This window comes from Sarcophilus harrisii, chromosome 2, assembly GCF_902635505.1.
Source record: "Sarcophilus harrisii chromosome 2, mSarHar1.11, whole genome shotgun sequence".
Lineage (NCBI taxonomy): Eukaryota > Metazoa > Chordata > Mammalia > Dasyuromorphia > Dasyuridae > Sarcophilus > Sarcophilus harrisii.
Window position 1 is genome coordinate 580,884,948 of NC_045427.1, and position 229,621 is coordinate 581,114,568.

General features: G+C 34.1%; 1 protein-coding gene across 1 annotated transcript; it reads left to right on the forward strand.

Annotated features, from left to right (window-relative positions):
• Positions 1 to 41,895: 41,895 nt before the first annotated feature.
• On the forward strand, positions 41,896 to 215,524 carry LOC100929866 (deleted in malignant brain tumors 1 protein-like). The gene is given in 57 exon segments (XM_031949362.1): positions 41,896 to 42,286; positions 46,590 to 46,619; positions 47,807 to 47,836; positions 49,498 to 49,812; positions 52,590 to 52,652; positions 57,149 to 57,214; positions 57,478 to 57,540; positions 58,742 to 58,807; positions 58,896 to 59,210; positions 60,468 to 60,533; positions 64,345 to 64,662; positions 66,884 to 66,994; positions 69,340 to 69,657; positions 71,478 to 71,621; positions 73,400 to 73,717; positions 78,919 to 78,978; positions 80,698 to 81,015; positions 81,293 to 81,364; positions 90,075 to 90,392; positions 90,599 to 90,628; positions 96,130 to 96,159; positions 98,246 to 98,377; positions 99,163 to 99,195; positions 100,835 to 101,152; positions 101,285 to 101,314; positions 107,439 to 107,586; positions 109,216 to 109,406; positions 113,307 to 113,667; positions 116,019 to 116,338; positions 122,039 to 122,192; positions 125,563 to 125,780; positions 127,166 to 127,249; positions 127,252 to 127,476; positions 128,226 to 128,267; positions 129,341 to 129,494; positions 129,951 to 130,168; positions 131,448 to 131,807; positions 136,122 to 136,275; positions 137,137 to 137,354; positions 138,280 to 138,591; positions 140,760 to 140,786; positions 141,956 to 141,969; positions 142,330 to 142,693; positions 146,450 to 146,764; positions 150,175 to 150,489; positions 151,662 to 151,691; positions 159,959 to 159,988; positions 161,638 to 161,667; positions 162,690 to 162,788; positions 164,018 to 164,047; positions 193,677 to 193,706; positions 194,752 to 194,790; positions 203,395 to 203,706; positions 207,183 to 207,215; positions 207,683 to 207,858; positions 213,193 to 213,584; positions 215,196 to 215,524. Coding segments are annotated over 57 exon segments (9,642 nt in total). The 3' UTR covers positions 215,488 to 215,524.
• The last annotated feature ends 14,097 nt before the right edge of the window (positions 215,525 to 229,621 follow it).

The window sequence follows — 229,621 nt, forward strand, 5'->3', positions numbered from 1 at the left end:
AGTATCTAACTCACAATTGGTACACAGTAGTCATTTAATAAATGCTTCACTGAGGATCACAAGTGATAGCATATGGAAATCACTCTGCAAACTTTAAAAGCACAATGTAAATGCTAACTTTTTTTCTTAAAAAGAAAAAAAATCTTAATATCATTTTCATAGGAAGAATATATTATATGGAAAAATGTTTTGAAACTGAAAATAATTTTCATGACAATACAAATGTAAATGACATTCTTTACCAAGAAGATCTCTATAACAATCAAACTATAGGTCTAGTTCCTATCCTTGCCCTTTCAGTGACAATGAAAAATAATTCAGAATAAGAATGGCAGCTTAATTTTTGGTGGAGTTGTGAACGAATCCAACCATTTTGGAGAGTAGTTTGGAACTATGCTCAAAAAGTTATCAAACTGTGCATACCCTTTGATCCAGCAGTGTTACTACTGGGATTATATCCCAAAGAGATTATAAAGAAGGGAAAGGGACCTGTATGTGCACGAATGTTTGTGGCAGCCCTTTTTGTAGTGGCTAGAAACTGGAAACTGAATGGATGTCCATCAGTTGGAGAATGGCTGAATAAATTGTGGTATATGAAAATTATGGAATATTACTGTTCTGTAAGAAATGACCAACAGGATGATTTCAGAAAGGCCTGGAGAGACTTACACGAACTGATGCTGAGTGAAATGAGCAGGACCAGGAGATCATTATATACTTCAACAACAATACTAGATGATGACCAGTTCTGATGGATCAGGCCATCCTCAGCAACGAGATCAACCAAATCATTTCTAATGGAGCAGTAATGAACTGAACTAGCTATACCCAGAAAAAGAACTCTGGGAGATGACTAAAAACCATTACATTGAATTCCCAATCCCTATATTTATGCACACATGCATTTTTGATTTCCTTCACAAGCTAATTGTACAATAATTCAGAGCCTGATTCTTTTTGTACAGCAAAATAATGTTTTGGTCATGTATACTTATTGGGTATCTAAGTTATATTTTAATATATTTAACATCAACTGGTCATCCTGCCATCTAGGGGAGGGGGTGGGGGGGGTAGGAGGTGAAAAATTGGAACAAGAGGTTTGACAATTGTTAATGCTGTAAAGTTACCCATGTATATATCCTGTGAATAAAAGGCTATTAAAAAAAAAAAAAGAATGGCAGCTTATATGGTGCGGTCTAGCCTTCCACAGATACCTTTGGGCATCCATATTGTGAGTGAGGCTGTTAGCTAATAGAGCAGGGAGACCAGGGCACAAATGAGAAATGGCTCTCTTTCCCGTACCATCTTTATAATGAGGCAGGCATTTGCCCCAGTGCTCTTTGTGAGGCAAACTGTTGCTGAGGTTTCTGGCACACCCATGGGGAGAATACTATAAGAAGAAAAACCTGTGGATATAAGATCTTATACCTTAGGGAAACAGAAAATTTAGGGATTTTACAGAAGAGAAAGGCAATGTGTCCTCAGCATTAATTAACCAAGGTCACAAAATAAAAATAATCTCAGAACTCCCTAATAGTCAGATTTTAACCCACAGGAAATGTTGTGGTGTTTCAGAGATCCAATCTTCCTGATTAAGAGATTTAAAACCAAACTACCTGAAGAGGCAGCCTCCTACAGAAAAGTATTCAGTGGCAAAGGTTTAGCATTACCTGCTGTCACCAGCCTTAAAGGAACAGCTTAAATATACCATATGGAACTTTGTCCAAATGAAGGAAGCAGTTGATTTTAATTAAACAATCATTTCTTTATATGTAGCACTCTAAGATTTGCAAAATGTTTGACGTGTTATTCATGTGAGCCTCACAGCAAGCCTGAAAGAGAAGTGCTACTGTTATTCCCATTTTATAGATGAGGAAACCTAGGTTCATTGGTTTGTCTAGGGATATACAGCTAGACATCTGAAAGATTTTAAGCTCACTTTTTCCTTATGCTAAATCTATAACTTTTTAAAAAAAATTAATAGTATTTTATTTTTCCAATTACATGTAAATATAGTTTTCTGCAAGATCTTTGTAAGATTTTGAAAAATTTTTTCCTCTCTCAATTCCCTCCTCTCTTCCCAAAAAAGCAATACAATAATACCTGTATAATCATGTTAAATATATTTCCACATCAGTCACATTCTGAAAGAGGACTCAGAACAAAAGGAAAAAACCAGAAGAAAGAAAAAAAACACCAAAAAGTTAAAATAATATTCTCCAATCTGCATTTAGACTGCATTTATTTCTTTTCCTAGATGTGGTAAGTTTTTTTCATCATAAATTCCTTGAAATTGTGTTGGACAATTGCATTGCTGAGAAGAGTTAAGTCAGTCATAGTTGATGATCACACAATGTTGATATTACTATATACAATGCTCTGCTGGTTGAGTGATGTTCACTCAACATCAATTCATACAAGTCTTTTCAGGTTTTTCTGAAATCTGTCTGCTCTATCATTTCTTCTAGAACAATAGTATTCCATTCTATTCATATACCACAATTTGTTCAGTCATTCCCCAATTGATGGATATTCTGTCAATTTCTAGTTCTTGGCCACCACAAAAATAGTTCCTATCAACACTTTTACATGTGGATTCTTTCCCCTTTTTATGGTCTCTTTGGAATATAGACCTAGTAGTGCTGGATCAAAGAATATTCTATTTTAGCCCTTCTCGCATAGTTCCAAATTATTTTCCAGAATGGTTAGAATAGTTTACACCTCCAACAATGCATCAGTGTCCCAATTTTCCCATATCTTCTGCAACATTTATTATTTTTTCTGTCAAATTAGCCAATCCAATAGTTATGAGGACCTCAGAATTGTTTTAATTTGCATTTCTCTAATCAATAGTGATTTAGAACATTTTTTCATATGATCATAGATATCTTTGATTTCTTTGTCTGAAAACTACCTGTTCATATTGTTTGACCATTTCTCAATAAATTGGATTCAATTTTCCATATATTATAGAAGTGAGGCCTTTACTAGAAACATTTGTCATAAAAGTTGTTTCTCAGATTTCTGTTTCCTTCTAATCTTGGTTGTATTGGTTTTATTTGTGCAAACTTTTTAAAGTTTAATGTAATCAAAATTATCCCTTTTGTATCCTCTATTATTTGTTCTTGTTCCATTATAAATTCTTCCCTTCTCCATAGATTTGACAGTAAACTATTCTTTGCTCTCTTAATTTGCTTATGCTATCATCTTTTATGTCTAAATCATGTACCCAATAAATCCATAAATCTTATTTATGATATCACATAGCTGCCTCTATTGAGTGTCCATTATATTCCAACCCTAATAAATATTTCAGGTCGAGACCAAAGGTTTTAGGATCACACAAATCCAGAAAGGAGCTCAGAGATCATTTGACCTAATTCTTTTATTGTACAGTTAAGGATATTGAGGACCATGGAGGTCAAGAGACCCAAAATCATACAAGGTACTAAAAGTCAGAGGTGAGATTTGAGCCCAGAGCCAGTAGTGTACAATATAACCAGCTCTTCTCATTTCATTCAACATTCTTGATACTCACAAATAATCCTTTTTTAGAGCAGTATCTATGAATGGAGGTATAATCTGGAACAAGTATACAAGAAGAAATTTGTTGGATGTACCAAAATTGATGAGCATTGGGATTGCATTATAGTCTTAGCAGAACTAGATACATAGAATACTTAGGAAATTGAAGGGGTCCTTAGAGATCATCTAATCCAACCAAACCCCTGTTAATCCACCACCACCACCTCTCTTTAAAAAAAATGGAAATTTGAAGTACAAGTAAGCCAGGTCACTTGATCCAAAAACCATCAAGACACTGCAAAGATAGAATGAGAACCTAGATTTCTTCCAGTCCAAATGAACAAAAATGTAGCGAGGTGCTGGAGAAACAGAATGAAAAACAAAAACAAAAATGAAAAATTACAGTGCTGGAGAAATGGTGGTCACATAATGTAAACAGATACATCTATGTATATGTGATGTATGTGATCATTGGAGAAGAATAAGTAGACCAACTACTTTGTTTCCCATAGGCAAATTAATGGAGCATTGAGAGAAACTGGAGATTTCTAGGAGGTGTATGTGAAGATGGAGTGAATTCTAGGCATAAGGAATAAGGGGATGGGATACAACCTGTACAAAGTCAAAGAGGAAGGAGATAGAAAGTGGGTTTTATGAATAGCTATCAGGCTAGTTTCTAGAATATAGAGAGTATGAAGGGGAATAATGTGAGATAAACTTACAAAGGTATAAATTAGAATGAGATTGTAAAGATTCAAATCGCTAAATAGAGAGTGCATATTTATGCTAAAATAAAGAGGAACCCCTGATTTTTTTTGATAAATGATGTTAGATGATCAGATGTGCTTTAGGAGGATGGCTCAGAGAGGAAAAAGACTAGGGCAAATAGCAATAGCAGCAGCAGCAACAAAACGTGTGTCAGAACTCTGATCAACCATAATTTCAGAACATGGATTCCTAATTTGGGATCCATGAATTTGTTCTAAAAAATCTTGATAACTATATTTCAGTATGGTTGTTTTCCTTTGTAATCCTATGCATGTAATTTTAAGCATTTAAAAACATTTTTCTAAGAAGGGGTTCATAGACATTTCACAGGAGCCTCTGCTGATCATGTAAGGAGTTAGTCTGCTCTACTTCCTTAAATGATCACATATATCACATATCACACACATATACACACATATCTATTTACATTTTGTTAACACCACCTCTCCAGCAGACTGCCAAAAGAACCCAAAGCACAATAGGATTAATAACCTTTGTTCCAGAGGTCTGATGAGGAAGAATTTACTGCCTGATAGAGAGATGGTATTCAGTCCTTTCACTATTCTGTTTAGGAAACATTTTAACTGATGTTGTTTGGGGGGGACCAGAGTAAGATTTCATATTTGTAGAGAGATCTCCAATAAAGACACTAACTCTATCAGTGCATATTTGCAAATGTTTTTTGACTTAGTCTTAGAAAATTGCCTGAAAACTCAAGAGATCACATAATCAGTGTGTGTCAGAGGTAAACCTTGAAATCATGTCTTTCTGACTCCAAGATTAGCTCTTTATGCACTACTCTCATGATCCCTTTCTTTTTTGTTAGCATCCTTCCTAATATATGGCATGCAGAGCTGAACAAAATGCTCCAGATGATAAAGGTATAGCAGAATATTCACATCCCTTGTTCTAAGCACTGTGTTCTCAGGACTAATTAGGATCATATTTGCTTTTTGGCTAACCCATCACACCATTCATTCATATTTGGGTTGAAATCTGCTAAAACTTCCAGATTAAAAATAAATAAAATTATAATCTACCCATGCCCCTCATCCTTTATTTGAGCTTGAACCCCAGGGCAAGACTTTGAATTTATTCCCATTAAAGTTTATTTTTATTATATCTGGTTGGTTACTGTCCTTCATTCTTGAAGATGCCCAAAATGATATCACTTTGATGGGATCAAGATATAGTGTGTCCAATTGTGGCTGATGAGATCAATGTGATTTCAATTAGTCCTACCACAGATAGGCACAAATAGTCCATATGAATATTTGGAATGGAGATGTTTCTGAAATTATACATCTCATGTTTCATTTGAGCTATTGCATTTCTACTTTGCTTATAGAGTATAGCACCTTCTTTGATGTGGACATGCCATATTGGATGGTTATTTAGCAGTGTTTCCCATGTTTCACAATTGATTCCCAAAAAAGTTTATCCCGAATACTTCATTGTTTAGATCTTTTGGGCACTGACTCTTAACCAGTGTTTTAGTTAGCCCTTCCAACTTCATAGTATCTTCAAATTTAAGAAGGATGTCATCTATACCCAGAATTTTATTAACACTACTTAAAGTTTAGGGGGAAAGACAGAATTGTTTCTTGCCCTTCCTTAGTTATCCAGTGTTTTCTTAGAGTAGCATTAACAAATCTAGCAGAAAATCTAGGCCCATAATTATAAAAATTTTATCTTACTTTTATTGACGCCTTTTGTTTGTATAGTTCATTCATTTCCAAATACATTTCTTCTCTACTCAATAAATCATCCTTTGTAATATACTGATAGTATATGCAATACTTTGTACCCATAATCCCCGAACATCAGCAGTGAAGGGAAAGAGGTACATCTTTTCAATGTCTCTTTGGGGCTAAATTTGATGATTATAATAAAAGAATATTCAGCTTCATTTTATTGTTATTTCTATCTCCCTTGTTTTAGAAATTGTCTATAATGAGTCCTGGTTCTTTTAATTTAATTTTTACTTAATGTTCATGTAAAGTTTTGCACCTATTCCCATGGATTCATAATTTTTATAATTTCTTCTGGAATAATAGTATTATATTACATCCATGTGCCATAATTTGTTGTTCTATTTCTCAGTCAATTTTCATGCCCATAGCCTTTGCCACAAAAACCCCAGGTTATTTTGCACTAAGTTAACCTAACACACTTCCCCAACTAAAATAAATAGACCTTTGACACCAACAGGGAATAAGAATCTGAGGTTTTCTTTCTAAATTGTTAAATAACAGGAAGTCTTCATTTCTTTAAAATATCAACCTCTTGCAAAATAGCTCCATTTTATCCCATGAAAGGAATCTATTGTTCTCTGCTCGATAATATCTTTACAGTATGTTTTTTGTTCATTCTTATCACTGTCTGGGGAGAGCTACCTCTCATATTTGAGTAAAGAAGTTAGCTTCTTAGGTATCTCAGTTCCAAGTAGAATAAGGCAAGAAGATAAAACAAGGGAGAAAAAAGAAGGGAGTTTTATAGAAGAGGGGGCTGAAGTTTCCACTAAAGAACAAAATGTTTTCACAGGATTTTAGGGTTGAAAGGAACTATGGTGATCAAGCCCCTTAATGAAAGGTTCTTAAGCTTAGATTTTGATAACTTAAACTAGATGATGTAGTGGATAGAATATTGGATTTGAATTCAAGAAGACATCAATTCAAATCTGGCCTTAGACACTTACAAATTCTGTCACTCTGGAGAAGCCACTTAATCTCTATTTCAGTTTTCTTATTTTTAAAATGATAATAATAATAATAGTATCTACTTTTCACTGTTATTGTGGAGATAAAATGAGATATTTATAAAGTGTTTTGCAAACTATAAAATGCCATATAAATGCTATTTGTTATTATTATTAACAATGTTTTTGGTTTCTTCTATTTTATTTTATGCATTTTATTCTGAAAAGTCTATAGGGTTCACCAGACTGCCAAAAGGATCCAAAACATAAAAGGAACCCCCAGAACTGAATGAACATAAAGGTATTAAGAAGCACAACTTTGGAATTCAAATTCATATTTCTATTGTACTGATACAGTACTTTTTTTTTTATTATACAATGATTGCTACCTTCCAATAGTTGACCCAGGTTTTGTTTACTCATACAGATATATTTAGAGAAAAAGTAATTTCACCAACTGATGATTTTGAAGATGACCCCTTGGTTTTAATCAACCAGTTAATACTTGTTAGTTACAGTAACATGTAATCACTCTTTTAACTAAATTCAATGATTGCTAGTTTGCTTAAATGTCTTCCACATTCTCATGTCATTAGACTTCAAGAATGAGGATTTCAGGTCAAGAGCTTGGTATTCAAAGTCCTAATCCCAACATAACTTTCTCGTTTGTTTGTTTTTTCACAGTATTCCCTTCAGTATAACCTGCACTTCTGCCAAGCTAGATTTTTTACTGTCTCCTAAATGTATGGCATGCCTTTCTGTCTTTTGATCCTTGCTAACCTTCCTACACCTGGAAAGTGTTTTTCTACTTCCCATATGTTACAATAATATTTGTCCTTTAAGTGAAATTTTTCTTGATCTTTCCAACTGGAAATTCTCAATTTCCAGAATTCTCATAACAATTTATTCTTACTGCTTAGCTAATTATCACATATCTACATTCTACTATCAAAATCTACATTACTATTATATTAATTTGTACACATCTTCTCCCTTACTTGAGCCTAAAATTTTATATCCAGAGACCACTTCTTATTTTTAATTTGTATTCTTCTCAGTAGCAGGTATAATTTCTTCTACAATAGAAGGGTACAATAAATGTTTGTTTAATTATTTTTAATTTTAGAGGTAAGTGGATTCTGAAATAATCATTTAAAAAAGCTTCATCTCTGGTGTCAGAGAAGCTATAAATTAGATAGACATACACACTGAGTATTCTTGGGAAATAAATGGAAATTTGGTTCAATGGAAGCTCTCATCCATCTGACTGACATCAGAAAAGAAAAACATTATAAAGAGGATGTCCCCAGACTCCAAAGAATTTAATTTCTGCTTTGTCGGTTTTCTTGGTACTTTCTTTCTGGACTCATGAGATCCCATGAATCAATGAAAGAATTCATATAGACAGTGCCCTGCTTTGCTAGAAAATCACTCCAAAGAGATCATTATCATAGTCATTTAATGAAAACCATTTGAAACTTAAGATTCTATAGTCCATAATGACTCTGTGGACTACATGACAAATTCTATCAAAATTTGGGTTTTTTCAAAGTAAGCTTGAAGTTCCTTGGGAAAGTAAATGATGAGTAACAGCAAGAAGGTTATCACCATGACTCTTATATGCTAAGGTCTAGTGTGTCTTTGGAACTTTATCTTTGATTGGTACTGACTCTAATCTGTTCAAATATTGTTAGAATATTGCAGACAATGATTTGGGTTCACTGCCTAAATACTGTCAGTTCATGCTTCCTACTACAACCTTAAAGAAGATAGAGTCCAGTGATGGTATATCCTATGAAAGAAGGTCTACACCTCCCACTTTAAGAATGGATCAAAATAAGCTCCAGTTTGTTTACTTTCCATTATCTGAGAAATGGAAACTCTCATGAAAAACTGACATGCTTCCATTGAGTGACTGAGTTGGCTCATGGTGATTTATAGTCATTAGATATTCTTCCATCTCTTTGATAGACTCTCTCTAGTGCCAGGATAGTGAACCTTCCTATACTATGCTATTCTTCCCTAGAGACTTGAAAATATATAGAAATTTTCCTCACTTCCCCTACCTTGTTTCATCTAACTAATACTAATGTAGGCAGGATTATTAAAAATTATTTAGCATTTCTGAAATAGCTGGAGGATTAAGAGGGATGCCATATACTACCTTGGAGTTGGAAAGTTTTGAAATCCCAGTTATTTTCTTGCTGTAGTCTTTCTTACTACCCCAACTTTTTTTTTTAGAGATCTTGATAAAATTGGTATGAACCATGAAATAATCACAAAAAATATACTTTGTTTTCGCAAAAAGTCCAAAAAAATTCTTGCAATGTTTACTGAGAATTGCATTAATTGATTCAGAAAATGATGGAGGTCCCAATAAGGGTTTCATATTTATATGATATTTGAAACATATTATCTTATTTGACTTTCTCAACAGCCCCATGAGGCATTATAGCGCTCCATTTTGTAGTTATGAAAACTAAAACTCTGGATTAAGTAATTTACCCAAAGTCCTACAGTTAGTAAATTAAGGATCCAGGATTGAAATTTAGGGTTCCTTGACTCCACACCTAGAGTTTTTTCTACCACATCTTATTTGTTTTATTTATTATTGAGTTATTTCAGTCATGTTCAAATCTCCATCACTCCATTTGAGAATTTCTTGGCAACAATACTGGAATGGTTTGCCATTTCCTTCTGTTAACTTATTTTATAAATCAGGAAACATAAACAAACTGGATTAAGCAACTTGCCAAGAGTCACTTAGGCTAATAAATGTCTGAGGTCAGATTTGAATTTAGGAAGGTGAGTCTTCCTTCCTCCAGGTCCAGCACCATGTCCACTACCTAGTTACACTCCTTACTTTTGTAGTTCAAGAGGAAGTTAATCAAACTGACTTTACCAACTAATGTTCCACTCTTGATAAGCACACAATTATGATGACTGACAGACTGATTTCTAAATATGTACAGTTCTACAGGTGTTGCAAGACCTTTCATCACTTAGGAAATCTTTTCAATACTTAAAAATTAAGCTTTGATCTTTGGCCTAGTAACTATTTCATTAGGAAAAAAAATTCCCATGAAATGGGGTAGATTATTATCAATAACACTTGACCCTTGGATCCGTCGATGATAGCTTAGCCCACGAGAGAAAGTGGTTGCTGTCCTTGTTGAGTATACTTATTCTTAAATTAATTTCCCCCCTACTACTTGGGAGCCACATTTCCCAAGTAATATAACACTAAATAGCCACAGATTATCATCAAGCAATGAAAGGAACACTTCCTTCTAAAGGTATATACTGCCGGGAAACCAAAACACACAATGACTGCAATGATGTCAATGAAGAGAATAAAAGACTCCAAAGCTGACACTCATAATTACAATGACCAAAAAACTCTAAAAAAAATGAAGAAAATTTCCTTTCCCCCTCTTTTTTTCTATTTGCTTAGATGTAGGATTATGGGTGTGACATTATATATACTGTGGTTTGGGTAAATTGATTTGGATAAGCTGCCTTTTTTCTCTTTTTCTTTGGTACAAGGAAGGAGAGAGGAGATAGATTCAGAAATATAAGTCATGTTAAGACTAGAGATGTTTGGATAGATACGTAAACCTGTTAATTTGAGAGTTCTTTCCAAGGATGCAGGTCACCTTCCTATCCTGTATGGCTCTTTGTCCACATCATCCCTTAAATTCACTACATTCATTTTATGTTGGAGATCTTACAAACTTCCTACTTTGTGATGGTCTTGGAGCAATCTGGCTATTTATTTACCATCCTACACCCTCACACATCATCTCTTCTTGAAATGTTAATATTTCCTCAATGAAATATTTTACTTTTATTCTTGGTAGCTCCTCATTGCTTTGGTTTTTTTTTTCCAATCAGTGCAAAAGTGCCATATATTGCTCCATTTCCTGTGAATTTTAAATTCTTTGTTATGTTCCTTATCACCCTAGTATGCAGCAACACCAATAGATTATTGGTATTTAAAAGGTGGGTCTTTGCTTCCATGGCAACCTTAAGGTCATTAAAGGAGCACTGCAACTTCCCGAAAGCAATCCAACCTACTTTATCCACCTGTTCAACATGATGCCATGTTATCATCTTGAATTGTTCACCCTAGATATGCATACTGATATGCACTACAGGTTTTCCTTCCAAGGGCATGTCAAAATCTGGACCTGGTTGACTGTTTATAAATCTCTTTCAGAAGGCGCTACACCATGCCAGGGTTAGATATAATAAGCACAATGTCATTTGCAAAAGACATCATCTGGAGGACTTAGTCAGACACAGGGAGATTTTCTCCAATTTGAATTCTGCAGTAGATCGCTAACATTACCACAGAGAACACCATTAGTGAGTGTATATCACTCTGCTTTATGCCTAATCTGATATTTATCATCAGAACCTATTAACACTATTTTTTCTGTTGTTACATCTTTCAAGGAATTTTGAATGATTTCATGTAAGGTCCTTGAAAGCAAGCATTATTTCATCTTTTAAATTTTCCAGTCTTTTTCATCGAAGTCTAATTTTATTTTTGTTTTGTCCGAGATCATCATTGCTACCACTGCTTTTTTCAATTCATCTAAAGTATAAAAGCCTTTCTTTTCAACTATGTATATATCTTTCTGCACCAAGTATGTCTCTTGCCTACAATATATTGTTGGATTCTTATTTCCAATCCATTCTGGTATCCACTTGTATTCTGTATTTACCCATCCCATTTTCATTCAGTTGTGTAGTCGTTAACTGTGTATTTCCTTCCATTTGATTTTCTTTTGTTTATCCTTCCCTCTTTTTTATCCTGTTTCTTGGAAGTTTCTCTCATTTCTAACCAGAGCCTATCTCAATCCAAATATCCCTTTATCATTTATTCTTATATCTCTTTCACTTCCTATCTCTCTATTAGATAAGACAGATTTCTATACATAGGTGAGTGTGCATGTGTGTGTTCTTCCCTCCTTGAACCAATTCCAGTGCTAATGAGGTTTAAGCATTATCTGACAATATCCCCTACCCTCGCCCAATTTCTTCTACTACTATTAATCTTCTACTACTACTATCTTCTTTGCTTGCTTCTTTTATTTTGAAAATTTGCCCCATTATTCCTCTCCCTTCCTCCTTCTCTTACTACATCTTTATTTAATACCACAACATTTTTTTTTGGAAATCATCCTAACAAAATAGATTCATACCTATGTCTTTTGTTTATGCAGACTCCTTCTAGCTATTGTAATAATTCTAAAGTTCCCAAGAGTAACATGTATCCTCTTCCCGTATAGGAACATAAACAGTTTAACTCCATTGAATCCCTTATAATTACTCTTTCATTTACTTCTTTTTTTCCTTTTCTCAAGTCTTCTATTCTTCAGGCACATTTTTTATATTCAGCTCTGGTCTTTTAATCAGAAATACTTGGAATTCTTCTATTTCACTAAATATCCACTTTCCCCCTGAAGAATTATACTCAGTTTTTCTGGGTAGATTATTCTTGCTTGAAATCCTAGGTCCTTTGCCTTTCAGAATATCATATTCTAAGTCCTCTGCTCCCTAAAGTGGAAGCTGCTAAATCTTATTCAATCTTGACTGTCGTTCTATATTATTGAATTGTCTCTTCTGACTGCTTACAGTATCATCTCTTTAATTTGGGAGCTCTGGGATTTAGCTATAATATTCTTGAGAATCTTTACTTTCAGATTTCTTTTAGGAGAGGATCAGTAGATTCTTTCATCACCCATTTTACCCTCTGGATCTAAGATATCAGAGCAGTTTTTCTTGATAATTTCTTGAAATATAATGTCTAGACTTTTTGTCAGGATTTTTAGATCTTAATGTTTCTTACTTATCTCTCCTTGATCTCCTTTTCACATTAGTTATTTTTCCAATGAGATATTTCACATTTTAATCCATTTTTTCATTCTTTTGACTTCATTTATTGTTCCTTAAGTCACATAGAGTCATAAGCTTCCACGTGCCCAGTTCTAATTTTTAAGGAATTATTTTCTTCAATGAACTTTTATATCTTTTCCATTTGGCCAACTACTTATCAAGGAGTTCTTATTCTTCAGTGAATTTTTATGCCTTTCACCATTAGACTTATGCCTAATTTTTTTTAAGGTAACATTTTCTTAAGTCTTTTATGCCTCTTTTATTAAGCTGTTAGTTTTTGCTTAATAATTGTTTTGCATCCTTTCTTTTCTTTTTTCTATTTTTCCTTTACCACTTTTTATCTTGTTAATTCTTCTAGAAATTCTTACTGGCCTTGGGTTTAATTATCATTTTTCTTTGGGGCTTTTTGGTAACTATTTTCATATTGCTGTCTTCTTCTAAATTTGTATCCTGGTCTTCCCTACCACTATAGTAGTTGTTTTTTCCTAATGGAAAAATTCTTTTTGTTGTCATTTGCTCTTTTCCCTAATCATTTCTTGACTTTGAACTTTATGTTAAATTTGGAGTCTGCTTATCCTGGAGGTGAAGAGGCACTGTCCCAAGCTTCAGGCGTTTTTGTGCCATTGTTTTCAGAACTAATTCTGGGCATCTGCAAGTTTTTGATGCTTCCAAGATAGTATTAACTTGGGAGAGATGGAGTCACTGCTCTCCTAGTTTGTGCTCTGCTCTTTACCTAGGAGCAGTGCTCTTTACCCTGCTTCCCGATAGCTATGATTGCTACTGCTTTTCTTGTCCCTGGAACTATGACAAGAGATCCTGTCCTCTTGTGACTGATCACAAGTGCTCCTCTCCTCAAAGTGTGACCCAAAAATATATATGGTCAATAGTGTTGTCAATCAACATCAACTGACCCAGTGGCAGCAAAGGATCCCCTATAATCTCTTTTTGATAAATTGTCTGACCCCTTTAGAATCTCTGGGCTGAGAGTTCTTGACACTGTTGCTGCTGTTCCAACAACCTCCAAGGCCCACTGTGGGTAGAACTGCTGAGCTTCAAACTTGTGCTTACTCTGGTATTACAAACTTTTCCTACTGACCTCCTAAAAAAAGGAAGAAAAAAGAATAATACTGAGGAACAGATATAATATACAACTGATTAAAAAAACACCTTGTTCTGAACTAAAGGATGTATCAAGTCTCAATGCAGTCTTAACCTTTAATAATATAAAATTATATTAATACTTTTGGAACACCTTGCATTTAAACAAATGGTCAGCAATAAAAATTGGAAATATAATACTGACACAAATTAATTTAATTCTACAAAAAGACCAGGACTCAGAAAGTACCTCAGAGAGCAAACAAGACAATTCCAAAGGACAAGTGTTTTTAAAAAATGCTATCCACCTCCAGAGAGAGAATTGATGAACTCTGAGTGCAAATTGAGGTATAATTTTCTTGGTTTCTTAGCTTTAATTTTAATTTTTGTTTTATTTTGTGATATGACTAATATAGAAATATTTTGCATGACTTCATATGTATAACTGATACCATATTGCTTTTGGCTTTTCAGTGAGTAGGGGGTGTAGAGAATCTAGAACTCAAAATTTTAAAACAAAAGAGTGTTAAAAAATGAATAATAAATATATATATAAACAAAAAATGCCCAAATCCAAGTAAATTTTGACATTTGCATTCAAAAAAGAATATGAATATGAGAGTATATATTGATATGATCTAGGAGATCTTACCAAGTTCCTTGTAGAATTTTTCTACCTCTTCATCCTCAACAACCAATGATACATCTTTTGCACATATTTATTATGGTATTTTGATATGAGATAGCAAATAACCCATAAAATGATGTTTCTCATTGTATTTGAACATATAATAAAGCCAACTCATGCTTATTTCCTGAATGAGTACTGGTGAATCATTTTTCAATTAACTGCAACTTCCTTTTTATTGTGTTTTTATTTATTGAAATCATGTTAAGATTAATATAATTCCCTCCCCCAAGCTCTCCCAAACAGGCTCTAGTAAAATCTACATACATATACATATGTACACACACACACACACATATATATATACATACGCACATACATATACTTATATACCTATAATCATATACATAAACCTTCATATACATCTATTTTGTCCTATGCTGTTCTGAAAGTGGATAGTATCATCCTTCTTAGGTCTGAATCTTTCTATATTTTTCTAAATTCACCTTTGTTATGCTATAGTAACATTCCAACCTTGTACTATCTATTTGTTTTAAATATTCTAAAATAATATTAATATGGCTGACACATAGTGTAGATATCTCTTTTGATTGAATTGATTGAATCTCTTTACTTTGACTTTATCTGAAATCAATGATTACTACTTAAGATTAATATGATTAAACTATTTCAACATGTCCTCCAAAGAGGTACTGGACAAGAATCTCACTTTTAAATCATTTATAGTTTATTCATGGTCCAAAAACTGTATAATTCTCATACCTTATACCCCTTTCTCCATCAGTCTGCCATGACCACTTTCAAGATAACATAGGTTAAATAAGGAAGACAGTAATATTTTTTTCTTTGTGGTAGTTACTAAGGTTAAAAGTCCAATTTATCAAGTCAGCAGACTATGGGTGATGAGTTATTTCATACTTACCTGCTATAGTCCTTTAAAGGCTGACTCAGTCCATGTTATTGAGTCATACTAGAAACCTGTCCGTTACAAGAGAGCTTTTAAATCAGGTTAACTATGTTGATATCTTTATTCCCCAATGAGAAAAAAGGTATCAGCTACATCTTACATAGAAGACATGGTTTGATGATACTGTTACATTGGTCATGTGGGTAGGGACAGCATGGCACATAATGGTTTTGGGATCAAGAAAATCTGCATTCAATAAATGGAGTTTTCCTTAAAATAAGTAGCATCTATCTAAAACCATCAGCAAGTATTATATGTAATGGGGATAAGTTGGAAGCATTCCCAATAAGATCAGGAATTTTAAAAGTTGCCCATTTTCACTGCTTATTAAATATTGTACTAGAAATGTTAACTTTAGCAATAAAAAGAAATTGAAGGAATTAGAGGAGATAAAGAAGAAAAAACTATTATTCTTTGCAAATGACAAGATAGTATATTTAGAGAATCCTAGAGAACCAACTAAAAACTTTTAGAAACAATCAATAAGTTTAGCAAAGTTGTAGAATATAAAATAAACCCACATAAATCATCAGCATTTCTTTATATGATCAATAGAGCCCAGTTGTAAATGATAGAAAGAGAAATCCCATTTAAAATAAATGTAGATATTATTAAATATTTGAGAATCTACCCATCAAGACAAAATCAGGTACTATATGAACACAAGTGCAAAACACAAATAAAGTTAGAACTAAACAATTGGAAGAATATAAAGGGCTCATTGATAGGCTGAGTTAATATAATAAAAATACCAATTCTACCTAAATTAATCTACTTATTCAGTGCCATATCAATCAAACTCCCAAGATTTAAAAAAAATTGTCCTTATACTAATACTTGTGCAGTCAAGGCCAAAAGAATGTACTATTTCAGAATAGTTTAATAAATGATAGCATTACTCCCTATGTTTTCTAAAAATCATCATTTATTTTAATGATTTCATGGCAGATTATTATTATTTTCATTTTATAGATGACTCAATTCTAGAGTTAAAAATTTAATTGTCTTTGTCTATACGTTGCAAACAAAACGGATTTTCTTTGATGGCTTTATTGATATTGTTTTATTTTCCACTGGATTTGTTGAATTAACTAGGATTTTTGTCATCATGTGGAAATAAATTGATAAAAGTTTAAAAGCCCAGGACAATAATGTAATTATTATTGTCATCATCAACAATTATACGAGAAATTACAAGTAGGAGTTCCAGAGGAAAAAATGAGGCTTGATGTTTAAAAAAAAAGAAAAGAAAACGGAGATACTCTCTCATTGGAATTCTTCAAACAAAGACTGAAAGACCATTTTATTGGCTACACTAGCGAAACCATTCTTTTCCAGATATGTGTCAGTTTAGTTTCAGAGGTTCTATAATTCTATGAATTTTCATTTAATCAATTCTTAATCATTTAAGAGTATTGACACATGTTCAGAAATGTTCTCTGACAAATTGTCCAATGAAATTGTTTCAGAAGGTTGATAAAGACCTATGTTAGTTGGCCAATTGTATTCTTAATGACATTTGAGCAATAATGCTAAGATTTCCAAGCCATCCCACTGGAATCAGAGAATAAGTATTGGATTTTGAGAGAGGAAGATATTATTTCATATTCTTTTTATAATACTAATTGTACAGTCTTGGACAAGTAATTTAATTTCTCTTAACCTCAATTTCCTAATGTATAAAAAGGAATAATAATATTGGTGATATCTACTTCATAGGATTGTAGTAAGGATCAAATGAGGTAATATTTGTAAAGCATTTTGCAAACTTTAAATCTTTCAAACTATATAAATTTCAGTTATTATTACTACTATATTTAATCCCTCTCCCAAGTAACAAAAAGAGCCACTTCCAAATCTTTCAGTGTCATCTTAGCTACTCATGATCACATCAATTTATATCTTCTTCCTAGAAATCTTTCTTTCTCCTAAGTTACCACTGGTTCCCAAGGCCCAAGTACATAAAAATTGTTTTTGAAGATCATGAGGTTATTATTATTTATCATCATAAAGAATAAATTGAAATATATCACTATACCTGATAAAGGATAAAGAATCTTATATTTGAAGCCTTGAGAAACTAGATTCAAATCCTAATCCTGTCATTTTGTACCTATGTGACCATGAAAGTATCATTTCACCTCTCTTAGGTGTCAGTTCCATCATCTTTGATGTGGGTTGAATTATATGACTTTTCAGGTTTCTTCTAATCCTATGATCCCATTATCCAGGAAGGTAGGAATTTTTTTTTGGGGGGGGGTTGTTTTTTAGAAATACAATGTATGAATGAATGTTGCAAACTTGTGATCAAGGGCATTATCCTTTAAGAATGGCAATATTTCATCATTAGATTACCCTTGAAGGCCATGGTTAGCACTTTGTATTACCATAGTCAATCAATAAACATTTAAGAGTCTATTGTGTATTAGGCACAGTGATAAGGAGAAACAAAGGAAAGCAAAAGATAATGCTTGTTCTTAAGGAGTTTACAATCTTATGATTTCTCTTAAACTTCTAATTGATCTTGTTTAAAAGACCAAATGAATTCTTTTCCTGAATAACCTCTCAATTAATATTTCGGGGAGGGTTTTCTTAGCACTTTGTTGGTTGAAAAATAAATCTGTCTCTACCCTTTCCTATTACTCTGCAATGCAGGAATGATTAAATTAATGTGAAGAGAAATAATGAAGGCAACTTGCAAGGATTGTGTTCTTTCAAGAGGGCCTGTTTTCCTGGAATTTCTACTTTGGGTTGAGAAAGGCAGAATTTCTCTTATTTCAATGGATTAACATTGGGAGACATTTAATCTTAGTTTAATGAATGACACCCATCTTTTCTCATTTCAAACATAGTAATGATTAACAAAGAAAGTCTAAGTTTCTGACAATTGGATAGCTGGAAGATAATGCTATTGTATTTATCCTGTTCCGTGGGGGGGGATGTATATCTCACCCATGAAGGAACAATTCCAAAAATATGACCCCTCTTCTTTGTTCTTTCCAGGAGTAAATCTCCAAAGAGATTATTCATATTTAGAATTAATAACTTCTATTTACAGTTTATAAAATATAGCATATTTTAAAGGAATAACAAGGTGTGCATAACAAATTGAAGTTTCATGTACAATCATCTCTTTTTCTATGCTGCTATCTTATGGAAATACTTGTTTTATTTCTTAAGTTCAGAATAAAACATTTTTTTTAAAAAAGAAGAAAATAAGGGGCAGTCAGTTGGTATAGTGGATAGAGCACCAACCCTGAAGTCAGGAGGACCTGAGTTCAAATCTGTCCTCAAGACACTTAAAATGGTCTAGTTGTGTGACCCTGGGCAAATCACTTAACCCCACCTGCTTCAGCCAAAAAAAAAAAAAAAAAAAAAGAAGAAGAAGAAGAAGAAGAAGAAGAAGAAGAAGAAGAAGCCAAATGTTACTTAATTCCAAGAAATAGCAGATCATCCTTTATTCTCTTCTCTTCTCCTTTTTTTCTATTTTCTTTTCTCCTCACTCGTTCTCTTTTCACTTAGTCAGTTGGAAAGCATTTATTAAGTGCTTATTTTGTCTTAGGCACTGTGCTTTTCTTCTCTTTTTTTTTTTTGTCCTATCCGGTTTTCTTATATCATCTTCTATTTCCACTATATTTGTCAAATGCCTACTTTGCATAAATATAAACTTCTCCCCTTTTCCCCATGATTTATTGAATAAACTATCATTCTGTCAAGGTGAGTGATACAATGGAAAGTCATGAAGAAGCACCAGTATGGTGCTGTTGAAACCAAAGTTCTGGGTTCAGTTTCCACATAGATAATTTAGCTGTGCTCCCTGACAACAGATTGAAGCTATCAGCTCAACCAGTCACTATATGCACTGATTTGGAAAACATTTGAATAGTTGGATACAAATTTATCACTGATTCCAGGAAAGTAACTCAAAACACAAGTCTTCATCTTCTTATTTAACTTGTTTCTATATAGAAGAAACCTCAGAAATTTAACAGCTAAGGTTCAAATCTAAACCAATAGCACTTTTTACCCTATTGTGAACTATAATCTGTGGATGCTGTAAAGTTATTTTCACTAAAAGTGAGGATTTTTGATCTTACTTATCTACATTAAATATCACCATTTACCTCACTAATTAGAACCATTTGTATTAACATCAATATGTGGCAAAAACATTTCAGTTTTATTTCTTTTCTCTGATTATCCACTTCTACCATATAACAAATGTCACTTTTGATAATAGTTCTCTTCTCCCCCAACTTCAGTGTACAGAAATACATTAAATACCAATGAAATAAAGTTGCTTACTATTCTGAGTTACTCTTAATTCCAAAGTTTTGAAAAAGAATCAGATTACATCAGCCCGCCTCTAGGTAACCATATAAAATCTGAGACTATTCTTTGGAGAAGCAGAAAGCCCTCTCAACATGGGCCTTTCACCTGTCATCACTTGGATGTTGCTGTTACATGCCTTCCTTCTCCATGAGACAGGTACTGCGTCTGCATCTAACAAATCTATCATTTGTTACAGAAATTAAAGGGAAAATATTTTTTTTACCTGTAATCTTCCACTGAACTGCTATGGCATAAAAATGAAGCTAAATCCATTGATAGTCAATATGTTTTTTATTATAATTCAATAATAATTGAGATGCTAGATCAGCAAATGTATTTCTTACTTATAGCTTAATTTGATTTAGTCAAATGTTTTCTCTTATTTTTGCCCATTTTCCATGACTAAATGCTCTTCAAAAATTTGAATTTCTTGGGGGATAGTTAGCCCAAAGTTGTTAAATATTGACTCTAGATGAACTTTTGGATTTGAATTATTATTGAGTTACTGCAGCTGAACTGGATGATCTTAGATTCATAAAGTTTGAACTAGAGGGGAACTTACAAGTCATATGATAAAATTCCTTCTTTTTATTGGTTTGGAACCTAACAACTAGGGAGAGACTTTTCCAAGATCACTTATAGACTAAACAAAAGAGGCAGGATTTGACTTTAGTGCTTTCAGACTCAATATCCAGCATGCTCCCACCATATTATATTACTTCCCTTGTTAGCGGAGTCTTATTCACAAATATAATTTATTGGCAGTTCTAAGATTAGCATATTAGAAAAGAATTCAAATAACTTTGACTCATCATAAAATTGACTTTAAGCAAAGGCAAAGCAGTTGTTTATTCATAATGTTGCCAAAATTTTCCTACATGGAATATTGAATGGTGTCTATATCTCTTAAAGAAATTCTAATTTCTAAGATATTTGTTTTAGAGAATAATTTAGTCATTTCAAGAACTAATGTCATTTTGTTTCTCCATGGAGTCGATGTAAATGCATTTGGGAAACTAATTAGATAATACTTATATTTAGAAATAAAAAAGCTGAAAATACTCTTGTCTAACTAATATCAATCTGAACTGGAAATTTGTTTATTAAAATAATGACAAAATGAAAGAGATTCTCATTTATCACAAAAAATCAAGTGAGTAAATTTAAATCTTTCCATGCATCTAAAACTGTGAAAAGAGGTGCATTTGAAATTAAGCATATAGAAGATCCTGTTACAGAGTTATGTTATTCAGGGCCCATCACTATGAAAATCATGTTTTTTATCTTTCAATATAGCAGGCAGTTATCAAATGACAATGGGTACAAAAAACTAGAAAGTCAATATCGTTTATTTACTAAAACTGATATTAGGAAATGATAACTTTAGGATAATCTTACAAATACATTCAATTAAAAGGAAAATTCACAGAGCTGAGTTACTAAGTAACTCTGTAGATGTATTTGAAAATAGAAAATTAACCTATTTTTAGTTTGCTCTACTACTGGTCAACATAAAAGCTACTTTGTGTGATGTTCAAAGTATTGAAATATCCAAAGTTTGAAACATGTTTTGAAATCACTTTTATTATCAAATCTATCATTAATATAACACCATCAGTCTTACAAGCAATGGGCAAATAAAGCAAAATTAATTAGGTCATGATGGCATTTTAAAAGTTTGCCTTTTCTAATAAAAAAAAAGGTGTTCAATATAAAAGAGAGTAGAAAAGATGAGTATGGGGACTATAGAGGCTAGCATTACCTTAAAATGCAATTATTCTCTCAGCTGTCTGAGAAAAAAATTGTCAATAAAATGAAAGGGAATGGAAAATTACAATTTATTGTCAATCCTCTCCTATGGTTCCATTTTTCAGATAGATCAGACTCTTATTCACTCATATGTTTTACCTTTGTGGGAATACCCAGAAAGACAACATGGAGGAAGTGAACAGGGAGATGGCTTTGAAGACAGAAAGAGCTGAATCTAAGGCCTATCTCATTCTAGTTGTATGACACACAGCAAGTCACTCAACCTCTATTCCCCTGAAAACTCTACAAGTCCCATGCCTGCAATAGTAAAGTTCTTTAATGTGGACTCCAATATACTGATGAAATTATAGGTCAGGACCAAAAGAATACCAGGAAGCAGAAGCTTTAGGGAACTGGTGGCTGGTCCTGGGTCAAGAATATCTCTGTTCAAGTCCAGCGTCTGAAATATACTATCTATATGAGAGTTCTAACCCCTCAGGAGTACACTCAGAGGATGTCAATGATCTATTCTCCCAAGAAGTAGCATAAGGTGGTAGTTAGAAAGCTGGCCTTGAACCTAGGAAAACCTGGGCTTGAGTTTCTGGCACATACAACCTAACCTTAGGAAAGTCATATGGTGCTTCAATAACTTATAAAACCTGTTGGAAATACAATTTGCCAAGTTGCGAATCTGAATCAGTGAAGAAAATCTCCAAATCAGAATTCCTTAAACTGATTAAATCAGTGGTATGGAACTCAAAGAAAAAGGCAAACCCTTTGGCCAATATCTTTGCCAAGAAAACCCCCAAATAAGTCATGAAGCATTAGATAATGAATATGAAACAAATATGAAATCTATCCACTGCACTAGATTGATGCCAGATATTTTGAGGAATTAGTATTTTTGTACACTTTAACTTGTGTGAGTGAATCTGAACAGGGTATCTTTCAGTTTTTGAAGAGCTAAAATGTGGAAGAGAATGCAACCTTTTTATTGACCTTAGAAGGTATAACTAGGAATAAAAAGTAGAAGTTGTGGAGAGGCAGAATTAGATTAGATGGCAAACTTCCTAGTAATTATTGCTATCCCCAAATGAAAAAGACCACCTTGGGAAGCAGTGGGGAATCCTTTCTCTAAAGGAATTGGATCAAAGAATCCTCTTCAAGGCATCTCTTGCCCATATTGCCTATAGTAGGTGCTAGGGGACACCTTTAGGGAGCTTGAAGTCCAGTTGGAAAAAAAGGACACAGACATAAAAAGCTAATAACAAAACAAGGCAGTAAAGGTTAAATGTCAAAGAAGTAGGAATGGCTATAAGTCCTAGAGGAATCATTCAGCCTTGCTTTTTTTGGAAGACATATCTTTCTTTATCCTTTTATGTGTTTTCCTAGAAGCAGCTAAGGTGCCATACAGAGAGCATTGCCATTGGTGAGCTGTATGAGTTTGAATAAAATAGCATTTGTTCATTACTCAAAATTGGGAATACAAATAGAAAACTAAGATAATTCCAGCTTTCTAAGCTTGACATCCTCAATTTTAAAATGAGAGAACTTTAGATGATCTCTAAGAGTCCTCCTATAGCTGTTACAGTTATTTTGACATACATCATAAAACTGACTCATAGATGAAAATATTGTAGTAACTAGGTTGAGCTAGTAGAGTTGAGCTAGCCTTAGGTTGATGAATCATCAGTCAATAAACACTTAAGGAGTATTTACTATTGTTCAGACACTTTATGCTAAGTGCTTGGCATACAAAAAATGGCAAAAACATATTCCTTGCCCCTCAAGGACCTCACATTCTTATTCAGGAAACAAGAACACAACTCTGTGTGTGTGTGTGTATGTGTGTGTGTGTGTGTGTGTGTGTGTGTGTTGCTCATTCTTTCTTTCTCTGCCTCTCCTCTCCATCTCTTTCTTTGTCTCTTTGTCTCTATTTCTCTGTCTCTCTCCCTCTGTCTGTCCTCCCTCTTCATCTCCCTCTTCCTCCTTCTGTCCTTCCTTCCCTTCTTCCCTCTCTCTCTCCATCCCCCCTCTCTTGCTTCCCCTTCTCCTTCCCTCCTTCCTTCCCTTCCTTTTTCTCTCTGTGTCTGTGTCTGTGTCTCTGTCTTCCTCCCTCCTTCCCTCCCTCCCTCCCTCCTTCTCTCTCCTTTTCTCCCTCTATCTGTCTCGCTTTGTGTGTCTCTGCCTCTCTCTGTCTCTGTTTGTCTCTGTTTCTGTCTCCGTATATCTGTCTCTCTGTTTCTCTCTGTATATCTATCTCTGTCTCAGAGAGAATCTGGAAAGTCATCTCAGGGAGGAAGCACTAACAGTGGGAATGACATAAGAAAAGACCTTATGAAGAAGCTGAGATTTTAGCTAAGTCTTGAAGGATGCCAAAGAATCCAGGAGGTAGAAAGGAGGAAGGGAGAGCATTCCAGACATATGAAAAAGCCAGTGAAAAGACGGACGGTCGGATCAGTTTGCTAACATTAAGGTATCTGATGACAGTTTCATTTCTCAGAAGGAAGTAATGAAGTGAACTGCTATGCTAGATTTTTTTTTGACCAACAAAGAGAAATTTGTTGAAGAATAAGAAGTGATAACCTTAATAGAAAGTGATCACATTACCTTCATTTCATAAAAGCAAGAAGCAGAAAAATGGAGGAGTGGACAAAGAGCTGGGGACGTAGAGGCAGAAGACATGAGTCCAAATTCTGACTCTGTCACTGTCATCTGTGTGACCATGGGCAAGTAACACAATGCTTCTGGACCTCAGTTTCCTCATATGTTAAATGAGGGAGTTAAATGAGTTAAACTTTAAGTTTCTTTTCACCTGGATGGCCTTTGTGATTTTATGAATTGTAAGATATATGTAAGGAAAACTAAAAACCAAGATGAGCAAAGATTTGTGCAAAGTGCTGAGGACATTTTTAAAAGGTTTGTTAGAAATAAGAAGGAGGAGAAAGGAATAAGCATCACATGAAAGATAAAATACAAAACTAATCTGTTCCAATTTGTTTTAATTTTCTCTATTAAGGGGAATTATCTTCCATTATGGTGTGGACAAAACTCTTGATTCTTGAAAGCTATGTCAGTGGAGGGCAAGCTTTAATATCTCCTCTCCATATATGAAGACCCAATGATGAACTGTATATCTGTAATTTAAGGATCAGCCTGGTTAGGTTGGAGTTTAACCACCCCTGAACTTTCCATCAATGAAAAAGAAATTAAAGCTATATTTAGGAGCTATTTTGTCCAACTGTATGCCAATAAATCTGATAATCCATGTGAAATGGATGAATATTTACAAAAACATAGATTTCCCAGATTAAGGAGGAAATAAATTACTTAAATGGTCCCATTTTAGAAAAAGAAATGGAAATAAACTATTAATCATATCCCTAAGAAAAAATCTTTAGGGCCAGATGGATTTACAAGTGAATTCTATTAAACTTTTAAAGAACAATGCTATGCAAACTATTTGGAAAAATAGGGAAAGAAGATGTCCTACCAAATTCCTTTTATGACATAAATATGGTGCTGATACCTAAATCAGGCAGGGTCAAAATAGAGAAAGAAAATTATAGACTAATTTCCCTAATTAACATTGATGCAAAAATCTTAAATAAAATATTAGCTTGGAGTTTGGCCTATCCCCAGAAGGGTTATCCTCACTTGGTAAATTTCTCAGTGATGAATGAAGATTGTTTATTAAGACAAAATCAAGAATGGAATGGTAGCAAAAGACTAAAGATAGGTAAATGTCCTATTTTTTAAAAAGTGGTCTACAGAAAATAGATTCACCACTCAAATCTTTGGCACAATCTTAAAAGGATAATAAATAGGTGATTCATCATCCTTGAGAGAAGGAAATGAAAACTTCTCAATTCCTCAATTCCATCCACTGATTCTCCTGCTTTCCTTTATGTTTCAATTACAATCTCATCTTTTACAGAAAACCTTTCCCAATCCTTCTTAATTCTACTGTCTTCCTTATGTTAATGATTTTCTATTTATCCTATATATAGCTTGCTTTGCATATATTTATTGGTATTCTGTCTTTTCCATTAGATTTTTTAAATTCCTAAAAGGTAGGGGTGTCTTTCTTTTGTCTCTGCAATGTTTAACCTTGTGCCTGCAACTTACTAGTTTTTTTTTTCTGAGACAATTGGGGTTAAGTGACTTGTCCAGGGTCACACAGCTAGGAAGTTTTAAGTGTCTGAGGCCAGATTTGAACTCAGGTCCTCCTGACTTCAGGGCTGGTGCTCTATCTACTGCACCACCTAGATGCCCCAACTTAATAAGTGTTTAATAAATTTTTATTGATTAATTAACAATCATTAGAAGCCAGCAAAGACCCACTAAGAATAAGTCATGTCAAATTTATCTCATATTCTTTTTGGATAGTTTACTACTACAACAATGCTATTGATGTAGATTCTGATTTAGGCAAGCCATTTGACCAAATTTCTGATTCTGTCCTGTGAATGAAATGGAGAAATATGGGCTGGAGTTAAGTGGGTAGGTAGGTAGATTCATAAGTAGTGGATCAATAATAATCAAAGAGCAGTGACCAATATCATCCTAAAACAAGACTTCTTAACCTGGGATACCATGGATTTCCCTTAAATGGATCTATCAATAAATTTCAGGGAGTTCATAAACTTGGATGAAATAGTAAAAACTTTACTTTTACTCACTTCTAATAGAAACTTAGCATTTCCTTTGATTATTTTAAAGCATTTTTCTGAGTAGGGGATCATAGGTTTTACTTGACTGTTACAAAAGTACATTTGAAAATGCTTAATGCAAAGAAATTTCTTTAGAGGAGTGTCAAATTTAGATAAATGTCTGTCTGACATTTTTAGTATTTTGTATGAAAGCAAATGCTTATTAAATTTGCAGGTGATCCAAAGCTGAACAGAATAGGTAACATCCTGGATGATGACAACAGACATTCAAAAGGGTATCAATACACTGGATTAATGGGTGAACCTAAATGGTGCAAAAAAAATAAATATAGTCTGATCTTAACTTCAGTACAATCAACGGGGCAAGTACAGGATATGAGAGTAATTGCTTTGACTGCTGTATATATAAAAGATGAAAGCTTAAATTGACCAAAATCTCAATACAAGTCAACAGACTCCCCAAGCATTATTCAAATTCCAGAATGAACTTCCAAGGTCCTAAGGGCAAGCAAAAGAAAAGCTTTATTTATCTCCTCAGATTGTTGCACTAAAGTAATAAAATCTAAAGTATTAATTGAAGTGTATAGTCCATAATAAGAGAGATAACAGTTCTACAAGATGGTCATACTATCTATTATATTATATTCAATTATGGACATTTAAAGGACAGTTGACAAGCTAGGATATTAAAGGATTTCAAAACCATCTCCAGTGAGGATCTTTTGAAATACTATAACAATAATCAAAAGAGAGAAGATTGAGAATATTTAGGTATAACAAACTTTCTGTCTTTCAATATTTGAAGGTTCATTATGTGGAAACAGTTTTACAATTTAATCTGTATAGTTCCTTAAGGCAGAAACCAGAGGGTGGAAATACAAGGAGGTAAATTTTGCCTCAATAAATTAATGATGACAATTGACATGTAGCAAAGACTTTATGCTTTACAAGGCACTTTACCTGGATTATTTCATTTATCCTTATAACAGTCTTAGGAAGCAGATAGGGCAAGAATCCTTAACATTTTACAGGTGGCTTGGAAAGGTTAAATAATTTGCCCAAAATCACATAATTGGTAAATTGTAGCTTCAGTAATTATCTAATCCCTTTTTAAAAAATCAGATGCTTTTTCTATTTCATTATGAAGAAGCAAGAATTTCTAACAATTATAAAGGTCCAAAAGAGGATGGTTGCCTCACAGAGTACTGAATTCCCCATTGCTAGAAAGGTTCAGAAAGAGGCTGAACCACTTGTGAGGGATATTGCAGAGGGAATTCCTGCATGAAAGTGGGAGGCTAAAACAATCTCTAGGATTACTTCTCTTAGATTCTACAATTCTGACATTGGAAATTATGAAGGTTAGTGAGACTGCATCACTACATCATGACTCAACTATCCCCTATTGGCCAATCCCTCCAGTATCTTTGCCAAAAAAAAAAAAAAAACAACAAATGTGGTCACAAAAAGTCAGACCTAACTGAAACTACTGAACAACAACAGCAAAATTAGTTTCGAGGAGAAGGGGCTTGTTCAAGTTGTATAGTTAAGAGTAGTAGTGCAATAGGAGTCCACATCTCCTGAGTTCTAGATCATGCTCCTTTCCTTATATTAAATTGCCTCTGCCTATCTATCCATCTGTCTGTGAACAAGCTAGGGCTATGTGTCTCCTGATCTCTTCTTAACATTAAGTATATCTGAGCTGATCAGGATATCTGTTAGGCACCATTTACAATTATTGTCTCTCAATAATACCATTTTATTACAGGTTTTCATTTCATTTATCTCTGCCCCAATTTGAAACCCTTCCACCTAACCCTGAAAATCCCCACCTCCTACAAAGGAAGGCACGTGGACCCAAGTATTTAGGAGTAAGTTCATGAGCTTTGAGGAGAACACAGATTAGTGACATGATACTAGGAGAATGTGATAGCTTTCTTAGGCTTTGCAGATTGCATAATACCATTGTAGACAACAGCACCAATGTGACCTTCTGGGAACAAGTCTCCAGTGATGGATTAAAAGCAGCTCTAAAAACTGACTTTTCAAAAAGTGATTCTGGGGAATTTGTAGACAATCCGATTTCTACTAATATAACCTCTTTGGGAAACAGATGAGACAGAGAGACAGAAGACAAAGGACCATTTGTTGGCTTATGGTGAAAGAAAGGTTATTTTTCCAAATGCTATTGTTCACTGGAACTGAATTTATCTGAACAACATCATCCAAAATAAACAATCAAAATATCTCTAAAACCTTACAAGAATCAGCGTGCAAACCATTCAAGTGGAGGAGATGGAAATGGTTTTAAAGAATAGTAAGAGTGAGGAAAATGTTGCTTACTGTGTTTCTTGTTTCTCTGTCTTCATCTTTTGGAAATATATCAAAAGACATATTCCAAAATTCATATTGACTATTTTAGTGTTTCTAAAGCATCTAGAACCAATCAAATCTCTGGTTCTTAATTTACTAAAAGTTAGATTATGTCATTATTCAAATAAGATTCCAAAGACAATGGCTTCCTGAGATTTCAAACACAGCCATTAGTTTCTTTCCAAGCTCTCTGGAATTATTCTTGAGTATCAACAGGGAAAATAAGAGAAGAGGGAACCAGACTCCTTCCCCTTCAATTTTGCACATTCATATCTATTCTGAATTTTAGTTCTGAATGCCATATTTTAGGAAGGATTTTAACAAAAACCAATCAAAGACAATCAAGAAAGTGATACTATTGTTGCATACTTTGAAAGAAATAAACATTTAAGCTGGATGTAAGAGGAAAAAGGAGAAAACAATGGAATACTGGGGAAAGAATATTAGAGAATTATTAGAAATTAGAATATCAGAAAAAAATTAGAAATCTGGTGTTCAAAACCTAGTTCTTATACTATCAGTTGTAATTAATTCTTTATTCCACTCATCATAGAATCTGTTTCAAATACTTTCTTCTCTCCCCTCGGGACTTCTAGAAGAATCCCTCCTCTTTACTCTTTTAGCTGAGGACTTTTTCCCTTTCTCCTAATTTCATATACCCTTGACATCATTCCCCATCATATTGGTCTCTGAAGAAGTTAGTGTCCTTCTTGCCAAGACCAATCCCTCTCTATGCACTCTTAATTCTATCACCTCTCTATTTCAACAGATTTCCTCTACTATCATTTTCACCTCTCTAATCTTGTCTCCCTTTTCCTACTAGTTTATTGCTTGCTGTCTATAAGTATGTCTAAGTGTCTCTCATCCTTGAAATCACAAAGGGAAAACTCACTGGATTTTACCACCTATTACATGACATTGCTTCTCTCCTTCTTGGTTAATATCCTTAAATAAAATTATTTATATTCAATGTTTTTATTTCTTCCCCTTGCCTTTTTTACTAAACCCTCTACATTCTGAATCCTGACCTCATAATTTACTAAAACTGTTTTCTTCAAAGTTTGAATGATTTCTTGAATGACAGTGTTCATCTCCATCCTTTTTAACATTCTGTATAATTTGGCACTGAAGACCACCTTCTCCTCCTGGATCTTCTCTCCTCTCTCAGTTTTTATAACACTGTTATTTTAGTTCTGCTCTTAACCATTTAACTTATTATCAATCTTTTTTCTTAAACTTTCATTCAGGTCATAGCCTTGTAATTGAGGATTCTGTTTGAATTTGAATCTTTTCTCCACTATCGCTATATTTTCTCACTTTCTGTATTCTCATCTGACTATTGAGTTAATTTATGATCTCCATGAAGATGACTATTAAATAATATATATCCTTCACCTTTGTCCTCAATCCCATATTATACCCACCCTATTGGACCAACAGTGATGAAAGGTAAGCCATAAAGGAAGCCAGGGTTTAGATTATAGATGATCTGTATTGCCAGACTAAGAAATTCCCTTGTAGGTAATTAGAAACCATGGAAGGTTTTGAGTAGAAATGTGACATCATGAAAGCAGTGTTTTAGGAAGGTTAATCTGATAGTAGTCTGCATAAGAATGTAAGCTACATAAGAATGGGAAATATTCATGTCAAAAAGATACCAGTTAGTATAATATTGCAAGAGGTCATGTGAAGGAACCATACTTTTAGAGCAAGAAGGGACATTAGAGATGTTCTAGTTCTCATTTTACAGATGAGGAAACTGAATTTCAGAGAGGCTAAATGATTTTGCCTAAGGTTATAAAAATAGTAAGGGGCACTGCCAGAATATGAACTCAGCTTCCCTGACTCCAAATGCAGTGTTTTTCCCATAATATCATGCTAAAGGATTTGCATTTGGATTCATATGTTGAAGGTGTACAAGAGGGAAAATTACGAGGCAATGTGTATTGAAATGAAAGGAACACTAAATTAATGTTCTAATCTTAGCTCTGCTCTCTTCCCTACATGGCTTTGAGTGATTCTTGGTATTAATTTCTTCAATTTTAGAATAGTATAATAATAATGTCTTTCCCAATTACTTAGCAACCATGATGATGAGTTTAAAAGGTTTTAAAAAGCATAAAGTACTATGCATAGAAAAAAACTAATACGAATTATATTATGAAGGAAGAATGAATAGAACTCAGTTCTAATTAGAAGGAAATGGAGGTCAAGAGAAAGGTTTAAAATGTGACAAGTTTCAAGCCTGCCATTACCTGTATGTTCTAAACTTCTCTAAGAAGTTTTTCCTACTCTAGTCCACAATGATATTGCCTTATGACTGCTCACAGCATTTACTGCCTATATTACATTTTTTTGTATTGCTTCTGTTTTTCTAGCATCACTCTCTATTTGTAGTATTTATGTGAATTTCATCATCCTAGCTAGTTTCCTAAGGGTGGATTTTTGTTGTTTTTGTTTTCCAATCATTTTAGGTGTGTAGTACTCTTTATGGTTCTATCTGAGATTTTCTTGGAAAATTTACTAAAATGGTTTGCCTTTTCTCTCTCTCTCTCTCTCTCTCTCTCTCTCTCTCTCTCTCTCTCTCTCTTATTTCTTCATACATGCTCTTCTACCATCCCCCCTACTGAATCCTCTTTTATAATAAAAAAAACAGAGCAAGCAAAAGTAACTGACAAAATGACCAATTGTGATGGGCATTTTTAACTTTTGCACACAGTATCCCCTTCTTTTCTAAAATGAATAGGAAAACATCCTAGATGATCTGTTCTTTGGGACCAAGATTAACCTTTGAAGTTAATCATAACTCAGTAGCCTTTTAGAGTTGTTTTCATTGATGTGATTATCATTGTAAATTCTAGTTTTCTGCTTCTGCTGACTTAATTCTTTATTAGGTCCTAAAAAATCTTTCCATGTTTTTTGAAATTCATTGTAACACATTAGTACATAGTCCATTCCTTTAGTACTGTTTGATCAGCCACAAAACTTTTCATACCACAAAACTGATGCTATGAACTTTGGTGTATACACAGGACTTTTTTTCCTGTCTTGATCTTGTGACCACTGAATCAAACAGTATGAAGAATTTAGTAACTTTTTTTTTTTTTTACAATTCCAAATAGCTTTTTGGAACTACTAAATCCATTTCCACACTTTTACCATAATATATTCATGTGTCTGTCTCCCCACAACTCCTTTGTCAGTGACTAGTCTTGTTCTTTATCATCTTTATCAATTTGATGAATGAAAAGTGCAACCTTAAAGTTTTTAGCTTTTCACTTATTAATTACCTAAAACATTTTCATGTGATTATTGATAGTTTGCATTTCTTCTTTTGAAAATTGTTGTCTGAAAGCTGATTTTAAATTATATATAATAAATCTATGGATATGCATCAATAGCACTTACCTAATCAATATTTATTAAATATCATATGTTTCAAGTATCGTGCTATCCACCGAGGTTATGCATAAAATGAATGAAACACAGCTCCCTGTTCTCAAGGATCTTGTCATTCTAAATCACAAACCTAATTATATCTATCATTCTCATTTTTGATGTTGTAACATTTAAAAATAATTAAAATAAACATAGACATTAAAGGAAGTATATAGGATCACAAAAGATGAGATCATTATATAAAAATAAATCAAGAAGAAAAATTCCATTTAAAAATGACTGGAGACAATATAAAATACATGGGAGTCTACAAACCCAGAAACTATATGACTACAATTACAAAATACTTCACACAAATAAAGTCAAATATAAACAATTGGAAATTAATTAATTTCTTATGGGTGGCCTAGATAAACAATAAAAATGGTAATTCTTCCTAAGTAAATTTACTTACTCCATGCAATCAAACTGCCAAAATATTATCTTATAGAGTTAAAAATAAAAAAAGGTTTTGACAAAATTTATCTGGAAGAACGAAAAGTCAAGAATATTAAGGGAATTAATGAAAAAGTGTGAAGAAAGATGACCTAGCTATGCCAAATCTCAAATATAATCATCAAAACAATCTGGTACTGACTAACAAATAGAGTGGTGGATCCCTGGAATAAATTAGGTACATAACATACAGTAGGAAACAACCATAGTAATTTTATGTTAGATAAACTCAAGGAACCAGACTTTTAGAATTAGATTAAAATTCACCATTTGACAAATTTTCTGGAAAAAAATTGGAAAGCAGTTTGGCAAAAACTAGATGTAGACCAACACCTCATACTGTATATCAAGACAGGTCAAAATGGGTATATGATTTAGATAAACAAATTAAGGGAGCATGTCAGAGTTCAACTGTCAGATCTATGGATAAGGAAAAATTTTGTTGTCAAGCAAGAGCTAGAGAACATTATGAGATGTAAAATAGATAACTTTAATTATATTAAATGAAAACATTTTTGCACAAATAAAACCAATGCAGTTAAGATTAGAAGGAAAGCAGAAAACCAGGAAGAAAGTATTACAGCAAGTTTCTCTGATAAAGGCCTCATCTCTCAAATATATAAAGAACTGAGTCAAATTTATAGTAATACAAGTCATTTCTCCACTTGATAAATGATCAAAAGACATGAATAGATTTCAGAAAAAGAAATCAAAAGTATCTATAGTCATGTGAAAAATGCTCTGTCACTATTAGAGAAATGCAAATTAAAACAACTCTCAATTATCACCACATACTTATCAGATTTACTAATGTGACAGAAAAAGAAAATTATAAATGTTGGAGGGGATGTGGGGGAAATCAGGATACTAATGCACTAATAGTGGAGCTATAAACTGATTCAATCATTTTAGAGAACAATTTGGAACTATGCCCAAAGAGCCAGAAAACTGTGCATATCCTCTGATTTAGCAACAGTACTTCTAGGTTTATATCCCAAAGAAAAATTTTTAAAGGAACCAATTTTTACAAAATTAAAATATTTATAGCAGATCTTTTTGCATGTCAAAAACCTGAAAATTGAGGGGATGTCCATCAATTGAATAAATGGTGGCATATGTGTATATATATATATATTTTTTTTTATTAAAGCTTTTTATTTTCTTTTTTCCCCTGAGGCAATTGGGGTTAAGTGACTTGCCCAGGGTCACACAGCTAGGAAGTCATATTTGAACTCAGGTCCTCCTGACTTCAGGGCTGGTGCTCTATCCACTACACCAACTAGCTGCCCTAAAGCTTTTTAGTTTCAAAACAAATGCATAGACAATCTTCAACATTCATCCCTGCAAAATCTTGTACTTTAAATCCCCCCCTCCTTTCCCCCAATGGCAAGCAATCCAACATATGCCAAACGTGCAATTCTTCCACACATTTCCACAACCATCGTGCTGCACAAGAAAAATAAGATCAAAAAAGGGGGGGAAATAAGAAAGAAAACAAAAAGCAAATAAACAACAACAAAAAGGTTGTGCGATGTTGTGATCCACACTCAGTCCCTACAGTTCTCTCTCTGGGTGCAGATGGCTCTCTCCATCATAAGACAATAGGAACTGGCCTGAATCATCTTGTTGCTGAAAAGAGCTACATCTATCAAATTGATCATTATATAATCTTGCTGTTACTGTATACAATGTTCTCCTGGTTCTACCTCCTTTACTCAGCATCAGTTCATTTAAATCTCTTCAGGCCTCTCAGAAATCTTCCTGCTGATTGTTTCTTTTAGCACAATAATATTCCATTACATTCATATGTGTCATATAATTATGTTATAAGAAACAATGAGCAGGATCCTTTTAGAAAAACGTGGAAAGACCTATAGACTGATGAAAAGTAAAATGAGTAAAACTAGGAGAACTTTGTACATAGAAAAAGCAATAATGTACAATGATCAACAGTAAATTATTTAGTTATTCCCAGAAATACTAAGATTTAAGACAATTGTGAAGGACCTATGATAACGCTGTCCACCACCAGAGAAAGAACTAATGGAGTCTTAATGCAGGTTGAAGCATAGTATTATTTTCCTTTTTTTTTCTTTTTTTTTCATTTTTTCCCCATGTTTTCTTTTTCAATGTGACTAACATGGAAGTATATTTTTTTATAAATGCACACATATAACCTTTATCAAATTACTTGTCTTCTCAATTATGAGGTGTGGAGAGATATTGGGAGAGGATTTAGAACTGAAGATTGCAAGAAATGAAGGTTAAAATTGTTTTTACATGTAATCCCCAAAAATAAAATATTAAAGCACTAAAAATGAATTAAAGGTATATGATTTAGAGGGATAATGACTGAGTGTGTGCTAGGATAATAGATTAGGGACTAGAGTAGAGCTATTGCATAAAATTATAAAGAATGAGGAAGTAGGAAAACAGGAAACTTGTATAATATTTGGATTGATCAGGAGCCAACATGTCTGTTGTGTTTGCAAAGCTATTGTTTTATTTCAGTGGGTTCTTGATCTCATCTTGGATCTGGCTCCAGTGGTGCAGATGGTTACCCTTCTATCTACCTATTACATTGCACCACTACTAAATAATAAAGCAAGTGCCAAAAAGCTATCTAAGTGATATAGAGCATGACTAAAATGGGTGTGGAAACTGCAACCCAATAAAATTTGAAAGGGATTTTGGGAAAAGTGTTTTCATCAAAATTAATAAGATGTATCTGAGGATTCCATTTTATAGTGATGGTTAAATTAAAAGCTCAAACAAAAATAAAACTGCTCCAAGCAAGACCAGTTAAGGAAAAAAATCCATAAAGATAATGTGCATGTATAGCTTTGAAGTGGTCCAATCATTCTAAAAAACAAAAAAAACCAGATTTATGAGAGAAAGATGACTACACTCATTATATTCTCTGACCTAGTGATCTCCTCCTAGATATGTACTTTAGGAAATCAAAAATCAAAAGTTTCAAACTACAAAAATATTCCAGTACTTTTTTGTGATAGTAAAAAACTGACAATAAAACAGATGACCATCAGGTGGGGAATATCTAAATGAACTGTGGTAGATGAATTTAATGAAATGTTTCTATGCCATGGGCAATGATGAATATCCAAAATTCTGATCAAAAGAAAATATATATATATAAATTTTTGAATTGTGAAGTAAGCAGTATAACTTACAAAAGGACTTTGAGTGTAAATGGGAAGATGACTAAACAGAGCTCCCAAATCCTGAGCCAGTCAATCATTATGACTCTGAAGAACAAAAAATGAAACATAGCTCCTCCATAGTGTAGAAAAATACAATATGATATAATATTATATCATTATTTATATTTCATTTTACATATGATAACCCATTTGATAGAATTCTGTGAGACAAGTGCTATTATTTCCATTTTTCAGATGAAAAAACTGAGGCAAAGATTAAGTGACTTGACTAGAGTCCCACAGCTAGTAAGAATCTGAGACATGATTTGAATTCAGATCTTCATTATGCCAAATTCTGTGCTCTAACCACAGTACCATCAAGCATATATTGTATAATGGAATCATTATATTGGTTTCCTTTGGTCAAGTTTCTTTTTCTTTGTTACAAGATAGATTTTCATTCTGGAAGCAGGAGTAGGGGTGGAGGGCCAGAAATTATATGAGAACAAAATATATCAGTAAGACTTATTTTTAAGTAATAGGTTTTTATTTTTAAAATACATGCAAAGATAGTTTTCAACATTCATTCTTCAAAATTTTGCTTCAAATTTTTTCCCTCCTTCTCCCCTACCCCCTTTCCTAGACAGTAAGTAATCCAGTATATGTTAAACATATGCAATTCTTCTATACATATTTTCACATTTATCATGTTGCACAAGATCAAAAAGAAAAAAAAGCAAGGAAACAACAGCAAAAGGATAAAAATACTATGTTGTGATGCACATTAAGTCTCCAAAGTCCTTTTTCTGGATGCAGATGGCTCCATCACAAAAGACTTGTTTGTTATTTTTTAAGGAATAAGTATATATACATTTGTAGCAATCATAGGGGAAGGGAAAAATATTCAAGAATCATTGAAGTATCTAAAATTATATTATAGAGCAGCAGTTACCAAAACTATTTGGTATTGGCTAAGGAATAGATTAGTTGATCAGTGGAATAGATTAGGTTCAAGGGATAAAACAGTCAACAAATATAGCAACCTAGTCTTTGACAAACCCAAAGATCCCAGCTTTTGGGATAAGAACTTACTGTTTGATAAAAATTGCTGGGAAAATTGGAAACTAATATGGCAGAAACTAGGCATTGATCCATACTTAACGCCGTACACCAAGATAAGGTCAAAATGGGTTCATGACCTAGGCATAAAGAATGAAATTATTAATAAATTAGAGGAACATAGGATAGTTTACCTCTCAGACCTGTGGAAGGGGAAGGTCTTTATGACCAAAGCAGAACTAGAGATCATTACTGATCACAAAATAGAAAATTTCGATTATACCAAACTGAAAAGTTTTTGTACAAACAAAACTAATGCAGACAAGATTAGAGGGAAGCAATAAACTGGGAAAATATTTTTACAGTCAAAGGTTCTGATAAAGGCCTCATTTCCAAAATATATAGAGAATTAACTCTGATTTATAAAAAATCAAGCCATTCTCCAATTGAAAAATGGTCAAAGGATATGAACAGACAATTCTCAGATGAAGAAATTGAAACTATTTCTAGTCATATGAAAAGATGCTCCAAGTCATTATTAATCAGAGAAATGCAAATTAAGACAACTCTAAGATACCACTACACACCTGTCAGATTGGCTAAGATGACAGGAAAAAATAATGATGATTGTTGGAGGGGATGTGGGAAAACTGGGACATTGATTCATTGTTGGTGGAGTTGTGAACGAATCCAACCATTTTGGAGAGTAGTCTGGATCTACGCTCAAAAAGTTATCAAACTGTGCATACCCTTTGATCCAGCAGTGCTACTACTGGGATTATATCCCAAAGAGATTATAAAGAAGGGAAAGGGACCTATATGTGCACGAATGTTTGTGGCAGCCCTTTTGTAGTGGCTAGAAACTGGAAACTGAATGGATGTCCATCAGTTGGAGAATGGCTGAATAAATTGTGGTATATGAAAATTATGGAATATTACTGTTCTGTAAGAAATGACCAACAGGATGATTTCAGAAAGGCCTGGAGAGACTTACACGAACTGATGCTAAGTGAAATGAGCAGGACCAGGAGATCATTATATACTTCTACAACAATACTAGATGATGACCAGTTCTGATGGATCAGGCCATCCTCAGCAACGAGATCAACCAAATCATTTCTAATGGAGCAGTAATGAACTGAACTAGCTATACCCAGAAAAAGAACTCTGGGAGATGACTAAAACCATTACATTGAATTCCCAATCCCTATATTTATGCACACCTGCATTTTGATTTCCTTCACAAGCTAATTGTACAATAATTCAGAGTCTGATTCTTTTTGTACAGCAAAATAATGTTTTGGTCATGTATACTTATTGTGTATCTAAGTTATATTTTAATATATTTAACATCTACTGGTCATCCTGCCATTTAGGGAGGGTGGGGTAAGAGGTGAAAAATTGGAACAAGAGGTTTGGCAATTGTTAATGCTGTAAAGTTACCCATGTATATATATACTGTAAATAAAAGGCTATTAAATTAAAAAAAAAAAGAATCATTGAAGTAAAGACCATCTATTTGGATAAATATTCATCCCCTTGCTGACTAGCTAGGAATTGCTAAAGAATTGGTGTATCTTAGTTTGCAGGTGGGGTAAGAAAAGACCTGGAGAAGGTTCTGGGAAAGGAAATGGCTGGGGAAGAAGAAACCAGGAAAATGTGCCACTGGAGCAGAGAGAAGGTAAAAAAAACTTTCGAACCAATCCTTTTCTCACTCAAACACAAGGCAGGAAGGAAATGCTGTCCTGAGAATTCAAGAGTTCAATATTTCTTTTTATGAATTTAATCAATGATATTGATAGGAAATAATTCCTTTCAGGCTGGATAATGTTAGAATGCTTTGAAGAAAGATGAATGGTGTTTGGGAACAGGGCAAAAGATATAGTATTTGTTTCCCATGGAACTTCCTGTTCCCATATGTTGTTCCCATCTGGCAACAACAATCTAATATTTCCTCTCTATCTTTACTCTTGTTGAATAATATATCTAAAAGTTGACATTTCCTAAGTATTCTACAGTTTATGGAGGTTCAGAATATGTTGTTTCATTTGATACTCACAACAACTCTATAAGTAGCATGAATATTATCCTCTCTAGTTTGCAGATGAAATATATATATATATATATATATATATATATTTGTTTTTGTTTAAACATTTCAGTTGTCTGACTTAATGAACCTATTTGGGGTTTTCTTGGCAAAGTTACTGGAATGATTTACTATTTCCTCTTGCAGATAATTTTATAGTTGAGAAAACTGAGGCAAACAGTGTTAAATGACTTGCTGAGGGTCACACAATTAGTAAGTGTCTAAGGCAAGATTTAGCTTACTAAGATGAGTTTTCTTGACTCCAGGACCACTCTGTCTACTGTTCCACCTAACTGTCTTGAAAAAAAAAAGAATTTCAGTGTTTAATTGACTTGTCAAAGATCACATTAGGTAGTTATTGGCATGGATGATGATTTGATGAATCTCATCAAATCCATTTTTGTTTGTTCTCACAATAATGGTGTCCTGTACCAAAAATTCATACCTAATATAACCATACAGTAAAGCAGGTATATTTAAATTACACTATTAGTCAAGACTGATGAGTGGTAAATGGTGGAAAGTATTGCAAAGAATTGGAAGAAGTCTAGGGCAACTAACTTGTAGCACTGCCAGTTAGTTGAAAGATTTCTGGACAAGTTTTAATGTCTCCAAATCTCAGGATCTACATCTGTAAAAGGGGGATATTAATATTAATTCTCTTAAACCAAGAGAATATTTTTGAGTGTCAAAGGAGATAAGGAACATCAAAGTATTTTGGAAATATTAAGTGACACACATATATAAGACACTATTATTTTATAATAATAACTTCATGGAAAGTACATTAAACAGAAAGGCAGATTATCAAGTCTGGTTGTGACTCTCCTTTTAACTAACTATATAATTTAGAATAATTATAGTAGAAGTAAAAGGCACCTTAATAGTCACTTAGTCTAATGACTTTATTTCATTGATGAGAAAATTGAGATCCAGGAAGATAGAAATCACCAAGACCATGAAGCTAAAAAGTGGCAGAGACTCAAGGTTTTGTCCTGAGCCCGTTTCTCTTCTCTTTCCATACTCCTTCATTTGGTGATTTTAACAGCTGCCATGTCCCATGATTTAATTGCCTTTTCAATAACTATGATTCTCAGATCTTCCTAACCTCAGATACTTCCCTAATCTCTCTGCTGGCCTCCAATCTTACATCCCCAATTATTTTTCAGACATCTCAAACTGGATGTCCAATAGACACTTTAATTTATCAAAACAGAACTCATCTTTCTCCCCAAGCTTTTCTCCACGAAAGGGGGCAATAATATCCTTTCACTCCCTCATGCTCACAATCTAGAAGTCATCACTCCTCATTATCTCTCATCCACCACATCCATGTTATTGTCAAGAATATCCATTTAACCTTTGCAACATTTCTCATATACACCTCTCTCTTCTATGACACTGCTACTACTCTGGTTTATGTTCGCATCATCTCACACCTGGATTGTTGGGCCTGCCTCACTGCTTCAATTCTCTCCCCACTTTAATTCATCCTCCAATTAATCCATTCCCAGCCATAAAGTGATTTTTCTGAAGCTGAGGTCTAATCATGTTCATTCCTATGCTCAATAAATCCCATTGGCTTTCTATTGCTTCCAGGATCAAATACAAAATGCTCTGTTTGTCATTCAAAACCCATTGTAACCTAGGCTCCTCCTACCTTTCCGATCTTCTTAAATCTTACTCCCTGATACAAAGTCTTCAATATAGAAACACTATCCTCCTTGCTGTTCCATGAATAAGACACATTAAGTCTCAACTCTGGACATTTTTCTCTGCTGTCCACCAAGCCTGTAATTAACTCCCTTCTTCGCTTTGGTTACTGAAATCCCTGGTTTCTTTTAAGTCCCAACTAAAATTTCACCTTCTACAGGAAGCTTTCCCCAGCCCCTTTTAATTCCAATTAATTCTCTTAACCATCTCCCATTTATCCTGTATATATAATAGCTTGCTTTGTGTACATTTGCTTTCATGTTGTCTCTTCCATTAGATTGCAAGCTTTTGAGTGTATGGACTATCTTTTGCCTTTTTCTGTATCCCTATCACTGTACTAAGGCACAGTACCTGACACTCAACAAATAATCCATTGATTGATTGAGTGAGTGAGTAAGTAAGTGAGGACTTCAAATCTTATCTTCTGATTCCCATGAAACCATTCTGCTTCTGTAAAACCTTAGATAAGTCATTTAAATTTTCTGGGGTTTAGTTTGTTCATCTATAAAATGAGAGGATTGGATTTGATGATCAAACTTTTATATCCTATGATTACACACACACACACACACACATATACACACACACTCACAATTTGGTTATCACTTTAAGATTTATGAAGCATTTTACATATATATATATATATATATATATATATATATATATATATATATATTTGACTCCCATAATAGCCCAGTGAGGGAGACATATCTTCAATTTTATAAATGAGGAAAATATGTCTTTGAAATATTAAATGACTAGTTCAGACCCGATCAATTGTAATAATCTGTGTGCGTTTTGGACTCATGCCTCTTCTTCAGTTCTTTACCCATTGCACCACATTGAGCCACTCCAAAGAGGCAGAAGGAGATGTTTTCTTTGGTGGCTAGAAAAGCTAAGCAGTACAGTGCACAGAATGCTGGACTTAGAATCAAAAAGGGTGAAGTTAAACCCTGTCTAAGACACTAGGGGTGGGCAAGTTCCTTGATCTCCCTCACTTTCGATTTTCTCATCTGTGAAATCAGGATTTTTCTCATGATAGTATTTCCAGGAGTTATTGTGAGTATCAAACAAGATAAACTGGACAAGGGATCACAAATCATATAAATGTCTAGAGTGGCAAATAGATGTGAGTTATGATGGTATTAGTGATATGGTTGGGTAGTCTCCAGAGATCTTACCAGTGCAAATGATCTTGTGGCAGCAGACAAAAATCAAAGGGCACAGTAAAAAGTGGGTAGGGTGAATGAGTGAGATCCCAGGAAATGGAAAAGACATATGTTATTCACTAGATTTCTGGACTTTTTTCTGGGTCTTCCCCCAAGACTGGCTAACAATCCAACTAGTGGCTGGGTCTGGAAGGTGTTCTGGACGTGTGGAAGTTTACTTTGAAGGAAGTTGGGGAACAGTGTGTGATGACTTCTGGGATCTGAAGGAAGCCCAGGTGGTGTGCAGACAGCTTGCATGTGGACAGGCTGTCTCGGCCCCTGGAAGAGCCTATTTTGGCCAAGGGTCTGGCCAGATTCTTCTGGATGACGTGCACTGTTCTGGAAGTGAAAGCTACCTAGGGCAGTGCTATGCGAGCTGGTTTGTGCACAATTGTGATCACAATGAAGATGCTGGTGTCATTTGTTCAGGTAAATTTCTTCTTTACACTTTGGAAAGATAATTTTTTTTAGATCTTCAAATCTCTGCATTTTTCTTCCATCAATCGTCTGCATTTTGGAAAATTTAAAACCTCTGATTAGAAAGTCATCATTTTTATTCAGAAATACAACTATCTTTCATCAAAAAACAAATTCAGTGCATGGAAATTCTCAATTAAGAAATTAATATGCTAGTTAATCAACCTAAATCAATCATAATCCTAACAAAAATTCATTGAGTACTTCTTGTGTGTCCATTACTTTAAAATATAAATTGATATTCATATATTTCAATGTTTATAATGTATGTTAATGAGATGACAATAGTAATAATTAATATTCACACAATGCTCACTATATTTCAGGCTATGCACTAAGCCCTTCATTATCATTATTTTATTTAATCCTCACAATCCCGAAAAATAAGTGTTATTATTATTCCCATTTTCTGGATGAGGAAACTGAGGCAAATACAGGTTAAATGACTGGTTAGGGTCATATAGCTAATAAATATCAAAGGCTAGATTTGATCTCTGGTCTTGTTAAGACCCCATAGCTCTGTAAAGTAGGTTTTATAGTTATTTCCAATTTTAAAAAGTGGAAATTGAGGTTCAGAAGTCCCAGAGTCCTCTAAGCTAATAAATATTGTAGGGGATACTTGATACCAAAACTTACTGACTCCAAATTTCACAGACAGTCCATTTTACTATGGAATCCCTCAATACATGCTGCTTTAGAACACCATGCAGTAATCTGATATATAGAAAATAACTACTTTCTAATTGGCCAATGAAGTTTGGTGGATGGAACCAAAAAATTAAGGTAAATTGGGACCCATGTGAAAAGAAAAACTAGCTCCAACTGAAGCTCATGAGAATTGGTTGTCAACAGAGGCAAGGAGAAGAATCTCAGCTGAGGGCTTCACATTAATTTTTAAATGGTCCCAAATTTAAATTTCATTGAATCTTCACATTGTAAGGAACCTTAGTCAAACCTCTTGACAACTTTGTCTATGAAGGTGGGAAAGGCCCTAGGGACAATCTACAGAAGAGGATTAGGGCTCCAAGCTTTTGTCAAACCACATTGATCTTTCGAATTTTTCTTTTCTTTTTATCTGTTCTTTCCATCCTTCCCATCACCCTTCTATTGGTAAATCTATTTGTCTATTTATTGATCTTGAAGTTAAAAACAAGTGATAAATAATGAGGAATGAGTTCAAATATCACCCCTCCTTCCTCTGATCTTATGATAAAAAGACTCTCACATCTTTCCCTTCTCCCTTACCTTCAAAAGGTCTGTAGTTGGTAGGTGTGAACAGAAATCAATGCAAGTTCAATGACAGGCTTGGTACAATTGAAGCTATTTCTTTTGAATTTTATGTAATATTGAGTAATTATATTATATTTTGCCACATGTTTCTTGGCACGGGGTTATTTAAAGTTAATCATTTATTAGTAAAAAAATTAGTAAAAATTATTAGCAAATTAGTAGTAGTAAAAAATTATCAGTAAAAAAAGTAAAATTAGTTTAAAAATTAGTAAAAAAGTAAAAATGATTTAAAAAAACCTTACTCTTTCCTGATTTTCTCATTTTTCCATTTTTTTAAAAAATGAGAAGATCATAAACATCATTAAGTTTGGACTGTGGGCAAACACTGGATTTGATCATTCAAAAAGCAACTGACATTTGGTCAAAGGAGGAGGCTTTGTATAGATTCTTTCTTCATAGGACATTTTTACGATGTTATCTTCCTAGTCTAGGTCATTGAAAGCCTTATCCATTAGCCAAAGTCTATTTATCTCAGATAGCCATTAAATGGCACTAACAATTATGCCCAACGACTGGGTTATTGGCTTTCTTCAAAATATGCTCCACTACACCTAATTTCTCCTGCATCTCCTCATCCCTATTGAGCTGAGTAGATATTTTCTAAAAGTCAGAAACCTTGGGAAATGGTCCAAAGCCTTCAAGAGGACTGCCTTCATTCTTTGGCATGGACCTGGGGACAGGGACTCCACTGAAGCTGAAGAGACCTTGTAGTTTCAGGTTCTCTTACTGGTTGAAAACAATTATAAACCTAGATACTCTATATTTGAGGAGGGTGTAAAGAAGGATGTAGAAGAAGGGGCATTTTTACCAACAGCATGTTCTATAGTAGCTTCAACAAGCTGTCACTTCCAAAAGAATGTAGAATAGCACTGTGGCATCTTATAAAGCTGATGGCCATCTTGAACACTAATTGTATAGCTCTTAATTCCCCTTCCCCTTCTCTTTTTTAAAATATTCTTTATATTCTATTTCAAAACTTTAATGAATCTCATAACCAAAAAGTCATGCATGATTCTGCCAATTTTATAATTCCTCTTCTCCTGATAATCTAAACTAATGTGACTATGGCCCCTTTAATAAGGAAAAGTAGGAGATGTAATGATAGAACTTTAGAGATGAGCCTCTGTCACCTACTCCATTTCCTCTTATTTTATTAGTAAGGAAGCCAGACTCAGAATGGAGGGATGACTCACTTAAGTGAGAGGCAAATACTGGACTAGAACCCAGGTTTCCTATTCCTATGTGCTTATCTGATGCTTATCTACAACTGCACTGCCTCCTTATTCTCCAAGTCTGTCCTAACTTTAACATTCTATAGCTCCAGGTTGGAGTTTATTTTCATGAATGGGAGGCCTTTTCATTTGGACCAAGCCAATTAGTGATAGCTTTCATTTCTATAACTTTATGTGCTTTGCAGGCCTTTTTTAAACATATATTTGAATTCAACCTGAACAGTGTCTGGCTTGAAATTTACTTCTGCTTTATCTAAAGGGGACCATTCAGTCAATATGTTATATAGCCAAAAGTTCAAAGAAGTATGTAAACAATTTAAGAAAACAGGCTCTTTTCAAATACCTTAAAAGTTCCCATTCTAATCTGTTCATTAAAGCAGAGTTATCAATGAACTATTAGGCAGCATTTAATTAAAACATTTAATTAACCTACAAATTTCATTATTTGAAAGCAATGAAATTGTATTGCAACCTATAATTAAAGCTTTTAACTTCTGACTGATTTCTTCCATTAGTGAAAATTAGTACAGTTTCACTTATCTTTTTTAATGTATAAATTTTCCATTAAAACCCTTTTCTGGTATTTTACTGGGGAATTGAGGCAAACCTTCCTTCTCAACGACTAGGTAATAGCAAAATGTCAGTCCTGGTAGATCATACCAAAACTCGAAAGGTTTTTGATATGTTTAGGAAGATAAACAATGTCTGCTACTTCAGGATTTTAAATAACCTCAATATCTAGAAGTTGGCCACGATATGGTTTTATTTTTTGGTCACAGAAATTCATAAAGGATGATTTTACAGGCACTACATTCCTCAAACAGAGAATGAGCCCTCTCTGATGAAATCCAAAATCTTTTGAAGACAATTAAAGATTGGCTTCATTCTTCAATGTGATTTTAATTTATCTTGTGGTAAAAATATTTCCAAGAGAAATATGTCACTACATTTATAACAGATGGAAAATATAGGAACATGCTTTATAAGTAATTATTAGGAATTATTGGTGTGTTGAGGAATCCTTTCATAGTGTTCCAGTTGGCTGAGTTTATAATAGTTTGGATTCCCTTCAACTGTTAATATAATTCACTGAACCTAAAGTGCCAAACCCCACAATGAAAAGGCAAGGAATCCAGAACCCTGTAGTTTCCTAAATTTCAAGATAGAAAGGACCCTCACAGCTCATCTAATTTAACCCCCTCATTATACAGATGGGAAACAGTGATTACACAGGAAGTAAAAAGCATAGCCAAAACTCAAAGTTTTGACTCAAAGTGAATTCTTTTCCTCTTACAACATCCTTCTCCTATGCCTTTACTTTTTCCTATCTGGTCTTCTCAAAACATACTTCTTGTATTTTATTCATTTCATGAGGCTCTCATTTCAGTTTTCCATTCTCTATATGAGTCTTAATGGGTTAACAGAAAAAAATTAATTACTTCACTTGCATGAATGAAGTAATAAGCTATGCTCCCCAGTAACAAAGCTTAATCCTCTAGGAGCAACCATAATTGCTAGAAATTTCAGTCCTCTGACTTGCAGGAGTTTTTAAAATCTTGATAAGAGAGTTTTTAAAAGATCAAGGTAGTGTTAGTCACTCTACTACCATAAAAGCAGCTATCTTTTACATTTAATAAAGACTACCTAAGTATAGAGAAGTACAATCACTGCATTTTCCCTCCAAGGAGAGACTCAACATTGATATGCAACTTTTCATTTCTTTTCGTTCATAGATTATGAGTCTGAAATCTCAGGAGCTTCTGGTAAGATTCATACTCTTATATGTCAGAATGTTAATAAGTCTCTATTTTCATTGATATTGGCTTCTTCCTTCAATAAAAAAAATGTAGATTATGACCTATCCATGCTGTGTTCACACACAAAACAAATCATTTTTATATAACTTTAATTGAAGTCAGCAATGTCTCCAAAAACTGGCTTAACACATATACATATATATGTACACATATAAACATAAACATCTGCATATAGTAAAATTGATACTGTGTGAAGCACTTTAAGAAAAATACATTATTTCATTTGAGACTTACACATAGGCTTGTGAAATACAAACAAGTATTATTATTCTCATTTTACTGATGAGAAAATCAACAGTGAAAATGGTTAAGTAATTCACTCCTGATTACACAATAAATATGTACAATAAAAGTTTCGATTCCAGGACTTTATCATTTATGCCATGCTGACTTTTATGTAGATACATTGATATTCATGCATTAAACTTATTCTTTGCATGTGCCAGAAAGTCAAAACTGAATCTTTGGCTATATAGGTATATTTTCAGGTAATTGAAACAATATCCCCTTCACTTTAATTGGATAGTTATAGTGATTAATAGAGAATTGTCTATCGACTTTTCATATCTAGAATGCTCCCTTTGTCTTGATTAGGGAAAATAGTTTTTAAATAACAAGATGGATTCTTTGCAATCAACAAGTCATTATTTAACTTCATTCCTTTTGAATTTTAACATAAGATGATGAATCTAAATCAACCAGATGGGACAAATATAAATCTAAATTGTTCAGATAAATACACAACCATAATATACAATCATATAGCTATTTGATGAGTCTTATCAAAAAAGATAAAAAAATGGGTGACTTGACTTGTCTTTTGCTCATGGCCAGGTAAAATATTAAATGGAATAGCTATGAATTTGATAATTCACATATATAACTAAGACTTAATAATTTGCTTGGTAGAGACATAGGTTCTTAGGCTGGGATGGGATTCAGATATCTTTTAACCTAAGTCTACCTACTGCAAAAAAAAAACAAAAACAAAAACAAATCCTTACAAGTTAGGATTATTTTCTCAAAATTCACATGGAATAAATGTAATCTCTTTTCACAACATGTACATGTATACATGTATGAAAAGAGAAAATCTGTAAATAATAAATCATGTCATTTCTTTGTTCCCATAGGCTTTGAAATCTTAACACAATTTTCAGGTGGTAAGTCATGTTATTTTTTTTAAATTACATTTAATAAGCTCTGGTGAATTCTATATTTTTAAATGACTTTTTGTTCCTAACATTTAAATACTCCCATATTATTTGCTTTAGAAATTTTTCATACTTACATAGCTCACTAAACTGGACTTTTTTTCCCAATGAGATAGTATATTCTCCATACTCATGATAAGGCCACAAATCTGGGAAGCCATCTGTTTTAAACAGTCTATTTACTGTTTCCATGAGGTAAGTAGTAAAAGTGGGAGGGGGTGAAGAGGAATAATTTGCAAGTGATTAAAAGGTTGTATCTATATATAGGATTTCATTTCCTTCCAATTACAAGGTTGAAGGTTTAATTAAATTCAACAAATGTCTGTTTATTTTTAAAGTTTCTTTGGTTTTAGGAAATAGGATCTAAACAGTTTCTCACAGCTTGTTTTTTTTTTGAAGGTTTAAGAGCTGCTGAATGATGTACTCTAAGGCAATAGAAGAGTTTGCTTCTTTAATTTAATTCTTTGCTTACTTAGGCAAAAACTATATAAGTTCTACATAGAATGGGATCTTAACCTTTTTTTTACATGTAAGAAACTCCCTTTTAATGAAGTTTAGGGACTCCTCAAAATAATGTTTTTAAATGCATAAGATAAAATATATAAGATTTAAAGGAAATCAATTATATTGAAATAAATGTGGAATTTTTCACATTTAAGTTCCTTCTGACATCTATATATAAACATGGATCTGAGGTCCTTAAACTTCATAACAACTAGCAACAATAAGGATTGCTTTATTTTTAAGTTTATTTATTTTTAATATACATTGTTGTATGAATTTTCTTGGGAGAGAAATTGGAACAAACAGGAAAAACCATGGGAGAGATTAAAAAACAGAAAAAAAAAAAGAACTGAACATAGCATGTGTTGATTTACATTCATTCTCCTTAGTTCTTTCTCTGGTTGCAGATGGCATTTTCTGCCCAAAGTCTATTGGGATTCCTTTGAATCACTGAACTATTAAGAAGGACCAAGCCTTTCACAGCAATTCAATGAACACTCTTGCTGTTATTGTGTACAATGCATTCTGGGTTCTGCTTGTTTCGCTCAGCATCAGTTCATGTAAATTTTTCCAGGCCTTTCTATAATCAGCTTGTTCATCATTTTTATAGAACCATAATATTCTAGTACCTTCATGTACCACAAATTGTTCAGCCATTCCCCAATTGATGGGCATCTGCCCCTTTTCTAATTCTTTGCTATCACACAAAGAGCTGCTACAAACATTTTTTACACACATGGGTCCTTTTCTCTCCTTTATGATTTCCTTGGGATACAGACCAAGTAATGGCACTGCTGAGTCTAAAGTTTTATAACCCTTTGGACATACTTCCAGATTGCTCTCCAGAATGGTTGGATCATTTCACAATTCCACCAATAATGCATCAGTGTCCCAGTTTTAACACATCCCCTCCAGCATTTATCATTAAAGGTTTGCTTTTTTAAATAAGGAAGCAAAAGAGAGGGAATGAGCAGAGTATAGCTCAGGGAAATAATTAGATTTTTTCCCATAAAATGTTGATGTGGGAAGAAGCAAAGGGAAACGTCTTATGAAAAAGTATAATGTATTTCTTCTCTTAATATTTAACTTGTTTGTGTTTTTGAAAGATTGGCCCCAACTGCAGTTAGTGAACGGGTCAAGTAGATGTTGTGGACGTATCGAAGTTTACTACCATGGCCAGTGGGGCAGGGTGTGCGATGATCACTGGGACATGAATGAAGCGGATGTGGTTTGCAGGCAGCTAGGATGTGGGCGAGCCATTGCTGCCCCCATTGAGGCCCACTTTGGTGAAGGCTCAGGAGAAATTCTTATGGATGATGTGGATTGTACGGGAAGAGAAAGTTATCTGGGGCAATGTCCCCATGCAGGCTGGTTTCTGCATAACTGTGGTCATGGAGAAGATGCCAGTGTTATCTGTTCAGGTAATGTCTCCTACTTCTCCCAAGTACATACATTGCTTTCTAAATGCATTTCCAGTGGTCTAATGAATAATATACAAAAATTCCTGATTTTTTTTATAAATCAAAAATGAGGAACCATTGGAATGTTTTGAGCGCACAAAAAATGAGCCACAAAAGAGAGGTTAAGATAGAACTAAAACTTTTCCTCTTTTATAGAGGAAAGTTATGAATTCCAAGATAGGAATATATTCCCAGGGTTTCTTCAATCTGCTCCTAGAAATCAAGGATGAAGGTAGTCAACAGTATGCAGATAGATCACTATGCAGAGTATGGCACACTATATTGGAATGTGGGGAAATAAAAGCAAAATAAATGGTCCCTCACCTACAAAAGCTTGTAATCTCCTGAAGTTCTTAAGTCAGTTATCTGAGCTCTAAAGTGTCTTCCTTCTGTGTTTGGTATTCTTGACCAACAAATATCACTGCAAGAATTGGCATATTATGGTATGCTATGGGCTTTCATAAATATGACAAATACTAAGACAAAGATTTGTACCACAAAAAAAGAAAAAGATAACTTAGTAGGGAGTTTAGAATATCAAATCCACAGTTAGGGAAATACAAAGTTTTGATTAGGTGCATCTTGTCCATTTGGCAGCTAGGTGGCACAGTGGGTAGAATACTGGACTCGGAGTTGAGCAGAAATGAGTTCAATTTCTACCTTGGATTGTCCAGCTATGTGATCCTGGGCAATTCAGTGAACCTCTGTAAAATAGGACAAATAATAGTACTTACCTCCCAGAGCTGTTGTGAGGCTCAAATGAGATAACATAAATAAAGAAATCTGCAAACTTTTAAGTGCTATATAAATTCTATCTATCCTACGATTATTATCATAATTATTATCATAAAAGATAATGATTATGAAGATCATTGTGATGACTTTGATGATGATGATGATGATGATGATAGTGGAACCGACAATCTACTGGGGGAAATGATGCATGCACAGATAACTGTAGCATAAAAGAATTAAATTCAAAAGGCATTTATTATTTGCCAGACACTGTGTTGAGGACACAGAGACAAAAATGAGACAGTCCCTATGTACAAAGAGCTGACATTTTATCATAAGGAGCCTGAGAGACAGGGAGGGACAGCATATATATAAATAAGTAAATATAACATGTATACAAAACAATTCAGCAAGGGGAGAAGGGATGTGTAATTTCAAGCAATGCATAACATGAAGATTAAAGAGGGAAATCATTACTAACTGAAGGCATCAGGGAAGAGTCAATTTATATTGTGTACACTAAACCATATCTACCTGATAGCAAAATAACCAATTAGTTCAATAAATTCAAACAATCCAACAGCTTGTATAATCTTTTTTGTTGAATTTATATCTCCATAGAAAAAGTCAATTAAGTATTTTTGCTAATTAAGGTCAGAATGTTTCATTTGTAGATGGTTTTCCTATAAAGTAATTGATAAAATAGATTTTATGCAAGAAAACTAGTTAGCTATAAATATCCTCCCAGTAGAATGCAAACTCCTTATGGGCTGGGACTCTCACTTTTGCCTTTGTACCCCAGTGTCTGGCACATAGTAGGTGTTTAATAAATGCTTTCTGATTAATTTATTGATTATAGAGAGACTTCCATGATGTTCTAAGGTATGGAGTAAAGGAGGTTTATTGTCTATTATATTAAATTTTGCTTATAGTGACATGACAAATAAAGTGGTATTAGACATTCTATTTCCTTGATTTCATAATTAAGACTCACTTTTAATTGAAGCATTTCTTTTAAAAAAAAATAAAACCTACCTTTGTCTAACAATAGATGTTTCCTTTTCCTGTGTTGACAGAAGCTGAGTATTTGATGCCTACAGCAGGTAAATTCAGCCTTCAATTTTTTTAAATCTGATACTCTTTCAACATACTTATCAGGTATTCTCAGGAACAGAATGAGGAAAAGTTTGAGGTGATGATTCTAACTTTAAATGCTATTGTCACATCACTTGAAAGTGATGGGTTTGGCAAGGCTGGGATATTTTGACAGAAATCTTTCTGAAATCCCAGTCAACTTCATTAATGCATTTCTCTTTAAAACAACAATAATTCCATTCTTTTGTTATAATAGATAAATATTCAACACTAAAAATGTTGAGCATACACTTAAATATTATGATTTTTTTTCTAGCAAGCATAACCATATCTGTAGTATGAGTCTGAGATCCATTCTCTAGAAACTTCTGGTTCTGAGAATAGTGAACTTACTACATCTTCTATCTGTTGGTCCATCCTTTTAACAGCATTAAGAGCAAAGCATATTGGGGAAAATAAAAGGCTTACAGATTTAACAGAAAAATATGATAGAGATTTTGACAAAAAAGACCTGCTTACCCTCTAAGGTATTCCTCTATAGGAATTCTATTTACCCCATCTCTCTCAAAGGGCAGAGAAAGATCATTCTCCTATGTGTACTCTGGCAGGAAGTCACTCCCCATAAGTTCTACCACTCAGATGAAAATACTATTAGGTCACTTTTTTCTTCAAAATCTTTTTTATTTTATATTTTAATCATTAAAATTTGAGGTTTTATTCTGTAAATAGTTATTTTTCCACAATTAAATACTGAAAGATCAATTTCTATAAAAGACTGGACAAACTCATAAACTATTTCTATAATATTACTTGTTTAGCATTCATCCATCATGATGAGGAAAAAATCTGGAGTTACTTCGCTATTAATAGCTTTATATGTGGTTTGTTTTGTTTTATCATTACAACAGGTATTAAATTCACAACTCCACCAACAGAAGATATTGATGAGTCATCATCTTCTGGGGAAATAAGTAAGACATGTATCTATCCTTCTCACTTAAGGATTTCCTTCTGTTATAAAGCAATCAAATTTTTTATTTGAAATTGTGGCCTGTATGATTTCTGACTTGGACCCTGAGGAAACAGAGCTAATAACATTTACATATGGACTCTCATCATACTTAGAAAATTTACCTCACTTCCAGCTTGCGAATGGTATGGCAGGGAAAATATCAGAATGGATTAAAGTGTACTAGCCAAGGAATCTGGAAGACAGTATATATCAATCTCTGAACTTCTGGATGAAGGAGGCATGGTAAAAACCACAATAGAAGTTTGAATAAGATTTTTTTGCCTTACTAAAAGTCCATCTTTGGTTCAGACTCAGGAAAAATTCTCCAGGATAATGTATAGTGTCTTAAAATGAAAACCATATGGATCAGATTTCCTATGTTGTCAACAGTCAGCATGAGCGTATTAATTACCTTTTCTGGTTAATGTTTCTCTTCTTTTATCAAGTAAAATAAAAGATATATATTGAACAACACAAGATGCTATATTTGACATTTTATTGATTTTATTAGACTAATATATTGAAAACTGTAATGTTTGGGCTAGCTTTCTGGAGGTCCTCCGGAAGGGCCTTGGTCTTTGTAGAATAGACACCATGAGAATGGACAAGAATAGAGTACAAAGTCTTTATCGTCTCTTACACAGTCTGTGTCATAGTCTGACCCAGTCTCATTAAGCAGTCTGCCAGTCTGCCAGTCTCAGCCAGTCTCCCTCTGAGTCTGACTTTGTCCCCAGTTTAAATACCCTATTATGATTACATCACTACTGAATATGAATTCAGTATACTGAATATGTGTGAACTAGAAAACCATTATATCATCATCCTAAGTACTAAGTATATATGTGGACTAGAGAACCATTATCTCATCAATTCCTCTGAGTTAGCACCTTGTTTCAAATATACTTCTCCAGAGTTCCAGCTCTCTACAGAAAGCAAATATTAAACAAAATAGTGATGAGATTTAATATTTTATTTTTAATAGGTGATGAAAATTTGCCAACTATGGTATCAGGTAATATAATATTTTTTCTAACCATCAAAATATATAAGAAAAAAATAGAAGAAAGACTTGCTAAGTCCACTAGCTTCCTTGGTTATAAACAACATGGGTATTACAAATGAAATATAAGTTTAAGTAAAATCAGTTTTCTTTCAGTAGGCTGCCTTGGGGAGAAAGTGCTATTGTTGTGGAAAATGAGGGTAATATTTCCTAATTCTCCTGAAAGTTGAGGATCATCCAATTTACAATTTTCATTTTACAGATGCAAATATCAAGACCCAGAGATTTTTAATTGTCCTATGTTCTACAGGCAGTGAGGATTAAAACCAAGTCTTCCACAACTAAATTTTGAGTGCTTTTTTTTTATAACATTGTGGAGCTCCTTACAGTCTCAGTTGTACTACTTTACTTTGGTGACCAACCCAATATCTTATATATTTCATACTTCAGGGCAACACAACCAGTTTTGCAGGGAAGAAAACACCATTTGATTTACTTCCTAGTTTAGAAGTTTTCTTTTTTTCTTCATTGGAAGGTATGGGATATGTTTACAAAACAGTGCATAACATCTTTGTCAAAGATACAACAAAAATAGTGACTATAGGAAAGAGGAAAATGAGAAAGGCAATAAAGAGAGGGACAGATAAGTGATGTATAGAGCACAAATAGTAAAGAATGAAAAAGGCAATGGCTTGGGAAGCAAAAAGTCCAGATTCTAATCCTAGACCTGCTACTATGTTTTAGTACAAAAGGCTAACAGTATAGCATAGCTATATGGGACGGGACACATTGTAACTGAACTCTAACATAGTGGTGTCATTTTGGTCTTCTTGGAAAATGAAGGATAACAACAACCATGGAATAGGAAAGCAGTAACTGAAGTTAAGAGCTCAGAATGGGTATATCGACCATGTGGCAACTTGAAGCTGGCACACAAAATCAGGGATTTGTTATCTAGTCATTTTCAATTCTTTGCGACCCCATTTGGGGTTTTTTTTTTTTTGGCATAAACCCTGGACTGATTCACCATTTCCTTTTCCAGCTCATTTTATAGATGAGGAAACTGAGGTAAACATAATTAAGTGACTTGACAGCATCACACAGTTAGTAAATATCTGAGGCTGGATTTGAATTCAGGAAGAAGAGTCTTTCTTACTCCAGGTTTGGCACTCTACCCACTGTGTCATCTTGCTGCCCCAAAAAATCATGAATAAGCAATGATTAAATCTCTTCTAACATTTCAGACTGGGTATCCCAGAAATATCTTAAACTCAATACATCAAAAACTGAATTCATTTCCTTTCCTTCTAAACATTCTTCTTTTTCAAACTTTTCTGTTACTGTCAAAGGCATCACTATCTTTCCAGTCTCCTAGGTTTATAACCTAATAATCTTCAACTCTTTACTCTTCCCACATATCCAATCAATTGCCAAATCTTCTCATCTACTCTTTCACAATATCTTGCATATGATAGCTTCTCACCCACACAGCGTCCAGTTCCTCAAGATAAATTGCAGGAACTTCCTAATTTGTCTCCCCACCTCAAGTCTCTCCCCACTGGAATCCATCCTAAACACTACTGCCAACATATTTTTTCCTTAACCATAAATCTGACTGTATAATTCTCCCACTTAATCAACTTATTTTTTCTTAGGGATAAAATACAAATGCTTCTGTTTCATTTTTAAAATCTCATGCATTATGGTCCTCTGGCATTCACTCAACCTTGTCTACTCTTTATTTCTCCCAAATGATATTTCATCTTCCCTCTCTAAACCTTAGTACAAACTAATCCACATCCCTGGGATGCTTTTTCTCTCTCTTTAACCTCCACTTCATAGGGTCTTCTCCCAGTAAGTTCTGTCTTCTAGTACTAGATTCTAGTCCAAGTACTATCTTCTGCATTGAGTGTTTCTTGATTCCTTTCTGGCCACACCCAACTCCCTCCTTCTCAAAAAACCTTGCATTTCCCTGATTTCCTTATGTTTGCATTTATTAATGTTCTACTTATGCACTTTATATCTATATGTGTACTTGCTGCTTTCCCTACTGAAATGTAAGCTCTTTACAAATAAAGATTATTCATTCTTTGTATTTCCAAGGTCTACCAAGATGACTGATATGTAATTAGTACTAAAAATACTTGTGACAGTTAGCTAGAGCACTGGGTCTGAACTCAGGAAGAACTGAGTTCAAATCTAGCCTTGGACACTTGTTAGCTGGGTGACTCTGAGAAAGTTGTTTAATCCCTATTTCTCTCACTTTCCTCATCTGTAAAATGGGTATACAGTAGAAAAGGAAATGGCAAATCATTCCCATATTTTTTGCTAAGAAAACTTCATAGACAAAATTCAGGGGATCATGTAGGGCTGGACCCAACTGAACAACAATAAATAAATATTTGATTGATCAACAATGACCCGTGACATCCTAAACCTACCATCAGGCAGTAAGCCAGTACAAGACAGAAGAGAGAAGGAACAAGACAGATCCATCATGCAAGACAACATGTATATAGTAGCTCATGTATATAGAAGCTATCCTATGGATGTATGAATAGACATGCATGTACATGTATTTGTGGACTCTACTGAAGCATTTTCTACTCTTCCCTACCCCAGGAAAGGTGATCAATGCTGTGGTGCTCTTATGATCAAGGCATATCAAATACAATTATTGAAATCTTTCATACTGACTTATTGTATGACCTTATAGAAATTACTTCCTCTCTCTGGACCTCACTTTTCTAATTTGTAAAATGAAGGAGTTTAACAAAATACTCTCTAAAATATCCTTTGATGCTTTAAAAAAAATTTAATTGAAGGTTAAAAGTGAAATTACTTCTCTGTCCCCAATCTATAATTGCTTCAGCTACCTTTTTTTAGGGGAATTAAGAGTTATTATTGTTAGAGGTAGAGTAAGAATCATTAATGAAATGAGCTCATGAATGACCTCAGCAAGATAGATGGAAAAAGACGCTAGGAAATTCTAGTGGTCAGAACCAACAGACAAACTGCTTGGAAGGAATAACTGACCCATTGTGAGACGTTTCTAAGTGCCAACTTTGGCAAAGCAGACATACTACGTTGCATACACAAATCCGTTGTCATAAGTAGACACAGAATCTAAGAAAGAAGTATAAGCTCTTGGATAAGGGCATAAAGAAGTATTTCAAAACGGGCTCAGAATGCAGGAGAATGAGCAAATTGTAATGTTCTTTGGATTGAGTGATCTAGCACGTATAACCACTTGCCTAGGGGGAGATAGGCAATTTATCATTTTAAATCATACTTTCTATTGTGTCTTTATTCATGGAGTTAAGCTCAAATTTTGCTCAAACTTTAAGTGCTATTCAAGTATGTGATAAATGTCTTCTACTAATAAAATTGAAGATATTATATTTTTCTTCATCAAGATAATCATTAACTATTAATAGGCATTTTCTTTATTATAGTTCTACCTGCTGCCATCTCAACTGCTCCATCACCTGTAGTTGATGATCATTCAGGGAAACTATCAGGTAGGAGCTGGTAATTAGAAAATCATTAACAGATACCTTTTCTAATCTTAAGAATACTAGAACCATATAAACAATTAGGAAATAGAATAGAAGTGGTAGTTCATTTGTGATGGAGCATAAACTCAGCTCTTCTGATTTTAAACTTTTTTCTTTTTTCATCTTTTGCTTACATCATTATTGCCTCAAGTTTATTAAATAACTTTGTTTATCTGTTGAAAGTGAATAGTATTAATTTTTAAATATTCATTCTGTTATTATTATAGCACTTTCTGCCAAAGATCCAGCTTCTCCTTCACCAGGAACTATGGACACAAATATGCTTTCAGGTAGGACACTATGAGTAGTAGCTGTTTATTATGGTTAATATAGTTTTAATAACCACATAACTGGTAATTATGAGCTCTATATTAATCTTGAATCTTAGTAATGTTTGAAGAAACTGATTTAAAATATGAACTATTTAAATATCACTTTCATATCCTTGAGACAATTCTGGCTTGAGTGTGCCCTCTAAATGCCTTAAATATTTTTTCATCTTTAATTTACTTACAACCTAGGAATTCTTAACTTTTTTGTATCATGGATCCCTTTGGTAGTCCAGTGTAGGTTACTGACTCCTAGTCAGAATAGATTTTTTAAATGCACAAAATAAAATATAAAGAATTACAAAACAAATAAATGATATTGAAATAATTACAAAAATATTTTAAAACAAGTTTATAGACCTCCCCCTCCCCAACCTCAATTAAGAATCTTGGGTTACCTAAAGCTTTATTATTATACATTGTGATTCTCTATAGTTCTCAAACCTCATTCTTTCATGTCTATATCCAAAAAGAAAGCTTTTTTTATTTCATATCTGAATCATAGAATCTTAGAGTTGAGAGGGATCTTAAAAATTAACTAATCTAATTTCTCCTCCATGAAGAAATCAATACATGATATTTCTAATGGTCTTACAAATTCTACTTGAACACCTTTATTGGTGAAGAGCTAAATAACTAAGAAATCAGACTTCCATTTTTGGGACAAGTCTAATGCTTAGAAAATTTTCTATATTTAATAAAACTCAACTTGTATGTAAATTCCATTTTGTTCTCTTTTCCCCCATGAATATACAAAATAAATCTAATATTCCTTCTATATAACAATATTTCCAACATTTGAAGACAGTTATAATGAATGCCCTAACTGCTTCACTTCTCTAAAAGTTTGAATATATCTAGCTTTTTCAACATTCTTTACTTTTAAATAACTCTTATTATACCTCTTATTGCCTTAAGAAAAAAAAAAAAAAAGGTCTTTTTCATCTTGAACTAAAATCTGTCTCTAAACTTGGGCCCAGTGATCTTATACCAAACTGAAGTATGCTGCTTACTTGCTGGAACTTTCTCCATCTGAATATACCCATAGATAAAGATAATTGTGTTCTTTATTTTGATTACTGGTTCAGATAAGTACAGTAAACTTCCTCTCATTCAAAGGAAGCAGTATTCACTAGTAATAACCCTTTTAATTTTATTACAGTGTTGCCTGTTGCAGATTCAAATCCTCCATCACCAGGAATTAATGATAAATCAAATTTAAATACAGGTGAGTCACTGTGTATAAGTGAATACAATAATAGATTAAATGATATTTTTCACTCTTTAATCTTCATCATTTTTTATGTATTTAAAAGATAAGCCTCCAGTGAGACTAGTAAATGGGACAGGAAAATGTTCAGGAAGGGTGGAAGCTTTCTATGAAGGAACCTGGGGGACAGTGTGTGATGACCATTGGGAACTGGAGGAAGCAGGTGTGGTGTGCAGTCAGCTTGGCTGTGGACAGGCTCTTTCTGCTTTCTGTGGGGCCCAGTTTGGGCCAGGCTCAGGGAAAATTCTCCTGGATAATGTGCAGTGCAATGGAGGGGAAAGTGACCTAGCTCAGTCCTCCCATGATGACTGGTTCAAACACAACTGTGGTCACGAAGAAGATGCCAGTGTCATCTGTGCAGGTGTTTCTTTTCCTCTCTTTAAAGCTCATTTTAGGTATGAATCAGATCCATAGTCTCATCAATAAATAACCATGATGATTTCAGCTATTTTAATTTCTAGAATTCACCAACTATTTTATCAGATAAGCCAAATGAGTTTATTATTTTTCTTGGTAATTTTTGTATCTAACTACTCAGATATAGCAGATAAAAAGAAATAAATGGAAAGATAGCATATGAAACTGTGCATGTTCTACAGGAAAACACACAATAATCAGGTTTTCTAAAATTACAATGTGGTTTTGAAGTGAATAGATTTTTCTTTGACTAATTCAAAAATCATAAACCTACATAAAGGACTCATCTAATAATGCTCTAAAGAAATGGGTAAAATCTTTTTTTAAACATATGGATCATATTAGGCATTTGGATTCAGAGTCAACTTTTAATGGTTTTGTTAATGGAGTGCTAGGATAAACAATCCAAAAGCAACTAATCCAAAGAATCTCTAGTGTTTAGCTTTGGATAGCATATTTGTTTAAATTTTCCATCAGATTTACATTCCAGATTACATTTTGATGATGTTAATATTGAAGTGTTAATTTGCATCCCCAATAATGAATTATCTGATAGAGTTGAGAAGAATTTGAAATTTAAGGCATTTATTTCTAGAAAATCTATGGGATTAAAATTTAGCCCTAAGTAATTCATAAAATGGATAATAGACTTGAATATAGTTGAACTGATTTTTTTTTCTGATTGGACCAAATTATCATTGATTTCTGATTACATACAGAATAAAAATTTCATTCAATTTGGCCCATCCAATGGTAATGTCAACTGCACCTTGAGCATTTTACATTAACATAATAAACCTTGACTCAATAGTCCTGGAATTGCCCAATATATCCTATAATCTGGGACAGTTCTTTATCCATGGAATTGTGGGACCTATTGATATTCATTGCCAATACTGACTCGCCATTCCTGATATACCTATATTTTGTATGTATTTGTTTGTAGAATTTCCTGTAAGTACTAGGGACTTTAAAGGCTAACTTTGGTATTACAAAGAAGACAAATGCAAGATCATATATTAGATGATGGATAATTTACTTTAAATGTGAATTTATTTATAAAAACAAACATGATTGGTAGAAAATATCAAAAGAAATAGCCCATCACTTTCTTTTATTTAAATCTTTGTTTCCAAGTTTTCTTGCATCTGTTCCAAGCTAATTAAACCTTTACTAAGAAGTCTTTTTTATTTAAATGTAGAATTACTATCTGCCATCTCAGTACCTCCATCACTTGTCCACACTGACCACTCTATTACCCAACCAGGTAGGTGAACTTTACTAACAATGAAATTCCACACACACACCCCCATAATGACCTTTGTTTCTGATCTATTCACACTTTTCCAGTTCAACTTTGATTGCATCAAATGAATTTGACAAAGATCTATTAAGCACCTATAAGACACTTTGCATATCCCTGGTGGCATAAATTAAAAAAAAAGATTATTGCCCTCAGAGAGCTTACATGGAACTGTGGAATATGACACATAAACAGATGAATAAATAAAAGCTAACTTGACCAAAAAAATAATGCTATTAACTACGAGAATCAAAATAATCTGCTAAAATGCAACACAAAGGAATCCTTTCATTTTTCCTTTTCAATCATATCTAATAGTCTAACAGTTACTATATCCTATTAGATTTATTCCCCACAATATCTCAATGATCTTCTCCCTGACCAATACCAAGAATTTAGTCAGGATAACCTGTGTTCAAGTAGTTCCTCTGACATATACTGGTTATGTGACTTTGGCAATTCCCTTAATCTCTCAGAGCTCCAGCATTTCTCTAAGATGCTAGGTTTTATTTGAATAGCCCATTGCATCAGTGGAGGGAGGTCCAAAATCTAAACTTCCCCATATTCATAAAATCACATATTAATACTCATCTGTCCCCAGAAAAAGTGATTTTTATCCCATGATCTTATTTCCACCCACCTGGATTATTGTTTTTATCTTTTTCTAGGTCTTCCCATTTCCAATCTCTCTCTTCCACTCATTCTTTCTCCCTCCTACCTCCAATCCATCATATTCTACCTTCCTGCTTGGCTCTGTTGATGTCTCTCTTGTGCTCAGAAATCTTTGGTGACACTTTAGTGCCCACTACATTCAAACACACAGTAGCACAGTAGATAGAGCTCTGGGCCAGGAGTAAGGAAGAACAGAATTCAAATCCAGCCTCAGACACTTACTATCTATGTCATCCTGGCCAACTCACTTAAGTTCTACTTGCCCCAATTTCTTCAATTGTGAAGTAGGAATGGTAATATTACTACTTCCTAGGGTTCTTGTAAAGATCAAATGAGATAATACTTGTAAAGTGCTAAGCAATACCTGGCAAGCAATAAATATTAAATAAATGCTTATTTTCTCCCTTCTATACCTCAACCAAACTGGATGAATCTCTGTTCCCAGAGCACACATTATTTTTTTGCTTTGTTCAAGCTATTTCCAGTATTTGGAGAATCTTCCCTCCCTTTCTTTACCTATTGAATATCCTACCAATCCCTTAATGCCAATTTCAAATGCCATCTCTTCCAGAAATCCTTAATTGACACCTTCTGGTTAATGAGGGCCTACCTCCTTAGACTTTATATGTTATTTTATTTTGCAATTTTCTTACATACTTAGCTATGTAATACATGATTTTATACTTTTGTATTGGTATCATCCCCCTTTTCCATCATGCCATAAGATACTAAGATACTATGCCTATTAAAACCTTTTTCATATATACCTTCTTCATAAGCTGGTAAATAGGCCCTTAACATATGCTTAGTGTTGTTTTGTTGTTGAAATACCACAGTAGAATATCTCATAACATCCTTGTGAACAGATTCAATAATTGAAAGCTTGTTGGTAGCATAGTTAGGAAAGTTTGGAATTGGCTGACTAGCCAGACCAAAAAATATAACCATTTTCCATGTCAATGTAAATTAGGAACGCCAATGGGGTGTCTCAAAAATGTCTTTGGCCCTATTCTGTTTGATTTTTTTAATTATCAGTGAGCTACTTAAAGGCATATTCTTATCCAATTTTTTATGCCAACAGGGATATATAATACCCTGGACTACAGAATAGGAATCCAAAATCTCACGGTGGAATGAATCAAAAATTTATTTAAAAATAAATGTAATGCTCTACATCTGGGCACCTAGAATCAACTTGGAAACTATAGAATGAGAGAGTCATGATTAGATAAAATTAGCCCAAAAAAGATCTGAGGATTTTATTGTAATACAAGACCAATTTTGGTTGTGACATTGTAGCCCTAAAAAGTTAATATAATCTAACCTAGCGTTAAGAGGCAATCAAATCTGGGACTAGAAAAACAATTGTCCTGTTGCACTTTGCACATTTTAGATCATGTATGTGTAGGGTAAACATCTCAAACATATGGCCCATGAGTCTCATACAACCCATGTCACTTTCAAATACAGCCAGAACCAAATTAAAATGTATTTGGGAAATCCTTTACTAAATAAAAATATATAATAAAATATAAATAATATTAAATTTTAAAATAAATTCAGTATGTGGCTTACAGGGATCCTATCCATGGGTTCAGCGACCCCTATTTCTATCTGAGTTTGACATCCCTCTAGAACATTGGGTTTGGTTCTGCTACATTTTATACTACATTTTATAAAGGGCACTCATAAACTAGAGAATATTAAGAAGGGGGAATCCAGAATGGTGAAGGAATTATAGAATAGATTGAAAGAAATGGAAAAGAGAGAATTTATAAAAGATATAAGAGAGGAAGATGGACTAACATTTCCTCATCGGCTCCAGAACCAAGCAGAAATAAAAGTAAAATGTGGAAAGTTCAGAGTCAATTTTGGCTGTTTGTAAGAAACTTGTCTTAGTATTAGAACTGTCCCAAACTTGGCAGGTAAAGGGCTCACTAGCATTCTTGCAATGGAAGCTTTGTGACCAATTGTGAGATTCTTTTTAAGATATAGGTTGCATAGGTTCCTTCCACTCTAATACTCTATTATTCTATGGAATAAGTGGAGTAATTAGGTGGCATAATGGATGGAGTACCAAACCTGGAGTTGAGAAGACTCATCTTTGCCAGTTCAAATCTAATCTCAGATATTTATCAGTTGTGTGACTCCAGGCATGTCACTTAATTCGACTGGCCCCCATCTGTCAAATGATATGGAGAAGGAAATGAAAAACTACTTCAGTATCTCTGCCAAAGAAAATCCAAATGGGATTATGAAGAGTTGAGTATGACTAAACTATAACAATGAAATAAAATGAAGATAATGATAATTCTCATCATAGAATACTAGAGCTAAATGGGAAAATCAAGCATTATCTAGTCTAATCTGTTCACTTTATGTACAAGAAAAGTGAGGCTCTGGGAAATTAGTCATTTGCTTAATTTTACATAGCTAATAAGTGTAGGGTTGGGTTTAAAATGGGAAAGCCTAATGGTTATAAGGTGAACTATCATTCTCCAAGACATTATGCATGAGATAGAATTTTAGATACTTTATAGCATTTGTTCATGACAGCTTCCTTAAAGTTTTCATAAAAAGCAGAAGTATTATACTACCATGAGGTGGGAGAGGGGCCTATACGTAAATAAGAAAACTAGGTCACAATTTGGACTTCTCCAGTTTACTAGCCTAGGATCCTAGGCATGTCATTTAACAACTATAAGCCTCAGCTGTCTCAACTGTACAACTCAACAAAGGTACAATGGTGATGATACCATTTGTACAACCTATTTCAGAATTAAAAGAAAATACTTTATGGTGATTAAACTCCTATATAAACATAATTATTATTATCATTGCCATTGCTATTATTTTGCTTCAAAAACTGACATAGTCATGTTAATTTCTAAGACATCAACAAATAAGAAAAAATTTATTCTTTCACTTCTTGACTGTGATTCCCTACAATGAGTAATTATATTACTTTCTCTTGGATATGTTCTCATTAACTTGAGATAAATCGATTCTTCTGAATTTCTGAGTCAAATGGGTAGAATTAGTGCAATGGAAAATGAATGTGTTATGCTTCCTGAATTAATCTTCATTATTTTTGTGTACACAGAGGACCAGCCTCCTGTGAGACTGATAAATGGAACTGGAAGATGTTCAGGTCGGGTGGAAATTTACTACCAAGGAACCTGGGGGACAGTGTGTGATGACCACTGGGAGCTAAAGGAAGCAGGTGTGGTGTGCAGGCAGCTCGGCTGTGGAGAGGCTCTTTCTGCCCTCCATGGGGCCCACTTTGGCCCAGGCTCAGGGAAAATTCTCCTGGACAATGTGCAGTGCAGTGGAGATGAAAGTCACCTGGCTCAGTGTTCCCATGATGACTGGTTTATCCACAATTGTGGTCACAGAGAAGATGCCAGTGTCATCTGTTCAGGTGAGTGAATGTTTGCTCATTAAAACCTCAAATCTTCTGCTTCAGAGAAAGACTGCTCAGTTTCCCGCAGTACAATGATTTTTATCAGAGATAATTTATGATAACATGTTTTGAAAGACTAGACTTATGCATTCTTAAAAATTTATGCTTTGGATATTTTCATGCTGTTGTAGTCAAGATAATTGGTTCTTTACTGATTTTCAAATTCTTTTTATCATAAAATCTTCAAGTCCTATTTATCCAAATATCTTGTTATCAATACTCTAAAACAGAGTATGGATAGGAATTGATGTAAATGATTTTATTTACTCTTCCAAAAAAAATCATTTTAAAAAAGTACATATTTCCTACATATTTAATATTTAACAATTCAATAAGCATTTATTACATACTTACTACAGTAAATAATAAAGCAAATTTGAAGTAATATAAAGAATTTAATAAGGCTAGTAAGGAACTTTGTAAAACAAAGGCAGAAAACAGTCCCTGTTCTCAAGGTGATTACATCTTACTGGAGATTTCTTCCTGGTGTACTATTCAAAGCCTAAGTTCTCTATATGCCTTTCATGCAAAGGTACTGGCCTTCAAAAACTACCAAAGGATGGACAACTGCAAATGAGAGCATATTAGGATAATATAATTTCTGATGAGAAGCAATATGAGATAAAGGACAAAGGATTAGCATCAAAGTCATGAAGAACTTCAGAAATGCCTCCCTCTATTACATACTAGATATATGCCTGTGGGCAAGGGCCTTATCCCCTTTGAGATACATTCTTTGAGAATGTAAGTGACAAATTACCAAATTGCATCAGTGAACAGAACTTCTACATTTATATTTTTCTTAGAAAGGAAAGGAAAGAAAAGAAAAAAAGTAACAAAATACTTATTGTCCCTCACTCGTATTCTTCTACCTATATAAAGAACAAAATATTCATCTCTCTTCTTTGGGACGAAGTTCTGCCACTATTATACAAAATTACATTTTTTATTTTGTTGCTTCCATTTATATTAATTTAATCATTGTGTATTTTGCTTTCCTGGATCTGCTTATTTCATTTACAGCATATCAAACTGAATGTCTTCCCATTTACCTCCATTCTATTTGTCTTTTCTTTCTGCATAGAAATACCCCACTACATTTACATTTACAATTTGTTTAACCATTCCTTAATCCATGGACTTCTACTTTCTTTCCAAGTCTTTTCTATTGCAAAAAAAAGTATTTCTGTAAATATTTATGATGAATATGGAGCTTTTGTTGTTCTTATTTAACACTGTGATAGACGCAAATTCTCAGCATCAAACAGTTTGGATATTTTAGTTATTTTCTAAACATAATTCCAGATTGCTTTGCAGAATAGTTGGACAAATTCATAGATCCATCAGAGGAATATCAGTGTATTTTTCTAAATGCCCTTCAACATTGATTATTGCCATTTCTTGTCATTTTTAACCTGTGTTGCTAAATATAAGTGAAATCTCAAAATTATTTTGATTTGTTTTTCTCAGTGATCTAAAGCTCTTTTATATCTTTAATAGTTTGTAAATCTTTTAAGAATTATCTGTTAATATCTTTTAACAATATCTCTATTGGACAATGGTTTTTGGTCTTTTATATTTGTTTTCATTTTATATATATATATATATATATATGTATACACACATATATATTCTCTCTATATATATACATATACATACACGCACACATACATTATATAAAAAATATTAATGCAAAAGGTTTTGTTTCCAAGTTGACCACTTCTCTTTTAAATGGTAATTTTTTTCATGTAAAAGCACTTAAATTTCATGGAATGAAAATTATCTGATTTATCTTTTCTTTCTTGCTTTCTAATCAGATATCAGATGGTCAATTTATAGGCTGAGAAACTGATTCTCCATATAATAACTGAGAGGCAATAAAGTGTGATTACTGAAAAAAACTCACCTAGATAGATTATCAAATTAATACAGATAGTGAGAGAATGCTAAGGGCTTCAGTCATTTCTCTTACTGAGGCAATTGGGATTAAGTGACTTGCCCAGGTCACACTGCTAAGAAGTGTTAAGTGTCTGAGATCAGATTTGAACTCAGGTTCTCCTGACCTTAGAGCTGGTGCTCTATCCACTGCACCACCTAGCTGTCCCTTCAGTCATTTATTTTTACTTCATATTTCATAAAAAACAATAGTGTAACAATGTTTTTCTCTAACAAATAAAAGCAGAATCTTCCTCCTCCTCCTCCTCATCATCATCATCAATGTCACCACTGTCAACATCATCATTACCAGTATCAGCATCATTATCACCTATAAAAATTCCTAATCCATCTGGTAAGTACAAATGTGTCTATGAATTCTAGCCAATACACATTGTTATTTCGATAAAATGTTATTTTTTATGATTTTACATATACTCAGAGGGAAATATTCAAACAAAAACCTAAAATATTCAATCAAATTATACTAACAAACAATAGGATAATTGGCATAGTGGCTTTGTGGGAAGAGAGAAAAGAAGAGATCTCAGAGATATATGGAGACAGAATTAGCATATTCTGACAAATTATTGGATTAGAAGATGATAAAGTATGAAAAATTAAATATGACTCCAAAGTTATGAATTTGGAGTATTGGAAGGATTGATGGACAAAGGGATATTAGGAAGACGTGTGGGTTCCAGGAAAAAGAAAATTCTATTGTAAAGTGTTGAGATTGGGGACATTGAGGTAGAAATGTCCAACAGAAAATTGGTGACACAAGACTTGGATTCATAAAGAAGATATGGATTGGTTGTATAAATTTATGAATCATTTCCATAGAGATGATGAAAGAAAGATGAAATAAATTGGCTTGGAGCCCCCTAGAGTAAATGAAGGCAAATAAAGTGAGAAACATGGATGATGATCCTCCAAAGAAGATAACAAGGTTAGAAAGGAACAATAAGATAGGAAGGAAAAGAACCATGAGAAAGGAATGCCATAAAAACCCTGAGAGGAAGGGAAAATTCAGAAGGAGGATGATTACATCAGGATTAAATACAGCAAGGAGCTGGAGTAGAAAGAGGATATGAAATGGCTCTTAGATTTAGCAAAGATTATTGGTAACCTAGGCTAGACCAACTTCAGCTGAGTGTGCTCAATTCTGTACAACTCTATGACTCCATTTGGGGTTTTCTTGACATTTCACAGAGAGTGTAGTGATAGTTTAAAGATAATTGAGATGAGTTGAGAAGCAATTGTAAACAACCACTTATAGTAGTTGGTCTGTGCTAGAAAGAAATGATACATAGGATAGTTTTAAGGAATAGTTATGACAAAATTGAAGGTTTTTAAAGGATGAGGATGGCCTGGTTATGTTTGGAGGCAGTTAGGAAGAATCAAACAGTCACAAATTAAAAATGAGAGAGAGAAATGATTAAAGAGGCCAGGTGTCAGAAAAAAACAGTAGGGCATGGGATCAGGGTCTTTCTTGATAAGGTAAAAGGATCTCATTTCTTCAACCCTGAGAAGAGAAAATGGGAATTTATGCTGAGGGGATTTGAAGTGTAACTATAGGGGAGAAAAAGGAATTCTCTAAGTAATGCCTCAAGAAGAGGAATTTCAGAATTTTGGATCATGGAACTACAATGATTGTGGTTGATGACAAGATAAATGCTATAGCCACTGCTATTTGTAGTTGAGGTAGAGTGAATGTATTGGGCTTGGGATTTGACCACATTAAGGAATGCAGGATCTTTGGAAATACAACATATATAGTAGAGTGCTCTAAGATGAAGGTGGAAAGGAAGACTTCTGTATTAGAAGGGAAGAGTTCTTTCTATATTAGACACCTTGAAAAAGGCAGGAAAAAGTCCTGGAGATTGGCAGATAATTATCCCTAGGATTTAGATAAGGTGATATAGCTCTATGTCATGGGAAGTGTATTGAGAAATGTGATAGAAAAACAAAAGAAAGCATTAAAATTTATTTTAATTAGGGAAATGAGAGGAATTGGACCTTTTCTCCCAATTAGGATTTTGATTTGATTTTTCTCCCCAGGAATGGTCATCAGGTGACCCAGTGACCAATATATTGAAATATTTGATCTATGTTCTTGCTGATTTTTTAAGGTCTGAAGTATAATCAATTTATTCATCTTCTTTTACAAAGGCATCTCTGTCTGAGGCTCCAATTTGCATATTGATTTGCTCCCTGAGATGGTAGATGATCACCAGAGGATTCTGGTTTTTGGTCAGACACTTTACCAGGTGGTATGGGCCATGTTGGAATCCCCAGGTGATGACTTGTTTGATTATAGTTACTATTAGTGTCATGAACTGATAGTCAATTCCAAGTCTCTTGAGGCCCAGCTCAACGTTCTTTCTACAACAGCAAACCATATTAAACTCAGTGAAAAAACAAGCAGGGGTCACTTCACCTATCAGTATCTCAAGAAAGTTTTTAAGGCAATATGTTTCAGGGAAGATGATGATCTGCATTGGTAAAGAGAGTTCTTCAGAGAGATCTCCTTATCCAAATAAAGTAATAAGTACAATACATTTTTTATCTAAATTTAAAATTTTATCTAATTTATCTAATTTAAAGGAGGTATCTTGAAAATCTAGGAAATGATAAAGACTGAGGGAAAGTAATTATAAATGTTTCATCTTTGGCCATCATACCTTTGCTTTTTTTTAGAAGACATGCCTCTTGTACGACTGGTAAATGGAACAGGAAAATGTTCAGGTCGGGTGGAAATTTACTACCAGGGAATCTGGGGGACAGTGTGTGATGACCACTGGGAGCTAAAGGAAGCAGGTGTGGTGTGCAGGCAACTGGGCTGTGGACAGGCTCTTTCTGCCCTCCGTGGGGCCCACTTTGGCCCAGGCTCAGGAAAAATTCTCTTGGACAATGTGCAGTGCAATGGAGGGGAAAGTCACCTGGCTCAGTGCTCCCATGATGAGTGGTTCAAACACAACTGTGGCCACAAAGAAGATGCCAGTGTCATCTGTACAGGTGAGTGTTCATTGTTTCTCTTAAAATTACAAATCTCATGCTTAATGCACAGAATTCAAACAGTTTTAATGTTATAGATAAGTTTTTAATGACCTGCTCCAGTATTTATTAATATTTTCATCTTTCTGCACTCAACCTGATCCTATATCCCTAAAATATCTTTTACTTGTATATATTTCCAATTGGAATATATTCACATTTTTTTCTATAGAAAAGTCAGTTTATTTATTCAAATGACATTACCATTATTCCAGAAATGGACTTGGGTCAGAATCGATGAGGATTATTTTTGTTGTTATTCCAAGGTAATCATTCTTCCTTTGACTACACTTTTTCTACAAACTTCATATTGAATTCAATTTGAGTATTTGTTAAACACCTATTATGAAAAATGTGGGATACAAAGACAGAAAGAAAACTGTCCCTTCCCTCACAAAAGCTTACATTTGATGGATGGTTCCATTCCAACTATTTCACTTCAAGACATAGAACTTGATATGTTAGATTATTCCATAAATATTGTAGTTTGGGGGGTTTTCCCAAATGCAATAGCAAAAAAGCATTTTTCTTTTATTTCAATTGCCAACTCATTCATTCTAATGCTCTTGACAAGTAAATACAATTGATTTGCAACAATCTATATAATCGTTAGTATTTTCCTAAAGCCCATTCTAGTTTTGCTATGATTCTTTAAGACTAGGGTATATTTATTACTGTAAAGTAGGCTTGTCCCTACTGACATTCTCAAGGAATCACCCCAGTGGTAGGGTAAGAGTATTGACAACCAGCATTAAATAAGTTATGTGCAAGGGACAATGAGAAGCATCAGGGATTTAAATGCAAACAAAAAAAGTCCTTCTCTCTCCACAAGGAGCATACATTCTAATGGGGGGAGTAGAGAGGTAAAAGAAGGTAGGGGAAGAGAGGAGCGTTGGTGGTGAAGTTCAGAGTCAGATGCCTGAAAGGGAGGAAGATGAAGCAAGACAAGCACAGACTCATCCCCAAAAGGGAAACTCCTAAAAGGAACTCACCAGTGAGAAAAGGGAGCCAGCATGGTGGGGGGGAGGTTGAGGGTCTCAAGTGCTATTGGGAAGTCCAGGATAAGAAAGCCATTGAGTGATGGGAGCGACGTTTAGAGAAAGTTAGAAGCTTTATAGTCAGGAAGAGTAATGGGCGTTCAATTCATACCCCTAACAATACTTAGTACCTGTGGGATTCTGATAAAGTCAATCGCTCAGCATCCCCGGCAATTCTCTAAGTAGTTAAATAACAAGGCCGCTAGGTGGCGCCATAGTGCAGCGTGCTGAGTCTGGAGTCGGGAAGATTTGGATTCCCGAGCTCAAAAGTGACCTCAGAGCCTTCCTAGCTGCGTGATCCAGGGCAAGTCACTTAACCCTGCCTGCCTCCGTTTCCACGTCTTTAAAATGGGCTGGAGAAGAAAATGGCAAAACACTCCATTATCTTTGCCAAGAAAACCCCGAATGGGGTTGCAAAGACTCAGAGATTAATGAAAACCAAAGTTAACTAATATGTTTGTTTGGAGGCGGCTTCTCCATCTGAAGGACAATAAATTCTCTTAATTAACCAAAAGTGACAACAATGAAATTATAGGCCTGACTTCTATACCAATGCTATTATATATACACACAAACACACACACATATATACAAGTATATACATATATGTAAATATATATATAAGTATAAGCATATATAATATCAGGGTATTAACAGCTATTGAAAGATTAAAAGCCTCAGTCATTTTCTTTTGCTTTTATTTTATAACAATAAAGTGATGAACAGTTCTTCCTTAACAAACAGAAAGAGAATTCTCTTTGCTTTCATCTTCTGTAGCAGCAGCAGAATTATCACCGTCCTCATCCTCCTTATCTTCGTCATCATCGTCATTATCATCATCATTCCCAGAACCACTTCTATCATCTTCAAAAATACCTAGTCTATCAAGTAAGTTCAACCACGCACCTGAATTCTGGTCAAATTTAAGTTGGGAAATTGAGAGTAAGGAATTTGGATGTATTCAAGTCTAAAGAAACTTGTGATGTCATCAAGTAGTAATGGAAGGAAGGAAGGAAGGAAGGAAGGAAGGAAGGAAGGAAGGAAGGAAGGAAGGAAGGAAGGAAGGAAGGAAGGAAGGAAGGAAGGAAGGAAGGAAGGAAGGAAGGAACGTCATATGTTTTTTGCTTTTATATTGGATTGAGGCCCCATGTTTGGAAAACACTTTCTCCTCTATCTCTCTTATAAAATCCCTAGCTTCCCTCAACACTAAGCGACTACCTTCTACATGAAACTTCTCCTGATCCATCTCTTGCTACTTATCTTCCAGCACCCCAATCTGATTTATATTTTCTGCCTTTATTTATAATTGCTTATATATGTAAATATGTCTCTCCCGAAAGAATAGAAGCTGCTTGGAAAATAAACTCTTATTTTTGTCTTAGCATTCTCAATGCCCAACACACTTCCTAGCACGCAGCAGATGTTTAATTAAATGTTTGTTGATTTTTTTTTTAATTGATTGCTTCAGGTGAGTTTATTGGCGCTGGGCATGAGATCATAGCTTAAGCAATACTTCCATCTATTGGTAGTTTAGGAGACTTACAGGCATGGTGGGAAGTTAAAAATAAAGCAACTTTATATGCTGTTCTTGCAAATCCAAGCCTATTAAGAAACAGCAAACTTTATAATTATCAGTATAATAAAAATAAACCATGTGTAATGAAGGGATGTAAAATATTGAGAGGGAGAATTAAAATTCTTTAAAATAGTCATGTAAATTTTGTTCCAAATATTTATTGTCTTTAAAAATTTTAGGAAATTCTATCTAAACTTTGGATTTTTAATCTAGAGGTCAGCATTTTTCCTCTAGAGGCAGTGGTGGTTAGTGGATAAGGCACTAAAAGACTCAATTCTATGTAACTGCATATACTGTGCCTCAGTCTACTCATCTATAAAGTGAGCACAGTTGTACTCAATGCTTTCCAGTCCCCAAATGTATTATCTTATGATATTAGGAAATAAATCTAAGATGATATTTTTTATATTCAAAAATGAAACTCTTTTTCTTCTGATGATTGCAATAGACTGATAAATCCCACAGTGAAATTCTTAGGCTTTCAATTGAATGATAAAACTTTGTAGCTAAAAGGGCTCTTTGCTCAATGTGCACATGCACGTTCCCACATACACACATACACTTTATGAATAAAAAGTTTAATGCTAGAAGTCTTATTTAATTCAACAAGAGCTTTTAAAGCATCCTCTATGTATCAGGCATGTACCTAGATGATTTTCTCCTCCAGAGTGATAGCCAGGTGGTTGAATGGATAGATGCTAAGAAACTAGTATCTAAAGCCTCCCTAATTTTCGAAGACTAAGGTAAAACTGCTTGATTCATCTTTTCTCATCAGTAGGAGTAATGCTGCCCCAAGTCCCAAAGCGCATTTCTATTAATTACTTTCTGGATTTGGTTGTCAAATTCTGGGCCTTGGCCCGGTAGCCGGTGGTGAGGGATAATTAAGGATAAGTCTACAACAGTGATGATTTGTTTGACTACTGTCTCATAACTCACTGGTGATAGAACCAGTCAATCCCAAGTTTTCTGAGTCTTTGCCCACTTTCCTACTACATTAAACTGCTTTAAACTTAAAAGATAAGACAGAAGTTCCAAGAAGGTGAACATTGCACATTTAATGGACTGACCCTTATTTCTTTACTGTACTTAGACAATCAGCCTTCTGTGAGACTGGCAGATGGGAAAGGAAGATGTTCAGGTCGGGTGGAAGTTTTCTATGAAGGAACCTGGGGGACAGTGTGTGATGACCACTGGGAGCTGAAAGAAGCAGGTGTGGTGTGCAGGCAGCTTGGCTGTGGACGGGCTCTTTCTGCCCTCCATGGGGCCCACTTTGGCCCAGGCAAAGGAAAAATTCTCCTAGACAATGTGCAGTGCAATGGAGGGGAAAGTGACCTGGCTCAGTGCTCCCATGATGAGTGGTTCAAACACAACTGTGGTCACAAAGAAGATGCCAGTGTCATCTGTGCAGGTGAGTGGATATCTTTTCTTTCTCAAGAATAGTCATGTTTCTTCACATGTATTTAGACTCATATTAATGTTAAGTTGAAAAAAGCCTGAAATAGAACCAAACAATGACATCTAGGAGACCTTGATTAAAAAGGATTTGGGAAAGAGAAGGATAAGCTGTGCATTGGAGGTTTTTTTTGCTACAGGCTCCATCTCTGAAGTTGTATAGGAACATGTAAATAGGAGATACCATTTTACTCTCAGTAAACCAATGTTGTTGGGAAACTTTTACCATGTCTTCATTTCTCCACACCAACAGATGATGAAAATTCAGCAAATACTTCACCAGGTAAGACAATAACCTATTGAGTTTATTCCCATTATATAGAATGCCTTTGATTGCCCCTCTATCAAAGAGTCTCATCAACCTGAACCCCAAATTAGGAGACCTTCTTATCTTTCTTTTATGAAGCAGATGAGAAATCCATCTAGGTATCTGTTCTCAGTACCATCTGGGTTCTTTTGCTTTTACTGAAAAGGCAAATAGAAGGAACCTCATTTTAATATTTCAATTAAGAAATGTTAAGAAAGATTTATTGAGAATGCATTGTGTGCATTGGAGGGAAATTCAAAGTGTAAAGAAGACTTGGTTGCCTCCATCCCTTGAGGACAAGGGCCTTTTCACACATAGCATAAAATGAAGAAAATTATATTTTACCACTTGCCATTTCCTTTTTCACTTGCATCAGCTTAGTATATCCTAGGTACAGTATAATCACTTGGCCTTTGATTGCCTCTCTACCAAAGAGTCTCATTAACCTGAACCCCAAATTAGGAGAACTTCTTGTCTTCCTTTTATGAAGCAGATAAGAAATCCATCGAGGGATCTGTTCTCAATATTTCTGACCAAATATCCACAACATGAAAACATTCAAATGCTTTTAGCACAGGATGATGCTTTGTCAGGTTCCATATAATGCAAAGGCAGGTCGTAGGTCACCTAAGAATCTCCAATAATCTTTGATATTTGTCTATGTCAGCCCCATCGTTAGAGTCATCAAGAATTACTATTTTTTCTAGGATATTGATTATAATGTGGTATTAAAAGGACTCACTAAGCGATTGTGGTATATTGAAGAAGACATACAGAAGGGAACACAATATAATTGATGTACTATATCAATGGACTAAAATTATAGGTCATTTCCAGATCCCCTGACAAATCTCTAGCAAGTGAGATAATATTTCTAGAGGACTAGCTATATAAAGCTAGCTATTGTTCATATCACTGAATATCACTTCTCCCATAACTGGGTAACCACCATAATTATAAAATATACAATTATGGTGGTTTCTAGAATTAAATTTTCTTGTTGCTAGCATAATCTATAATGAAAAGAATATTGTTGACTAGCACTACAAACTGCTAAAAAAATTCAAACTTGTTGAATAAAACCCCATAAACATAGTCTATCTTTCAAATTATTTCTAGACTTATGAATCTAAGTCCTTCCCATGGGAATTTTCTGTGATAAACTCTGTATTTCATTGCTTTCCCCCACCCCATAACTCAAAAGTTCTAAAGTTAACTCAGATTTAGATTATCATCATTTAAGTATGTTAACAAAAAATGTTTATTCAGGACCAAAATGAACAGTGAAAGCAACAGGAAGTAGTTCATATTACTAGGAAATATATTGTTATTAACCTTTCCCTCTCAGTGTAGTTTGAATCACTCACAATTCTTCCAGGGAAATCTTGGGGATAGCCTCTCTCCAGATAAATTGAAAAGTATAAAACTTCACTGAAGTAAATTCCCTTGCTTCTATTTGGATTCCAAGCTATCTTGATGTCTTTTTCCCAACAAAAGTATCTCCTCTCTGCTTTGTGGGGCTTATACAAGTTCCAGTATTTCTGTTTTCCTTAAACATTGCCATTGTATCTTGTGTTTTTCTTGCAGTGTGTTAATGGAAGAACCAGTCTGGTGGGTAGAAGGAAGGATTGCTTTAAACTTTAAATGAAAAGTGCTTTCAATATGACCCCTCCTTATTAAAATTAATTCATGCCCTTATTTTTTATATCTTAATTATTTCGGTATATATCTCCCTACATAACCAGCAATCTATCTCTTATAACAAACAAGTTTTTAAGAGAAAAAAAGTTCAATTAAAAGGGGGATAGAGAGTAAGAATAAAGGTATTTCAGCAAATGATACTTTTATTAAGTGTGTACAATATCCCATCCCACTCTGCAAAGAAGAAGAAAGACATATTTTTCTAGCTCTTCTCTGGCACCAAGTATTATTTCTGTTCTATTTGCAAAAGTTGTTGATTGAGGTTAACTTGATTAACTTTTCAAGTAGTTTGATGAAGTACAAAGACCTGGAAGTCTGGACACCTAATTTCAAGCCTCTCTTTTGTCACTAAGTAAATCCAAGACTTTGCGAAAGTCCTTACTCTGCCTCAAAAGAAGAACAGAATCATCTAGAATACTAACTATCTCTTTTAATCATTTATGAATTTATCTATTTAGAGATTGATAGTGTTACTTGTTGATAATAGGTGGTTTTTTTTATTTTACTTTCATTGGCTGTAGCTCATGAGATATCAACTTCTTCATCCATATCCATGGAGCAACCAATAGGTATGAAAATGTGTATTTGTAAACTTATCTTTCCTGTTCTCCATAATTAAATGTATTAAATAAGATATGCCAAATTAACATAAATAGAAGCAGAAGGGGAAGCATAATACTAACCATAATCCTTGATTGCCTCAAAAAAAAAAAGTAACCCATCACAATCCTATTTGAACAAATATCAGAACAACTATGTTTCTGTACTGTCATGGTATTTCTAAGGAGGAAAGAAACTCTAGAAATTCCCATCAAATTTGTTTTTAAATACTCTTATTCATCTGAGTAACTAAACATTCAAACAATCAATAAATATTTTTAAGCATCCACTATATTCCAGGCACTATGTTAAGTGTTGGAGATATAAATAAGAAAACAATTCCAATCCCCCAAGGACCTTACAGTCTAATAGGAGAAGACAATATCTCTTTGGAACTTCTGGAAGGTTCCCAAAAGGAAGCTGAAAATGAGAGGAAGGAGGTAGCCAGAGAAGGTACTCTTGAGGAATAATAGTCCCAAAGTGAGGCCAGATGAGAAATTAGAGATTAAAACAAAGATCTGTCCATTATCAGCATTAGCCCAAACCCTCATCGTGATCATTCCAAGGAATAGGTTTTTATAATAAGAGAATTTACCCTCGTCTACATACTTCTCCTATTGATAGAAGCCTTGAGATCCCCAAAAGCACCTATTTTAAAATACATATTATATTGAGGGGCAGTGTGGTATAATGTCAAGAGAGCTAAACATAGGAATAGGAAGACCTGATTCAAGTATCACCTTAATATTTGTAATTGTATGAGCTGTTTCATCAGTCCATCAAAAAGAAGTTATTAAGCATTTACTATATGCCAGGCACTGTACTAATTGCTGACAAATTGCTTAATCTCTTTGACCATCATTTTTCTTAATGTATAAAGTGATGATAATATGTGCCTGGTAAATACCAGACCATTGTGCTAAGCACTAGAAATACAAAGGGAAAAAAAGCAAAAATAGTCTCTGCCTTCAAGGAACTTATATTTTAATGCAGGAGGGACCTGGGAGGGAAGAGGAGATAGGGGTGTGTGTGTGTGTGTGTGTGTGTGTGTGTGTGTGTGTGTGTAATCAGTTTTCTGGAATTCAACTCCCCTCTCTAGGCAGATGATAGCCAAATCACATAACCAGAGCATATTTCTCTCGTAAGCTCCAATACCACATCTCTCATTGTCTGCTTCACATCTCTATGGGAACAAATCTCGTCTTTGTGCTAAATCCAGCCTTCCTCTCATCTATTTCTGGGGACATCACCATTGTTCCATTCACCCAGATTAGAAATGTAGCAGACATCCTCAGCTCTTCACACTCACTGATCCTCTTAATAATCAATCTATTGCCAAGTCATATTGATTCTGCCTCCCCACCATTCGTCATATTCACATATTTCTTTTTTCTATTTTATTAAAGCTTTTTATTTCCAAAACACACATATGGATAATTTTTCAACATTGACTCTTGTAAAACCTTCTGTTCCAAATTTTCCCTTCTTTTCCCCTATCCCCTTCCCTAACTGGCAGGTAGTCTAATACATGTTAAATATGTTAAAATATACTCACATATTTCTTGACACTCATACTATAACCATCATAGCTTAGAGTCTCATTACCTAAACTATTACTAGAGCCTACTAATTGGTGTTCCTGCACCCATTCTTTTACCTCTCTCTACAATCCATTCTCCACATAGCTGCCAAATTGATATTCCTAAAGCAATGGTCTAACTCTATCAATCCTCAGATTAAGATACATCAATAGCTCTCTTTGCCTCTAAAACAAACTTCTTTGTTTGACATTTAAAGGACTTCACAATATGAGTTCAGCCTATCATGTTTTTTTGTTGGGGAGAAGGAATCATAGTGGGGTATGATCCTTTTCATCCTCAATAAAGAGGCAACTTCTTCTGTCATTTATAGTCTTGGAAAGTTGTGTCAAGGACTAAGGAGGTGAAGACCTAGGGTCTCACAGCTAGTATATGTCTGAGGTTAGAGATAAACCTATTTGCCATATAGCCTCTCTTTCTAAGCTGATTGCTCATTACTCCCCATCATGTATTCCACACTCCCACCTAATAGGCTAACATGCTGTGATATTCTATCTCTTGCTTTTATGCCTTTCTACAAGCTGTCTCCCACATTCACTCCAGAATCCTTTTCTCCCGTAAGCCTCAGTTCACATTCTACCTCCTTCAAAAAGACGTTCCTAATTTCTCTAAATGTTAGTGAAACCTACCACCCCCAAATCACGTTCTATTTATTGGTATAGATCATGTATTTATTCATTAGTGAACATGTTGGATCATTCTTATAAAATTTAAAGTCCTTCAGGATAGGATAGTCTAACTTTGTATTTATATCCCTAACACTTTAGCATAGTTGGTGACTAATGAGTGTGATTAATTATACTTCATTTACAGACTGAACCTCTAAGAACCCTTCTAACAGAGATTCTATGGTTCCAGGTTTTTAGGGAAATTTTTCTTGTTTCCATAAAATTCCTTTATTTTTTTAATCTATGTTTCTTTAATATCTAATAGTATGGCTTTTCTTTGTAGTTGCTGACTCCCCAGAACCTGCAACAGCCATAGGCATGGAGCCTTTGATTCAGTCATCAGGTATGAAATGGACTCTTCTGGGAAATATTGAAATGAGAGACCAATGTTAATTAAACCATGCTAAAAAAACTGTATTTCTTTTCATATTGAACAAGGGTTACAGAGAATAGGAGGAAGATTGTATTGAAATACAAAAGTTACAGGAAGAGGTTTTTAGAACCATTGGAATAGACCATATCCCTTAGAAGCTAATAAGAAAAAATTGAGAGACATTGTGACTATCTGCCAGCACTTATCCATCCATCCATGTAATTATCTATCAATTGATTAATCTATTCACCCATTTAAGAGTGCATACCTGTATGTATATGCCTATACACACATATATATGTATAGATCTCAATTCTAGCTTGTCACAAATATATTCCTCAGGTAATTCTGCCCTTGAATTCTATGCTTATCTTTGAAATGGTCATTTGGTACTTATGTAATTAAACATCCTCAAAAAGATTACAAAACAGATATATTTTATTGTAAATATATTTCTATCTAGCAAAGACCATTAAAATGCATAATATTATTCTTTACATTTATCTGGCCATGGAATTCCCTTACTCAAAAATTTTTCACTGGTTCCCTATTGTCTCTAGGAAAAAAATACAAATCCCTAAGTTTGTAATTTATTGTCCTAAAGAACTTGACTTTATTCTATTTTTCCCAGTTTGTTTCTAGGTTTTTTTTTTCTGTCTGGCCTCTTGAGCTTGCCTTTTATATCCTATATTCCCAGTAAAATATAAGTTCATTGAAGGCAGGGACTGATTTACCCACCACTACCACCACCATCATCATCATCATTTATATTTTGCAACTTCATCATCTAGTATGGTCCCTTGCAGAGAGGCACTCATCATAGCATTAAGTCTTTTAGCATCTAAGTGACTTGATAGATAGACAAATTCAAATCCTCCTTCAAAAACCATTCTGTGTGATGCTGGGTTAGCTACTTACCCTCTTTTAAATCTGGCTCATTCTCAATAAATTGAAGAGAATGTAATATTTAATGGTATTTAAGGGACCTTCTGATCCTAAACCTATGATCCTTTAAGAAGCACTTAATGAACTTTGTGGAATTAAATTTTAGATGATATTTCCAAGAATGAGATGTATATGAATTAAGAGACCATCTTGTGATCCAATTTGTCATTCAATTCAGCAAGTGCTTATTAGTGCCTAGTGTATACTAAACACTGATAGGTACTGTTGTTACCAAGGCAAAATAAAGAATTGTTTCTTATCTTATTTTCTTAAAGTTACCTCATAAAATGTTGTGACATAATATAAGCTTCAGGGGAATGTTATGTTGTTTTTATGACCTATGTACTACATGGAAGAAGAATGAGTACTTGAATATCATGCAAACCTCAAGGAAATTGTTATACTGTATTGTTTTATAAAATGCTACAGTAACAGTAGCTGGTCAAATTAGAAAAAGGTGGGAGAGGGGAAGGAGGAAAGAAATCAAGCAAGTGAGATTAAAAGAACTTCCCATATAGGGGAACAATGTATATGTTTTTTGTTCTCTCTAAGTTTATTTCTTTCAACCCTGCCATATTATGTGAAAGAATAATTATTATTTAGCATCATTTTTGAAGGTCCAAATTAATCTGCAACTCTGAGACCATGATTTGAGAGGAGAAAGGATAGTAAAGGATAATGAAAGAAGTGGTGAAATATATTTTCTCTTTGGAAAGTGGGTTTCAATATTTCACTCATTTTTAGATGATGTTATATTAGTGAAGCTTGTGAATGGATCTGGAAGGTGTTCAGGACGTGTGGAAGTTCACTACCAAGGAATCTGGGGGACTGTGTGTGATGATCTCTGGGACAAGAATGAAGCTGATGTGGTGTGCAGACAGCTAAAGTGCGGTCAATCCATTTCAGCCCTGGGAGGAGCCCACTTTGGAGCAGGTTTAGGAAAAATCCTTCTGGACAACGTGCAGTGCACAGGGAAAGAAAGTCATCTGGGGCAGTGCCCCCATGTTGGTTGGGATGCTCACAACTGTGGGCACCAAGAAGATGCTGGAGTCATTTGTTCAGGTTCATTATTTTTGTTTTTAAATTTTTATTATTCTGAACTTAAACATTAAAAAAAATATATTTCTACATGCTTAACAAAAACCTAGGGAAAAAAATCATACTGTTTAAGTTTACTTGCTTGCTCTTATAAATCTGGCATTAAAAGCAAAATAAGAATAACCTGCACAATAGTGAATACTCTTCCAAATGGTCCATTCATTAGCTAATAAAAGAGGTCATTGAAACTGTAGCAACATGTATGGTATTGAAAACTACATTTGTCTCCTTCTCTTCTTAGATGCTAAGGATCCAGTAATTCTCAAACCTTCTCCAAGTCCCCAAGAGGCTTCCTCAATACCCATACCACCAGGTAGGTCAAATCTTTAGGGTGAATTATTAGTGTTTCCTTTTCATAGTCATAATCTTAAATTATGATAGAATCACTGAAGGAAAGAAAGAGCACAATAAATTCATACAGAATAAACATAAATTCAGTATAAATTCATACCATATTTGAGTTGGAAATGACCTTAATGACCTTTAGCCCAATCCTTTAATTTGTATATAAGTCTTTTCTACAAAGAGAATACCAGCTAGAATCTAGTGTGGAATAAAATTTGTAGATTGGATTATCTTGAAGGAGATTTAAGGCAATAATTCTGTTTAAGACAACTTCAGAACCTATTCAAATATCCAGAGAAGAGATTTCAAGGGGGAAGAAAGCACACTTTTTATGCACTTGACATATAGAATGCATGTACATAACTGTTTGCATGCTATTTCTCCAGTAAAAGGAGATCCTTTGAAGCAGGGATCTTGTTTTTACCTTTCTTTATATCCCCCATGCTTAGAGCAGTGAGTAGAACATCATATATGTTTAGTAAATGTTTGTTGACTCACTGATTAACCTAATCAATCTAAGATGTTCTTAGAAGAGGGTACTACTGAATTCATCTCTGGGGCTCACTTCTTAGTGCACTATGGAGATCCTATCTTTCCATCTTCTCATTACTTCCCATTCTTAATAATGAGGGCAGAGCCACTGACTTCACCTATTAGTACAGATAGCACCTCATTCTCTATGTGGACCATAATCATTTACATTAAAAGACATAAGAAGTTGTTCTTTGGGGCCTTAGAGAAGAGGAAAATGAAAGTTTAAAAAATGGAGGGAGTTTGAAAAACTTTGAGAAAAAGTAAAATTATTTAGAAGTCCTAGTACTTATCCACATATAGTGATACCATTATGATAGCTTTTCAGACCAAATTTGGGTGATAGAAAGCTTGACCATTTGCCAATAGGGTCCTGAATAATGGACTAAATTGCTGAGTTCATTCTAGTATGTCAATGGGATGATGGAAATAACTGACCCCTACATCTTCTGCCTGGTTGTTTCATGCATCTTGGCAATGGATTTAATCCACCATTAACACAGATCATTGAGTAATGAATCCATTACTTGACATGAGAACATTATGAAATTTGAAAAGAGTGAAAATGATCACTTCACTTCCCTTAAGCCATCGGCAACATGACAGGTGCTTTTAAATTCAGTACACTGAAAAAAATGCCAAGCAGGTCAAATAACCCATTAGGTGAGGACCAATGATGGCTAAATGTCATGGGAAAATACATACTATAGAGCCATTTGTGTCACCCACTAGATAGTAGTGAGGCTAGCAAATGGCTTAGGAAGGTGCTCAGAACATAGCTACATTCTCTCCTAAGTAAGACAGGGGACTGAGTGTGACAATTTTAGGGACGTGAATGGAGCTGACAGAATGAAGGCAACTGGAGTGCGTATGGTATGTTTCAGCCCCAGAAGCTCAGTCAAAAAATACTCTTGAACAATGTACAGTGAATGAGGCACAGAGTCACCCAGGACATTTTCACCAGATAGTCATTCCACAAACATTTCTACTATGTGCAAGCATTGGGAATGCAAAGAAAGGGGAAAAAAGATCCTGACCTCAGCATTAAAATGGAATAAATAGCATAAAAATGACTAGCATATATTAGCTCATCTGTCCATGTTAATTTGTTTCTTTTTCTCTATTGATAATTTCTATAGTGGAAAGAACCTTGTACTTAAAATTGAAAGACTCAAGAGACCTGAACCTGACACTTACTTACCACTATGTTAATTTATATTCTTACAGCATTTTGAAAATGCTTTTTATACACGGTATCATTTGAGCCTCACAACAATCCTGAAAGTAATATAGTATAAAAGAGAGAGTTAAGCCTCCAAAGAGAGCTTGCCAATATTGGGTCATACAGCTAGTAAGTCTAAATCCTGATTTAAAACCAGATCTAGATTCTATGACCAGCATTCAATCGATAAGCCATGAATTGCTGGTAAATCTCTAAGCCCCTCTGAGATTCAATTTCATCAATTAGAATAATGAGAAGAATAATACACTCTCTACCACATTGTAATAAAGTAAAGAGAATATTTTATAAACTCTAAATTATGATACAAAAATGTAAAGAGGTTATTATCATTATCTCACATTCAGATTTTACAAGGTTTAGATATAAATAATCCTAAAACCAGTATCTCTTGGCTAATTTTTTTTGTTTAATATTCTGAAAAACATTACACAGTTGAATAAATTTTTTTATAGTTGAATGAAAGTATTAGAATGTAAACTCACTGAAATCACATTCAAGTACAATTCCAGAAGAGATAATATGTACCTTATCCTGTTCTCCTATGATTTTGATCTCCTTCCTTTGCCATACCAATATTTTAAAAATATTTCACTCCATGGAGTCTGAATATTTTATATGATGACATTTGTTTAAAAAATGGTATCCATAACTTAATAATTAATATTGTTCCTGTTCCATTACAGTCTATTGGTTGAGTTTCCTAAAATATTTGGAGGTTTGTACTTGTAATATGGGGATTATTTTTTCTGTTAATCCATGAAAAGTAGTAAGTTTTTGGTATACATTTTTAACAATTGGAGCCACAGCTCTTGCTAGGTATTTATTAAATTCTAAACTTTTACAGCTCTCAATGATGTGTTGAATAATTCCTACTATTTTGTTATGGGCAGCTCACTGGTACAGTAGATTCAGTAAGACTCATTTTGCTGAGTTCAAATGTGGTCTCAGATACTAGTAATATGACCCCAAGCAAATTACTTACCCTGTTTGCCAAATTTCTTCATCTCTAACACGAATTGGAGAAGGAAACGATAAACTACTCCAGTAGCTTTGCCAAAAAAAAACAAGTGGGATTATGAAGAGTAGGAAATAACTGAAGCATAATCTATATGATTCATCTATTATATATTCATGAAAAAAATCCTTCTACAATTTCTGATGTCAAAGCCATTGTCAATATTATCATTATTGATTTATTTTACACAAGTTACCTATATAGCACCTAGTTCTCCTGCAGTTCATTAGTATAACCTTTCTCTTTTCATAGCAATAGGTGCTGACTCCTCACCTACTCTACCAATAGGTATGAAAAATCTTATGTCTCTGCTTCCACTAAATGGTTTTTCCCTCAGAGTTGGGAAACAGGTAGAGTAGTGAGTGATACAGGACACAAGGTGAAAGATACTCTTCTCTTCTCCATTCTAAAAAGGAACCACCTCTTTCCTGATGCAAGAGAAGCACAATGACTAAATACTGATTGAGCACTTCATTGCTGTCTAATGCACTTGTCTCTGGGGGGGGGGGAGGTGGTAAGAAAAAGTATTGGGGCTCCTTCCTTAAAGAAACTCAATCTAAGGAGGCAAGACTAATATATAAAACAATTATGAACACTGTTAGCAAGTCTATAATAAAGTTCTGAATTTCATTATTCTTTCCTAAGTGCTTTAAGAGTTTAGATAAGAAAAGAGCTATAACTAGCCATAAGAGTCCTTGGGGGAAGTTTTACAAGCAAGCAGAAACAGGACCTCAAATCAAGTAAACTCAGTTAGGGATATATTGGGCAGGGACTTCAAAAGGTTGACATATTTTTCTCCATCCTTTTGATCACCTTTTGTCTCTTCCTCGATATAACCTCAGTAAAGTTTTCTCCAAGACACATTTCAAAATTGCTTCTAGGAAGGTCACTGTGAGGATAGCAGATGAAGTGCAGATGAACAAGGGAAGAATTCCCCTGGAGGACAGATATCATAAAAAGAAGTAGTTTTCTAGTTTTACTAGTCTTGCTAAGTAGATATTAAACTCAAAAATTTCTGTGCTGGTGGACTCACTGTGCTATCATTGACCTTTGAATTCCAATACAATGGGATAAAGTCTTGATTGTCCCACCTACTTATGTCTCTGAAGAAGAGGACCACCAAAAAGTTTAGAATTATCAGTCTTCATGGAAGAGATAATAATTGAACTGAGCCTCAAAGACAGTGGAGAATTTTGATTCAGAAGAGGGAAGAGTATTTCATGAAAGAGAAATAATAGAGTCAAGAAGTAAAGTATATTCAGGGAGCAGTGAAGAAGCTGACCTGCTCAGAGTTGTAGGTTAATACATTATTGAGTATAAGCTCCTCTAAATAGATTGTGTGTGTGTGTGTGTGTGTGTGAAGTAATATAATCTCTATTTTCTTGTGATTAAGTGAGTCAAAATCATTGACTTAGTTATTACTACTAACAGGAAATCTGTCATAAAATGCTCATAGATTTGCTTCACTCTCTGTTGTTCTTTAAGTTTCCTCTTTAAAAGCTCTTGGGATGATCAGGCTTAATTGGACTGCATTCTTAGTTTTTTGTCTACCCTCTTCTTGCTGATACTATTTGCAAGTTCTTTCTCTATAAGATTCTGTAAGCCCTTGACTTTCATAATGCTCCTGTTTGAAGGAGATTAAGAATTTTCTAGATGAGTTGGTTTCTGGCCCCTTTTGGCCTCTTCATATTGTTTGGATGTGAGTGCTAGAAAATGAATTCTATCAATTCCATCCCCTATTTCCCCATTTAGGTTCAATTTCCTTATGTTTTCTAATTTTTTTATAATAAGGATGTTAATATAAAAGAGGTTCACTTCCTCCAATGGTATATTGGCTTATTTGCTCAAAAAAGTTGCCTCATTTGGAGTTTTATTCTTTAAGTCATTTCAATTATGTCTAACTCTTCTTTCATGACCGCATTTGGGGTTTTCTTGGCAAAGATACTGGAGTGCTTTGTAATTTCCTTTTGCAACTCATTTCACAATTGAGGGAACTGAGACAAATATGATTAAGTGACTTTCCCAGGATCACACAACTAATAAGTATCTGAGACCAAATCTGAATTCAGAAAGACAAGTCTTCCTGCTTCCAGGCCAAGCACTTAATCTACTACTAATCCACTTAGTTTCCCTCATATTTAAAGTATTTTTCAGTTATTTTTTCATTTATGTTCAACTCTTCCTGATCCCATTTGGAATTTTCTTGGCAAAGATACTAGAGTAGTTTGTCATTTTCTTCTCCACACATTTAAAGGATCAACGGTTAAATTGAGTTTATAGAAATTTTAAAATTGTGACATGTGAAGTATCACCTGCCCTACTCACCCTTTTCACCCACTTTACCATTTTTGTGGAAGTAGAAGGGACCAAACAAAACAGCAAAATTCTATATTTTTCTTCTTTTGGTGTTTGTGGATTTTCATATTTCTTCCAAGGTTTCCTCCACATGCTAATCATTTGTATTTACTACAAATGTAATAGAAAACTTGTGCCATGATCATATTAAAAAACAAAATATTTAACTTTTTAAAAAATTATCATAATTTGTTCAGTTATATGATTAATACTTTAAAATACATGAATGTTCAGTCCTTTACTATTTAAATCCACAGGGTCTCTCATTTCTGTGACTGAGAATGAGCAGACTCTTGCTAGATTCAGCTAATAGCACAGTGGAGGAAGCATTGGACTTGGAATGAGGAAAGTGTTTGTTGCTGTTCAGTCATTTTTTCATTCATATCTGATTCTTTGTGACCCATTTGGGGGTCTTGCAAAGATAATGGAATGATTTGCCATTTCCTTCCACAGCTCATTATAGATAAGGAAACTGAGGCAAGCAGGATTGAGTGACTTGCCCAAGAACATACAACTAGTAAAAAATTTCCAGATTTGAATGCAGGACTATTGACTCCAGGTCTAGCACTCTATCCACTATACCTCCTAACTGTCCCAGTGTAAGAAACATGTGAGTTCAAATCTTGTCTTCAATACTTACTAAGTGTGTGATCTTGGGCAAGTTAATCAATGTCTATCAGTCTCTATTTTTCTTTGTTCATAAAATGGATATAATGATAAACATCTATCTCACATAGTTATAATAAGGACCAATTTGATAAGAGAGTAGTGCGTATTGCAAACCTAAAGCCCTATATAAGTCCCATTATTGCTGTAGGGAAGAGTGTGTCATTTTAGAAAGACATAAAAGAAGTATTCAATACACCTAAAGAAAAACCATTTCATGATGGATAGACTTGCAGAAATTATATAGTGTTTGCGGAATTTTTTAAAAGTGGGCCATATGATCCACTAATCATCAAAATTTATTAGTGCACAGAATAAAAAAAACACTTCCACAAAATAAAATCTTATGCCAGTATTTCATCATGGCATGGAGGTACACATGAGTTTCCAAAGGCAATGCCATATAAGCTAGCTAATACCCACATGTATAAAGTATTTTTAAGATTCAAAACTTTCAAGATACATTATCTTATTTTATCTTTATAACAAACCTGTGAAGTAGGTACTGCTATTATTCCCAATTTATAGTTGAGAAAACTGAGGCATCAGTGGTTCAAATGTGATTTGTGGAGGATCGCACAACTAGAAAAAATCTGAGGAAGTCTTTCTGACTCTGAGCCTAGAGCTCTACCAACAATGAATAGCTGAGTTGAGACTGACAAGTAAGAAAAGCTTTGAGAATGAGCAAAGAAGCTATTAGTACAAAACCATAGAATGTGAGAGCTTGAAAGACTCTCACCAGCCACTCAGTTGGACTGACACAAAAGGAATACCCACTAGAACATTCCCAACAAATGTTTTTCTAGCTTCTGCTTGAAACCTTCCTAGGAAGTGGGACTTCACACTCCTGAAGGCAATGCATTCCCAATTTGCACATGTCTAATTGTTATGATTGGACAGCTACATGACTCAGTGAGAGAGCATCAGGTCTGTAGTCAGGAAGACTCAATGAATTCAAATATGGCCTCAAACAACCCAAGCTGTGTGACCCTCGTCAAGTCACTTAAACTTATTTTCAGATGGCTTTATCTGTAAAATGCAGAATTTGGACTAGTTGATTTCCTAGGTCCTTTCCAATTTTAAAGTAGGAGATTTATGATTCTAAATCCCAGAAATCATCATGCACCATCCTTTCTTGGCAGGACCATCCTTGATATAGAATTTCAATATTTCTCACATGCCTTCTAGCCCGCAGTGGTTGGTATGTAGTAGGAGTTCAACAATTGTTTGTTAATTGATTGATAAAAAAAAATGATAAAAATGAAAAAATTTCAATCTGTAGATTATTTGGTTCACACATGGCAAAACAGTCAATTTTATTTAATCTGAATTAATCCAATAAAGATGAGGCAAGAAAGGTTTTTGAACCTGTAAGTCAATGACACAGAAAGAGGAAATGAAAAAAAGACTCAAATAATTCAAATAACATTTTGTACATATCATATTGTTTATGCTAAATCTTCATGGAGACAAGTTAGAAAGGTCATACAGCTGGATACAAGCTAAAAAGTTCAGCCATTAATTTGAATGTTTGTTCTACATGGCTCCAGACATCTGGATGTTTCATAAAAAAGACTTTCCCAGGTGGAGAAATTCCTGCATTCCTCCCCTCAAATGTAGCTAAAGATTTGGCTATTCAAAGCATTACCTCATCAAACTTAGTAGTTCATTCCATGATCTGGGGCTCATAGATATTTAAACTGTTCGCATGTACTGTGTAGCCAAAGTAAATATTTTAAAATTATGAGGAGTCTATCTAAAATTGCTCAGTTGTGCTGCAATGGAAAAGCTTCCTGCCTCTCTATTTGAGGAAGCCAAGCCAAAAACTGAGAATGAAAACAGTTAACAAAACTTTTAAAATCTAATAGTTTTCATGATTTTTGATTTTCTAATCAATCACGAAGCATTAATTAAACCCTCCATGTGTGTAAGAGCCTGATAATGTTCAATTAGCAGGTAAGTCATTATGATACTTGAATAGCCATTTCAAACTGAGGTATTTTCACCCAGGCTCCTGTCTGAAGCTATTTTGGTGCTATTGGGATTGGAGAAAACATAGGCAGGGAGGTAGAGCAAGTTATAGGTTCTAGTGTCAAGCTATTGTAGAGAAATCAACAAGAAATTGAGTGTCAGTTGTTTGGTTGCTAACATGACACACAGTATATTATGGAAAACTTATATTTAGAAAGGTAAACTTTAAAATATTTACCCCCATTTTCTCTGCTACTGGATTTTGCTAATTTTGTTGTTCTTATTGTATGTACTTTGTTACTTTTTCATTTGATGGGAAAGCTCCTACTTGACAAGAAAGTTGTCATCTTGAATGCTGGAATTAATTTTCTGTAGTCTAAATTTATAAAAGGCAATCTGAATGTCTTCTTTCTAAAGAAATTTTTTGTATATACAAAAGTTCATTAAAGTGGTGAATTTAAAATCAGTAGAAAGTCTTGACTTTGACCCTAACTTACTGGGTGACCTTAAAGAGATCATCTCACCTCTCTGAGACTAATTAACTCATCTTTTAAATGGAGATAATATTATTTGCACCAGCAACTTGTAAAGGATATCTGTGAATGTTGTGGCCACTAGGGGGAATAATAAGCAGTTGTCATTCAACATGTCATCATTTTGCCAAACTATTTCTAAATGTCTTCCCTTCCATATATCTTAGGTTAAAAGTAAGAGATTTCAGCCATAAATGATATTCCAAATCAAGAAAAAATAAATGTATTTGAGCCAGGAAGAATAAAGTCCTGGTCCCCAGACTTACAAAATTATAGGGGATTGACAAAAAAAAAAAATAAGATGAACCTCAGACCCTTTAATGTCACAGAAATTACATGAATTCTCATCATTAAATTTCCTTAGATGATGTTATATCAGTGAGACTTGTGAATGGAACTGGAAGGTGTTCAGGACGTGTGGAAGTTCACTACCAAGGAACCTGGGGGACTGTGTGTGATGATCTTTGGGACAGGAATGGAGCTGATGTGGTGTGCAGACAGATGGAGTGTGGCCAGTCCACCTGGGCCCTGGGAGGGGCCCACTTTGGAGCAGGCTCAGGAAAAATCCTTCTGGACAACGTGCAGTGCACAGGGAAAGAAAGTCATCTGGGGCAGTGCGTTCACCTTGGCTGGGATGCACACAACTGTGGGCATCAGGAAGATGCTGGGGTCATTTGCTCAGGTTTATTTTTTTTTTCATTTTCTCAATTCATATAGTCTAAGAATGATGAAGTACTAGAGACAGGAGAACAACAGAATGTGTAATTAACATACATTCTCTCAAAATGAAGAGATTGTGCTTGTTTTTCATATAATCAAAACAGGAATTCCTTACATGATCTTTGGTTGATGTATTTTAATATTCTCTGTTTTTTGTCATAATCATAGGTGATGATTCCTCTAATGCTCCAACAACAGGTATGATGATGGACATTTAAATTCTTTTTTGACTAAAATTACTTAAAGAAAAAGGACTTGGCAAGAATTGATGTATATATGCATAAATTTCAAATCACCTAGATTGTTTAAACAGTGCCAAGTCTATAAATGTTTCTTTTCTCAAGAGACAGCAGGTATAATAGAGTCAGAAGACTGTAAATATGACTGCTAACTTACTGATATAATTTTGTGTTTGGTATGATTTTATTCTCATTGACTAATGACTTTTAAAATATGTTGATTTATCATTGCAATGGTTGGGATATATCATCTGATGAAATATTTGCATGGTATTAATGGATTATATTTTTTTACATATAGCATGATTTCCTATTGTGTTTCATATATTTTATTGTTTTAAATATTTGCTCAATGAAGTCATAATTAGAGTCAGAGGAAATGAATTTGGGGCTTACTACTTATTAACTGCATCATGATCTTGAACAAATCTATGGATCTTACTATCTAATTCTTCATTATTAAATTAAGAATGACTGCTCTTTCTTTCTCACAGTGCTATCATGAGAATATAATTAAATGATGTTTGTGAAAGCAATTTAAAGTCTGGAAAATTGAAAACATGCAAGTGATTATTAACATTCCCCCAGAGGATAAGTTGACAGCTATGTTGACAACATTTTCCTTATATATTGCATAGAATATGACTGTAGAGACATTACCTCATTCTATTAAGTAGTCCCTTGAGTAGACTAAAATAAGCTTGAATTCAATTTCGGGCAAAATTATAAAATATGTTATTAAAGGGATATATGTGAGCATTTAGAAAAGGAAAAGGTGATCACTAATAGCCAGCATGATTTCATCAAGAATAGGTTATGCCAAACTAATTTCATTTACTTTTTTCAGACAGTTATTAGACTAATAGAACAAGAAAATGCCATAAATATGATGATTTCATTGAGCAAATATTTAAAACAGTAAAATTTATGAAACACAATAAGAAATCAAGCTATACATAAGAAAATATAATCCACTAATACCATGTGAATATTTCATCAGATGATATATCACAACCATTGTAATGATAAATCAACATATTTTAAAAGTCATTAATCAATGAGAATAAAATCATACCAAACACAATTAGCAATTATAAATATTTTATTAATATTAAATGTTTACATAAATACATATAAAATTGAAGACATCACCGTCTTTTAAAATGTGGATATAGGTGAAAAATTAATGTTGCTAACACTTCAAATGCAATTCATTCCCAGATTGCATGCATAAATATTTATTAATGCCATCACTAAGTCACAGGTCTATCTACTTGTTTCTTCAAAAATAGAATCTACCCAAAGAAATTTTTATCACCTTATGACAAGGGATGTGGAGGACACTGGGCATATTTATCAGAGAAGGGGAAAAAAAGCTTTATTAGGAGAGCAATGGCTATCAAATATTTGAAGAGCTATGATCCAGACAAAATTTTGCCCGTGATAGGACTCAAGCCCAGCTTTCCCCGAATCCCCAATCCAGCTTCCTATCTAATGTCCCATGGCTTCTCTGGGGCTACATAATCTTACATCAATGATAAAAATAAATTTTTCGTTGTTATTATCGTGTGGAATTATCCTTCCATTGCAAAGAAGCTGCCAGGAAGAATGCTATACGCTATTAAGTTAACACCTTGGTTCCCTTTTTGCTAAAAACATTCTTAGCAAATATTCTTTTGATTCTCTTTAGGATGGTACAATGTGTATATAGAGAGTACCAGAGCTGGAGTCAGGAAGATGCATCTCCCTGAGTTCAAGTGTGACCTCAGATACTTACTAGCTATGTGACCCTGGGCAAGTTACTTGATTCTTTTTGCCTCAGTTTCCTCATCTGCAAAATGAACTAAAGAAGGAAATGGGAAACCACTCTAGTATCTTTGCCAACTGCTAAGGATTTCTGAGAATCAGACATGACTGAATTAATTGAACCACCTATAGTGAGTGAGAAAAAAGACTCATATTATTTAGATTCTTCACAATATTAAACATCTGGATGTTTAAATATAACCTGACATTTGGCATCTATATGACAAATACACAAATATACTTGGAGATATTTCTGTAATATTTTCCTTAATATTCCCTAGGATTTAGTTTTTGAAGCCATGACCTCATTTGGCTAAATAGTCCCTTGGATGAGAGAGTCTGATTTATGCAGTATCAAAGGGTTAGAATGTTTTGAACAAGATGAATGTTATAAAGGTGTTCAGAGTGTCCTGGTCCCTATGGAAAGATTTTGAGTTGAATACACTTGATTTTTCTTTTTAGGTCTAGACCTAAGATTTTTTTTGTAGAGAATTTTTAGTTTAGAAATCCCCTCTACCTGCTCAGATATGAAACTATTCAACCTATAGACTTAAAAGTGTTGCTTGGGATAATAAGAGAGTAAATAATTTGCCCAACAGTATGCACCAAAAGACAAACTTTAATTCAATTCAATTTTTAAAAAATTAGTAAATATCTACTATGTACCAGGCATAGTGCTAAGTGCTGGGTATTGAAAAAGAGGCCTCTAAGAACAGAGCATCTTTCCCCTCTGTTTCTTCTTCCCCAAAAAGGACTTTAAACCCATCTACTTTTATTTATCTATAGGAAGAATACTTCTCAGGTTACATATTTTTCTTTATACTCATATCATAGAAACTATTCAGTAGTGATAGATATCAGTAATATGATAAACACTATTAACACATTTTGGGGACAACTAGTTTATAGTTCTGGTTTATTTCAGGACCTAAAGCACAAACTACAGTAAACATCCACCAGAAACTTACAGTTTAGCTGGAGAGACAACTTTTTTCTCATTATAAATATTAATAAGAACAAACCTTTTTCATTTGGATAGCATAGTGTGCAAAGAATTTTGGCGTTCATTCTCTCTCACTTGAGCCTCACATAAATTACCCCACAAAGTAGATGCTGTAAGTTTTATTTCCTGAATTTTATACTTGAGGAAACTGAGGCCCACTAACATTAAGTAACTTCTCAATCGAACAGTTAATAATCTAGGATTTGATCCCAGGGCTTCCAACTCCAATGACTCACTTTTTTTTCCATTAGGAGAGTGTTTGTGATAAAGAGCTAAATTGGACATTACAGAGAACAGGACTTTATCTAAGGTGCTAATAGAATGATAGTATCTCCATTTGGTCACATTACCAGCTATGAGAATAGCTACTCTAATACTTTCAAAAGAGAGTGCAGTCCTTCATACATCCCATTTATCAGAAGATAAGGTGATACTTTTGTTTAATTCACTGTCTTTTAGGCATTTAGTCTCTATAGTTCTCTTTTTTTGAGTTATTATCATGTCAATTTTATAACATCTTTAGACCCACAAACCTACATCCCTAAATTCATACATTCTCCAAAATAAGGGAGTCAAATTTGTTCATATAATAATATTTTATTTAAATAGCATTCTATGATTTTTGAATTGCTTCCAAAATCCATTATCTCAAAGGATCATCACATTATCCTTGGAAAACAGGCAGGTCAAGTATTGTAATCTCCATTTTACTGACAAGAAATTAAATTTCTGGGAAATTAAATGGCCTACTCAAAGTCAAGGTCACGTAATTAGTAAATGATATCAGGACATGAACTTCTGCTATTTCCAGTACCCCAAACCACAGTGCCTCTGCCCTCAGAGATTAATGTTCCTTTGGAAATTTGTGAAGCAGTCTCATTTTTCCAATTCCATCACTTTGTAAAATTTTACAGTTTTTCCTGTACTCATGGAAAAAGTTACGGAGAATGAATTAGCTGGGAATATTATTCCAGGGAATAATTAGTCAAGCAGAGAAGAAGCAAAGTTCCTATTGAGATTAATTAGTTGATTTGCCTTCTGATTGTTAAATATTGTGAACCTTTCACAATAACTGTGAATAGAGTGAGTACAGTCTTTCCTTTATCCATCTCTTCATAGTACTTTACCCCACCTTGATTTGCATTATATTCTGCAATATCAGGTATAGTACTGTATTGTATTGTATTTGAATTGTACACAAAGGTGTAACCTCCTTGCTAGATTTTTTCCAAAAGGATTTAAATCATCTTTAATTCATTTCTTCATCTCTCCAATGCTGAGTTTTATATTTATATTTAGTTTCTAATTGACATTTAGTTGACATAATAAATATCAAAGGATAAATAAATGAGTGGACAGTTGGATTGATGAATAAATGAATGTTCATAGAATCACAAGATCATATATTTAGTCAATTAATCAATAAATACTAATTAAGTACCTGCTATAGGTCAGGCACTGTGCTAATTGCTGGGGATTAAAAAAAAAAAGGAAAAAAGACACAATGTAAAAGGAGAGACAACATGTAAATAATTATGTACAAATAAGATATATGCTGGACAAACTGGAGGTCATCTCAGAAGGAAGACACTAGAATTAAGGAGGATGAAGAAAAGCTTCTTGAAGAAGATAAGATTTTAGCTAGGACTTGCAAGCATGGAAACCAGCAGGCAGAAATGAGGAGGGAGAGGATTCCAGACATGTGGTGAAAGAAGGGAGGGAAGTACAGCTCAGGAAAAAATCCTCAGAATTATAGATGAAATATACCTTTAAGATGATCTAGTCCAATTCCCTCCTACTATGGCTAACAGAGATGAACTAACTTGCCTATTATCCATTTGCTATTGATAAATGGTAGCCCTGGATTTTGAACTCAGGTAATAGGACTTCATAGCTCTAGAGCTGGAAATGACCTCAGAAGTCATTTTGTCCAACCCTCTCATTTTACAAATGAGAAAATTAAGGTCCAGGGAAGTTAATGGACCTTCCCAAAATCACCAAAAGTACAGTGATGGAATTTAAAGCCAAGTCCTGTCAGTCCAAAGCAGTTTTTTTTCAATTGTATTCTCCCATTCTTCCTCCTCTTCTTCAAATTCTGCATTGTTTTCTCCGTACAATACATGCTACATCCCTAAAATAGTAAGTCAGTCATTATGTATCGATTAAATACCTACTGTGTGCCAGATACTGTCCTAAATCTCACTATTGAAGCTCCTTGGATGTAATATTATGTTAATATTATAGCTAATTGATAGACCTGATTTTCATTATGTGTCAAAGTTCTCTATCAATGAATCTGGGAAACCATGTAAAATAATCTTTGAGAGAAAAATAGAGGTGGTGTTTTAAGTTAAGAACTAGAGTATAAATACACTTGGTCTCATGAAGGTAGTAGGTTTGGAGTAATCTCAGGAAAAGCTGTTCTCAACACTACAATGTGCAAAGGAGACATATTTTGGAGCAGTTCCCTTATCCATAACTGATCATCAGAAAGATCCTGGAGTTGTCTGATGAGACTCACTCTTTTATTTCTCTCTAACTACTATTTCTCATTTTGTCAATTATATTATAAAATATAACATGAATGATGGAGTCCTAGAGACACTAAAATAGATATACTAATGTGATTTCTGTCTTTTTCTCACTGATAGGTGCTGATTCTTCAAATTCTCAACCTACAGGTAGGACACATTATATGTGAGTGAAAAACTAGCTACCATCTGGCCTAAATGTTGTTATTGGTATTCAGTCATTCCACTTGTATCCAACTCTTCACGACCCTATTTGGGGTTTTCTTGAAAAAGATACTCCAGCACATCTTATAGATGAGGAAACTGAGGCAAACAGGATTAAGTGACTTGCCCAGTGTCACACAGAGATTGTTGTTTGTCCTTCGTTCTGAAAGACTTGACTTCAGAGAAATAATGCCATGACATGCAAGTTCACCGGATTTAGGTGAGGGAGGGCTGTGCAAGGTCACCAGACTCACTTCTCCTCTAGAGCCATCAGTGTCCAGTGGCCAGATCTAGATCAGGACCACTGGAGATGGCTCTAAATGTCCTCGCCTAGGACTCTATGTACTATGGCATCACCTACCTGTGTAATAGAGTTTAAAAGAGATCAAAAGAGACACTTGGGCTGCCTTTATGTGCGTAAGTTCCAATACAGCCAAAGCTGCTGGCGAGAACATGGTAGAATGGACAGAATTTGGAGGAGTCTAGTCCCAACTCTGCTACTTAGTAGTCATGTACTGGAAAGAAGTCTTTTAGTATTGTGAGCCTTGGTTTCCAAAAAAGTAGTTACTATCTGCCTTTTCAAGGAATGATGGCATTATTAATATTATTATCACCAAAAAATATTTTATATAAGAAATCACAAGCAAATATTTTGAAAGCTATAAAATACATGAAAGGCATCATTATTAATATTATTATCACCCACAAAAAAGGATTTTATATCAGAAAACAGTTTCCATGTGTTGCCTTCAGCACTAAATGATGGCCTTGGCTATGCAGAATGGATTACAGAGAATCTCCACAGTGAAGCACCCAGTACAATAAATCTCTCTTTCTTTTGTAAATATAAGCAGGTCTGGGTTTCAATGGTTGGAAATGAGGACTTATAATTTGCGTCTCATTTCCTACCTCTATCACTTGCTTTGATTAGCTCACAAAGGGGAGCAATTACTAATCTATCTGAAAGAGTAGAAAACTTGGAATAATTTTTAAAACCAAACATTTGCTATTTCAGTTTGACTTTAAAACTCCTAAGCAGATTTTTAAAATTCTCTATGAATAAACTGTAAAGTATGTGCTTGAAAGCTGACTTTAGCATGCATTTTTTCCCATATCACCATTGGAGGTTGTTGTTGAAAATCAAATATCTACTTAAATTGATTATGTAGCAAAGCGATACTATTTTCCTTCCTAACTAAAGGGACCTTTTGGATGAAAGTTTGTGTTATTTTGTTTTGTTTCTTGTATTCATTCTGTTTCCTTGAGTTCTTTTGTGCTGAATCCTCTAATAGGAATGTGGTGTAGCAATGTGGCACAGCAGAAAGGAGTAGTTAGGTGGTGCTATAGTGCATGGAGTACTGGGCCTGGAGTCAAGAAAACTCATCTTCCTGAGTTCAAATCCTACCTCAGACACTTACTAGTTATGTAACTCTGGGCAAGTCACTTAACTCTGTTTGCCTCAGTTTCCTCATCTGCAAAATGAGCTAGAGAAGGAAATGGCAAACACTCCAACATCTTTGCCAAAGAGACTCCAAATAAAATAGTTGAACTTAGCTGGGAAAGGGGAAAAAACAGCAGGAAGAAGTTTAGACTTGGATTCAGGAAACAAAAAACAAAAATAAATTCAGGTCCTACAATTATTATCTATATGACATTTGTATAAATTTGTACTAGTTTCTTGGGGTTTAGTTTCATTCTTTAAAAAATGAAACAATGAGATTAAGCATCTTCTCTAAATTCATTTATCACATTACATCTATGATCCAGCATGAATTCAAAAATCATTAACATTTACTATTCCTTATTTTCCTGAATTTATTTTTCGTATTCATAATTTTGATTCAGCAACAATAATGTTTTCTGTTTATAACGAACATTCAATTCCCAAGCCATCATTGATAATAATTGCTGAACCACTCAGCAACTGTACTGTGAGGTAGATCTGTGATGACTGCACTAGCACCCAGGATACCTTAGAATCAGCCAGAGTCAGGATAAGCAAAAATCCTTAGTCTCTATTCTTGGTTTTTAGGGGTAAAAGTGAAGGGGATCTTCTGCAACCTCCCGTCTACTGCAAAAGTGACCCTGACTAGTCTTCCTCCACCCCCTCGTCCCTCCTACAATTCTCTGTATACACTAATCATCGAGTCAGACAGGATAGTGGGTAGGGCCATTTTCCAAGCATATGCCCATAGAGCATTGTCCAATCAGTAGTTAACCTCAAGTACTTGGCTGTCCTGACCTCAGTGCATCGACTCAAGGTTTCAGCCCTCTACATAGATCAATATTATTACATAAACTAATTATTGGAGCATCAGATTAATTTTCTATGAAATATTACACTTTTTACATTTATAAAAGAATTTAAGTATATTAAGTTAAAGAATTTAAGTATATTAAGTATATTTAAGTTAAAAGCTATCTTGTAAGTCAATGAATGCTCCATCCATTCATCCATCCATCCATTCATTCAACAAATATTTAAATATCTGCTATGGACGAGGCACTATGCTATAAACTCTGGGGATTAAAAGACAACATTAAGAACAGTTCACATTCAACAATCTCATATCAGTTCAAAGTCCAATCTATAGTTAAAGAATTAGATTCAATGTCATTAAGTAATAATGTACCATTATATATTTCCCATCTATGAAAAATATACCTCAAATCTAAGAAATCTAGTGATTTCTAAATCTAAGAAAAGCACTGAACCTTATTTTAGGTCCATTCTCAAGTCAAGTCTTCTTGCAAACATCCCATGAGAGGATAAAAACAAAATTTTAATATAAGCATCTGACCCTTATCTAATGGGTTCTGATGTTTCTCTCATATCCAGAAGATGGCAAAGTTTATTGGGGCTTAAGTAATATTGATATTGTCTTGCTTCTAATGTTCAATAATATGGTAACAAACCAGTCAGTAAATGTGTTTTTTTCTGTATTGTAGCTCATGAAAATTCAGTCCCTTCTAAACCTCAAGGTAAGATATATTTTTCATGAAATCTCTGTTTTTTTTACAATCAGAGTATACTCCTTCATAAAGAAAAAGGAAGGATAACTGAAGGGTTAAAATTCCTACAAAGCTATCTGTTTCTATTTCAAAGAAACAAACACCTTTACATAGCACATTTTTCTTGTAATACTCTTTTTAGACAATATTTCATTTATTATTCACAAGAACACAAATCATACGTGATTACTAGCTTCTTTACTCTACAGATGAGGAAACTGAGGTTCAGGAAATTAAGTAACCTACCCATGATCACTTACAGCTAGTAATTGGTGAAATCAGATCTCAAAGTAAGATTTTCTATCTCAAAGTTCTGTACTTTAAAGCACACACACACACACACAGAGAGAGAGAGAGAGAGAGAGAGAGAGAGAGAGAGAGAAAGAGAGAGATAGACAGACAGTCAGAGACAGAGAGACAGAGATTTATTTTATTATATAAGCATTTATTAAGTGCTTACTATGTACTGAAGTTTTTGAACAGTAGGGTAACAGGGTCAGATCTATCTTTAAGAATATCAATTTGGAAACTTGAGGATGATAGATTACAAGCAGAGAGACTAGATGAAATCTATTAGCAGATTAAAATATTAAAAGAAGATTAATGCAAAGGTGAAAGGCAAGAGATAAGATGGTTGTGAGGTGACTGGTGAAATCTTTCATACAGATGTAAGAGGATTTGAGAAGATGGAATAGATTTCTTCTTAGTGATCATCTCTAGTACTTTTTTTTAGAAGTTACATCTTGCCTGATATGTCATGTCATTCTTCAATTAATTGTTTGTTTACACTTTCTGACAACCCTAAGGGATTTTTGATAAGATTTGGGTTTTAGACTGAGGATTTTGCTCAGTACAAAATTAAAGAATTGCATTTTTCTTTTCTTACATAACCCAAATTGATTCTATTATATCCCAGTAATTTCTTGTTAAATACTGCTGTAACTTTTTAATAAAAAGGCAGAAAAAAGAGAGAAGCATTTAGTAAGTGATTATTATGTGCCAAGAATTGGGTTAAGCACTTTATAAATATTATCTCTAGTGATCTTTATGAGGTAGATGATATTATCACCTCTATTTTACAATTGAAGAAACTGAGACAGACAGAGGTTAAGTTTCTTGCCCAGGATCATATAACTAGTTAGTGTCTAGAACTAGATTTAATTCATGGCTTCATATGGCTCTTCTAACCTTTGTAATATGTAAATACTTTTACTGGACCTAACTTCAACCATAGAACCATTGTTTCATAAGGACTAGATTAATTATAATACCCTAAAGCTATTTTCAGATCAGCTAGCATTAGCATAAAGTGATAAAGTCTGATGCCTAGAGTTATGTTGAGCAAAAAAAAATCAGCTACTAACATAATTCATAATTTTCATATAATCCCCCAAGGGAACTCAGTTGTATTTTTAATCTATAGTATGGAGGAACTCTATATGTATATGGATGTGGGGACTGTATGATGTCAGGAGCTGAGGGGAGAGAAATAAGACTGGAAAAATAGGTTATTGAAAGAGAAAGGACTCCCATTAATAAAAGGAAGAAGGAATATTGATTGCCTGGAAAGTTAAATTAAAGACTAAAATTTTGCTTTCTTTGTGTTCAGGAGAATGGGCACCAGTGAAGCTAGTAGGAGGTAAAGGAAGATGTTTGGGACGAGTTGAAATTTATTACCAAGGAGAATGGGGAACGGTGTGTGACGATCTCTGGGATATGAAGCAAGCAAATGTTGTGTGCAGGCAACTAGGATGTGGCTGGGCCATTTCAGCCCCAAGTGAGGCCCATTTTGGGCAAGGTTCTGGGAAAATTCTTCTGGACAATGTGCACTGTAAGGGAGATGAAAATTATCTTGAACAGTGTTCCCATATAGGCTGGCTTTCCCACAACTGTGGCCATGGAGAAGATGCCAGTGTCATCTGTTCAGGTAACTTCTAAAGCTATTTCTCAATAGTCTATCTTTTCAAGTGGAAAATATTCTAATAATTAGTTGAAAACCTTAAAACCTGGCTAGTCATTGACTGATACCCAGAGTTTTATTTTCTCTCAATGTTTCCAGATGCTGAAAATTCATCTGTTACACTATCAGGTAAGGGAAGAAAAAATGATTAAATACTCATATAGTAGATGAAAACAGAAGGGAAAGAGAAACAGATAAGGAGAAAGATGTGGGGCAAGAGTGGGAGAAAGGAGAGTCCTGGGACTGTGTGGAATTATGGAGAAAGCCAGCTACTGAGTTAGAACGACGGTTTCTAGGTCTGCTGCTGACTCATCCTGGCTAAGTAACACTGGACAAGTCACTCACATTTCTAGTCAGAGGTCCAGGAAATTCTCTACTATTAAAGTTGCATAAGAATTGATCATCTGTATTGATAGATGGAGTTTCCTCACTGTGGAGGACTAAGCAATAGAGAGCAAGGGTCCAAACTATTTATCTATCTTTCTGTCTGTTTGTCTATCTGTCTGTCTGTCAATCTATTTATCTGTCTTTCCATATGTCTCTCTGTCTGACTGTCTTTCTGTCTGTCAATCTACCTGTCCCTAAGTGTCCCATCCACCTATCTGTCTATCTATCTGTCTGTCTGTCTATCTATCCATCTGTCTCTATCTGTCCTATCTGTCTTTCTGTCAATATATCTATCTGTCTCTCTGTCCATCTATCTGTTTGTCTGTCTATGTTTTTCTATACATCTATCTATATAGGTATAGATATATATGTATATATAGATATATATTCAGATATGTATTTATATATATAGACATACATACATACACATGTATATGTATGTTTACATGTGTGTATATATCCCCAAACTTAATCATTATTGTGTAATGGTAGGGATGTTGTATCTTATCTTTATTGGACTTTCCTAACATCCACAATGCATTTCTATTTTCTCAGGTCATGGTCAAAATATTTCAGAGTTAGTCACCTACTCATTTTACAAATAAGAAAACAAGGATTCAGAGAAGTGAAATAAGGAAATAATAGGAAGAATCAGAAAAGTTTTCCAGTTTCACCTGTCATTAATTATTTCATTTTAATGTCTGTATATTTCTAAAATGTCAAAAACAAAATAATCCTATGGAAATGCATCTAAAAGCAAAATATGATTTTGTGGGAGGTGTTTGGGATTTTGAGCTCTGGCTTGGTGGTTTGTGACATGATCCGAAATGGTATGACTAAAACAAAGCACAGGACTTAGAGTCTAAAAACTTAGGTTTGAGTTCTCACTCATGGAGTACTTATTAATTGTGTGCCCTTGAGGAAATCACTTGATCTCTGTGATTTTAATAGGTAGCATGTGGATAATATCAGAGAAAGTGTACCTGATAACCAATAATAGCCAGCATTTATATAACATTTCAAGGTTTGCAAAGTGCTTTACAAATATCTCATTTTATCCTCACAACAATCATGGGAGGTAGGTACTATCCTTATTCCCTTATTAAAGATATGGAAACTAAGACAGAGAGGAGGACGTAACTTGCTCAGGGTCTTCATTTCAACTAGTTAAGAGTTTGGGGATGTATTCCACTTGTTCCTGACTTTAAATCCTACACTCTATCCTTTGAACCACATGCCTGCTTGTTAAACCTTTGAATCCTAAAGCATTATAAAAATGTAAAGTATAACAAGGTGACATTTAGTGACTATAAGATCAGCCTGAGGCATTTACGAAATAAGCAAAATTTGTCTTTTTGTGTGTGTGTGTATATGTATGTGGCACCTGGATGGAATTTTGGGGATTATTTAATTCAATGCCCTAGTTTTTGTAAAAACAGGGAACTTCAGGCTTAGGAAAGTAGGTCTTATCCAAGCTATGTCCAATATATGATGAAAGCAGATTTAAATTGGGACTTTAATGGTATCTCTCATCCACCTTATGTACACAAAGGGTCCATTGTTCTTACAATGCCTCTTAACTTGCCAACACAACACATCATGTCCCTTCCCCCAGGTCTACTTTCCCCAGGAAGCTCCCAAACTATCTCCCATCCTCTAAATTCTCCTTCTGCCAAGCAAAACTCCTATTCCCCCACTGCTCTGATCTCAGCGAGGCACCAGATTGAAAATGATAGATAGAGCCACCATAAAATAGCATTGGATTTGACAGATTCTGGATCTCCTCCATCTCTGATATTCTGTTATTCTGTATTAGTGGTTTAAAATGTTCTCTATACATATAAATACCTTCAGGGAATATCAATTTTAAGAAGGCTGGAAGCAGCACTGAATTAAGCCAAAGGAATATTTCAAATGATTAATTTAAATAGTATGGACAGGAGGGAGGTTTTTGGAGGAGGAGTAAAGATAGGAGATATGTCCCACATTTAGATGACCACCTGGTTGGTTATAGTCCTTCATTCTCAAAGAGGACCAAAATGATATCACTCTGTTGGAGTCATGTGTCCAGCTGTGGTTGATCAGACCAATAGGAGCTTGGAAGTCTCTACCACAGAACGAGAATAAAAAGTCCATATGAACATTTGGGTGCAGATGTCAAAATTTGTGCATCTCACAGTTCTTTAGAACTACTGCAATTCTGCTTTACTCACAGAGTACAGCACTTTTTTTGACACAGGCATGCCATAAGGGGGAATTCTTTACCAGCATGTCCCATGTCACATAATCAATTCTAAAGTACTTCAGAGAGAGATCTTGGCAATGTACTGCCAATATACGAGCTCTTTCCTGAATGATATCATCCAAGAAATCAAATCTTTGCAAGGAAGGAAATATTCTCTCATTTTCATAATTGCTCTGTTAGCCTAAATCTATGACCCTTCAATCATACCTTCTTAAATCTAAACTCTTCTAAGAATGGGTAACATGAGCCAGAAATTAATTTATTTAATTTCCTTTGTATTTCATGCCATGAATGAATATAATGCACCAAAATTATGTAGTTGTTGACTACCTTTATTCTTTCTGCTTACTCTGACAGGTCTTCCACTTGCTGCTCCTACAATGATGAGTGGTGAGCTTCCTATCAACTTTGTGCTTATTAATGCTGTATATGTCATTTAATTTATCATGTTTTATTATCATCATCTAACTGAAATTCTAGAGAAAATAAGTAAGGGAATCTTCTAAGAGACCAATTGGTAATCAGGGAACTAGTCTTTCCAACCAAAATGCTCACTAAAAATTTGTATTCTAAGCCTAAGTTTTACTAACCAAAAATTATTTCATATTTTGCAGTCCTACCAGTTTACTGGTGGTACACTGGACTCACAAAAAGGAAAATCTGTGTCCCACTTCAGGCACTTACTGTTTGAGGCTAAACAAACTACTTAAACACTTGAGCCTCAGTTTCCTTAGTTGTTAAGAAGGATACTAAGAGCAACTTCCTACCTCACAATCATTATCAACATCACAAAACATCACATGTTGTGATGATCAAATACGATAACATTTGGACAATACTCTGTTTACCTTAAAGCAGTCAGTCCATAGCATTTATTAAGTACGGACTATGTGCCAAACTCTGTGCTACAGGACTCTATAAATATCAGCTATCACTATTATTAGTTAATGTAATCAGGTAGAATAGCAATCAATAATTGTCACTCTTCTAGGAAATCTTGGTGGAGACCAAGCACAGATAGGTAAAGGCCAGCCCAAGAGCAAACAGTGTATTTATTGCTTGTTGAAAGATAAATGAAAATTTATCTTTCTTTACACTTTTAAGCATCTTGCTGAAACAAGAATATGTCTGTTTATTCATTTGTAAAATAATAATGTTTGTTGTGCCTCCACCCTCCCAAGAGTTTTTATAAAGATCAATGGTCTGATAAATGTGAAAATATTTTGTCACCCCAATTGTACCCTACAGATGTAAGGCTTGTTATATTCAGGAGGTAGAAGTGAGAATGTAGATAACACAGAAGAGCCAATTTCCACTATTTTTTATTAAAGTTTTTTTATTTTCAATACATATGCATTGATAATTTTTCAACGTTTATCCTTGCTAATAAACCTTGTGTTTCAAATTTACCCCCCTTCTCTCAACACTCTCCCCTAGATGGCAAGTAATCCAATATTTGTTAAACATGTTAAAATAGATGTTAAATCCAATATATGTATATATTTATACAATTATCTTGATGCACAAGGAAAAAAAGGAAAAAAATGAGAAAGAAAACAAAATTCAAGCAAACAACAACAAAAAGAGTGAAAATGTATGCTGTGATCCACACTCAGTCCACACAATCTCTCTCTGGGTGGAGATAGCTCTCTTCATCACAAGATCAGTGGAAGTGGCTTCAATCATCTCATTGCTGAAAAGAGTCACGTCCATCAGAATTGATCATCGTATAATTTTGTTGACAATTTCCACTATTAAAACTCATTTTCACTTCACTCTAATCCTGTGAAATAAGTACTATAATCATCTATCTCCTTTTCCTTTTATAGATGAGGAAACTAAGTTTTAGGAAAAGCAAGTAACTTCCATGATAATATTACTATTAAAAATAAGGGATAGGGTTTTCATTCAGCTGTTTCCTCACTCTAAGTTGAGTACTTTGAAAGTGGTATCAAACTCAGAGAGAAATGGGGAACCCTGAACCCTACTTAAGGATTCCTGTCAGTTACATAAAGACTTAGAAAACTACATATTAACATTAACGTATTCTATTGTATTTTTATTTATTTTGTTAAATATTTTCCAATTACATTGTAATCTTGTTCTAGCAGCACTCAGGAATATTGCCTATTTCATGTGGCAATTGACTTTTTATTTCATTTTATTTTTCATGCAGTCCTATTTGGGATTGGCCATGTGTTTGACATCTCTGCACTATATTGCCATGTTGCCATTACTAGAAAAGCAACTTAAAGTGTGTAGTCTACTTACAGTGGGCCACAGATGTCATCTTTGTAGAAAAAGAAGAGAGCATTTATATATTTGCCAGAATTTTACTTAGTACATTGAAGCAGTAACTTGTTCATTAAAGCTAGTGATGAGACAATTAGAACTGCCTAATATAATTAGACAATAGAACAAAAGTACAAGAAGAAAAGCTGACAAAGCAATAGATATCTCAAATGAGTACTTCTTTATTTTAAAGGTTTTTTTTTTATTTTCAAAACATATGCATAGATTCAACATTCCCTCTTGCAAGACCTTGTGTTCCAAAGTTTTTTCTCCTTCCCTTCCTCCCACCCCTTCCTGATACGGAAAGTAATTCAATAAACATATGCAGTTCTTCCGTACATATTTCTGCAATTACCATGCTGCACAAGAAAAATCAGATCAAAAAGAGAAAAAAATTAGAAAGAAAACAAAATTCAAGCAAACAACAACAAAAAAGATGAAAATACTATGTTGTGATCCACCCTCAGTTCCCACAGTCCTCTTTCTGGGTGCAGAAGACTCTCTCCATAACAAGATCATTGGAACTGGCCTGAATCACCTCACTGTTGAAGTCAGGCTAGTACATATATTTATTTTTAAAAACAGTGGAACAAGTGGGAAACATTTAATATTTTCTATATGTGCTTCATTCCCTAACTTTCTATGGTTGTACAACATTTTGATAAGTTTATCTCTCTCATTCTTACCACTCTATCCAACCACAAAAATTTCATGACTCATGAGAACTTTATTGTAAATAAATAAACAGGAAATAGAGAACTTGATTATGAAGACATAAACTGGAAATTGAGGCAATAAATGGCACATGGGATAGAGCACCAGACCTAGAATCAGGAAAATTCATCTTCCTGAATTCAATTCAGGCTTCAGACACTTACTAACTGGATGACCCTGGGCAAATCATTTAACTCTATTTGCCTCAGTTTCCTCAGATGGGAAATGGATTGGAGAAGAAAATGGAAATCCACTCCACTATCTTTACCAAATGGGGTCATGAAGAGAAGAATGGGAACATGATCAAACAACAAATGGGAAACTGGTTCTAGGATTGATGATTCAATTAATTTTTAAAATATGTAATTAGTGCCTATTATATATGCCAGTCACTGAGTTGTTTCTGGCCCTCAAGAAGCTTACTTTCAACTAAGAAAGAAGTAAATATAAGAAAAGGTAATGAGAGAGAGAACATGAAGACCTGGAAATGGGAGTTATCAAAAGTTCTTATAATTGGTACTATCTGAAAAGGACTTTGAAAGATGACAGTGATAGTTGATTGATGATTAAAAAAATAAATAAATAACTTGTAAAATGTCTTCCTTCTACATTCAGGAAAATCTTCCTGTGGTGGTGTCATCTCAAATACATCTGGAGGAATTAGAAACCCTCCCCAAAATGAAATGCATGACAACATAACGTGTATTTGGGAAATAAAGACCAAGTCATCTAATCACATAATGCTGGCATTTCCTTATCTTAAGTAAGTATAAAGTACACTATCAACACAGTGTCATTCTAGTTTTTATAATTCCCATCATTAGTTCTCTAGAGTTTCTCTTTGACAAAAGGGAATAAAACATCTTATATTTTCATTTGAAATGAAATCTATGCTATATGTTTTGGTTAATTTCATTTTTAATTACAAAATGTTTAATGATGAGATGCTATTCAAAGTTCTAATTACAATCATTATTTTACTAAAATATTGTAGAATCAAAATATTATTTCATATAGATAGTCCATTGACTAGGACTTGGATTTTATTTTTTCATACAGAAATTTGCAGAGCAGAACTTTGTATGAATTTTACTCAGATTTCATAATGAAATTACAATTAGTTCCTTACATCTAGTGAAAGTGAATTTGAACTTTGTCTCAAGGCAATGAAATTTAGATAGTTTCAGAGAGCACCTATATTACTGCAGGATAGAAAAAACTAAATTTAGCCTGTTAAGATTTCATCTGTGTGCCCCTGATCCCCTGGTGATTTCTCCAGTCTGACTTACTGTACTCCTCACTCTGTGACCTCCTCAGCAGTGATCTAGTGGTGCCCCAGGATTCCCTACCCCATTTCCCAACAAACTAAATTTATCTTAAAAGAGTCATTTTTGACCATTCAGCCTAAGGACATTTTGTGAAATATGGAACAGCTGCAAAAATTATTTGTTATTCCTCTGGGAATAAAAATTAGCAGATTCATGTCACTTTCACAGATACAAGTGATCTCTTATTTATGAGTAGTTTTTATTCCAGAAGTTAATATGTTAGTGCAATTGTTTGGAATTCTGACTGCCTTTGACCATTGAATCAATATTATGATAAGCAATTAAGTTCCCAGTTCAGCTCATGAAAGCCTATTTAATCTATAATATAGTTGAACTCTGGTTTTAAGAGAACTATAATGAATTCTGAATCCAGAAAGTAGAGGAGGGCATGAGTATATTATATAGAAAGGAGAAAAAGGAAGGGAGGAAATGTTTATTCTTTTTCTGGCACAGGATTGGGCATAAGCAAAATTTTGAAATAAATACAATTTGTCCTTGGAATACTTCCATCTCCCTGCCCAATTCCTAGAGTTCTTGTTCAAGTCATCACTTACAATCTGTACTCCTAAAGAGGCAAGTCACACAATAATAACAACTCATATTTACATAGTGTTTTAAGTCATTTGATCCTCTCAGAAAATGTATGAACCAGGGTCTATTATTATCATCAATATTTTACAGATAAGGAAATTAAGGTTTAAGTAGTTAAATAACTTACCCATAATGACAGAGGCAGGAACACCACACAGTTCCCTCTGAATCCCAGTACAGCACTCATCTCACCATATTACACTGCCTTTCACTTATATAACTTCTCTCTTCCTCAGTTGACTGTTCTGTAAAGGGTAGGGGGAGGATAATAATAATATCTATTTTTCAGGGATACATAAGTCTAAAATAAGAAAATATAGGCAAAGTACCTGCAAATCTTAATGTGCCATTTAAATGTCAGAGTATCTGTGCCCATTTGATTCAGTACTATCATATTTAAAAACAAAATGTCTATAATTTACACAATATTTGTATAGTTCCCTAATAGAGAGAATGTGTATTTGCTTCCCTAGCCTGGACTGCACTAATGAATATTTTGAAATCCTGGATGGAGATCGATTTTCTTCTGATTCCTTGGGGAGAACTTGTAATGGGACCTACCTCACATACTCTTCTTCTTCTAACACAATGACACTTGTGTACTATCGCAATTACAACAATCTAGGAAAAAACTTTGTTGCTTATTATTATTCTGTAGCCAAAGGTAAGTATTTAAAAACAACAAGAAGACAATGTCCAATTTCACAGCAACATACTCTTTTGCACTTTATTAAGAAGCAAATATTGACATTCTACTCTGAATATGGTACTATACCAGGTGTTAGTAGGGATACAAAAGTGGTATGAGATATATACCATTCTTCCTGTTCCTCCTCCTTTTATTCCTCTTTCTCCTCCTCTTTCCCCCTCTTCTCCTCTTCTTCATCCTCCTACTATTATAACGATGACTACTATTATTATTGGTAATAATAATAATTTGCATTTATATGGTAACCTATAACTTACCAAAACTTTTCCTTAAAACAATTTGATTAGAGAGTTATATCTATATACAACTACAAATCAGGAAAGATCAAGGTAATTTTTTCCCCTGGAAGGGCTAACCTAAATATATTTTGTATTTTGTCTAGAACCCTGTCCTATGTGACATTAGAAATGTATATCATTCTGAAAAATCATCTGTTTTGATTTCATTTTCTTATGTTTTAAAAATATACAATTGATGATATGAGAGACAGTATAACATAATACATAAAAGAGCTAGCCCCTACCTCTAACACGTACTGGCTGCGTGACCCTGGGCAATTCACTTAAACTCATAGTACAAGAGGCAGTTGTATATAAAGCCTTTATGATACAGAAAGAAAAGGTACCAATCATTACTTTACTTATCACTATATTAGTGAAATGGATCTATAGATCCAGGTCCTTTACTAATATAAAATGTCACCAAAATGTGTCTGTAAGTGTTACTAGTATTAATAGTACTGTAGCCTCACAGTGATTGCAAGCCACATGATGTTTTTTCTTGTATTTACAGAAACTGTTTCCAAGGCACCCCATGTAATAAGTGAGTCATATTCCACTTTTAATTTACTTTTTATAAATATTTTATTTTATATTCTTACTTTATTGCTTAATGAGTATTAATAATTTATTTTATTCACTAATCAATTTCTATTTTCTTTAGTCAATCCCAATTTACAAATATTAGATGTTTCTGTACATGTTTTTAGAATGTAATTGCCCAACTATAATCATGTTGTGATTTTAAACAGTTTTAAATGGTGAGGTTTAACTTTTTAAACTATTTATTTATTGTAATCATAGTAATTGATAATATAATGATAACTGAAACTAATAATTCAATGTTCTACCAAAGAGGAAATACCTTTTATTAAAATACCCCCACATATATTGAGAAGAGTAAATGAAAGCAATTCTAATGAATCAGAAGAAAATAGTTATTTGAGTTCATCAACAAGGCATACATTTTGAATATTTCTGTTCATTGGATTCAGTTTCCTCATCTGTATAATAAGGAGATCAAACTATGTGATTTCTCATGTCCCTCACAATTCTAAAATTTTATGTTATACATTTAGCACTAGTAAGGATCTTATAGATTCAACACCCCAGTTTTATAGATGAAAAACCTGTTTCATTTAAGGTAACAAGGTAGTAAACAGAAAAGCTAGGATTATAATGTAGGTCCTTTGCCAGAGTCATAACTAGAAATAATTAGAAGTTTACCACAAGGAACCAGCATTTACAGAACACTGTCCACAATTGTACCTTCATCAGGTAAAATTAAAAAAAAATAATAACAACAAAAGCAAAACAACCTGAACTTTCACTGGGAAAAAATAAATTAAAGTAGGAAACTATGCAATAGAATGCTTTTTCCAACTTACCTCTGAAGACTGAAGATCTTTATTGAAACACTACCCTATTCCCTCCCCAGACAGCTGTCTTCTTAACAACAGTCTCATCACACCCTGGGATCTCTGCCGAAAGGAGCTGGTATCCCAGGGCTTAGGTCTTTCCACTGACAGGACCCCATAGGGCCTTATGTGCTAAGTTTTTTTTTCATCCTACAATTGAATTTAACTTATTATTTATCCCCACTCCTTTTTGTAGCTCTTGTCTAGGCTGCCAAAAAGACCAACTGTATCTCTATCCTCTGACTCCAGATCCAGTGTTCTCATCGCAATATTATTCTGCATTTGTTTTAAACACAGGATGACAATGATTAAAATTTATTAATTTTTTAAATGAATGGAAAGGGTAGAGCACGAATCAATCCTACTGGGTTCTAAAGCATAAAGTGAGAAATATGTTCAAAATAATGTCAGATCCTGAAGCAATGTATGGAAGCTGTAAAGAAGGAAACTTAGTTTTGATTAAAAGTGACTTCCCACTCTGGACCACCATCTTCAAAGAATCTCCACCATGCTCAATTCACTCCCAACTCTATTCAGTCTTCACACTTTTTTCTCCATTTCTTTCTAATTATCTTCCCATTGTGATGAAACCTCTTCCTTGATGTCCCATTCTCTAGATTGATGATTATCTCTCTAGGACCCCCTTTTCCAGCAAGGCTTCAGTTATGCTCTCAAAACCCTCTCTGGAGTTTTCCTTCTCTTTATCCACTGCTTTCCAGATCTTCTTATGTATTGGTGTTCTTCTATAAGAATGTAAATTTCAAGAGGTTAAAGACTACCTTATTTGCTTGTAGTTGTACCCCACTACATAGAACAATAACTTGTCACATAGAAAATGATTAGTTTATGCTTTATCTATCGATCGATCTATCATTTTGGGGCAGTACAATTAGATACTAATTTTAAAAGAAATTATATTTAATTTTTAAAGTCTCATTTTGTTTTGGGATTGGGGGGGTTTCTTGTATCCCCAGCCATTCCAACAACACCCAGAATAATTACAGCAAAAGCAGGTAAACAGCATGAACACCTATTTTGATTTACTAAATTGCTTTCTACCCCAGTGATTGGGTCCATGCAAAATCTGTACCATTTGTAGATTGATGTGTCTAAGACATCACCCAGTTGATTTGCTCCAAATACACTTATATAGTCAGGATCATTCAAAACAATGAGGAATAAAAATTCTGATTTCAAAGATGATGATGATGATGATGATGATGATGATTGATGATGATGATGATGATGATGATGGATTGGCTGCTTTTCATCCTCATGAAAAAGATCATAATTTTTCTACTAATGTTGTCCATGAGCCTCCATTTGGTAGAGTTTTCCCTTGGTTACCAATAAATCAGTCATAGTTAGTTTTTAGAAAAGGATACCATTTATACTAAGCATTTAATATATCATGAACAATTGCTATAGAAACATTACCCCAAGGATCTGGGACAAACTCCTACATAAATAGCTACAAGAACTGTTGGGAGAATGGTCCTAAACAACAAACAAAAGGAAGGCACATTTATAGAGAATGTGGATAGCAAAAGAATAACTCAGAAATCTTGATTACTGGAAATCCTTTTTCTTCTTCATAAATTCCTCATGGAAGCTTGGGAGGTAACTCTCTGATAAGCTCTGAAGATTAGTACCTTTGTAGAGTATCTTCCTTTTGTTCTTTAACATTTTAAAGAAAATAATATGTCACTCAAAGTATGCCTATTGTCTCTTATTCTTGGCCATGAAAAAAAAATCCATATTGAATTTGAACACTTCAGATTCTGAAGCTGGTATTCAACAAATTCTAGTGGTTCAACCTACCTCATTTAAATAACTATTTATTTATTTCACTGAGAAACCTTTGTCACATTCTAAGGACCACTGCAAATTAGTACCTCCATATCATCTGAATAAAATCATTTGGAGAAATAGGTTAACCACCAAAATAAAATGATGTTAATTAGTGACTTCAAGCAAAGTGAACAGTCAACTGCAATTTTTCAAGAAAGATAAACTTGATTTCAAGATTTGGAACTTAATTCCAATTATTTTTAAAAGACAGGATGGGATAGAATAATATTTTAGGATTCCTAGCTATTGGTTGAAAGAAAGGGAGTCATTGTGTTTCATAATAATAGTCAACCTATGTCTGTCTTTAGGAAACTGGCCAGAACTGAAACTTGTTGATGGTCCTGGGAAATGTGCAGGAAGAGTTGAAGTCCTTTATCAAGGGATCTGGGGCACTGTCTGTGATGACCTGTGGGATCTTAATGAAGCAGAAGTGGTGTGCAGACAGCTCAAATGTGGGCAAGCTGTTTCTGCACTAGGGAAGGCTCATTTTGGCCCAGGCTCAGGTGAAATTCTCTTGGACAATATGCAGTGTGCAGGAGTTGAACGTTACCTTGGGCAATGCTCCCATGCTGGTTGGTCTGAACACAACTGTGGTCACCATGAAGATGCCAGTGTCATCTGCTCAGGTACCCCTTCATCTGTCAAAAAACCCACTTCCTTCATTATATCTCCTTTAGAATAATTATATTGACATTCAAAAAAGATGACAAAGACAAAAAGAATAATTAAGTGAAAATTAGTTTGTTATACTAACTTGGAAATAATATTTCAGGTGCCAGATTTTCATAAATAATAAAATACTTGGGTTTGTTACTATTGAAATACCAACCCTTAACATATGTATAAAGTACTCAATGTTTACACTGAAAACATTAAGAAAAACAATGATTAGAACAATTAAGCCAAAACTCTTGATGGTTACATAAGAGAAGCTAGATATTTCCAGTGATTAAGTAATATATAAGTATGCAAGGAATTTGAGATTTTAGAAGAGTGAAGAGCTTCTAGTGGAGAAATTCTCTTCATCTCTGAAGATCTCAACTTGTCTATGTTTTAGTAGATAAATCCTGAGTTTTCCTGAGGTACATAAAATTAAGTGTTATACCCAAGATTACCCAATTACTAATCTTCAGAAAAGAAATTTGAATTCAGGTCTTCTTTATTCAAAATCCAACATTTTATCTATTACACCACACTGCCTCTTTTTTCAAGCTATTTAAGCAATACTTTGGAGCAAACATTTATGGAAGTTTTGTTTTCAACACTCTACATCTAAGTTAGCTTTAAGAAAATTATTACTCTCTTATTTCACTCATGGTCAATCTTATACAAAAGGAAATATCATAAACATGCTGCCTTAGTAAATGCTTAGCAAGAGACAATCTCAAATCTCTCTTACCTTTTTAATTTAAATTTTCTAAAAAACATTGATAGGCATTTTTTTATTTCTCCATATAAACAGATGCTGAAGTTTCAAAGGACAATCCAGGTATGTCTAAAATTAAATTTAAGAAACACGTAACGAGACATTGTTTATCCTATCTTGATATTGTTCCAAATTATATGTTTTTCCAGCACCTAATTCAATTTATATCAGTTCAAAAAGCATTTTGGTTACTCTTTAATTTAATTAAGCACTTCCAAAAACTGCAAAACTTCTATCAGACTTCCATTATGTCATTTAGTAAGATACTGGTTCAATGACCAAAAAATTGGGGGTTCAACAAAGTACCTGAAATTTCTCATGCTTGATTCTTTGGGGGCACTGTTGAATCAAAAGTTCTAGGTGTAGAATAATTACATTATTCCAAAGCCAAAACTAAGAGATTTGTCCCAAATTGCCAAAATTTAGAGATTGCTGACAGCATCTATACTCTATTAACAAGGGGCACAATAGAGCTAAGCATGAATTTAAAAGAATAATTAAACTAGGAAGTTACCTTATGAACTACTTTTCCCCTGCTATGGTTTCCCCCAACCATAGCAATGGGCAGAGATCTGTAAGCTCCAGTGTCCTGAAATCTTTATCCATTGCTGCAGGGTCTCTCTTACCACTGGGTCTCTTAAAATCTGAAATCTCACCCCCTACCTCTCCAAAACTTCTTAAACTGTATTTCTTTTGGTCACAAGAATTGCTCTCCATTCTTCTATTAATTCCATTCTTCTGGCCCAGTTAACAGAACCAGTGCTTGACTCATTTTGTAGAATTAAATTGTCATGAATACCAAAGGCTACAGTTTTGATAAAACACATGGGCCACAGAAATAAACTCTGTCTTATTGACTCAGACCACACATCTTTTCTCAGTCTTTTGCTCAGTAATATATTGAGAGCTCCTTGAAGACTGTCTTTGGACTCTTTTTGTATCCCTCAGTATTCAGCATGGTGCCTGGAACATTGCAGGTGTTTAATAAATGTCTACTAAAAGAATGAATGAATATTACTCATCACCAAGAGGAATGTATAAGAGATCATGTAGACAGCTCAACTTTAATGAATCCTCATTGCTGAAAAATCAAAGCACATATCTTACTAACAGCATCACATTTTGTAGACAAAATTGCACACTTGCCTTAAATGCAGTTCTGACCTCTTGTGAAGAAAGCACAAAGAAGCTTAATTCCCTGAGACCACAGTGACTGTATTAAAAATCTACAAGAAATATCAGGTACTCGCTCATCTGGCTCAATTAAAACAATTACTTCCCACCTCCAGGATTCTACTCTTCAAGGCACAGGTTACTAGAATCATCACATGAGAACTGGAAAGGACTTTAGAGATCACTTTATACAATCCCTTCATTTTAAGACAAAGGAATAAGGTAACTAACTTTCCCAAGATAGAAGTGAGTAACATTAGAAAGATTTAAATCTAGGCATCTGTTCCTACATCTTATTCATTTTTGTACGTCCAGCAGCTAACCCAGTGATTGATATGTAGTCTTTTCCCCATTATATCATATAATCCTTGTTATTAGAATAAAGTATCCATAGATTCACAATGAATACTTTTTTGTCTTTAGAAGACTGGCCAGAACTTCGCCTGGTGGGTGGTTCGGGGCAATGTGCAGGACGAGTGGAAGTCCATTATCAAGAAGTCTGGGGCACAGTTTGTGATGACCTGTGGGATCTAAATGAGGCTGAGGTGGTATGCAGACAGCTGGGGTGTGGACATGCTGTGTCAGCCCCTGGAGAAGCACACTTCGGCCCAGGCTCAGGAAACATCCTCTTGGACAATATGCAGTGTGCTGGGACTGAAGGCTACCTGGGTCAGTGCTCCCACTCTGGATGGTCCAACCATAACTGTGGTCATCATGAAGATGCTGGTGTCATCTGCTCAGGTATTTACTCTGTCAGAAAATCCATTTCTAAAGTCTCACTCAAATGCCGCGGTGTCTAAAAGTCACAGGGGCCCAAATTAGAAGTAACTCCAACCCTTTCTACCTTGCCTATTCATCCTTTACTAAGTGAATTGCTGAATAGCTCCAGTAAAAAATATTTTTTGTCATATTGCCCCATGCACAGCCTATCACTGCCCTTCAGAATTAATTCTAGCTTCTCATTTACTTTGTCTTTGCTTTTTTAAAATGCTATTTTATTTCTCTACACAAGCAGATGCAAGAAACTTCACTACTACACCTGCAGGTATGTCAAAAGCTATCTCATATTCTTATATCACAGTATAAGTTTCTGAGCTCTTCTAGTATGGTGGACTACTCTTGTTACACTTTTGCATCTTATCTTGTATTTATTAACATTCACTCATATACATGTCTTACTGCCCTTACTTCATTATAAATCCCATTAAGGAAGAGAAAATGTCTTATTCATTTTTGTATGTCCAACAGCTAACCCAGTGATTTATATGTAGTAAGTATTCTACATATTTTTATCTATAATGAAATGTTCAACCAAAAACTACATATGTATACATTAAATATACATATATGTCTACTTGTACATGTATAATAAATATTTATATAACAAAACTATACTTAGCTTAGTGAAATGTTCATCCAACAAATATCTGTTATTTAAATAACATACACACAAATATGTTGGTGAAACATTTCATGGAGCTAAGCATCAGTCATGAAAGAACGATCATTGTAGTTGGGTCAAAGATAAGGAATTAATTGTAATAGCATTACTGGAAGAGAAACTTCAGTGATGATGATGATAATGAGAAATGGCAGAGGGTTTTTTCCTATAAGTTTTAAAATCCACAACTTTAAAACTAACAAAGGCATACCCAGCAGTTCATAGAAGAAAGGCAGTGTTTCTCATAGCCTAGGACTCCTAGCATGACTTAGCTTCCTCAGCTTCATATGATCTCTTTCCTGTAACAACATCTAATAATCAGTCTTCTATGGGAAACAACAAGATGTAATAGTAAATTCTAATAATAATAATTCCCTCCATCTTTAGTCCTTACTACCTCTAACTGAACCCTAGTGCAGCTACTTCCCAGATAGTATCTTATACTATCTTATACTACTTAGTATCTTATAGATAGTATCTTATAAGATAGTATCTTATATTACTGAGGTTCCTCAGGATACAAGTGAGAGTGAAATGAGAGTAGGGGAATAATTCATGAAAGAGATGGATTCTGAGCAAATTTTTGTTCTCTAATGTTTAAAGTCTGAAAAACAAATTTCCTAAACTTCTTATAAAATCAGTAGCCGAATTTTATTTCTACTTTCAAATTTCAGAAAGATAGATATGTAGATGATGTATCAATAGATAGACAGTAGATAGTAGACAAATAAAATGTATAGATATATGCATAAAGCCACCACCATAGTTCAGGCCCTTGATACTTCCTTGAACTCATTGTATATATGTTCTTCAAATAGAGAAGGAAGAAGCAGATAGGTGGATTAAGGTGAAGGAACAAACTTAAAAGAATATCCATTTATTACTTGCCGCCTTTTTCTGGCCATACTAAGGACATTAGCTCTACCACAAATAAAATTTGAGTAAGATTGCTTAAGAAAAAATGATCCAAATAAAAAGCTAAGCAAATAAAAGTTTCCTTGATGATCAATAGTAGAATTAAGCCATATGCTTCCAATCTGGGGAGACCAGTGTAAATTCTTTTTTAAAGATACAGAATAAATTGGAGAAAATCACAGAAAGAAGATACTTACATTAAGGGTGATAGGGAAAGGCTTCTTGTAGAAGGTAAAATTTTAGCTGGGATTTGGTGATAATGAAATCAAAAGATAAAGGGGAGGGAGGGAATTCCAGTCCTGGGGGACAGTCAGTGAAATGCCCAGAACTGGAAGATCAACTGTTCTGTATGAAGACTATCAGAGGCCAGTGTTACTAGATTGTAGAGTATGTGGAGCAAAGTATAGAAAGGAAGAAAGTTACAAAGAGTTTAAAAAGTCAAACAGAGGATTTTATACTTGTTCCAAAAGGTAGTTGTTGAGAGTTTATTGAATGGGACTGGAAATGGGGTGGGTTAGTGATAGGGTTGGACCTAAATTTTAGGAACACCATTTTGATTGTTGAGAATTAAAAAATGGATTGTAGTGGGGGAGGGAGGAATTTGTGTGTTTATTTATTTTCCCTTAGGCTATTATTCATTTCCTTACTTCTCTTTCTAGGTTCTCCAGAAGTTTCCAAAGATTACACAAAAGGTATATCTTTTTTTTTTTATCTAAAATTTCAGAATGAAGTAATTCAAACTACCTTGATGGTAATAGAGATATCAATAACCCACCCACAGTGCTCTAGATTTTAGAATATGTCTTGAGACCCCTCCTTTGGGCATTCTATAGAATGGTGAGGGCTTGCCATAGTTAAGGAAAAAGAAAAGTGAGCTTATCTATGATTTTGTCGTAAACTATTGGGATAGTCAATGATTCAGGATAAAGCCGAGAAAAAAATCTCAATTATACACTTGCAGACCTACATTACAATTTTAAACATTAGGGAAATGAACAAATCACGCCTACTTACTTTTCAGCCTTATTTCACACAATTCTGTCTCACTTTATGATTCAACCAAACTGAACAATTTACTAATACTTCTTGTTCTTTTCCCACCTCTATCCCCCCCTCTTTTTTTTTTTTTTTTTTTTTTTTTTTTTACTGTTTTCCCATGGAGGAAAAGTGCTGCTTCATTTCCACATTCCAGTTAGAATTGTATTGATCCAATCTAAATACCATATCCTTTGGAAGGCCTACTTTGAACCCTCCCAGACTTCATAAATACCTTATTCATGCTCCTTCATAGGTTTATCATATTCCATTTTGCATTTCATTTATAAGAGTTTCTTTCCATTTTCTCCATACAGCTCTATTCTATACTGTTCTCTGCTCTATGGTTCTGCCATTCTCCTGAGCATCCAGGAGGCGGCTCTTGTTCCCTTTACTAGAGAATCAGTTTGCTAATCACTAGACCATGGAAGAGCATTGGAAGTGTGTTTAACTGATAAATAGCCTCAGATTTTTCTGTTGCATTCAATATGTTTTGAAGATTCACACAATTCCAGAACTCACACAAAAGCCATTTCTTAGAGGAACTTTCATAATCTTTCCATTCATTTTATCAGTAACCTTTTCCTCCAATTACATGTAATCTTATTGTCATTTCTGTTTTCTTCTCCCAAGCATTTATGTGTTATATATTCTGCTTGATCAATATTTTCTACCGAGTCTAAAAGGTCTAGGGATTCAGGAGGAATACTCAATTCTCCTTTTCCAGGTGTCCCTTCACCTACTCTCAACAACTCAATGATGAAATTACAATCACTTGGGTTTTCTTCCTGAAACCTCTAGAATAGGTGAAAGGGTGGGAACTAACATCAGATATCAATAACTCACCCACAGTGCTCTATATTTTAGATTGTGTCTTGAGACCCCTCTCTTGTGGCATTCTATAGAATGACAGAGGTAATAATCTATGCAAAATCAAGACTTATCCTATCTATTAAATTATAAACTACTTGAAGATAGGGTAAAAGTCAAGTTCAGTCCACATGTATTTATTAAGCACTTATTATGTGCCTGGCTCTCAACTAAGAACTCGAGATACTAATGATTGGTTGATTGGTTGTTTATTGTCCTTTGTTCTCAAAGAGGACCAAAATGGTATCACTATTTTAGAGTCAAGTGACAGTGCTTCAATTGTGGTTGATACAAGTTTGGAATGCTCTCCTACATGTCAGGCACAAAAGTCCATGTGAACATTGGGTGTGGATTCTCTGACTTTGCACATCTCACATTTCTTTTGAGTTACTTCAGTTCTGTCTTGGTCATAGAGCTCAGTCCCTTCTCTGATGAGGACACAGTTCTATACTTGTGTCTCCCATGTCATACAATCATACAATCAATTCTAAAGTTCTTAAGAGAGATCTTAGAATATTCTTGTGTCACTTTTTCTGACAACCACGTGAGTGATTTTCCTGTGAGTTCTCCATAAAACAGTCTTTTGGGCAAGTCTACATTTGGCATTTGAATAATGTGTTCAGCTTTATGCTAATAGTAATGATTCAAAGCATTTTTGTGAAGCTCTGAACATTATTTATGGGTCAAAGACCTTTGGTGCATCCCAACTACTAGTGCTGATGGAGCCACATTGATTTCTGATAAGGGCATTATCCTGAAGATATGGGCTGAACACTTCTGTAGTATTCTCAACAAACCATCATCAGTCAATGCTCAAGCCATTCACTTTATCTCAGGCTAACATCAATCCTCAGGTTAAAGTCAATCTCTCCCCAGCTGAAGTTCCAACTGAAAAAGAGGTTTTGAATACCATTAGACTTCTTTCCTGTGGCAAAGCACCTCATGCTCATTTTATTCCACCTGACATTGCAAAGTCGGGGTCCTATGATAAAAAAAAAATTTTAAAAGCTGACTGAAATTTTCCAAGTTATTTGGCAAGAGGAGATTATCCTCCAGGAGTTGCAGGATGTCTCCATTGTCCATCTCTACAAACATAAAAGGAATAGATTGTCCTATTACAATCACAAGGGGTCCTTCTCCTAGTCATTGTTGGCAAGACTCTTGCTGATCCCTTCACCTGGAAAATAGTCATCTAGCTGAGAGCCAGTGTGGAGATACAAATATAAGCAAAAGGAAAGACAATTCCTGACCTCAACGAGTGTATATTTTAATGACAGAAGATAGCACATTAAAGGGACCTGAAATGAGATGAAGGAGATAGCTGCAAGGGTGGCTGGGGACAAAGTCCAGAGAATGAAAGATGGCTGGTCCTAGATCTTCCTCAAAAAGAGATCCTAAGAGGAACCAATAGGAGAAGGGGGTTTGAAGGACAAAGAGATAAGATAGCAAGAAGTCTGCAGGATGGTGGTAGTCTGGAAAGTAAAGCATGGCTACTCTGGGCCCTTTCTCAAAATGGAAATCTAATTTATTTCTATATCACCCATACTAGAATAGTGACATTTGTTAAGTGGTACTTAATACATATTTGTTGAATTAGTGTGCTATAACTCAAGGGCTTTTAGTCTGGGATCTGTGAACTTGTTTCTTTTTTTGGTTTGTTTAGGTTTTTATCACAACATTTCAATATGATGGATTTCTTTTGCAATCCTATCCATTTTATTTCAAAATGTATACATTTAAAAGCATTATTCTCAGGATGATTCTGTATGCTTCCTAGAACAAAAAGCCTCCATCACATACAGAGAGAGAGAGAGAGAGAGAGAGATTGAGTCTCTGTTATAATGCTCACTCTTTCAATCAAAGAAAGTAGGAGAAGTGTTGGGGGTATCACTCTCTAGGGGATATTAACCAAGTGTAGATGAATTAGATGGGGACAAAATATTGAATTTGCCTCAGATGAGGTAGTTCAATGATGTTGCAAGGGTTAAAAGTTAACCTTTCTTCCAAGAATCAAATTCAGCACATATTTTGGCTTTCGGCTGATTTACTGAGTGGGAAGACCCATCTTAAAAGTCCCTTAGGAGTAGAGAAATTTAAGTGCAAAATTTCCATAAGTCATTGACTGGTTTGAATTCTATGGAAGTAAATCTACATTGCTACATTTCTTTCTTTTGTTTTAGGAGAAAGTAATTCTTGTGGTGGTGTGATTTCAAGTCTTTCTGGCTCATTTTCTAGTCCATGGTATCCTGGAAATTATCCAACAGACATACAATGTGTCTGGGAGATACACGTAGATAGGAAATTCCATATTGAGCTCATGATTCCAAATTTGAAGTAAGTAAATAATTTATATCATTTCATAAATCTGTAGAAAGTTAAAGGTGGGAAGGACCCAAGAAATCATCTATTCTAACTTCTTTATTTTGCAGAAAAGGAACCTGAAGTTTAGAATAGGGAAGTGACTTGCTAAAGTAACGTGCATACAGCTAATAAATCACAGAGTTCAAGACCAGACCAGGATTTTCTGACTCCTATAAGTGTTCAGCCATTATATTGTTTTATCAATTAAAAAGCACTTATCATATACTTATCTCACTTCTTACCTCCTTTATCAATCCCTTTCCTTCATTTGGGGTAATCTTATCTTAAAATTTTTTCTAATTCTTTCTGCCTGTACTTCTTATTTGGCATAACCCTCCACTACCTGACTTTATCACTTTCTAATGTGTTTATATCAGCTTCCAACTACCCAGTAAATGCTTAGAAGTCAAGAATTCTTTCTTCTACCTGACACCAAGAACTTAAAATGATCTCCTTCAGCTAACAATCACAAAATTTAGCTTGGGTTTTTACTTGTAACTTAGAAAAGATATTTTATCTTATTGAGAAAATATTTAGGCAGATGAAGACCAAAGTTATAAAACTCCATGGTATTATTAGTATTGAATTTTGAAAAATTATAATCAAAAAGAATTCATTCAATTTTAATAAATTTGATCCAAACATAAATAATTTCATCTTCCTAACATCTTTCATTTAGATAATGGTCCCCTATAGTTTCTGCTTTGAATGATCTTATGTTATGCCTTTAGTAATAATTTGTTTTCTTTTATTTAGACTTTCTTCTTATCAATCAATCAAGTGTGTAAATGTGTTCCATGGAATTATTTGAGCCATTGGGGATACAAATACAAAGAATCAAACAATCCCTACTTCCAAGGAGTTTACATTCTAATGGATGAGATAACAACTATATATAAAAATAAATGGAGCATAATATAAATCAGATAAATACAAATAAGTAAATAATGATTAAATAACAACATATTTAAGGGAGGAAGGACACTAGAGTTGGAGATAGATGGGGTGGTACAGTGAATAGAGCACTAGAACTAGAGTCAGAACACTGACTCCAGACACTTACTAGCTGTGTGACCCTGGACAAATCACTTATTCTTGTGTGCCTCAGTTTCCCCATCTGTAAAATGGGAATAATAATGCCTAAGTCCCAAAGGTGTTGTGAAAATAAAATGAGACAGTATTTATAAAACACTTTGCAGACCTTAAACATACTCTATAAATGCTAATGTTAATGATGATGACAATGGTGAAGATCGTACCTAAGCTGCATCTTTAAGGAAGATAGTACTCTATCAGGTAGAAGTAGGGAGGAGGATAGTTTAATCATGAGAAATGGTCAGTTAAAAAGACCATGGGAGATGTAGTTTTGTATGTGAGGAAGAGAGAAATGGTAACTTTAGTTAGATCACAGAGTTCAAAAGGAGGAGGAACATTGAATGAACTTAGAGCTGTGGGTTGAGCCTAAAATATAAGAGAGAAGGTTTTGATTTTATTATATAATAAATAAGAAGGCAGCCAACTAAGATTAACTAACTAGGGGAATCATATCATCAAAGCCATGCTTGAGGAAAATTATTTTGATATCTGTTTTAGGATAGACTAGAGTAAGGGAAGATTTGAGGCAGGGAAACCAATTGGGAGATTATTGCAATGAGCTAGATAAAGAGAGATGAGAGCCTGAACTAAAGTGATGATCATCTTTCCCTCTAAATTGTGCTCCCCTTTGAACTTACCTAATACTATTTCTTGGACACCTAGACAGGCACCTAGCTGCCATCCTCAACTCCTTGAGCTCTCTCATGCTCTCATATCCAATCTGTTGGCAAGACTTACTCATTTTACTTTCATAACATCACCTATATACATCTCCTTTTCTCCTTTGCCACTGCCACCCAGATCATCCCCACTCCAGTGCATTCTTCTCTCAGCTGCCAAAATCCTCCTAAAGTGAAGGTCTGATGCACTGGCGCTCTCTCTCTCTCTCTCTCTCTCTCTCTCTCTCTCTCTCTCTCTCTCTCTCTCTTTCCCTCTGTGTCTCTCTCTCTGTCTCTCTTTCTGTCTGTCTTTCTCTGTCTCTCTCTCTCTCTCTCTTTCTCTCTGTCTCTCTCTGTCTCTCTGTCTCTCTCTCTCTCTGTCTTTCTCTGTCTCTCTCTGTCTCTCGCTATTTCTCTGTCTCTGTCTCTCTCTCTGTCTCTGTCTCTCTCTCTGTCTCTGTCTCTGTCTCTTTGTCTCTCTTCCTCTGTCTGTTTGTCTGTCTGTCTCTTTGTCTATATGTGTATGTGTGTCTCTGTCTCTGTGTGTGTGTCTCTGCCTTTCACCCACACATATGCAGGCACATACACCCCATATCACACCACACCCCTATTCAACAAATCCCAATAGATAACTATTGCTTCCAGGATCAATATAAAATTCTTTATTTGAAATTTAAAGCCCTCCATAACCTGCTTCCCCATCTACTTTTCCTTTTTTCTTATACCTTACATCCCTTCCTATGATCCAATAACACTGGTCTCCATTCTGTTCCTTGAACAAAACACCCCATTTCTCTACTGAAAAAGGCAGTATAATTTTATAATGATCTGGCATCTCCTACAATGATTCAAATGTGTGTGCAGTATCTACTAAGTCACTGATTTAGAATGTATTTCCTAATAAGCAACAATTGTGTGCAATAACTATTTGAAAATCCAGCCTATAAAAAACTAAGTTCTATCCCTTACATTAATATTTTTAAGAGAAGTGAAAAAAGATATACCTTATCCCTTCTCATTTCTTTGAAATAAAATTACATCTTATTCCATATGAATTTGATGAAATAGTGAATAATATAATCAATCTTTACTTTCACTTTTAAACCCCATCATTCTGAAAACTACCAATTCCTTCAAAATGATTTCCTCAAGAGCAACTGCCACACTGTAAATGAGTTCCATCTCTCTTTTTCTCCTGCTGTCATTTTAATTTTAGTACCCAACTATTTGCCTTATAGAAAGTTTGAAAATACTGTTGTAAAATATTGTGTAATGCACATTATTATTCCTTTATGATGCTAAGTGTGATTGGTAAAAGATGTAGCTGGTGATAAAGATATGCTCTGAAAGCTTTTGATTTTTTTTAATAATATAATTTTGATCACTGGGTAAAAAAATTGAAAGGCCTTGAAGACAAAATGATTTTTAAAAGGTAGCTAATGCCATATATCTTAAAGTATGATTTTAAACTCAAATCAAATCTTCATTTCAAATAGTTGAGCTTTTTTTTTGCCTATGTTACTGCTTTTCTTTAAATTGGGAAGGATTTTACAAGGTGGGTTTGACTAGCCTTTTGTTTAACTTCTCAGGTTGGAAGACATTTATGGCTGTCCTTATGATTTCATTGAAATATTTGATGGGCCACAAGTAGCCTCTCTATCCCTGGGAAGATTCTGTTCATCTATAGCACTCACATTTTTCTCTTCTTCAAACATCATGACGGTTGTGTTCAGAAGTGACTCTATGATCACCAACACGGGTTTTTATGTAATGTACAATGCTGTTAGGAAAAATGAACAGGAAACAAGTAAGTAATTTAAATTTGGTCCTTTGATTTTAAGAGAAAATTCAATTGAAAAAATCCAAAGGAAAAGTCCTCAGTTTTCCAAAATCTGTCACAAAACTCCAAACTGGTCTAAAGCCTCCTTATTCACAAAACTTGGAGATTTGTTCTCCAATGGCACCTTGTCTTTACTTCAGTTCACTAAGAAAGATAATGTTGCAAATTGACACAGGCCACTTAGCTAAGTCTTTGTGACTTGAAGGAGGATATAAATAATCACCTATCTTGTTTCCTGAGGAAAATGCCATTTGTACCAAGTCCTCCTGTAGCTCCAAGTCTGCAACAATCCACCATGTGAAGTCCCTTCCAAGTGATAAGTGCTGGAATCTTGGAACTATGTCTCCCCCATTAGCAAAATCCACATTTTCCCAGAAAATGATTGGTGTTCAGCTAGATCCACATTCATGGTCAATAAAAAAAAAATACAAGTTAAAAGTTTTTCTGGTTTGGGTGATCCATGGTACATAAAAATGAACATGGAGGAAGTAAGGACCAATGTTTGCATTGCTACTAAACTGTGAGTAGAACAGAGCATATCTTTAATGAGTTGAAGAGATATATGGATACCTACTGGAACAGCCTTGGTTTTAAAAGCCATTAGACTATCATTTTATAAGTAGTAACTTAAGAAGAATGTTTAGAAATACTTCAATACACCAGTAGACCCATGCTCTTCTTGTTATTCCTCCCAAGAATTCAGATGGTAAGTCATCCACACCCTGCCTATCCTATATAACTCTCATCTAAATCCTCCCATAAATTCATCACAGTTTATTCACCAGGTGTTCTGGTGACCTTCCTTACAAATATTTAAAATATATAATATAATATGTTTCTAAACAAAGTTACTAAGTTCATATTTATATAACTAGCATGAATTAGAATGGAAAAGAATGGAGTCCATTTTACTTTCTGTAGTCCATCTTACTGTTGCTCATTAAGCAATTAGGTATATTAAGGAATGTTCACTGCATTTATATTGACCAAAAAAAGTGAACACAGTTTTTATTCTTTGAAGCATATTTCTCCTCTATCTCTACTGCCCAATATTTAGAGACTGGATGAATACAAATTAGATTAGAATCTTTCAGCCACGAGAGAGAAATATTTGTTGAAGGATTAAGGGTATCAATAATGAAGTGAATAAAACAACCCTGGAACAACATCTGACAATAAGTATACTTCTAAAATAATATGGAGGTGTAGCCATATTCCAATATTTATAGGGAAAGAACATTTAAAAATGGGAAGATATTCAAGATCCTTTGTGTTGTGGTGATCTTTCAACTCCATTAAGTATAACTCATTCCTTGCTGAGATTTCAAAAATTCATAGTTAAAATTGTTTAGATAAAGGACCAGAACTGCTCTTTGTTGGTAGTTCTGGGAGATGTGCAGGAAGAGTTGAGGTTCATTACCAGGGAACCTGGAGCACAGGGGGCATGACCTATGAGATCTGAATTAAGGAGGAGTGGTATACAGGCAGTTCAAAAATGAGAACGCCATTTCAGCCCCCAGGGAAGCTCACTTTGGACCACGAAGCATCCTTCTGGACAGCTTACAATGTGCAGGAAATGAGAACTGTCTTGGACAGTGTTCCTACTCTGGCTAGTTTCAGCACAACTGTGGTCATCATAAAGATGCTAGAGTCATGTTCAAGTGTACATTCTTCTCTCAATTTTCCTGACCCTTATATTTAAACTTCCTGATTGCTATAAAGATATATAACAACAGAGAACAGCAAGAGAACTTGCTCATAAGATGTATTCATTTTAGTGGGAAAAAAAGAAAGAAAGACAGCATCTCACAGGGAAACTTTTTTCTTTTTCTCTCTCTTTCTCCCTTTATCTCTTTGTTTTTTCTTTCTGTCTCTTTTCTCTTTTTCTCTCTTTCCCTCTGTCTCTGTCTCTATCTCTCTCTTTCTCTGTTCTCTCTTTCTGTTTCTCTGTCTCTCTCACACACACACATGAAGGAGAAATATAGGGAAGGGCAAAGAGAGACAGACAGACAGACAGAGAGCCTATCATTTTGCATATATTCTTTTCATTTGATACAACCCCTCTGTGAGATAATCATTTCCAGTCTAAGTGAGAAAACAGAGATTGAGAGTAGTTAAGTGATTTGCCTAGCGTCACAGAACTAATAAACATCTAAGGTATTATTTAAACTCATAACTTCCTGACATCAGGTCCTGTACACTTTCTGCTAGGCTATAGAACTTCTCTAGATTTCTATTGGAGTATAAGACTTAGGACTTGGAAACACAAGTTGTTTCCAAGTTATTGAGCATTAGCTCAATAGATACTAAGTTTAATTCTTATAGGCATGGTCACCATAGCAAGGATTTCTTATCAATTTTTAAAGTGAAAGTGGAATTTTCCTTAATTTTATGTTGTCTTTTTCTATATAGACGCTGAAAATTTAATTCCAAGTGTGACTCCTACACCTCCAGGTAGGCCATGAGTTCTGTAAGAGTCCTAAATATCCTCAGCAACAACAAACATTTTTTAAATGTCACTGTGTTCAGAGCACTGGGGAATGAGTATTTATTTATAATGTTTTTACTAAATGCTAGTTCCATAAAAAGAAACACCTAAATACCTTCCCCTCGAATTTTAGATGAGATTGCAGAATCAATGTAATTCTCACTTATCAAGGAAATATCTAAGGAACTACAGCATCAGTAAGTCTCAGAACTTAGCAGAAATCAATCATGATTGACTTATATGGAAGTGTTTTGATGCAGTCTTCTCACTTGTTTGAATCATTTATAACTCAGGAGTAGGGCTTTCTCTACTGAGAAAACATCAAACACATCAAAACATTGAAATCAAGGGTTCTGATATGAATTTAAGTGCATTTAAAAATTTCTAAACTTTTCCTAATTTTTTTTTCAGTTTTACAAGCACCCTTTCTCAAAGTTAATTGTCTCCTTTTGAAAGTCTGTCCCTTCCCTATAATGTTATTTGAAATCACTTTTTCTAAAACCTTTAAAATCAGAGTAGATTTTTTTGTTCCAATAATGATTCAGTCGGCAATTATGGAGGCAAAGAAGTGAGTGAATTAAATTGTCCTAAAACAACTTCCCTTGCTATAAAATCTAAAGTTAATGGACAGGGAGGGAATGATTTTACATGACTGGAAGTGGCAGGGAAGAGTGGGAGGGTGGAAAATAATTGTAATGTAAAGTAAGGGCACTAAATGTGAAAAAGGAGACAATTAATTTGATTGTACACAAGCTATCTCAATTTATGAGCACATCAGTTCAATATAAAAGTGCCATAGCATTCCCATTTTTAGGCTACAATTTCCATGACTTCTCACTCTGCCACTCCCTCCCCCCCCACACACACACACGCACACACCTTGGAACTGTTTTTAATTTGTCTACCATTTTCCCAACTTACTAATTCTCAAACTATGAAGTGAAATGGATGTTATCCCATTTTCTCCTTAATTATTTGTAGTAAAAATATGAATAATGTATAGAAGTAAAAACTGACTTCCTTTCTTCCCCTTTTGTAGGAGGAACAAACTCTTGTGGTGGAGTCATCTCAAAGCTTTCTGGCTCATTTTCTAGCCCTTGGTATCCTAAAAACTATCCCACAAATGTAGAATGTGTATGGGTTATACATGTGAATGAGAAATTCCATATAGAACTTCAGATCCCCAGTCTGAAGTAAGTGAACAACCTAATCCATGACACTTCCAATATCCACATTATACAGGAACCAGTATTTTGATTAAACATACTTGGATTTTTCCTTTGGGAAAGATTTTCAAAATTTTAGTTCACTTTTATCTAGAAGTTCTACAAAAGGAGATTATTTTGCTCTTGTTTTTGCATCATTTATCTAGCTCATTTTTTCTCTCTTTGATAGTTTTTCCATTCTTGTTTCTTACCTGCCTCCCCATGTTTCCTGACTCTTTCTTCTAACTTTTTATTTCCAGACTATATCACCCTTTCCTTTCTCTAACTTGCTTCCAAATATCTTAAATATAAGTGGTATATATAGTGGAATAAAGGTTAAAGTTGGAGTCAGAATATTCATTTAAGTGAATTTTCATTTTTTTAACTTGAATTTTAAATGATCATAATGGCAGAAAACTGATGACAATACATTTCCCTTCCCAGACTGGAAGATATCTATGGGTGCCCTTATGACTTTCTTGAAGTCTTTGATGGCATGCAAGCTGCCTACCTCTCCATGGGGAGATTCTGTGCTGGAACAGATCTCACATTTTTCTCTTCTTCAAGCAAAGTGACAATTGTGTTCAGAAGTGACGCTATGATCACCAATAGTGGCTTCTATGCAATGTATAATGCTATTCAGCAAGGTGAACGGGAAGCTGGTAGGTATCACTGAAGTTGACTCCTTTGTTTTTAAGAGAGAATAATACTAAAAAATTGTTCCAAAGCAAGCCCTTTGTCGGCACAACTTGTAATTTTATTTACATAAGATACCTACCTGTTCTTCCCCTAAAGGCACTTGTAGACACTTCTTTTCTTCTCAAATGATGACTTTTTTATTAGGTGAAGGGGAAGGTAGTGTAGAATCAAGTCTGTGTATGTTGGAGGAGGTGGTAGTGTTAGAGTCATTTCCTTTATTCCCAAGGGAATGAGTGAAAATATGCTACAGATGAAAAAAAAAAGATTTTTAAAATATAGCATTAAAAATGTCCATTTAACAAAAATTACAGATATTGAACTAGAAGGGATCTCAGAGGACATCTAGTTCAGCCCCTTCATTTTGCAAAAGAGAAAACTGAGACAGGAAGCTAAATGCCCTGTCTAAGGTAATGCTTATAGTAACCATCAGAAATTAAATTTAAAGCAAAGGTTCTCTGACTCCCTAACCAACATTCTTTCCATCATTTCAGCTGACATATTCCAGTCACCAGTCAACTTATTTTTGACACTTTTCTATCCTAAAGTGTTTCATTTCCATCTGTAACCTGCATGTGATCCTTGCTCACTGGAGTATTTAACCTGAAATTTTAAACCTGAAAATTTTACACTGAATTTTTGACAACTTTAAATCTAACAACTCAATATTTTTTAAAAAGCAATAACAATTTTTCTTAATTGACGCTTTTTGTTTTTATTTCTCAGTCATTTCTGGATATTCCCTCAGCACTACCTAGAAAGGTCTTCATTTTAATCAAGAACAAGTTATACAAAATCAACTACCATCATTATTATATGTGATACACATATATTATATATATATACATATATATGCACATGCTGTATCTGTTGACCCTTACCTTTGCAGTAAAAGAAGAGAGGTGCATTTACTCTTCTATTATCTAGGGCCAAAATTTGCTCATTTTAATTATAGCATATCTGGCTTTTTTAGTATTCTAAAACATTGACATCCAGGTTTTGAAAGTAGGTTCCATTCCTAAGTTGAAAATCACAGAAGCAGAGAATCAAAGTTTTACTGCTGGAAAAAAGCTGAAAACTCACTTATAATCCAACCCCTTCATTTCAAGGAGGAGTAACTGAGAACTAAAAATGTGAAGCTCCTTGTCCATAATCCCACAGAGCTGGTATTAGAAATGGAATTTGAATAAAAATCCTCTCTGTAGCTAAGTCATTCTTTTTGGTTGTTGTTCTTATGTCCCTAAGATATGTCTCTGAGACTGGTGAATGGAAGTCACAGGTGTGAAGGTCGTGTAGAGGTATACTACAATGGCACCTGGGGGACAGTGTGTGATGACAGCTGGGACCTGACAGATGCCCAGGTCGTGTGCCAGCAGATGGGCTGTGGACAAGCTCTTTCTGCACCAGGACAAAACCACTTTGTGGGAGGTTCAGGACCCATAATTCTGGATGATGTGCAATGCATTGGAAATGAAGCCAAAGTGTGGCAGTGTATACACAACGGTTGGTTCTCCCATAACTGTGGGCACCAGGAAGATGCCAGTGTTGTCTGCTCAGGTACGTTCCATTTGGCACTGTCGGTGCCCTCAAGGAGTAGTTGAAAAGGTGCTCTTGAATGTATCACCATCTTTTTGCTTCATTTTTCTATTATATTATAGATTTTTTACTTTCCTAAAATTATTAAAGTGTTACTTAACTTCTACATTCCTCAAACAACACTCTAAGATTTATTTACTGTCTTGTAGTCTACATTGGTTGATGATAGAGTGCCCACACTGAGAGTTTCTCTTCATTTAATGTCATTCCAGATCTTTTGCATATCTGTGTAAAATATACAAAGGTTCCATCAGAATACATCGGAACACAAGACTCAATATGAATGAATTAGTTAATGGATGATGGTGATAAATAGGATATTGGAATTATCAAATATTCAAAATCTAGCAGTTCCTAAAAGGAAGAATTTCTCTACTATGCTATCATTCATATCTATTTTGAAAAATATTTATAGAAACTAGAAAGGACCCTTTTTTTTCTTTTTTGATAGATGAAGAAATAAGCCCCCAGAGTAAAGTAGCTTGCCTAAAGTCCCACAGAGGACAAATGGCAAAGCAAGAAGTCACACAAAAATCCTCATATCAAATCAGAAGACTTTTCTGCTATCATTTGACTTAATGATAATGATCCCTGCTGATTCCAAATGATCACATTAAACTGCACAGTCTTTCTTATGCTGCTAATGGTGTTTTTGCCAATTCCACTTTCAGAGGTTCCATCATTGTCAATTAACAAAAAATTGCTCATTTCTATTTGTACCATCATTAAACCTGTGAGGAAAAATCCAATCTGATATTCCCATGAGTAGAGCTACAACTTAGCAGGGCCAACAGGATTTTGATCCTAGAGAATTGAAATTTAAACACTTGTACTCCTTTGGTAGTTAAAAACTACTAAACTTAGCACCTACTTCACAATAATAATTAGTTAAGAAAAGAAATTGGAATTCTTTCCTTTAGCCAAATCAAACAGATACATCCCACAATCTCTCCATTTCCAAAAAAAAAAAAAAAAAAAAGAAAAAGTATGGATACTTCCAACTATTGGTCTATAAACAACTTCAGTTCCTTACAAGAACCTAGAAAATAGTGTTACTGTGAATATTAGAGGTTTGTGAATATTAGAGAAATGATTATTACTAAGACATAGCATAGCTTCATCATGAATATTTTCAATTGCACATGTTTAACATATTACTTGTCATCTAGAGGAGGGGGAGGGAAAAGGAGGAAGAAAAAAAATTTGAAACACAAGGTTTTGCAAAAGTGAATGTTGAAAACTATCTATGCATGTGCTTTGAAAATAAAAGGCTTCATATATAAATACAAAAGAAAAAAATCCACATACCAGAGATATCTATTTTTTTCATGAAATGTGAGGTCTAAGGCATTTAATAAAAATGTGAAAAATTCTAAAAAAAATGAAGTAAAAGAAAAAAGTATGCTTAAAAAAAGGATCAATCTTCAAAATGAATCACTTTTTTTCTTTCAATTTTTATAGGGTGAGTATATTGGCAAATTAGGGGCATGCCAAAAATATAATGTTTCTATATCTTAACAGTGCACTTGTCCCTCCCCTATTCTTATGGAGTTCTTAGGTCTGATTTCCTGAAGTATGAGTTTTGTACCTCCACTCCCACCAGCCCCCAACTGAATTTGTCTTGTCTTATTAGAGAAGTTACTCATCTACTCTAGCAATTTAGAAGTGGTTCACATACTTTTGAACTAATTTGGCCATTGACTATTATTGCTACTATCAACTCTGGTAATTGAATAGAAAGCATTTTTATTGTAAAAAGTTTGTAATGTTTCTTATTTAATTATGCTATTCTTTTACTATTTTGGCTCTTCTTTCTTCTGGATTTGAGCAGCTTCTAATGGCCATGCCCAATCAGCATCAACAGGTATCATTTTCTATATCATGTTTCTATCAAACGGGGATAGAAGAAGAGGGATGCTAAACTGAGAGGATTCCCAAGAATAGACATCAGAAATCCTCCAATACACTTTATAGACAGGAAATTAAATTATTAGCCAAGAGTGACATAGGAAATTCACAGACTTTGATTTTACTGCTTTGATTTCAAACTCAGGGAAATTTCAGTTCAACAATCTGAAAGATTCCGCAATTTCTATATGCATAGAACTATGCTAAGTGCTGGAGGAAAGAGTTCAGATCAAATATGGTGCCTTCCCCTCATAGGGCTTAGGAGGCAATAATAGGGTACAAAAATAGCTGTGACATAATAATACAAGATAAGTATTGTAGAGGAAGTGAAACATTAAGTGTTTAAGATGAATAGATTTGAAAAGGACCTAATCATCAAATATTCAATAAAATATAGAGAAGGAACCCCTATTCCTGGTTCTAAGAGGTGGTCCAATATTTTTTGAGCGATTTGTATTTTAAAAGATCCAATTGACTTATACAATCCTTGTTCATGATGATTTTTTTCTCTTTATTTTGCAGACATGAATAATGAGTCTCCATCTATAGGTATTGCTGCCATTTATTTGCTTTTTGTACTCAGCCAACCGTCTTTAAAAAAAAAAGTCTGAGCCTCCCCATCTTGCTTAGATTGGAAGTGTGGAAGCCATTCACAGCCAAACCCTTTACTGATCATCATGATAGCTTTGACCTTTTCTGGCCAGTTTGTCCATCCCTTGGCAACCTGATGGTCCCTTGCTCCCATGAGTTGATTATATTAATGCCAGACTTGGTATATATATATATATATATATATATATATATATATATATATATATGTGATTGGCCTGGATCACTGTGGCTCAGAACTCCTAAGCTCAAAAGATCCATAAAGCTTGAAACTATCTGTTTTCAGAGCACAACACTTCCAGGCCCTAAGTTAGTATTCTTTCCTCATTGTACAGGAAGGTATGAGAGGTTGTGACTATATGCCTGACAAAACAAAGACTTTGTTCAAAAAATATAGTGCTGAAAGTTACTGATTTAACTTTTGATCTTAATAGAAGATAAAAAATGTAGAGTATGTCATATTTAAATATATTGACATATATGTATCTATAGAAAGGAATTTAAGAAGTCACTTAATCAATGCTCTATCTGAATACAAAATATTATCTTGTGTGTGACATTTATAATATCTGATATTTACATTTCCATTATTTAATTTGATCTTTACAAAAATTCTAGGAGGAAGATATTTTTCTGAGTTATTGCTATAACTTCACACAGTAACTTGAAGTAACTTGCCAATTGTCAGACTAGGATTTGAACTGAGTTCTTCATGACTACTAAATCAAAAACCCTATCCTGGTTATATAACACTGCCTATCTCATTTCAACTTTTCAAAATGAATTTCTATAATTTTATTTTCATGATTCTCCTGAGGAATAGTATAGTGGATAGAGAGCTTGCCTTGGAATCATGAAATCTGGGTTCAGAGTCTGCCTGTAACTTATCCATAAGTATGATCCTGGGCAAGTCATTTAAACTCTCAGGGCTCTAGGCCAAGGCTTCTTAAATTTTTTCCACTCACAACCTCTTTTCATCAGAGAAACTTTTACTCAACCCCAGATATATAGATATAAATCCAAAAAATATAGGTGGCTATACAAATCAAACATTTACTGATAATAAATCATAAAGAAAAATTTAAAAACAATTCTTGGTATACATATAATTTTATCATTTCTTAAAGATGAAAGCAAATTTGCATCCTAATGAGATGGATATGCTTGTTTATTTTTACATAAAGAATTAAATCTTGACAGAATATTTGATACTATAGAATCTAAAGCATTCAGAAACCTTTATCTGTTGCTGAATTTTTATGACCCCCCCCACATTCACTTATGTGACCCTATATGGAGTAGCAAAGAAGCTTTGTTCTAGGTAACCATATGAGATTAGATTGCAAAGACAGTGCTGAACTTCACTGATTTGTAAAAGTCCCTAACCTTCTAATCAGGAGCTTCCTAACCAATAAAAACACTGATCCAGTTCCTATTTTCAAATAATCCTATATAGATGACTATGTATCCATTATTATTCCCACTGCCTAATAAAAAAACTGAAAGCATAAAAATTATGGCATCCAGGAATGGAATTAGGGATTCTGACTTCCAACCCTACCTATGCCCTTCCCATTAATCCAAACTAATAATAGTAATAATAATAATTATTATTATATATATCTGGTAATTCTTTAAAATTTACAAAGCATTTTTCTCACAAGAATCCCTTGAGATAAGTGGTAGTACAAACTATTATCCCTATTTTACAGATAAATAGACTTGGAAATGTAACCCTGCTCACACAACCAGTAATAATCACAACTTGGTTAGAATCTCATGTGATTCATTCCATATTTTTTGCAGATGAAAATTTCCATTGTGGTGGCTTGCTCACAAATTCTTCAGGCTCTTTTTCCAGTCCTTGGTACCCTAAAAAATACCCCACAAATATAGTCTGTGCCTGGGAAATACAAGTGGACAGCAAGGCTCATGTCAAACTCACATTTGAAGTACTAAAGTAAGTAAAATGTGTGTGTAAACACACACACACAAATATATAATATATAGTTGCTATTGCATCATCTCTTGCTAAAGCATGAACAGTTTGTAGTCTGAAAAGAGCTAATAATACTTAGCAGCTGAAGACTAGATAAGAACAGGCTTGAGATAAATATGAACTTACAAATAATAACTTTTAACTAAACAATTCACACCTTTTTTGCTATTCTTTCATAACCTTCATAAAACTAAGAGCTCATACTGCTGAGGTAATAGGGTAGAGGACAAAAGTGGGGACAAACTATATAAAAGGATATATATATTTTTCCTCAAAAATGAAATATTTGGTCAAATGCAATAAGGAGACTTTTAAATATTTAAATAAATAAATATTTAGTTAAATATGATAATGTCAGATAAATAAATATGATAATAAATTGCTTTGTACTTCCTATTAGAAACAAATCTATTTTGAAAGTAGCTCAGGTTTCTATTGCTTCCTTACTATTACAGAACTTCACTGATATCTCATTTCAACTCCATACCAATCCTCTGTGATAGGTAGGCATTGCAGACTATTTTACAGATAGGGAAACTGAGGCTCAGAGAAGCTAACTAATGTGCTCATCTTCAAATCCAATGTTCTTTCTCCTTCATCCATTTCATTAAACCATAGATTCAGAACTGGAATCTCCCCATTTTACAGATTAGGAACCTGAGGCAGAGAGGAACCTGAGAGAGAGGCAGACTTGTCTACGGTTGCACAGCTAATATCTGATGTAGAATTTGAATGCAGGTCTTTCTGTTATCAAACCTAAATCTCTATCCGCTATGTCACGGAAATGGTTTTGCTAAGAGACAATGTCATTTCATTTCACAGGATGGAAAACTTCTATGGCTGTCCTTATGACTTCGTAGAAGTATTTGATGGTCCCCAAAGCACGTCCTTTTCCCTGGGGAGGTTTTGTTCCAGCACCACCCCAATATTTACATCTTCCTCCAATAGTATGACTGTTGTGTTCCACAGCGATGCCATCATCACCAATATTGGCTTCTACGCTTCCTACTACTCCCTAGTACAAGATGAAAATGATAGTGGTAGGTACTCATGATGCTGGGGTATTTCTGAAAAATTAACAGATTTCATTCCACAGTGTAAGAATGTGTGTTCCAAAAACTGAGTTGAAATCAAAACAAGACATCCACTCTAGGTCAGGCAAAGATTGTTTCATTCATTGCATTGTCTGGTAGAATACCTGAGTTTTCTGACTTCAGACTTACCCACTGCTTATAAGACTAGTAAATAAGTCAACCAAAGAAAAGTGAAAGTATTCTGTGTTCAATCATTCTTTTTAAAAGTCAGATAAATTATCCTTTTTCTCAAATGCACAAATGGTTTTAACAAAGAATATCTGAGTTTATTTTAATGGTTTACCTTGATAGCAAAAAAGTATAATTGGGATCTTAATTTTTGAACTTATGACTTTTTTATTATTCTATATTTTGTCCTTAGTCATAGTAGCTACATTGAAATTGTAGTGCACTCAATAGTATTCTAGTGGTTCGAAAGAATTGATGCAGGTGCTAAAAAAACCCTTAATTTCCCATACTATAGCTGGTCACTGAGGGACTTAGACTCAGTCAGCCTATGTGATAGCATAACTGGGAAATTTTTTTACATGCACTATTTTATGTAAAATAAAATTTTATTTATCTAATGCTGTCTTTGTTTAAAAAAAAAAACCTTTTTGATTCAAAATTCAAAGTCAGAGAAATCAATCTTTTCACCTAATAATGAATTTTTCCTAAAAAGCCATTTCTTCTAATTTGGTCAATACTTTCCTGTCAAAGTGAAAAGTAAAAAAGATTTGTCCAAAAAGATTTTTTCCTGAAGAGCAAAGCATAGGCAAACGACACATTTGGAATCCACTGAACTCTTTGAAATTGCATATACTCTCTTTTTGAAAATACTATTAAATGGGAAGTACCATAGAGCAATGATCAATTTTTTTCTCTTGTAAAGATATTTCTCTGAGATTGATGAATGGAAGTCACCGATGTGAAGGACGAGTTGAAGTGTACTACAATAACACCTGGGGCACAGTGTGCGATGACAGCTGGGACCTCAGAGACGCCCAGGTTGTGTGCAGACAGCTGGACTGTGGGAGAGCTATTGCAGCCCCAGGACGAGCATCTTTTGACCGAGGATCAGGAGCTATTGTTTTGGATGATGTGGAATGTGCTGGAAATGAAGAAAAACTATGGCATTGCCTTAACAGTGGCTGGTTCTCCCATAATTGTGGCCATCATGAGGATGCTGGAGTTAGCTGTTCAGGTACTATTTTATTTCCACTTGAATAAATTGCGGAGGAATCATGTGAAAGAAGTAGAATGGAATAAAGGACTTTTTGGACCAATGATTCTATAAATTCAAAAGCACTTGCTTCTAAAAAAGTGGTTCATGATAGCATGCAATTAAATAGAGCATTAGATCTGGATTCATGAAGTCATTAAAACCTGAATTCAAATCCAGCCTTAGATATTTACTAGTTAAATAACCCTGGGAAAATCATTTTATGACTGCCTGCCTCAATTCCCTCATTACTATTAGTAACCAAATTCTAGCTTCAAATCATATTTCTCCAAATAAACTCTAGACGTTCTACAAAGCAGGGATTGAATATGTGATCTTTGGATACTGGTCCTGCTACTTAATACCTATATGATGATGAGTAAGTCCTTTACCTCTGTCAGCCTTTTGTTTTCAATTACAAAGGGAAGAAGCTGTATTAAATTATCTCTAAATTCTCTTCAAGCTCTGAATTCTAAAATTCTGTGAGTTGGTAATCAACAGTTGATTAATAATTAATTCAATAATGATTCAATAAATCAACAAAATGAATACATGTATTGTTTATATAACTGGGTTCCAAACTGGTGTGAGAAGTGTTTTGTTACTATACATAGTGAAATAACAAGTGAGCAGGGAGCAATAAGAGTTATGGGATTTTAGGTCTGCGAATAAACAACTGCCATATTTGGGTAATTTTAATTTCCAGAACACTATTCAAAGAGATGAGTCTTCTGCATATGTACAATATTTACCTAAACTTCCTTTGTCTTTCTTAGTTACAATGGATTCTCCAACATCAGCAGTGACTGTAGAACATGACTCAACATCAGGTATTTTTCAGTTCTTCTGACAAAATATTTTCTAAGTCATCTTGTCAATGGCAAAGACAGAGTCAATTATTCTTGTATTGCTCCCAGGAAAACCCAAAGACAGGTCATAGACTTGTATTTTTTACTTTCAGATTCCATCTTAATGGAAAAGGGTGGGAAGAAGAGTAACATTTCTATCTGTCCCGCAGGTTATTTTTGCTTCACTTTAATATTTAGTCTTTATATTTTAATGGTGATTTCTCATGATTTCCTTGATGTCGGTATTACTGTCAACCACATAGATATAATCCCTCTAAGATTTAATAGATGATCTTTAAGAGTTATTGTGATGAGAAAATTATTCATCTATGAACAACCTGTTGATGAGCAATCGATCTGGTTTTAAATCCAACAGATGATTTTTTTAAAAAATAAAGGAATTCCCCCAAATATTGGGGAAGGGAGCAGTTGATGTTAAATCATTATTTACTTGAGCAAATAAATACAAGTAAAATGATATAAGCCACCACTCCAGAATCTACAGAGATAATGGAAGAACACAAGCATAGAGTTAGAAATTGGTTGCAAAATCAAACCACAGATAATTGAATTTAATCATATTGACAAATATGCTACATAATTTCTCTTGTTTTCTATTTGCAGCAGCAGCTTTTCCGAGTTCAACAGAATCATCCCCAACAGCTGGTAACTCTTATACATTCTCACAATGAATCATACTTTATCTTTAGCTCAGGGAAGCTACATAATTATATCCAATGAATCCTTCCTTCACACTGCTGCCAAATTGATTTTCCTAAAATACAAATCAGGCCATGTTAATTCCTTACATAGCAAATCTCAATTTCTCCATAGCATTCTTAGGATCGAATATTATTCTGTGTGTTATATACAACATTTTACAATCTTTATTTAAATTATTACTTATTTAAAATTTATTTAAATTCTATCTATTTATTTAAAAGGTTACATATATAACCATTTACAACCTGACCCTAACTTACTTTTTCATCTTTATTGCATATTTCTCCCCTCCATACACACTAAGATCCAAACCAAACTGGTCCACTTACTGTTTTGCACAGATAGGACCACTTCTCCTATCTCTGGACCTTTTTTACATTGGACCTTTCCCTGAAAGCCAGAATGAACTTCCTCCTCACTTCTAGCTCTCAGAATTTTTGGTTTTCTTCAAGGTTGAGCTCAAGCATCACTTTTTTTTTTTGCTGATGCAATTGGGGTTAAGTGACTTGCCCAGGGTCACACAGCCAGAAGTGTTAAGTGTCTGAGGTCACATTTGAACTCAGGTCCTCCTGCCTTCAGGTGCTCCATCCACTCCACCACCTAGCTGTCTCACAAGTATCACTTTCTACATGACATCTTTCTTATCAAGTGTTCCTCTCCCCACTGCAACACTCCCTGCCTCTGGCACAGCTGTTAGTGCCTCCTCAAAATCACTATCTATATCTATCTATCTATCTATCTATCTATAATTATTAAATATTAAACATATTTTTATATTTATTTTATTATTTAATTATAAAATATATTTATATTGTAATAAAAATATAAAATATAAGATATATTTTACATATATCTGTACATGCTGTCTCTCATAGCTAGACTCTAAATTCCTTGAAGGAAGACATGTTATCTTTTATTGCTGCATCCCAAGTGCTTAACACAGTATTAATAGATACTTACTAAATACTTTTAAATTGATTGATTATTAGAAAAATATTGTATACTGCTAGAAATACCTTATACAGATAGTCCCTGAATTACTGTCACCCTATAGACCAATACCACCTGCTCTCCTATCCTCTACTTCCCTACTCCACCACCAACCTCACTGTCACTGGGAGAAACTCTAAATTCAGAATTTGATAAAAGGAAGAAATTATATTTTAAAAAAACAGGAGCCATTTTTGGGAGTAGGACCTCTAGGAGTAGACCTGTAGGAAAGGATGGTCTGTTTTCATGGTAATCTTTTGAACAAAAAAGTCTGCTCAAACTCAGACACATGCAACTTTCTTGACTAAAACGCTATAAGTTAGGCATTTTTTCACTTTAAGTCTTTTAAAATAGAAATATCTATGGAAGAATTTAGGAGCTTGTTCTCATTCTACATTAGTATGAATTAATAATTTCTCCTAATACCTAGCTGAAATCAATGTGAATGGAAGTTAATGGAAGGATTTTTTGTTTTGTTTTGCTTTTATTAAAGAAGAAAAGGAAATAAAATTTATGCAGTAGAGTAGGGTGAGGTAATATAAGAGAAGTTTTAGGCCATCAGGAATACTATGCATCAGCAAAGCTCCAAAAATAGGAAAAGAGGCCCAGAAGGAAGGAGGAAGAGAAAGACAAATTTTACTTATTTCAAAAGTTTGCCTAGAGATACTCTTATGCTCACAAAGTATAAAAAACTTTTTTCTTCCTTCTTCCTTCTATATTATATATCCTTGAGTTACCCATAATTCAGCCCAGAGACAAATAAACTATAATATCAAGGAGAATAGTTCCCTGTCCTGAAGTTCCAAAGCTCCATTTGGTATTACAAAGAGTGGTGTAAATAATTACCTTTTATTAGAAGACCCATCTCTAATTTTATATTATACAAATGGAAGAAGAGAATTCTAATATATTGACAATCTAGTTTTTTAAAATGAGGGTGGGAGGTAGGGACTATAACCACAAAAAAATGCCCTGAATGACTTAATTATTAAGTGCTTCTTAGATGACAAATACTGTGCTAGTTACTAGAGATAGAGGTGAAATCCCTCCACCTAATGATTTTATATTCTAAGAGGAGAAACAAAACCCCAAAAGGTAGATCTCTGGTGGTTCCTTAATACAACAGAATCTGCCCTTCAGCACCAACTTGATAGTCAAGTTTTTGCAAGCCAGTCTCACCTCAAGTTGGCTCTGTCATCTCTCAATCCAAGGTCCAGGTATCAGGTTAGCAGCTGGCCAGGACAGATGCCAGGGGCGTGTGGAAGTTTATCACAATGGCACCTGGGGGACCGTATGTGATGACAACTGGAACATCAAAAATGCTCATGTCGTCTGCAAGCAGCTGGGCTGTGGAGCGGCTGTGGAGTCTCTCCCAGGAGCCAGGTTCGGCCCCGGCTCTGGCAGCATTATCCTGGATGATGTTGACTGTACAGGAGAGGAATCCTCCTTAGAAGAGTGCCCTCATAATAACTGGTTTTCCCACAACTGTGGGCACCATGAAGATGCCAGTGTAATCTGTTCAAGTATGTTGGTTTGGCTCCTACATACATACATATATATTTTTTAAATATGGTATTGTGTCACAATCATAAACATTAGAAATATTTGGTATATTAAAGTAATTCAGGGAAAAAAGAACTATATAGTACTCCTATTGTACTATTCTTGGTCCTTATTCCTAAAAATATTCAAACTTTTAAAAACAAGACTGAATGATCCACCCCAACTGCAATATTATGGGGGAAGTATTTCAGACTCCTTACTTAGTCTCATTTTATTCCTATAATGACATTAGCTCAAGAGGGCATATTTTGGGGGTTGCATAAAGAGAGTCATTATTCAACCAATTTGTTTGCTTTCAAATTTGATACTTATTAGCCAGTTGGTCAAAATTAATTAGGGCATGATTTTTCATGTGCAGCAAGGTAATTTTATAAATGTGTGTGCATATATTGGATTTAACATGTATTTCTACCATGTTTAACATATATTGGAAAGGGGAAAGGGGAAAGGGAGGAGAAACTTGGAACGCAAGGTTTTGCAAGGCTAATGTTAAAAAATCATCCATGCATATGCTTTGAAAATAAAAAAGCTTTAATAAAAAAAGAAATTAACTGGGACACAGATTGTGAAAAGTTCGAAAATATGTATGAAGGAAAGCTAATATCAATTGTTTACACCTGGTTTCATTGTCAAAGCTTAAATTTCAGTTTCTAATCTTGTAACTAATGTATCATTAGTCATCACTAATGCTTTCTTTTTGTTTCCACAGATTCCCCATCAGGAGGAAAGCCAGGTATCAATTATTCAATATTGATTGTGTTAGTTGGGCTAAAAAGCAAAACTTAGCTTAAAACCTAATTTTGTCCTACTTCATTCACCCATAGTAAATATACTGGCTTTTCAGCAGATCATTGAAATTACTGTAGAAAGAGAGAAATCGCTATTCCGCATTCCTACAAGGACATCCTCCTAATGCCTCCCCCTCATACACATACACACAAACACACACACACAAGATGTCCAGTGTCCCACAGCAGATAGACAATAGGAATGACGCTGGCTTTGAAATATGAAGATGCTGGTTCAAATCCTGCCTTTGTCACTGCTCCATGATCTTGAGCATAACTTTTTAATTTCTGTGAGCCTCAGTTTCCTCCTTTGTAAATTCAAGGTATTGAACTAGATTGGGCCCAATTCTGTGATAATGTGAGCCAATGGCTGCTCAGTGTGATCTGCTGTATCACCTACCTGACAGTAATCTTTCCTATAAGTAGATCACGCCCCAGATCTTCCTGTCCTTCAAATCTTATTCTGCATCATTCTCAGGGTGGACATAAAATCTTATGTTTAAGAGTTAATAGATTGATATGTTCAGTTCTACATGACACATTTTAAAATAGCTGTAGATATGCCATTATATATTTGGAAGATGATAATTTAAGAAAGCGAAGGGGACTAAAAAACACGCCATGAGCATTTTGATTGCAGGAGATGGGGATGTTCAACCTAGAGAAGAGAATATTTAAAGGGGATTTATCTGACTTCAAGAACTGAAAAGTTCTCATTTCTTAGGTCTGCTTGATATCAGAGGACAAAACAAGAAATGAATGACAGTCATGGGTAGACAGATTTGTGCTTGATATAAAGATAACTCTCTTAGAGTTAAATTTATCTGTAGGTATCATCTCCAGAGGCAGTGAAATTTTCATTGAAGCTCTTCCAACAAAAGATAAATGAATGTTTATTAGTGGGATTATAGAGAGGATTCTCAGTCAGGGATAGATTGTACTAAATGGTATCTTGGGTTCCCTTCCAGAGTTTAAATTCTGTGATTATGTGAGACTAAGAGACAATAGATAGATGTGCAAGAGCAGTATTCAACAGACAGGGAGAGAAGAGTGTCACAGAATCTAAGAGAAGAAAGCTCAAAAAGTGGGAGGGCCAAAGAATAGCCATCAAATTTAAGAATTAGAATATCACTGGAATTCTTTTTAAAAGCTGTTAAACAAAATGATGTAAGAAATTATGTTTATTTGGAACACTAGTTAACCTTACTTTTATTTTTGCATTTCTAGATATTCCAGCTCCTAAGGAAAATACATTTGTTCCCCATCTAATAGGTAATCATGATCTTTGCGGGTTTAGTGAGGGAGGGAAGGAGGATAGGACCAGAACTGTGATTTCATCTGTGTGTGGAGCTCCCATGCAGCAACTCCTTCCCTCAAAACTCCATTCTGACAAATAAGCAACTTCTACAATGCAGTCTGAGAGAAAGGTCTGAGACAGTGAGAACATGAGTGACTAATCCACAGTCATAGAGCCAATTATTCTGAGATATGAGACTTTCACCCAAGTCTTCCTGAATCTGAGGCCATCCCTCCATTATACCACAGCTGTCTCCCAATTAAAAATTAATTTATATTTAAAATAGCACTTTGCAGTCTAGAACTTTTTTCTTTATTCTGGAGGGTCTATGGTCAAAAATAATGTAGTTGACACATGCCTTTTGCAGCATGGATGTTCCTTTTCAAAACTTGAACAAACCTTGCTTAGAAATATTTATTAACTAAAAAATGATTTTTTTCCAGGCTTTTAACCCTCTAATATGCTTTGTGTGCCTTAAAATTACTGAAGTAGGTACTACATGCTTTCTCTTGTTATTTAAAATTATCTTCATTATTAAAATACATATATACAATCAATTGATATACATATATAAATGCATAGAGAAAAATAGGGAACAAGAGAGAAATGAGGGCTAGGCAGGGATAGCCACTGTGATGTCTTTGAAAATTGAAATGAAGTTAACATAATGAAGAACACACTGAATTCAGTATCTGAGGATAGGTTTCTGTCCTAAATATCTCATTTCCTAACTAACCCCATTAACTTGAAAAAAAGTCATAATATCTTTCTGATTGAGCCTTAGTTTCTTCATCTGTTAATTTGTGAGATTAAATTAGATGATCTTTAAAGACCCTCCCAACTCCAGTAATCTATGTCTGCAATTCTAAAACTTCACAATCTGAGACAAAAATTAGTAGACTCCACATCTGTTTTATATATTGCTAATGGAAGCATTAAGCTATATCCTATTGATTCTTAATTATCTCAGCACTTAGAAAAGTAACTAGCACAGAGTAGACACTGAATAAATCTTTACTGACTAATTTGTTTGATTTCACAGCAATCCTCACCTTCCAAATAAATACTGCATCACGTTTAATTTAAATTAAAGAGAACTAAAGTTCATTTTATCAGACCAAATTTTAAAAACATAGGATTAAAACTCAAGGTCTGGATCCCTAATTTTCAACATGAATTATTTTGAAATTTTAAATTATATTTATATTTCTCTTCACTTAAAACCCATCCACATCTTTTCATTTGGTCTTTGTTTACATTTTCATTTATTTATTGCTTATGGTTTGGTAATCTGATGAAACCTAGGGTCCTCATCTTGGAATAATATTTTTAAAATGCATAAAATAAAATACATAGGATTAAAAGGGAAAGGAGTCATATTGACATAATGATTAAATTGTTCCTATTCAACATTAAAGGCCCCTTGAAATCCGGCCTAGGCCCCTTAAGAACTTCTGACTAGGTCTTTTAACATTTCATGGATACTAGTTACACGTGTGAACTTATATCTGTTCCCCCTCATTCTCCTAATGTGACTAGTCCACCTCCTTTTTTAAATCATTTCTTTGATGAAATATTTTATGCCAAAATGACATTTTCACCTGTTGACTTAACTCATTGGTTTTTCCTAGATTTACCAGTAATAAGGCTGGTGAATGGGAGGAACAAGTGTGAAGGTCGTTTGGAAGTTTATCACAATGAAACCTGGGGGACTGTATGTGATGATCTCTGGAGCATCTCAGCTGCCAGTGTGGTGTGCAGACAGTTGGACTGTGGGCTTGCCCTCTCTGCCCCAAGGAACAGCATGTTTGGCAAAGGATCGGGCAGCATTTTACTAGATGATGTACAATGTGATGGCAATGAGACTAATATTGGACAGTGCCATCATCTTGGTTTATTTGTACATAACTGTGGCCACCATGAAGATGCTGGGGTTGTTTGTTCAGGTAAGTCATATCTTTAAAACTCATCATATCAGTGATATTTTTATAGACCTGCCTGACCAGGTGATATATTCTATCTTAAGAGGATACTTCAGCAGCCTCTCCAGTATTTGAGGTCACAGAAATGAAAGGGATGACCTTAGACTCTAGAAGCAAGGGAATAGGCCCCTTAGTAAAATTTTGCCGGGAATTATCTCTTTGTTGCAGATTAGTTAGGTATCCGTGTTGGTGAAGGGAATTTCCATATCAGGAAGTTCCTCCACATTATGAAATTAATTTAATAATTTGATTTGAGAGGAGAAAAGATATAGCAAATTTTATTTTTGTGTGATATTCATGATGTTTACTCTGGTGCCTTTTCGTGAAAAAATTATATATGCTGTATTATACAGAAATGCTCAAATAGAATCAAATTCTTGAGAAATATTCAAATGGAATCTATTATCTTATCAATGCAGCCCCTTTTAATGACACAAATTACAACCCCTTGACACTTTCCCATCCTATATAAATCTTGCCTATATATCTCCATATGTTCTCCAAAGTGGGTTTACCCAACATATTGGGGGCCTTCCACACTTTGTGACTATACAATGATACCACTGAGCACTCCACTGTTCATCAATCATCCTTTACAATTACCACATGCCCAACTTATCCATTTATTCAATGAGGTCCTTTACTTTCATTTGAAAGGGTCCTAGATTTGGAGTTAGTGGACGTGGGTTTGAATGTCAGACTTAAGATATTTAATACCTAAATATTAAACATCAGACTTAAATGTTGGTTGTTTTATTGTTGTTAACACTAGTGTCAACCAATCATTTCATCTCTTTAAGATTCATTTCCCTTATCTATCAAATGAGGCAGTTGAACTAAATTGACTCTAAAAACCCTCCAGCTATAAAACTATTATTCAATTATGCAAAACATAAGGTTAATGTTACTAATAATTTTCCTTAGAAATTCCTTGCTTGTAATATATTTCAATCTACTCATGAAACCCAATCTACAGGTTCACACACGCACAACTCAAAATATTCCAGATCACAAAATACATACTATGAAGCTAGAACTGATCTTAGTAATTATCTAGTTCAACCATCCTGTTTGGGAGATGAGGAAAATCAAGCCAAGAAACACAGAATGACTTGCCTATGTTCAAAGAGATTAGTGGCAGATCTTATAATAGCTTGTAATTATAGTTAGCATTTAAAAAGTGTTTTAAAATTTGCATAGAATTTTACAAATAACTCATTTTTTCCTCACAATAACTCTGGGAGATAAGTGCTATTATTATCCCATTTTACAGCTGAAGAAACTGAAGCAGAGAGATATGATATTGTTCAGTTACACTACTGAGAAATATCTGAACCAGAATCTGAGTCGAGTCCAATACACTTTCTACTAATCCATGAAGAGCATGAATGAGCTATTTGGATACGCCAGTTTCATGTAGCTCTATGTTATAATTTTACCTGTACCATTCACTGCAATGGCTGTGGGTGACCATTTAATTTCTCTAACCATAGATTCCTAATCCATAAAATGAGAGGATTTGATTGTAAGGTCCCTTCTAGCTCCACATATCTATCATCTGACCATCCCTTAACTTCTCTGACCTTCATTTATAAAATGTGGACAATAATAGCATCTCTCTGAAGGACAGCCAATGAGATAATGAATATAAAGCACCCTTTCTGTTTTATAGATATGAAAACTGAAGTCCAGGGAGCATTATGTGTGCCTTAGAATAGACACGTAATTATTAGCTTGTAGATTGCTAAGGAACTAGTTCGAGGCTACAAATGACCTTTTAAAATTAATGCATTAGCTTTTGTTGTCTTTTAGCTGCTCCAGATAATCCAGAATCAACTGAAACATCTTCTTCATTTGGTAATTAATCTTTTTTTCTATCTTTAACCAAATTTAACTAATGACCAGATAAATCCTTAAAGATTCCCTACAAACACATATGTTGCATTTAGGGATCAGTTAATAGATATAGGTTCCACTCCCTGGAGCCTAAAAATGCAAGAAGAAACAAGAGTATATAAATATATGTGTCTAAGTGTTTAAAATGTGATTTCATGAAGATTCTAAATAATCTTTTAACCTTTAACTCCTAAGGATTTTTGCATGCATTCATTCAAAGACTATAAGTTTGAAATAATTTGTAATTAATTCAAAGTTAAATTGTCTATCCCCAAGCTACTACTTATTGACTTGTAAGTATTGAAAACCTAGCTTCAAAATGGATATTTATGATGCAAAAATAACAAGCAGCACAGATTGTCCTTGATTATCTCTCCTTTTTTGAATTTTTAATAATAGCTTTTTATTTTCAAAATACATGCAAAGATAGTTTTCAACATTCACCCTTGCAAAACCTTGTGTCTCAAATTTTTCTCTCTCCCTTCCTCCTGTCTCCCTCCCTAAACAGCAAGTAATCCAGTATAGATTAAACATGTGTAATTCTTCTAAATATAATTCCACATTTATCATGATGCACAATAAAAATCAGATCAAAAAGGGTTGAAAAAGTCTCTCTCCTTTTTTTGACCTATAGAAAGTGATGAGTTTAGCGGCAGTCAGAGAGTTGTGGAAATCCCCTTTTGGTCAGAGGTACAGGTTCTTCATGAAAGAATTCACAAATCCCAAAATATTAATTGACAAAAATGAAGTTTATTGTTGGATAGGAAGCCAGTTTTGCTAAGAGACTGACTTCTTTAGTGGCAAAGCCCTATTAGGGAAATGGAGGCTAGCACTGAGAAGAGAATGTCTTCTCAGTGAGCAGGGTCCAACTTTGGGAATTCTGCAAAGAATGAGTTCAGAAATTGCCCTTTAAAAAGGAATCTTTAAGGCTCAGGTTTCAGATCGAAAAGAAAGCCAAAGTCCCCAGGCCTAGATGTTTATCAATATCCAGACCAGATCTCCAATTGGATTTTAAAAGGGTCTGGCATCCCCAAAAGATCAATAGGGTGCTTTTTGACCAAGATTTCTAATTGAATAATGGCACTTAACTTGCCTGGGGAGATGGCTTTTCCAGGAGGGCTTAGGACTCCAATCTCCCTTCTTTACAGGTCAAAAGGGAACACAATTTCAGAGGGATAATTTTAAAGGAAATACAGTTTCACTCTCCCTTCAAAAGCACTTCTCCTAAAGCACTTTGCAAACCTTGAAGTTTTATATAAATACCAATTACTGGCCATTATTTACTGAGAAATAAGATTTGTGGGTAGAAATCAAGATTAGGAAAAAATAGTTTTGAAACAAAGGAAAAAAGAGAGTAATCTAATGCATTTTAATTGTGTCCTAATTGTTTCTTAAAGAACAAAAGAAAAATTGTTATTATTCATTAATTGTGGGGAAATGGTTGAACTTCTGCTGAATAATTTTTGAATCTTTCCCAGACTTGCCAGATGTCAGACTGGTGAATGGAAGAGACAGGTGTGAAGGACTCCTTGAAGTGTATTACAATGGGACATGGGGGACTGTGTGTGATGACCTTTGGGATATCCATGCAGCTCATGTGGTGTGCAGGCAGCTGGACTGTGGAGAAGGGAGAAGCTCCATGAAGAATGGATATTTTGGGGCTGGCTCAGGAAGCATCCTCCTGGATGATGTGCAATGCCAAGGAAATGAGAACAATCTAGGGCAATGTCGCCACCGTGGCTTCTCTGTCCACAACTGCGGTCACCATGAAGATGCAGGAGTGATTTGCTCAGGTATTCTTTGTATTTGGTATACAGGTATATAGGATGCTATTCTCAGGTGTATTCATCTCCCTGAAATTGCGAGTAAGACAAAGATACAATTTCTGTTTGGATGCAGTTTTGATGGGAGAGCAGCCCATCCTTCAGTTATTCTGGTTAGTGAATAGTGATGAGACAAAGGAGAACCTTTTCCTAGGAAAGGGACAGGACCCTCAGGACTGATGGTAGGGACTGTTATTTCAGTCAGGGGAAAAAGCCAGGGCAGTTCCATAACAAGCATAAGTTTCTGCATGTTAGAGCCTTTCTGCAGAGTTCCATTCAAAGCCCTAGACAAAGTTACCATTTTTAATTCAAGTACCTGCTTACAAGCAGCTCTTGATTACACAAAAATTCCTTAAGTACCAATGGCCTGTCCAAGCTTTCACAGTCTAAGGAGGGAATGTTTATGAGAGAATATAACAGTCGTTCTCCAAAACAAAGAGGGAAAACAATCTTCCTAAAAGCTTAAGTAACTGATCTTTTCAACCTATGGATCTTTTCAGTGAATTTACCTAAAGCCATGGTTATGACTTATTTTCTGTGATGCCTAAACTCATAGCACAAAGTATTATTTTAAATGGTTTAACCAGGAAAAAGAGAAACAGATTCTAATTGCATCATACCATGGCTGAAAAAAACTTTCCATTACTAACTCAAAGGTGAAATATTCTAAAACAACTGCGCACAACCAACAAGAAACATTCTCAGTCTTTGTCTTAGTGCCCATTTCCCTCTGGTTTCAAGGCTCATTTAAGAAAACTCTTTACAGGGGTCACTTTTCCATTATGTAAACCAACATCATGTGCCTATGCTTAACAGAGATAAAAAACAAGCCTTCTAAATGAAAATATAATAAATGAATATAATATTTATTTAAATGTAATATATTAAATATAACATAATGATATACCAGAATAAATATATTATATGTATTTAAATATATTATAAATATAGTATATTATAATAATATATCTAAATAAATATAATAATGTTTATAATATAATTTATCATATTTATCATATAAAATAAACATAATAAAGAACATAATAAAATAAATATAATAAATAAATGAAAATCAAACTTCCTGTTTCCTTAAAATGGGAATTTAACTTTGATTTTTGCTTTTTTTTTTTTTCCAATTTCAGCATCCACGACAGAAACGACCACTTTATCTGGTAATCGTCTTTGTTTCTTTGTATCTTGGAATGATGGATATACCATAAAATACTTTTTTTATTATAGGGATTGTGTTTATGTATAATTCAAATTAAATCAATATTTATTGAGCACCTGTTATTTTCACTTGGCTCAAACTTTCTAAATTTTCCTATTACAATATACAAGTAAAACTAGGAAATCATGCTAAATATTCTTTCATTTGTTTCTCATAAACTTGCCTCTTCCAAGTTTCAAAAGGTAAAAATCTAGTTTTAATATTCTTGAATTTGGTGAATGTCAGATAACTTTCATGCTGTTATGAACTTTGATGGAAAGAGTACTTGACTGCGAGTCAAGAGATCTGGGTACTCATACTAACTTTCCTACATAACCTTGGATAAATCATTTTATCTTTAATTTTCCCACCTATGAAATAAAAGATTTGGAGAAAATTATCTCAAGTCTTTTTCCACTCTGACATATGAATCTTCAGACTGAAGAGTTCTTTTATATAGTCTAGCTGATTTGTAACTAGTCTATAATTGAAATTTGTAAATCACTCATATATATTATTTCATTTGAATCTCACAATCACACTGTATGGTAATTATGTGAGAGTGACAAGGCTTATGTGACTTGTTCAGAATCACATAGCTAGCAAGTATCTAAGGCAATATCTGAACTCAAGTCTTCTGGATTCCAAGTCCAACACTTTATATGCAGCATCATTTAGCTGCCTAATTGTCCATTCAGATCCTCACATTGACATCAAGATATTTTTTGTTGGAGAATATAGTAATCATCCTACATGGGGGACAAAAAATAGAGATGTTTCTCAAACAACATAAGATCCTAAAATAAATTGAGATTTCCACTATAGATCTAAGATCCATTTACCTAATTCAATATCAAATCTCAAAAATTCATTAAAAAAAAACCTCCCTGTTTTCCATTTTCCATTTTTGAAGGCAACATTTTGTGTTCGGGCTGACTAGTGTGGTAAGCTAAAACAATGGGGTAGTTAAGTGCTACAGTGGACAGATTCCTGAACTTGGAATCAGAAAGACTCATCTTCATGAGTTCAAATCTGACCCCAAATATTTACTAGCTGGGTGACCTTAGGCAAGTTCTTAAATTTGTTTACCTCTATTCTTCATTTGTAAAAAGAGCTAGAAAAAGAAATGGCAAAACATGACGTCATGAAGACTTGGACATAACCAAACAACAAAAATCTGAAACATATAAATGATAATATGACTTTCAAACTTCCTATTAATATAAAATGGGATTTTGTTTTGACATGTTATTTTGTTGTGATTTCAGCAACAACCACAGAAATGACCATCTATCCTGGTAATTATTTTTATTCTAAAGTAAATATAACTATTGAACTTCTTGATTAACAAAAAATGAAGTGCAGATTGTATTTACAATCTTTTCTTTCATTTTCAGCATCAACCACAGAAGAGACCTCTTCACCTGGTAATCATTTTTGTTCCTCTTATCTTGCTTAATGGAACACAGACATGTTACAGAATGCCTTAGTGACTGAGAAGAAATGGAATTTCTAATTCCAGTTAAATCAATCAATATTTGTTGAACACCTATTATTGAAGGCACTGGGTACATACTTTTTCTTTTCCTCACTATTGCATACACGTATATTTCTCAAACCAAGTTAATAGTTTTATAGTCTTTACTCTTCCAAAAACTTGCCCCTTCTCAGATTCAGAGGGTAAGTCCTACTTTTGATATTCTGGCATTTGATGACTAAATCCATATTTATTATACTTTTCCTGATTTTATAAACTCTTATGAGAAGAGCTCTGGACTGAATTAAGAGACTTGGATTTATTCGTGTCTCAGCTTTGTAACTGACTGGCTCTAAGATACTGGACAAGCTTTTCACGTTGGAAGCTTCAGTTCCCTCATTTCTATAGTAAAGGAATTGGGGCTAGACAATCTCAGGAGACCCTCCGATACTATGTGACTTTTTAGCTTGATCATATTTTTATTTCTTTTAGTCAATTTAATTTGTATATTTTCTGGACTTTCCTTCTTTTGTAGATAATTTATCAGAAGATAGAACAAAAAAGTTATGATTATTACATTGCTGTCCATTCTGATCTGAGTTAGAAAGATTTGGCTGAAGTAATGTTTTGAAATTATCTAGTTCTGTAGATTGTTCATATTATGCCTTTGTTACTATTGTTTTCTTAGCTCTTTAAGCGATGGGTATATTATTACCTCAACACTCATATGCATACATGATTTAGAAAGTCCCTTTGCTTTTTAATTATAACTCTGCCATTCCTAGAAAGGCATTCATTCATTATTACAATCCAAGAGCATCTATGATTATGTTTAAAAAACAGGAAAATGTATTACTCTATTCCTCAGTATTCTCCTATTCATTTTACAGTTTTAAGAAAAAGAATTTTCCTGTTTTCAAGCTGACATATTGTATCTTTGTTTAATAGGATTTAACTATAAACCTTCTAAATGAAAATATAACTCAAACTTCTTATTAATAAATTATGGGATAAAGATTTTATATATACTGATATTTTGTTTTTGTTATTTGCAATTTAAGCATCAACAACAGAAGAAATCACAACTGGTAACTATTTATATTTCTGCTTTCTTGCTTTTTTGTAGTACACATGTTGGAATGCTTTGCTTATTGGAACAGTATGTTATGTTTAATTCAAAGGAATATTTAGTACCTGTCTTCTGAAGAAACTGGGAACATACTTTCTCCTTTTCCTCACTATTATATACATGAGCATCTCTCAAACCAAGTTTATTGTTCTATTTTCTTTCATCTTTCATAAACTTTTCCTTTCTTGGATTCAGAGAATAAATTCTACTTGCAATCTAGAATTTGATGAATAGTCCCTTTCTGATATCTTTCATAACTTTATAAACTTCAATAGAAAAAATAGAGAATGGGGGAGTTAGGCAATTCCCCTAAGTGGGGCATATGAGGCACTTCATCTTAATGGGTCTCAGTTTCCTCATCTGTTTATTCTCCCTTAGTCACATGCTGGAATAGTTGTACCCAGGATCTCATCATTATTCACAAGCCTTCCACTGCTTTAACCAAAGACCCTGACATCCACCTTGCTAACTATAATTTCTCATTCCACATCACTCTTTCTACTTCTATACTTTTCTCTTTTTCCAGCTTCTTAGACCTTCCTCTCCTCTATATTCTCCATGATCCAACCATACCAGCCTACTTGAAACTCCTTGTCATTCTTTCTCCCATTTTAGTGACTCAATACTGTATGTCTCCCATTCCTGGAATGTTCTGACCCTCATCTTTTGCAAAAAGTCTTTTCTGGTACCTCCAGCTCTGAATATCCCCTCCTTTCATACAGTCTTCATCTACTGTCTATGTTTTCTATGTATATAATTAGTTACATGTTACCTCTTCCGTTAGAGGGTATATTCAAGTGGTGTTTTTTGTCTTTCATGGTTTTTGTCTTTCTTTGTACCTCTATTTTTACCCCCACTGCCTGGGACTGACCAGATACTGACCACTTAATTAAATGGGCAGATCAATTTGAGTACATCCTTTTTAATAACTCTAATATAAAATATAAATCTCATTTTGGCTTTTAAAGCTCTTTATAGCTCCAAATTATCCTTCTGCCATGATGGTACATTGTTCTCTCTCCCTTACACTGCAATCCAGCTAACACACCTTTCTTTCTGTTTTTCACACAAAAAGTGCATTTCCCATCCCTGGACTCTTACACTGGCAATCCTCTGAGCCCAGAATAAACTTATTCCTCTTCTCCACCTCATAGAATACACTGTCCTTCAAAATGTGACTCACTCATGACATTCTACATGAAACCTTTCCTAAACCTCATAACTACTAGTGATTTCCCTCCCATACATTTATTTATTTCCCCACATCACATTTATTTATATTTTTGTTCTTTGTGTTACTCTGTATATATGCATCTATGAGTTTGTCTCCTCAATAGACTATAAACTCCTTGAACACTGGAAATATTTCTAGTTAGGTTTTTTTTGGGGGGGTTCCACATCCTAGCACCTAGCACAGTAGCAGGCAAACAGTAGGTGTTTAATAAGTACTTGGATTTTGTTTTGTTTTTGTTTGCTGAGGCAATTGGGGTTAAGTGACTTGCCCAGGGTCACACAGCTAGGAAGTGTTAAGTGTCTGAGATCAGATTTGAACTCAGGTCCTCTGGACTTCAGGGCTGGTGCTCTATCAACTGTGCCACCTAGCTCCCCTTAATAAATACTTGTTTATTGGTAGTTGGGGTCGATTTTCAATATGATTTCTTCCATCTCTGATATACTTGGATTTTAAAATTGATAAATACTTTTAGTCATCTTGACTAATTTGTGACTCATCCAGACTTCTCTTTTTCTAGAGGCATAGTGAAATTTCTGTTAGAAAGTAGAAAGAAAGAAGAAGTGATGTGAGGGTACAATTAAGTATAGTTTAGCGGACTCTTTCTAATTTCAGAAAGATGTTGCTTTCTCAATACTGAGATAAGATCTGTGCCACATCTATACTATACACTCTTTAAACTCCTAACAAGCAAATTTCAAACAAAACTGCATGTGCAAATCTTAGTGCTAGTACTAAAATATCTTTAGAAGGATCATTATAATTTAAAAGTGTATTTTTAAATGTTTTTGCATCATATCAATCAAAACTGAAGATGAAGCACTAATGAATGTTAAATTTTTATGTTTTAAGTGTGCATCCCTTTTAGAATTTATTTTTCAGTTTGTTTTGGGCTATTTTAATTATACTGTCATTTAAATTTTCTGAATGGTAACTTTTCATTTATGAGTAATTCATCTACATATCTGTTCACTTATCTATCTATCAATTCATCCATCCATCTATCTATCTATCTATCTATTTATCTATGTATCTACCTACCTACTCATCTATATTTATATAGCAAGAGATGGTGTCTACCTTTAGAGGAACAGCTTTTTTGAGCATAGTGAAATTCATTACCCCATACAATGACCACTTGCTTTTGAGTGTCTCAAATGTCTTCTTAGTGCTTTCTAGTCAATTGAATAAATATTTATTGAAGTGTACTATATGTCAGTCATAAGTGCTAGGGATAAAAATAAAAAAGTCCTTGCTCTCTAAGACCTTATAATCTAAAGGGGGAAGATAATATACAAAAGATAAAGAGAAAAGGGGGAAGATTTATAAGGGAAAGGAGAAAATAACCATCCTAGGGGCAAAATGATGATGGAGTTAACTCCAAAGAGCACAGCTAATGGAAAATGAGTCCACTGAGTTTTTGAGCTTTCTTTAAATGGACACTGAGTACAGTGTTTGCTCTATCCTCCATCCTCCAATCAGAAGTGGTAGAGACTACAAAGATACTAATAAAATGTCAGTCCAAAAGCTGAAAGAGTCTCCAGAATGATCAGTTTCATCTTGACTGACTTTTCCTGAAAGCACAATGATAATGATGATGGAGTTGAATATAGTTTTAAGTTTTAATAACTTGAGAAAATAAATCATACAAACTTACAAAAAAACAACACTTGAAAAAACAAAATTAAAATTTTTATGTTGATAATTTTATTATTAAAATTCAACATAATCATTTGCTAAATTTAATTCAAGTAAAATGTTAAACTTTGTAAAAATTTTATCAGCTATTGATGATGAAAGTACTACATTTGCCATTCTACTTTTAAGATCATTCAAAGACCAAAGCTAGATGACATTTTTGATGTGATCTGACAAAAAAAAATTATAGAGATAAAGCAAGTGCCCAAAGGAACCCAAGGAAGAGGATTTTCTCTAGCAAGGTGTCAATCTACAAAAGTATAATCTAAAAACTGTCACTCACATGATACATAATGGCAAGGTGCCCTTTGTATTTAAAATTGACACTAAATATATTACTAAAATATCATAAAAACTACATGAGCTTAAAATAATCTTAATCTTTCAATAAAATTTAAGTCTGCACCATTTATACAGCTGAAGTAATTAAAATTTTAAATTGAGCTAAGACTTTTGGGATATAAACAAATATATCACTGGCTATTGCCCTATTCAATTTAGTTCTTCTAAATGATATCAAGGAATATTTTGTTGGAAAATATGCTTTTTCTCCAGGAAAAAAAAATTTAGGTTGCATAGCTCGCTTAAATTATTGACATATGTGCTATGTATCCTTCATCCATGAATTGACCTAATTCAGTCTTGAGTCTGTGAAGACTGAGTTAGCACCCTGGATACTTTAGAATCAGCCAGAGTCAGGATAAGCAAAAGTCCTTGGTCTTTATTCTTCATCGAAGTGAGGGGAATGGACATAGGAATTTCCATACCTCTCTTCTTGGTCTCCCATCCAAAAGTAACTCTGGCTTGTCTTACTCCATCTTCTAATCCCTCCTACAATTCTCTATATATGCCAACAGATTGAGTCAGCACAGAATAGTGGGGCAGGACATTTTCCAAGCATATGCTAATAGTGTGTTGTCCAATAAGTAATTAGCCTTAAGTGCTCGGTTGTGCATCTGCTCAGAGTTTCAGCCCTTTACATCAGTCAACTTATTTTCAATCATCCATAATCATATTATCAATTTAAGATTGTATTGAGACTGGACTAGAAAAAAATTTCTATTCCTATTTCTATTATTCTCTGACTAAAATATTTTACCAAGTGACCAAAGACAAGAAAATCTCTGATGATTTTGAATAAAGCCAAAGAGAAATATTTCCTTTCTGCCTTAGGATTTCTTTATTTCTGTTTAATAGTTTGAGTCAAGAAAAGCTTTTTTTTATTTTCTATTTTAGGGCCACATGGCTTGTTTCTGGGCTTAACATATCTGAGGTGTAAAGTATGTGAATGAAAATATGTCATAAATGTTTTCTTTACTCATATTTCATGATAAAATCTCATGAAAATGAGATTTAGTCTGATATATGCTATCATTTTGTGATTTCAGCATCAACCACCGAAGTAACCACTTTATCTGGTAATTGTTTTTGTTGTTGTCTTCTTGTTTTATAAAATGTGGCCACAGAATGCCTTGGTTATTCAGAGGGATTGAAGTTTAAATTTAATTCAAATTCCATCAATTAATATTTTTTGAGCAACTATTCTCTACAAATCATTTGGCATATAGTTTTCCCACTCTATTGCTTCTACAGAAATGTCTCTCAAACCCAGTAAAAGTTTCTTTCATCTTTTACAAAATTCTCTCTTTCTAGCATCAAAATTGATAAGCACTAGTTTTAGTATTCCGGAGTGTGGTAAATAAGGTTTATTCTTTTCATAATCTTCTTGATTTTATAAACTTTATAAGTTTGTTTTATTTGATAAAAATTGCCATGTTTTGGATTCATGCAATAACACTGCTTCTGACTGGCTATATATGTATGGGACCTTTGTTAGGTGTTTCCATCCCTTTGAAATGAAAGTTGGATTCAATCTGCAGCATACTCTACAATTCTGTTGTTCTATTATATTTTACACCAAGGAGTTTACTTACTGTCAGTCTATCATCTCTCTGTCAAAAGGTAGAAGAAAAATTAAAATCATGTGTAATGTATAACTGACAAATTTGATATGAATTTTGGAGGTAGGTAGATAGTATAGTAGTGCTGAGAAACATGGAATCATAGGAATACCTGAGTTCAATTTTAATTCAAATACTTTCTGACTATGTAACTGGGCAAATCATAACCTCTTTCAGCTCTAATTTCCTCATTATTGAAATGGGAGTAACAGTATCTTCCTCACAATGGTTGTGTAGTAATCAAATGAGAAAACATAGACAAAGCTCTTTACAAATTTAAAAGCCCTATTTGTATATATACATGAATATATAAGTGTGTATGTTATGATCTGTGAAAATAATAATACTAGACAATATATTTGGGAGTTTATTATAGTTATCATTTTAATATTTCAAGAAATCATCATTAATATGGAGATATGAATAGATACACTATATGACATTTGCCATTCTAATGAAAATTGTAACTGATCTTTCAAAGACAAGAGACAAAGATGATTTTTTACAGCAGAAAAATATTCCTTCCCAACCTGTGTATTATGGATTATTTCAGGGTTTCATGAAAGAAAAACTTCTCTAGCTTCAATTTTCCACTTAAGAAGTCCACATTTTATGTCTCAGCTTTATATTAAATATTTACATTTAGTATAAATGAAAAGATACCTTTCAGATTTGTCATTCCTTTGAAATGGAACGGAAGTTTGATTTATGTTCTTTCTTTTTGTGATTTCAGCGTCTATCACAGAAGTGAGCACCTTATCTGGTAAATACAATTGGAATATTAAGTCTAATCAAATGAAATAAAAGCATGTATAAACATCTATTTATCTGCTTTCTGCAAGGCAAGCAACACAGCAATCAGTTAATTAATCAATAAGCATATTTATTAAGGGCTTCCTATGTGTCAAGCAGTAGATACACAAAGAAAAGTGCCCCTGCCCTTAAGAAATTCACTATCTAATGGTCAAATCATTCCTATATTCTCGCTTATCTTTGAAGGCAATTCAATCATGTATCCAATCTTCAGTCTCTCAAAAACTTACAACTTTAGAAGTATTATAAAGAATTTTAATTCTAATATTATGGAACTTGGTGAATGATAATAATTCTTCAGGATATTATGAACTTGGATGCTCTGAACTGATACTTGAACCCTAATATTTGAGCTTGCCACTATTAGCTGTTTGACATTGGCTAAGTCATTTCATTTTTTCTGTCATTCAGGTTTCTCATGCATTTTAAATGAGTAAGAATAGATTACCAGGGAGCAGCTGGTAGTGTAATGGATAAAGCACCAACCCTGAAGTCAGGAGGACCTGAGTTCAAATTCAGTCTCAGACACTTAACACTTCCCAGCTGTGTGACCCTGGACAAGTCACTTAACCCCAATTGTCTCAGCAAAAACAAGAATTACCAGCTGAGACATGGTATTAGTTTTCTAGATGAAAAATACTTTTATTCAAACTGCCTAATTGATGCTTTACATCATGACTTCTTTCTTACTATTTATTCTGTCAATAGACAGAACAAAACAGAAAGTTATATGAAGCAGTTATAACAACAGTGTCTGTTTTCTGAGAACCAGTGGAAAGGCTCAAACCTAATAGACGATCATTTTGGTGATGGGTTGGTCTTAACAAAGAATTCATCAATCACTTCTCAGTTTTTCAAGGATTCAAAAGCTGCCACACAAGAAAATGGATCGTTCAATCCCCAAAAATGACATCAAAGGATATCAAAGGATACACACTCCTTTAGATCAGGGAATAATTTTTTTAATTTTTTCTTGTTGTCACCTTTCTTTGTTTCTCTAGATCTTGGCACAGTGACACTTAGTAGGTGCTCAATAAATGCTTATTGACTTGACTGTAAGATGTGGCAGCTGCTCTCTATATTAAAGAGGAAAAATTAGGCAAGTTCCTCAGTCATCCTTAGCTCCTTTGATTTACTTTAATGACTCATCTATGGATCTGTTATTCAAAAATTTATCTTTTTCCATTGTGAGTTTAATTTTCCCTGAAGTCAGAATCCAGAGTATAATATTACCAGTTGAATTAGTAGTGACATGCAACTAGAGAGGTTCCTAGAGTCTAATTTTATTATTGAAAAATAGAAAACCATTTCCACTAGTTTGTCAAAAACATAAGATTCTATGATAAATTTTCCTGAATAAACAAAACAAATTCTGTCTCTTGGCTTTACTATTCATTGGTCCATTTCATAGTTTATTTCAGGGGAATATTTTCAATATTTTCAGTTTTCTTTGTAGAACCTAGTATTATGTGTCTGTGTTTGGTGTGACTGAAGAACAAACCTTTTAAATGAAAGCATTATTATGAAGATTTTTGTTCATCAAAGATGGATTGTAAATTTTACTTACACAATCTTTTTTTTTTTTTTTTGCAATTTCAGAATCTACCACAGAAGTTACCTCTTCATCTGGTAATTGTTTTTTATTTTTGTTCATTGTTTTGGTCTGGTTTTACAGCTTTCTTGCTTTGTGAAATGGAAGCATGCTACAGAATTCCTTGGCCCTTGAATAGATATGCTATTTGTGTCCAATTTCAATTAAATTAACTAATATTTATTGCAAATTTTTTCTCTGCAAGGTACTAAGCTCATGATTTCTCCATTTTCCCGCCACTGTATTCAAGCAAATCTTTCAAGCCAATTTCCTTTTTTTTTTTATTTAATAGCCTTTTATTTACAGGTTATATGCATGGGTAACTTTACAGCATTAACAATTGCCAAACCTCTTGCTCCAATTTTTCACCTCTTACCCCCCACCCCCTCCCCCAGATGGCAGGATGACCAGTAGATGTTAAATACATTAAAATACAAATTAGATACACAATAAGTATACATGACCAAAACATTATTTTGCTGTACAAAAAGAATCAGACTCTGAAATATTGTACAATTAGCTTGTGAAGGAAATCAAAACTGCAGGTGGGCATAAATATAGGGATTGGGAATTCAATGTAATGGTTTTTAGTCATCTCCCAGAGTTCTTTCTCTGGGCGTAGCTGGTTCAGTTCATTACTGCTCCATTGGAGATGATTTGGTTGATCTCGTTGCTGAGGATGGCCAGGTCCATCAGAACTGGTCATCATATAGTATTGTTGTTGAAGTATATAATGATCTCCTGGTCCTGCTCATTTCACTCAGCATCAGTTCATGTAGGTCTCTCCAGGCCTTTCTGAAGTCATCCTGTTGCTCATTTCTTACGGAACAATAATATTCCATAATATTCATATACCACAATTTATTCAGCCGTTCTCCAACTGATGGACATCCATTCAGTTTCCAGTTTCTAGCCACTACAAAAAGGGCTGCCACAAACATTCGTGCACATAAAGGTCCCTTTCCCTTCTTTATAATCTCTGGGATATAAGCCCAGTAGTAACACTGCTGCAAGCCAATTTCCAAACCTCATTTTTTTTATAAAACTTATCCCTTCTCAGATTTAGTCAGCCCTATTTCTGACAGTCAGGCATTTGGTGAACAATTTCATGCTAGTCTTCTTGTGTTCTTCGTGATTTCAAAAATGTTTATGGAAGAAGGTTGGATTGTAGTCAGGAGACTTGTGTTAAAATTTTTGTTCTACTTCTATTTGGAAAAAGAACCTGGGATAAGCATTCTCATTATGGGCCTCAGTTCCCTTATCTATAAGGAATTAATATTAGATAGTCTTCATGGTATGTTACTACTCTGATATTTCATGACTTTCTAGAATGAAGAGGTCTGACTTCCAGTCTAATTTGTAGATATGTTCTTTCTACTACAAACTCACTACTCTGCTAAAAGGAGGAATTAAAAAATTAAGTGATGTGAACTATGCATTTTAAAATTCTGCTCTTCCTTTGCACTTCCAGTGGGTGAGGGAATTTAAAGCTATAGGCTTCCATTAATTTTTGGAGTGAGTTGTGAATGTCTACCAAAAATATTATTTCACTGACTACTTGAAAGTTTCTTTTATTGTCAACCCTATACTTTTTTTTATTGTAGCTTTTTATTTACAAGATATATGCATAGGTAATTTTACAGCATTTACAATTGCCAAACCTTTTGTTCTAATTTTTCCCTTCTTCCCCACACCCCTTCCCCCAGATGGCGGGTTGACCAATACATGTTAAATATGTTAACGTATAAATTAAATACAATTTAAGTATACATGACCAAACAGTTATTTTGCTGTATAAAAAGAATCGGACTTTGATATAATGTACTATTAGTCTGTGAAGGAAATCAAAAATGCAGACAGACAAAAATACAGGGATTAGGAATTCTATGTGATGGTTCATAGTCATCTCCCAGAGTTCTTTCACTGGGTGTAGCTGGTTCAATTCATTACTGCTCTATTGGAACTGATTTGGTTCATCTCATTGCTGGAGATGGTCCCGTCCATCAGAATTGATTATCATATAGTATTGATCAACCCTATACTTTAAATATCTATCATTCATATGAATATAGGGAAGCTTCCTCTTTCTAAATGAATTTCTATAATTTCTAGATATATTTTCTCTTGTTACCCAAACACAAGAGAATTTATTGTAAAACTTCATAAACAAAAAAATTTCTTACTCTCTGCCCAAGTATTTCTCTATTTTATAAACTGAAGAGGGGAAAATTCTATTTTCTCCTTGGCATTTTAAAACCTTCATTTTATGTCTTTTTCCTAATGTGAATGAAGTATAAACCTTCTAAAAGAAAATATAATTGTTAATGTAACTGTTCATAAATTATGGGTTATAAATTTTATTAAAGTTTTTTGGTTTTGTAATTTCAGAATCAGCCACAGAATCGACCATTTCATCTGGTAAGTATTTTTCTTTCTGATTTCTTGCTTTATGGAATTTAGATATAGTACAAAATGTCTTGACTATTGAGAGAGAATGGTGTTTGTATCTATTTCAAATTAAATCAAACCAAAATTGTCAAGTACCTCATCTCTCTGCAAGGCCATGGGCATGTAGTTTCCTTGCTTTCTGACTATTATTTACAAAATTGTCTCTGAAATCAAAAAATGTTTCACTACTTTGCCTCTGCAAGGTTTAAGAAGGCGATCCTTGCCTTTAGTAAAACAGATCATGGTGAATGGCTCCCTTTGAATACGCTTCATGATTTTATAAACTTTAATGTTGAAGACACAAAACTGGGAAATGGGAGACCAGTTCTTCCCCTGACTTTTGTGACCTTGTATAAGAGGCTTCAGCTTACTGAGTCTCAGTTTTCCTCAGCTATTTCTTCATCCCCCACAAGTCACAAACTTGCATGGTTGCAAACTGAATGTCACAGTTGCAAAACTCTGACATTTACCTTTCTATCATCTATCACTCCAACTCTCCCTGTACCTCAGCCCTCTCAACCCCTATTCTTCCTCTTTTCCCAGCTTCTTACACCTTACTCCTCCACACACTCTGTGACCCAGACGCATTTACCTGCTAAATTCTTTGAATGGGACACTGTCTGCCATCTCATTGCCTTTGCACTCCCACACTTTCAAACTCAGAATGCTCTGCCCCTCACCTCAGTCTCATCATCTCTCTGGTTTCCTTCCAGGCTCATTCTAAATCCCACCTTCTTCAGGAACCCTTTCCTTGCACCCATGACTACAAAAACCTTTTCCTTCCAGAATATTTTCCTCTACTCGGTTTAAATCTACTTAGACTTCTTAAAAAAAAACACCTTCATTATAGTGGGAGTTGGTTTTCCCTTTCTTTTTATCACTAATACACAGTCCAATGGTTAGCACATATTAGGTGTTTCACAAATGCCTGTATAATAACTGATTAGAAAAAAAAACAAACCTTCATTTCTAAAGAAAGGCTTCTTCAATTTTTCCCTTCACAACTCTTTTTTGTTCAAGAAATTTTTATGTGAGCCTGAATATATATGTATACAAAATATAGATGCACAATCAGACATTTATTCATAATAAATCATAATCTTGTGATCTCCACATTCAGTTATGAGACCGCATACAGTCATTATGCACAGTTTAAAAAACTTTGCTCTTAGGCCATTCTACACCTCTGACTTTACTTTTTTTCTCTTTTCACTCTTGTAACTCACTATAACATTCTGGATGAAGCCTTCCCAAAGCTTCATCACTGCTAGTGACCTCCCTCCCAAACTGCCTTTTATTTAACTACCTTATATTTATTTGTATTTATTCTCTTTATGTTATCCTCTATATATTGGTTGACCAATTCAATTCTATACTGTCATCTTTCAATTCCTTCACCCCTTTGTCCAAACTCCCCTCATTCCTTATCAGTTCCTACTTCTGAATTATTCCCATCTTCTGTTTATTGCACATGATGCTTCCTAGAGTTGAAGGAAATAACACAACCAGTCTGACATTGCATACTGTAAATTCATGTCATCCAGCTTCAATTTGTCCTGAGGAAGCTTGTCCTGAAGAAGACATGATGTTCCTTGTAGAAACTGTGCCTCCTCTAAATTCAATCCTAATGGGTATATAATACCCATTAACTAGATAGGTTCATGAAGACTACATTCTATATCTTCTCTGTTCTTTCTACAATGTCTTACTTAGAAACTAAATCAGCTTCCATTGGTTTAATTATCATTCCTATGTAGATGACTCACACAAATCCACTTATCCAATCCCACTTTCTCCCTGAGCTTCAGTGCTATATCATATATTGCCAAGTAGAGCTCAAATTGTATGTCCCAGAGAAATCTCCAACTCTACATGTATAAAACAGAATTTATTATTTTCCCCATCTAACCCCATCCCTTTCATAAATTTGTCTCTTTCCATCTAAGATATGATTATTTCAATCACTCAGATTTGTAATCTCAGAATCATAACCAACCGTTTATTTTCCCTTGCTTCACTTCTAATCTTACTATTTTGTACTCCTCTGTATATTATTCCATGTGACTTCTAACATCACTTCCACAATCGTTACTTTGGTTCTGGCTCACATCACTTCTCTCTTAAATTTTTGCATAATAATCTATAATATATTATATAATAATATAAAAAAGTATCCTAGTTCAGTTCCCCTTCACAACTCTCTCTTTTCACTCCAAACTGTCTTTGACATAGCTGTCAAAGTTATTTTGGTTTAGCCATTTTTCAGTCATGTCTAATTCTTTGTGATGCATTTTGGTTTGGATTTTTTTGGACAAAGATACTACAATGGTTTCTTTCTCATTTGACAAATGAGAAAACTGAGACAAATACAGTTAAGTGACTCCCAGGGTCACACAACTAGTAAGTGTCAGAGGCTGGATTTAAACTCAGATCTTCCTATCTGGTCTCAAAGTGATTTTCTTTAAACATAGATCTGACCACTCTATGGGCAGATCTAGTTCTGTAGAACCCTCTGGATTCTAAGATAAAATATAAATCTCTCTGTTTGGATTTAAAGTTTTTTTTTAATCTAACTTCCAAACTGTTTTTCTGGCTTCATTTTATATTGCTCTTCTTCCTCTATTCTGCAATCCAGTTAAAATATACTTCTCTCTATATTCTTCACACAAGAAAGTACATTTCTCTGGACCTTTGCACTGGCAATTCTTGGGGGCCACAATGAACTTGTTCCTCTCCTCTATCACTCTAGAATCTCCACTATCCTTCAAAATGTAACTCACCATAACATACTGGATGAAGCTTTCCCTAAGCTTCAGCACTGCTAGTGACCTCTCTCCCAAACTGCCTTTTATTTAACTAACTTTATTTTATTTTTAAATTTATTTGCATTTATTCTCATTATGTTATCCTACATATATATACCTATATAAATTTGTCTCCCATTAGATTGTAAATTCTTTAAACATAGGGATTATTTCTAGTTTTTATTTTAGCTTGGTTTGGAGGGGAGTGTTGTTTTGTTTGCATTTCAGCACCTAGCACAGGACCAAGCAGACAGTAGGTGTATACTAAATGCTTGCTTATAGATGATTTCAGTAGATTATCACTGGGATCTCATCCATCTTTGATGTATTTGGATTTTTAGATTTTGAAATATTTTATTCATCTTAATTAATTTGTAACTTGTCCAGATTTTTTCAGAATGACGTAATATTTTTTCTGGATTGTCAAAAAGTTGAAGAAAACAGGAAGAGATGTGAAGGCACAGCTGAGTACAGTTTAAGGGATTCTGACCAATCTATCATATACACTTTTTAAATGGTTAACAGGTCAATCTCAAATAAAACAAAAGTACAATTCTTAGCACAGGTGGTGAAATCTCTTCAGAAGAGTCATCATAATTTAAAAGTTTTGTTGTTTAAATTTTTTTCCCATTGAGTGTCAATGAAAACAGAAGATGAAGCACTAATGAATGTTGAATTTTCATTTAGGTATAGCTCCTTTTTAGATTTTGTTTTTCAGTTTGTGTTTGTTCTCTGCTATTTTTATCATACTGTTATATACACAGAGAGAGAGATGATGTTGATGATAATGCTGATATCTACTATTAGAGAAACAGCTTGTCAAGTATAATGAAATTTATTACTCCATACAATGATCACTTGGTTTTAAGTTGACATGAACAAAGAATTCATCAATTAAATCTGTTATATAGGGTGTTCCAAAAGTTTTAATGCTTTCTAATCAACTCAATAAATATTTATTAAAGTCTTTGTGTTACATCCTGGGTGATACAAATTACAATGACAGCCCCTGCTCTCTAGGACCTTATAATCTAATGGGGGAAGATATCACACAAAATGGAAAATGAAAAGGGGGAAATACTTGGAAGGTGAGAAGAAAAAGTACCCATCCCAGGGGCATGATGATGGTGGAATTAAATCCAAAGAGTCCAATGGATGGGAAATGGGTTTAATGACTTTCTGAGTCTTTTTAAAATAGAGGTTTTGAGTGCAGTGTTTGCTCTTCAGCCTCCAATCAGAAAAGGCAGAGATTACTGAAGATACTAATAAAATGTGAGTCTCAAAGTTATTGAAGTCTCCAGAATGATGAGTTTCCTCTTGACTGACTTTTGCTGGGAGCATAATGATAACAGAGCTGAACATAGTTTTAAGCTTTAATAACATCAGAAAATAAATGCTGCAAATTTACAAAAATAAAGAACATTTAAAATGTCATTTAAAGGGGTAGATAGGTGGGACAGTGGATAGACCACCAGCCTTGAAGTCAGGAGGACCTGAGTTCAAATATGACCTCAGGCACTTAACACTTCCTAGCTGTGTGACCCTGGGCAAGTCACTTAGCCCCAATTGCCTCAGCAAAAAAAAAAAAAAAATGCCAAAATTTTACATATTTATATGTTTATCATTGAAATTCAACATAACCATCATCTTCTATATTTTAGTAAAATTTTAAACCTTGTAAAAATTTTTATCAGCTATTGATGCTGATTTGTCTAGTTAGCCTTAACATCATACAAAGGTCAATGCTACATGACATTTTTGATGTGATCTGACCAAAAAAAAAGTCTAATGGAGATAAAGCAAATGACAAAGAGGGTTCAAGCAAGAGGATTTTGTCTAGCAAGGTACAAGTCTATAAAAGTGTTATCTAGAAAATATCACTCACGTGATACATAATGGCAGGGTATCTTATATTTTTTAAATTAACACTAAAGTATATTACTGAATTTCACAAAATTATATGAGTTTAAAAGAACCTTAAATTTTTCCATTTAAAAAAAATCTGCTTCATCTGAAGTAACTAGAATTTTAAATTGTACTAGACTTTTGGAACACTACATATTTAGACAATTAAGATCCATATTGGCTAATCGTCTGTCAGTTTAGTCCTTCCGAATGATATTAAGGAATATTTTGTGAGAAAAATATAGTAGTTTCCTAATGAATTTGCCTAATACCTAGTCCTAAGTCAATGTATTTTCCATGGTACCTAAGGTTTCAAAAAGTAAAAAATGTTACTTAATATTGTATTGAAAATTAATTAGAGAAAAATCACTATTTCTATTTACATTATGCTGTGACTAAAATAATCTATACTTGGTGAACAAAGATAAGACTCTTTGATGCTTTATCATAAAGCAAAAGAAAAAAACATTTCCTCCCTGCCTTAGGATTTCTCTATTCTTGCTTCATGATTTATGAAAAACTTTACTATTTTTGATTTTCCATTATAGGGTCTCATATCTTGTTTCTGTGTTTAGCACATCTAAGACACAAAATATAATGAATGAAATATAACTCATAAATATTTTGTCCATAAAGATGATATTTGGTTAGATTTATGCTGTCTTTTTTTGATTTCAGCATCAACCACTGAAATGATCACTTCATCTGGTAATTGTTTTTGTTGTTGCTTTTGTTGTTTTGTGGAATGTGGAGATGGAACAGAATGCCTTAGTTATTCAGAAGCAATGATGTTTAAATTTAATTCAAAATTCAATCAAATAATACTTGTTGAGCAACTGTTCTTTGCAAACCATTGGGCTCATGGTTTCCCTACTTCTTCACTATATTTTACAGACATGTCTCTCAAGACAAATGAAAAATACAAGTTTCTTTGATCTTTTTCATTTTTGTCTCATCCCAGCATCAAAGTTGATAAGCCCTAATTCTAATATTAGGAAGTTTGGTAAACAAGATTATCTTTCCTCTTCTCATAACCTTCATGATTTTATAAACTTTGTAAGTTAGTTTGATTTGAAGAAAATTGTCATGTCTCAGATTTATGCAGTAACTTCTTCTAGCTTACTATATATCAAAGATTTAACAAATTATTTCATTCCCATGAAATGAGAGTAGGATTCAATATCAGCATCGTTTTCAATTCCATTATTCTTTGATATTTTAAACCAATGAGTTTACTTTCTGTTGGTCTATCTTATCTGTGAATATTCTAAGTTGTTCCTTCTTTATTAATACTCACCCATTTCTCTGTTAAAAAAAGAAAAATTAAAATCATGTGCTATTCATAGCTGACAAATTTGATATGAATTTGGGAGGGAGGTAGATAGTACAGTACATAGAGATATGGAATCTTGAATACTTGAGTTCTGATCCTGACTCATACTTTCTACCTGTGTAACTGGGTAAAGCACAATCTCTTTGAAACTTTATTTCTTAATTTGTAAAATAGGAATTAATAACGTGTACCTCAGAAAGTTGATGCAAGAATCAATGAAATAACATGTGAATAGCACCTTACCCACTTAATGTGGTACCTTTGTGTATGCATGTATGTGTAACATATGGGTATGTTGGCTAATGTTATTATTACTAATATTTTCAGTTCTGGTTGATGAGGAATTTATAGCAATTGATTGAAGTTATTTTTTTGAAATTTTGAAATCTATATAATACTTAATATTCATTAAATATTTGGGAGTTGGTTGTATTATCATTTTAATACTTCAAGAAATCATCAACATAGATGTGTAAATAGATTGCTATATCTTATTATGTTTACCATTCCTATGAAAACTGTCACTCATCAGAGACTGTGATGACTTTATACACATAAAACAGAGAAATTCATCCTCCATCTCTGTATTCCTCACTATTTTACATTTTCAAAGAAACCTTCTCTATCTTCAATTTTCCATTTAAGAAACCAACATCTCATTTTTTCGTTTAAAATATAGCAGTAATTTAAATATTGTTAAATATTTAAATTTTATATAAATGAAAATGTACCTTTCAGATTTCTCCCTTTAAAATAGGATCAAGGTTTAATTTATGCTCTCTTTTTTGTGACTTCAGCTTCCACCACAGAAGTGACCACCTTGTCTGGTAATTAGAGTTGTAATATTAAGTCTAAATCAAATGAAACAAAGCATGATTATTGATTATGTCCTCTCTGCAAGGCATGTAATACATCAGTCAGTTAGTCGATAAGCCTTTATTAAGGGCTTCCTTTGTACCAAGCACTGGGAATACAAAGAAAGGCAAACAACAATCCCTACTTTTAAGGAGCTCACTATCTTAATGAGACAATACTTCCTCCATTCTTTTACATATAAGCTTGTTTCTGAAGGCAAGGTTATTACATTCCATTCTTCAGTCTTTCAAAAACTTGCCTTTTTAGAGTTGCATAAGGCAAACTCTAACTCTAATATTATAGAATTTGGTGAATGATAGTAATTCCTCATAATCATATAAATTTTGATTTATATGATTATATAGTTATATATTTATATAATTATATATTTGATATATTATATTATGTCATTTCATATTATATTATATATTTGACACACAGCACCGAATTGTGTGTCAAAACACTTGGGCTCTAGAGTCAATTTTGCCACTGTTGGCTCTTTGATCTTGGCTAAGTCATTTTAGTTTTTTCTGGCACTCAGCTTGCTCATGAGTGAATCAGAGCAGATTACCAGCTTAGAAACTGTGTTAATTTTCAGGATGAAGAGTTCTTTTTTTCACACTGACTAATTGATGATGTATAATATCTGTGTTTCTTATTGTTCATTCTCTCAAGTCAGAACAAAACAGAATTTATATTAAGCAGTTCTAACAACAAGACAACATCTACTTTCCGAGGACCAATAGAAAGGCTCATCCCTAACAGACTGTCAATTTGGTAGTGGATTGTCATCACCAAAAAATTAATCAATCATCTCTCAGTTTTTCAAGGGTTCATAAAGTGCTACCCAGAAAAAATGGCACCCACAGAAAATTTGTGGGAAACTATGAGCTCCCTAATAAAAGGGCCCAATTTCGTTTTTGTTTGGTATTTAGGTTGGGGTTATTTTTGCCTTTCTTTGTTTCTCCAAACTTAGTTCAGTGTCTGACATAGTAAATTTTATTAACACTAGTTTTGGGGGTTTTGTTGTTGTAATTTCAGAATCAACCACAGAAGTAACCATTCCATCTGGTAATTATTTTTCTTTCTGATTTCTTGCTTTATGGTATATATTTATAGCACAAAATGCCTTGGCTATTAAGAGTGAATAGTGTTTATATCTTTTTCAAATTCAATCAAACTAAAACTATTGAGCACCTTGTCTCTCTGCAAGGCCATGAACATACAATTCTTATATTTTCTGACTGTTATTTACAATGCTTATTGATTTAACTGGAGAATGTGGTAGCTGCCTTCCATATTCAGTTAACCAAGTTTTTCAGGCATTCTTACCTCCTTTGATTTGCTTCAATGTCTCCTCTATGGATCTGTTATCCATGAATTTCTATTCTTCCATTGTGAATCTAATTTTCCATGAGGTCAGAATCCAGAGTGTGATTTTACCAGTTGAATTAGTAATGACATACTGATAATGATGCTCCCAGGGTCTAACTTTATTATTGAAGAATGGGAAAGTTTCCCTACTTAGTCAAAAATCTAAAACTCTATGATCAATTTTCACCAAAAAAAAATCTTACTCTTGGTTTTAGTATTCCTTGGTCCATTTCATAATTTATTTCAGAGAGAAAACTTGCATTTTTCAATTTTCTTTTTGGAAACTAGCATCATGTATCTGTGCTTAGTGTAATTGAAGAATAAATTTTATGGATTAAAAATTTTACTATGAATATTCTTGTTCAACAAAGAAGGAGTATAAATTTTACTTATGCTGGCCTTTTGCAATTACAGTATCTACCACAGAAGTTACCTCTTCATCTGGTAATTGTTTCTATTTTGCTCTGATTTTTGCTTCTTTCTTCCTTTTGAAACGCAAATATGCTACAGGATCCCTTGGTTCTTGAAAAGGCATGATATTTGTATCCAATTTAAATTAAATCAACCAATATTTATTGTACCTTTTTCTTGTTTTTTATACTTTCATCCCTACACTTTTAGGATCTATCATCCATCTGAGTGTATTACTCTCTTTCTAATTGAATTTCTTCCATTCTCAGAACTATGTAGTTTCTCCATTTCCCAACTATCATAAAAAGCATGTCAGCTACTATTTGATTAAGGAACGTGGGGCAAACTTTCTCATCTTGTAGGCTTTAGTTCCCCACTCTATACAGTGAAGGAATTGGAACTAGCCAGTCTGCAGGATTACTTAATACTCTGCTTGGATTGAAGAGGTGTAACTTCCAGTTAATCTAATTTGTGGATATTTTAGACATCCCCTCCTTCCTATTTCAAATTCACTACTTCATCAAAAGGAAGAATTAAAAAAATTAAGTGATATGAACTATGAATTTTAAAATTTTGCCCTTCCTTTGCAGTTCCAGTGGGTTAGGGAATTGGTAACTACAGGTTTCCATGAACTTTTGGTGTAATTTGTGAATATCTATCAATTATGCTATACCTGTGTATTATTATCCCATTGCCTATTTGAAAGTTTCTTGTGCTGTCAACTCTCTACTTTAAGAATCTGTCATATGAGTGTATGGAGGCTCCCTCTTTCTAATTTAATTTAGAATTCAATTATGATTCCTAGACATATTATCTCTTATCACTCAAACATGAGCATCTACTATAAAGCTTCACAAACAAGAAAATTTCTTACTCTCTGCATAAGTATTTCACTATTTATTATTTGAAGAAGGAAATCCTATTTTCTCCTTGACATTTTAAAGTGTTCATTTTATGGTTATCTAACATGACCAAAGTATAAACCTTCTAAATAAAAATATAATTGTTAATATAGCTGTTCATCACTTATGAGATGCAAATTTTATTAATACTGGATTTGGGGGTTTTGTTTTTGTAGTTTCAGAATCAACCACAGAAGCAACCATTTCACCTGGTAAGTATTTTTCTTTCTGATTTCTTGATTTATGGAATTTAGATATAGCACAAAATGTTTGATTATTGAGAGAGAATGGTGTTTGTATCTATTTCAAATTAAATCAAATCAAAATTGTCAAGCACCTCATCTCTCTGCAAGGCCATGAGCATGTAGTTTCCTTGCTTTCTGACAATTATTTACAAAATTGCCTCTGAAATCAAATAATTTCTCACTACCTTGCCTATTCAAGTCTTAAGAAGGCAACGCTTCCCTCTACTAATGCAGATCGCTTCCTTTAAATCCGCTTCATGACTTTATAAACCTTAATGTTGAAGACACAAGACTGGAAAATGGGAGACCAGTTCTTCCCCTGACTTTTGTGACCTTGTATAAGAGGCTTCAGCTTACTGAGCCTCAGTTTTCCTCAGCTATTTCTTCATCCCCCACAAGTCACAAACTTGCATGGTTGCAAACTGGATGTCACAATTGCTCATGTCTTCCACTTCCTTGTTCAAAACTCTGACATTTACCTTTCTGATTGTCACCTATCATTCCAACTCTCCCTGTGCCTCAGCCCTCTCAACCCCTATTCTTCCTCTTTTTTCTCAACTTCTTATAACATAGTCCCTTTACACATTCTGTGACCCAGATACATTTACCTGCCAAATTCTTTGAATGGGACACTGTCTGACATCTCATTGCCTTTGCACTCCCACACTTCACACAAAAAAGAATGAAGAGAGCAGAGATGGGTTACCAGATGGGTTCATCATGATGCTTCATGGAATAATGAAGCACAACAATTGAGATAAAATGGAGAATTGTCTGAAAAGTTCAAAGTACTCTATAAAGAAAGGCGTCGGAAGGAGTTTCTTGCTTCAGACCTCCAAACAGAGTAGAGGGGCAAGTGAGGGAATGCTGAGTATAACTGAGTTAATTTGTTGGTAATGAGATTTCATATGATCAGCTTGTCCTGAGTAAGACATGATATTCCTTGTAGAAACCGTGCCTCCTCTATATTCAATCCTAATGGGTATATAATACTCATTAATTGGGTAGGTTCATGAAGACTACATTCTGCATCTTCTCTGTTCTTTCTACAATGTCTTACTGGGACCTAAATCAGCTTCCATTGGTTTAATTATCATTCCTATGCAGATGAATCACAAATCCATTTATCTAACCCCAGTTTCTCCCTGTGCTTCAGTCCTATATCATATATTGCTAATTAGAGCTCAAATTTTATGTCCCAGAGAAATCACCAACTCTACGTGTATAAAACAGAATTTATTATCTTTCCCACCTAAGCCATCCCTTTTATAAATGTGCTTCTTTCTTTCAAAGATAAAATTAATTCAGATTGGTAATCTCAGAATCATAACTGTTTATTTTCCCTTGCTTCACTTCTAATCTTACTATTTTGTACTCCTCAGTATATCTCTAATCTTACTATTTTGTACTCCTCAGTATAATTCTCCATGTGACTTCTCACATCCCTTCCACAATCGTTACTTTGGTTCTGGTTCACATCACATCTCTGCTAAATTTTTGCATGATAATCTATAATATATTATATGATATTATAACTGTCTTTTAGTTCAGTTCCCCTTCACAACTCTCTCTCTTCACTCCAAACTGTCTTCAACATAGCTGTCAATTATTTTTGTTTAGTCATTTTTCAGTCGTTTGACTCTTTGTGATGCATTTTGTCTTTAGATTTTTTTGTTTTTGTTTTTGACAAAGAAACTATAATAGTTTCTTTCTCATTTATAGAGGAGTAAATGAGGCAAACAAGGTTAAGCGACTTTCCCAAGGTCACACAGCTAGTAAGTTTCAGAGGCTGGATTTAAATTCAGATCTTCCTAGCTGCTTTCAAAGTGATTTTCCTTCAGCATAGATCTAACCACTTAACTCCATGGGCAGATCTACTTCTGTAGAAATATAAAATTTTTAGTTTGGCTTCAAAGCTTTATTTTTTTAAATCTACCTAGCAAACTGTCTTTCAGACTTCATTATATATTGCTCTCCCTTCACTATTCTATAATCCAGCTAAAATGTCCTTCTCTCTCTATTCTTCACATGAGAAAGCGGATTTCCCATTTCTGAACCTTTGCACTGGCAATGCTCGGAGCCTACAATGAATTTGTTCCTCTTCGCTATCACTCTAGAATCTCCATTATCCTTCAATATGTAGCTCACCATGATATTCTGGATGAAGCCTTCCCTATGCTTCATCACTGCTATTGACCTCCCTTCTAAATTGCCTTTATTGGGCTACCTTATATTTATTTATTTGTATTTATTCTCTTTATATTGTCCTATACATATATATATATATATATATATATATATATATATATATATATACCTATATGAACTTGTCTTCACATTAGATTTTAAATTCCTTAAATGTAGGGATTACTTCTACTTTTTGTTTTGGCGTGGGTTTGGGGGTTTTTTGTTGGTGGTATTTTTTTTTTTGCATTTCAGCACCTGGCATAGTACCAGACTGACAGTAGGTAGTTTACCAAATGCTTGTTTATAGATGGTTTCAGTAGATTATCATTGGGATCTTTTCCTTCTCTGATATATTTTGATTTTTAAGTTATGATATACTTTTATTCATCTTAACCAATTTCTGACATCAAGATTTTTTCGTAATAACATATAATATTTCCTCTGCATTGTCAAAAGGATAAAGAAAACAGGAAGAGATGTGAAGGCACAATTGGGTACAGTTTAAGGGATTCTGACAAATCTATACTGCACACTTTTTAAATAGTTAACAGTTCAATGTCAAACAAAACAAAAGTACAATTCTTAGCACAGGTGTTGAAATGTCTTCAAAAGACTCATGATATAAAAATTTTTTGTCTAAAATTTTTTCCATTGAATGTCAATCAAAACAGAAGATAAAGCATTAATGAATGTTGAATTTTCATTTAGGTATAGCTTCTTTTTAGATTTTGTTTTTCAGTTTGTGTTTATTCTCTGCTGTTTTTTATCATACTGTGTCATTTAAATGTTCTATGTGCTAATTTTTCATTTGTGTGATCAAAATAAAATTCCAATATATGTTTAAATATGTATGTGTATATATATATATATATATATATATATATATATATATATACAGAGAGAGAGAGATGATGATGATGATGATGATAATGCTGATATCTACTTTTAGAGAAACAGCTTGTCAAGTATAGTGAGATTTATTACTCCATACAATGATCACTTGGTTTTGAGTTGCCATGAGAAAAGAATTCATCAATTAACTGTTATGTACAGTGCTCCAAAAACCTTAGTGCTTTCTTGTCAACTCAATAAACATTTATTAAAATCTACTATACATCAAGAATTGTGTTACATGCTGGGTGATACAAATTACAAAGACAGCCCCTGTTCTCTAGGACCTTATAATTTAATGGAAGAAAAGATCATACAAAATGGAAAATGAAAAGGGGGAAAATACTTGGAAGATGAGAGGAAAAAGTACTCATCCCAGGAGCATAATGATGGTAGAATTAAATCCAAAAATTCCAATGGATGGGAAATGAGGTTAGTGACTTTCTGAGCCTTTTTAAAGAGAGACATTGAGTGAAGTATTTGCTCTACTCTTCACCTTCCAATCAGAAAGGGCACAGACTTCAGAGGATATTAATAAAGTATGAGTTTCAAAGCTATTGAAGTTTCCAGAATGATGAGTTTCCTCTTAACTGACTTTTCTTGGAAGTAGAATGATGATAGAGCTGAACATAGTTGTAAGCTTTAATAACTTCAGAAAATAAAGGCTGCAAATTTACAAAAAAAGGAACACTTGAAAGATCAATTAAATTTTTATATATTTATATGTTTATCATCGAAATTCAACATAACTATCATCTACTATATTTTAGTAAATTTTTAAACCTTGTAAAAAATTTTATCAGCTATTGATGCTGACTTGTCAAGCTAGCCTTAAGATCATCAAAAGGCCAATGCTACATGATATTTTTGATATGATCTGATTTAAAAAAAAGCCTAATAGAGATAAAGCAAATGACAAATGTTCAAGCCAAAGGATTTCCTCTTAGCAAAGTACAAGTCTACAAAAGTTTCATCTAACAAATACCACTCACATGATACATAATGGAATGTACCCTACATCTTTAAAATTAACACTAAAGTATATTACTCAAATTTCACAAATTATATGAACTTAAAAGAACCTTGAAATTTTCATTTTTTTAAAAAAGTCTGCTTCAAATTTATATCAGAAAAAACTAGAACTTTAAATTGCACTAGACTTTTAGAACATTACATAGAGATAATTAAAAGAGCCACACTAATTCAATTTAATCCCTCTGAATGATATTAAAGAATATTTTGTGGGAAAATATGGTAGTTTCCTTCTAGGAAAAAGAAAATTGTTCCATAGATAACCATAGCTCCTTTGATTATTGATATCTCCATTGTGTCTATTATCTATGAATTTGCCTAATACCTAGTCCTAAGTCAATGTATTTTCCATGGTACCTAAAGTATCAAAAAAGTACAAAAATATTACTTAATTGTATTGAAAATTAATTAGAGAAAAATCACTGTTTCTATTTACATGATGCTATGGCAAAAAATAATATATTTGGTGACCAAAGACAAGACTTTTTGATGCTTTACTCACAAAGCAAAAGAAAAACATTTCCTCTCTACCATAGGATTTCTCTATTGCTTCATGATTTATGAAAAACTTTACTATTTTTGATTTTCCATTTTAGGGCCTTATATTTTGTTTCTGTGTTTAGCATATCTAGGACACAAAATATAATGAAAGAAATATAACTCATAAATATTTTGTCCATAAAGATGATATTTGGTTTGATTTATGATGTCTTTTTGTGATTTCAGCATCAACCACTGAAATGATCACTTCATCTGGTAATTGTTTTTGTTCATTTTTTTTTTGTTTTGTGAAATATGGACATGCCACAGAAGGCCTTGATTATTCAGAAGCAATGATGTTTAAATTTAATTCAAATTCAGTCAAATAAAATCTGTTGACCCACTGTTCCCTGCAAACCACTGAGCACATGGTTTCCCTACTTCTTCACTATATTCTACAGACATGTCCTCAAGACAAATAAAAAATCCAAGTTTCTTTGATCTTTCACATTTTTGTCTCATTCCAGCACCAAAGTTGATAAGCCCTAATTCTAATATTAGGCAGTTTGGTAAACAAGATTATCTTTCCTCTTCTCATAACCTTCATGATTTTATAAACTTTATAAGTTAGTTTGATTTGAAGAAAATTGTCATGTCTCAGATTTATGCAGTAACTGCTTCTAGCTTACTATATATCAAAGATTTAACAAATTATTTCATCCCCATGAAATGAGAGTAGGATTCAATATCAGCATCGTTTTCAATTCCATTATTCTTTGATATTTTAGACCAATGAGTTTACGTCCTGTCAGTCTATCTTCTCTGTGAACATTCTAAGTTGTCCCTTCCTTCTTACTACTCAATCATTTCTCTGTCAAAAGGTAGAAGAAAAATTAAAATCATGTGCTATGCATAACTGACAAATTTCATAGTGCATAGGGATATGGAATCTTGAATACTTGAGTTCAAATCCTAACTCATACTTTCTATGGGTATAACTGGGCAAAGAACAAACTCTTTCAACCTTTGTTTCTTCATTTGTACAATGAATTTGTAACAACTATTTTAGAATATTGGTGAAAGATTCAAATGAGATAACATGTGAATAACACCTTACTCACTTAATGTGGGTACCTTTGTGTATGCATATATGCATGATATATGTGTATGTTGGCAATGTTGTTATTACTAATATTTTCAGTTCTGGTTGATAAGGAATTTATAGCAATTGGTTGAAGTTATTTTTTTGAAATTATCAATGAATATAATTATCCATGAATATAATTATCCAATATAACTATCTACCTATTAGTCCATTAAGTATTTGGGAGTTGGTTGCATTATCATTTTAATCAAGAAATTATCAACATAAGTGTGTGAATAGATTGTTATATCTTTTGTTTACCATTCCTATGACTGTCATTCATCATATAGAGAATTAATGACTTTATTCACATAAAACAGAGAAATTCATCCTCCATCTCTGTATTCCTCACTATTTTACGTTTTCATAGAAGAAACCTTCTCTATCTTCAATTTTCCACTTAAGAAACCAATATCTCATTTTTTCTTTTAAAATAAAGTAGTAACTTAAATATTATTAAATATTTAAATTTAGTATAAATGAAAATGTACCCTCAGATTTCTTATTTCTTTTAAAATGGGATTGAGGTTTAATTTATGCTCTCTTTTTTGGTGATTTCAGCTTCCACCACAGAAGTGACCACCTTGTCTGGTAATTAAGAGTTGGAATATTAAGTCTAAATCAAATGAAACAAAAGTATATTACTGATTATGTGCTCTCTGCAAGGCATGTATTACATCAGTCAGTTAATCAATAAGCCTTTATTAAGGGCTTCCTTCGTGCCAAGCAGTGGGAATACAAAGAAAGGCAAACAACAATCCTTACTTTCAAGGAGCTCACTGTCTAATGAGACAACATTTCCTCCATTCTCATACATAAAAGTTTGTTTCTGAAGGCAAGGTAATCACATTCTATTCTTTAATCTCAAAAACTTGCTTCTTTAGAGTTGCATAGGACAAACTCTGACTTTAATATTATAGAATTTGGTGAATGCTAGTAATTGTTCATAATTTTATAATTTTGATGAAAAGAACACCGAACTGTGTGTCAAAACACTTGAGTTCTAGAGTCAGTTTTGTCACTGTTGGCTCTTTGATATTGTCTAAGTCATTTTAGTTTTTTCTGGCACTCAGCTTCCTCATTAGTAAATCAGAGCAGATTACCAGTTTAGAAACTATGTTAATTTTCAGGATGAAGAGCTCTTTTGTTTATACTGCCTAATTAAAGATGTATAACATCTGGGTTTCTTATTGTTCATTCTGTCAAGTCAAAACAAAACAAAATTTGTTAAGCAGCTCTAACAACAAGACAACAGTGCTTTACAAGGACCAACAGAAAGGCTCATCCCTAACAGACTGTCAATTTGGTGGTGGGTTGCCATCACCAAAAAATTCATCAATCATCTCTCAGTTTTTCAAGGGTTCATAAAGTGCTACCCAGAAAAATGGCACCCACAGAAAATTTGTGGGAAACTATGAGCTCCTTAATAATAAAGCCCACTTTCTTTTTTCTTTTGGATTTAAATTGGGTTTTTTTGTTGTTTGTTTGTTTGCCTTTCTTTCTTTCTCCAGACCTTAGCTCAATGTCTGACATAGTAAAATAATTTTTTTTATTTTAATATGTAATGTAAATTTTTATTAACACTAGTTTGTGGGGTTTTGTTGTTGTAATTTCAGAATCAACCACAGAAGTAACCATTCCATCTAGTAATTATTTTTCTTTCTGATTTCTTGCTTTATGGTATATATTTATAGAACAAAACTGCCTTGGCTATTAAGAGTGAATAGAGTTTGTATCTTTTTTTCAAATTCAATCAAGCTAAAACTATTGAGCACCTTATTTCTCTGCAAGGCCATAGACATACAGTTCTTTTATTTTCTGACTGCTATTTGCAATGCTTACTGACTTGACTGTAGAATGTGGTAACTGTCTTCCATATCCAGTTAACCAAGTTTTTCAGGCATTCTTACCTCCTTTGATTTGTTTTAATGGATCTGTTATCCATGAATTTCTATTCTTCCATTGTGAATGTAATTTTCCATGAGGTCAGAATCCAGAGTGTGATTTTACCAGTTAAATTAGTGATGACATACCACGAGAGATGCTCCCAGGGTCTAACTTTATTATTGAAGAATGGGAAAGTTTCTCTACTTTGTCAAAAAATATAAGACTCTATGATCAATTTTCACAAACAATTTCTGACTCTTAGACAGAATTTTCTTAGTATTTCTGGTCCACTTCATAGTTTATTTCAGAAGGAAAACTTCCATGTTTTCATTTCCTTCTTATAAACTAGCATCCTGTATCTGTGCTTGGTGTGATTGAAGAATATATTTTGTGGATTAAAAATTTTACTATGAAAATTCTTGTTCAACAAAGAAGGAGTATAAATTTTACTTATGCTGGCTTTTTGCAGTTACAGCATCTACCACAGAAGTTACCTCTTCATCTGGTAATACTTTCTATTTTGCTTTAATTTTTGCTTCTTTCTTGCTTTTTGAAAAGCAGACATGCTACAGAATCCCTTAGTTCTTGAAAAGACATGCTATTTGTATCTTATTTAAATTAAAATCAACTAATATTTATTGTACATTTTTCTTATTTCTTGTACTTTCATCCCTACACTTTTAGGATTTATCATCCATATGAGTGTATCACCTAAAGAGACTTTTTCTAATTGAATTTCTGCCGTTCTTAGACCTATGTAGTTTCTCCATTTCTCCACTATTATACAAAGCATGTCAGTTACTATTTGATTAAGGAACCTGGGGCAAGCTTTCTCATTTTGTAGTCTCTAGTTCCCTCCTCCATACAGTGAAAGTATTGGGATAGCCAGACTCAAGGATCTCTTAATACTCTGATTGGATTGAAAAGGTCTAACTTCCAGTCAATCTAATTTGTGGATGTTTTAGAAATCCCCTCCTTCCTACTACAAATTCACTACTTGTCAAAAGGAAGAATTAAAAAATTAAGTGATATGAACTATGAATTTTAAAATTCTGCTCTTCCTTTGCAGTTCCAGGGGAAGAGGGAATTGGAAACTACAAGTTCCATGAACTTTTGGCACAATTTGTGAATGTCTGTCAATTATGCTATTCCTGTGTACTATTATTCCATTGTCTATTTGAAAGTTTCTTGTGTCATCAACTTTATACTTTAAGGATCTGTCTGTCATATGAGTATATGGAGGCTCCCTCTTTCTAACTTAATTTCTGTAATTCCTAGACATATTATCTCTTATCATTCAAACACAAGAGAGTCTACTACAAAGCTTCAGAAACAAAACCATTTCTTACTCTCTGCCTAAGTATTTCCCTTTTTTATTATTTGAAGAGGGGATATCCTATTTTCTCTTTGACATTTTAAAGTGTGCATTTTATGTCTTTTATCTAACATGATTAAAGTGTTAAAGTATAAACCTTCTAAATGAAAATATAATTGTAATATAGTTGTTCATCAATTATGAAATATACATTTTATTAACACTGGATTTGAGGACCTTTGATTTTGTTTTGATTTTCAGAATCAACCACAGAAGCCACCATTTCAGCTGGTAATTATTTTTCTTTCTGATTTCTTGCTTTATGGAGTGTATTTATTGCATAAAATGCCTTGGCTATTAAGAGTGAATGGTGCTTGTATCTATTTCAAATTAAATCCAATCAAAATTATCAAGCACCTTTTCCCTTTGCAAGGCCATGAGTATGTAGTTCCTTAGTTTTCTAACTATTATTTACAAAATTGCCTCTGAAATCAAATAACTTCTCACTACCTTACCACTGCAAAGCTTAAGAAGGTAATGTTTACCTCTAGTAATGCAGATCATGGTGAATGGGTCCCTTTGATTATTCTTCATGACTTTTAATGTTAAGAACACAAAACGGGGAAATGGAGACCAGTTCTTCTCCTGACTTCGTGATCTTGTATAAGTGCCTTCAGCCTAAAAAGCTCAGTTTCCTCATCATTTCCTCATCCATCATTCAATTAAATGGTTGCAAACTGGATTTACAATTGCTCACAAGTCTTCTACTTCCTTATTCAAAGCCTCCCACATTTAACTTTCTGACTATAACCAATCATTCCAACTACCTATGTCTCCACCCTCCCAACCCCTATTCTTCCTTTGTTTTCTAGCTTTTTACATCTTAGTCCCTCTCTATATGCTGGGACCCAGACACATTGAATGAGACCCTGTCTGCCATCTCAATGTCTTTTTTACTCCCTAATCTCCAAACCTGGAATGCTTTGCCCCTCATCTCAGCCTCATCATCTCTTGCATTTCCTTCCAGGCTCATTCTAAATCCCACCTTCTGCAAGTCTACAAATGCCTTTTCTTTTCAGAATATCTTCATCTTTATAAATCTCTCTATCTAGACTTTTACACAATCTGCCTTAGAGTGGAAGTTCCTTAAGATCAGGACTGTTTTTCACTTTTTTTATCCCTAGCACATAGTCCAATGCATGCCCTTTATCAGGTGCTTAATAAATGTCTGTTGAGTTGCTGATTTTAAGATTTCAATCTCTAGAGCAGTTTCCCTGGCTGTCCTGTATCTTCATTTTTCTCCCTACTCATTCTTGACCCTCTGTTTAGCCAATTCAACTCCACACAGTCCCCAGCTCTCCTTCCTTCAACCCTTTGTCACAACTCATTCCTTGTTAGTCCTTAGCTCTATATTATTACCACTGTCTGCCTCCTCACTTATGATTACTGCACTTGCCTCTACTTGGAAGAAATCACACAATCATGATGACTTTGCAGTCTAGAAATTCATGTTAAACAACTTCAACTGAGCACTGCAGCAAGTTGTTCTTTTTATTCTTCCCTCAGTGATTTCCTATCCTACTCTCAACAGAATCTACTCAAAATCTTCCTTTCTCTTCTTATACTTCCCATACCTCTACCTCCTGTCCCCTCCTCTTAGGTGAGAGGCTCATTCATTTTTTGCTAAGAAAATTGAAGCAATTTACTATGAACTTCCTAATCTCTTCATCTCTAAATCCCTTGACATAATTTCCTCCTCTTTCCTCCTTTCCCTAATTTCTTTTAATGAAACACCCCTTTCCTCATTAAGACCAAACTCTCATTTTTAACTTCACCTCCTCTCTTTCTTAACCAATGTCCCAAAATAAGTCGTCTATACCTATTGCATTCAATTTCTCTCCTCCAGCTGTCTACCAGATCCTCTTCACTCTGACTTCTGAAGTCATTATTTAGTACAAGTTGCCTATTGCAAGTTTACCAATAACTTAACTGCCAAATCTAATGGCATTTTTCTCAATTATTATCCTTATCGACTTCAACTCTGTTCAATAAATATTTATTAGGTACTTACTATGTGTCATACACTGTGCTTAACAGTGTAGTAATGATATTCATCTGGTCATTTTGTCCTAAAGGAGACATGATGTTCCCTGAATAAATCAAGCAAATTTGCCAATGGCAAACATTTGATTCAGTTGGTCACCTCCTCTCTTGGATGTTCTCTCTTAGCTGAGTTTCGTAACACCGCTCTCTTCAGATTCCCCTGCTATCACTCTGACTTTTCCTCCTCTATATTCTTTGCTAGTTCTTCAGCTGTGTGATATCCATTAGCTATGGAGGTTCTTTCTACAGTGTCTTACTTGGGGAATGCATCAGCTCCCATGGGTTTAATTATCATTCCTCTGCAGAAGACTCACAAATCTATTTATTTATCCCTGATTTCTGCTGATTGGGTATTTAAATTGTATGTCCCAGAGAAACCTCAAACTCAGCATATAGAAAAAAGAATTTATTATCTTTTCAATCAAATCCATCTCTTTTACAAATGTCTTTCTGCCTTCTTGTGTGTCTTTATATTGCTTCACAGAATTACCACTTTGGTTCCAGCTTGTGGTGTTTTTCTTCTTTAAAATATAAGATCATTCTTTCTGGGAGAGAGGTTTCTTGGGGAGGTTTTCTGGAGGCAGCCTTAATTTCAGTTACAAGTAAATAATCACCCAAAATGCAGCCAGCTGATAAAATGCAAACATTTATTTTCTCCTTCCAAGTCTTGTCTCTTTTCTTGGGCCTGGTTAGCTCAGAGGCCTATCTCTCATTCCATCTGGAGGCTGAAGAAAGCAGAATCTTTCTTGCTTCCAAGAGAGGGCTTCTGGCTCTCAATCTCCCTAAATCTGGTTGTGCCTCCGAGAGAGAGTGCTTCTCCTCAACTGAACTGACGCTCTCTTCTCCAATCTAATTCAGCTGATCTCTTCTCTCAGTGTTTTCAGCTCAACTCCCTGAGAGAGCCTCTCTCTGTTTCTTATATAGGATCTCTTTTGAGAGAGAGGGATTATGGGTTTCTCCCAGAGTGCTCTCTGGCCCTGAGAGTTTCAGGGGAGGTGTGAATTCAGATATCTCATACTAAACCCTGAAATCTCCCAAACGTATGAACCCCAGTGAGTACAGGTGTGAATACAAACATTATTTCTCAATTCCACTTAGTACTTTGTTTCAAGTTAAGTTAACACTAAGATTCCAACACTGGCTTATATCACTTCTCTCCTAGATTATTGAAACAGCCTCTTAGTTCCATCCCCCTCATCTCACCTCTCTCCCTACTACAAACTGTCTTTGACATAGATGCCAAAACTCTTTTTTCTGTTTAGTTATTTTTCAGTTGTGCCTGATTCTATTTATAACCCCATTTGGGAGTTTCTTAGCAAAAATATTCGAGTGGTTTGCCATTTCCTTCTCCAATTCATTTTACAGATGAGGAAACTGAGACAAAAGGGTTAAATAACTTGCCGGTGATCATACAGCTAGAGATTTGTGGTTAGATTTGAACTCGGGTCTTTCTGACACCAGACCCAGTACTAATGATTCATTCAATTTAATTCCCTTTCCCCTTTAAATGGCCCTAAGCAATATTTCGATGTAAAACATGTTAGTTGCTTTACAGACACAAAATTTAGGGATGGTCCCCAGACAGCGTTAGCCCCCTTAATAAATGGCCATCTCCTCCATATAACTCTATCATTTAGGAATTTGCCTAAATCTATCTTCAATCCCAATTGTATCCCTAATCCCGAAGTATCAAAATATTCTTTTATATGATTGCAACAAAACAAGAGAAAGATCAGTTTCTAATTGTAATTGTGTTATGACTTGAAGTATTTTCACATATCAAAGACAAAATATTTTATAACTACAAGAAAAATTCCCACTCTGCTCTACGATTTCTCTGATTCTGATTCAGTGTTTTGTTCAAGAAAAACTTCCCAATTTTTAGTTTTCCTTTTTAGAACCCAACCTTTTGTATATTTTTCTTTTTTATATTTATTCTTAGCATATTTGAAATACAAATTGTATAAATACAATTTAACTCCTAAAAGTCTTGCTTCTTGAAAATGTGATTTGGGTTTGATTTTCATTATCTTTTATTTTAGCTTCAACCACCGACATGACCACTTCATCTGGTAAATTTCTGTTACTCATTTTTATTTTGCTTTCTGGAATTAAGACACACCACTGAATGTCTTGGTTATTGAGAGGGATTGGTGCTTAAGTCCAGTTCTAATTCATTCAATCAATATTAATTGAATACCTATTTTTGAAGTTAATGAGCACATATTTTCTCCATTCCCCTAATGCTAGATATGAGTCTCTATAGGCAAGTGTAACATCTTACATCTTCAAACTTGTAAACTTGCCTCTTCTAAGATTCAGAAGATCAACTCCAGTACTAATATTATGGAATCTGGAGAATGGTAGTGATTTTTCACGATTTTAGAAGCTTTCATTATGTATCTTTAATATGATTGAAAAGGTGATTTCCTGTTTATTTACTAGCCTTAACTTCCCTCTGATCTCAATTCTCACATCTCAAACTACATGTCCCAACATATCTAAAATTGAAATTGTGAAACCTTCTAAATGAAAATATAATTCTTAAACTTCTTATTTGCCAGTGATTGGATATAGATTCTATTTACAAAACATTTTTTGTTTACAATTTCAGCCTCAACTGTAGAAGAGACCACTTCACCAGGTAACTTTTTGTCACTTTATTCCAGCTTTATGAAATTCAGATATGTCACAAAATGTCCTGGAAATTTAGAGAGAATTATGTTTATATCAATCTATAATTACTAAGCACCAGTTCTTTTTGAGAGGCCACAGGCACCTACTATCTATATTTTCCCCATTATTACATAAAAGTGAATCCCTAAACCCAAGTCAAACATTGTACTTTTTTCCATCTCTCATAAACTTTTCTCTGTGAAGTTTAAGAGGGTAAGTCCTATTTCTAAAATTCTTAATTGTGGTGGACAAGTCTCTTCTAATACCCTTTTATGACTTTGAAAACTTTATTGGATAGTATATTGAACTGGGAGTTTGGAAACCACTTCTTTCCCTATTAAGTGAACTTGTATTACTGTGAACTTCATCGAAATGAGCCTTATTCTCCACCTCTTGTTTCTCCCTCAGTCACACATTGGGATGGCTGTATATTGGATCTCACAATTACAAGTTTTCCATTTCTTTAATCAAAAACTCCAATATTCACCTTTTGACTATAACCTTTTATTCCACTTCTTCTTATTCTTCATTCTCTTTTCCAGCCTCTTATGCCTTACTCCCTTCTGCACACTCTATGATCCAGATACATTGACTTACTTGCAAATATTGAATGGGACACTTTATCTCCCCCCATCTTTACATTATCTGTCCTCCATTCCTAGAATGCTCTAACTCTTTACTTTGACTTCTTTATTTCCTGGCTTCCTTTAAGACTCAGTTCAAATCCTACCTTCTGCAAGGGACTTTTCCTCATATCCCTGGCTGCAATTCAAATATTTCCCCCCTTCAGATTATATTCATCTACTCTGTATAAATCTGCGATGTATTTAGTCCTTTAGAAATCTCTATTAAAATGAAAGCTCTTTGAGAGCAGGAACTGCTTTTTTGCCTTTATTTCCATCACACTTAGACTGATACTGATATATAGTAAATTCTTTATAATTTCTTAAAATATTATATCTAGGTTCTTTTTCTATCATATCTTTCAGGTCATTCAATAATTTTTTATTTTATTTTTCCAAATTCTCTTCTTCCTTCTCCACAAAAGGCAAATAATACAATCCCCATTATACATATGAAGTCATGGAAAACATTTCCACATTAGTCATGCTCAAAAAAAAAATTAAAAAAAAAAGGAAAAATATTCTTCTTACTCTAGAGTCCATTAGTTCTTTGGGGGTAGAAAGTCTTATACATCATGGGTCCTTTGAAGTTGAGGTAGATCAGTATATTGATCAGTTACTAAATCTATCACAGCTGATTATATTTACATTACTTCAGTTCCCGAGGGCAATGTTTTCCTGGTTCTGCTCACTTCATTTTGTATGAAACATACATATAAACATGAAACCTCGTATAAGTTTTCTCAGATTTTCTTGAAACCAAATCCTTAATTATTTCTTACAACACATTCATATACCATAACTTATTGAGCCATTCTTCAATGGATGGGCAGCTCATCAATTTCCAATTCTATGCCAGAACATAAAAGACTACAATATATTCTTTTTTCATGTAGGTTTTTTCCTCTGTTTCTTTGATCACTTTGGGGTATAGACCTACTAGCAGAATTGCTAGGATAAAAGTTGTAGCACTTTGATCATAGTTCCAAATTGTTTTTCAGAATGATTGTAGTTTATTTTTCCCTATATTTCACAATTTCTTCCATTGATTTTAGTTTTTTGACTTTATTGTTTTTTGATGTCTCTTGGAATCACTAGTTTCCATTTGACCAAATCTAATTTCTAAAGAGTTATTTTTTCAGCATTTTTGCAACTCTTTTATAATTTGGATAATACAGATTTTAAGGTGTTTTCCTCAGTATTTTGTGCCTTCTTTACCAAGCTGTGCCTTCATCTTATCTTTCCAGTACGACTGTATATAACTCTCCATTCCATACTCTGCAGTCCAACCATACTGATTTTCTTTCAGTACTTCACATACAACTCTATATCTCCAACTCCCACGCCTTTACACTGGCCATTTTCTATTCCTAAAATGCAATTTCTCCTCACCTCTAGTTTGTATAATCCCTCTCTTCCTCCAAAACATAGGTGCTCAAACACCATGTCTTCTATGCATCCTTTCCTGAACTATCAGACTATGTTATTTCCAAATTACCTTATTTTGCACAAATTAATTCTTTGTAATTATTCTGTCTGTATTATCATACATCATTCAAATACTATTTCCTTGAAAGTAAGGACTGTTTCATTCTTTTTATTTATATCCCTGCCACCAGGAACAGTGCTGTATACACAGGTGATATTTTATAAATGCTTATTTATTGATAGATGGAGTAGATTGTCAATAGGATCTCTTTTAACTCAAGTATGCTATTGAATTTAAGAGTTATTCTATTCAGTCTATCCAAATTGTACCTATTCAGATTTCTCTTTCTCCCTGCTGTGTAAAATTTCTGTTAAAGGTATGGCAGGACAGGAAGTAATATTAAGATACAATCTGAGGAACAATCAATGCCTACTTTCAGAAGACTTTCAACCTCCTGTTCCCTGGAGATATAGATTTTAATTGATATTTTCTTTATTGTCATTTCAGCATCAATAACAGAAGTGGATACTCCTGGTAACTTTTTAAAAAGGCTTTTTTGCTTTATTGAATGTAGACAAGCTTTATTTGTTCAGAGGGAATGGTTTTTATGCCTGATTCAAATTAAATCAACCACTATTTAATGAGCACTGTTCAAATAGTATGGTACATACTATCTGAAATCATATAACTCACATTAAATATTTAACTTTCTTTCAGCTCTAATAAATTTATTCCTTCTTGGCTTCAGAAGCTAACACCTAATAAAAAGCTTCCATTTAAAAAAAAAAAGAAGCTAATATCTAACTTAGATATTCTGGAATTGGGTGAACAAGTCCTTCCTTGTTACTTTTTACTTACCCTTCATTGCTTTGTAAACTTTGACAGAGAGAGTCCAGGAGTAGAAATCAAGAAACACATTCAAGTCTCAGTTCTGCCACTGATTGGCTACAAGATCTTGGACAAACTATTTCATTTTCCTCAGTCCTAATTCCCTCATCTATAATCTCAAAGAATTCATAAAAATTAACTCTAAGGTCTCTTACCTGATATTCTGGATTTTCTACCCAAATTGTTTCTTTTTTCAATCAATTTAAATTTATGCTTCCTCTGTGCTACTCACTCATTTTTCTGTTAAAACATATAACAGAATAGAAATTGACAGGTAATGAACAGCTGACCATTCTCATCTTCATTTGCATTTCTGATGGGTGAGAAGTTGGAAACAATGGGCTTAAATTAATTTTTTGAATTTTCTATAAATGCCCATCATTCATGCTACTCACCTTTGTGTACTATTGATACTGTGGCAATGTAACAATTATTTATAATGTCATCTTAACATTTCATTTTATGGCTGTCTGATTTAGACAGCTTCCCAGGTTCTAAATGAATTTCTGTTATTACTGAAAATATTTTTATTCATCATTTAAATACAAGATATCTTATAACTTTTCACAAATAAGAAAATTTCTTAACCTTTGACTTAGTATTTCCCTGTCCAATTCATAATTTCATTTTAAAAATTGTCAATTTTGAAAAACAAATGTTATGCCTTTGTTTAATATAACCAAAATATATGTCTTTTAATAGAAAACACAGCTCAAAATATAAGATATAGATTTTATTTACACTGACTTTTTGCTATTTCAGTAATAATCACAGAAGTAACTGCATTATATGGTAATTGTTTTTGGTTTTGCTCTTTTGCTTTATGAAATATAGACATGTCACAGAATGTTTGATTATGGAAAAGGAATGTTTATGTGTATTCATATTAAATTAGCCACTATTGATTGAACATTTGCTCTCGGCAAGGTATATAATTGTTCCATTTCCCTACCACTATATAAAAAGAATATCTCTGAAAATAAGCTAAGTATGCTATTCTTTAATCTCTCATAAAATCACCTCTCCGAAACTTCAGAAAGTAAAGTTTGAAATTCTGAAATTTGCAAAACAAGTTCTTTCCCAGTCCCTTAATGATTTTATGAACTTCGATGGAAAGAGCATTAAAATGGGATTCAGAGGTTGAGTGCCAGGCTGAAAGTCAAGATCTCAGTTCAAATTTGGACTCAGACACTTATTAATTATGTGATCCTGACCAAGTCACTTAACTTTCTTTGCCTCAGTTTTTCATTTTAAAATGAGCTAGAGAAGGAAATAGGAAAACACTCCAATATGTTTGCCAAAAAAACCCTAAATGGGGTCATGAAAAGTCGGACATAACTGGAAAACAACAATGAAACTTCACCTTTGTTAGTATCAGTGTCTTCTAACTAAGGGCATTAGAATTGATTATCGTGCTAGTCCCTCCAAATTCTGGAAGAATAGCTTTTCAGACTGAAGTATTTTTATTTAGTCTACCTAGCTAGGAGTTTATCTGGATTTCCTCTCCTTCCTGCTACTCATTTGCATCTTTGTCAAAAAGCAGAATGCAGTAGGAGTAAAGGGAAGCAACATCCTTGGGATTGACATTGCTGGCTTTCTGAGGACCAGTCTAGTTAAAGATGGAGAAGGGAATCCTGAGAAGACTAACCCAAATTGGTGGTGGACTGACACAAACAAGGAATTTATCAAACAATTCTCAGTTATTAGAGATCTTATAAGTCAAGTAATAAAAAAGCATCTAGCCCTGTAAGTCTCTCATAATACCTGAGGATGTTATGGATTTGGTAGTGGTTCTCCATGCCAAAGAAAAAATTTGGGAATGATATCCATACATCCTTAGTTCCTTGGATTTAATAATGTCTCCACTATGATTTATCATCCATTAATTCATGCAATTCCATCTTGAAGTTATTATTTTTTAGTTTATAACATTTTGGGGGCGGGGGGGAATTCCATAAGGCATGGACCTACCACATAAAGTTCTTTTAGATATTGTTCAGTTGTTTTTAATTGTGTCTAACTCTTTATAACACCATTGGGGGGTTTCTTGGCAAAAACACTAGAGGAATTACCATTTCCTTCTCCATATCTTTTTACAGATGAAGAAACCAGGGCAAACAAGGTTAAGTGACTTGTCCGGGGACAAAAAGCTAGAGAGGGTCTGAGGCCAGATTTGAACTCAGGAAGATGAGTCTTCCTAACTTCAGATCCTAGTACTCTACCTACTGTGCCATTTAGATGCCCATGAAGTTGTACTCCAGTTGGCTTGATCTATACCTGGCCACTGGATCCAGGTGTCTCTGGCGGGGAAAGTAAGACAGGTGACCTTGCACAGCCACCCCTCACTTAATTCAGTTGCATGTCATAACATCCCCTCCCTGATGTCAGGATCCTCTTTGAGAACAAAGGACAAATAACAATAACAACTGTAATCTGATTGAATACAGAATTAAAAGAGTAGTGGTTCAATTTGTACTTTGCCACAATTAGAAATATTTTCACCAAATACTTAAAGATTTGGATTGAGAAAACCTGGGATAAATGTTTATCACAAAATTAAAAAGCCCTGAGTCTGACTTAATAATTCTCTCTTCTTTTTTATGTTTTCACTTAAGAAAAGTTTTTTTTTTCCTTTTCAAAACATGTTGTATCTGAAATTAATGATAGGTACTGCATCTGTGATTTTGTTGGCAAAGAGACCTCCCAAATGAAGAAACTCCCTTCGTTCAATGTAAAGCAGTACCTTCTCTGCAACTTAGAGTCTCAAACGATTGACTAGATAGGATATTTAGAGGTTGTGAACTGCCCAGGGTCACACAAACCATTTGATTGGTCAGTATGTGCCAAAGACAGGGGATGAATCTGGCTCTTCCTAACTTCCAGGCCTTTCCTCTGTTCTTGTCAGTGGAATCACTAAATATATATCACTAAAATATAGGCCTTTATTGTAAATTAAACTGTAATTTAAAATATAATTAAACTATAGTTGTAAATTATAAACTATACTATTTACATATTAAATTATATAAATTAAACTATAATTTAAAATATAATATGAGGGAGTGAGTAAAGATAGGAGTTAGTTTTGATCTAAGCTGTGTTTTTACAATTTCAGTTACAATCACAGAAGAAGCAACTTCACCTGGTAAGTGTTTTAGTCTCAAATTCTTGCTTCCTAGAATAAGGCTGATCCATAAAATGCCTTTGTTATCAATACAAGTGCAATTTGGATGTATGAGAACTAACAAGGAAAATGGGGAAATCTGGACAGATTTATAAAACTAAGCCAAGTTCCACAAGCACAGAATCCACATTATAATCATGGGAAGAATCATGGGAATGAATGAGAATTGAATGAACAAAGAATCCTGCTAGTGAATCAATCAAATATGAAATAATTCCTGAAAGGTTGAAGAGAATCAGATTATGAAGCATTTTAAATATCAAACTGGAATTTTTCTTCTATCCTAGAGATAACAGGGTCTCCCGGAAGATTTTTGAGTAAAAGAGGCAAACTAAATGGATCAAGTCAGGGCCTAGAGGAACTTAATTTCTGCTACCACAGTTTCCTTATCTGTAAAATGGGGATGATAATAGTATCTACTTCCCAGGATTTTTGAATTTTTTTGGGAATTTTTCAAATTCAAATGGGAATTCCCATTTTGGGAATTTTTTGAATTTTTCATGGGTAAAATATTTTAATTAAAGATTTTTATCTTCAAAACCTATACATGGGTAATTTTTTAATATTAACTCTTCCAAAACCTTGTGTTCAAAATTTTTCTCCCTCTTTCCCTAACTCCCTTCCCTAGATGGCAAGTTATCCAATGATTATTAAACATTTTTTAAAATATATGTTAAATGCAATATATGCATTCATATTTATACAATTATCTCACTGTACAAGAAAAATTAGATCAAAAAGGAAAAAATGAGAAAGAAAACAAAATGCAAGCAAACAACAACAAAAAGAATGAAAATGCTATGTTGCTGATCCACACTCAGTTCCCACAATCCTCTCTCTGGGTATAGATGGCTCTCTTCATCACAAGATCATTGGAAATGGCCTCAATCATCTCATTGTTGAAAAAAAAACATGCATGGGTAACTTCTAAATAAAAATATATGTTAAAGTTCTTTTTTCTATAAGTTTTTAATTTTAATGTTATCATTTTTTTCTTTATGCATAGACCCAACTTCATCCTCGACAGGATTGACCCCTTCACCTGGTAATGTTGTCAACCTACTGCCCAAGTTATGAGTAGATGAGACTAATTCTCTTTTTCTATCCAAAATATTAGAAAGAAACAAAATGAAACAATTAGGTAGATAAGGGATCAAGAGGAAGTATTAATGAATAGATGAATGGATGTATGGATGACCATATAATTTCATTCCTCACAAGGAAATTCCTGATGCAGACACTCCCTCCTTACTTGATTTAATTTTCTGAAACTGAAATAATAATATTTAAAAGAATTAGAATTATGCAGTTATATAGGAATTAAATTCAGTAATCTGAAAAATGTATTTTTGTGGAGCAGTTTCACTCCTCTAAGGTATCAGATGTATCTATTTCCAAGAAGTTACTAGAAATTATTTTTTCTCTCTTCATGGATTTTCTTGAGGTAAGAATTTTAAAATTCCCACAACTACTACTTTTCACATGTGTGGACTATTTTTGTGTGTCTTATTTTTGGTTTTTCCATTATTGATTTCAATGTAAAGGGCAATTATAACAAAATTGTAAATTCCTTTTGGTATACTATCCTTTCATCTTGTTCAGTCATTCAGCAAGTGTTTCTTAAATTTTTTGTGAGGAAGGGATGGATTAGGGACCATGGAAATCTAGAACTTCATTAATTCAGATTGGGAGTTCATCTTAGTATATTAGAGGATTTTCTAGGCCACTAAGAAGTAGTGATTTGTCTGTGGTCACACAGAAGGTGGTGTCAGGATTTATAACCTATAAAACCTTATCCTCTGAGTCATAGGATTTTACATGTCATAAATTTTCTCATTTCCACTTAGAATTGGTTCTAGTTTCATCCAGATATAAATCACTTTTCATTTCAAATGTTCTTTTGCATGTACCTTCTTTTTGCATTTTGACTCAGATCAGATCAAGTCAAATTGTACTACTTTGAACCAAAGAGCATCACAAAATTTATAAGCCCAAGAGAAGATATTATAATCAAAGTAGGTTACAAATGTAAATGTTTTTCTGTGCATGAAGATGCTTAACTTTGTAGAGATTAACAAATGAAAATAAACAGCAGACCAGCACATCCCTGGTATGATACAAGAATAAGGGCTGAGAGAATTTGGACCCAACCAGCATCCTAAATGATAGCAGCATCCTAAATGAACCAGCATCCTAAATGAACCAGCATCCTAAATGAAAACAGATAGTAAAGCTCTTTCGGGGGCAGCAGAGTGGTGCATTGGATAGAGCACCAGCCCTGAAGTCAGGAGGACCTTGAATTCAGATCTGGTCTTAGAATTTAACACTTCCTGGCTGTGTGACCCTGGGCAAGTCACTTGTCCCCCAATTGCCTCAGCAAAAAAAAAAAAAAAAAAAAAAAAAAGCTCTTTACCACTACCCCTCCAAGTTTTAATATTTGATGTCAGTTTTTTTTCCTTTATGCACAGAGACAACTTCATTTTCCACAGGATTGACTTCTTCATCAGGTAATGCTCTCAGTCTAATGCCTGATTTATATTATTTATATTTATATATTTTATATATATTTATATTTTATTATTAGCAAATAAGATAAATTTACATTTTTAAATATAGTGAGGCTCCCTAGTGATATAGAGAAGGTGGAAATCTGAACCAGCAGCATCTGTCATTTGGATCTAAGGACTGAACCTGTGATTTCATTAGCTCAGGGAAGTCCCTATTAAAGAAATTCACTTTCCTGATGCAGGCAACCCCTTCTGCAGCTTAGAACCTCAGTAGTCACGTACTAACAGGCTACATGACTGGCAGAGGGTCAACCACATGGCCAGGCTGTACCAGGGCATTCTTCCCAGCTCTAAGTCTGAGTCTGCTTTCTCATGCAAGGTGAACCAAGAGCCAATGTCTGTCTGAATTACCACAGCTTATGCATCTTTAAATTATAAAATCTTAATTTTGTGCTAAGACTTTGGGGACACTTAGCTCAGGAGCTAAGTCTCTAGAATCATGATTTGAACTTAAAATACATATCCAAATCCACGTAGCAATGAACCGTGCCAACCAAGGACTTTATTGTGTTTTATTTGGTGAATAGTTATCACTTCCATATCACAAGATCGGGGTCACAGAGCTCACACGACCTGGAAAATCCACATAAAATTTTTTGCCCTTCCCTTCGTGTTAGAGAAGATGTCAAATTGTTATGACATTGTTATGTCCCTAAATAGAGTAGAAACCCCTTCAAATCTAATATTGAGGAAAGACAAATAGTTGTACAAATAAATAATGGCTTTGGGCTCTCCCTTAAACTTGTCTTGAAGGAAAGGACAAAGTATGTTAGATGAATTGGAAGGGACATTATCTGGTCTTTCCATTTCATTTGAAAAAAAAAAAAAAACCTGAGATCCAGACATATTGGGGCAGCTTGATGGTGCAGTGGATAGTGTATCGGCTCTGAAGTCAGGAGGACCTTAGTTCAAGTCTGGTCTCAGACACTTAACACTTCTACCTGTATGACCCTGGGCAAGTCACTTAACCCCAATTGCCTCAGGAAAGAAAGAAAGAAAGAAAGAAAGAAAGAAAGAAAGAAAGAAAGAAAGAAAGAAAGAAAGAAAGAAAGAAAGAAAGAAAGAAAGAAAGAAAGAAAGAAAGAAAGAAAGAAAGAAAGGAAGGAAGGAAGGAAGGAAGGAAGGAAGGAAGGAAGGAAGGAAGGAAGGAAGGAAGGAAGGAAGGAAGGAAGGAAGGAAGGAAGGAAGGAAGGAAGGAAGGAAGGAAGAAAAAGAAAAAGACAAAATATGTTGATATTATAAAATAGTGGAAAGAAAAGACAAAATATGTTGATATTATAAAATACTGTACATGTATTTTGTGCATTTCTGAGTTTTTAAGTTTTTTCTGGGTCTTCTGTAGCTTCCACAAAACTCCTCCAAAATTTCCATTTAATTTCTTATACCAGCCCACAATATATTGAAACTGCCGTGGGAAAAGTCATGATGTGAAAGAGATAGCTGTAATATAACTTAATATTTCAGTTATTGTGGAAATGTCAATGGAAATTAAAATATTCAGGTTTTTGTTTTGTCCCCACTGACATTTCAGCCTGGTTCTCTCTTTTGCAGTTACAGCTTCAACCTCCACAGATGTGAACCCTTCAACTGGTAAATCTCTGTTATTCATATTCATTTTTTAAAATAATGTCACTGACTTTTCTCTCCAATGTAAGTCATTTGGGTAACGAATGTTTCATGTGTCTGAAGTTGCTTATGTATTTCCATTCTGATAGGGAACTCTAATGAGAATGGATTCTGATTCGATTTTGTGTTGTTGGGAGCAGGGTTAGTTGCTATTATTTGTTATTTAAGAAGTGCAGTAGATGTCACTATAAGATCACTCAGAATTGATCTGGGGAACCATGCCTTCTCTTTTTCTATTAGATCATTGTCCACCACTCTTACCTCATCTATCCTAATTATGTCCCTAAATAGAGTAGAAACCCTTTCAAATCTAATATTGGGGAAAGACAAATATTTGTACAAATAAATAAATAGTTGTACAAATAAGGGAGAGCTTTAGGCTCTCCCTTAAACTTGTCTTGAAAGAAAGGACAAAGTATGTTAGGTGAATTGGAAGGGACATTATCTGGTCTTTCCATTTCATTAAAAAAAAAAAAAAAAAAAACGCTGAGGTCCAGAGGGATGAAATAACACAATCACATTAGTTAGTAATAGAATTAAGTCTGTTAATTGACCAGCTAAGGTTCTTGCTTTCTTTCTGATATCGGGCTTTTTCTAATAGGTGGTCCTGTTGAAGATATGATTTGACCTACATCAAATTAACCTGGGGTCCATGAACTTTTAAAATATATTTTTTGATAACTGCTTCAGTGTAACTGATTTTTTTTGCCATCCTATATATTCGCTAGTATATGTTTTAAAACATTACTCTGAAAAGGAGTCTGTAGGCTTTACAAGGCTGCCAAAGGGACCTATGACACACAATAAAGTTAAGAATACTTGGATTGGATGTTCTGTTCGAGTTGATATGATAATCACCCATGAAATACCAGAGTTGTGCAATCTAATGTCCAAGTATTTTGTACTTTTAATGCTCAGCGTTGCCAAAGTGTAAATAACAAGTAAATTTAATTAAAAGGCTTCCTTTTAAGCCACCATTTAAGTTTGATTCTTTGCATTTTTGCAACTTCAGTCAAAATGATAAGGTTTAGAGTGATCTAGATTCCTGGTGGTCTAGAGGTTAGTGGCTATAAGAGAGTTATTAAAAATCCCCTTTAAATCCGCCACAGATTTTAGGAGTGAAAGAATTCACTCATTCCCGAATATTAGTTGCAAAATGAAAGTTTATTGTTAGATAGAAATCACTTTAACCAGAAGCTGACTTCTATAGTGGCAGATTTATGGAAAATGGAGTTTTGGACTGAGAATTCAGTTCTCAGTGGACAGAAAGTCCTGACAGCAAAGGGAGCTGCCAAAGTCCATCTGCAAAGACTTTAGTTGATGGAAGCTTATTATATTGGGTATCTTAGTGGGGGGTGGGAAACCCGAGCAATCAGAACCAGTGAGGGCTGGGCAGCCCAAGCAAGTCAGAATGGGAGCTGGGACAAGCCCAGATCTCCTATTGGAATTCAAAGGGATGCTTTTTGACCAAGATTTGTAATTGAATCAAAGGTTCTGGCATCCTGGAAAGGCAACTTGTCTGGGGAGGATATGCCTCAGCCAGAAAGTGCTGAAAATCTGAAAGGAATCACAGATCAATAGGAAATAGTTTCTTAAAGGGACCCCAACCAGCTTCAAAAATGACCCTTTCACCTGATAATACCTCTTTTACTGGTTTTAATTAATCCTTGTGTATTCTTTCAACTCAATCAAAGAAATATTAATTCAGCACCTGCTATTTATTTGTAAGGGTTCACATCTCAGTGTAGCTGAGAGGGATTGGATTACTTTTTGCCCCAATCCAAGCAAAATCTGTACTTTCTTACAAGGAAATATGCTGGATGCTGTCAGTGTTCACCCACTAATATCTCCTGTTCCTATGTCTTGAAGAGCATTTGAGGAAGAAATATAACAATCCCAACCTTTCTTTCCTCAATTCTCTGCCTTCTTCCAATATTGAATCCAGCATTGATTACAAACCCATAATCTGTAGCTCAAACTATATGATCTTCACTAAAAACAGTGGGACTTTTTTATAAAGCCACTTTCTATGGGAGATGAAAAACCTAATGCTAATTTCCAGATGCTCTTATTTAATCCATGTAATAAACATATTCAAATACACACAATAATCAGCTGTGCAAAAAATGTGTCTCTGTTTTATTTTGCTTATAGATGTAGCACATTTAAAGCCCATTTAAGAAATGCTGTAAAACTTTGAAACCAACTTTTGAAGTCTTTTTAATTATTGAGTTTTGGGAGAGAACATTTAATTCTGTCTTTTTTTTTATTACAGCTTCAAGTTCAACAGAAGCGACTCCTTTGCCTGGTAATTCTTTCTACCTAGAAAAAATAGTTCATCCTACATTTACCAAACTATAACAAAAGAGCTTCTCACATATCCCCCCATCTCAGTGTCTCATTCCCACTGTGGCCTGTTCCTTGGATGCCCCTTGTCCTCCCTCCACCACAGAAATTCCTACCTATTCTTTAAAGTACAACTCAAATGCCCCCTCCCCATGAAGTCTTCCCATTTTCCTCTTCGGATTGCACTTTATTGCCATGATTTGCATCTTTCTCTGGCTAGTGCTAAATCCAGAAATATTTTCTGAAAAATTGTGAGTCTGTTCAATTCATTAAGCCCTTATTAACCTGAGTAAACACATATTAAGCACTTACCATGTGTCAAACACTGGGCTAACTTCTGGGGATACTAGAAAGATAAAAGGTAATCCCTGCCCTCAAGAATATCCCTTATCCTTAAGGATAAATAAACTCTTATCCTTATGGAGTTTATTGGGGGATAATAAACAAACTAAAAATATTTACAAAAGAAATGCAAATTTCCTTAAAGGATGAACACTAGCCAATGGTTAAAATTAGGAAACATTTCTTATAGGAGAGAGTATTTGATTAAATTGTCAAAAAAAAGAGAGGATTCCAGGTTGGGGAAACACCTGGGCAGAGGCACTGAGGTGAGGGATGAGATTTTACATACAGAGGAGAGCAGGGGGCCCAAGTGGAACTTGACTTTGATTTACTCTTTTGTTTTCTAGAACCTGTGCAAGTGAACCCTACAAAAGGTCAGACTTTGGTGCTACTTCCCGGCACCTTCATGCTATCTTTGATTCTCTTTCCCAACATTTCTATGAGAAATATTTTGTTTTCAAAGGATTAGCACTATATGTCAATATGACTGTAAAGAAAATAATACTTAAAATATGAATGTAAAGAAAATAATATTTTGAGAAATTTCTTTTTGGTAATCAAGTTTTCCAGATACAAACCAAAATGGAAACAAAGATCATTTTTTTGGTCCAGAGTGACCGAAATCATTGAGTTAGTATGGGACACCATGATGGCTGTGAAGATATTCTCGATTCTATAACACTGAATTTTATTTCTTACTTTTATAGTTTCCACTGAAGCAGAAGCTGACCCTACATCTGGTAAAAAAAAAAAAAAAATCTTTCTTTCCTCCATTCTTTCCCCTTTTCTTTCCACTTTCCTACTGTCCCTTCCTCCCTTCTTCCTTCTTTCCTTCCTTCTTTCTCTCCTTTCATCCCTCCTTCCTTCTTTCTTTCCCTCTTTTACTATCTCTTTCTAATCTTCCTTCCCTCCCTCTTTTGTTCTCTTTTGTTCTCTCCTTTTTTCCACTCATTCTTCCCTCTCTCCTTTTATCTCTTATTCTTTCCCTTCCTTCCTCCCTCCTTTATTTATTAATTTATTCACCCATTTACTTATATCTAGCTAATAGAATAATCATATCTTCATGCCATTTCACTACAACAGGAATGATGTGATGTTGAACTACCTGACCTATGAATCCCTTTTTTCACACACAATTCTAAGAAATATTAGTATCTTGTTTCTAATGAAATACCATATTAGAGCAGCATGTTAGAAGAATGCAGATATTAATATCAAAAAAGCACAGTCTTTGGTGTCTGAAGAGCTATATTTGAATACTCCCTCTCCTTTTTTAATACCTGAATGAATTTGTATTAGGACAAATCATTTAAGATAACAAATATTATGAAGTTTTGTGTAGGAAAAATATAAAGTTGAAATAAGATTAAATCTTTACATCTAGAATGTTTTGATCGCATAGGGGCTTAGGGATACCAACACAGAACAGCTGTAGTATTCCATATAGGCATAATATTTTAAGTTATGGGAATATATTAATTTCTATAGGAAATAGTATAGGGGAATCCAAGGCCAAACCTTTGGAAAACTTCTACATGTAGAGGTTGGGTGGGTAGGTAATACTGTAGATAGAAAATTTGATCTGGACCCAGAAAGAGTCATTTTCCTGAATTTATATCTGGCCTTAGACATTTACTAGCTGTATGGCCCTGAGCAAATCACTTTACCCTGTTTACCTCAGTTTCCTCATCTGTAAAATGAGTTAGAAAAGGAAATGGCAAAACGCTCCAGTATCTGCCAAGAAAATCCTAAATGTAGTTATGAGGAGCTGGACATGACTGAAAATGACTGAACAACAACATAAAGACAAAGAGTTATCCAAGCTACAGAGGAGGAATGATTAGAGAGGTTAGAGTAGAACCTACTCTCAGAAAGCCAAAGAAGGATGTTCAATAGTGTTATATGCTATTGTGCCTATGGATAGATGGAACTGTGATTTCACTGGTATTAGTGGTATTCACTGGTATTACTTTTTTGTAATTTATATTTTTCAAGAATTGCATTGAACCTCCTTAAGGCTTCCTCCTCAAGTTTCTTTTGTATTCAATAATTAAAAGGATTCAGCCTTAGCTATAGACTTCTCTAGGGAGGGACAAAAGAAGCTTGAACTTCTGAAGAGGTACGTAAAGCTTGTTTCCAGGTGTGCTTTGGCTGCTTAACAAAGAAAGCTGGCTCCAAGTCTCTATGCTCTAAGCTTGTGAGACTGAGAAAGAAAGAATGTGGTAAGACTCCCTGAGCCTTAATTTCTTCCTCATACAATAAAGAGGTTGGACGAGGTGATCTCTAAAGTCTCTTGTGAGAGTATCACTGTATTATATAGCACAGTAAAATAGTTGTTTTTTGTAAGGGTTTGAGTCATTTACAAAATATTTAATTATATTTGCCATGTACTTATAAGAATGTGCAAAACTATAGGATTTTTTAAAGCTTTTCCATCCAAAATGTTTATAATTTTAAAATATTTGATTTAATGTTTTAAAGAGAAAATTATTAGTTACCAAGAAGCCTCAGCCATATAGTAAGTCTCTTTACCTGAGGATTCCAGGAAACTTAAGATTCCACTTTTTGTGTAAAAGAACAATATATCATAAAACTAGATTTGTGTCCTCTCTTTCAGTTTATATATTTTTCTAATGTATATAAAAATAATACCCAGATATTGGGTAGTTAATAAATGTTCATTAATATTGAGTGAATGCGTGTCAGACAAGAAGACATAAATAACTGAGATTTCTTCTCAATTTGAACAATTCTTTGATCTTTTCAAGATTTGCCTCTCAGACTTGTGAATGGACGGAACCGGTGTGAGGGTCGGATTGAAGTCCGTTATGATGGCATATGGGGCACCGTATGTGATGATCATTGGAATATAAAGAATGCACGTGTCGTTTGCAAGCTGCTTGGCTGTGGCAGGGCTGTAGGGGCCCCTGGACATGGTCGCTTTGGGGCAGGAGTGGGAGATATATTGCTAGATGATGTGCGCTGTGTGGGAAATGAGGCTTCTTTAGAGCAATGTCATCATTCAGGTTGGGGTGTCCACAACTGCAAACACCAAGAAGATGCAGGAGTCATCTGTACAGGTATGTAAAAGGTCAACCTAATGAAGATAAAAACCAGTTTTTCCTCTTGATCTCACCACTCAATGCCCTTAAGGATGAATTGATTTACTTTTCTAGGGAGTATGAATTAGACTCAATTTTTATTTTCTACCTAGCATATATGAGGTTGAAATTCATAACCTCCAATTTATTTGTTATCATCATTTATTATTATTATATTATTTATTATATATTTATATTAATTTATATATTAATAGTGATATAATGTTAACATATTTGATATTAATTAATTTTAATATTAAATGTATTATATTAATATTTATTATTGTGTTGTTTATTTATATATTTATTGTATATATATATAATATATATAAATTTATTATATAAAAGAAATTTATTTCTTGGGTAAGTCCTCATGAACAAGTAAAGATATAAAATCAAGTTAATTAAGCAAATGTAGGGAGGTGGGGAAGGAAAAAGCCACTTAGGTAAAAGCAGATTTTCTTGCATAAACTATCCTATATTAAATGTCTTGCTTCTCTGCTCAATTTTGGAGTTGATAACCTGGTCATAAATCATTGATAAAACTGATTCTAGATTTCTCTTCTGAAGTAGATTTAAAAGAATGCATTGAGACTATTAGACTGCAAGGGTTGGAGGTATGTAGGAAGGGATATCTAATTTATGCTGAATAATCTTTCATAGTGACATATTGAAGAAACAGAAAAGTAGAGCAATACTCATAAGAATAAAACAATTACTATTATATTTTTATATTAATGATTTGTCCACCCCATTATTCTGTCTCTGGGAGGATGTGTTACAGAAAAGTATTTCTGCTTTGGAAGAACATAGTCGTACTCCATGCTAAAAATTATACAGCTCTCTCCAAAATCTTAGTTTTCCTCCTACTATTCAGTATGTTATCACCTATAGTTTAAGCCAAACATTTTTTAAAACTATATTTTATTGTATGATGTCTCTTAAAACAAGTCTACTATACTTATTATCTATCTTCATATGAAGTGGTAAGTTTCCAATGGTGCCTCATAGTTATTTTATTCTAATATCTCAAGAACAAATCTTTTTATACTTATTTATAATCATGGGTAGCCATATCATTTATGAATTAGTAGATTTTAATCATTTTTATTGCCATCAGCCATTTATATTTCACATTTTAAGAATATTAACAAGCTGGAATCAATTTAGAAGAGGGTTCACAAGATTGTGAGGGAATTTAATGACTATCAGATAAGGATAAGTTGAAGAAAATGGAACTTTTAGTATGGAGAAGAGATTCAGAGGAATAAGGTAATTGGCCAATATGCAAGACTGCCATGTCAAAAATAAGAGTTAGACTTATTGAGATTGTTCTTAGAGGCTTAAATCAGAATCAAATAAAATCAAAGGCAGATTCAGCTCAGTGTAACTGAGATTACTAATAATTAGGGAGATCTCCCAATATAGAAAGGCTCTTTCCTTAGCTCTCTATCACCGAGAATGTTCAATTAGTTACTAAGTAGATGACTAGCAGGAATTTTATAGAGAAAATTCAGACCTCCAATAGGAGATGGAGTAGATGAATTCTAAGTATAAAATTCTATTGTTCTCTATAAGGAGAGGAAGGAATCAAAAGTCAACCATTAAAAAATTAGCAAAAGTTGAAAATAAAGATTAATCATATCAATCAACACTGAAGTCCATCATAGTCATTCTTTGCCAAGATCTTCACTGTTATTTTTTATCTGATTTCATTCTGGCTACCTCAGTCAAAGAGGAGGAAGCAATCTAAATGGTAATTGATGGTTTATTCTGCTTTTGATTATAGAGCAGTGAATAACTTACTCTGTTTTAGAATAAGACTTACATCTTGCCAAAAGTCCTTTTAGCTTTTTCTAGTATCTGATTTAAAAAAAACTTTATTTTTTAATTTTAATTTAATTTTATCTGTTTTTTTGTTATTTTACAATTAATTTAAATGTTCTAAAGAAATGAGAAATTTCTCATAATCTAAAAAAAAGAGAAATATAGGACTTCATCTTATTTATGAGTAGACTGTTATTTGAATATTGAATTAAAGTATTCCACTACAGAAATCTACACAATTAGAGTAGCTATTAAAGAAGATGTTATTATCTTTTGAGGTCTCCATGATAGATTTCAGGTTACTGAGGCACAAGCTTGTAATGATTTCCAGGTACCTTCCTTGATACCATCCTTATGGCCAGAAAATCTTGGGTGCTAAAAGAAATGCTCGGGTGATAGTACTAGATTCTAGTTTATGATTTTCTGGTCCTACTACAACTTTTTAGGCATTAGGATAATAGAGAGAAAGATACTTTCTGTGAAGCCACTAGAACTATATAATGCTTCATTTTCAGAGCAACCATATTCCATACTGTGATGTATATTTTGAAAGACAATAAACCAGCCCTTTGAGGAGAATTATGTTGACACAGTAGATACAGCACGAGTCCTGAAGTCAAGAGGACCTGAATTCAAATCTAACTTCAGACACTTACTAGTTATGTAATTGTAGGCAAGCTATTTGCCTCAATTTTTCATCTGTAAAATGAGCTGGAGAAGAAAATAGCAAACCATTTCCAGTATATTTGCCAAAAAAAAAACACCCTAAATGGGGTTATGAAGAGTCAGACAACTAAATTGACATAAAAATAAGAACATAGAGTGATGCATATAGTAGGTGCTTTATAAATGCTTATTGGTTGATTGATATATACAAAGTCCTTGCCAGCTAATACCATTTTGCCTATTTCTCTGGAAACCAAAACGTTATTTCGTCTGGGTTAAAGAGAACATAAACAGAAATGAAATCACTATTTCATTCTTTCACTAAATTCAATTATGTCTGCCTTCAAACTGATCATACTATAGTGGAAAAAGCTCTGAATTTGGAATCAAGGGACATAGATTCAAATCCTACCTTTGTGATTTTCTGCCTGTGTGACCTTCTCCAAGATATTTCTCTTCTTCAGTCCCCAGTTACTTAGTATATAAAATGAAGGCATTCGATTGAAAGCCTCCAAAGTCCCTATTATCTGTAAATCCAAACTTACTCTCTTACCTTCGGGAGAGGTTCCTAACATTTTTTGTGTCATGGACCCTTTAGTAATCTGGAAAAATTTATGAACCCCTTCCTAGGATAATGTTTTTAAATGCATAATATAAAATACATAGGTTTATACAGGAAATCAGTTATATTGAGGGAAAAAATGTATTTTTCCTTCCTAAATTTATAAACTCCCTGATATCTATCCATAGACCCTTGGAATAGTAGGACATGGACCTCAACTTAAGAATTACCATTTGAGCTACCATTTTGTCTTTATTCCCAGTAAGATTCTCCCGTAAAGACTGACTTGTAAATTAGATGACTGTCTAAATTCTTATCCATTTGAATTGATAAATGATATATTGTTCAAAGTCCTTTCAGCAAAAATGAAAGTTTCTTATTCTTTTTTTCCTATTATCAGCTTTATCCAGCTCTGTTGTACCCAAGGAACACGGTAAATCATTTTATCACCTGGGTTTGAAATTACCCCGAATGGGATAAGTAATCAAGGTCAATTGCATGAAGAGACCATGGTTCTGTGTATTCATCAATACATGATGAAAGTAGAGGTACAGGGGAGAAGAAAAAAGATTCTAGATATATCTGGTTTGTGATACTCTCCAACTCACATCCTGCTTTTTACACACAGATAAAAATGAGATTTACTAAAAGGCTGAGGGATTCTGTCAACTTAGCCTCTATATGTGAAATTCACTGTCCTCCTAACATATTGATGATGCATGGAACATTAATGAGAGAACTCTGGCTTTGAATTTGTTCCCTTAGTAGGGGTACGTCTGGAGTGGGTCAGCATTTATGTAATCCTCCCCATTAACAGAACACATATAAACTAATCCCCTCAAAACTTACATGTGAGTGAGCTGGTGCCTTCTGTAAAAGTGTTCTCTTCTCTTCCTCCAGCCCAGCTTGCTTGCTTCCCAGATCGATTCCAGGCTGTCATTGACCGAGGATATCTTCAGCAACTAGGCTACTCTCCCTGGAATGCACACTCAAATGACAGGTTGTGCAGACCACAGGTTACAGGACGTTTTCTTATATTTAACATACCTTTTGGCAGATGTGGGACAGTCAGACAGGTAAGAAATTGATGAATGTCAAGGGGTAAATATGTTGTTCAATAAGTATTTAAAACAACATTTTTTAAAGATTGCATGATTGACAAAGGAGAAAAACACTAAGACACTTGTTTTTCAATATGATTTCTGTAATATGGAATATTCATTTTCACTTTTTATAGAGCATGGACCCTTACCATTTAGTTATCACAGTGTGAAGAAGTAAATTATATAGGATTAGTAATTTTGGTGTTCCCCGAGATCTATTTTGAAGTGCCATTATTATACTTGAAGATCACAGCATACAGAGAGAAAACAACGAAAAAAAAAGTTGGCATTTTAAGGTTCTCCTTGAGGATATGGAGGCTGGGAGGTTAGAAAAGCATTATGAAGAGTGTGAACTTGTTTTCAAGAGAGCTGGGTTGGATTCTTAGTTGTGATACTGGCTATGTAATCTTAAACAAGTCATGAATTAATCCTGTGACATGGTCATTGAGATGAGGATAATAATACTTTATCTTATAAGGTTGTTAGGAGAAAGGTACTTTTAAACTGCAAAACTCTTTATCACTGTATCCTATTACTGTAAAATGTCACTGAAAATGCTTTGGTTCTCTGTGCAAAACCACAGCGGGGATAAACCACCTTAGGAAGGAAATTGGAAAAAGTGAGCACTTTACTACCATTATTCATTATGAAAGAGAGTTTATTTTGCAAAGAATAGTAAAATTGTAGAAAATGAGAAACAAAGAAACAAAGAAGAGAAGGGAAGGCAGAAGAAAGGAAGGAAAGTAAAGAAAGAAAAAGAAAAAGGGAAGGAAGAAAGAATTAGAAAGAAGAAAGGAAAGAAAAGAAAGGAAGAAAAGAATATAAATAAAATATTATTTTAAATAACACATAGAAGAAAACAAAAAAGTCCAGGAGGTTATATAATCAAAATAATTCTTTTACTATGTAAAGCTAAATATGTTTTTTTCTTCATATCAAATTTGACCTTGCCAAAGGTCCATGTTTTACTTCTGCATATTAAATATTTGTATTTGTTGATTGTTAAGTTCAAAACAGTATTTTAACTTTTAAAATGGAAAGTAAAGAAGCCCTCACCTTTTTCCCTGTTTCCCCTTAAACCAATTATTCTCACCACCTCCTACAAAGCTCACTACTACCTAGGTCACCTTGGGTTCGAAAGAGTCCAGCATGATAGAAGCTCTAGAGTCGGGAAAACCAGCACTGCAGTGGATTTTAAGGAAAAGATTGATACTGGAGCTCAGCTAAGTAAGGATCAAATGAGGAAGCAGAAGGAGATCAATAAAGGTCTAGTAGAGATGAGGGCTGCTGAGCTACCTGCTTACTTTTCTGGTCCAACCAGTAATCACACTCATGATCAGCCTCATCTGTAAGATGAAATGGTTTTACTAGCTGGTTTCTGTACTAGATTTCCTCCTAGCTCTAGGTTAATAATTCTCTGAACCAAGCCAAACAAATTCCACCGAATACAGTTACAACAAATCAGCCAATCAGCTTGCCACGTGCCCCATGCAACTCACAGCAGAAGATGGTTCTTGAAGGAGATGCAGAAGTCAGAAGAGGAGCATTGTGTTTCTGCTAGAGAGATCAACAGGGATTCCATGGAGTTCCTCCCTACCCTAACCCATATTGGAGATATGGGTTAACAACTATTGGTGGCTTAAGTCCAAATATCAAATCCCAAGCAAAATTTTGCACATCAACTTCTCAACCCAAGTAGCCTGGAAAACTTCTTTAGGAGGAGGATTCTAGAAAGATGGTGGAGTAGGTCAGTAAATTTCAGGTTCTCCTGATTACCCCCAGAAACAGAATAAATTCGTGAATCGGGGCATACATAGACTGGTGAAAGATCAAGAAGACTTGGGGTGAAACAGGAGTCCTCTTGGTATAATCCAAGAAGATCCACAGAAAGCCCCCACCAGGGATTAACCCATGTGAAGTGTAAACACCATTGGGCTAGCTCCCACAAATACCCAGTGGGGAGTTCTGGGGCTAGCTGGGGATGGCTGGAGCCTTTCCACAGAGCTTTTACCTCCTGGACAGTCTGGGCTGGAGCAGATTGTGGGAACCTCAATTGATCAGGAACACCAGGTACAGCTGTGCTGCAACGTCTCAGCTCAGCACGGGAAGGAACCAGCACACCAGGAGTGCAGAAACAGGGAAGCAGGGATGCTGCTGTCTATGAGCACTTGCAGGAGTGCGGAGCTCTTGGTTGGGGTTCCTGGTCAGAAGGGAGAACTGAAGTGAAGCTAGAGGCATCATCCCCCATCCCCACCATTAGTGTTGCTTACATTAATACTTCTCATTAAAAAAAAAAAGCCAGCAAAGGAGAAAGAAGTTAACCATAGAAAGTTACTATGAGAACAGGGAAGACTGGGGTTTGTCTTCAGGTAGGGCACTAAAATAAAAAAAAGCCTCTTGTACCTCAAAGAGCAATGTTAAATGGCTCCCTGCCCAGAGAGAATTTGTAGAACTCAAAAAATAATTTAAAAATCAAATGAGAGACATTGAAGAAAATCTAAAAAATAAAAATAAAAGCCATCCAAGAAAAACAAGATTATGAAAAAAGTTAACCAAATAGGAAAAAGTACAGAATTTTATAGATGAAAATAACTCTTTGAAAATTAGAATTGGGCAAAGCAAAGGCAGAGAAGCTATGAGAGAGAGAAAACAGAATATAAATAATGAAAAAAATAGACCAAAATGTGAAGCATCTTATAAGAATAACAGATCTGGAGAAGAGATCAAGAAGAGAAAATATAAGAATAATTGGATTACCTAAAAGCTGTGACCAAAAACAAACAAACAAACAAACAAAAAACTTGACACAATAATGCAAGAAATAATCCAAGAAAATTATTCTAGAGTGATAGAACATGAAGGGAAAGTAGGAATAGAAAAAATCCAGCAATCACCACCTCAAAGAGATTCTTTGTGGAAAACACAGAGAAATATTATTACCAAATTTTGAAACTCCCAGATTAGAGAGAATTTTGCAAGAAACAAGAAAAAAAATAAGCAAATATTCTGGAGCTACAATTAGAATTATACAAGACTTAACAGTAGCCACAATAAAAGACTGTAGGTCCTGGAATCATAAATACTAGGAATCAAAAGAACTAGGTTTGTGACAAAAAAATACCACATCCAGCAAAATTATCCATAATATTGAATGAAAATAAATGGACATTCAGTGAACTTGCAGATTTTCAGGGATTTCCTTGAATCAAATCTGAACTCAATAGAAAATTTAACATATAAGCACCAATATCAAAAGTTAATTTCAAGGAAATTACCATGGACAAATTGTTTATTTTTTTAGCATATAAATATATACCATATGGTTAACCTTGACATCAGCAACTGGGTAGCTCAAAAGAAAAATTGGGGCAGAATATGATTTGACTCTAAAAAGCAAAAGTGCCTAGGCAAAGGTAAAAATACAGAGGAAGAATAGACACAAAGTTATTAGAAAGCAGAGGAGGGCTCATAGTTCTGAAAACCTACTCACATCAGGAATGGGTTAAACAGACAACACTACATATATCATGAAAAGTATAGGCCCCTCCAAAATCTATAAAGAAATAAGGGTGAAGCAAAGGGTGAGGGAAGAAGAAAAGGAAGGGATTGGTAACTAATAGCAAGGCAAGTTAGGATTAGAATTATAGAAGAGTTAGCAGGTATAGGAAAGAATGAGATATGCACAAACACTACAACAAGGATCAGGAGTAGAAATTATTAGGAAAAAAAATACAACTAGTAATCATTGATCTTAGACAAAGTCAAACTTAAAAAATTCCATCAAGAGAAAAAAATCTACATTATAGGTCAGTCATGCTAATATTATTTTAGATGCATGTTTACATATGGGTAAATGTATGTGCATGTATATGTGAGTATATGTAGAAATGTATACATGTTGCTCTATGTGTGTGCGTATATAGATATATATATGTGTGTAGGTCTCTGGATGGGTGTGAATGTATGTGTATACATATATAAATGTGTGTATTTTTATGCTTTTTTTAATTGCTAAGAAATGAGAGGGGGAGGGAGACAGAGAGTGAGGGATGGAGGGAAGAGAGGAGAGAAGTAGGAGGGGGAGGAAGAAAGGGGGAGGAAGAGAGAGTAGTGTATATATACTACATATATACTATACACACACACAGACACACACACACATACACACACACATTTTCCTGTGTGAGTAAAAATGTGTGGATGGATAATTGTATAAATATGTAGATATATGTACTTAACTATAGCCTGCTTGGGGGAGGTGGAAAGAATGAAAGAGGGAAAAAAATAATAAAATAAAAAAGAGCACAGCAGAGAACAAAAGAACAACCTTCAAGAAAGCAAAGATCATGAATAGAATTTTTCAACTATGATCTTTCTTGAACTGGAAATTTATTGTTATATATTTTGAATCCTCTCTAATGTAGTGCTGGGTACCGGACAATATTCTGTTTTGTTTTGTTTTATCTTCCTTTTCTTTTTTTTTATTCTAGTTGTTTTTTTTTAATAAACAGAAAAAATTTTAAAAAGAAAGAAAGCAAAGTTCTTGTAATGCACCCCATTTTTGCTTCATAGGCTGTGAGGGGTGTAGGACTATCACCCTGCCTTTGATTACCATGGCAAGACCATGATGATATCAAGGTAGAAACTTTAAACTAGGAAAATCATATAAAAAACAAGGATCTCATTATTTTTCTATTAACACATGTTGCTTGTTTCACCTAATCTCCACTTAATAAATCTTTGTTAAGAGATGTCAAGTGAAATGAGCAGGACCAGGAGATCATTATATACTTCAACAACAATACTATATGATGACCAGTTCTGATGGATCAGGCCATCCTCAGCAACGAGATCAACCAAATCATTTCTAATGGAGCAGTAATGAACTGAACCAGCTATGCCCAGAAAAAGAACTCTGGGAGATGACTAAAAACCATTACATTGAATTCCCAATCCCTATATTTATGCCCACATGCATTTTTGATTTCCTTCACAAGCTAATTGTACAATATTTCAGAGTCTGATTCTTTTTGTACAGCAAAATAACGTTTTGGTCATGTATACTTATTGTGTATCTAATTTATATTTTAATATATTTAACAGCTACTGGTCATCCTCCCATCTAGGGGAGGGGGTGGGGGGGGGGTAAGAGGTGAAAAATTGGAACAAGAGGTTTGGCAATTGTTAATGCTGTAAAGTTACCCATGCATATAACCTGTAAATAAAAGGCTATTAAATAAAAAAAAAAAAACCAAGAGATGTCAAGAAGTCATGCACTCGGTGGCTAATTGTTTTCATTCTTCACAGGACAGATTCGGTTCCATCAGTTACTCCAACTCCATCAGAACCAGAACCCGGGTCCATCCGGGCCGCATCATTGTAAAGCACAGGGTGCCGCAGCTGAAATTCACATGCAACACCCACCAGGCTCCCGTGGTTGAGATCATTCACGCAGCTAACAGCCCCAGTGAGAATGGCCAAGTTGCCAACTATGATGTCTCCATAACAATTTTTGAGCCATCACAACTCCAGGTTCCAGAGACCATGACACCGTACCAGGCTGGCCAGAGGAAAGAAGTCTTTCTTCAAGCCACTCTCCATAGCCCAGATCCCAACCTAATGCTGTTTGTAGATACGTGTATGGCTTCCCCTGATGCCAATGATTTTTCAACTGTGAACTATGTCTTAATCCAGCAAGGGTAAGGAAAATACAACTTTCTTCTTGGGAATCTAAGGCTGGGAGCACATCATTTCTTAATGTTGGGTTAGCAGTGACTTTTTAAATGACTAACCTATAATGTAGATTTTTCTCTTGATGGAATTTTTTAAAGTTTGACTTTGTCTAAGATCAATGATTACTAGATGTATGTTTTTTCCTAATAATTTCTACTCCTGATCCTTGTTGTAGTGTTTGTGCATATCTCATTCTTTCCTATACCTGCTAACTCTTCTATAATTCTAATCCTAACTTGCCTTGCTATTAGTTACCAATCCCTTCCTTTTCTTCTTCCCTCACCCTTTGCTTCACCCTTATTTCTTTACTCACGAGGCTCGCTGGGTAGATTAGTACTGTCGCCCTTCCTATGGTCCGAATTAGGAGGTTGCCACAGGAGTCACTGATCCCTCAGCTCTCAGTCTCATAACAATACAAATGATCTAGTACATACTTCCTCCTCCTCCTCTCTTTTATCGGTTGTAACTTTATTATGGTTTATATTTGGGTTTTGGGCTTATTATTTTTATATATATATATATATATATATATATATATATATATATATATATATATATATATATATATATATTTAGGGTTTCTGGCAAGAAGAGCTCTATGAGCCCAAACTTGATTCCATATTCTAGTTAGATTTTCCAGGATCCCTTTGGATCATGTATTTTTATGCTCTTTTTAGTTCCTAAGAAATGAGAGGGGGAAGGAGACAGAGAGTGAGGGATGGAGGGAAGAGAGGAGAAGTAGAAAAGGGGAGGGAGGGACAGAAAGAAGTAGGAGGGGGAGGGAGAAAAGAAAGTGGGAGGAAGAGAGAGTAGAAAAGAAGAAAGAGAGAAAGAGGGCTGTTGAAGGGGAGAGAAGGGAAAGGGTAGAAACAGAGAGAGACAGATTCTAATTAGGATGGGGTCAATGAGATTTTTGTCTCCCATGTATTGAATTTAGAAGATGCTAACTATTTCAAATCCTTCAGCATCATAAACAGGATTTAGTATCTAGTTGTCTAAAATAAAATTTAATGTTTAAAATAGAAAGTTAATGCATACTCAGCTGACCCATTATCTCTTGTGCTTTCTTTATCTTCACGCAGTGGCTTCCTAAGAAACATTTCCCTGGTGCAATTTGTGATACTTGCTCTCAGCACAAACACGCCTAACTATGTCTCTGATTACATAAGTTTCCATTTCCTATAACTGGGGATAAATGTATACAGGTCAATAATGAATAACTCATTTTTTTAAAATTGGCTTCCAACTTCCAAGCATTTATCACAGTTACAATCCAGACCATCAAAGCCTGAAGTTCCCAGACCTGCTCCTGACTGGCGACAATATTATTATACTGTCCATCCTTAGCTATCATTTGCCAGCTGGTCCAGCACAAGATAGTTCTAGTTGTCTCAGAACGTTACCAATAGCATCCCTTAAGGTTATTCCTGGTGATTCCAGCACAGTAAAATAGATTTAATTATGGATATCTGCTTGAGAACACAGAGGGCAAAATACCTTATAAATCTTAAAGTAGTAGAGAAATATAAGGCATTATTAATGTAATTTATGTTATGGGGGGGGGTTCTTTTCCATAGATGCATTAAGGACAAGTCCTTTGCAAACCTCAACTCTCAGCACAAGAATGTGGCACAGTTCAAATTCAACGCCTTCAACTTTCTCAACAACTATGATGTGGTTTACCTGCAGTGTAAGGTTGTGGTGTGCAAGGCAGACGACCACTCTTCCCGATGCTACAAGGGTTGTATGGGTCGGAACAAGCGAGATACGAGTGACCCGGGAGAAACAGAAGCTGCAAAAGAAGGATATGAATTTATAGGACCTTTGGAGATACTGAAAGGAGTCAATCAGAGCAGGAGTCTACCATGATTTCTCCAGTTTTTCACAAAAATTAGTTTTGAAATTAAGAGGCAAATATTTGTTGTTATTTGTTTTTTTTTAATTTCTTCACAGAGTGATTCTTTTAAAAAAATTTTCCCAGAGTACTTTGGAACGCTATTTTATTTCTATCACACTCTACCTTGTAATATACATATATCTGCATATGTGTATATATTTGTATTCATGCCTTCTCTGTTGCTCCCCATCCTCCCCAAAAAAGTACAGTAAATTCCTTGAGGGCCAAGGTGACAATATTTCTCATCTTTATATCCTCAATACATGGCACAGTATCTTGTACATAATTGGCATTTAATAAATATTCCTTGGTGTTTTAATACATCAGATGTTACCAATTTTAGTGAAAGCAGATAAATAAAGAAAGTTAGATTTGTTCACTTAGTGTTTCTTTCTAAATGAATCTTGTGTCTTCATTTTTAAAATTCCATAATTAACCAAGTCCTTTGCAGTTTAGAAATGCTATTTTTTAAAAGTATTAATGATTTAAAAACAACAATCACTAGCTAAAATTATACAGATGAGTCTGTTAATGTGAAATGTCTTTATTTTAAACGGATTGAATTGTGTTTATGCATTGATACATTGTGGATTTTTAAATCATTTCATGTACTTGGCACCAAGTAGATATTTGTTTACCTTGGTTTAATTTACCCTGATATTTAGAAGAATTCAAGTAAAACTATTTCTATCTCCTGGTCTAAGTGGGAATTAACTCTTAATTCTTGCCAAGTCAGACTGGAAATATGTGACCAGTTAGAAAGAAATCCATCATCCTCTGCAAACCTCTTCAACCCACCAGTTTCCAAAGAAAGGAATCAAGTGCCAGGAACAAAGTAATTAAATTTGAGTTCACAAGATATGAAAACAGGACAATTCTAGGGAGGGAAAAATTGCTATGAATCAAAACAGAAGAATTTGAATATCTGAAGTGCTCATTCATTGTTTCCCTACCACCTGTCTTCACAAATCCTCAGCAGAGAACTGACCCAAAGAATTGTGTACTGCCAGGTCCTAGGCAGGGATATCCTACAGTTCCAGTGACTCTCTCCAAATACCTTACTCCCTGACTCTCAAGAAACAGACACTTCCCATCTCCATAAAGAAAAAGAGAAGAGTAAAAGAATAAATTGGACGAGCAGAAAATGAAATTGTTTAAATGGCTATATTGAGCCTGAGGGAAAAGCAATTGGAAATCTAGCTGAGGACAGTTATACATCCCAGAGGTTACTCATGGCAAGAACTCATTGAACTCCTCATCCCTCAAGAAAGGAAACAGTGAAATCTGAGAACTGATCCCAGACTCAATCATTTGCAACACCAGAGACAAAGAAGAAGCCAAAGAGTGGTAATGTGAAATACAAGAAATCAAAGACCAAAATACCAAAGATAGCATGAGAAAAAAAACTTAATAAAAGTACAAATAAATAAAGCAACAGACAAGACACTCCAAATCAGAAAGAAAATAAAAAGGTTCATAAATACTATAATAAGGAAAGTAAATATACTTGGATGATGAAAGGAAGAACTGGCAAGTAAGAAATGAAGGGCAACAACATTGAACATATAAATTCTATGTGAGTTCAAGAGACTGACCTTAAAGATTGTGCATAAAGAAATAACTTTAAAATCCTAGGTCTCCAATAAAACATGACAAAACCAAACACTCAAATATTCTAATGCAAGAAAGAATGCAAGAAAAGCATCCAACTTCTGAATATGGAAAATGAAGCAATAATCAAGAGAATATAAGTTCTCTGCCAGAAAAATAAATCTTCACTTCAAACTCTAAAATATAGTTATTGAATTGTCATTTCAATGACAAAGCACAAATTTTGCAAGTGGACAGAAGAAAGAACTTCCCATAAAAAAGAAAGGTAAATTGAATAAAATATAATTATTCCATTATAAGAAATCAGAAAAGTGAACAGGATGAAATATTCCAAGAAGTAATGGAGTTCATACAATAAGCCAAAATGGAGCCTAATCATCAATGACAGACACTCAAGAAAATTTGTATTTAAGGAATTACTGAAAGAAAAAAAAGTAAACAGATTTGACTGGCAAGTACCCCAAATGGAATACAAGAAAGGCAAATAATTACAATTATTAAGAAAAGAATAAGTAACAAAAATAGTTATTTTAAGTTTAGAGATTATTGGTTTATTTTAAAGAGAGAGGGAAAAAAATATCTAAGGAACAAAAGAAGAAAAAAAAGACCATCTAGAGATAAAAAGGAGCCAACGATTCCAAGAAAACTTAACTCAGGAGAAGCAAAGTTGGAAGAATTGGATTAAAGCACTAGGGACTATTTCCTGCTCTCCTGCCCTAGGTGGATTGTACTCTTCTGTGGGAGGGAATAGGAAAGTAAAAAGGGAATCAGTAATATATTCACACTAAATTTGTGATTGAATAGTGAAGGAATGATGATTTTTATTATCTATTAGCCAGAAAGAGGTCTGCAGTTGGAATGCTGTAGAGAAGGGATTGGGACCACGTCTGGACTGAGGAGGATGTTACCCCAGACAGAGTGCTGTTGAAAAGCATTCTTATAGGTGAGAAGGTGCAAACCTCAGTATCTGTCTCCAGTAGGAGTTAGAGAAGTTGAAAAGAGTTTTGGAGAAAAACTTGCAAATTGGAAGTACATCTTCTCTAAGAAATTATTGTGCCTTCATGTGTATTATCCTGCCCCAGGAAAAAGGATGTTTGAGTTCCTAAATAGAGCTGGGACACAATAAAGAAAGGACAACATAGAATCAAAGAAGGAATGGTCTTGAGGATGGAAACTAATCAAAGAGAAAGGCCTAGAATTCCATGATTTAAAGCACAAGGTAACTCCGATTATGTAGTACTACTGTATTTCACAAATTATTCTCAAAAATTGTGAAAGAAAATATCCTATCAAACTCCTTTTATGAGACAAATATATTCCTAAATACATAATATATGGGAGGACAAAGCAAAGAAAGGGAACCATAAATCAATATCATTAATAAAGAGCAGTTCAAAATATTTTTAATTCTTCCAAAAAAACCTACAACAATAAATCAAAAAAATCTATTGTTATTAATTTCATTAGGACTACAAGATTAGTTCAAATATGAGAAGATAATGTAATCAAGCATATTTTAAAACATCTAAAAGCACATGATTATGCATTTAAAAAACTGACAAATATAATATTCATTACATTTAAAACTACAAAGCATAAACATAGAAGGAACTGTTCAAAAATGATTTTTAAAAGTATATGTCTAAAATCAAGTTTGTATTATATACAATTGAGAAACACTAGAACTTTCTCATAAATACAAAAATGGATATCTCCTTTCCAAACTATTTTTGATACAGTTCTAGAAATGCTAAAAAAAAATAGCAGTAAGAGAAAAGGAAATAAATATTAGATACATAAAACTATCCTATTTGCTTATGACATGATTTTTTAATATGGAAAACTCCTATGAATCTGTAAAAAATGAAGTGGCAAGATGCAAAAATTCAATTCACTAAAAATAACAGCATTTCTTTGTATCAATGACCAATCTCCAAAGGAAATAATAGAGAAAGAGGTCCCATTCAAAATAATTTCAAAAATGTTTTTTGCATGACTAATATGTATAACCTATGTCAAATTGCTTGCTTTTTAAATGTGGGAGGAAAATGTAAGGAGGAAAAGAAAGAATTTGGAACTAAAATTCTGAAAAAAAATAAAAAAAATGTTTAAAATACTTTTACATGTAGTTGGGGAGAAAAATTTTAAAAATTTTAACTTCAAAATACATAAAGTAGTTTGGTATTAATCTATCAAAGCACACTCAAGAATGATATAGATTGCAAAATACTCTTTAAAGAATCGATGAACAACTTAAATAATTGGAAAGATATTCAGTGATAATGGCCAGACCCACCCCAATACAATTTTTCAAATGTTGATATTACCTAACAATTTTTTTCTAACTTAATTTTTAGATTTAATGCTACAGGTAAGATAATAAAATTTATTTAGAGGAACAAAAACCATGGAATGTCAAGGGACTTTTTTAAAAATTAGGAAGAAAGAAAAAATAGTGCTTTTAGAACTTAAATTATAGTATAAAACTATTGTAATCAAAACTATTTCATTCTAGTTTAAAAAGAGAAAAGTAGATCAATAGAACGGAGGAGATAAAGATTAATCAAAAATAACTGAACTCAAAAATTCAATGTTTGATAAAACCAAGAAAAAGAATTACTTAAATAAAATTTCCCAATTTAACAAGAACTTCTGGAAGAACTAGAAAATGGTTTGGCAAGAAATTAGCTTTAGACATCATATATAATCTCAAAATCAATACATCAAAAAGTTAAAAGAAATCCAGATATCTTTCACAACTATAGCTAGGGAGAGAATTCTTAAGTAAACAATAAAGAAAGATGATCATAAAAAAAAATAGATAAATTCAATTACAAGATTAAAAGGAAGGAGGTCAATGGGGATGGGGGTGGGGTGGGAATTACATCAAGCATCTTAAATCTCTAATTATAAAATATATGAAATTAATATACTTGCAGGAAACCAAACAGACTCACAAATATATGAGCTATTACCTAATGACTAAATAGTCATAGAATATGAACAATTTTCAAAAGAAAAAAATTAAAAACTACTAACAACCATAATAAACATTACTCCAAATTATAACTAATAAGAAAAATTCAAATTAATATGTCTCTTAAGGTTTCACCTTACAAATTTTAAATAGGTGAAAAATTACAATAGTAATATTGTAGTAAATGTTGAAACGATTATAACTAGACACACACACACACACACACACACACACACACACTGATGTACTTGAAAAGAAGTTGTGAATAGGTCCAAACAATCTGGAAAGCAACTCGTGATGGTAATAAACTAAGATGTCCAGATCTCTAGATTCAGAGATCCTGCACCTATGCACATACTCCCAAAAAATTAAAGATGAAAATAAAAATCCAATATAGACCAAAATATTTATAGTAATATTTGTTATCATAGCAAAGAACTAGAAATAAAGAAGATACCCACTGACTGAGGAACTAACTGCTAAATAAACTGGGATAAGTAAACACCAAACACCAAAAGAATTTTTAAAAATATTTGAATAATACAGAAAACATATTAACTGATGCAAAATGAAGCAAGCAGAACAAGGAAAACAATGGCTACAGCAATGTATATAAAAAGAACAACCACTAAACAGATGTAAAAATTGAAAGTGGATGCTATATAATTATAATGACCAAATTTGTCCCTGAAAAAAAAGCTATATAAATGGCACTCCTCCTCTTATTTGCAGAGATGGGGGATTATGGATGTGGAATACTTCCTATGATATTAAGTGATGTGTTTTTTGCTGGCCTGCTTTTTTTCTCTCTTTTTTATTATTCATTATAATTTTTTCTGGGTAGGGAAGGGGAAGGATATATTGAGAAATTAAAATGAGACTGAACCAAAAGATATCCATAAAATGTTTTTGAAAAGAAAAGCAAGATTACATAATAAATTAATTCTTTTTAAAAAAGCTTTTTATTTTCAAAATATATGCACAAATGGTTTTCAACATTTACCCTTGCAAACTTTATGTTCCATATTGTTTCTCCCTCCCTCAGATGGCAAGTAATCCAATATATGTTAAACACATGCAATTCTTCCATATGTATTTCCACAATTATCATCGTATCAAAAAGGAAAACAAAATGCAAGCAAACAACAAAAAAAGTGAAAATACTATGTTGTGATCCACATTCAGTTCCCACAGTCCTCTCTCTCTGAATCTAAATGGCTCTCTTCATCCCAAATCTATTGGAATCGGCCTGAATCACCTCATTGTTGGAAAGGGCCACGTCCATCAGAGTTGAACATCATCTAGTCTTTTTGCTGTGTACAAAATTCTCTTGATTCTACTCACTTCATTCAGCATCTGTACTGGATCAGTTCTTAACTGGCTATTTAGTTGAATGAAATAACTTGTCATTTAGAGACAAAGTGACAATAAAAGTGATTTATTAGAAAGATAGTGATTTCATCTTTGCAAACTGCTTCATGTTTCATTTAATGCTCAACATCCCTGAGGATTGATAATAATCTCCCTCTTACTATTTTGCAGATGAGGAAATTAAGTAAACAGAAGTTTAATCATTTGACTAAGGTCATATAGCTAGGGTCTAAGGTGGGATTTGTACTCAGGGTTTCCTGACTTCAAGTCTACCATTCTTAATACATTAGAAGGATGGAGCATATCAATAGATGTGCAACAGATTAATTTGCTTAGTTTTTCAAGATACCCTTAAATTTTAATTCTGGTGGAAGAACTACCTACTTGTCTAAAAAGCATTTTAGAGATTATCCAGTCTAATTTTACATAGGAAGAAACTAAAGAACCACAGAGGAATGAAATAACTATTACATAGTAAAAAGGTTGAAGATCAGACATTCATAACCAGAATCTTTTCCCAATAGTTAGATTTTTTTCTTTTTATTCATGGAATTGACGAAACTTTTCCTTCAGCCAAATGAATCTAATAATTATTTGTTTGTCATATACATGTAATTTGAGAAAATAGAAAATTTGAAACATACCAGAAACATACAAGGACATCTTTCCTCTGGGGTGCCAAGAACTCATATGCTTTTTTTCTCAGACTGCTTCCAGGATCTAGTTTTCCTTACAGGAAATCTGAAAAAGTACATGAGAAAAAAATTAAAATATTCCCATTACTTCCCAGAACTGGAGAGAAATCTGAATTTTATCTAATTAATTTTCTTAAGGAAAATGTTCCAGGTCTAGAATTACTATTCTACCTAAAATGTATCCTTAAGGAATTCAGTTATATTGAATCATACTTGACAGTAATAAGAATTTTTCTCTCATTTTCCTTCTTTGCTTTCAGAAAATATTTAAAAGATTGAAGTCTCTAACTCCAACAAATTATCTCAAAGCTTTGCCAGTAAGTAGCACAGGCAAGCTAGAAATAGACTCCTTACTGCCTACACGATCTGTTTGATTCTATTGTACGTAGAAAAGAAGCAACATTTAAATGTTACATATATCAACATGGTAGGCTAGTTTATTAGCTCTCCTTGATTCCCTTTGGTATAAAAGCCTCAATGACTAAAAATTGGGCCAAAGGAGAGAACTAGAAAAAGGAGATTATAAATATAGAATTGAAATTAATCTTACAGGCATTCTGGTCCAGCATTTTCATTTTACATATGAGGAATTGAGCCTCAGAAATTACTTGACTAAGGTTTTCTGCAAAAGTAACCCTTAGGAATAATTATTTAAATCCAAATTCTCTGACTCCAAAGCCCTTCTTGTTCCACTATACCATGCTTTCTCTATCTCTGATGATAACATAGGAAATAAAAATCTTAATTGTGGATGGTATTATAAGCAGCCATGCTTGTTAACTAAAAACATGGTTTTGATACTCTCTTTGACACAATTCTCTTTTATAAGTGGTAGAATTTAATGATATGTGATTTCTAGTCCATTAGATGAAAATGGTGTGTGAAAATGGAGTACTTAAATGGAAAAGGCAAAATTTGTAATCCTGTTGTAGTCACATGTGCTCTTAATTTTAGCTTCCTGATGAAATGCAGTTGTTTGATATGGACAAATTAGTTTTTGTAAGCTATGATAGATAATTGGATTTTGTAAATACAAAAATTATTGGCCTCTTAAGTAATTACCCCATTCAGAGTGCCACTTTAAAGGGATTAATTTACATTTCCTCTGTTAGATTAGGAAATTTAGTTTTATACATGATCAAATAGCCTGTCAATATCAAATCTGAGATTTGAATCCAGTTCTTCAGACTCCCCAGCACGATTTACATTGTCACATTTTCCTAAAGGAAGGAACAATGACTGCTTCCCTTATGCTAAAAGCCTGAAAATCTCATACCTATTGGAGCAAATGTATATTGACAAAATCATGAAGATCAAAGGACATGTGGAAAGTGGAAAACAAAGGGGATTCTGAGTGTATCCTAAATGTAACCCTGGAAGGGACTTTATTTTTTTTTTAATTTTTTTAGATTTTTATTTTCAAAATATATACACACATAAACATTCACCTTTGCAAAACTGTGTTCCACATATTTTTTCCCTTCCTTCTTCCTACTCCCTCCCTTAGACAGCAAGTAATCCAAGATATGTTAAACATGTGCGATTGCTCTACTCATATTTCCACAATTATGCTGCACAAGAAAAATCCGATCAAAAAGGGAAGAGTCAGAAAACAAAAAGCAAGCAAACAACAAAAAAGGTGAAAATACTATGTTATGATCCACACTCAGTCCCCACAGTGCTCTCTCTGGATGCAGATGGCTTTCTCCATCACAAGACCATTGGACTTGACCTGACTCACATGACTGTTGAAAAGAGTCACATCCATCACAGTTGATCACCACATCATCTTGTTGATGTGTACAATGTTCATTTGGTTCTACTCACTTCACTCAACATCAGTTCATGTAAGTCTCTCCAGGCTCTCTGAAATCAGCCTGCTGATCATTTCTTATAGAACATTATCAGAATATTAGAATATAAAAATATTATTATATTCCATAACATTCATATACCATAACTTATTCAGCCATTCGCCAACTGATGGGCATCCGCTCAGTTTCCTGGGAGGGATTTTAAAAGCTATCTAGTCCGTTTTACAGATGAAGAAATGAGAGCCTAGTTGGTTAAGTAACCTGGCATTCTGTCAAACCAAAGTGCTATTTCATTTTATCCTAACAATCCTAGGAATTAAGTGCTATTGTTATCCTGATTTTACATTATAGATCTGAGATAGAAACGAAGTGACTTGCCTAGAGACACACAACTATTAAGTACCTAAGGCTATATTTGAATTCAGGTCATCCTGACTGCAGGCCCAGTGCTTTATCCACTGTGCTACCAAGCTGCCTTTTTATTTAAATAAATAGTTAAGTCAGAACTTGAACCCAAATGCTCAAACTCCAAATATAGTACTCTTTCTACTCCATTACCCTGCTTTTTACCCATGGAATACTCATTAAGGGAGCATCCAGGAATTTATTGGATAGAGTATCAGACATGGAGTCAGGAAAACCCAAGTTCAAATCCAGCCTCAGACTCTACTTAGCTGTGTGACCCTGGGCAAGCCACTTAATTCTGCCTCAGTTTCCTCATCGGTAAAATAAGCTGGAGAAGGAAATGGCAAACTGCTCTTTTCCAAGTATCTTTGCCGAGAAAACCCCAAATGGAGTCACAGAGAGTCACAACTGAAATGACTAAATAACTAAAAAATTTAAACATTTTTGTATCTTTAATATTACTCTCAGGCCTTCTCTGGCATGAGTCTGATGATTCTATATACTAATTTGAATAATATATTAAATTACTCAGAGGGTTCATAACACATAAATGGTTATTTAAGCTTATTAAGAAGAATTCCTGTTTCATTTCTTTTATCCTTAGATACCTAGTTTTCTTAAGCCAGGGAGGACAAGATCTTCACATTGCAATAAAGATGAATCTGGTAGATGAGGTGCTATCTGTGGCATCTAAAAATGTGCCAGAAAGCCTCCTCAGGACTGCCCAGCTGATTTCTATTCTCCAAAGGTGGACTGGCTAATAAAATCTTCCTACCCAAGTTCTGTATCTTCCTATTATCTTTCTCATAAAGTACCTAATACTCTATGAATCATCATATCTGAAATGAATTTAAGAAAATGTTTGTTGTACATTTCCCCCCTCCTTCACATAAAGGAATTTAATGAATCCCAACACAGCTGACTGTGATGCATAATCTCATCACCTTGTAAAATTCAACTGATTATCCAAGAGAATTACATTTTTCTGACATCACAAGTTTTTAAACTTATTAAAATGTAAACGTTTTTGTATCTTTTATATAAGGCCTTCTCTGGCATGAGTCTGATGATTCTATACAAATTTGAATAATATATTAAACTACCCAGAGGGTTCACAACACATTTTGTTATTGTCAAAAGGGATTCGTAGAACAAAAAAGGTTGGGAATCCAGCTGCTTGGTTTTAGAGATCTAATACTTGGTGATGGGAGTAGAACCAAGATGGCACAGAGAAGCCAGGAAGTTACCTGAGCTCTCCCCAGTTTCCTTCAAAAAACAACATTAAATCAAGCCTCTAAACAGATTCTGGAGTGACACAAGCCACAAAAAGATGGAATGAAGGGCATCAGTAAAAGTCTGTCTCACTTGGGCAACAACTCAAAAAGGATTTTTTAAATCATGTAAAAGAGGTAGTAGAAAAATTGGAAAAATAAATGGAGTTTTGCAAGGGAATTATGAAAAAAGAGTCAACAGCTCAGAAAAGGAAGCACAAAAATTGACAATGGCCACATGAGAAAAAAAAATCCACTGAAGAAAATAATTCCTTTAAAAGTAGAATTTGTCAAATAGAAAAAGGTGGTACAAAATCATTAAAAATTAGAATTGATCAAGTGGAATCTAATGGCTTTATGAGACATCAAGAATCAAAATCCAAAGAATGAAAAAATGGAATAAAGTACAAAATATCTCATTGGAAAGAACAATTGACCTGGAAAATAGATCCAGCAAATATAATTTAAGAATTACATCAAACAAAGAGTCTGGACAAAATCTTTCAAGAAATTATCAAAGAAAACTGAAATCCTAAATTCAGAGGGTAAATAGTCATTGAAAGAAGCCACCAATCAGTTCCTGAAAGAGATCCCAAAATGAAAATTCTAAGAAATATGATAGCCAAATTCTAATAGGTCAAGGAGAAAATACTGCAAGCAGAATATGGTAAATTATATCACATGAAGAAGGACAAAATATCTATTACAGTAAAGGGAAGGAAGAGAATTGTTTAAACCCTACTCTCATTGGATGTGACTCCAGGAGGGAATACATACATACTGAACAAGAAATATATCTTGCCTTATATGGAGGTGTGAGGAGAAGAGGAATAGAAAAGGGAAAGAGTGGCTGATAAAATGGAGGGCAGATTGAGGAGGTCAGGGCTTAAAAGCAAAACACTGGTGAAGAGGGACAGGATGAAAGGAGAGACAGAGAAAAGAATAATCAGGAGGAAAACAGGATGGACCAGAAATATGCAGTTAGCAGTCATAATTGTGAATGTGAAGTGAATAGCAACATAGATTAAAAACTAGAATTCTACAATATGTTGTTTCAAGAAACACATTTAAAATACAGAGAGACACCCAGAGTAAAGATAAAAGGCTAGAACAGAATGTATTATTCTTCTGATAGAGTAAAACCCACAGAATATTCATTTCACTTAAAATGAGAAAGCTAAAAGGGATAGCCTAAATTATTCTTCTTAGCATTTCTGGACTGTTAGAAGGTCTCTGTTGGGTTTCTTTTGAATTTTCTTAATTCTTATCTCATAATGAAACAAAAAGAAGAAACATTTATATGGGGTATAAAAAATGAAATGCTAATCTGGCATGAGCTAATACCTATGGCACTATACTGGATCTTCAAGATTGCTGTTGTTCTTATAAACAAAAAGTGTTTTGTAAAGAAATAAAGAATAATTTAATAGTTTGAAGAAGATTCACTGTTCATGGATGGGCCATATCAATATCACATATAAAAATGATAGTACTGAAGCAGCTAGGTGGGCAGTAGATAGAGCACTAGTCCTGAAGTTAGAAGGACCTGAGTTCAAATCTGGCCTCAGACACTTAACACTTCCCAGCTGTGTGCTCCTGGCCACGTCACTTAACCTCAATTGCCTCAGGAAAAAAAAAAAGAGATAGTACTATCAGGGTTAATTTATATGTTAATGCTTTGCCAATCAAATTGTCAAGTAGATAACTCCGTAAAGCTTAATAAAGTAATTTAAAAAATCATTTTCTTGTAAAAACAAAAGATTCAGAATATCAAAAGAAATGATGAAAAGAAGTGACATTGAATAAGCAATAGCAATTTACATAAAGCAGAAATCTTCACAGCTATGTGACGCTGGATTAAAAAAATACAGATAAACCAATGAGACAGATTGAACAAGGGAAAAAAGAAACAATGGAAGTCAATAACCCAGTGTTCAGTAAAGTAAAGGCCACATATTGCTTAGAAAAGAATTCCCTATTTGATAAAAAAATAAAAATAAAACTGGAAAGCATTCTGGTAGAATTTAGGCTTAGATCAATATCTTCTAACATATTCCACAATGTATACAATATAAATTTTGTATACAATGTACAAAACATTAGCATTAATGATCATATGGTTTAAAAGGGAAGGCAGAAAGATGATGTACCTTTTATAGCTATTAATGAAAATTGTATTCTTAACCAAACAAGGGATAGAAAAAATTACAAAAACTAAAATAGTTTCTTGTTTCTGGTTCTGAGCATGTAGGGGTATGGAGAAGCATGAGATATCAAAGGAACAAAACACTTTGACAGCCACAAGCAACTGATCCCTGGTACATCTGTGGTTTTCTCACGTGATCCCATTGCCCAGGTTATCTAGAAAAGTCAAGCAGAAAATAATCAAAAAATAGCAGAATTGGCAAGACCCTCAAGGATTATGAATACAGAATAGGTAGATATAAAAGGCTTGGATGGCTCAATGCAGTTCTATGCCAAACTCACCAACATTAGGAAGCCTCTTCACTATTACCTTTCTCATTCTGGCCAGCCTAACAAAAAAGGATTTGGGGAAAGCTAAAGGTATGAAAAAATAATATTAACACTCCCACACCTATTTGTGATGCACTCTATGCTTGCCAGAATATTTCCACCCAATCCCTTTACAAGACACCCGGACTTTGTTAAAAATGAAAGCTGTCATCTCCATTTATTTCAGGAGAAACTGGGTTTTGTAGAAAGAAACAAACTTCCCTCCATGCTTATTGCTAACGCATTTCACTTAGTGGTAGAAAGGGTTAGTTGCCCTTAAAAGTCTGTGACTGCTTAGGCTTACAGGTGAAACCATTAAGGAAGAGAAAAATGTAAATCTATTGTGCTGGTTGTAAAAGCCTTTTTTAAAGATTCTGGAGAAAGGAAGATGGTTGACTTCCTAACATACCCATCAAAATTAGACTTCTGAATTCAATCCAGAGTGTACAATTCATTCCTTAGTTGAGTAGATATCTGTCTCAGAGCAAAGAAATAGCTGCATTTGGGAATTATGAGTTTTGGCTGAATTTATAAGTTGTGAAAAATTCTGATCTGGTATCTTGTTATTGACTCATCTATTGCTCCAATAGCTATGAATTTAAGTCACCTCATTTTGGTATTGCTCTTTTTTTTTTTCACAGAAAGCAGATTCTCATCCTTTATCACTTGGTAGGTTTTTCCAAGTTTTTCCCTCAGTCCTAAACATAGCAGTAGAATGGAAAAAATGTTGGACTGAGTCAGGACATTTAGGTTCTAAGTTCTGGCTCTGCTTCTACTGGAATTTATGATCTGAGAAAAAGAGTGCTTAATATTCCCTAATCTTGGTTCCTTGTCCTGTGTAAAGAAGGGACTGAAGGATCTCCAAGAATACTACTAGCTCCAAATTTAATTAAATAACTTTTATTAAGAGACATATAGTTAAGACTTGATCTCAGGAAGAATGTCAAATGTGACCTTTCAGTTATGACAGTATAATTAACACTCTCTTGTGATTATTACTCATCTAGATCATTAGAAATGAATAAATGACAAAGTATTATTTGCTTATCATTTACCAAGTACTAAGCTAAGTCCTGGAGATTCAAATATAAGCAAACCTGTAATAACTTATTCTCTTAAAAAATAAATAAATAAGCCAACACATAGGAAGGAACAAGATTTGGAGGGTGGAGGCAGGAGTATAGGAGAGAGTGGTATGACTTAGGTTTGGCCTAGAAAGTGCTATGATGGAGCTAGGACCAGGGTAAGAGAAGAGAAAGCATCCTTAATCAAAGCCTCTGTCCCAGGCTGAACAGATACACTGCAGTATTCCTGGGAGGATGAAGAGGATGCCAGAATACAAATGGCATGTCTTAGGGAACATTGGAGGTTATTTTAAGTCTTACGGCAGCATTTGGAACTTCTAAGTAGAATCTAAAATCCAGAAAGGAAAGAGCAGGACCTGTAGG